Genomic DNA, 288358 nt, shown 5'->3' with positions numbered 1-288358 from the left:
ATACCTTTGTGCTGTACGATACGTGTGCATGTACGTAAATTAAAATGCCGAAACGGTCTATTTGATATATATATACATATATATATGTATATATATATATATATATATATATATATATATATATATATATATATATATATAAATATATATTATTTATTTGTCCCAAAGGCAGAAGTAAGGCGCATTGTATCTCGGGATATTGGCGAGTGTATCTCGAGGCGAAAAAGAAACACGTGCGAGTTCACCTCAAGTCAAGGGGATGAAATATTGGACGAACAGAAACGGAGCCGGTTGTAATAATAATTTTCCAAGCATGCTGTGTTTGCGCTCACAACTATACTCGGATGTTCACTCGCGCTTTTTCGAGTTGATCGGCGATAACCCGAAGCAGTTCGTCTTCCTTCGAACGGCGAAAGCTTTCTCGGTCTCCCTTAACTGCTCTCCTATTTTCTAAGTTGCGTATTTATTTTTGCCCAATAATACCTATTCGCTTCGTGCATTCGTTCCGTACAAGTATTGTCGCAAATATTTGAGAGTACCGAAAGAGTCTGCAGAAAGAGAAATTACAAATCAGGGTTGTTGGGCAGGTTCACCGAAGTACCTTCTTGCTTCTCTTGGCAAACCAAGTCTCGGTCAAAATGTGAAAATATATAACATAGTCCATTAGGCGACTTGTTAATCAGTGTATTTCCTTTCGTGATATCACCCTCGGAAACTATGACCGTTAATCACATTCGCAGAGAAGCTACGTGTCTCCGAAACGTGCGAGGGAATAACTACGTGCGAGAATGATTGATATGCTGCTCTGATTGGTGTCGAGAAACCACGGAGACCTCGTCATACACGATAAGAGTGCGTGGATTTCCGAAAGGTGAAAGGTAATGTCAGCTCACATCAGGCTCAATTGATCGATCGCATCTTGTAAAGACTCGTCTATGACGTTGCTTATCGCCACCTGTCCTAAGCGATCCCTCGTAAAGAGATCGATCGAAATCGGTGCCGTCGAGGAATTAGTCATGTCCTTCGTTATCGACCGACGGTAATTGATTATCGACGTACGGTAATCAACGAATTATCGCGTCGCTGTGAAACAATTCGGTTGTAGTTAGCTTTGCAATTAGATCACTTGAATTATGGTGTTGGTTTCAATTCTCATAGACAGAAGGAGGAGGACGATTCATCCCTATCAAAATGAAATAAATTTCCTTTTTTATCTAAAGAGATTTACTGATAACGATACTTTTACCGCAAGGTTATCGCATCATAATTTTATCCGTTAATACGATAAGAGTTCCTTTTTTGAAGAGGTACAGATTCGAACGAATCAAGTTAGTCAAGTTTGTGGAGGAAAGCGAGACAATGTGGGCTTCGGCCCTAAAAGAAAACATCATGGCTACTACATTTTTTCCAGTCGCAGAGTAAAGACCGTTTCATCGATAAGTCGAGGAAATCTTTTTTTTCGAGTGTAGAAAGAAGACAATTCAGATAATTCTGAAGCAATGTTGAATGGTCAATTACGCTGAGCCTCGTCAATCGAAATGGTAAAAACTCCAAATGGAGCAAACTTGAAACGATGCGAAATTGATATAAAAAACTTACGAACAATTTTAACAATTCGAAGTTCCGACGCTTCGAAGTTGTTGAATTTCTAAACAACTATTAGCTCAAATCTCGAACCCCACCCCGGGTAAATTTTACTTGATTTTACCACGTGTCTCGTTACTTCTATCAAGAGAGAGAGAGAGAAATAAAATATCCAGTCGAATTAACAATTCTCGTCTCGTTTGATTTATTTCGAGGAACCATTTCCTCACGGGTTTTCCCCTGACGCGAACGCGATTCGTCGAATTGGAATGATTCTTTTTTTCTTTTATTCACAACATTTCTTAATTCTGTAAGACGTTTGTATCCCTGGAAGTTCGAATCGATACGGAGAGAGAGAATCAGGCGAGCCGAGAAGACCGAGGCTTACTTTCGTCGTCCCGCGGGTTGGGGAACGCCCGCGTTTCTCTAGCGATCTATAGCGGTCGGTTTGTTCGCGAGTTTCGTCGTTCCGTTCCTTGTTCCTCCGTTCCCCGTTTCCGTCCCCGCCCCTCACCGGTCTCACCCGGAATGAATTTGAATACGTGATGGGCACCCGGTTGGCGCGTCAGGCATCACCGTAGGATGAAGTATGCGTTTAAAGGAGGGAGGGAGGAGCGCCAGACGCGTCGGCTGCTTCCGGCACTCGAACCGGAAATGATCCGATCGCCAAATTGGCCGGGCTGCCTCGCCCCGTCTGACCTTGCTCAAAGTCATCCGATGTCTTCATCAAGGCGAACCGCAGCCGAGTTGTCGATCTCTCCTTGATCTTTCCTCTCAGGGATACTTTCAAACCTACACCTGCTGATTAACTCCCCTACACTTCGAAGATCTTATAAACTCCGGGATGTCCGTAAAAAGGAAATCCACTTTGCCTATAAGCTGAAAAAGAAGAAGAAGGAAGGAAGAGGTTGTTCGTTGTTTTTTTTTTTTTTGTTTTTTTTTTTCATCACAATCTTTTTTTTGTTTTTTTTTTTTTTTCACCTGCGTTTTATAGTCGCTGGGATACGCAGTAACGTTATCATCATTATCAAGGGGTTCTCCCGACCCCTGGAACGGGAAAAATGGCCTTTTCTCCCCTCGACGAGAAAGAGAAAAAAGAATGTATCTAGGTCATGAACGAGAATGTAATGCAGATGATCGATGCACTTATTCTGATCTACTACACAATTTTTTTTTTCTCCCTCTTATGACTCGACTTTTTCCCTTCACCCCTTCGCCGCGGGTGGTAATCTTAAAAAAACGGGAACACGATTTCCCTGTTATACCGATTGCTGTTGTGAGCGATGGGCGAATTGCTTTTTTCCTTCGACAAATTTATACACCCCGAGATTCGGGGTAAATTAAATTGGGAATGCGTCGTCTGGTTCAAGTTTTTCATTCACAATTCCGAGATTGTTTTTTTTTTTCTGTTTTTTTCTGTTTTTTTTTTTTTTTTTTTCTTCCTCTTTCCTTTCTTTATTTTCTTTTGCCGCGTAGTGGGAAGCAGGGGTAAAAAAAGAAGAAGATTAATCTTTTACCTCGTTTAGGGTTAGACTTATTCACCCCTTTGACGCGAGTCGGTGGGTAAATTACACCGGAGCAGTCCAAGAATGTTATTTCGAAATACATCATCGAGGAATGTCGAGAAAATTCTTGCGGGTTTAATACAGCTCATGTTAACCGTGGCAAAACCGTATATGTTAACCGTAATACACGTGGTTTATACAACTATTTGCGGTTACCTGGGTTTACAAATGTAATTTTTACCAATGGAAACAAACTCGCAAATTCCGCGGCGGTGAAACGAATCCACGATTCGTTTTGCATTCGGATCGTCACGAAATCCTTGAGGATCTTTGAACACTGTAGCGGTTTGTTACAGAGCACCTAAGCGTTTTGATTTCGTGTAATGAGGCGGTGATAAGGGATGAAAAAAATAAAACGAAGGTGAGACGCCGAGTTGGAGGAGGAAAATTTCCTTAAATTAAACGCAATAAGCTTGATGAAAGTGCAGAGAATCCGGGGACGAAGAGACGGAGAGAAGAACGAGAGGGAAAAAGAGAGAGGGATGGTGGGGGGTGAAATAAAACAAATAAATGACGGTAAAGTCAAACAAGTTTTTTACGTGAAACCAGCTGACAGACGTGGGTGGTACCGACTTTCATCGGGATACACGCGGGCTTCGACCTCCGCCCCGGTTTTTCTCGGCACGATTTTTCCCCTCCGGCTTTTCCGCCCCGAACGCTGGAGTCAACCTCGAGCGGACAACGGGTCGCGGATTTCGCCTTGCCAATTCAAACACAGCGATTCGTTTTATTGGCGAATTCCTTATATATTGAAAAAGCTCCGGAGGGATGGGGGCGGCTGACTTTTGAATTTTCCAACCCCCGCGCGTCGCGCGTTGCTCGAACCCGAAACGATAAAGAATTCGGTCGTATCGTATCGGCCGCGCATCGACCGCAGAATTGGTCCTAATTACGGATCGAGCAGAAGGGTGAAGTCCAGATTTTTACAAACTCAACTCACCCCTTGCCTTTCGGGAACTCGCAATCGTTCGAAATCGAGGATACCTAACTGCTCGGTTGACATCCTTGCTGAGAAAACTGGGGGTGGGTCGAGTCGTCCTTGACATCCGGTAAGTACACTGAGAGAAATTTTTAGTTCCGGTTACCGCGCAGTTCTTAACTATTTTCATTTTTTACCACAATCGAAAAATACAATTCCAAGTACAAAATAAAAATTAGACTTGTATCTTTTCTGCATTTTTATAATTCTACGAATAAAATTTTTAAATCTATGAACATTCGATATTCTGGTCCTTCCGTCAATCGGCCATTCCAGTTTTTAACCACTACCCCACTTGTTCTAAAATCCTATCAAATCATGTGAATTTCCTGCAAAATTTGAGGAAATTTTTGAAATCCTGCGGAGTCTTACGAATTATAATTTTGATTCTGTGAAATATTTAAAATGTTTGACATCCAATGAAATCTTTTGAAATCCTTTGAAATTCCATAAAACTTTGTGATATCTTGTAAAATACTGTAAAATCATTAAAATCACATAAAGTTTGACGAAATCTTTAGAAATGGTTGAAATTTTTGCAACGATACGAGATCCTTGAACTCTTGTGAAATCTTTCGGAAGCTTCTAAGATCCCGTGACATCTCGTAACATCCTTTGAAATTTTCGAAATCCCTGAAATGACATGAATTTTCTATTATCTCTGAAGTCTATGGAATCATCCGAGTTCTCTCAAATCCTTGAAATCATGTAAAATATTTTGACTCCAAGGTATCTTGAAATCTGGTAGACGTAAACTGACGAGTGGTCAAGGACTTGTTTGCAACTCATCGGTCCGACATTCCTCATTCCTCATTCTGGGTACCCGCACGTATTCCGCGGCAAAGATTCGAAAATTCCTGTTCAACTCAGACGCGAGCACTTAGTTCGCCGCTATTATACTCAGTGTCGAATTAGACGAGATTTTACTTACTCTCGATGAAATGAAAGGCTCAAGCAAGTATCAAACCGCCCCGCTACCACCCCGACCGAAGCATGACTCTCTAATTCATCGTACTGTTTAATCAACCGAGCGGGGATCCAGATGTAACTTCAAAGAAATAAATTCTTTAGAATTGTCCTCTTAAGCTCATCGCCTCCTGCCTTCTCGTTAGCTCCTCCTTTTCTCTGGTCTTTGCTGCGAATTATCGACCTCAGGAAGCAAAAGTGCTCTGAAGAATTCACAGACGGAATATCCGTAGTAGGATTCACGGTGTTACAAATTTTAAAGCCGGTATTGCAGCTGCGAATTCCAGCTCCTATTCCTCTGACACAATTCGCGGTTCTTCAGAAGGTCGATCCTTCACCGGAAACCGCACTCCGTCTAATTGGAACTATGAAAGCATCTCGAGTGTTCCTTCAGACAGATCAGATGCACTATTTTTGCTCAGATATTAATGTGACTCCCGTCATAGTGAATTGTTCAATTCATCACCGATACACGGCTAAGACCAAATTTTAACTAGAAACACTCCATGCTGCGAGCACTTTATTACATACTGTTAAAAAGTTCGTGTCTACAGGAATCAAAAGATTTGTCCACCATTTCACATGGTCAGTATTGATACCAAGGTGACCAAAGCGGTAACATAATTTACTCTTCGATACTGGTCTTCGTCATTGTATTTCTTTATTCACGATGATTGGCGACAGAGCCAATCGATAAGCCATTGACAATGAGTAATGGTAAAAATGGAAAGACGCGTTTCTTCTTCCGCGTCTTCCGGAACAATTTTAACGGATTGTATGCCATGATATTCCGTGATAAAGTGAAGATCGTCTACCAGTTATTCGGCGGTAAGATCATCGAGTCTCCCGGGTCTTTTTCGCGGCATGGAAATCGGGTTGCGATCAATCACCGATCGAACGCGGGACAAAGGAATAAAGGCGAATGGCTGCCGCCAATTTTCCAAATATAAAGGAAGCAGATGCAGAGCGTCTAAATTACCCCGGTGTGTTAAGTGGAGGCGGTTGGGAGACGAGTGTCGTAAAATTGGCCTCGGAGACGTTGGGAGGAGCAAGAAGAGTGAATTAGGTACAATTAGAGGACTCGTTGAACCTTGGCGAAACGGCGAACACGGAGGGAGGCTCTCCTTTAGGGGGCAGGTGGTCGGGGGTACATTAGGGTGTTTCAGGAAAAAATAATTTGCGTATTCCCGCCCTGCCAACTCTCTGAAAAGTTTGTTTGGCATTAAAGAAAGATTCTCTCAAAAGATGAGCGTTGTAAGTTGCGCTAAGACGGGGTTCGTTCGACTTTTCACCTTTTTTTTTTTATTTACATTTTTTTTTTTCAATATATTCCGGATTCCCATCTCAAGATGTATTGAAACGCGAACGGGTTTATGTTCCGTGCAGTGACCAACGGTAAGAGAGATATAGTTGTCTCTTAAGCCAGTTGACCAGGGCAAAACATAACTTATAGTTTTTTTTTTTTTTTTTCAGCAAAATTACTGAAAAGGAAATTAGAACGCAGTGAAAAATTGTAAAAGTCGACACAAATGTTCTTCGCAGTGTCTATTGTCACTTAAAAATCTTGTACGATTCCAGTTATTTTTAATTTTCTTATACCAGTGAAAACTGTCTTTCGACGTTTCACTGGAAATTCGATTTCAATAATGGTTGAATCCTCGTGCCTGAAAAAATTATCACTCGAAACACTTATTATCGTAAAAATCTTTCAACGTGTAGCAGATTTTCACGCTATTATAAAGTTTCGCGGTAGATTCGTTCCTCAGTCGCAGCGCGTTTCAAAAGAAACAAAAATATTACAAAATTATGCGGGTAATCATTGTCCTCAATGAATCTTGGTTACCAACTTTCAGTTGGTATCCTTCCTTCTTTTCTCTCGTCGCGAGTGATATACACGAATAGAAATAATTTGCATAAATTGTTCTGATGAAAACGAGCTTTTTGGTGGATAACGGATGAAAAAAATTACCCTGCCACGCGTGCTTGGATTTTAATGTTGATTGATACACGGAACCGGAAGAGGTAAGCCACAGAGGATGATTCGAATTGAAAAATATACACGTAACTGACGGGCGGTAAAACGTCGCGTCATTTTTGCGTGGGTATAAGGTTCGCAAAAAAAAAAAAAAAAAAATTGAAAAAAAAATTTAAAAAAAATTAAAAAAAAAAAATCGTCATTAAAAAAATTTTTTTTCCCCTCCATTACGGCGAACTCAGTCTGCGGAGGCTAATGGCGCGGAGTGTATTAACCGGAATATTAGTTACCTACCTACCGAGCGTGCGGTCGTAACATTTGAATTTTAATATCCCGCCTCGCGGCAACGGGGCACAATAATTGTCAAAATTAACACGTAAATCCCCCTACGAGTTTAAAAGAGCGAGAGAGAGAGGGGGGGGGGAGGGACTCGTCGTTGTTTTCCCAACTGACAGACGAGTCTGGGTGAAATTTTCATTCTTTTTTTTTTTTTTTTTCTTCTTTTTTCATTCTACTTACTCATGTCCACGAAACGCCTTTTGAAATTGCACGGATTACAAACCGTTCCGGGGTTGGAATTGAGCTGGGAAAATCGGGAGGATGAGAGGAGGCGGAGGTCTCTAATCATACGTACCTTAGCGTGTATGCAAGTGTAGGTATGTGTAATCCCTGGGTATATAAGGGGTGGCCGAATGACGAACGGCCCAATTACGACCGGATACCTACCGCCGGCGGCATTTCCGTCTCCTCGTTTCGGTTCGCCGGGTCTGAAATGGTCGAAGCACTGAATGAATCAGGGAAAGAAATTACATCCATACACTCGATTGGCGGCGGCTGGCTCTTCTACATTTATTAGGAGACGAGAGTGGGGGAGGATATCGGTGGATTATTCGAACGCGCGGGGATTCTTCGCAGAGATCCTTATCTTTGATGTGGTTTTTCAAAGGACTCGACCAGCTTCAACGGTGAGATGATGGCCGTTGGAAGACCGAGAGACGGGACATAAAGCGACTGATTTTTCAACCTACGGTGCGGAATTGAAACACGCCGCTTTGACGGATCTTGGAGAGAAGCGAGGATCGCGATTCATTGTTTCAACGGCATTGTTGCGAGGGGTCGTCGAATTATTCAAATGATGGATTTTGAAACGTCGTGGCAGGGCGCACGACGCTCCTCTGATGACGGAAAGATTGAATTATATAAGGGTTTTTCGCCTCAGCCGAAGATACGTGGAAAACTGATCGTTAGATCGTAAGGCTTGGGGGTATTAAAAGTTTCTACGGAAATACCTCGTAAATTCCTCTCCAAAAACCTCGCAGATTCAAACGGACGATTCTATGCGGGACCATCTATCTCCGATTTTCGACTTTCATGTTTGTTGGTGAACTGGAAGTAGTTAAATTTTACCGAAACACTGACAAGATGAAATCTCGACTCTTGTAAGTATAAGTAAAATGTGTATCGTTGCGATAACTCTTCGAAGATTATTGAAATTACAAGCAAATGTGGTATGTACGTAACAAGTAACTGTTTAGTGTGATCACAGTTGTTAATTCTTGAACGGTTTCTCGTCATAGGCAAGGCTAAATCTGTTTGTGTGGTTAACTGTATTTTCTCAGTTCACTCAGACCATAGCATCAATTTATTCCTGAACCAACATCAAATTGTTACAACAGTTACGAGAAAATATGATTCACGCGCAGAACGTAATCAATCGAAACGTTGAAACGTAATAGATTTTGTGCTTACAGAAAAAAAATTCTCTTCCATTTTGTACGACGAGCCGTATTTTTCGGTCACGGTAAAAAAAAACCATCGGTAAAATCTTACCTAATCCAACTTGACCTAATCTAAGTGTGCAATTTGTCGTAACGATGGATTTGATAGTAAAATTTTGAAATGTTGAAACATACTAGATTTCGTGCTTACAGGTAAACTTCTTTTTCATTTCGTACAACAAGAACGATATTTTTCGATTGCGGTAAAAAACAAACCGTGACCAAAATCTAACCTGACCTAACTTAATGTAACAGTGCAATTCGTTGTACGATGGATTCGAGAGTAATTAAATTTTACTATTGAAATCAATTTCTCGATAATTTGTTAGGATATTTTAATAAGCTGCAGCATCTTGCAGCGCGTAACAATTATTCAGCTATCAGCAATTGCAGGGGCGCTGGATCAAAGCTGCTTTCAAGTCCCGTGGAAACGAAGTTTTGCAGTCGTCGTACCTACGGTTATGTAAAATTCATAAAAGTTTGGAGTGAAAAATTGTCATGCACCCCGCGGAGTTGACATACTCCTTGGATCCGGGACGTCAAATTTTTCACCGAGGGCCGAGACTCGGTGTGTAGGTTTAAATTCGAGGTGAAATACGCGCGGAGCCCTGCAGCAGCCTGTCGGTACTTATAAGGGAGTGACGTGTAACACGGATTCGTCGGTCGAAAGCTGAGATCCTGAAGCTGGAGCGAAAACCGACGGATTACCGGGTCGCTGTTTCGTCCGGAAGCGAGCGGTATATGAAATCGTGAGCTTGAAAGCTCGCGGTTTTAATAAATAACTGGAAACCTTCGGAAATTTTTAAACCGAGAAACTCTCCGGCGCTGTTTACGCTTCGAAAATTTCTCCTACAGACAACTAATTAACTAATTGCCAACGTGTTGTATAAACATTAAACATAGTACCTCGGATATTTTGGAATGTGTAGAAATTGCTTCCCGACCTTTTTTACGCATATGAGTGGTTTTTTTGATGCTGATGATCAAGAACAAGTCTCATTGTTTTACCTTTCGGCCCTGTGAGGGTGGTCCTTCTTGTAACTGCAAAGTTTTACTTTACCAAAAAAACCACTTATATTTTGGTATATGTTTATTATTATATCCAATGATATCGTTAACGAAACGTTCTCAAAACTCGCTGTCGATTACCATAAACAGAATCCGAGATCCGGTCCTTCTATTATAATTACAGCGTGGTTCGAATATCAAGTCGTGCTGCGAGCATCAAGTCGAAAACCTTTTTTGAAATATTTTTGTTTCTGTCGGATACTTTCACCTTTTCAATTATACACTTTAGTTGCCTCGAAAAACGAGGATCGCTAAGGAGAACAGGGAGCTACATTTAAATTAATTAATTTCTCGCATTCTCTTTGAAGGAAAAAAAAAAACAAAATATTTAACTATAATACGAAGAGCGGCTTGAAAACCGTAATGAAATACAGATAAAACTTACCGTATGTATATGTACGTCAGTTCGGAGAGAAAAACAAGGGATTCAAGGCATCGTCAAAGCGATTTTTACATGTATAATGGAAAGTGAAATTCGTGCTTCGTAATGAGACCCGAATTCTAAAGAGTATGAGAATGAGAAAAGGATCAGAGAAAAAGCGAGTTAAATATTATTCGAAGCGTGCGGGGGGTGTTTTTTCTTTTTTTCTTTGAAAGGAAAAGAAAAAAAATAAAGAAAATACGAAAAGAAACGAAAACATTCAACTTTCCTTCCCGTATTTTTTCACCCCTCGTAATTCTTTTTTTTTTCTCACGGCGCAGCAAACTGTCAAAGATATTCCTTGTGAATTTATACAGAGTCACTCATCAAGTTACCGCCGCACGATGAGGAGGGAAGTCGGGGATCTCGCTAATTAGAAACACTCTTTCCCCGCAACGCGTCACACAGGGTTGATGGGGGGGGGGGGAAGAGCTGAGAATGGAGAGAGAGAGAGAGCGAGAGGGCTCATTTGCATTTGAAAAGTTGATAATTACCCATTGCCTCGCCCACCCTCGATCCTGGCAGAAAAGCCCGCCGCTAGCATTCGTCTTTGAAATATTATACCGGGCTTCGGAAGCTCCGCTGCGCCCACGCCACGTTCATCATCCCGCAGGGAAGAAGGGCCCGAGAGCCGGGGCTTGAAACCGAAATCCGGATGATGGCGGGTAGTCCCGAAGCGGGCGGGGAATTCAAAAATTTAACTAAGAAGCGCGGCTAGCCTGACACTTCGTCCTTGGAAGGTACTTCAAAAAAAGGTCTCCCCCTTATTCAGGATCCAGAAGTGACGGGCTGATCGTCGTCGTTCGTTTTCCGGAAGCCCCGGGATCCCGGGGACCCGCTGCTCTACGCCAATCGTTAAATCAGCGCCGACATCATCATCCGTCTTCAAGTAAGATCTGGATTAAATTATCTGTACGAGCTCCGAATTCCAGTTTGACCCTGGCTACAGCTCGACTCACATGTATTTCCAATATATATATAGTGTGGCTCACTGCTATGCTCTCAGCACGCGGCAGCTTGTGCCGATTAGAAGCCCGAAGTTGAGCTAACGGATCACGTGAGTGATAGTCTATCAGAAACATATTCAGTCACATGTTTCTATCACTTCAACCAAATAGAAACACAGTGAACCACGTCTGTCGCCGACTGAGCCGAGCCTCGACCGGTTCACGTCTTTTTACCCGTTTAAGTGTTCAATTTTATTTTCTATTTGCTTTATCTATGGTGAAAATGAATATTAAAGTTATTCTGTCGCCTATATCTGCTATTGCATCTAACATGAACAACCTTCCCGTCCCATTGGAACGTGGTGAGCGCGGGAAGTTTGTGTACCATACGCAGTGCGATCAGCGCGCATGCGCAGAGGGAGAAGCGCGAGGCGAGCGAGTAGCGCACGCGAGGAGTGCAGGGGAGGGGGGCGTCCGACTTGAGTGCTCACGGCGAAAGATCCAGTCAGTCGCAGACCGATAATCTAGCGAGTAATACGTAGAACAACGAGATTCGTTAGTTCCATTGAGGCTGTTGAAGAGCTGGTGTCGATTTCGTCTGCTTTTAATCGACTCAGATCGCGGAAGCTCGTACAGTTTGTATAGTGATTACAGAGATCAGTGGGTTCGTTGCTTGATATAGTTTAATGCGCATGCGCTGCAATCCGAGAGCAGTTTGTGTTTCAGGGTGACCAATCGTCATAAATTTAGACGACAGTTAGCTGCGATGTATGTAATCTCAAAAATTTGGACAACTATAGGTGTTGAACACAACTCCCAGTAAACCAACACAAATTGAGCATGTCAAAAACGGAATTAAAACAAATGAAATGGTATTGAAAAGAATTGGGACACGGGTTTGTTGATTCTATTCGATTTGTTTTAATTCGTGGCAGTTTCGTTCTTGACTGACACAATTCATTTCAATTCGTTTTGGTTTACTGGGATGCCAGTGACAATCGTCAACATTTTTAAGGTTACGTTAAGGTACCATTGGTCACCCTGGTAACAAAACTGCCCTTGGATCGCAGCGCATGCGAATTAAGCTACAGCAGACGACGGACCGTTCTGTCGCTAGAAATTCACACTGTATAGCAAATTACGACCATTTTTCATACGCAAATTTACGTAATATAAACGAGACACGCGATGTTTCAATTCTATAATTTCGTACGGTGCTGATTTTTCGTCCTTTTCAATAATTTGACAGACGATTAATCAAACTACCGCGATTTAATGTTTTCTTGATGATATCTGTAATACAACTCTTCATCCCTATACATTACAAATTAAATTGTATCCAAAAAGTTATAAATTTCGGGTGGTAATGTCGTCAACGTCAGAAGCTAGATGGACGGCGATCGCGTTTTCCTCGGCAAACAACTCTCTAACAGTTTCATCTTGATCGGAGGAAACGGTTTCCTGGGGTTATCGCGTGGCCGATACTAATAACGCGGATTCCCAAGGTGCCGCCCCGTACCTACTCGTATCTTGATCAAGCTTAAAAAAAACAAAAAACCAAAAAAAAAAAAAAACAAAGCCTCGACGCCACCTTGGGATAATTGAACGAACTGCTAAAAATAAATGAAGAAATGAAAAAAAAAAGATCATCACGATTTAATACGCTCCGCAACGTCTCCCAATAACACGCAATCCTCGTGATACAGATTAATTAATTAGTTAATTATTTAATTGAAGGAAATGAAAACCGTTCAATTTGCGGATTTGCTTGGCGCTGCAGCGCGGTTTTGATCAAGCAGTACAAGCAGCTTTTCCACTCCCAACCCGTCAAACTTTTTCCGCCGACCCTTTTCTGAAAAATGATAATGCAAAATGTATACGCCCTCCGGGGATTCGAAAGAAGATTAAAAAAAATGAAATAAAAAATTAAACAAGAAAGAAACGGAATAATTTTCAGACGAACCACGTGATTTAACTGCACGGTACGTCCTGCTGTTAAGATTATAAGTATAACTTTTATATCTCTGCCGCAGGGAAAAAATGAGTAGAGAAGTAAAGAAAAATAGAAACTGCCATACGAGGTGAATAAAAATTTGGAAAACAGCCGGTGTAATAGCCCCACTTTAACCCCTCGATGATGGTATCAGAATGGATACTTAGTATACTTAGTTTCATTAGACCAAATGGCTTTTTCACCCTCGACCCATTACGGATCCGTACTACAGGGTTCGTGGGAATCAGTCGAGGGCTGCATGGAATCACGGCCGCAAACCGAAGAGGTGAAAAAAAAGTATTGAAAAAAAAAAAACGAAGTTCGAGCTGGGGGCGCAGAGTCGAAGAGAGAATAATAATGCAAAACTTTGTAATAAACTAAAGTATGTAGGAGGATAAAAAGAGAAAGTGGAAAAAAGTCGAGCAAGAGAGAGAGAGAGAGAGAGAGAGAGAGAGAGAGAGAGAGAGAGAGAGAGAGAAAACAATAAAACGAAAATAAAATACGTACTAACAAACAGGGTTGAACAGCAACGGAATACGAAAGAGGGGGGAAAAACGGTACAAGTAAAAAAAAAATAAATAAAAAATTCAAAAAGAAGAAAGAAAAAAGGCACGTAACCAGTAGGTACGACCTGGTCACAATGGGTTTCCCATTATTTCTGGTTGCCCTGGCAAATTGCGCCGGCGAGGTGAACCCCTCCTTCACTTCACCCCCAACCCCCTTCGGAATTACGACTTTTTCCATCGGCGACAGGTGTGGGTGTAAGGGGTTTCTAGGTGTACATGCATTGTATACACTATACATACATATGTATATATGTATATGTGCACGTATATACTCACATGTACATGTAGATCACCAGGGTCCACGGCCAACGCCATGGCAGCGACGGTACGACCCGAGATGGCCGGGGTGAAAGACACGCGTTCGAGAGACTTTTCAATTACGAAAGACGAACGCGGGGATAAATCCTCTGCCAATCTCTACGGTCGGCCCTTCATTCCATTTATTTCGTTCCCGATGTTCCCAATTTGGTTACCCTTTTTTCTAACCCTTGTATAATTCGGTAGTAGCCACTCTCACCTCTCGGATCACTTGCAGCAGCTGCTTGTGCAGCGGTTTGTTTTTTATGTTATTCAACGTTGAAGAGAGAGGATTCTCCTTTCCGCGATAAGAATCCACTCGCAGGATTCGAATACTCGTCAGTTTGTGCAACAGGTTTCAAGACCGAATGACTTGAAAACGATTTCGTGGTTTTGGAGGCTTTACAGTGAATCGAAATGATTTCATACGATTTCACGAGACCTTGAACACGCGATTTTAACGGATCTCAATGGCTTTCAATGGATTTTCAGAAGTCTCAGATTTTCTCATATCGTCACGAGTGGTCAACCCCTTGGAATGTAAATTGACGTCTCTACACGTTTTCATAGAACTGGAGAAGCGAATATCGTTGTATCGTCGAGAAATTTGCATGAGAAATCAACGCGTTTAATTCGAAATCTATTTCCACGAATGACGCGTGTTGAATTAGCCAGATTCGAACGGCCGAGTGGTGGTGAAAAAAATCCCTCGTTGGTAAAGCGGGGTATTTTTTAATTGCGAGGGGTCTTGGCCGGGCAGGGATATACGCGGGCCATACCGCCGGATGAATTCCAATCAGAGCGAACCGCATTAGACGGGAACCGGTCGTCGTTTCCGGGATACGATATCCCAAAAACCGCCGAGCACGTCGCGGCGGTGAAAATGCCGTCATTCCCGGTCAACGTGGGGCGTCTGCTCGCTTCTCCCCCTGAAATACCAGGGGGATAAATCAGAGGCGAAACAAAGTGGAGCAGCATTAGTCGGCGAGTCCGGACCGCGTATCATTTTAGCCAGCCGGGACAGGACAGGCTAAAGCTCAACCGCAACCGTGGATCCTGCCGAACCGAACACGCAAGCTCCTCGCATGATTGGAAATCACTTTGAAATTGACTACCGGAGTATCAGCGAGTCTTTGGCTCGAACCAGAAAGTCGAGGGGCTCGGTTCCTCCCTCTTTCGGTCTACCGTGGCCGAATATCGGTACATTTTTCTCGAGGACTTTTTTCACCCCGTACGACAAAGGTGCCGAACGATAAAACGTGAAATTACTTCCAATAAACGAGTGACGGTGGTCTGATTTAGTTTTTACCATCGTGAACGAGACCGCGGGGGACGGGAAGAACAAACACGTTCGTGTAACACAGTTGGGGTCAGCGAATTTGGGCCAAACAAAAAACAGGCAGGGTCGATCGTTCCAAGTTGAGTAACTCCATATCACTTCCTCCTGCTCAACTGCTATTTAATAAATTAGCCCGGAACCAGACTTTTGGACTACTTCAGGCTGTACGCTTCTTTTCCCCGTTACACTTCTCCCGCAAAATAGACTTCACCGTAAGTTTCGGGGTAAAGCGTATGGAGGTAGAAACAACGCGACGAAACAAAAGTAGAGGGTGGTGAAAAGACAAGGGGTTCTTTTTCGTGGAAGTAACGATACTGGGTATCGCATGAACTTTTTGTGAAACTATTTGTGAAGCAGGTACCTTCGGATTGAAAAATTTCAACAGTCAAGTCTAGACAGCTGAGTTTAGTTGGTTGTCGATAATATAGGTGAAACGAAAGGTCGAAGGTAGATATACCTACACCATCTGTCAGAAACGGTGGCCTCGTTTTGGTTTGTACACACTTGGAATGTAGACGTTCGGCTCAGACTCCAATCTTACCATTACCCGGGGATCGAAGTAATCACAAAACGAGAAATCCTAATTGGAAGGTAAGCTATAGATCTTACTAATTAGAGAATTTTGTACAGTGATATTCATTGTTGACTTGATCTTGCGGTTAATTTGTTTTCGGTCCGAAAGAAGTTTTGAGTTCGATTCTGGGTATACGAATTATGTGACAATGAATCCCAATCTCTCACGTTGGCTACATCGCCGGTAATTGTCACATAATTCGTACAGAATTGAACTCGCATTTTGTTTCGGACCGAAAACAAATCAGCCGTAAGGTTTAAGGCATTAACGAATATTAGTTTACCTTTCTCCGACGCTCACAGCTTAACGATCGTACCTTGAAATAAAGATGGCGACATGCAGCGAATGAAGTGCCTCTGTATAAAGTCGGTGGAAATTACTCGAATTACAGAAAAAACTTAACCCTCATGTTCTCACAACGGGTACTGTGTACGCGTTATGGTAATTGGTGTAAGACTCGTCTCGTTTATGGAAAGGAGAGAGATACAGAGAGAGAGAGAGAGAGAGAGAGAGACCGTGGGAGAAGAAAAACACAAACTCACCACGGGGCTGTTTTGACTCCCCGTCCTTAATTAAGGTTCCCCGCTTAAATTTTTAAAGAATTGAATAGCCGAAAAACAAACCTGTTTTTTCTTCACCCGGGATTAATTTGTCGCCAAGACACTCCGCCGGTGGACACCCGCAGATCCATCGAACCGCCTTGAGCCCACACCCACACTCGATGCCTCCGAAATGAAGTGTTCTTGACACGTAGTTGGGAAGCTAGGGCAAAGTGGATAAAGCCACTGCAGGCAATTCGGTCGTGAGGTAGGTAACGACATGGACGGTACATACAAGCTGGGTAGCAACGGGGTATTGGTGGTCGAATCGCAACGTGGCGCGGGTTGTTTTACCTGTCGGAAGAACTTCCGGGGTGCCGTAGTCCGGTCGTTGGTTCGAGTGATAGGGGGGGACTAGGGTGCGGCTAGGCAGTTTATCGTGATAACGGTATTATTCAAGCGGAGGACACTAGCGATAACAGGGGACTCCAAGGCTCGCGCCATGCAGCCCCTTTGCCGAGCTGTTTATTCCACGGATTCGAGGCCCGTCCGTTACCTGAATAAAGCCGGGCGGCTCTTCCCCAGCCTCGAAGTGCCCTGTGCCTCGTCTCCTCTCCTGACTGGTGGCCCTAGACTCGCTCAGTATCCAAGGACTCCGTCCGAGGAGGAGAAGGACGGCTAATGTGTTTTCGTCCGGTGTAATTAACGAGGACCGCTCCAGTCTCAAAGGAAAGTGTGGACGGCTATGGCATGGCTAGAGGAACCAACCCTCCTCCTCCCTTCATCCCTTCCTCTTCCTACGTCTCGGAGGTTGTTCCGCAGAGAGGATGTCTAATGATGACGCTGCGCTATAGGGCCCGAACCTCGTCGTGCACAGGGTAGGTACATGGCCCAAGACTCTCAGCGCCTAATTGTCTGCCTGGAGAAGGGAACCCGGTGGGTAGACACGCACACACACACACACACACACACACACACACATGTGGGACGGTCAACAGAGCGACTAGTCGAGGGTTCTGCAGGGAATGGCTGCGCTTATGGACCGCACTGAGGATCCTCTCGGTACTGCAGCTGGAAAAGTAAGATCCTGACCACAGCCGCGGGACTTTCTCATCGAGGGATGGAAGAGCGAATTTGGTAGAAAAGAGAGACTCGTGCTGAAAAACGTATTTAACTTGTGTGTTGGATCGACGAGAGATGAGATTCTGATGAAATTTGGACATTTTTTGTTTCCAGGGTCCGTGTAGCTAATCTCGAATAACATGCTCGGGGCAAACGAGCGGTCGGTTTAACGTTGGGACGAGGTACACGAGAAGAGCGGAAAAGAAACTACATATTGCTGAAGTTTCTTGCGCCGGGCGATGGAGATATTGAGCTGGTTGGTCGGTAGGTAAATGAAAACAGATACTCGGCGATTGGTCGAGTATATACCGAAACGGTGATGGGGAGAGGTGGAGAGGAGCTGGTGGAGGGAGGACGAGGGTGAAAGTGGTAAACATATTTCATCAAGTTTTCGGAAGCGCAATATTGTATACCGGGGAATGAAATTTTACGGAACGTTTAACGGGCTCGGCTGCGATTAAAATTGATCAAGCAGAGCGAGAGAGTTCCATCGAATCAGGGGAGACGCACAAGCGTATGTACTCGTATACCTATACACAATCTCATCGCCGTTTCTTATCTCCCACTTTCATTTATCCTCGACATTTTTACGTCTGCGGCAATGACGTTTGGTTACGGTCAAGTTATTACGGATTTTATGAACTTTCCCCGCGAATCTTCTCACCCTGTTTATTCTTTCGCTCCTTCGGAGATGAGACGCGAGATATTAAGAGATATGGAAAGTAGAGATAACAAGGGCTGTCTTCGCGTATGGAAAGTGCCAATAAAATAAAGTGTAATTAAGATGGCGCAGCAGCAGCAGCAAAAGTTTGCACATTTAAATGAAATTCAGATTGAACTCTGATTGATCATTAGCGCCATTCTGGTGACTCGTTGAACAACTATCCGTCGCTTTTTGGTGGATACTGTTTCGGTTATAAACCTATACAAGATACTTCTCCCGACCTCTACCGTCCGTAGTTACGTCGAGGATCCGGAACGGCTGCCAGGCAACAAAGGCAGAAGTTGACGAAATCACTTTACATACGCCGCTCAGGTGGTTTAGATGTCTTAATTCCACCGTTTACGCTCTGCGGGTATTCCGCACAATACAGGGAACCTGGGTAGCCGCTCGTGACGCCCTAATCTGCCTACCCTGAAGGGCGCAATAATAAGACAATAGAGGCAAAACTACGCCATTAGGACTACCCCACGGCCATTTTGAGGGAAAAGAAGGGGGGGAGGAAGGAGGGCCGCCAAAACCACCCCGAAGTCTCTCACCCTTGGGAGAATCTGCATGAATACCCGCAATCAGACTTGCATATCTGCCACTCGGTGACTCGGTTGTCGGCGCCGAGTGTTTCGTTTCGATTTCTCACTCCGATATTTCGTCCGGCCCGGGGTGTCTCCGCTGTACTCCGAGGAAAGTAAAACAAAGAGAAGATACTCGGGGCTGGAGGGTAAAAGGGTGGGAGATGGAGACGATCGACACCAAGTCTCGGCGTCCACTTTACGCCTTGTCTCTTTTCTTTTACTCTTCCCTTTCCTATTATTTCACTCCTCCTCTTCCCTTCTTTCTCATTTCTCTTACTCCTCTTGCTCCTTCTACTATTTTCTTTTCCACCGGTGGTGCAGGAAGGTGGCTTTTTATTCCGTTCAGAGGGTAAAAACGTCGGAGTTTCATTATCGCGCCTCGGTGCGAGACTCGCGGACTCTCCGAGGTGTAAAACTAAGCACCATCCGTTCCCGACTGCTTTTCTCGTACACCGTTTCTTTTCAAAATCTCGCCTTACCCCCACCCCCTGCGGGTAACGCCCTCCGTAATTCTCCCAGCATCATCATCATCATCATCATCATCCCTCTCTCAGGCTCGGCACGGTCTTCTGTTTCATAGAAATCCACACCGAAACAAATACGCCGCAGGCTCTTTCCAGGCCTTTCTATCTCACTATGCCTCACTCTTCTAGACATGATGCGAAGTTCGCGAGATCGCTTCTGAAAGTTTCATTATTTTTATTTTTATCTCTTACGCTTCCTTTTCTTTTTCCTCTCTTCACCACGCTCCGAGTTCGCTCGCGCCTCTTCTTTTCATACCTTACAGATCAAAACTTACCGCTTTCTCAAACATTTCTGACGTCTCTTATCCGTCGTGACGCGTTCAATTCAAGTCCATTGCAACGCGTTCCGTTCGCTTCGACCGTAGCAGGTAGGTACGTACGTATCGTTTGAGTAGGTACGAATCCAAACCAACGTCCGATACTTTAAAAATGAATACATCCGAACGAATCGGCCATCGCGTGGCGTATCGCCCATCGAAAATCGATGGAAACGAGGATCTGTGGCGGGACGTAGATGAGGCTTAATCGCCGGAATTTTCAGGACGGGAATCCAGCGTTCGATGATCGAACACATGTAGCTGGTGGCACCGTTCTCTCGACGGCAGCGCGAATCGGTCGTAAAAGCTGGAAAGCTACCGGAAACTCCTTCCGCTTTGCTGGTCCGCAGCTAGCGGTACAGGATAACACGGCAATCCCAAAGAGAGCACCTTCATCCATGATACGAGCAATAGTGGAAGCCGAATAGGATCGAGTCGCCCGTTTTGCAACAACTGGCGTTTCGACGCGTCCCGCCGTAACGGTTACACTTGAGAATTCTTCTCAGCGGTGTTCGGATTCTAATATCTACAGCGAGAAGAAAAGCAAAGAGTAGAAAACGACTCGAAGGTGAAATCGCAGGTGATATTACATCTGGTTTGTAGACCATATATTTCACAGGCGTCGCACATTTTTTCATCCTCGTTTTTCGTTTTTTTCTTGCCTCCCACACGATTCTTTACACAAACCGCTGAAAACGTATTACCCACTTGGATCCAGAGAGAGAGAGAGAGAGCAAAAAAAAGAATGAAATTCAATTCTCCACACCAACGTAAACCCTGAAAACGAATGGCAATTCATACATTCATACATACGTACATACATGTATAAATAGAAACCGCGACGAAGCCTCATTCTTAATCTTTTCCCTTGACGCAGGCTATTCTTCTCTTTTATTCTTCTACAGCTGACTAGAATTCCGGGATGCATTGAATTGCGCAACAGAACATTGCTGCATGTATACGTTCTACTTATATACACCGTTCGCTGTTTATTTCCCTTTGCTCTGCTCCTCCAGGAAATTCCCTACTTCTTTTCTACCTCTCGTATTGTCGAGATGAACGAAATAGAGGGCACGCAACGGAACAGTGCTTGTTCAACTCCAACTGCTCGCTACTTCCCTGAAATGCTACATTTTTACGTTGCACAATGCATGTCCTATTGCAATTATTATTACTATTAGTATTATTATTATTCAACCGGGCGAAATTGAATTTCTGGATTTTTCCAGAAGTAATGAAAATACTGATAATTGATATTAATGAAGAGCTATTCGAAATATGCGTCGATATTTCTGATAATTTATTCGACAACGGAATAGAATTTTTGCGCAAATTTCAGTGTTCTTTTATAACACTCGATGGAGAAGAGGCGTGTTTTTCCTACGACTAATCGAACTTTTCCACGACTATTCCTGGTCTTGTCAAATTATTCCCAGGTTCTCTCGGAAGTGGGTTCGGGTTGCAATCCAGCGGTATCGGAAGAGCCTCAAAGATTATTTTCATTAGGGAAGAAGCGGCCTGCTTCGCAGCCAGTCGCTCGGCCCCGTTGAGATTAAGCGAAGTTGGCAGAGAGCGTCGATACAGCCGAGGCCTGAATGGAGGAAAAGAGTTTTTGATGACCCGCCAAGAAACTGGAAGGGTTCACGTTCGCTGGGTTCGGTATTGCGGCGCTGTGTTATCGGGTAGGTCGATGGTGTAATCCTCGGGTGAAAGGAGGCCTCGTCGAATCCCCGACAAAGGACGAGTCAAGGACGATTCAAACGCTCGAATTAAATTAATCGAGTCGTTGCAGATACTGTCTCACTCGGATCGCCCCGAGGCTTTGATCCTTCGTACTCACGAGAGATTTCCTCCGCGAGAGCTTAACGCTGATGACCTGGCCTCGATCCTCCAACTGTGTACCGTGAAACCACCGACGCTCAGTGAAAAACTACGCAAACCACGCACGGAGTTGCCAATTTTGACGTAAAAAATTTTAATCAAACGCAATACGCGAATCAACCATCCAACTCCAATTTGATCGTCTCGGTTATTGACCTTCTTTGGCTGTATCTGTTTGATCCTTAGATCTAAAATTACCAAAATATAAATTTGCGGTGACTAACCCTCTAGCAATTGGTTTTTGTCATCGAGAAATTCACAATTCGTGTCGTCAATTTATAATTTTTGATAATAAAAGGTTTGATAGTTGGGTCTAAACGTGTCAATGACTGGGACACTTACCTTATCAGTCTGTGGATCGCGTCCCAATCGTACGATGAAAAAACTCGAGTGTAATGGAACCTGACTTTAATTTCACTCTTGCCATGTGTTCGAAATTCGTATTGAATTCCATTCGCTTCTTGTCTTGCTCAAACTCTGCAGTTCCTTTGATCGTTACGAGTGTAATTCAATAACCTTGACCATGCTCGGAATAACTTAAATCCTCCTCGACATCAGCTAATTCTAAAAAATTCGTTTACCGTTCCATCCGTTGTAACTAACGTTACGAATTCATGATTCTTTAGGTCTATAGAAAGCCTTTTTGCTGAAATAATGTCGTTCTGATACTTGACGTCGAAACCTTTGGAAGTATCGCGGACTTCATAGTGGAAACATGATATGAATCTGCACTCAGAAAGAGAAGAACCGCGAAGATGCAAACGGTCACCTTTGGAATGATTAGAATCTAACAAACTGCGATAAAAGTTTGATTTCAGGTTGCAAATTAAGTTTCGATAAAATCGATTGTTTTTGTTCATATGCAGGGTAAAAAGCTTAGACACGGAGTATCTTGAAGATGAAGTACACTCAAAATGATTTCGACGCGTACGAAGAAGACTTGAAATGAAATCAACGATAATCGTTCGAACGGAATGAATTCGGTATAAAAGATGGAATTTTCTCGGATTCGATTCAAACTTAGTAAACGGTTCCACCTGTTTTTTGCACAGTCGTGCATATTAAACGTGAAACACACGATTAAAAGTGAAATATGACCAAGCGAGGCGTAAAACGCTTGCACAGGGTCGACATTCGGTAGTTCCGGTCGATTCGACGCGTCCTTTTTTACTCAGTTATTCATATTATTCATTTTGTTTATTTAACACGGTTCTGTATTAGCATACGAATAATCTCGGATGTGCTACCCGAGTACGCCGTTGACACGACGAATTTCATCCTACACCGTGAGTTCCCGTATTGGCCATTCAATTTTTTGCTCGACATATTCGTTTTTCACCAGCAGCGCGACGAACAGACCGTCGCAACGTTGGAAAATAAAAGCACCGGCTGAACAAGTATTACCCAAAATTTCCACGTAGACTGTGAAAATCGGACGTGTTGCGAGATGCTTTTCCGCTTTTCCGCTGGGGTTAATTCGGGCTGATAGAGGTTAATGCAGAGGCCATCGGGAGACTCGTGCAATTCCGATTTTATGTTTCGACCAGCACGAAGTGTCCCGGGCGTTTAAACGAGCATCCAGATATGAACACGCCGGATACGGTAAGAGCGGATCCGTGCAGAGAGTATTTATCTCCGACTACTACATAGACTCGAGGACTGGGACGTGTAGATTTAATTCCCCGCAGAGCGGATGTAGATGCAGTGTATGACCCACGCTTTCATCCTGCTTCGGATTTTAGTCAATTATTCTACATCACGGCCTTGTTATGCATCGAACGCACACATTAGCGGGGTCGACATTCGTACCGATGCCTAGCTGCCGCTAATTGCGCGGATGCAATGGCAAACGGGGAATTTCACGTCGACGATAAATTGATACGACAAAGTGATTTTGAAGCCGGTGATGAGCCCGCTTCTGGGATTACCCTGCTTCCCAAAGCAATCCTCTATCCACGCAAAACACTCCGGTGGTCTATAATGGATCCGGAGAATCGATGTGGGTACCTACCGTTGAAAACCCGAGTACAAATTTACCGCCTACGTTCGTGTAAACCTACTTTGAACGAGACTGGAACTAGGAATCCTACGTTGATCCTCTGACCCCTGAAAATTCAAAAACAAACCCTACGTTGAACCTTCAACTCGCAAAAATAAAAGTACCAAAACCTACTTTTACGCTCTTAGTATTTTTACGATCCTTCACCTGACCCGTGACTCCTCTTCTACAAATATATTATTACAGTGACATTCGAGTGTTCACAATGAATAATCGAAGCGTTATTTTGACATAATTTTGACAAGTTTCTATAACATTTGAAAATCAAGTATTGTATATGAATTGTATTTACTCAACGTTCTTACGAATACAAATACACTTTTAACGAGAGGAGGTTCGAGTTCATGTCAATACAAAATTCAAAAATTTATTGATACATCGAACTGTACTACCTCTGGAAGGTTAAAGAAGGTTCTAAACAGACCCTACTGTGAGCCTAAACTTGGCAAATCAGAAAATTTCGGACATTTTTAGCCTCAAAGTAGTTTCTGGTACTGCGTTGAAACGGAAGCTACTTTACTACCTTCAAACCAGATTCTACGCAGGGTTTAAAGTAGGCGTTAAATTTCAACTCGGGAGGTGTAGTTTCTCCTGAGAATAGTTCAGGATTCCAGGTACGTATTTTTATTTCAAAGTGTTCGTAGAAACCGGGGGTCCAGTCTAGCTGTGATTATTTTACATTTAATGGAAGTCTGCGGTTCTACTGGGAATGGGATAGTAACAGCGTCCACTTTTACCAGTCAAGCCCTGGAATAGCAGGATCGCTCTCACCTTTCATGTCTCCAATTTTTTCCACTCCTTTAGCCGTGTCCATCTTTTTCACCATCGCACAATCGTCGACCTTTTTATATTACGTTTCCACGAAAAGTTCGATGAAAGCTTGCAGGCCAAAGTCGTGACGAGTAAAATCGAAGACCTTTGCGGGTTTTGTCGGGCGTATCAGGGCGATTTTTTAATCCAAAGATCTATTGGAAAATAAGAATTAGATCACCCGCGAGGAGGTTTCTTGTCGCCACAATCTGCGATCTTGTTTCGGGACGGTAAATGAAAGCTGAACTTTATCTACCGTCGGGGGTTGAACTTCCTCCGCGTTAGATTTTGAGCGATTGATCGATCGATCGTTTGTCGTCGTGGAAATTCATTTCGCAACTCATTTTCTTACTTTAAAAGCGTTAGAAACAGAGGAACGATGTTTTGCGAAATGCGCGAGAAAAATGAATTTCACCTCGACATTTGACTAATACATACGATACGATCGAAAGGACTTGAATTGAAAAAGTTGTTGACCAAGTGAGCTTTTCATTGTAAATTCTTTTCAGACTTGGTTTTCGCTATTTGTGAAATATTTGCATCTAATCTGTTTTAGATTTGTTGCGGTTCTATTTTCAAAAACCTAAAACAGGAAGGAAACACGTGGTAATAAGTTGCGAACAAAACTGTCTACATATTTTTAAGTTTTGTATCAATTAGCATAAGAATGACAATCATTCCCTATTGCATCATCATTTTCTCATTAAAAATTAAATTGAGGTCATCTCACCGACGGAATGACAATATCAAACAAACTTATAAAACAGTAGCGTGATTAATCTCACTTTTTACAGTTTTTGGCGATGAAACATTGATGTCCGAAAAACATGTAAAATAAAATAATATTTTCTTTACGCATGTATAATTACATTCTGTCATAGTCAGGTGAAGGAATGATTTTCAAAAATGTAATAACTGAAAAATTGGTAGAAAATTATTTGCGTTTACATCTTTCTTTAAAGCATCGGTAACAGTAGTACCAACTAACAAAAACTAGTGTGAGTCTAAACAAATAATGAGACTCGAGAATATGGTATAACTGTTTGTAAAATGTGAGGAAATGATTGGTTTTTTTAAGACACAATTCGATTAGAAGTAGAATTTTATCACGATTCCTTTATTTTAACTTCAAGTTAGGAACGTCTACAACGAATGACGGTATTTTCAAAGTAATAAACATTTGCATGAAACGATTTGAATAAATAATTGAAGTCTGTTAGAAAAATAAGTACGGGACACAATGAAAAAATGATTTTTGGGCTATTCGGTTAGCAGTTTCTTTTTATCTTGAAGCAAAAAACGTTGAAGCAATGTTTGAAATAACTAGCGAAAGTTGTAAACCATTTACAAAAAAGTATCAAGTTCACAAGATGTGGTTAATTGGATACGGAAATGAGGATGTAAACGATTATCGCAAGATAGTAAGAACAAGTCACCAATCCACCGTGGTTTCTTTCTTTTTTTTTTTTTTTTCATCTACAAACGACTCGCAGCCGGTAAATCAACGAGGGTAAAAATTACACCCGCTGGATCTGATTTTCTCATTACAATAGAGATGAAGCTGCGCGCAGCTGCGCGATGGGAGAAAAGCCCGGCTAGTTAGCCAGCTAACACGCTCTGATTTATCCCCTTTTGAAATAGGATTGCGGGGGGCTGTTTCCCCCGGTAGTTCCTCGTGGAAATAGTGGTGGCGATGGGCGTTTCAAGGTATAGTGGTAAAAAGGGCGGAGCCGGCGCTAACGCGAGAACAATTGAGCATCGGAGCGACCCTTAGCCAAAGTTCAGTTTGTTCTTACGCCCCCGCCGACGATTTAGGTCTCGACTCGAGTCGACTCGGCACCCACAACTCCGTGCCGTTTCTAGTTGACCCGGTCAGCCTCCTTTCTCTGTGGTAAAAAGCTCGCCCATGCACGAATGAATAGCGATTCTCTGCCCCGGCTTGCAAGGCCATTTTCTGCCATGGCATCCTCTGGGTTTTCAGGTTCGTCCATTTTCGGAGTAAATATTTTTCCACGAATCTGTCCACCGTAGTCGAATCACGACGTGGTTTCAACATTTCGGAGACGTCTCTAAAACGTGACTCTAGGGTTGATCAACCCTCGGCTACGGGGGTTAAACGATCCCGAATTTTGGTGCACAACCGACTTCGAGACTCCGAATGATCATTTCGTTACTTCAACCGATTTCACGTTTGCTCTGGTGAGCTTTTGGGTGACTCTTTGCTATGTAACGCGATTTTACGTGACTTTGTGACTTCGTTATTTCATTATTTCACGCGATTCCAAGCGACTTTAATTGACCGTAGCGAATCGAAGTGATTTCAAGTGACTTCACGTGATATCGGGTAACTCTACAGGACTGTTTTGTACGTAGTTAACAATGACTTTAAAAATTGCGACCTCTTGCCTCGATTCGATGACCGTATTACGGTGCCATTTTTGGAGGATGCTTTTTTCCACAGTATTACTTCTGTGGTGAGAAATCACGATTCTTCCTCGACGGAACTTTCGATCGTTTTCACACGAGCGGTTTTCCGAACCGGAACTATCGATAGGGCTGATCGCGTTGAAGTGTCGGACGGAAGAACGAAACCGGGTAACAAGCAGGGTTAAAATAGTCCGTCGTTGTTTAGGGGATGAAGCGGCGTTCGATCGGGGTCTCGTCATTTCTCAATTCGGCGTCGACAGGTGATTCAAATTGGTAGGATGAGTGGGCAAGAGTCAGACCGGGCTGCGAGTATGCTTTCGGTAAACGTTCTACGTACGGATCGTGTGAAAGTACGTAAGACGGTGGTGTGGCCCGAGAGGCGAAAAATTGGTAAGTTGGGCGTGCGTTCCGGCGAAGAAAAGGGAGAATTTTCCTCTTCGAGGCCGCGTATACATATACGTATACGCAGAAGAAAACTTAAATTGACTCGTCCGCGTGGATCGTGCGTCAATTTATCATATTCGAGTGGTCGGGTGAACGCGGCACATCCCTCACTCTCCGACCACCGCAACACCCCCTTTCACTATAGATGCACTGAATTTTATAGAACCGACGGAGAGACGCCGGGTGAGAAGTGAAAGAGAGAAAGAGAGAGAGAGAGAGAGCGAGTGAGTGAAGGGTCCTCCCCGATCGGGGAATGGGGAAATTTACGAACTTCCAAGATGGCCGCGGGGGCGGAGGGAGGAAGGTTAAGCCTGTCGCGGTTCCAGATTATATCGTCCAAGCCGGCTGAAATCCTGGCTCCGAACCGAAGGACGTTCGATATTATATCAGAAGAATGTCTCAGCTCTTGGGTGCTGGTTCGTTCATTCGGTGAGAGAATAAGACGAGGAATTCGACTTGCGTTGAGAAACTAAAGAGGGGGAAAAAAATCTGGCTGTCGATGCAGGTCGAACCATCTCACCCTCTCTACGAGATGCCTTGGTAAATGTTCCCGAAGATTGAACAACGCGCGTGAATATGCATATATTAGAGCGGCCCTTAATATTGGTAAAAAAAATTATTTTTTCTCTCACCCCTTAAATTGACTCGAAATACTAAAAAATGATTCTTAAACGCGAAATCCGCTCTGAAGTTTAATATTAACCCGTGCCCCAAAGGCCCTGAAGGGAGTTAAAATAGAATAGGAGGAATGATCGAGGTAAAAAATTTGATATAAATTAGTTTTACGTAGTTTTTCCTACGAACATCCATGCCGTTATCCGTATTTCGACAGCATCACTTTTTTCACATGGAATAGATGCGAGAAAATCGAAAAATAATTGGATCAAAAAACCACAACGCTGGATTGGCAATAATTATGTCCGAAGATGTTTCCAGCTCATTTTTGTACAAGTTTCACCTTTTTACACATTAAAAATTTTCCTTGAAACATTCCTCATTTCTGCTTCTTAAATTCAAATCAAATAATCTGTCATTTTATCTAATTAAAAACAATTATTTTATACGTATTTATCAGCGATTAATAACATATCGAAAATTCAGCTTTTTATCTTCACGTTGCTCTAATGTCCGTATCATGTTAAGAAATTGAGATAAATGTGCGGAATGCGGTAAAATTACTTTTAGATTAGTTTAACTTGCCGCACAACGTTATTTCATTGTTTATATGCAAATTGATCAAAAAATTGATAAAGAAAAAATCGATTTCAACTCCTTTAAAGGGCCTATGGGGCACGGGTTAATATCAAAATCAAGAGCGGAATACACTTTTATACATCATTTTTTAGTATTCCGAGTCAACTTAAGGGGTGAGAGGAAAAAAATGTTTGTACCAATATTAAGGGCCATCTTAGAGATATTTATATATATATATATATGTATATGCGCACGTCTCACGGATGGATGTGGGTGGTTGTAAATGTCGAGAACAATGGGGGGCAGCGATGAGTTGAAAAATCGAAGCTCCTTGGGGGAAATAACATTGAAGTACAGTGCGATTAGCGAAGTATACCTTGCCTGCTCGGTGAGCGATTCAACTTTCTTTGTACGAGTTTAAACTTCTTTTTTCAACTCCCAACCCCCGTTTAACGACCCTTTCATCGTGCGGATTTTTAACACCGCGTAAGTCACCCGCGGAAGTGGAACGGCGCTATTCGATGCCGCAGGTGCCCGGAATTAATTGTTAATCGTCGAACTTTACCGAGGTTGCAGTACGACGATTATAGGTAGGTGTATGAGTCACGTGTAATCGCTGAGAATGGCGTGAGCCGGGGGCTAATGAAATCAGGAAATCAGAACGCGTGCGGCAGGCGATAGAACGTCGGTCTGTCCTAACCGAAATCCTATTTGTCAAAGCTAACGACCGTATTAAACCTGCCTCTTTCTCTCTCTATACACGCGTATATACACCCTCTTTATCTCTCTCTCTCTCTCTCTCTGTCTCTCTCTCTCTCTCTGTCTCTCTCTCTCTCTCTACTCGGTGTATAAAAACGAAAATTTTGCCATAAAGAAAGCCAGAAAACGAACACCTATATCTCAGTCTTTATGTGAGCTTTTTCTACCGTCTTTCGTTCGTTCGGGCGCGCCACGATTAGAAAAGCGAAAAGACCTTCGCCGCGATAGAGAGGGAGAGAGAGAAGGAGAAAGACGTTTTTTATTTCCCTTCGCATTTTTCTTCTATTTCGATTCCTTTCAGCAAATGGCACGTCCATGACCGCCTTTATCTCCGAACAGTGGAAGACACAGTTTTCTCACTCTAACAGCGTGGCGTGAGAAGTTAGACGGACGGGTTTCAACGACTAGCTTCCCTCGACGGTATAGGTTATGTAAACGGGGTGTAACAAACGCTTTGTCTATAATCCGTCATTCGGTCAGTCCCACCCTCGCTCTTTTGTCGCTACAACTATGCACACGTACCGTAATTTTGTCGTTCCTTCGTCGCACTCGAAACGCGTTCGTTCGCTCACGGCTTTCAACCACCTCGGCCCTTTGGAGAATTGAGGCAAATTTAGGGAGCTTTGCGCGGGAGGTTGATTATCATTCACGCCCTCGGACTATACGATGGGAAAAGAACCGTCGGAGTTCGTAACACGGACGGTTAAAACAACGGGGAAAAAAGTAATTAAAATTGATTTTTACTCGGATGTTAACGCCATGTTTAATTCCTCCTATGCGACCGTTTTACTTCATTTAACCCTTCCGCCCTCCGCCCGACGATTACAACCGACCAATTTCGCGGTAGCGACAAATGATATTCGCCCTTGGACTCGTTACAACCGAATTTCGGTCCGCTTCATAGGGTTTTTCGAAACTTGGAAATGGAATCAGGTTCGTCCTGGATGTGGCCGGAAAGTCGTTCCTTCGAGGCTGTGGTTCTGATAATGTTTCCGATAAATTTGACGGTCGTCATCCGGGCGGGTAGCCCCCATAAAACGGGGATCGCTAAATGACCCCGTGGAAAATGGGGGGATAAAAAGCGTCGGGACGTCTCAACGCAGGGAGGATATATCGTTAATCGTTAATCGTTGAGGAATGGGAAAAATCAACGCTTCGGTTGAATACGTGGAGGAGGAAAAGCTCGCGGAAGCTCAACGGCGTCTCTCTTACACCTATGCTCTATATCTACGAGAAACTACCTTATCTACAGGCTGCCTGCAACCCTTTGGCCGAGGGTCAAGCAGTGATAGACCATGATTTATAAAACGGGTTGCTCGCGAATTGCTTCCAGGGTCGAGGCGGGCGTTAGTGTCAACTTGTTAATTTCCGACGGAATAATAAATGTAGCGACGGAAATGAATTAGAGTCGGGATTATATTGTTTATGTTTTGCGGAGCAAATGATGGTCTTACTATTTTCATACCTACGCATGGGAATACAGTTCCACTTTTCGTACGGAATAACGAGACGATCCTCTAGAGAATGTTTTTTTTATAAAAAACCGACTAAACCGTAAAGTTAACTTTTTTCACCTCGAAAGCGTGACGAAAGTTGAATATTTTTTCCGAAAACGCAATTTGCGGGAAATTTCAGCCGAATTTAAAAGTACCAATTTTCAAATAAATATCGCGGCCAGAGTTGGGTCGGAAATAAAGTCCTACGTGTAAATGTCGACTTTATTCCCTTGGTACATAATGTAATGATCTTTCTTTTTTTTCGCAAATGAGAGGAATTAGAAGGTTGAGGAAGATTGCTCCGCCAATCCCTGAAATTTTTACCCCTCTCTGGATATTTACACGTAATAATTGCCGGTCTCGTAATAATGCGGTGTTTGGTGTAACGGAAAATGTATGATGTAGGTTGCGAAAGGTTTAGCGGGGGTTGGATCGGTTTTTGATCGGATTGAAATAAGTTAATGTGTGACGGAACGAGAACTACGAAAGAGGTGCCCGGTATAGATTGGGATTCATCGAGCGTATGGTGCCGACAAAATTCGTCGAGAATTTAGAACCAGCCCTTGGAATTTCATCTGGAAAAGCTTATCCCAATTATTACATTATTAAATTTCAGAGAAATTATATAATTCCGTCGAGTTATTTCAGTGTTGAAAACATAACGAACGGTTTACCGTTCGTCGAGTATTTCATTAATTACAGCTGATGATATTTGCTAATTAATTAATCTTGCAAAAAAAAAAAAAGAACAAACAAAATTCTTCTCCCAGGTAATCGACATAACATTGTGTACGAAATAGTTCCACGAAATAACTAAGAAACCGATGCTTCGTTGTTAAAGAACACAATAACGTTATTAAATCTTCAATTTGAACGATTCGGAGGAAATCTATTCGGAAACTAAATGAGCCCCCATTCGTTGCTAATATTAATAGTATTTATTAGGTATACAACCGTTCGATTTTTGTGACGACGAAAAAAAAAAAAAAAAAGTAATTGAATTCTTTTCGTCCGTATTCACGGTTCGCAATTGAAGAATTTTCACACTTTGAACAATAATTCTCCTCCATCTTTTTTTAATTTGTAATTTGTTTTATCTTTTTTCCCTGTACGTGTGGGTATTTATAAAAAGATCAGACAAAACCTGACGGCAATTAGGAACCCCGAGGGTGAGTTAGGGTGTGAAAGAAAGCGAACGGAATCAGAGAGATGGAGGAGATGAAACAGTGGGAAGGGTGTGAAAATAAAAAAACATGAAAAACACGGAAAGCGTAGAGCTACGTTTTCCTTTTCCTTAAGCCAATTCACCTAGTTTCACAATAATTCTGTGAAATAAATTAAATCGCATAATATTCGATGAGATTCGGGTTCTTTCGAAAGGGCGAAAAATAATCCTTAATTAACTTTTCTCGCGTTTCTCTCGGGTCGAACGCTCGCGTGACTTGGGATCGTAAGCGGTAGGATTTGCGGTCACACCATGGCGTGGATATAACGTTTTGTTGTCGATGGCTAGGCGTCGAGATTTCGGAAAACGTGCGGAATGGCGCGAAAGTCACGAACACGCAATGATATCGATAAATGGTAGAAGGAAAGTAAACAATTCTCTCGCGTCGTTCTATCTCTGTTCTGACTTTTTTCGCCGAGTTTTTCTACCCCGACTGTAATTACTCGGATGTAAATGAAATTGCATAACTTGACGTTGAAAACTGACGGATGTTTGTAAGCGAACTTTTAGCCTCCAATATTTATAATGTATAAAACCACTCAAGTTCCGGAAACAAAACCTGCCGCATTGATTGATTAACTCAGCCGCAACGGAGTTCCAATTTCATAATGCTTCTCGTATATTTATTTTCTTCATTCCTGACTTATTTGCTATCCGTTTTTTTATCGCGAACATTGCATACCTTCAAGTCACTGAGAATAATTTGGAAAATTGTCCGTTTGAACTTTTGATCTTGTATTTGCTTTGCGGATCGAAGGAGGACTTTCTTTTTTCTTTTTTTTATTTCAATCAAGGCATCAGCGCGACGCTTTACTAAGGGGGAAAAATTTTCTGCTTCCTTTATCGACGATTTTTCTTACAGAAATGTATACATATATTACGTTACACGTAACCTCACGCAGAACCTTTCTCGTTTATTCCGGCTTTGTCTAACTTTGCATTACTGCTGACAAAACGGCAAACGTTGGTCAAAATTCAGCCCGGTTTATTCCTCCGAACGTAGAACGATTATTGTTTGCGAAAAGTTTGCTCGCCGCTTTCTAGTAATTTTACCAATTTTCCCTTTCCCTTTTCCCCTCAGGAAAGGGTGTCGAGGAATTTTCGATTGTAATGAGATAATGTGAGGTCGAAAAGTTTGAGGCGTTAAATAAATGAAGGCAATTTAATGGAGACCACTTTCTATGCCAATGAAATCGTTTAGGGTCAATGCCGTGATTCACGGGTGTGACAGTTTTAATTGAAACGAATCAAACTCCGGTTATAACTTCTCATCTACACAACACGACCGGCTTTACGATACTCGACGCGTGATTCAAGCTAGTTAAAAAAAATTCCATATCAGTCATGGGATCTCTCGCACACCTAAAAACGTACACTAACCACCCTTAACTTGTGTAAAAAGGCAACTCGTTATCCTTAAAACAAGGGTGGAAATCCTCCTGAAATGAACGTTGAATATTTCGTTATTATACAAAGGTTATTTGTGTCTTTATTGAAATCAGCGACGCGAGAGATGGAAGTCATTTAGACAATTATAAACGATAAATCGATTGCCCCGAAAGTATTTCGTTTCGTTCATTACGCGCATTCGACGTGTGATGAAACGTTGAAGGGAGAGTAAGTGGAAAGAATAAATCAGTGTACGATCATAAGAGCTGAAGTTTACAATCCAACGGCACAGTAACGACCGCAAAATACAAGAGAAAAGGTCGAACTTCGTGAGCGGAATTTCTGCAGAAGCCAGGATACGAAAGCGAGCGAAAACTGAGAATAGTGTTTATTTAATGTCAAAAAATTATATTTATGTATATTTGGATATGGCGAAGTAATGATCGATGGAAACTTGTCAATGGATAACAAATAACAAATCACATTTTAGTCAACTGAAATTTGATAATGATAACGTAACATTTGTTTCGCCACTTTCCAATATGTACGTTTCTTAACAGTAAATAAATCCCTTTCTCTCTGTAAGTCGTATCAGCAAGCCGGATACGTGTGTAAAAAGTGTTCGAAGGTTTTCCCGTGAGCGAAAAACGGGGAACGGTTCCAATTTAAATCCCCGGGGTCTTTTGTTGTTTTTCCATCCATCCTAAAGGCGGTTTCCTTCACCCTCGCCCAAACCAACATGTCACGGGATCGATTATAAAGTATTATCTAGGGATACTGTTATTTCCACGAATTTTTTTTTTCACCCTCGGTATACTCATTATTTTTATATTTTCCCCTTATTTTTCAATTTTTTTTTTTATTTTTTCTTCTCTCACCTTTCTTCGTGCCGGCAACCTGCAGAAACCGCACTTTAACAGGGCTCACAATCAGTCAGAGAGAGGAATCTTCATCGATGTGGCTTTTCGCGAAATTTCATTTGCGTAACGAAGATTAGTCGCGAGATTCATGAGTTCTCAGACGTGGTAATAGAGTGATTAATGTTTTTTCTTTTTTTTCTTTATCCAATGTCGCGTTAATTTTACCAACAATTTGGTTGTTCACCTCAAAGCGAATCGTTTCGGCATTCCGGGATAACATGTGACTCGCTATTTCGAAGTGAAAAGCTTCAGTCCCTCCTTTACGCGAACAACTATAATTGAGGTGCGTACTATGCCACAGTTATGCATCAAACTCGCAACGTTAAAACCACCATTTCATTATAACAGAGACACGACAAAATAGGGATTCAACGAGTGCATATGATTAAAAGAGTCTAGCTGGGATCCAGAAAATATATCTAACGACTTGCATTTTAATTTTAACGCGTAAGAATTATTTGATTATAAAAAATGTCAGAAATATCACGTATTTGTTCCACTATTTTATCACGGAAAATTTCGGGATGGTTCGTTTGATTACAATAAAAAATAGCTTATTTTATTCCTAAGTGAATTTACTGTATAAATTGTTTTGAAGGAATTTTTTTTCAGACTAAAATAGCCTGTGAAGATTTAATTTGCGAACAAAATGTTACACTGAGAGAAATTTTTATTTCCGTTTACCGTTCAGTCATTGACTATTTTCATTGTTTACCACAATCGAAAAATATAGTTCTAGGTAGAAAATGAAAATTAGTTTTCTAGCTGTTACCGGAAACTCTAGTATCCGTTACTATTCTTTCCCATTATGATCACCGTTACTAGATCTTCTCGCAACTGTTGAGAAAATTTAATGCTCGTGCAACGATAAATTGACGTTAAAGCCTTGTTTAACTAAAAAAGTAGAGTAAACCGAAAAAACCGATTTTGCGTTGCAATTAGCAAAAAAGGATCGACGATAGCGCAAAATGGTTAGGCGTGCCTCGTTTTTCGTAATCCCAACAACATTCAAACGGTTTTTTTAACGATACCTGTTCTACCCAATTTTTCTAGTTACTGTAACAAATGAAATTTTTCTCAATGTACGATTATCAACTTTTATTTCGGTTCAATTTTGAACCTCTAAATCAGTTGATGCTTCAGAAAGATAAGCAAGTTGAATTGTGTCCGAGGGTCGGATAAGATTGTAGAAAAAAACTAGAGTAAGACCAGATTTCGGGTTTAAGTCTCCGAGAATCGAGGAGAAGGGATCAGCGTTAGAATAGCGTGATTGCAATTGTCTGCGTGGGTAAAAAAGGCCCGGCGAATTTCGGTAGCAATATAGCTTCCAGAATGGCTTCACGATTCGCAGAGTCCTCGAAGGATGTGAGGGTTAAAACGAGCTGAAGATTCCCTTTGAAGAAACCTCGGAAAAAGGGGATCCGCTCGATTCGTGGTTAGCACGTCAATGAGGGCCCCGAGGCGTCAACCAGAAAGAATAAGTTTGAGGAATACTCGGACCTCAAAGGTCGGATAATCGATTTCACGAGTCGATCCGAGAATATTGCGTATTCTGGGGTGGGAACGAAAAATTACGTCTCAAGGATTTGAGGAGATTGCAGATTGGAGAAAAGTCGGTGATTTTTGACGACTTTAACCCAGGTCACTTACATGCGGTCCGGTTGACCCCAGAGCCGAATTTAACATGCACTGAGAAAAGTTTCATTTGTTACGGTAACAAGAAAAATTGAGTTAAACAGGTATCGTTAAAAAAACTGTTTGAATATTGTTATGTATTGCATATCGTTTTACTTTTTTTGTTTCAAGAATTTTTCCCACATCCTTCATCGTTTTTTTTTTTCGACTAAAACTAAGATTGGAGTCTGTTTCTGAATCGTTAAATTTTATCTAGGAATTTTTAGTTCAAGTCGTAACTGTGCGTAACGTAATGTTGTGGACAGTAATAACGTTCCAAAGTTGGCTGAGGTCCGGATAACCCTGTGTAAGTTATGTGGAAATTTCCATAGGTGTAACTGACTAGTGATTTAAGAAATTATTATTGTTCAAGCTCTCAATACTCAAGCTACGACGATCTTTTTAATTGAAAGAGGTTACATACATTTCTGATCGGAGAGATTCAAGAATTTATTTTCACAAAAAAATGCGTTTCTTAATCGCAGTTATCGAACTTGATATGTAATTCTTTTTGTCATGATATATTTAAAAATTGGGAAAGTACAGGGATTCGAAGATAGCAAAGTTTCTTTTTTGCTGTGACCACGATAACTCGAGAACGCTTTGTCTGAAACATACGAACAGAATGATTCTGTTTGAAGACATCGACATCCGGCGATTGAAGGAAGGATTTTTCGAAATTCTGATTTTCTACCAAAACGGCAGTGGTTTTTACTGGAAAATAAATTTTTCGTCTTACAACTTCCTCGTTTTTTCCTTTTAGTAAAACAGTAAGTTTTCATAGAAAAAAAAAAATCCTTCGTTCAATCAACTGTACTATTTTCCATCAGAGAAAGTTAGAACCAAGCCAATAAAATCATGGCAACTGAGCATCTTCGGTTTATCGAATAATTGTTAATTGCTAATTTTTATACAATCATCGGAACGAACAATCCGGAACAAATTTCCCCAATCAATCTTGAGCCTTCACTCCAAAATGACTGGTTCTTCGTTACTGTTCAAAATGGAAAAGAAAGAGAAAAGAAAAAGTATAATTGATCAATTTTTGATTTCAAGAAATAACTGTGCCGCGTTTGAATTCGTATTTTTCCCATTTGTCAAATTCATCGAGACGGTATTACGTCTGAAGGTTATTGGCCAGTTTGCTCATCTCGTTGAAATAAGATCGCACCGAAAGGCGAGCAGAGATTCGAGTTATCACCAATACCAGGTACACTTATATATACATACACACACATATATATATATATATATATATATATATATATATATTATACATATACTTTCGGGACTTCGCAGTTGAAGCTCGGCGGGTCTCGAGAACGATTCTCAGCCCCGGCAAACAGCCGTCGCCAACTTTAATCAGTTTTAAATCGAGTTTTAAAGTTACAGGGCATCGAAGAGACAATTAGAGAACTACGTATACGGGGATTTTCACTGCATTTCGAGAGAGAGAGAGAGAGAGAGAGAGAGAGAGAGAGAGAGAGTTGCCGAGGCCTCGTGCAGCAATTATTGCCAAACCGCGTAGCCAGCGTGCAGTTGGAAACGGTTTTATAATCAAGAGTGTGCGGATGATACTCCAAGGATAAATCCGCTCGATTTGTTCTCGGTCCTGGTTGGAATCCAATCGCAGCTTTACGGAGATGTGAAATTTTTTAATGACCTTGGGCCGTCATTTTTCACTCTCGTTTTTCACCTTGGGCTGAAATTAACGAGAAGAAATTTATCCCACTCGTTGTTTTTAATTTGAAAAAATTGACAGTCTTACCGCGGTTCCCGGATACGCGTAGATAATAATTTGAGCCCCTTTTTTATTCGCTGAAAATATTCGCCGGTTGAATGCGAAAGGAGTTACCTTCTTCTCGCCCCCAGGTTTTATTCCCTCCCCCAAAACGAAAACGAAAATTGTGAACGCGATGCCTCGGGGGAGGAAATTGTGCGGCTCTGATAAAAGGTCGCCGGGAAGATCTTGTCTAATTTAACACTGCCCTAATTTTGATCCATGCGCAAAGACTTTTTCCTCAGGTTGTCTCCTCCGTTCTTTTTTTCAATCCTCTCGTTCTCCTTTCTCGGCCTCCCGATTCCCTGATTCAAGTATCTTCCTGGTCTAACAGCGAAGACGGTGATCTTGTACTTTTCTAAAATTTTTCACCCTTATGGTACATAATATGTTGCCCCTTAATATTGGTAAAAAAAAAATTTTCTCTCTCACTAAAAAACGACTTTTAAACGCGAAATCTGCTCTTAATTTTAATATTAACCCGTGCCCCAAAGGCCCTTCCGAGGAGTTAAAATCGAATAGGAGTGATGATCGAGGTAAAAAATTTGATAAAAATTAGTTTTACGTAGTTTTTCCTACGAACATCCATGCCGTTATCCGTATTGCGACAGCATTACTTTTTTCACATGGAATAGATGCGAGAAAATCGAAAAATAATCGGATCAAAAAACCACAACGCTGGACTGGCAATAATTATGTCCGAAGATGTTTCCAGCTCATTTTTGTACAAGTTTCACCTTTTTACACATTAAAAATTTTCCTTAAAACATTCCTTATTTCTGCCGCTTAAATTCAAATCAAATAATTAGTCATTTTATCTAATTAAAAACGATTATTTCATACGTATTTATCAGCGATTAATAACATATCGAAAATTCAGCTTTTTATCTTTACGCTGCTCTAATGTCCGTATCATGTTAAGAAATTGAGATAAAGTGCGGAATGCGGTAAAATTACTTTTAGATTAGTTTAACTTGCCGCACAACGTTATTTCATTGTTTATATGCAAATTGATCAAAAAATTGATAAAAAAAAAAATCGATTTCAACTCCTTTAAAGGGCCTATGGGGCACGGGTTAATATTAAAATTAAGAGCGGATTTCACTTTTAAAAATCATTTTTTAGTATTCCGAGTCAATTTAAGGGGTGAGAGAGAAAAAAATTTCTTCTTACCCATATTAAGGGCTACCCTAGTACATAAGGAACAGAAAAGAGTCCACTGTACGTTTCGACAGAGGCGGATCGCTGCTGCAGGGCTTCGACAAAGAGTAAATTCAGTTGACCGTTCACCGTGATGAGAATTTATCCCCCATTCGGTGTACGTATTGGTATAAAGACGCAATATCGCGGGGGATGATCGATTTCGATCGGGAGATTCGCTCCTCGTCAAATAACAAAATTTAGCAATTTCTGTCGAGCCGGGAATATAAGGGCTTCTCTTTTTCCCCACAACGCAGAGTTCCGACCTTGTTCGTCAGGACGCGACTGTAATATGTCCTCCTTGTTAACGGGTCTCTATTTCTTCTTCTTTCTTTTCTTCTTCATCGCCTTCTTATTCCTCCTCGTTATTTTATCTCTCGTCTCTCAGCCATCACTTTCGCACCTTCTAATCCGCCGCTATCGACCCGCAGGCCTATTTCGAGACTCGGACCCGCCGGAATGACTTCTTCGTTGTTTCAAACCAATTCGATAAACACCCCTTGGGGAACAATTGAAGAATCGTCTTTACAGCTCGTTTAGGATTTTCTGCGGGTCGGCGGGCAGCCCGAAATCTATCTTGGAATTGAGCCTCGGTTAATCCAGCTCTGAAAATTGCCACTTTGTATACACACGTGGTCCGCTTATACCTTGCAACTTTACAGGCGGACGAAAAACGAGCTTAAACGTAATTGGAACAACTTTTGCCGGACTTTGGAGTCTTCAAGTTTTCATCAAAATTGGTCGCAATATCGTGGTTCTCGTTTGTTTTTTCGTTTTTTTTTCCCCCTCTTCTTTCTCAACTCTCTGTCTCGTTTAAAAATGGCTGTCGACTGCAATTTTACACCGTCTGAACGTATCGCGGAATAATGTGTTTGCGCACTTGTAGGTGATTTCACGTAGTGAATAGGAATACGTACAAGTTGAATCAAGTCTGTCCTCGACTTTCGCACCCAGGCAGCCACGGCATTTGGTTAGAAACGGCGAAACCCCGTCGCGAAATCCCATATACGTAAGACGTGCATAGGAATGCATAAAAAATGTTCGCAACGGTTGGTCCCGAGGGAATGTAATTTCGGGGGAAACGAGCTCGGCACAGCGCTCCTGGGGATTGGGAAAATAATATTGACAGAAGGGACAGAGAGCCGAGATCAAGCGGCGTATGAGAAATCGGAGAAACTCGGAAGCCGTAAGAAATCTAATTTCAAGCTGCCCACGTGTGCGACACTCGCATCAATAATATATACGTCGGTGTGCCGCCGCAGGTATCCTTATACGCGTATAATAGTCGGCGAAAAAAATGAAGAGGCGGAGGAGAGAAGGGAAGGAGAATTGGATGGGAGGAAACCTGGGAGAAATCGGTGGAACTTCGGGAAGAAAATCGCTCGAGGTATAGATTGACGCCCGAATCGGTCGATAAAATGTCTCAGAGCTAAAACGAGCCCAGCTTTTCTACATTATGCACTGCGAGAAATTTTTAGTTCCGGTTACCGCTCAGTCCTTGACCGTTTTCATTTTTTACCACGATCGAAAAATATGCTTTTAGGTAGAAAATGAAAACTAGTTTTATAGCTGTTACCGGAAACTCTAGTATCCGTTACTATTCTTTCCCGTTACGATCACTGTTACTAGATTTTCTCGCAACTGTTGAGAAAATTTAACGCTCGTGCAACGATAAATTGACGTTAAAGCCTTGTTTAACTAAAAAAAGTCGAGAAAACCTCACAAACTGATTTTGCGTTGCGATTACCAAAAAACGATCGACGATAGCGCAAAATGGTTACGCGTACCTCGTTTTTCCTAATTCCAACAATATTCGAACAGTTTTTTTAACGATTCCTGTTTTACCCAATTTTTTTAGCTACTGTAACAAATGAAATTCTTCTCCCTGTAACTACTGAGATGAGTATTTTTCGTTCGTATCGGATTGATTTCGGATAACGTGTGTATTAGAGCGATCTTTATTTAGGGTGTTGATAAATTCTTTTCGCCCTATCCCCAAATCAACTTCAAATAGTTGAATAACAATTGCCTCAATTTTCAGAGTCTTATCTCGATTCTAAGATTCTCTGTTTTGTGATCGAAGCTTCTTACGGAAATAACATGGGTAAAACTTTTTTGTTCAGTATGTATTTTATTTTGAAAGTCATGATGTTCCAAAAAATTTGTAACTGTGAGGTTTCAGTGGGCAATAGTGCTGCTATCTGAAAAAAATTCGACCTCTTTTCTCAATTTAGAGGAAGTGCAATTCGTCTAGATTTGCTGGAATGATAATGTGAATTTTTTTACAGATAGTACCACTAATGCCGACCAAAACCTCGCAGTTACACATTTTTTCGAACATTATTACTGGTACAATAAAATATGTATTGGAAAAAAAAAAGTTTTCCCCATTTCATTTCCATAAGAAATTTCGATCACAAAACCGGATATGTACGTTACGTCATCCCCCCCCCCCCGTCTTGGCAAAATTGATTTTTTCAAGAACCGTTGGTTAGTAAATCGTTAGTAAAACTTCCTAGCCAAAAATGTGACGTTGGTAAATATTTCGTAAACGACGTCAAAAACATCGGCAATCAAAACGAAACGTTAGAAAAAACGAAACTGTCAACAATAAACAATTGTCGAAGAGTAATTTCAAAGTTACCACAAAAATTCTTCATCGCATTGGGTTGTTTTAAAAAACACTGAAAATTTGTACTATCAAAGCCTAAGTATCACGAACAAGAAAAAAAAGAAAAAAATTGTTGCATTTACCAAACGCGGTGAAAGCAATGACTGGTAAATTCAAATAAATTGTGCTTTCACTTAATATACATAATAGTTGTTCTGACCAATCTTCTCTTCAATTAAATGATACTTTTTCAGTAAAAAAAAAAAAAAAACGCGACGATTAAAAGTTTCATTCGGAAAATTATTATTTCTTTCGTCATGTTTCACTTGTCTGTTTCTAAAAACTTTTAATAAATTTTACGAGTTTCGAAACTTTGTCTGACGATCATTTGTGGCAACGATTTCTCGACCAAACCATATAATATAGCACGGCAATATATCCTTAACAAAATCCGCGAAGTTTATCTCCGTTTTCAGATTTTTCGCATTTTTTTTCATTGTATCCTCTTTTTCCTTCTCGTTCTTCCCCTATTCAATTTTTCTTTCAACCCTTACAAATCCGAGGCCTGACCCGTCGCAGGGTGTTACTTAACCGACAGACCGTGGCGGAGATAAAATATAAATAATCCTTCGAGTTTTAAGGAAAAGTCGCCCGACACGGATTATTCGGCTTTCTCGAATCCGAGACAACGGCCGACTGACGGAGGCTCAGCGAGTCGGTGATTTTTCACCCGAAAGAAAGCAGACCGCTTTGCTCGCCGTGCGCGGAAAGTCCGAATGAAAAAACGGACGGATCATTCAGAAAACGGAAGCAAGGATGCGGGAATAAAATAAAATCCGCTGTAAATAAGTTTGAAAAAAGATTTTCTGGGGCTTTAATTCCCGATTTTTCGGGGCAAAAAACAGGGAAGAAAAGGGATGATAAAATTGTAAGACGGAAGAAGAATCGGAGGAAAGACCCGCATGACCTCGTCCCGCAGGTGGATAGAAACTTTATCCACGATTCTACGAGTAAGACCGAACGGCTTTTCTTGCTGGAAATTGAGTGTGATTCTTGATCTACCTCCACCATCATTGACGACACATTCGTTATCGAGTGTCGTTGCAAGAAAAAGAAAAAAAAAAATAACGCAAGAAATCCGCACATGTGGTTAAAAAGAGGAAGGAGATACCTGCAGAATTGCAAGTAAGTGCGTTGACTCCGGGAAATAGCGAGCAGAATTTACGACCGGTGGCGGTTTCTTATATATACATATGGGGCATTCTACGTCGAACCAACGGATCATCGATCTGGTACCCTAGGATTACTGATGTTCCATGGATTTTTTGGTTTTTTTCGGTCAAAAATAATTCCTCCAATTTTTCCAAATTTTTTCACTATTTTGTATCAGTATGGCGACCCGAAATATCCTTGACACGAAGACGGACATTTTTAAACTCGATGATTTTTTTTTTTTTTTGTAACATTAGGGACTTGAAAATAGGATGAAAATTCAAAAAATAAATAAGAATAAAGAATAAATAAAAAAACAAACAAACAATTTTCTTGGAATTTATTTTTATTGATGTTTTCTTGTTGTGAAAAGTACAACGAAGAAAACGATTTTTTTTTACGATTTAAGCATTTTCTTGTTCGGTTTACACTTGAATCAAAGAGAAAATCAAATTTCACCAAGCCGAAGTTTCTTTTTATTTTATTTTGTGCAGCAAGAAACCATTATCATAAATACATTCCAAAAAGTATTCGAAATTTTCATCCGATTTTCGAATCATGGCGAAAAGATATATTTTCGCGTTCCTGATTTTACAAAAAAAGTTTCATCGATTTTAAAAATGTCCATCCTCGTGTCAAGGATATTTCGGTTCGCCTTACTTTTACAAAATGGCGAAATAATTTCCAGAAATTACAGGTATTATTTTTTACCGAAACGAATCAAAAAATCCATTGGACATCGGAATCCCAGGAAGTCAGATCGATGACCGTTGATTTGACGTGGAATGCCTTACATATATATATTTTTACATATATACGCGTACAGTGAAGGCGGACGGATAGAGAAATAGAAGAAAAGAGAATGAGGTAGTAAATAAAAACTTGCCGGCAGATAACGTCTGGGGAAAAACTGATTCTGCGTCTTTTCTCACACATATTATTGCATGCGGCGGTACGTGTGCATCTGTAGCACGCGCACGACGTGCACGAGGTCACATTTGCAAATTGCATTCGTCGGCCAATGGTAATAATATGTAAATTCGGTGCATTTCTTGTTCAAAAACTTGACGCAACAAAAAGAAAACAAACAAAATTAGAAAATTCTCCCTTTGTTCCCGGGAATTTTCAGTGAAACTTGTCGCTCGACAGCGCAAAACAGGAAACCGAAGCTACATTTTCCAGTGTGACGCATTGAGAATAATTACGTCGTACAGACAACCGAAGCTACATTTTATAGTACGTCGTATTCATAATACGGTGGAAAGGTAACTGAAGCTACATTTTGAACATTCCTCATTACATAAAAGTAGTTTATTTTCGTCTGTCTGATACATTGCATATGCGTATCAATACACAGTGTAGCTTCAGTTTCTTCCGCGTTACATTTTGAATGTGTACGAATGTAAAATGTAGCTCGGGTAGTTTGTCCGCTACATTTCAATGTGTTGCACTGTAATTCGTAACCACAATTGATTTTCTGCTACATTACGAATATGTCACATTACAAAACGTAGCTTCGGTTACCAGCTATCCACTACATTTTGAATATATAACTGTGCAAAATATTCAGCTTTAGTTACCTGTCTGGTAAATTTTTAATATGTATCAATAAAAAATGTAGTTTAGGTTGCCTCTTTGCTACATTTTCAACATGTGTGTTACATTTTCAATATTTGGCCGTACAAAATGTAGCTTTGGTCACCTGTGTGCTACATTTTCAACATATATGTATCAATACAAAGTGTAGCTTTAGTTGCCTGTCTGTGAAATTTTTAATATGTATCAATACAAAATGTAGTTTCGATTGCCTGTTTGCTACATTTTCAACATGTCTGTTACATTTTCAATATTTGGCCGTACAAAATGTAGCTTCGGATACCTGTCTGCTACATTTTCAACATACACGTACCTATCGATAAAAAATGTAGCTCCGGTTAACTGCCTGCTACATTTTGAATACATATCAATACATAATGTAGCTTTGATAACCTGTCTACCTGTGTTGACCGTCGAGTTTCACCGAAAACTCCGAGTATAAAAAAAATAAAATTTTCCTACGTGAGTAGCTCGCAAAGCTGTAAGAATTTCCGGGAAGAATCCTTAATTTGTTGGTTCGCAGGTCTACTGGCAGCCCTTGGAGTTAAAGTGGCTTAAGTATAATGCTCTCAAGTTCTTTTTGAAGTGACTATGGCCAAGTAATATTTGTCCTCTCTCTTTCCACTCCTCGAGAGGGAGCTTCTCACGGCGTTCGGGCCACTCACCCGTTTCAGTCGCGCCAGCGGGGAATCGGGTCGGAGTTGCTGCAAGCTATCCCGAAAAAGCGAGTCCGTCATATTGAGGCTGCGGTTTCGTTCTACACACAGGGAAGGCATGATCGATGCGCTTTTGCGCCCCCTAAAAATCTTCGCTTAGTGTTCCGTCCACGCCTCGCGATTCAAAAGAACCCTCGACCATGTCTTGTGAATTCATAGATAACCGCAATTCACTCGACGCTTTTATACACCCGCTCCATTCCAGCGAAGAGACCGGAGAAATAAACCCTTCCAACAGCCCATAGTCAAGGGCGTGACAATTTTACATTAGCTGGCCTCTCACGGCCTCGATTCATCCCTGCAGCACGGACTCTAGAGCTTTATGCCAGTGAAACCCGCGACCGGCTTCGGAGTCGCAGAAGGATGATGTGTATTTTTTCTCTCACTCTCAGGACGTTTCACTCGCCGGTTCATTCCCCGCAACCTCCCTCCCCCAATTTTATTATTACCGTTCTTTCCTCTTTCTTTTTAATATTTTTCTTTTCCTCGTGTCTACCGTGTTTGGTTTAATTTCCTTTTGTCCAATTTCCTTCTCTCTCTCTCTCTCTCTCTCTCTCTCTCTCTCTCTCTTTCTTTTCGTCGAACTCCTTTTTCTCTCTGACTGTCCACCGCTCCGAAAAAGAATGATTAAAATGAATTCTCGCGTAGCGTTCAAACGGTACGTTATTCGATTTCGTTCTGGCTGAGCCACGAACATTTTGAGTTGGCGAAAGACGAGGAGGGAGAGAAAAAGAATTTTTAGAAACTTGCGACAAATGAAACGTCGGCGTTCGTCTCGTTTTGAATTCTGTTGTTATTATATTGTGTTACGTGACGCAACACGTTGCGGATAATCTCTGGCGATGCCAGATTTACGCAACCGTCAAAAATAATCTGGTTACGCCTTATGCAAATATAATAATGACGATAATAATAATATTAAAAATAACAGTAAACGCGTTTCGGAAACTACGTCGATTGTGCAACGCGGGATGATATTTATTTTATCTATGTTCGCGATTCCCTCCACCGTTGTATCTATAGACGATATATAACATATTTGATACACGTTCATATTTTGTCGAACGAGTTTTGGAAGTACGCTCACGTATTATCGTACCCGTGCATGTGTGTGATTATTTTTTATCACCATGTGTGTGCATAAAATGCAATATTGGATTCTATGTTTGATTGAAAAATTGATGTCGACAAATTTTTTCAACCGAGGCTGCAGACCACGTCATGACGAATTATCTGTTGGTCAAATCCTTTTTCAAAACTTGCATATTATACGCGTATGTAAGGCACAAAGTCCCGAAGGTTGCGAATTCCGACTTGGAATTTGGATGAGAATATTTTTAAAGTTATCTTCTTGAAAGTTGGCTCGTATCATTGATTGATGGGTCTTTTATAAATATTTCAAAGGAACGTGCTTGGAATATGAAATTGTGTCAATTAACAGGACGTTAAAAAAAAGTAATAACCAGTTTTTTAATACGCAATATGGTTTTTTTTAAGTTATAATAAACGTGTATCAGAGGTATGTCTTAAATGTTTGAAAATATAAAACGTGTCAATTATTGAGTACATTTAAACTCTAAAACAAAGAATAGTAATGTGTAGTATAAGGTTACAGATTTCCATAACAACAATTGATTTTAAAATAAAATTATATACCTTTAACAGTTATTTACTTTTAAGTACAATGAAATAACCATACAATTGTAATTTTTAAACATGTTTGGTAAGAAAATCTATTATTTACAATCATTAACTCGTTTTGGTAGTATTCCCGTATAGGATCAGACATTCACGAAATGATATTAATGTTCCCAAAATGACCAATCATCTGCAGTCATCGATTTTTTGAAATAACAATTGCGTGAATATGAAACAAAAAATTTATTAAACTTCAACTTAACTCAATTCTTAAAGTTCTACGAAACTCAGCATTAACATTTTCACTTATAAAATAGATAGTTAGACTGAGTTCTTACATTTTACATTGTTATTATAGTACTAGTACACATCCAAGTCTAAATAACTTTTTGATAGACCATGATAAGTTATAAAAGAGTTTGAAGCGTTTAATGTTACTTTGCCTTATGTTACAGCTGTTGTTAGTGGATTATTATCTGACGACTCGTTTTTGAAATGACGTTTCTCAGATTCTTTATAAAAAAAACAGCTTAAATTACACAATTTAATTTCAACGTATAATGTTGATGTAATGTTAAAACCAAGTGATGCAAATAATTTGCGGTCGATTATTTCAATCGGAGATGATAAATTCAAGGATATGCGATTTAAAGTAGCAAATTTACCACCTTCGTGATTTTGTGCCATAAACATTGTACAAACTGCCACCTCGCGCAGTTTTTCATAATTTAATACTCGTGCATAGCTGTATAATACCTACCGACAGCAAACGGCATTACTCGCGCATTCAAATCAACGAATAATGAATAAATAACCGAGGTGTATTATGAATATTTTGTATAATGTAGAATGGGGGTTCAAATCGAACGAAAGTCAATCGTCAATAGCACACAACGAAAGAAAAATACACCTCTTCCTGTTCCAGAATTTAATCTACCCTTCAACCTCGTGACGCTGGACGTAATGGATGGAGAATGTTAATTCCTTATTGGACGATGTAAACTTTCAATAATCGAATTAGCCCTGACTCTGACTGTTCCGCTCGATAAGCTAAGCTCGGTTGGATCAAATTTCGCCGATGGCAAAAACAGTACACTGACTAATTGCTGTTGTGATTATTATTACTATTATTTTGGTGCGGGGAGATTACATTACGCAACTCATCGACCGAGTTTGGTAATCCCTCAGATCGTTTGATCCGCAGCGGTGACGATGGCAAAGGGGTGCTTTTTTCCTCTTTAATACATGCCACGGAAATTTCAATAGAACAAAAGCAAATATCATGCGAAAAACACGCCGTGGTAGGTATAAATAACCGGTTCTAAATACAGATCCCTTTACCGACATCTTACCGACAGTTCTATGACGTTCTACGGTGGGAGGTATCCCCGATATGGTTAACTTCATCGATCAGTTGTCCGACGTTATCGATGACGAGAAAACCTATGGTAAGGTAGAGCGCGATGTTGCGGGATCTTTACCATTGATCGGTAACGTCGGACAACCGAACGATCCAACGATCAATAAAGTCAGCCAGAATGAGGACATCCCCACCCTCGAACGTTCTAAAAGTGTCGGTAAGATGTCGGTAAAGGAATCTGTATCCAGAACCATACATGCATACTTGATCGGCGTTGCCTCTAGTCCCCTGATATTCGAGACGATCACTCGGTGCCGACTGGGCAAAAATCATCGGAAACCGACTCCTTTCAGAGGCAATCGGAAATTCGGGACCTCCGACTACCCGTAAAAGGATGCAGCTGAAAATGGAGACTGACCTTTTTCCTCTTCCGTACCCCGGAGACGACGGAAACACTTGAAAGTCGAAGCTGTTCGTCGGACTCGGACGAAATCTTCGGGGAATAAAATCCCTCCAGGTAGCACGTCGAACGTTTTTTCGCCAATAGTGCGAAGCTTCCGCTTTAGAAGGGGCGAAGCCACTTCCGGTCCTTGGGCGAGCGGCGATGTCCGTGCGGAAAATCGATCCTGCGGCCCCTTCGCGGTGGAACGGCTCGGTCATTGATTCCGGGTCATCTCTGATCTCGATAAGGCAAATGTGGCTCGAGCTCGGCTCTCTCCTAATCTCCGTAAAATCTCCGAGTGCCGTACATTACCCGAAATTAACTCGTCCTTCGAAATCATCCCCTGCACCTTCCGCTGCAGGCTGAGGGACTTTCCCCCACGGACCGAAATTAAACTTCGTTTCGATCCGATCTCTCGCCCGTTGCCTTTACGGAAACTGATTTAAACCGGAATTATGTGCTGCTTGGGTTTCGTCCCTGTTTGCATCACTTAGTGTTGAAAGCTAACGCCTGAAGAAATTTCACATTGAGTTTTATTGTTCTTTTTTTCTTGTCTCTTATTCCTTATGATGTACCGTCGAATTATTTTCTCGCTGAATAAGCCACGTGAAATGATTTTCATAAGAAAATGTATGAAACACTGTTCGGACTGCGAGAATATTACGAGGGAAAATATTTTTGCGACAAATTTACGAACAAAGAGATAAAAAAAAATGAGATAAAAAAAAAGAAATACGGCCTTCGTCTTAGTCTGATTTTCTGTATGGAACTAGCGTGAGATGATCTTCCTTATTGGAACCTTGCATAGTAATTTTTTTAACCATCACTGCTCAAGATTGAGTTTGCTGAACCTGACTAGAATGATCTCTGAATATCTCTGTGGTGAACAAAGTAAGAGCACGAAACATACGAATTGGTTCAAAATACCAGGATTTACTTATTTGAACATTCTTGTTGCAATAACCTTTTTTCCAAATGTGAAATTCTCAAGAAAATGATATTCTTGTTCATGAAATTACTAAAAAAAGGCATCATTCAAAACTCTTCCCTATGAGACTTAGATTATGCTAGTATGTTGAAAGAGCTTGCTTGACTTTGTTCCAAATGTATGCATGAATTGTTTTCGGTGTTAAAGACCACGAATTTCACCACCATTGGTGCAAATAATATTGCGGGACAATTAAGGAGCAGAATTGAAAACGGCTGCAAGTACCTGAAACCAAAAAAATTAAAAAAAAACGACATGAAACTGTATTTCATTGCATTTCTCTGTGGAATTTTTTATCACCCTCCTCAATATTGACGATTTTTTTTCTCTCATCTAACTTTTTATTCAGACAGTCCGGCCGATTCATCCTTAATCCATGCTTACGTTTCTGTACGCCGAATCGTTGCTGATCCGCAATTAGCCCAGATCATGTATACCCAAAGTCTATTGAAAAAGGATAAATTTTGCGTACAATATAAAATAGGACGAAAAGTAGACGGGGTAAATCATGAGCAAGCCCCTTGACGCAAACTTAAGCTGCCCCAGCACCACCCTAGGTATTATATATATATATTATATGCGATAAGTCTGGATACGGGGTACAAAGTCTACCTCTAAATGGAAGCAGAGACGTGCCAAGAAAGACGTGAAGAATTTTTTGCCCACGAGCAACCTTACACATATATTCTGGGACAATCTCTTGAAACTTGAAAATCAACCGCGCATGCGCGAGTTTTATCGGCTGTTCGCGCAGGCTGGCCATCCCGAGTTTCAGCTGTCAAACTGTATCTATCGGTGATGTAGTTGATCCGAGGATTTTCGAGGCTAGAATCTCAAATAATTGAGGCGGTGACTCGGAAAGGTTTGGGAAGCATTTGTTATTGGGTTGGAAATTTGATTCTTCAAAAAACGGTCGGAATTCAATGTTCATGCTCTTTGAAAATTCAAACGTACACATTTTTTGTAAGTTGGCTCGCCTGCATCGCAGACGAGAATATCGCTGCGGGAAGATTTCGCCGACCAATGAGATTTAATTATTTGGCGCATGCGCGGTTGATTTTCAAGTTTCAACAGATTCTCCCGGTATATATGTTTATTCGTAGAATTTTCTTACCACCGAGGCGAGATTATGTAAAATCTTACATGCATCTCAATATTATACATCTATATGCGGGAAAGAAATATTTACTCAGGAGCGAAGCGACGAGAAGAGAGCCGCGCGGTTTTCCTCAAGAGAATTAACAATGCTGAGCTTAGGTTAGATTACATTGGGAAGATTCAAGACTGAATTACCTTATAAGGTTGGAGTGGCTTTGTGACTGTAGCTGAAAACCCCAAAATTAACGCTCCCTAACGTTAGGTGGCGATTTTAAGCCACGGGGATATAATAAGTGCTTCACTTGGGGGAAGCAAATACAATGGGAAGAAGGAAAAAATTTTACACCAGCTTGAGCTGCGGCAAAGTTTGCTTAAATTAGTCGAAGAAATTTTTCCGGCTCCGTTGACAAGCTTCGTTTCTAGCGTCTCTGGGAGAATATACGTGATCGTTCACTCAAAAGTTCATTACAATCATTTATTACGCGATTTATCTTGTGAATTTGATAAAATACATAAAAAATCATATAATTAATGACAAAAGTGTGAATCATGGGATATACATCGATATACGATTATTGATCTAGTGTATCTAACGATTTGTGCCTTTGTAATTTATTGTGTGATTTTTTTATATACTTTGCAGAATCTAAAAAATAAATCATTTTATAAATTACACATGAATTTCAGTCATAACATTATCTAATTTAACATGTCATCATTTTCAGCAGGTATCTTTGGAATTTCTCCGCGTTTTTGTGCATCGAATCCCGTCTTGCAGTCGCATTGTCGAAAGTCACTGCCACGGAAAGAAAAATACTGTAGATCTTACATCTTCTGTGGTGAATATATGGACAGAATTTTTTCGAAGTTAAATCTACAGCAATCGTGCCAAGATTTACAATATGCTTAGATAAATTTACCATAATTGATGTAGATTTGACTCTAAAAAATTACCGTCCATATTGTCACCACACAGATGTGAAATCTACATTAAATTTTTTTCCATGCGAACAGAGGTAGTATTGTTTTTTATTTTTTATTTTTTTTTTTTTTTCGAAAATACGCAATACGGTATCGCAAATTTTTCGCCCCTCGCACAGAAACACGTTTTAGCCTCTGTGTAGAAGGATATAGAAAAATTTTCCCTTGATGTGTGGCTTCAAAGAGCCCCTTGGATCCTCGGAAAATGTCGGGCTTTATTAAATTATGGAAAATTACAACCAGCTAGTAGAGCTAGTTACGTGACGGCCGAAACGTGTTCACGACTCGTCGAAGGCTCTTTCCCAAGTCACCACTTTTGCAATTAAAAATTAAATCCAACCTACACGTCAAATTTCAATCCTATTACCTAGGCCAACCGTGGAAGAAGCAGAGAAAGACAATCCTGACGTTTTATACCGGGAAATAATTGACAAGAGTGAAAAATCGTCGATATAAAAACATTCCGATAACGCGTTCGAGCGTCAGAAATACCCGCGTTTAAAATTAACCGGTATATTTTTTTTTTTTTCATACACGGGTTCAAGGGGAGGTGAACTCCAACGGAATCACCATATCGTGCCCGGATTAACGAATCAAATTGGATAAAAGTTGAGGCGGAATCGAAGGAGAGGAGGGGAAGCGAGGAGAGAAAATAAAAGAAGTGAAAAAATTTTTTTTTTTTTTTTTTAATTGCGGAAAAACACGATACCGCCACTTGTCAAAATTATTATTCAAAGCTTGCGCGCGCGTGTGTATGTGTGTGTGTACGACAAAAATCACACGCACGAATTTCCGGCGTGCATATGTCAGCCAAATAACGAGATGTATTCTGTCGACTCGTTCTACGTACCTACGAGTGTCGCTTAACTGCGCGAGCTTCGTTCGGATTCTCTTTTTTGTTTTTCGGCCTCATTTAACATCAAAGCTGTCAGTTTGACATTGTATGTGTGACACAGGCCTTGTACTCCGTGCACGCACCGTTAGATCAAAGTTTATCAATTTCTCCTCGTCTTCTCCCCCTGATACAGTGAGTTTCGACCCAGTTTGTTGTTGTTTTTTTTTTTGTTTTTTTCTTTTTTTTCTTCCCGCCCTCCCCCCTCCCCTTGCCGCAACTTCAACGGTTTTTTTTTTTTATTCGACTCGTTTCCCGAAATCGCATTTTCATTTTACGAATCATTTGGCGAGCGAGTGAGAGCGGGGTAAATTTGTTTCAAATTTTCTCCCGTAGTTATTAAAAAAAAACACCGTCATTGCGGCTGTGAAATTTTCGTTACTCACTGCGGCTCAAATTTAACGGTTCGAAAATTTGTCGGAATTAAGGAGTAACGGACGTTCTTGTCGACGAAAGTGACAAAGACAGATTTTTCACAATGATAAATTACTTGGCAGTAAAACATCTAATTGCATACTTTAAACATAGACAAATTGTGTTGTTTTTTTTTTTTTTTTTATCAACTCACGAGGTATGAAAAATTTAATTTTGTACAGAATCATCCTACCGCAGGTATAAAATGATTGACATCATGTGATACCGAGGATTTGTTTTTGACATTCCGAAAATCGAATTATAACGTGATTTCTCATAATTTTTTAATGATTGGAGATTTTTGCACCGAAATACATTCGCTACTAATCTAATAAATAATCGATGCCTCGATTAATCGAGTCCGGAACAATAATCTGATCGGTAAAACTTAATCGATTGATCGATTATTTCGTATTTTTTTTTAAAACTGTGCATATGAAACCAGAATATCGTAAATTTCAACAAAAGGTTTCTTCATGACTTATAAGTTTCATTCGAAATACTTTTTACTTTGAGGTGAAAATATTCATTTATCTTTCACTTGTTACATGAAACAGTTACTCGGTAAGCAAGACAACGATAATAATTGACACTCTGATGACATAAATTGATATTACATCGCGTCGTTCGCGGGAGTGAAAGAAACGAAAAAGTAGATTGCCAGGAAAAATAATCCGAGTCGGTCGATTAATCGAGTTTGGAAAATAATCGATTATTTTTCGTCATTCTTAAAGTACAGGAAAGTTTTATTTAAATTGGTAAATTGCGCGAATAGAAAAAGGAGATACCACAAGACCTTACCTCCTCGATGCGTAGCTGAAAACGCTGGAACAGCTAAATATAAATTACTGTATCCAGAAGGCGACGATGATAATTGTCCGAAGGTCGCGAATGCCGCGTTTCGTTAAGAAAATCAAATTTATAGGGATGTGGGGGGAAAGCCTTTGACGGGTAGTTGATAACTCGAGCGTGAAATATCGGGGTTTTTCGATAACAATAAGGTCGTGCAGGGCTTATTAGAAACCGGCAAAGAGTAAGTCGGCCGGAGTTTAATGACCCGGTAAAAGAGATGTTTAATGAATTTTCCGGAGATTGGCTGCGGTAATGGGTATCTTGTAGACTGGCTAGGTTAAGTAACTCCGATCCCCCATCGATATTATACCCCACGAGGACGAAAGTCTTCGGTCTCGCCATAAGAGGCAAGTTGTGTGTGTGCGTGCGTGTGTAAGTCCCTTCATCCCACCCTCGAACTCCCCGAAACCGCGACAGAATTTCAATAAAACACTCCTCGCCTTGCCTAACCGACGTAATTTTTCCTCGACACGGACTGCACTGGAAAATTTCATATCCGAACGAATCGCGTCATTTCACGGCTAGCGTAGACGGGATTAATAAATGTGATACGTTTTTGTCGCTGATTTTTTTTTTATTATTACATTGTCACAATGAAACGACCAAGTGATGTATTTTTTTTTTTTTCTGAAACGTTCAGAGTTTGGAAATGTACTCCTAAAGGTATTTTTCAACTGCCGTTTTCGTTTGGACGGAACCACTCTCGGTCAATTTGAAAAATTTCACATTCAAAGCTGAGTTTCTAATGGAAAAATTGGATATTACAAAAAAAAAAAAACGTCAGGAACAAAAAGGTATTGTTTTTCAACGTAGTTTCGAGAAAATGAATATGCGGTATCATAAAAACCAGCAGAAACGAAAATAATCAATATTTTTTCGCCTCCTGAAAATACGCCACTTTTTATTTGGAAAAATCAAATCTTAAATTAATCTTTGTCAAATTACGAACATTTCAAGCCATCGTACACCATGGAATAACGGTTTTACAATTTTTTACCCAATGTTTCAGAAAAAAAAAATCTGAAAAAACATTACTACGAAAATATAAAAAATTTTTTTCACATTTTTTTTATTAAGATTGAATATTTATTTATTATTATATATTCATGATTATACATTCTTGAGCAAAAAAATATATGACTCAAATTCCCGATCCCATCGGTTCGGCTTGGTCGTTTTTTTGTGAAATGTCCCACATAAAAAATGTTGAATTTTTATTTCCGAAAATATCAAAAATCGATTGATCGTAGTCGAAACCTTAGCCAACTGGAAGGGTGGGAGACTGAAATAGCGCATAGACAAGGGCTTTGATCTATCAGAAAGGTTTGACCTCGTCGATCTGACGACCAGAATAACTGGATTTGTCAAAATCCTCGAAACGCAGCGTAAATTCTCACGTGTCAAAAGAACTCGACAAACTATTCTGTGAAAGAGAATCGAAATTTGATCGAACAGTTGGAAAAAGAAATAGTGAACAAAAGTAATGGAGTGAAAAAAAAGAAAAAAAATAAGCAGTACCAAACCAAATCTGTATTCACGGTTTGGTAACGGCAGACACAACAATCAGTCTTTCAGATCAACGGAGAATTTTTCGTTACTTGTCAAGTTTCAAGTTTGGTATTTTCTTTTTTTTTTTTCTTTTTTTCGTTTTTTTTTTTTTTTTTTCTACCTCTTGTTATTTGTACTCGATACTTGTACCGTTTGGAAAATCGAGGAGGAGTGAAAAAAATATCCGTGTAAAAGTTGAGGAACGGCATATTATTTAGCGAAAACCTTTATAAATATTATATTATGCGTTTGTGTATAGGTATAACACAACTTGTATAATATCGAATCGCATTTTGTATTTGAAGGTATTTTCAGACACGCGTTGAGGCTGCCTAACCAGGAAAATGGTATTTCAGCCCCATTGAGATGGATAGAGAGAGAGATGGATAGAGAGGAGGAGGAGGAGGAAACACGGAGAGTGTCGGGGTGTGAAAATTTGAAGACATCCATGATTGCGAACACAATGGGCATTCGGATATCTTCGTACAATGTCAAAGTTACCGGATCGATGGAGCCCCGTGGTTACGGGGCTGAAGGGGGGTGACGTCACAGGTTCGTTTTGTTCCCTTATTTTAGAGCTACTTCGAAACTTGCATTTAAGTCTCTATTGAACGAGAAGGAAGAAGAAGGGTAATTCAGCATTGCTAACACGATTTTGCGCTGCGAGCGAACTCGCCGTTTTAACGGTCATCCCCGTAAAATCGGACGGAGTAAGTCCGTCGAAGTAACCCCGGCATTCATTCACCCCCGTCATCACCGTCCGCTCGGGCTTCGATAATTCACGAATTAACATGGCGTGAATTCGAAACAATTGAAAATCACAGGGGTGGTAAAGTGGACAGTGTAATGAGAGAAATTTTACTGGAAAATCTGGGATGTAGGTATTTAAGTAAAATGGGGAAGGGTTGAAGTTGACGATTTGAAAAACGTTACGAAAGCGGCGAGTTCCGAATTATGTGGTCGCGAAACTTGAAGCGAAGGGATCAAACTTTGGAGATACAGCAAAGTTTCGAACGGTCGGAAAGCCGATGGCTCAAAGTTCCGAAACGCAAGATTCCGAGAATTCAAGTTACGACGGAGCAAAGTTCTGAATAATTAAAGTCTCGATTGAGTAAAATTCCGTAAATTAAAATATACTCAGACAGCGTAGTTTGCGAAACGTGTGGGTGTAAAAAAATCGGAAATAGCGAAAATCAGAGTTACCAGGATTCTTAACAAAGAAAAATCAAAGTGATGAAATTTCACGAAGCCACAAATTCATCGGTCATACGGATTACAATTTTTCAGATTTACAAACTTTCTCTATTCTCGCACTTTCGGAACTTTGACCTGTCGGTTTTCGTACCGTTCGGACTTTTATTTCTTTACTATAAATTTCGCCACAAAAAAAGAAAAAAAAAAACTAGAAATTTAGCGTTTCCGGATCTTTTCAAATTCAGAATTCAGAAATACTCGCAACCATTTCATTATAATTTCATACCAGCTTATTACATAGTATAAATGAATTCCAAAAAAAAATGGTTTCAATGGCGGGACATCTCTCCGAAGTATATTTTATTTAAAACGCAAGCGATTGAAAATTGCAAGGGTTTATCTGAGGATCGCTCGCTGGACTTCGTATCTCACTTTCAGTCAAAAGTATACCTCCCGACTCGCACGCGAATACCGAATCACTCAGGGGTAAAACACCCCCGACTCTCAAGGAGCCTTTTGCTGCAGTGTGTGCGAAGGCTTGAGAGTGATTTTATCGATCGGCGTAAACGTTCCGCAATCGTTTCTCCGAAGTAACAATTTGTTTCAATAGTTTCTATGCAAAGTACATTCCGCGCTGAGCACCACCACCCCTTCTTGTTTGTTTGACGGCGTAACGGCACCGTCATTCGAGAAAAGCTACTGTAACTTTACCCCTGTACGTATGTACTTTAGTACATATGTACCACGTACGCGAACATACCGGGTGTCTCCGTTACGTAGTATAGAATATATTATATATGTATATGTATATATATATATATATATAACTATGTGACGAACGAATTTTGACCAATTTTTTGGTCAATCAGACGGCTATTATTTCGTCATATTTAATCGCGATGATTGGTAAATTTGATAAATCCTTTATCGGTGTGTATCCGATCATTTTTTTTTTTTTTTTTTTTTTTTACTTTCCATTCTTTTGTTTTGATACGTTTTGATACGAGAGGCTACATTATACACCGAGGACAAGAAAGCGAGGGGTGAATTTATACTCGTTTCAAGAGAGGCCAACGTCGGAACTGTTCGCACTTTTATCTACAAATTATGTAAATTGCATTGAAAAATAATTAAAATTGACGACGTGGCAGCCTTTCCCACTTTTTAGCAGATTTTTGAATACACTTTTCGCGGAGCCTAATTATACGTCATAAACATTAATAGACCGATCAACCTATAAGTTTGTACATATATACTCAATGCGATGATCTAGACCTTGTCATGGATTTTTTTAATTTACGTAATATTTCATTTTTCAAAAATTTAAAACGAAGAATTTTATTCTCGACGAATTGCATGATGCATGTTCAAACATGCGCGTGACGCTATTTCAACAAGACATCGTTACTAAACGCAAATACATAGTTTTTAGTGTATGTAATGCGTGTTTGCGGAAAAAAATATCGCATCCAAAAAACGTGTCAAATTTATTCCGCTTACCTCAAGTTTGTTAAAAATCTGGCAAATTGGTATAATTTACGATTAGCCTTTTCGTATACCTAGAATATTCAATATACTAACAAATCGGATGTTATAAAAGGGCAGGAAATTTTGCGAGTTGATGTTTCTCAGCGGCTTTTTCTCCATCAATCGTTTCTCCGGTTTCAAAATGCTCTTTTCGTACGTTGAAATAAATATCCTATTATCAGTCGACTACAGTTTGGGTTGCGAAATCGTTTTCACCGCATTCTTCGAACATTTACGAAGCAGCATAAACGCCCGAAACGATTAAATTATACAAATCACTCCGTACGACGTAACAACAGAATGCCATATATTTTGTGTCGGCATCGTCTCGCTGAAAATATCATCAAATAGATAGAAAGCCGACAATCACATTTAACACAAACAGCCGATATCGTGTACCCTGACTTTCTCACTCATCAGTGTCTCAGGAATTGATTTCTCATTGTTCAACAATTTCTGCTAATTAACCAGTCGAAAATTTCTTAATACAAACTATTGGAACGTCAAGTAGGTAGGTACCTGAAACTGATTACCTAAACGTATTGGAAATTTCGAAAAAGCTCCAAGTGGGGGAAAAAGGTCCAAGACGAAATCGTCCACGCTGGTCGGCAACGTCAGTAAAAAAACCACGTCATGGCCGACGGAGTAAAGGAAAGTATTTTCTAATGCTCTCCCACGTCATGCTTTTCTCGATGCGCCGACAGGTCTGTCAAATCGTTGAAGAAAAAAAATATATGTAAAAAAAAAAAAAAAAAGAAAAAAAAATACGTCGTCGACGATTATTCGGCTACCCGTTATATTCCGCAGGCACGGCAGCCGCAGCCCCGTTACGTTTTAACAATCCTCCAGCGTACACGCGACGTGTATATTTATGTATGGGTACGTGCACAGCCCTCTATACGTATTTAAAGGGTGTCCTGACTCGAAGCCGTGTTATATTAGATTATTCAAATGAAAGGTTGGTTTGTACCTACGAGGACATCATTCGCGCTCCGCGGGCTTCCGAGGTATAATTTATTCTTTCATTCGAATTCGGCCAGGATGGGTTAGCGTCTCGGCAAAGCTGGTACGTTTTTGCATTCGATGGGTGATGGTCGGAGAAAAGTTGAGGGTACTAGGACCAAAATGCCTCGAAAATAATAAATACAAAATTGACACGTGACAAAAATTAATTTAATTTCATTTCATTTTTTGTCAATTTCTTTTCGTGAGTTACTTTTATATTTATTATTTTTATTTGGATTATTTTAGACTTGGGTTAGTTTTTTTTGGCCTATTTTTGCTTAGTTTATTATTCATCTTGGGATATTTTTGACTCGAATTATTTTTTGCTCGGCTTATTTTCGTTTTGGGTTATTCTTAACTCGAGTTATTTTTGTTTCACGTTATTTCTGCTTGACTTATTTTCGTTTTGGGTTAGTTTTGACTCGAGTTAGTTTTGTTTAGGATTATTTTTGTTTGGTTTATACTCGTTTTGGGTTATTTTTAACTCGAGTTATTTCTGTTTTACGTGATTTCTACTTGGCTTATTCTCGTTTTGGGTTATTTTTCATTCGATTATTTTTGTACCGGGTTATTTTCATTCCGCTCACATTCCTCTCGGGTTAATTTCGTTTGCGTTATTCTTCTTTGGCTTCTTTTCGTCTTGGTTTACCTTCGTACAGGTTATTTTACATGGGTTATTAAGGTCAGTTACCGAATTAAATATCCATTGCCACAATAAATATGTCAAAGTATATACATCTCAAAAGACCTTTTCGTTGGAATATTTCACTTTTGACTCGTTGCAGATCGTAATTGAACGCTCTTTCACATTCACCGTGGTTATTCGAACGAATTTGGAATTTTTAATTCACTGAGCCGCGCGGCGAGCCGATCATGTTTCAGCCGTTGACCCGCGACAGAAACCCGCTGCCGTAGAATTGTATCTGTGCAAAAATTTAGTCGAAATTATCACGAGGGGGAAATTTACCGTGCGTAAATTTCTTCGTCAACGCAATCACAACGTGGGGCATAAATTCCCCCGGTGTAGCGTTTGGTTTTTTTCAACCCCTTACTCTCCCTCTTTCCATTTGCTTTCCAACCTAACGCTAGGAAAATTGAATTCCGATGCATCCCCAAAACGCGGGGTTATTTTATTGTATCGCGTATTGGTCGAAGTGGAAAGAAAACAAAAAAAAAATTTAAAAAAAAAAAAAAAAAACACTCAGAGTCCTGATCATACGCGAAGAATTATCCGTTCAAAGTAGCCGTTTCAGGGTTCAAAATTACAATGAGAACTTTACGGACGGAAGAATTAGCTGCGAAGAACTCTACTAAAATGTATAAATGATATTTATCTTATCAAGTTCGACAAATCAGTCGTTGAATTTCGTAACAAGTTACACAAAATTTCAACGCCCTTAATTCAAACACCCGAAGGCAATATTTCTGGGTTAATTTCTTAGTTATAACACAAGCTGCTAAAGCCGGTGAGAGAAAATGCTCAATGTTCAAGGCAGCTAATTTTTTACACGTATTTTCGCTCGGGTCTCATCTGCGGTATGTAATACAAAAAAATCACCCCATGTTTCAGGCAGCATCCGCACAGCACGGCAACTTTTCTCACGTCATACCGCGAAGTTGGGCAGCGGCAAGTTATTCGATGATTTCGAGTTTAGAGTGCTCGTCCTGCTTGCAAGCTCCGACGAAAAATCTCGCGCTATACTCGATCCGTGTCGCGGTGCGAAAAACGAATGGAAAAGAGAGAAAAAACGGAAAACAAAATCGAACGAAAGAAAAGAAAAGAAAAAAAAAAAAGAAATAAATAATATTCAATCAAAATCGACTCGTACGCATTTACATATTCCATCAACGCGATTGCTCTGTAATCTTGCAGCTTTATTCGATCGGTGCACTTGCACTTGCAGCTTTCTACTGCAAGTTCGCGATTATAATAAACCTTGGAGAAATTTTATAGCCCGGTATAAGACAGAAAAGAATCTCCCAAGGGGTATTTTCAACGCGAGTGGATATGGATGGTATTATATTAAATGCGTGTATTACATTGTCGTGCAGCGTATAATATACGCGTATAAACTTTGCGCTACCATAAAGCGTCGTTCGTAAGAATTCTTAGGCGGTAGATCACCTGAACTTATAGACCAGAGTTCACGCTTTTAACCCCGTTCGACAAGCCTTTGACGTTTCGTGCCTAAGCGGGGTGGACTTTGTTACAACAAGCCATTTTTTCTCACCCTCCTCTGACTTTTCACCTCAGTTTTTTCCATTTCCGGTTCGATTGCGTTTGTAATACGTGTAAAAGGTTATAGGCCATGCATACGTTCGGTTATTTCGCAGGTGTTATATTATTTATTGGGGTTTTTATTTCCCCTTTTAAATAACTTAACCAAGGTCTGCCATTTCGGACGGACGGGATTTCATTGGGCGCCATTGCTGGGCTGGAGGATCTTCTGAGTCGTATTTCTGGCGAGCATAAATATTCCATATATTGCTGGTCCTGCTGCCAAACGAGAATTCTTGGAATTTTCCCGATGTATAACTACGCGGGGGAAAATCTATACACGTCAAATTTCTCCCTTTCAATTTGCCAACGCTCTCGCCTCGTACCTTCAACTCGAGGTTTTGCAATTGTTCCCTCACATTCTTTACTCCCTTCGCCGTCCTTTGATCTTTCGGGTCACTTCGAGGATCTGTACAGTCTGGAAAAATAGTCTCCGATTTCTTGTGATTCCAGGTACGTAAGAAAAAAAGGTACGAAAATTGTCGTTGTCGAAGTCGAACAGATTGTATTTCGTTGAAAAAATATATCCTCCCCGATCGAGTGGCGTGTAATTTGAGACAGACGAATGACGGTAACCAAAGGGACTCTATAATTATCGTTTTTCGAGCAATTACTGCATTGTTAGCTATACCATTTTCATCAAAGAGCAATTAATACATTGTTAGGTATACCGTTTTTCATCAAAGCGCAAAGCGTCTGCAGCAATCTCGGTTAATCAAACCTCAAGCTTGTTTCGGATCACTTCAAGTGAATCGTTCCTATCTCTGGAGTCTGAAATCACCGTAACATTGTGACAAATAATCGCATTCGCAAAGAAAGTGAGCCATGTGATAGAAAAAAATTGGCTAGTAATAAGCACGATTTTGACACAAAAGAAACGAAACGTTGTTGCGACGCTTTGAAATTTTTATTTTTACTAGATTTCCACTCGTTCTCTTTAGTTGTTTCAAATAACTCGTCAGACCGACGGATGCCTGCAGAGACTCGAACTGAAACGAAAAGCTCGAACAACCAGGCTGCTCTTAAAATTAGCGGATACCTACTTCGTTTCGCTTATCAAGGAACTGGAAGGCGAAAAAAAATCCGGGGTAAAACCAGGATCGAGGAAGCGATTAAGCGTTTGACATACAGGCAGAAATGACACGCACGCATGAATACCGAAGGACGAGAAATTCACCCCGGCGGGGCGGGCGAAACTCGCTCGCACGACTTTTGACGCTATCTGCAAAAAGAGGGAGGAAAGTTTGCGTTTTACTTTGACCACGGCGCCACGGGGCTGCTGCAGATTGTGGGAAAACACGCATTTATCCTAAACAGCATAAAAGCGGGTCCTGCACTCCACGTGGGCCTGGCTCGCGTGCCAACGTGCACTGTACGTGCGTTTTAACACCCACGAAGCCCCCCGCGGGCAGCTTCCGGGATCCCTGTACGGCTGATAAACCACGTATAAAGGCTTCGGAGCTCATAAACTATGCCCTCCCTGAACCCGCCCCGGATTTGTTAAGCTTTGCAAGTTTTCACCCTACGAAATTCTCACAATTCAAATGCAGGTGGCGTATTTCTAACGACGATTTTTTAAATCCCACCAGCTCGCGTTCTTCCAGAGTCTTGTTAAGAATTTTTCAGAAAAATGTTGCTTCGCAGGCGTGTTCCGTGCAATACGGCGTGATCACTTCGGGGATGAAAGTATTTCGGAATCATGCATCTTCTTTTTTTACGTTCCTCTTATTTACCGCGGTTTAAATACGCGCCGAAGATTGTGCCGAAGTTGAAAATAGACATTCTCGAATATCTCGTTATTATTTAATCGGGAAACAGGGTTTTCGCCATTTTAATTATTCACGTATCAGCCCTTCTACTCTTTTCGCACGCATAATACTCCCGAGTCGAAAAGTCTCCCAACGTGGTACGCGCGGTGGTTCGCGGACAGGTGTTGAAAAATTCATGAAAATTTGTCCGAGGAGAAATGAGGACATCTCGGAGATTTTCTGTGCGACAATACTCCCTCACTTCTCGCTTTACTCTGCATCGGGTCGAGTTCGTGGTGTTTCCCAATTTTTTTTTTTTTTTTCTTTTTTACCACTTATAATTCACGTGAGCTGGGACAGCATCAGGAACGAACAAACATTTCGAGGTGTATTTACCTCCTCGGCTGGACCCTTTGTTGAAATTATTTGCAGTTTTATTATACAAAGTGTTTCGGAGTAATCACCGCAGTATGTTGGGTTGCCTACCACTGAGGGGAACAAATATCGGTAAAACAGACCTACGGAGTCCTAATCCCTTAAGTCAAGTCGAGTTACACAATCACTTTAACGCAACTCTGGAACGCGATCACTGAACGCTTCAGCATAAGTCATAAAGAAAGAAACAAACGTTCGGCAAAATCCATACAACTTAACAACACGGGCAGTTCGAGCTCGTCCGCGAGGACTTTAAACTTGCTACCTGCCGATAACTCGGTAAATCTGTATTACCGATAATTGTTTTCTTTAACGGTAGGCAACCCAACACACCGCGGCACTTGCTCGAAAACAGCCTGTACATGCATGCGTTGCAGGCACGGTTTAAGACATCAGCGAAAGTTAACAAAGAGCGACTGGGATTTCTTGCCGATTCCTCTACTCTCCCCTCCCATCATTGGAACGTTTATTTTCAGGACGATTAACGGTTTTAATCCCGAGGGAAATTGTTGCGAATTGTTGCCCGTCCCCGCGACGCGGACCAGGTTTCTCATTGTCAGCCGCAGCGATCCTCCACCTTCCCGTTTCCCGTTTCCCAATTTCGAATGTCTTCTCTATTCACCGGCGCTGGCTATTCCCGGAGACGGGAAACGGCGAACGTTTTCCTCGTTGCGACGCCGACTAATTCTGCAGCAGAGAATCTGAGAGACTTTCGCCCCGTCCGGAACAGACGCCATTTGCTACCCGGCGACTTCTTCCGCTCGAGATTTCTTCCCCAATACTTTCCGTCCCCTCGTCTCGGGACTCCCGTGCGAACTCTCACCTGCAATTAGCAAGTTTTTCTCTCTTTTCTTCTTGCAAAAAAAAGATATTCTCGGGACCGGTGAGAAAGAATCAACCGCTTCCCAGAGGGAATTACTGTATACAGACGGTGGTTCGGGTTTGATGCGAGAAATTCGAAAATCACCTAAAGGGGACCGAGGGAAAAACTTTCTGGAAGAACGATTCATCCTGGGAGCTTTGCGCTATATAATCGACTCACGTATATAGCCCGCGGGATGTTGCGGGATAGTTTTTGAAAGGCGAATGAGGATAGGCGCGATTGTTTCGCAGCCAATCAGCAATTTTCCTGTTTTCGCGTTTCCGGGCAGCTCGGCTTTACGACGCCGGAAAGGGGACGAGATTATCTCTGGAATTGTTGAAACAACCAGACGAGCCCGACGTCGAAACGCTAAGATTCCTATCTTCCGGCTGCCATGCTTGAAAAGACTCGAATTTGTCCTACTTTCGCGAATAGACTCGCCAATTTTATCCGCCAGCGACTGCGGCGCTGCACGTTTCTTGTATACGTATATACCTATAACAACGTAGGTCTTCCACCGTTTCCGGCGAACCTTGTACAACTGACTATCTCTCTCCCTCTCCTCTCCATCCTATATCCACCTACAATCAGCCCGGGCTGAGAGTATCTCTATTATACACATAATTCCATAGGGCGGTGAATCTCCGTCATACTCCTCCACCTCTATCTCTCCGATTCTTTATGTCGGCCATTATGCCCCATGTAATATACTAAATTAATTAACGTGAGTATTCATTTCGGCCTCTTTCAAATGAAGAAAGGCCATGAAAAAAAATTATCATCGTCAAGTATCTTCCTGCCGGATAGCAGTTATACATATACGCAAAACGTTAGTCAATAACCAGCTCTTGGAGCCGAGACGCAATCTTTTGTCCAAATACTGTGAATAAATATTCACAGACCCTATACCGTCATTCAATTTCAGAAATATCGGGACAAGTCCGCCGTGTGAAATCCGGTTTTTGAGGGGCCTCGGAAAACGTGTTTTCGAACAAGTATTATTATCTCGTCAACCTGGCGCTGATGCGATCTGCATGAAATATTTATTCCCGCCGCTCCCGTGGTTCACGAATTTCCTCTTAGCCTGTTTCAACACGATTCGTGTGTTGTTCAATTTGAAAAATAGCTACCTCAACGTATAAGGTGTCGAGGCTGTTTAAAATTTCGGCATCACATTGCTTCGCAAATATTTAACCAATTTCAACGATATTTTCCGCATTTCTCAGAAGCTCCTCTTTCCCAGCATCGACAATATCGCGACATTTTTTCTACGACGCGACATGTTTGCCGCCAAGTGTTTTGACAAAAACGTCGGTATACGAAGACACGGCTGCGACAAGCTTCTGATATCTAATTCCGCTTCACAAGAAAAAAAACAAAAAAAAAAAAGTATATATAAAAAAATCAGCAGTAACTTAGATTGGAAATAGTCTCAGAAATCTAGAGGATGGAAACCACATCGTTAGCGAGTGCATCGGAAGGTGCTGAAAACAATTAAGAAACATTGGATATCGGCCGGAAATCAGTCGAGGTGACTTTTGGGTATAATTTGTAAACTCATCGAAGGTGAAAATTTGGTTGATACATAAAAATATCTCGATTGATTCATCGTTAGCCATTCTCTTCCATTGATCCATTTACAACATTATCTAGTTATATTATCCTAGTGAAATTTCTCCGCCTTCCTTTGTTGCCTCGAAGATGTGGACTTGGAATATTAGCTTTACGACTTAGCAAACTGAAGTTTTAAACTTTTTGCCTAGAGAAGTGTCGCTGTTTCGGAATTAGCCTGCAACGAACAGGAACTGCAGTCTATAGATATATATATATATATATGAGATTTTTGAGGTGTTATAAAAAGCGTCTATCAACTTGAAGACCCGTTCGTGAACTGCAAATTTTCGATCATCGAATTTGTCTAGAGCCATTTCCATCCAATCGTAGGTATGTACCAAGGAGCGTCCCGGAGCTACGGGCGTAACAAATTCGGCGTGTATTCATAGCGGTTAAAATGGTATTTTGGCAGTGGGTCAGGCCTCGGGTAGAAATGGAAGCCTTTCGCCTCGAGCCCTTCCGTCTATTGGCCAAAGCCTCTGTCGGTAACGAGGGTTAGGCGAAAAAAAAAAAATTGAAGAGCAAGAAAAGTGCGGTAGGCCGAGGAATTCGGCCGGGTTTTTTTTTCCCGAGTAAATCTGAAGCCAGAGGTTGTGAGAGGTAGAACGGACAGAGAGTGTCGAACCGAAACTGGCAGCCCAAATCATTCGGTCGGTCAGTAAGTCAGTCAGTTTCGGAACAAAGCTAACAAGCAGCCCCCTTCTTAAGAGTGAACCAATCAATATGAGAGATGAGAGTGCCCGACTGGATGCCTACAAGTCGGCGGCGCCGCGACGCGACGCCGGGCGTCACGATGTCCGCATCGACGATCCCGCCCCGTTTCGCAGCGATCCACACGGGGATAACGGCGGCGGTTGAGCAAGGGCATGGACCCTGAGAGTGGAGAGGGAAGTAGTCGTGGGGGAGTTCGAAATTGGTCCGCGAGAGGCGCGGCGGTCGTCGCTAGTGCCGCCATCTCGCGATTACGGCGATAGGCGGCGTTCGGTCGACCGTTGACTGCTGGCTCTCCCAGTCAATACTCGAGTCAGCTGCAATGCCAGGAGCGATTAACCTGAAAGTGGAGATTTCTCGCGGAGCTCGAATGACGTTTGAATTTTTGGGAAGGGGGCATCGAATATGCGCATGCGCTCCGCGGTCAGTCAGTCTGGTTACGTAACCACGTGACATCGGTGCTCGCGTTCAGGGGCGTAGGAATTAAAATTAAACCGGATCTAACCGGAGCGCAATGAACAATTCCTCGGATATATCAGTCGCGCTGATCTGATTGTGGACTCGTAAAAGACTTGACAGCGTGAGACGAGAGCGAGGCGGATTGTGTCGAAGCGTTTTAAAAATCTAGGGAAAATCTAGGGACAAAGCGAAGATCGGAAGATTGGCTACGCCCCTGCGGCGATCAGCGGCCGAGAGAGCGCAGCGCTGCTATCGCTAGTAGCAGAAGACGGTCGCCATTTTGTAAGGGGTTTGATCGTTGCTGTCCGCCAGGGAGCAGTGAATATAAATCGAAGAGATCCGTGTGTATGTTTTACGTTGGCTTGAAATCTAGTCAAACGTACGTAGTGTTACGTTTTCGTTTACCGATGGTGATCTAGCGGTGATAAGAAAAAAAAAAAAAACTCCGGGCGATAGATAACGTACGAGCGTATCTCTACCGTGGGAAGAGACGAACGAGAAGCAAGCGTAGTGAGAGTTTAAACGTCGAAGGTGAGAGATAGAGAGGCGCAAACCCGAGGCGCTCCCCGGATTTCCAACTATACGTATCGTACCTAACAGGCGTGTGCAGAAAAACTCATTGCTAACGACTACGAGAAGAAGGAAACCCACGGACATGGAGATGGAAAGACAGGCTGGTTTTCTGCTCGCTTTGCTATTTTTAGCCAATTTTCTGACGATCGGAGCAGGTGAGTTTTACCAACCAATAACGCTTTAAAACCCTCTTTTGCACACATTCTAGGAAAGCCGTGGCGCTGGGCGGGGGAGGGGGGGGGGGGGGTGTTATTTATAATCTCCGCCGATGTGTTATCTACGGAGTTTTTGTTCGCGGCGTCGAGGTGTGTGTGTGTGTGTGACGGCGGGTGGCGGCGTTGGGGGGGGGGGGGGGGGATGTGGCGAGTCGATTCGTTTTTTTCACCCCATCCACCCCCACCGGCCCTCTGTTCGCCGATCGGTTCGCTTATTACTTTTCTTATTATGAAATAAATATGTAACATATTATCTCTCGAGTATGGTATACCATGTATTACATTTTACACCGCTAATTCAACCAGGTTCGAATCATTTTCCGATGGCTCTGATTTCGGGTCGACTGGTGTAAGAAAGGAAAAAAAAAAAGAAAAAAAAAAAACAGCAAATATTTTTCACATCAACTGTACAATAGATGTATGAATTATACGTATACACATATCTCTCCCCGCATACGCATCCAAGCAAGCAAAATCATCCGTTCTGCGTATTTATTATCCATCGCTATATTTGACATTGCTTAGGTGTTGACGTATCCACATATACATCACTTTGTATCATCTGACATTTCGTACGTTTATCCCCCCCGGTGCATACATTCACATACGCACACTATACATGTAACATATCTATAGGTGTAAATCCATATTTTGTCTAACCGCATCGATTGTTATCGATTATCGACGAGGCTGAACTTCTAGGAACGTTAACGTAACGAAACATACGCCAAAAAAAAAAAAATGCATTATTGGGCTATCTTAGGAAGACTCTCAATGATTTGCCTTTAGAAATCGCGAGCATGTTTTGTTAGTTCATTATTATTTTTTTTTTTTTGTTTTTTCTTTACGATTAATTAAATCCCATTGTCAGACAATCACGAAGCTGCGAACTAACGATTTTTTCTGAACGTGCATCGTTGCAGTGACGTTGCTTCGAACTTGAAACTCGTAATTTACGATTATCTGTCTGCGATTGTACAGACTAACGTGTCCATAGTTTTGCCGATAAGAAAGATATGAGAAAACATCACCGATGATGTCCGACACGCATTAGTCGTTACATTCTCGTTCTCTGTTTCTCTTCGATCTATCTGTTTATTCACTTATTCATTTCTCTTTTCCATCGTCGTTTTTTTTTTTTTATCTTTATTTTTTGTCGCTGCCGCTATTAGACGGGTCATTTACACACGTGTAACGGTTATCGGTACATAAATATATATATCATTCATTCTTCCGTTACGTTTCCCACGCCACATATCGCGCATCGTCTTCACAGCGCAACATTATTATTCTCCTTTACGTCAATCGCATATTTTTTCACTCGCATTTATTTCGCTAATCGCTGAATCGCTTGCGCTGCTCTCGAGTTGTCTTTAATTAAATTTCATCCTCTCTTCCACCTCTCCCTCTCCATGTTCCAAACAATTTTTACCTTGTTATACAAACACGCTCAGACTTACGCAAACATATATCTATATGTGTGTGTGTGTGTGTGTGTTTGTTTGCGTGTGTATAAATGTATGATTTATTTGTGTTCGGCGATACCTCGCTGTCGTGTGTGCGTATCGATTACTCGTCCCGTCACGCACACCCCGCATTCCTTGTTATTTTCATGCATGTGTACAGTGTGTATAATATGTAAGAGAAAATGTGTGACTAAACCTGATTCCACGCATAAATATACGTACGGTACATATGTACATGTAAATACGTGCGGAGTGACGATCATCGTATCATCACGCTGCACACGCGTAAGTGTCGTTAATTGAAACTTTGAACCTCGCTTCTTCTTTGTCGCGGTAAAATTTACCGGATTAACTTATGCGTGCATGTATTTCGTACGTCTATTACATACACACACACACACACATATATGCATAAGTGTTAACAGAAGTAAACGTGGGTTTTTCGTACGAATTTACACCCGCGTTGCGACTAAATGAACTTTTTACTTTATCCGAAAAGGCTTGTTTCCGATATGCAGAGAGAAATAACGAGGAAACGGTCGAGAATCAATGTTGTACGTCTAAATTTCACAGGGAATGATGAAATTTGTGTGAACATTTGATCGTCGCTGTTATTCATCTTATTGCTTCGATTCTTTTGCTTCAGTCTTTTTAATACTTATCATCGTTAATCGACCGTTTCGACGATATGTTACTGACACGTGTTATAAGTTATGCCACCATTTGTAAATATTAAAAATATAAGGGAATTATCATTTTCCACGCTGTTTAACGATTATTATTCATCGGCTTTTCTCACTTTGAATAACGACGCATAGGCTTCTTTGGCAGTGGTTATAATCATATATAATTCCATGTAGGCTTACTGTACTGTAATTAAATGTAACGCATAATATTATATAGCTACGCAAGTAGGCATACGTATGTATAGATTAACCGCATAATACAATTATAGGTTATATCAAGATAAATGTGGTTGAAAAATTATCGTGCGATTTCTTTGCTTTGTTGTACTCGGCGTTTCTATAAAATTATATTTCAAATTTAAAGTCAATTAATTATTAGGTACATAATGCGAGATTGGCAACAGAAAGAAAAAAATTTCACGCTCGCAAACATTTAATAACAATGTTTATTAATTATATATATAAATAATTCACTCGCGTTGATATTATTTATTACGTGCTTGTAACAGAGCTTCGTGGCGTAAATCGACGTTTTTTTTTTAAGTCAAGTTTATACTTGATGTTTTATATCTTACAAGATTCTTCTGTCTCTCTCTCTACGTGCATACGGTAGAGAAAATAAATATAAAAAAAGTATATATATAAAAAAAAAAAAAAAAAACTCACGGTCTATCCAACGCGCAGTATTATCTTTTCAACTTCGGCGTGGGAAATTTATCGAATTTGAATGTGGAAAAGAAGATTTACCTTATAAACCCCCTCGGTTCGCGACAAAGAAAAAAAAAAAAAAAAAAATATTGAATTCTTCGGTATATAAATAACGCGCGACGAAAGATTTTGAAGAGAAAAATTTCATCTCTCAAACTTGTGTTATATATATATATATACACAATCGTACACACGTTATACGCACATACGTGCAGAGATCCTTGCAAGGATTTTTAAAGGAATGAAAAATAGAAATATGAATAAATCGAAATATAGGTAGACACGTACATCGTCTCGTTGACGACGTTTGCGACCTTCTTCTTTTCTCGTATAAACGGAGTGATCGTAAAGAAGATCGCCTTGTGTAAACACGTGTGAAAATAAAATAAAACGCCGTGTCACGCGTTTCGTTGGCTGTACGATATTCTCGACTTCGTCGTCGTCGTCGAGACGTCGAAACACGCGGCAAACGAACAATTGCAATGGTGAAAAACGATCGTTGTCGTCAGTGGAAAAAAAAAAAAAAAAAAAATTCGATGCAAAACGCGAAAATCTTCTACTCGAATAACACAAATTTAATTGTTTTCACTTCGTTATTTCGCTTCTTTTTTTTTTTTTTTTTTTTATCATCATCGTGTTATATGTTTTTCTCTTTTTTTCCTCTCGAATCTTCTCACGGTAGTATATATTATTTATTATTCAAGGGATGAAAAGATTATGATATGGATGTATAATATCAATCAACAACAGAGTACGTTGATAATTATTTCACGAGTGACGAGGCTCGTTATCTTCGTCGTCGTTGTTTCTGCAATCTTTATTGTTAACTCACGGTATCACTTTTTTTCTTTTGTACGTTTTTTTTTTTTTTTTTTTTTATTATCTTCCATGTATCTATGTATACGATATCTCCACTTTTGTTCTATTATAAACACCCACTCGATTTTCTTTTTTTTTTTTTTTCTTCTGTTTCTCATTTTAATTCGTTATCGCCTGTCCGTGGCTCGCTTTTGTTGGCCAATGGTGACGTAGGAGAGCGATAATTACGACGAAGCAACAAAAGAAGGAAAATAAAACAATAATTATACTGATAATAACAGTTGTTATAAATTAGGAAATATTTTAATTCACGGTTTAAATATTCCATCTCGTATAATACCGTACGTTTAACACTTTGAGACAACAAGATGGTGTTCTATAGTTTTTGGAATCGCTGATAGCGAATATGAAATCGAATTTAAAATATTCAGGAACGCGGATCGAACATGACGAACGAAAATTTGAAATTTCATCGAATCCGGTAAAAAAAAATTTTATGCAGGTGTTTTCGGGATCGATGATTGGATTCGCCATGCTGAATTTTCAAACTCTGATTTCAGATTCGCAATCAGTGACCCGAAAAATCCATGGACAGATTTTTTTTCTCCGGATTCGATCGAAATGAAATTTTTAGGTTCGTAATCGGTGACGCAAAATACTTGTAATTTATGTAAAATCTTAAACTTTAAAAAAATTTTCTAAAGATACAAAAAAATAGGTATAAAATAGTTGGCGGGAATACTTTTACAGCACTATGAATCAAAGGGTCAAGTCGAACTACTTACGCAGATTCCGGACGTTACTCCGACTGGTGAGAACCATTCACGGTTTTATTTTCGACGTGCCGTCTCACGCGTTTGGCTTGGCATATGTAATGACGTTATAGTCGTCGATGACGTTCTCCGAGCTCACCTGGTTAGCAAGCAATAAGATTTTTTTTTTCAAAGCACGATACGACGCGACGCTTGACGAATAAGAATCATCAAACGAGCCGAGGAATGCGTTGAAAGAAGTTCGCCTCGGAATTTCACGAATTTTCTTTAATTTTTTAGCAGATCAAAAACCGTACTGAAAGTTGTCGATTTTTTTCTTTCTTTTTTTTTTTTTTTGTTTTTTCTTTTTACATACAATAACTATAATATAATCGTCGAGAGAAATATATTACCGATGCAGTTTCACCGCGTATATCACGTTACGGTTCTAGTATTTGCATAAGCCATGGGACTTCTCCTTTATCCTTGCATAACCTTTCCCGCAAAGTAAGTTTAAACTTTGCCGAATATATGTTGCGAAATTCTACTCTGCTGCACGTATCGTAGACTTTTCCGCATAGCTATACGTGCATAAGTGTGATAAGTATATAAGTATACATGGAATATTCACCATAAGTCGGAAAAACGCGTATATATGTATTTTATCTACGAAGGAATTCCAAAGTTTTGAAAATTTATCGTCGCAGTTCGCCAACACGACGAGCTGAACGTGTTTTTATACACGTATAATTCCCGCGTACTTTTCGATTTGTTTTTTTTTTTTTTTTTTTCTTTTCAGTTTTGACTAGTATTTCTGCAATAGTTATAAATAACGTCGAGCCAATTTTGCTATACGCGCTGAGAGAAATTATTAGTTCCGGTTACCGCTCAGTCCTTGACTATTTTCATTTTTTACCAGAATCGAAAAATATATTTCTAGGTAGAAAATGAAAATTAGTTTTCTAGCTATTACCAGAAAGTCTAGTATCCGTTACTGTTCTTTCTCGTCACGATCGCTGTTGCTATATTTTCTTGCAATTGTTGCGAAAATTTAACGCTCGCGCGACGATAAATTTACGTAAAAGCCTTGTTAAAATAAAAAAGTAGAGTAAACCGCACGAACTGATTTTGCGTTGCGATTAGCAAAAAAGGATCGACGATAGCGCAAAATGGTTAGGCGTACCTCGTTTTTCGTAATCGCAACAATACTCAAACAGTTTTTTTAACGATACCTGTTTTACTCGATTTTTCTAGTTACTGTAAGAAATGAAAATTTTTCTCAGTGCTTGAAAATTCATTAAGAGCTCTGGTTTATGCTTTGCAATATCACTGATATCAGAACAGGGATAAATGTCTACCATAAAAAAATGAAATCAGGAAAGATCGCATAGTTTTATTTAAATTAAAATTTTTGACAATCTTCAATGTATATTTTATCGATCTTACTTTATCTCTAAAATGCTCCGTCTATCTCTGCTTTTACCTACATTTATTATTCTCGGTTTCGCAATATTTGAATTTTCGGTAGTTCGTTTTCGTTATTTCTTTGACATTCCTCTCTTTGAGTTCTCTCAAACAAATCCGGTCGTTTCTTTCTCAATTCGCCCGTTCTTTTGTCAAAATAATTTATCCGTTTATTTCACCACAAAATTCGCAAGTTTACGTACCTACAATTAAAAATCATTTCGTCGTAATATTTATACAACGATAAATATTAATTATGAATAATTTCTTTGTTCGAGCGCGACAGGCTCTTTCACAGACTATCCTTGATTCTCATCCTCTAAAGTGTATAATAATCACCGTGACACGTATGTACGTATAACCCCGAGGTTTACTTGATTCGCACGAAGGATGAAACGCGGGATGCTGTCGAGCTGCTTGTTTTATCGTTCCTCTCGACGATTATCCTCGCAATTCAATTCAATTCAATTCAATTCAATTTAATTCAATTCAATTCAATTTTGTTTCATTCTGTTCCTACCGTGAAACATATGTGTTGTCTATATATACACGTACAGGTATAAAAGCGTGACGTCACATCGACACGCAGGAACACAGATATCAATGTGGATTGGCATATTCGTTGATCATTAGTCATTTTGCAAAGCCTATTTACGAGTATATTACGCATATATATGACGTGCACAAATTACTCAAATTACTCAAATTAGATCACAAATTCGTCCTCTTTGTTCGGTACAAAGCAGCCTGAATTGTTTCGAAATTGTATGATATTATGCCTAGGCGTTAATGGAATGAAATGGAATGGAATGGAATGGAATGGAATTTCGGAGTCTGACGTCGAGTCGAGTCGCGTCACTTCCGCGTCCCTTTGCTCGTTAATCAGCTGCGGTTTGACGCATCGTTCGCTTGTGCCAAAAATTCACCCTGCGTTTTCCGCACGTCTTTGCGTTTCAACCTTCACGCCACCTCGCTTTATTACGGCAATTACCTTTTTCGTTTATTAGACATTTTTACGATTGAAGTCGGAGCGGATCGAATAACGTTCAAATTTTCGCGCGCTTTTTCTACCTCCTCCTTACGCGTTTATGTATCGCAGCGATTCTGTTACGTAACCCGCGTCACGATGTATTTAATATGATATTTTCGTAGGTCTAGTTTACACGATTCTCACGTTTCAAAGCGAAATTCATTTCCGTCACTCATGTATCTGTTATAATTAGAGTACGTACTTTTTTTTTCCACAGAGACGTTTTATTTTTTTATTATTTATTTTATTCTGCATACTTTATATTTTTTGAATCTTAATCATTGATTTTTTGGTCTTATCTTCTTCTTCTTCGTTTCTTTTTGTAACGTTTGTGCAACGAGTGATCGGTGTCAGTTGACGCATGACGATTAACGCGTTCGTTGTAAATAAATGCGACTTACAGTGTAAACTTCATTTATTGTTATATTTATCATATTACGTACTTTACTAGTACAGTCAACTGACTGATCATACAATGAAACGGACGAGGATACGTAAGAGATAAGAGTTTTCCCCTCGCTGTATACGCGTGCAAATTGCTTACTGTTAAAAACTTGAAATTCCGTTAAGTTTGCCAAAAGCAAAAGTCGGTGATGATCTTGCTGTTTCGTCGTATAATAGAATTATTATATTGCGAATTAATTCCCGTTGGATATTTTGTTTTATTTACTTGTATATCCGTATTGCATTAACGTTATAATATATAAATATACTCGAAGGAAAATATATTATTCGGTTTGTAGATTATAGATCGTTTATCACCAATGAATCGGTTTGTAATAATCATTTTTCCCGTCGACTTTAAATTGAATGGTATAAACGTATCCATGCTTGAAAGAAAAAAAAAAAAAAAATCAACCGGTTTTTACCCTGTAAAACTTGGGTGAAATCGAGTTTGAATCGTTACATGCAGCCGTGATGGGTTAATCATTGCATTTGTTTTTTTTATCGTCATTGAACATGGAATTAATGAGATAATCGTTTTGGTCATTTTACTAACAATTAATCAATATTTTAGTGTACAAATCAAATCACACTGTAAACAATATTGGTTTTGGGTTCTGCAAGTGCGCTACTGTACAGTTTTCGTCTAGCAGGTGTTTATGATACGATACGAACGGGTTGTTTTTCAATTTAATATACAGTTGCTGCAAGGTCAATCGTTTATTCAGACTTTTCACAATACTTAATGAACACATGTTATCTGAAAATATACGATTCTTACCTTTTTTACAAAAAGAAACGTTATTTAAATGAGAAAGAAACATTTTCTTTTCGACACAATTTTTCGGGTAAAATCCAGTGGGTTTAAAACCCTTTCAGTTACAGTCGGATACCCAGCGTCCCACCGAAATGTTTATTTACAATTTCAAATGATCCATTTTACTTCGTGTAACCCCAAAAACCTCCTAGTAACAAGTTTCATCCAGAATCATCGAATTTTGATAGTTTTTTTTTTTTTTTTGCGATTCTTCATCCGCCACTTCGTTACCGCCATCTTTTATTTCGAAATAATCAAATTCCGACTTCAGATTCGTGATCAGCGACCCCAATAACCCCCCGAGTAACAATACTAAGGCGAAAATATCGAGTTGAACAACACGTGACCGAAAGGGTTGATTGGGCCCATTCCGCGACGGATTACCGGGGCCTAAAATCGGTGAACGCGAATCACTCGTATGTTACACTCTAGGTACACTGGTCCCCACTGTCCGTAGTTTTAAGTATGCAACGCCTCACGCAGGCAGGATGGGATTGCTAATCATGGTGGCGATGGTGCTCGGCTCTTGGGTCTGGCTTTCAAGGGTCAGAATAGTTTGACAATGGTGAAGGGTAAAGAGGCTGGGTGGTGGGCGGGAAGGCGGGGGGGAGGGGTTGACCAAGGGTCAACTCCGGGTGTGCTTTTAGCGGGATGGTGAATGTGGTCATCGGGTAACCGAAGGATGATCACGGTTGTTTGCTCGATGTTCATCATGAAGGTGGTGTATAAGCTGGTTGAATATAGCCGTGCAGTAATAATGCGTTCAAAGTTACACGACTGCTGTAACGTCAGCGAGTGGTAGTCGTGGTTTTATACACACCGCCGTGCAACAACGATTTACACTGTTGTTTATATTGTTTGTAAACATGGTATGATGAATAAATTATACGAAACTTTGTGTATTTATTGCTGTTGATTCTTAACGTCGGTTATACGGCGGTTCATAAGTGACAGAACGTAGAACGAGAGAAATGTGTCGCAATTAGAAAATGATTGCTGATTAATTAACATCGTGTTGTTTATTGATTGTTCCTACAGATGAGATTTAATAAAGAACGTTCAGGCTATGTTTGCGTGTGTATGTATAGTATGTAATTGATCTTATGTTAAATGAGATGATGATGAAAACGTAGTTGTTATGATGTAATCCAAGTCCAGTGTTTCTCAACGTTCTTGAATTCGCGACCCCTTAGCAAGTAGAAAAAATCTGGCCACCCTCCAGGTACGTAACGAAACTATGTCAGTGATTTCAAAGGATGTTTAAAATCAGAGGATTCCTCGGACAACTTTGTTTGTGCATTTTACTTTTACCTGGCTTACAACCACGACCTCCACGAGTAAGACTTGGCAACCAAAAGGTTGAAAAACACTGGTCTAGTCAATGAAGACCATGAGCTGATGATTTGATTTTATTGTTGTTGTTTAAAATATCAGCAAAGAAATTTGTTCCTCCTCCCCCTCGTTCTCCCTCCTTCTATTTCTTCATCTCCACTTGACTTCTGCGGGTTTGATGAGCTTAACGCTTTTCATTCGACAGTATCCAGTCAATTTTCGCGGTGTTCTTGTCTAGAGTATAGAGAGCGCTGAGTTTAGTTATTCAGTTAAATAGGCGCACATTTCGTTTCGTTGAAATCATTCATTTCATTAATCAATTAGTACTCGAATGCATTATTTCTAACCACGGCTCCGCGTCTTTTACATCCGGACTTAATTCGTATTTCACATTTTTTGATCTGCAAGAAGCTCCAAGCTTCCTGCCTATCGTGGACAAATATCTTCAACCTCTCTTTACAGTCATCATCGTTTTCGCAAAATTTGAGAAAGGCTCGTTTCCATCTACTCTCAACAATTAAAACACCTCTTTCAACGTCTAATACGGAGCAAAAGTTCTCGACCGGCTAGTGCAAAAGCAAACCGTGAACTGGATTGATAATAACGATACTTTCGACTCGAGACAATCGGGGTATCGAAGAGGTCACTGTATTCAATTACCGCTTTTATGCATACGCGATGACGTCAGGCGTAAAATTGATGACAGGCATATTAAAGTATTAATTTTGTTTGGCTTTAGCAAAGCATTCGATACCGTTCCTCGCTTACAGCTGCTCGTAAAACTAGAAAATAAAAATTGGATGTTCGAACTAAGGGTTTGATTCGATGTTCACATACCGGGAAAATCTCTTGAAACTTGAAAATTAACCGCGCATGCGCCAAATAATTAAATCTCATTGGTCGGCAAAATCTTCCCGCAGCGATATTCTTGTCTGCGATGCAGGCGGGCCAACTTGAACAAAATCTGTACGTTTGAATTTTCAAAGAGCATAAGCATTAAGTTCCGACCGTTCTTTGAAGAATCAAATTTCCGACCCAATAACAAATGCTTTCCAAACCTTTCCGAGTCACCGCCTCAATTATTTGATATTCTAACCTCGAAAATTCGTATCAACTGCATCGCCGGCAGATAAAGTTTGACAGCTGAAACTCGGGTTGGCCAGCCTGCACGAACAGCCGATAAAACTCGCGCATGCGCATTTTTGCCAAAGGCTTGCCACGGCGTAACGAAATGAATCTCCCTCTCCCTCTCCCTCTCCCTGTCTCTGTCTCCCTCTTTCTCTCTCACCCTCTCTGTCATCTCGTTTAATTACGTCGTCTGGAAACAAAGACAGCTCAGGCCGTATCCAGTACATCGGTTACTCAAACGCCCTTCTTAATACCACGCCGTGGAAGATCACGTGCTTGGGACTGACGTCGTCGGACGCTGTGGCATGGACGCGAAACGGAGAGTCGATACAACAAGAAATCGATGAAAAAGAGATAACGCAAGAGGATTCACCCACCAACTCAACCATCAGCGCCAGTTTGGCCAAACTTAAACACGGTGGACAGTACAAGTGTACCAAGAACTCAACATTCTCGCACACACTCACGGTGCATAGTGGTTCGTAAATAATACAATAATTCAACTATTCTCCATTATCACTTTTGTTCTAATACCTCTTACATGTACTTTTAGTTCGCATCTCTATGATAATGTAACTCTGTCTTCTTCGGGTGTCGGAACTATGTATTTCGTTCGGAACAATATCGCCTTTCTTTGATCCGGACCCACCGGAGCGTACGGAAATGGTTTCAGCTCATTAGAATGTTTTCATCGACGTGCATCGTCGCAGTTGGCACATTTAATTACATTTACTTTCTTCATTCGCACAATCCGATTTCTCACTCTTCTTACTTTACTTCCATTTCCGCAGTATCACTCACCTTCATGTATTCACGGATGAATAGCACTCACGGTTTGAATCAAGACTCGGAAATTGGAAAAACAAAAAAAAAAAAAAAAAGAAAATCGACGCAAACAATCTTCAGCAACGCTATTATCGCCAGTGACGGTGCATTGAGAGAAAACTTGTTGCTTTTTTGTAAGAAATCAATTTGTTGATGCATTTTGTACCAAATATTCTCGTAGCGAAACACAATATTTTATTACAAATAAAGAAATTGCAAAAAAACATACAAATGTTACGGGGTGGATGATTGTTATCACGACATCATCCACACCCAGCCGCGATGTTATTACGGTACATTTTCGGTTCGCAATTTGATATGAGAGGAACTTGTAACGAGGAGTCGAATGTTTGAGTATATAATTGATGTATTGTAAAAGATATATGAAGAGTATAATGAGAAGATTTGGTGGAGGAGAAAGGGAAGGGAGGTGAATTTAGGTGTTGGCCGAATGGAAGGTGACTGACAATGAGAGTGTGATTGTATGGAGGGAAGGATGCAAGAGACTGGCGAGTTGCTGTTTAGGGGTAGAAGAAGCATTCTGCTGATGCGTTATGGGAACCAGGGTGATGTGATGACGAGGTATAAAGTGCCTGTAAAAGTGTGAGAAAAGAATCAAAGGTCTGGAGGACCTAACGATATGGTGAAACTCTTGGTCTTTTTTTTTTTTTTCTTTTTTGAGCTCATTTAATTGCTAGGTCAACAGACCTCCACAAACCGTCTGACAAAAACATCAAGTAATCTAACGTTACAGTAAATTTGGAGATAACTATTTGTAGAGGTCCTCGGAGATCTCGATTGTCAACGAACTTGACCCAAAGACATTAAAATTGGATCAGAAACATGAGAGTTTTATCACTTTTAAGGTCCTCCAAGTTATTGGCGTAAATGACATCGTTGAAGCGTTTCGGACGTATTTTTCCCGTGGTCCTAAATTTTCGTTTGGCACGATTCGTCCTTGATACTTGAGGTGAACTTCGCCGTAGTCAACGTGATATAAAAATTATCATTTCGCCATCTTTATGTTCTAAATAAAAATTTCTCCGTTTTTACTCTCGGTGCTCGACAACCATTAAGATCGATCGCTCGACGACCGCTCATCCCTTACCATTATACATACATATACACCAAACTCTGCATAATGCGAGAGGGTGGTTCTGGGCATTGTTTATTTTTGCAGCAAACACAGTAGTCTCTTTCTCTATCCATTGCCTGTACATTCATTACTCACACCTAGCTGTCGTTCGCGAAAAATAAGAATGGCAAGATATCCAGAATTAGGCGTTAATGAACACATGGCATGTATGATAGGGTGGTCCTTAAAAACGTAATTTTTGAATTTCCCTCCTCCAAGTAATTCAAAAATAATTTCCTAAACTTCTCAAAGAGGGTTGATTTCTCCATTTAACACTTTTCAAGGAAACATTGAATCCACCAAATTGATTTCGATGAAATTTGGTACAAAGAGATTCCTTGGGTCGCTGATTACGAATCTGGACTCGAAATTTTTAGAGTCAATGGCGGGCCCAATATGGCAATACCAAGTGATTTTTGGGATGTTGGTTCGCCATATTGAATTTCGAAATTTCGAGTTTAGATTCGTAATCAGTGATCCAAAGAACCCGAAAATGTCGCCTTGGAAAGGGTGAAATGGGGGTAATCAACTCTGGAGAGTTGAGTTGAAATAATATTTGGAGCCAATTTGGGGGGGGGGGGGGGGGATGTAGTCGAAATTCAAAAATTACCTTTTTAAGGAACTCTAAAATGTACATGGATTATTTATGCATAACTATTTTCACTTCGAAACCGTTACGGAGGATAAATAATTTCTAGTTGTTTCAAACTTGTCATCCCTCGAAACCATTTTCACGCATCCGACACACTCGTATGATTTAGTTTTTAATTTTTTTTTTTTGCTTTTTCTTCCTCTGTATCGTTTAAACTTTTCCACATTTTTCATCCGTACTCTCCTGTGGGTTGTTTATTACATATATTCGTAGGTATTGCAATATCATTCAGGCACCAAGCAGTAGCCTGATTTGAGAGCATATTTATTATTAACGTGATTTCGTCGCCTCGACACGAAAATTTAATTCTTTCTAATTCGATGTTGGTCGCCTTTTCTTTCTTTTTCTTTTTTTTTTTTGTTCTGATTTACCGCACAGTTTCGCACGTTTCTAGAACAAGTTAATTAATTGGTGCGAAACTTTACAGTTTCTGTTATATACATTTACGTATGTAGACGACAAACGAAGATGACTAACTTCTTTCTCGCCTCACATGGCATGCTGGCATTAGATTTTTTAATACAACGTTTTTATGTAACTTAATATTGTGATTAATATAACGTGTGGAGCATTACGTGCCAACTCGATTGACGTCCAACACTGACCACACATCTCAGATTTGATCAAGTCACACGATCTTTGCATCGTTGTTTCAGCCTGAAATTGACTCGAATTTAAGTTAGCTTTTTTTTTTGTTTTTTTTTTAGGTGCGATCTGCAATCTTTCGTCTCTTCGTGATTTGTATAGTCTCGAAATTATTAAAAGAGTCGAACAAGCGAAAAGGAAAATTAATCTTACCCATGAAAATATGATTAATCAGATTTATGTTTACGCCTAATTTAGAATCAGATTGAAATTCCAAATCGAGTTGTTTTTTTTTTTTTCATTCTCAAACTTGAAAAAAGTCAGCAACAAATGATTGTACAATGGTAAAATTTGACTAAAGAAAAGGTTTCAAGCCAGTTTTAGATTGTCGTGGATAAACGATCCTATAGATCGTGACCAGTGTTGATAGTGATCGTCGGCCAAGTTTCCATGGAATGCGATGTACAAGTAGTTTTTTAATTATTATGTTACTTAAGGTGACGGCATATTGTAATTCATTAGCCTCTTGTAAAATGTGTGTGTTAGTTTACTTTATAACAATGTAACCAGGTATGTTACATACTCTTAAGTATAAATATTATTCTAGTAATATTTTTCATTTTTTTTTTTTTTTTTTTTTTCCACACAACAATCGAGAATGTTTCTACATACAAACCTGAAATTCAATTGTTCTCTAATTGTTTGGAGTTGTTTGTCAGAAGTTTGAAAAATAATTTAAAAACATTAATCAAACAAATTACAGCCCAGGTGTTTAGTTTCTATGCATCGCAAGCTGAAATAGGTAGCAGAATTTTTCAAAAGAAGTGATAAAGAATCTAACTTCTTGTTTTATTTTTGTTTGTAATTAATTGCTGTTGTTTTTCGTCGAACCTTTTCGTTCCAATTTCTCCATTTCTACGTACGTACTGTATTGTCATGCAATTGATCGACGAATTTTTACGAGTATCTTGTAATACTGCACAGCCATGTATGAATTTCTATATCAGGTACGTTATACGCATAAATAAGATCGCTCGAAAAGTTCTTCAACGTTATTATTGAATTGCAGGAAGTATTTGTGATTGTATAAAATATTACGTGTATATATGTATATATATATACCAGATATCGCATCTCTATGTTAATACAAATTAGGCCGATATTGGGATGCACCGAAGCTCGTTTTTAGAGATATTGCGCTGTGTTATAATTCTCTTCCAGCGTAGCGGCAGCATGACAGCATGATGTTGCATCTCAGACCGATGCGCGTTATCTCGTAACTGGGTCGACGGAATAATAGAAATTGTCTTATTGTTAGATATCGCTACAAGTGTATAGACTTGACACAATACGCGTACATGACCAATACATGCATGTATATTGTCTACGTTAGACTGTGTGAGAAAAAGATCCATTATTTTATTTTGTTTTTTTTTTTTCTTTTTTTTTTAACTTTGAAATTTTACTGTAGGTATAACTGTCATTTCGTGATAAATCACAGAAAAGGTTCTTTTCGCGACCTCCGGCTTTAAATAACTTTTGAAACTTACAAAATTTGGAAACTGAAAAAAAAAAAAAAAATATAGGAAAACGTATTTAACGAAACGTAAAAGAACGTCTTTCCACTCTGAACCTTGTTTGAAAATATTTCACTTTGAAAACGGATTGTTTTTTTTGGTTTCTTTTCTTGTTTGAAAAAATTGGGTTTAAAAATTCACCGGGTAATGGACAAGTGATTGAAAAAATTGATAAGATTTTTAACGAATGTTTTCAGGAGTTATATTAACACGGGAAAAATACTTTAAAGGGATCGAAAAATGTTACGGTTAACCGTGTACCGAATTCACGTGGAAAATCCCACACATGATGTTTTTGTTTGAAATTTCCTTACGGCTAGCGCAACTGAAAGCAGGAAAATGAAACACCGCGTCTATACGTGTATAATTTCGACACGTTTAAACGTAGATACGATAAATCTGTTATTCATTTAGATTTCATAACCGCGTGTCTCTTTCTCGCTTATTACCATCCAAAAAGGAAAAATACTGCACCTTATCTCGTACAACGTGGATAAGGATAACACGCAGCGTGACGTAGACGGATTGATGAAACTCCGACGATGAGTTAGAACAAATAGCGCTGCTGCTACCATTTCACGAGGTTAAAGTTGGTAACGTTGACTTGAAACGAAACGTTGAAAGCGTCGCTAATTTTTTTTAACTTTTAATCACCGAAGGTGTCAAGTATTTATGTGTATATATGTACACATATGTAATGGAGAATAAAAAATTATACGTTTGGCTCGCTTACGGATCGCTAATTTCCAGACGATCCTAAAATTAGAAACTACAATGATATTTTTTTTACAAAAATTCGGTTTTGGTGATCGGTAATTGCAGAATAAGCAAAAGAAACAAAGAAAAAAAAAAAAAAAAAAAACAACGTTTGAAGAGAAGTAAAAATATTATCTAATTATTTTTCATTTATTTGTATGTATATGTCGAACGCGTGGGTGCCGAATGCCAAGCAATGACGAAGTCCCGTGACTCAATCGGAAAGAAGTCAATGTCCGTAGACCACATTTGACGTCACTACCCGACGATTGTTGAAATAAAATTATCAGTCTGTGATTATTGTTGACCTTTGACGTCACTCCAAAAGTATCGGCAATTTTCGATTCGGAAAACATAGAAGAGCGGGGGGTTTAAGTTCCGAATTTGATAAGTTTCGAATTTTTTGCTGACCAGAATGAAAGTAAAGAAATGAAACTTTGACGAAACATCAAACTTCCGAAAGTGCGAGAATGAGAAGATTTTAAAATCCAAAAAGATCGATATTCCGAATGATCGAAGATCTTCAGTTCGGTGAATTCCTGATTTGGTTAAATTTCATCACTTTGATCTTTCTTTGTTTTGGATTTTCCATATTTTTACGTTCGGTTTTTCTGATTTTTTACACCCACCCGTTTCGTAAACTAATCTGTGTGAGTATATTTTAATTTTCGGAACATTGCTCTGTCGTAAGTTGAATTTTTGGAATCTTGTATTCCGAAACTTTTTTGTTTCTTCACTTCGACTTTCGCCACGAAATATTTCGGAATAAGGCCCTTTCGGAACGTTTTAAATTTGGAACTGAAACCGCACTCCGACATACGTAAATATTATCTTTCGTGAAAAAATCCTCGTTTTTTTCCGTCTATTTTTGCCCGTAAAAATTTTTCACCGTATAAAAAAACGAATCAAAACCGAACAACGTAACTGTTGCAACAATAACTTGGTCAAATGAAACCGAATTTATCCGAGATCGGCTTGGCGAGAAAAATTGAAATTACAAGAATTCAAATAACCGGAACTAATTTAGACAGATAACAGAATTCCTTCGTCCTTTAGATCCTGATTCACTTCCGCAGCGGCGAGTCCTCAGCTTATTCCGGAATAATTGGCAAGCGGGTTCGCCACGGGGGTCGTTCATTGGCTATATTCACGCCGTAACGGCGCCTTCGGACTTTTTGCGCACGTGGCGCAAGTCGACGAATGGCAAAATCCTTCGGAGCTCGATAGTCGTATCCTGCATACGTATCCATATCCTGCCGGAGGGAAGAGAGAAAGAGAAAGGGTCGAGGGGGAAGAGCCGGGAACGATATTTTATTCGAAAATGTGCGGATTAGCGAGATTTATGAGGGATCCCCTTTTCGCTCTTTCTCTTTCTCCTCACCCTCACCTTCCACCTTTTATTTCTCCCTTTTATTCCTCGCGTAACCCACATACTCCGGATTTCACCACCGAGTATGTTTCGCCGTCGTATTTACCGTTTCCCCTACTTCCGGATGACTTTTGTCAAACTTTTCTCTAACTAAATAAATTAATAGATAAAATTACCGGTACGATGTTAATAATTAGGTACGATTGAATTGTAAATATCGAATCAATCATTCAAACATATTTCACCTGCGAACGTAGTTGCAGTAATTTTCTTTTCTCCCAAGTTTCCCGGGAAAAAAAAAAAAATTATATATTACATCGTAGATTTTAACCGAGTTTAATGTCTGAAAGTAAAAACTGACAGATAATGTGAAAAGGAAATTTATTTATTTACGAAAGTGTCGACGGTTATCGATACAGATTAATTCGAAATATTCAGGGCTGACAGATATTTAATCTAATCTTTTTCTCACAATATGTATAATACATGTACTGGAAAACGTATCTATTAACTATAACTATACCTTTATTATCTAAGGCCTATGGCAGGTATCACGGTTATGTTTGCTACGCACGCGAGGGAAAATCTCGGATGAAATAAGGCGTGACGGGAATATTAAACAAAATCTAAAGTGAGGGATTTAAAGATCTCTCTATACCGCAGAGTGTATATACATACATACATACATACATACATACATACATACATACATACATATATATATATATATATATATTATAGAAGTCTGAGCCACGGGGATAAAATCGCGTTCTTTTGTGAAATTGTCCCATCTTTGTAATGTGAAGCGAGCTTTGGCCAGTTTTACATACATTATACTTATATATATATATATATATATATATATATGTATAACACGTTTGAAGAATATTTTTTTACGACATGTGATTTTTAATTAATTCGTCGTGGAAAAAACTAAAACTATCAGTTTTCTCTCACGGAAAATTAGAAATGATGTTTCGAGGTAACAAAGTTAACTTTTTCTCGTTTGGAAAACAAATTGGTTGAACCTGATTTTTTTTTGTACATAATATTTTCTTACCAGAACTGAGAAAATGTCGGGGAATTGTTTTTTCACCAAAAATTTGTCAACACCCTGTTAATTATATGTGAAATGGTTTTTGTACGCTCAAATTTAGGTACAACTCGGATTGTATCCGTTGCCGCTGCTGCAGGATTTGGTTTTGTGTAATTTACGTAAATAATTGGTGTGTGATTTGAGGTAAAAATTAAACTTTCGGTCAATGCTCGAAATGAATTATATACGTAAAATATAAACACCGCGAGTATACGAGGAAGAAGTTTAAATTGCAAAAGTTTTACAGTTTCGTGATTATCCTTTTTCGAAATCACGAGTTGTAAATTACAAAATAAAATATGTATTTGATTAGAGAAAAATAACATGTCTTGATTGATTTCATGAAATGACTCGATTTTAATTTGTGCACCTTTGAACAAATCGATACTTTATCAGGATTGGAAAAATTTCGGTTACACATGCGAATGAAATTCTCTATCGAATGCTTATATATACTTTCTTGGCGTTGCTCGTTATAAAATTTATTTTTCAACGAAGTAATTACCAATTACGTTGTTTATACGGGAAGAATTTTCATTTGATATACGAGAATTAAAAAATACTTTAGATCAAGCTCCAGTGAACTTTTTTCCGTTTTATATGAACTTGATTAATGAACGTGAATAATTCTTATTTAATAGAAATTGATGGAAAAAAAATATAAATAATAATAATAATAATAATAATAAATCGCAACGTAATTAGAGAAAATGATTTCTGTTGGTCAAGTAAGGTATATAATTGAAAATTGGGTAATTTTGCGAAATTGAATAATTTCATGTACTTGAAATAATGGTTTGTTTTTCTTCGACCATTAAACAGAGTGTAAAAATTGGGGTTTGATTTTACATAAATTGTACCTCCAGGCGTACCTGGTAGCGGAGCTTTTTTGGCTCACGCGGAAGCTCAAAAACGCCGCATGGCGAAATAGCAAATATTTACAAGTTTCGCGGGTTAATCGACGACGACGGGTAAAATTAGCCGCGCGGCCATCGCCTTGGGTATTCTTGATTTAGCGTAAGAATAGGTTTTATACACGGGCAATTAGCAGGGTGGCGACAGACCGGGAAAACAGGGAATAGTTGGGGAAAAGTCGGGGAATTATGAGGGACGATAGGGAAGAACGTAGTTTCTTTTATGAATCGTTTTTAAACTTCAGTTAAGCTAACTTTCGGAAATGGTATTGTTCAGTTTATAATTATTCTGATGTAAAGATGCAAAAGATGACCAACGTTACCCAAGTTTCGTGGGAAAACGTCACACTGAGAGAAATTTTTAGTGCCGGTTACCGCTCGGTCTTTAACTATTTTCATTTTTTACGAAAATCGAAAAATATAGTTCTAGGTAGAAAATGAAAATTAGTTTTCTAGCTGTTACCGGAAACTCTAGTATCCGTTACTATTCTTTCCCATTACGATCACTGTTACTAGATTTTCTCGCAACTGTTGAGAAAATTTAACGCTCGTGCAACGATAAATTGACGTTAAAGCCTTGTTTAACTAAAAAAGTAGAGTAAACCTCGCAAACTGATTTTACGTTGCGATTACCAAAAAATGATCGACGATAGCGGAAAATGGTTAGGCGTACCTCGTTTTTCGTAATTCCAACAATATTTAAACAGTTTTTTTTTTAACGATACCTGTTTTACTCAGTTTTTCTAGTTACTGTAACAAATGAAATTTTTCTCACGGCAAAAGTCAGGAAATTTAATTTGAACATTTTTACAAAAATGAAACAAAGAAAAAACGAGAGATCAAAAATCGACGCTGATAAGTGAAACTGGTTTTAACAAAAAAAAAAAAAAAAAAAAAAAAAGAAACAAAAATGAGAAACAGTATATTTGCCGAAAAAACAGGTAAGATTGAAAAAGGGGAAACCAACCTCTGTAGTATTTGAAATTTTGAAGTGGCTGCAATTTTGATATTTGTCTTCGTTTTATACCCAACAATACTGCACGAAAATTTTCATAATTAAAAATGGCCGGAAAATCGCGAAAATGAATGAAAAAAAAAAATACGGAAGTTTTTATTTTTCGCTATTATTTCGACAACGGTAAGGAATTTCGAAAAAAAAAATACCGTCGGAAGTTAATGCTTATTCAGTACCTATGTACGAAACTTTTTTCTAAATTACCGTTGTCGAGATGATTGCGAAAAACGAATTTTTTTTTTCTTTCTTTCTCGTTCTATTGATTTTCACGATCTCGCGAGCACTTTTGACCTAGCAAATTTTCTTACAGTATTCTTGGATGTCAAAAAAAAAAAATAATAATAAAAAAAAATAAAATAAAAACAGAGTTTGCAGTCAGATCTAAATTTTCGAGTTTCAGGCTTTGGTTTACCGGACTACCGGCATCCGGTTCAGATTTTCTCTCGTGATCTCGTCGGAATTTCATTGTCGACAACGCCTCACGAGACTGTCGTTCTCTCTCTCTCTCTCTTTCTTATTCACCGGTTCTCTCGAGTATAAGCCACGGGATGCTATTCTAGTCCTCTGTCACAGCCGCGGTATCGTCGGCCATATTGTTTAACGTGCAGAAATACCCGAAGGCTGTTTTCTTGCGCCCTCCTCCCCCTCCTCCTCCCCCCTTTGCCAAATTGGCCTCGCGAGCAGCTCGATTCTTCCTTCTGCGTATGCAGACCGAGGCCCTTTTTTCCCAACACAATACCAGACGACAGATTAGACGTTTTTCGATTTTTTTTTTTAAACCGCGTGAATTCTATCGAAACAGACAATTTTTCGGGGCGGGATTGAAGTTTCGCAATTGAAAAGTTCCCAAAGTGCCCGATTCTGAATTGTTTGTGCGCGAAACTTGGAGTAAAGCGATTTTTACGATGAGGAAAATATTTTTTTTTTTTTTTTTTTAAACTGCTAGTAATCGGTTGGTTTCAGGAAAGTCTGACGAAATTCTCGAAAGACTGAAATATCATGTGTCGAAAGCTCGAAAGTGCAACTGAAGTTTATTGAGTTGAATTTGATTTAAACGATATTCCCTCGAAACAAAGATTGCAGATAAAAAAAAAAAAATAAAAATAAAAAAAAAAAAACAACGAACCATTGATATCAAGTAAAATAGCATGATTATTGATGACTTTGAATAGATTGCGGTATCAAATCATTGTTTGTAAAATGAAAAAATAGCACAGTTTGAACGACTCCGATGTACCAGGGCTAATTTTCGGTTTTTACTCTCGAGTCTCTACAAATAAAAAATATCGTATTTTCTGTTTAATTTAGTTTGCCGGTCGATAAGAAGAAAAAAAAAAAAAAAAATCACGATCAACGAAATCGTTACAAGCGGTGAATATCAAACCAATTGCCTTGTTGAAAAATATTCCACACAGTAATTGAAAATCTGATTTTGTAAATTGATAAAAATGTATCTACGAATAAAATCAGCCCTACTTATATCGTTGAAATCGCTTTAAAAAATGATTAGTCGACGGGATCTATTTTAGTCGAAATTTATGGTTTCTAAAATTTTAACTCATTTCGCCAAATATTAAAACCCAGTCTAGTCATCCACCATAAAACGTCGAAAGCTCGTCGCGTCCTACTCGCCTCACCTATAAATTAAGTCCATGGCCGCTGACGTGAGATGCGAACTCGATTGACGTCAGACGGCCTGGATATTGACGCATACATTGTGGATAGAGCCGAGCAGCAGCGGTTTTGTCTGGCCGTCGTGTGTATAACGCGAGGACCTTCAAAGCCGATGGTTAATGCCCGGGCATTTAATGCCTCGCGAGGCGGGCAGACGCTTGCGATTTCTAATCAGAGCCGAAATTATCCAATCAAAATCCGACGGGCCTAACTCGAGTGCCTAATTCTCAACCCCGTTGATTATTCTCTACGCGGGGTTCAAGTTCGTACCTAATTGTAAGAGGTTTGTGTATCGAAAATTCAGGCTTCGGCTGTAAATTCCCGAGGTTAAAGTTGGCGCAACTTTATCGTAACGAAACACATCGGGGAAAATATTGCTGTTTTCTTAGCTTCTCGATTTCTCTGAAGGAAATACAAGTTCGGAATTGTCTCACTGAGAAAAATTTCGTTTTTAAGGTGATTGGAAAAATTCAGTAAAACAGGTACCGTTAAAAAAACTGTTTGAATATTGTTGGAAATACCAAAAACGAGCCACGCGTAACCAGTTTTTGCTGTCGTCGATCGTTTTTTGGTAATTGCAACGCAAAATCAGTTTGTTTTTTTTGTTAAACAAGGCTTCAACGTCAATCGTTGAATTTTCGTGTGATCGTAATGAGAAAGAATAGTAACGGATAATAGACTTTGTGGTAACAGCTAGAAAACTAATTTTCATTTTCTACTTAGAACTATATTTTTCAATTGTGATAAAATATGAAAATAGTTATGCAGTGAGCTGTAAACGGAACTAAAAATTTCTCTCAGTGCTTGTATTTTTAACCATTTTTATAACGCAAAATAACAATTTCTTCTCAGCGTAAATCGTTAGGATAACTTTACTGAATTCAGTATGATGAAAATTCGAAGATTTGGCAATATTCAAGGACTTTTGTTTGCCTTGATTAATTGAAATTTTCAACTTCAAATATTGTACAGTTTTTGGAACATAGTTTTACAGAATTTCGGTGAAACGCACTGAAAAATCTGGATAGAAATAAAATATGAACAAGGACTTTGAAATTGTATACCAAAATATGTATAGTAATTTGTAGAAGATGGATTCATTTTTGTTTTTCACCTTCTGTTTGCTGTCCTAATTTCTTAGACCCAAAAGATATCTCGAAAATTTCAGTTTCGGATCTGTGAAATCTAGAAACGCCAGGTAATTCAAAATTTTTTAATCACTTGCAAAGCCGAGTCGATGAATTTTTACGGAAAAATTGCTATTTCGCAAAGTTAGTTAATTTTCGGAATTCAATAAATCATGTAAGATGTTAGCCTTTAATTTTTTGAAAACTTGCTGAAACATGCTTATATTTTGGAAATTAACTTTTTAAAAACTATTCAAAATCGGCGGGGATAAAGATTGTGGGGGTTTTTTTTTTTTTTCTTCTTTTTTTATTTTTCGACATCTTGTGATCTCTAATAATGTTGTAGTATTTTACCATCTTTCAATTCATTTCTATCTGTTAATCGGATATCGATCCGTTGATCGTTATCATCGCGATCGAATTAGCACTGAATCAGATTTCACTCTCAGCAATGCTCGTCGTTTAAAATTCAAGCCGAAAAGATGTTACCGCATTTTTTATGAAATTGGAATGTGGAATAGATTTTGAATCGTGATTCTAATCGTTTCGTCAAATTTTCTTTTTTCAAAATTTCGATCCATTCAATCACAACGTGTACATAAAACGTAACTTGAAAAATTATGGCACTGTTTGATCGAAAATTTCATTCTTACTTCAAATCCATCGCTGTTAAATATTTTTCAAATTTTTTTAAAATCGCAAAAATTACACTTCTACTTCTTAGTCAATCGAATCTTTTTGTTTATTTATTTCTTTGTTTTTTCTTTCATAATCCTTTTTTTTTTCTCACAACTGACTGAAATAGCATGTATCACGTATACATTGCGCGTATACAATACCCCTAATTTAGTTTTCGCCTGGTTGAAATTAGCTAGGAATCACGAAACTTGGTTAAGAATTAATTAATCCGTAGCCTCTGTAGCTCGAAGATCTCTCGCCTGCCTTTGTCTTATTCTCCGAATTTATCTCGTTAGTGTTGCTTTGAAATCCCATGATACGATTAATTTTCAACCAACCCATTTTAAATCTATACAACGATTATAATGGTTCGTTATTCCAATAACTCGAATCAACGACCTCTAGACGTTTCAAAGTGAAAATAAAATAATCTTCTTCACTCCTCGTTCGACAAGAATTTAATTTCAAACTTTCGCAATTATAAATTTTATAAAATTTGTCCAGTCGAATGAAAAAAATTATTATATATCGGACTAGATTTGACAAATAATTATTTTTTTTTTCTTATTTCACATTTTGTGGGCGTGTGAAAAAAATTCAATCAAGGAATCGATAATATTTTTATATCAACATATGGCAAATTATTTCTCGTGTGCCTAAAGCTGAATATTTTTCTCTCATGACGTTTGCGGGTTTATATACATTATACAGTTGTAATAAAAAAAAAAAAAGAGAAAAAAAGAAATCAGGCCAAGTTTCTCCGTGTCAGAAGCTCGTCTATTACACGCTTCTACAATGTGTAGGTTAGACGGTATTGTAGAAAATCTCTAACTTGAAATCTCGCGATGCCAACGAATTTGAAAGGTGAAAATTCTTAGACATCGCACTTGTTTAATTATACATATCATAGTTGTACGTACATTGAGAGAAATCTTTAGTTCCGGTTACCGTTCAGTCTTTAACTATTTTCATTTTTTACCACGATCGAAAAATATAGTTCTACGTAGAAAATGAAAATTACTTTTCTATCCGTTACTATTCTTTCTCACTACGATCACTGTTGCTATATTTTCTCGCAACTTTTGCGAAAATTTAACGCTCGTGCAAGAATAAATTGACGTTAAAGCCTTGTTTAACTAAAAAAGTAGAGTAAACCTCAGAAACTGATTTTGCGTTGCAATAACCAAAAAAGGATCGACGATAGCGCAAAATGGTTAAGCGTACCTCGTTTATTCCTAATTCCAACAATATTCAGACATTTTTTTTTTTAACGATACCTGTTTTACCGAATTTTTCTAGTTACTATGAGAAATGAAATTTTTCACAGTGTATAGAGATATAAATAATAATAACCCGCAAAGATCCGTCGAGAGAAATTAACGCTTAAAAAATGAACGTCATTTTTCACTCTATCTAAAATATATCTCTTCAAGACACGTTCGAAGTCAAGTGATATGGTTCTCTTATCGCGATCAGATCTGATTGTCGCTGTTGTTATTCTCTGTATTTCTTTCTTCTTATTTTTTTTATTTTTTGTTTCTCACCTCATACAGACAGACGTCACGAAACGTCTTATCTCAACTTGCGTAGGTTGATTTTAATCTCGAATACTGTAAATTATCCTCCTCGGTTATTATCATAGAAATCGTCAAGATCTCTGTTACATTAAACGTTACGCGACACTGACTAGATTTTGCTTTTTCATCGTCTGTTCGTCGCATCACGGGTGTCTAATGTTCCCATAATCGCGTTACACCCGCAACTCGAGCCTTAGATAATTACCGTCTTGTACGTAGAAATGTTTCAACTTTCAAAGGTCGTCGAGGGCATGCGAAACGTACAACTTATTCTTACATACTTTCGCGAATTCGTGTGTCTCAAAGTATTTCTCACCGAGATACCTTGATGCTGAAGCTCTTATCTTAACCTTCGTTCCAGCCTCTTTCCCTAAGAAACTGCAAATATACGATAGAAAAGTTTCTGAATTGGAGGGAAAACTTTTTTTCCAACTAGTTTCAGTTTCGAAATTTTTTTCTGCTTATTTATCTGCATCTTTTATCTATATATATATATATATATTTTTTTTTTTTTCAACATCCTAATTACTCTTTTACAAGCAATTAGATAAGAAACTTGTTCGCTTTAAAATTTGAACAGATTTTTATTATTTGCTAATGTGTTAATTATCTTTGCATATAGAGAAGAATATTATTTATCACACTGTCGCACACTTACAATTTGTTCCTACGCGTATGTAATATAACCTTGAAGTTAAGTAATTTATGTAGAAACTTGATGTATTATTAAACTGAACAGTCGATTAGTTAATAATTACAATCAGTTTAGCCGCGGTTACAATATCGATTAAAAGTTTGTTAATTTTCACCTAGATCGAGCCTGAAAGCAGGTTAAATTACAACGAGAAGGTGCAAGGTCAGGCAAAGTGAACGCGATTGAAAATTTATTGATTCCCTCTCAAAATATAAACGCTGAATGATTGGGCAAAGATTTTTACGATAGAAAATAGCGTTTACCGTAAAGTATAACAATTTGCTTTTCACTGTGCTTTTCTTCTCAATTGAGTTGATTCGAGTTTTTATTTTTTCTTTCGCTTCGAAAATTTGATTTTTAACACCGTTATTACGGATAAAAAATTCTTCACCTCTCGATATACGAAATATCAAATTTCCATTTCAAATATTCAATTCATTCGGGTGTGTCAATTCTTCGCAACGCGAATTGGTTCGATTTATCTGTCAAGTTGATTGAATACTCGGTGAAATTGATCACCGCGCGATCCGTACTTCAATTTATTGATTTATGATATTTTTAACGACCGAAGGATTTCCAACGATTATATATATATATATATATATACCTGTAATGCAGAATTAGGTAAATAATATTCAACACGGTCCTTCCCGTCGTTTTCATTGTTCATTTGAAAAAGGAGCAAAAAAATAAATAAAAACCAAATGAAATGACGAAACGTCCGCGGAGTTATATTTTTGTAAGAAATTTTTAACCCTTTCAATTAAAAATTCCATGCCCCAGCCTTGTTACAATTTATTCTCAACCTCCAATCTTACTTTTTACAACGCCAAAAACTCCCCAGTAACAAGTTTCCGCTAGAATTATCGAATTTTCTTAATTTTTTTTTTTATTTATTTATTTTTTTTTCGATCTCACATCCGCTACATTGGATCCGCCATATTGTATGTTAGAAACATGAGATACAGATCGAAAAACCGATCCCGTGTAACAGAGTTCAGGCGAAAATATCGAGTTGAAAAAAGTGCGACACCGAAAGGGTTAACATCCCCTCATCGCGCGGCTTTCGCCCCTCGTGAATATTCAGAAAGCCTCGGTATATCAGTTATTCTCTTTGCCGGAAATCTCTCCTTTTCCACGTCTCACACGCAAACCGTACATCATACTTGCATACGTAAACGCATTTGGCGAAGTGATCCGATCGTAAAATATAGGGGTTTTCGGGGGGGGTGTTCAGGGTCGCATTACCGTGTCGTCGTTTCTTCTTTTCGTCCTATTCACTCTCTCCATTAGGCTCGGCCCGGTTTATTGCCCATTATTCGTTTTGTTGCTTTCACCCTTCGCCCCCCTTCACCCTTCGCTTTGCACCCCCCGACGAACCGCGATAGATAGTCCGCGGAATTTGATATTTCGCCAGATTGCGCCGCGGAATAACCTCTTCCATACACATATGTACATATATATATATATATATACGCATACATTACACAATATACATATATATATATGTATATATATGTACGTATGTATGTACGCGTAATAAAAATGTCAGCCTGCCCGAACCAGCCGCGATATGATTCGGTGTAATACCGTATGTGGACGAATTTTCCCTTATCGACGGCTGGTGATGGAAAATTGTAAATTCAACCAATCGCCTGTTTTTTTTTTTTTTTGGTTTTTCTCTTTCTTCTTTGTTTATTCTTTTTTCGTTCTACCAAATATATTTCCGTTTTTTTTTTTTTTGTCTTTTCTCTTGTCACGTTCACTTCCTCGTACGATACGAATTATTTTTTATCCCGTCCTTGCTCTGCACCATCGAAATGAAAAAAAAGAGACGGATATAGTGGGTGTGCAATTTGCCTGGTACGATGATTTGAATTTCTTATCAAATTTGTACGAATATTGTTACTCTTGTTGTAAAAGGGTGTATTTTTAAACGGGGAAATACACCGTTTTACAGGGGGGAAGATCAGAGTTGAGATAAAAACGTGTAAAAATTGAAGTATTGTTTTTGAATTATTTGGAACCGATTTGCCGGTTGCCCGATGAAAAAATTCGACCGAACTCTAAATATGGATCACACTGAGAAAAATTTCATTTTTTACATTGAGTATGGTGAGATTGAGTAAAACAGGTGTCGTTAAAAAAAAAAACTGTTTGAATATTGTTGGAGTTAGGAAAAACGAGGCACGGGTAACTATTTTGCGCTATAGTCGATCCTTTTTTGCTAATTACAACGCGAAATCAGTTTGTGAGGTTTACTCTACTCTTTTAGTCGACAAAGTTAAAAAATGAAAATAGTCGAGGACTGAGCGGTAACCGGAAATAAAAATTTCTCTCGGTGCACCCAAGTTAGGCCTACGTATGTATAATACTCGCATCGATCCCGTAATCATAATCATGTAAATATAATTCACACCCTCGTAGCAGATGGTTATACATATAGGGTGGTTATCAATGACCAGGGTATATAATCATTACGAATGGATGTCGTCTGGACGTGACGTTTGCTTGCCTCTGGCAGACCGTAAATTAATAACGCGCACAGGATAGGCAGTTAAACACGCGTAATATATGGGGCATTCCATGTCAACACTACCAATGATTTTCCCTGAAAAATTTTTGTTTCACTTCAGGATTTCTTTCTTCGATTCTACGATCACAAAAAGGCACACTCTGCAATTTTTTACACAACGGTCAATTTTTCATCACTATTCAAACGTATCTAAAAATTGACATCGACGATGAATTCGAATTCGCGGATCTGATTTGATTCCCTTTTAAGTTGGCATTTTCTCGCCGTTGTTACACAAGACGCTATTGTACACGTACGTACGTATGTGTACGTATAACCTATGGTATAACGTATAAAACAGCCGGGGTAGATTTATTTACGGGAAATGAACTTGTATACAGGCTGTGACGTCATTTCCATATATATTACCTGGTGCAGGAATGCGATACGTCGCATAGCGAGGTATAACAGCGCTATGCCGATTCTTTAACGGTAAAATGAAAATGTAAATGTAATTTTTATTATTTTTTCGGCAACTTCTCCCTCACCTGGTGTCTTGTATATATATATCTTGTGTATATATATATATACGTACAGGCTGTTTGCAAATAGCGTTGTAAATCGAGTTGTTTGTTAATACGAGAACGAAAAGAGAAAAACGAGGACTCTGCATGCGAGAACGTTTAATTCGGTTGAAAAAGTTTTTTTTTTTTTTGGTTTTTATTCTAGTAATGAATAAATGAATATATGAATAAAGTAAAACATGATCGAAGAGAAAGGTAAAAAAAAAAAAAGAAATAAATAAAATGAAAGGAAAAGGTTTTCCAACGAACAAAAACTTATCTTCCTCGGTGAATTAAACTAGCGAGCCGTGCAGAGTAATGCTGTAAACTGACTGAAATGAAAATGCAGTAGAAAGATTCTAGGAGGTTGCTGAATAGTCGATCCATTAAAAGCGAGTATCTTTGCAGGGTGAAATGAAAAAGATCAATTCCTTTAGGCGAGAGATCGGCGTTGAAAAGGATGATAGAGGAGAAGAAAAATTCGTCGTGGAAATATTGTAGCGAAGAGAATTATTTTAAATCGAATCTTGTTAGTCGATGAAAAGTCATTAGTTGTATAATTGGAATTCTCTAGATAATACAGAATGAAAATGGTTGCGTTCATTTTTAGAGGAAGGATTAAATTCGATAATGCAAACGATGCACAAAACTATTTCATTAATTATAATAAATCGTTGCCGTTGTGAATTTATTTCAAGTGTATATAATGTGAAAAAAATTTCATACCGTCGATCACAAAAAATCAGAGAACATCGCATTGTTTTTTTAAACAATTTCCGGGCGTCTGGTAAACGAGCAAAATGACCGATAAAATTTTATAATTTGATCAAAAATACCGGAGTTCGTTCGATCATTCTGAATGTTCTAATTGCAGTACATTTTCACAAATTTTTCACATCTCAGATTCTGTGGTTACGAATATATACGATTTAAGGTATATTGACAAATTTTTTTTAGACAATTTATTATTAAAAAAAAAAGAAAAAAAAAAAAAAAATTCTGGAAAGTTTCGTCTAACAATGCGAATGGTCGATATATCGAAATTGCGAACATGCGATACTAAAATAACGAAAGATGAATTGTTCGAAATATTGACACTTTCAAGTTTTGACCGCCGCCAATTTCTTTTAGCAAGCGAGATTGAAATTTTGCTAAAATAACGAATCAAAGATACTCACCCTTTTTTTTTTTATTACTTATCTCGGATAAAATCATATTGTTTTGGTCGTTTTTCACGTTTAATTCACACGCCGCGGGGCTCATTTTCACCCCGTTGTACAGTGTAAGGGTTAATCACGATGCGTCATAATTTCGGGGTTAGGTACATGCATACGTATTGACATTCATGAGGGTTACAAATCCCCCGTTACAACCGAAGTGGTTGTCGGACGACGGAATCGGGCGTGTAATTGTGTCCCTGGATTCGAACGTACTTGAATATACAATAATGTACATATACACATAATGCAAATTCACTCAGGGATTTCGATGAGCTTGCGGTTATAATATCTCGGACATCGATCCGCGTTTTCGTCCTTCGATCCTCGCTCTTAACATCGGCTTAAACCGTGAAGGGACTGCAACCCTTTAACAACTATTAAACTCCATCCATTTGGTACATCTATATATATATATGTATAATATATATTACAGGTATCATATAAATGATGGAAAAATTGTTCCATTTTAAGCTTCACGAGGCTTTTTATTTTTGTTATTAATAACTGCGGTATTCGGTTAAGAAAATTGAAAACTTTTGAAACGAATTTGAAAATAATCGAAATACTTGATTTTTATATGTAGTAATGACGTCTGCACGACGCTTGTTAATCAACGGCTGAGGCTTCCAACCATCGCTTGACAGTCTAAATTTCAAGTGTCGGATTACCTGCACACGTAACAGATTAATTTCTTAACTAATCGGGACAACGATTAAACCGCGATGATAACAGAAATAACGCTAGAAAAATAAAATCCTTATTTATCTATACCGCAGTCGTGCTTAAGTTTGAAAATATAAGAATATTTATAGGTTGATAAATTTGAAGCAATTTTCGATTTTCAAATTTGAAATATATTAATTGCGTAAAAATGTTGTCTTAATAACGAAGATTTCGTTAAAGCAAACTGACACCTAACTTGTTTGAATGAATTGTTATTTTACAGTGCAATATGTTTTGGAACTTGGAAAATTAACAGAGGGATTTTTACGGGATATTTCATTTTTATATCATTTTGTTGTATTTCTTTTTCCAAGTTCTAACGTATTATAAACTCTACAGGCGATCCGGCGTAAAATATTTCATCACTTGATTCTCTTGCGTTACGTATAATCGTAGAAGTAGAATTCATACGATTCGTTATTGTACTCGTAATTTGCATTTAGTTGAATTTTGTCTTTATTTAACAACGACGATATCAACCGCATGTCTTATATATTCGCGCACGAATATTATTTGCACGTAGTTACTAGTTATTGACCTTGGAGTTCGTTTTTATACATAATTAATTCTCGACGAAGTCGGAAAATCGAATAGTAATTTGTTATTTACGATTTCACTTCACTTCGGCTTTTCCGACTTTGTCGTATATACTCCATTCGTTGCTCACGACTAATCGCAGTGTATCTTCTACTTTTAACGAATTGACTCTTACGCAAATTATTATCGCAGTTCTTGCACAATATTTCAGCTTTATAAATATATGTAAAATATGTTATTCGGCTTATAATATAATATTAACCGTAGTTGGACACGGTTTGAAATTACTAAACAGTTATATATATTTTACAACATTGTTCAAGAAATGACTTCTTGAAGATAATTTCTAATTCCGCCCTAACCAATACCGACAAAACTAACACCATCGCAACAATACATAAACAATTCTATCACATTGTGTAAAATATGTATAGCTATTATATTTGCAGTATCCCGAACAACGTCTGTGATATTTCTTTTGTACATATGACGCGTAACCAGTTTCGCTCTATTTTTTTATTCAATCTTTCTCTATACGATAAAAAATTCTAATCATCCTGCGTACATACGTATAATAATCATACAAATTTCAGTCAGGAGTTCGGATCGTAAATTTTCTTATCAGAGAATGTGGATGTATAATTATAACAAACTAATATTATTAATAAAATGTTATGAGAAAATACGAGATCTGATTGCGTTGAAGATCTTTCCGACGGAATGTATAATATCGTCATATTTACAAGGCTTGCGATTAGCTGGCAATTAAACTCGATATTCGAGCTTAAGCATGTATAACAAAATGGATCCGTTTTAATTTCCGTAATTATTTTTATCTGCTTAGAGGCAAACGGGGGTGCATCAACGCAAACTCCGCAGTCGGATTCGAGTCTAACGTCGAAAGTTGCATCGGCGTCGAATCAAAATGAGCTGATTTACGCGTATACTGAAAAAAATCTGATTTTACCGTGTAACTTAACTACGGTTACTACCGGTAGCATTACGTGGACGCACAACAACGCAACGTTGAAAGAAACGGACACGCTGAAACTTTCCAAGGATAGAACGCAGCTCAACATCACCAAAGGACTCGAGGATTACATGGGAAATTATACCTGCAGTGCTGGGAGCGGGATGCCAACGCGATTTATGAAAGTTGTCCGTAAGTCAACAATTTCACTATCAACTATTGATCACAAAAATTCTACTCCGCGTCAAATGGAAATTTATCCTAATATTTGCTGACTTCACATCTCTTGCTGTATAATCAAAATTGATATATATATATATATATATATATATATATATATATAGTCCTAACGGGCACGAAAATAAACTTATTTTTACTATTCTTTTACGATTTTAAGACCACATTTGACCGAAAAAATGTAGGAAAATAATAAGGAAAAAAAAAACAGACTTCAGATGTCACGTGACTGATATAAGAGTATTTACTAAAATCGGGATAACTTTGACTCGAAACTTCGAATCGATTTGAAATTTATCGCAAAATGATCGTGCTATTGTCAGAAAGTGTGCTTTGATCAGTTAGGGCTGATTAAATGTCGCACAGATTTTTCATCGATTTATTTCTCTGCGAGACGAGCTTTGAGGTTATACTTTGAAAATCGTTCTATCGTTAATTTATACTATCAATTCATCCGTCTCAGCCGATAGCTGAAGCTTACTTACCAAGATCAGAACGACCGCGCAGATAGAAAAACAAAAAAAAAATCAATAAAAGTGACGAAATAATCGGTCACGTGACCCTGTTCTAAAAACACCCGATCGTTGAAATATCCGGAAGTTTTATAAGTATCGACGATTACAATTACACCGAATAGTTTGAGCATAAGGTGAAACCGAAAAATTTACCGTAATTCGAAGAATATTTAAATCCGTCATTTTTAGTAACCGAAGAAATTTTAGTCCCAAGTTTGGTTCTTTTTTTTTTCTTATTGAGTAGGTATAAAAATGAATAAACTTATTACGTCCTCGTATCGATCGATCGTTTTCTGATTAATTTCACATGAATTCGCAGCTTATCCGATAGTGAAATTACCGTCTCTGGATACGAACGTCGTCGAGGGTGAAAAGCTGCGTTTGACTTGCGAAGTGACGCCGGGTCTCGGTGCCGAAATCGAGTGGATCTTCGACAATGTCACATACACCAAGGGCACGGAACGCATCAACATTACAACCGAAGAAAAGTCGTCGACCCTAACCGTATACGACATTCGGCAGGAGGATCGCGGCAACGTGACTTGCAAGGTTGTCTTTACCAGGACCGTAGACCAGTTCGCATCCAGCTACACGACCCTGCTCAGAGTCACGAACAAGTTTGCAGCCCTTTGGCCCTTCCTCGGTATATGCGCCGAGGTCATCGTACTCTGTGCCATCATCCTCGTCTACGAGAAGAAGCGCAACAAGGCCGAACTCGAAGAGTCCGACACTGACCAGAGTCCAGACACGTGAGGATTTTTCTTCCTTTTCTTCTTCTTCTTCTTTTTCTTCCACTCTTCCGATCATCGTTCTTTTTCTAATTCGATTAGCTACGCTGAGAAAAATTGAGTAAAACAAGTATGGTTAAAAAAACTGTTTGAATATTGTTGGAGTTACGAAAACACGAGGCACGCTAGAAAACTAATTTTCATTTTCTACCTGGAAGTATAATATATTTTTCGATTATGGTAAAAAATGAAAATAGTTAAGGACCGAGCGGTAATCGGAACTAAAAATTTCTCTCGGTGTACTTCTGATTATAATATACACCATTTGGAGAGGCTGGTTTCGCCGAAAATCTACAATTTTCATCAACCTTGTTTTGAGTATTTATGAAATTCTTACATGCGTTTAGAATCGTTTATACGTACATTGATTTTTAATCACAATAAGAGAAAATACCGGAACGTGTTGCTAACGAAAGATTGACATCGATGCTTCGTTTCGATACGTTTTTTCAAATAGTTGAAAATCTGCTATAAAATTCGTTCGATTTCACTCTACGATTACTCATTTTATTCAAAAGGCTATTTTCTAAAAAATTATTGAAACCGAGCTTCTTTTTTTTTTTGTCTCGTTTTCATTAGTCATAAAATTTTATGTTACCATTTGTTAATCGTAATCGATGTCGAGAAAAATCTAACGAATCTGCCAGATTCGCAACAATTTTGAAGCGATCCGAAACGAAGAATCGATAAATTACCTTTTGTTTATAATTCCGGTGTTTGTTGTCGTGTTCTTAAAGAGTTGCTTTTCCACCCCGCGAATACGACAACAATTTACAAATACCAGACGCCCGATTGTTGCGCGATAAAATTGATAAAAAAAAAAAAAAAAAACGTATCGATTTTCGGTCAACCAAAAAACCTCCTTGGGCATCCACAAACCGCAACAGGCGTTTCACTCTCTCTCTCTCTCCTCTCCCCGCCTTTTCTTTATTCAACCTTTCCGAAGCGCCGAGCCGAGCCGCAAGCTGTTACCATCGTACCGAAACAACGCTATAAAAGAAGAATCCGAGACGTTAGTCTAGACCGTGGAAAAGTTGGCGGGCGGTAAAAAAAAAAAAAAAAAAAAAAAACAAATAAATAAATAAATAAATAACACGAGACGAGAGTCGGTGGATCTCGGAGAATAAAATAGTAGCCAGACGGCGTTTGCCAAGGCGTTGAAAATTTCATCGAAGATCGTATAACGTAATAACAACGATAATTGCAATCAAACAAGTATTTTATCACCATTCTCGGTGTAATGAAACTTGTTTTTTTTTTTTTCTTTGCGACTCAGCTTCCACTTCGTCTGTACACGCACCTCTGCGCAACATCTCAATTCTCACGTACGTGCGATGTCAATTTTTTTTTTTTTTTTTTGTTTTTTCTTAAATCCATTTTTCATTCCACGCGACAATTTGCCTCTCCTCGCATTATTCTTGCTGTTTTTTTTTTTATTGCCCGGCCCACCGTTACCGTCGCAGGAAATTGACGTCGACGCAAGAGGAGTACTACATACCTCTTCAAGGGCCACTTCCTCCCTCCGAACTTCCGGTCCAACCCCCGATCACCCCGCCTACGAACCCCACAGTTTACGACCACAAAGCTGTTCATTTCCAGAATACCTCGTCGTCCCGAGATCAACGACGAAATTTATCACTGAGGTCCGCTCCTCCTGCGCTTCCTCCCAACTTTGGCTTAACCCTGGTCTAAACATCCGTTCGTACCTTAACCTTTGCCTTTGCCTTTGTCTTTGGCCTTTACCTGAACCACACCAATCGCGTTGTTACTTTGACTTGAGTTCAAAGATACACTTGAATCGCTTCGGTATTACTCGGAAGAAAATCGACATTTAGCGATGATATTTTAACAGTGTTTTAATTCTGATTCTTTGTAGCGTGCTGCGACTTGCTTATCACGAATTTGATATTTTAAATTTGAAAAAGAAAAGTAAAACAAATAATCTACAATACACGAAGCAAAAGTTCGGAACTAGAAAAACTTTCACGATCTGCGCAAGTAATTTTTATTGACTACATTATGATTATAATTTACAATCAGCAATACGATTCCGGAATCGATTGTCATCGGGTTTCAAGTTTGATCTAATTTTCAATTTTAAATATACTCGTCGGAAAGAAAGCTGAACTTTTTTTCTCAGGTAACACGTTTTCGTGTTAATTGTGAATTTAACAATATTTCCGTACAGAAGTAATCGCGTGCGTGATTTTTATTTCTCTGGAGGAAAAATTTTATCAAAATCAGAGAAAGAGAAACAGTGCACGATTTTTGCATTGACAGTTTTCTTTTTACTCTCTTTCTCGTGATTCTTTAACTCAGCTTCAGAATAAAATCGACATTTTTGACGTGTTTATCAATGTTGTATGACATCGTTCACACGTGTTCGCGAATATAATTAATTGACAATCGAGATGCAAGTTATATTTGTTGAAAACTGAAATATTTTTGTGTGTGTGTGTGTGTGTGTGTTTTTTTTCGCCGCGTGATCAGCCCCGATTTTTCGTATCTAATGAATTTTTTACGCCGCGTTTATGATTTGATTGTTAATATCGTTACCGGTAAACGCTGAATCCCACATCTTCGAATCTGGAAGATCCCCTTGTCCGCTTTTGTAAGTATAACCCAATAACCTAATTAATTCCTCTTCTCCGTGCTTTGATATGTTTTCCTATTCAAATTATCCCTCATTTAGTTCCTCAAAATGCGAATCTTTCATTTATCCAGATTAAGAATGAATGAAGAAAAAAAAAAAAAAAAAAATGCTGTACTTATCTAGTCGCAAATAATTGTTTGACTTCTGAATACATTTATATCGTCATGATATTTTTTCCCCGCAGCAAACCGACGCCGAACAAAGATTCCGAAGTCAGGCAGCGAAAGTGAATGAAATTTTGAATGGAAAATATTTCACAAAGAACAAATGGAAGGGGAAGGATAATTAAGGGATAACAAATAATAAGAACAAAAGAAAAGATGCGCGAGGATGAATGTAATCGAAAATTGATAAATGATGGAAACGAAGAATTTAGTCGGTTGGAAAAGAGAGAGAGAAAAAAATCAATAAATAAAAATTACGAAATACTACCGAAAGGAAAAAAGGCACATGCAAGAAGATGGGATGATTCGAGAAATAAAGAAAAATTTTACGAGATGCCGGAAGAAAAATCAGCAAATCCTTACCATTTGTTGTATTTATTTCAAGGTTTTTTTTTTTTTCTTTGCATCCTTTTTTTCTTTTCAATTACTCATAAATTTCGTTATCTCATTTTACCTTTATCGTCATTCGTTACCGGTATTGGTATATGCATTATTTCATATACGCTTTGACAGCTCTTCACTTGTTATTATTATACTGTAAAATATGTATAATTTGAAAAAACTAAGAAATTTTGTTTATCTTGTTTGAATCGCTTTGAAATTCTGCATAGCGAAAAGAAATTTCAACCAAACGTTGGAATTGAAAAGTGATTCACAGCGAGTTTACAAAAATGTTTAACGAGACGGTCGTTTTTTGATCATTTCGAAGTTGAAAAAAAAAAAAAAAAATGAAACAAGTAAAAAAAAAAAAATATATAAACGCGTGTAAATTCTTCCTAAAATTCCTCAATTTTCGTATCATCTGCGTATTATAATTTCGTACATTGCTGTTTAAAAATTAATTACGTATAATCACTCTTTAATGACCAATCAAGTTTTTTATAAAACGAAAAAAAAAAAAAAATTAGACACGGCAATCGGTAATATTTCAAAGATATTTTTATCATCGGGATAAATTTAATTCTGTTGCGTAATTGAAACGAAATTATAAACCGTCGAGTAACGGAGGCCTGCAAACATCATCAGGGTCATCATCTCAGCGTTTCCCTAATTCGGACAAATCTTATTTGAAAGAAGAAAACGATAAGAACAACTTTTGATCGTATTTGCGGAATTGGAAAAAAAACAAAAAAACAAAAAAAAAAAAAGGATTCAACGAAGAAGCAAAAATGATCCAAATTACTAGCTACGTGTATAAATTGGAGAAAGAGGAAGAAAAGGAGGACAACTAAGCAGCAACGGGAGAAAGAAATGTTTTTCACCGGAAATGCCACGCTGTTGTTTCATCGATCCGCGCACCATCGGAAGCGTCTCTTCGTAAAAAATCCAACTCGCCATATTTCAGTTAAAAACCAAGTAGCCAGTAGTAAGATCTGAGGACTCCTTTTAAAACCTTTTTTTTTTTTAAAGATATCCGCACCCGAAGCGACGGAACTGAGAATATGAACACAATTTAAATAGACGATAACGAATAAGTGATGAAATTAAGTAAAATAATAATACGTATATTACTCATACGCATGCGCATGTATAAATATGTTCACGTAAATACATTCAAATAATGTGCAAAACCACGTGTAACGTGTGTAATAACGGAAAGAAAGAAAGAGAAAAGAAAAAAAATGAAACAAGCGTTTTACCCGGTCCTTGTTTTTACATAAAAATACTTTAGTAACGATATTACATTATCCTTAATTACTCTGCGGAATGTTTACAAATTGGCAAACAATCGGACTCAAAGTCCGCGTTGAAAATTCGATTGTAGTTCATTTTAGGCTAAACGGCTATTCTCTTTTGTCCACGGATGAAATTTTCTAATTTCTCTGTAAATAGTTTGTCACAGATGAAAAATATTTCGCACGTGCAACGAAGGATAATTGTAACTAAAATCGTTTCGAAACATTCGTTGTGTCATACGAATGAATAATTAATGAAATAAATGCTGCACGAAAAGCTTATTCAAACGTACGTAAGAAGAAAAAATAGGTGAAATATTTCAGTCTTTTGCAATGACACTTTCGCAATAAATCCGTAGTATTTCTTTAAGAATAAAAAAAGACGATAATTTTGAAAAAAAATTTTTTTTTTTTTTTTTTTTCGAGAAAGGAGACTACGGCGCCAAATTATAAAAAAACCAGCGACGGTACTTACAACAGGCGATATGTAATTATATCTCGATTGTTGATTATTCATTGATTCGCAAAACGAGACCAGTGATGATTTTTTTTTCTCGTACGAGAAAACACACACGTTACATTATAAATACAATAAATTACTATTAAAATTAAAATTACAATTATTATTATTAGTTATGAAATATCATTATAACATTATCATTGTTATATTGTCATTATTATTTTAATTAATAATATTATTATTGATATCGTTATTGTTAATATTATTAAATTAACAGTTATCATTATTATTATTACTAAAATTACTACATTATTAAGAATGAATTATTATCGATAAAAATATATGAATTATATTATACATATAATATATGCATCTGTAGTACCGTAAATTGCATCGGGAGAATCAGCCGTGATTGAATTGAAAAATTTTAGAACCGAGAGTTTCGGCGAGGAAGAAAAATCGAAAGAACAACGATGGTGGAAATTCGTTTCTAACGATTTGACGACGTGCTTTTGGCAACGGTGTTTCTCTCCCTTGCTCGTATCTCGGTCTTGTCGCGATGTAAATAGAGTTCTCAATTATTAATGAATCGAACAAAACAAAAAAAAAATATATATATATATATATAAATATATAAATATATACGAATATCTACCGTCAGTTTTACGAAGTACGATTTTTGTTGATCGGGATTCGACAGGTTTTAATTTCAACGGCAAAAATCGTTGAGCTCTCCCCTCATCGGTTATAGAATTCTAAATACCTGTAATATGCTGGCAATTAATATTCGTCAACGTCGCGTTAATTCACATACCGTTATAATTTATTAAACATATTAGAAAGACGCGTTGCAGGTATATTTCCAGGCTAATGATTTGTAGATATTCCGCGCGAATGAATGATAGAAAATTTAATCTTTCTCGTTGATATTGTATAATATATTGTATACTACTAACAAGTTCAACAACACCGCGATTTCTTCTACAATACACCGAATAGATGCGTTTATTCGTTCCTTTACGGAATTCACGCTGTAATAAGTAAGTAACATTATTATAATATACGCGCATATAATATGCGTATAAAAATTATTACTCAGATATTAATTAAACGATTATTTTGAACGAAAAAGAAAAAAAAAAACAACAAAAATACCTATGCCTTTGAGATCGGTTGAATAAACAATTATTGACACGTTGACAAAAATCTTGAACCTTGCTTTTATTCAGCTCTCTTGTTGGATGAATTTTATACCGTCTCATAATATTTCTTTGGTGCGGTTCTTTTTCTCTCTCTCTCTCTCTCTTTCTTTCTCTTTTTCTTTCTTATTTTCTGTAATATGGTTTTGAATATTATTACATCAGTCGAAGGACGAAGAGGAATAAAAAAAAAAAAGTACAAAAACAAAAAGAAGCAGAAGAAGATGAAAATTAAGGAAACTTCCAATCAGGTACAATATGCGCAATTTATCGTACCAATCACGTGCATGAATTTTCTGAATTTCTTTTTTTTCTCTTCTATGAAATCGTCGTAATTACTGAATCTTGAACAATTCAACTTCTATCCGTGCCAAATGTTGGTTCACGGTTTTATACCATGTAGTAAATTATCGTTGCAAATCTGAACGATGGTGGGCAAGTTGAGCGGTGTATAAAAAAAAAAAAAAATCAAAGTTAATGATGGAAAGAGAAAGAAAGAAAAATATATATTCATATATTTTCGTAAGGAATGTATGATATTTGTTCAAATTAAATGTAAACTCAAATGGGATCTCTTTCGTTTGCCTAATAATTTTACTTGTACGAGATTTCATGAAACTTGTTCCTTTGATCTTCAAAGAGCCACGGATTAACGGAGCGAATAATATAACGCGAGAAAAAGAAAACACTGATGGGGAGAAAAAACAGAAGCAAAAGCTTATAAGCAAATATACAAGTAGAAAAAAAATAAAGAAAAAAGAAAGGCAAATAACATTCAAGACAGATCGGAAGTGCAGAAGAAAAAGGAAAGCTAGCCTAAAGCTAAAGCTTTTACTAAACTTTCCAGCAGCGATGGGCGTTATTCTTTAAAAAAAAATTCGTTAATAATATTTGAAACCTCCGCTAAAGTCGATCTTGCGGAGTGATTAGCCTACTCCTTAAAATTCTACACCTGTGAGTCTTAATTGTGAATTCCGAAGGTTTCAATTTGCCTTTCTCTTTCTCTCTCTCTCTCTCTCTCTCTATCAACTTTTCTCGAGCAATCTCTTGCTCCCGATTTTTTTATGCGCTATTCGATAACAGATTTGTTCACCCCCCCCCCTTTTTTTTTTTATTTCCTTTCCATTACGAAATTGTTGTTTTCTTATTTCCTCGACAATTGGGTAAGTGCGGATGATTAAGGAGACAGATTAGATTTGGGTTATAAAAATTATACAAATATACTTTATTACAGGATAATGATTTCGCTTCATTCATCATTTGTTACATACATATATATAGGTATATATATAACGGGGTGCTTACCATCAATTATTTTCATACTAAAGCCTGTATATACAGGGTTAATTGTAACGTATATTATATGTGAAAAAAGGATGAAAATAACACCCCGTCTATCCAATTTTAAAAATTAATCATCACTCAACTCGCGTTTCTGAGCATTCGATAAATTGCCTTAGTTTTTTTTTTTTTTTAAATTATTTGCGAAAACCGTCCGAATGATTTACAAATAAAATTTTCTATTGAACACTGTAACACCAGTTTATAATCCGAAGTTTCCCGCTTATCAATTTGACCCAAAAATTCATTTGACTAGAGCGGTAAATTGGAAATTACGCTTTTCGGAGCTGAGAAAAGCTCTGCGTGCAAAAATTATTGTTCAAATCGAATACAGGGATACTGACAATTGTTGGAAAGGCCCTTACATTGTTATAATTTATGTATGACATCTATACGCCAACAGTTATATATATATATATTCCAAATATATATAATATATAGCTAAGAATTAAGGTAACTTATGTATAAATAGCACGTATTCTTATGAAAATATACATGTGTGTGTGCGTGTGTGCGCAATATATAAAAAATATTAACGTATACATATACATGTATATACTTAACAATCGTTATTACGGTTATTTTTATTGTTATTATTTAATTAAGCTAATGTACATGCTGCGCGCCGTTTGTTCTGTCGAAGTAAATCTTTGTAGGCATCGATGAATTAAAAGTGGAAATGAATGTTCGTTTGAGAGTGACAGAAGAAAGGGGACGAAAAAGAAACGCGGTTCAGGAAAAAATAAAAAAAAAACAAAGAAACAAAAAAAAAAAAAAAACAAAAGCGACTGATGGATAGTTGAGGACGCGGACAGAGACCGGATATAATTGCAGAAATGAATAATTTGGCCGGACATTTGTCGGCGACAGGAACAAACAGCCGCGGAATAGCTTTGTAATTAATTACAAGGCACTCGTCGGGCGCTATGCATATACGTATAAATACGTAATTTCCTCGCCTCGAATTCAACCCTGACAACAGTAACGACGAGTTAGTTTAGTGCGCTTGGTCTATTTACATTATTTTAACGGAAAACGGTGTAACGGAGTTAACTCTTGACAATTGATGGGAATCCGAATGAGGATTCAGTCGGGTTGTAATTATTCGTTGGAAAATTCAATATCTGAGACTGTCGGTGATAATCAAGTCGTATGGATGAAGTTGTGTTCAGTCTTTCCACGAAGTAAGTTTATTTTTATCGACAAATATGACAAATTGACAGGATTTTAAAGAGATTGCAATTAGTTGGAGAAAAACAAAAACAAAAAAAAAAAAAACAATTGGCTGAATTAATTTTAATTTTCAACTAATTTAACTTGGTATCAAAGATCGGGAAATAATCCTTCGTTACAAATAAACAGCAGAGAATTTCGTGTTGTAAATTTTTTCGACAAAGACGGTTGATCTTTAGAGTTGCAAAAAAAGAAAGAAAGAAAGAAAAAAAAAAAATAAATAAACTAAAAAACTTTCAACGATGCTCTTTCATTCAGAGAGTTTGAGATGCCAGCCAATTGTTCAACTCCCATGAAATCGTCGTTGATTTTTAACGATCAATAAGTTGTACACTTACCCAACAAGTTTGAAGATGTCTTGAATGTTGCGCGATAAATGTTTTTTTTTTTTTTTTTTTTTCTTACGCCCAAAGTAATTACAATCAGACAGAATCTTTACATATTATTTCCCACTTGTCGAACTACGAACTCATCCCGATTTCCCCAGATCGTTGGTTATATATACGGTAAAATGCAGTTTACTAAATTACAAACAATGATGCATGACCGTGAATACACGTATCATATATATATATATATATATAATAATACGACTCTTTCTCCATTAGAATCTTGCAATATTCAACACTGCACTGTAAGCACGCGGAGAAAACGGTTGAAAAAAGAAAAAGAAAAAAACAGAAATGAAAACAAATCATTTCGTGCAAGTCCAAGCGGTTCGAAATAATCGTTATCGAGCTCGTCTGCGGTATAACGGATATAAAATTACACATTAAACAACATTAAATTGATAAATTACATTAGTACTGGGCCTTAGAAAGGGTTGGATACCACCTTACTTCGGCTGATTACCATAGTCAACGTAAACGCGTACCACTTCACCGCTGTACTTTCGTTGGCTCGGCATAAAGTAAAAGTCCGGTTGTTGGGGGCCCGACCCGTTGGGCCCCTTGAACCGTTGGTTCCTACGGTCCTGGGTGTAGTAGCCCGGCTGCGGGGGCGGGGGTTGTCGGGGCCCTGGGGCCCTCGGAAGGCTGTACGTTGCGCGGGGCCCGGCTATCTGCTGGGTGGGCCTGACGCCGTCGGGTTCCATGGCGGTTTCCCGGGGCCTCGGGAGGCTGGATACGGGCGGAGGAGCTTTCTCCTCCGTCTCGAACGCCTCGAAAGCGAAATTCGTATTTGCCCCAGAGTTGTAATCCTTCCACGCGTTGTTCGTGGTTATCAGCTGATCCTGGAACAAAAATATTTACACCCTTTAACCGGAGATCCTCTCCTTCGGCCTTGCGACACCCTGTTTCTGGATAATTGTGTACTTATGTCATTTGAAAAAGAGGTAAAAAAAAAAAAAACAATAAAAAAAAAAGGAACAAGAAAAAAACTTGACACGATTAAACTTCAGCTCTGCAGTCGCGTGCTCTCTCTTCATTTCATTTTACACACCACATGCTATACAGAGTGAATTCCTAACAACTGCATGGTTCGTTGTCTGCTGGAGTTTAATGCGCACGCGTCACAATCCGAGAGGCAATTATTTGCCAGGTTGACCAACTGTCTAAAACCTCTAAAATTTCGACAGCTTACGGTCGCGATTGTGCTCAATTCATAACTGTTAGAATTTTTTAGGTTAGAGACAGTTGGTCAACCTGACAAATAATTGCTCTCGGATTGTGGCTCGTGCGCATTGAACTCCAGCAGACAACTAACCATGCAGTCGTTAGGAATTCACTCTGTGTAATATAATTGTATTTTTAATTACACAACACATGCTGTTGTCGGTAAAATTGTGCTGTGATTTTTTTTATATCATATCTAGCTGTGCAAAAGCGTGAATTATTATATATATATATATATGTAGAATTCGTGCAAGGTGCAGGATAAACAGATAGATAGATATGTAAACATACTCTGCAAGGACCGCGCCGAGTGTATTCATCAATTTCGTTTACGGTATTTGGGTCGGAAGATGTTCGGTTAGATCTGCAATTTGCGAGAGTGATATTTATCTAACGAGCGATTAACCAACCACCGTCGATGATGAAATTTCAAACAGATTAGTAGGTAAAACAATCGCGCCATTTTTGCGGGACCAAACAAAAAACAAAAAAAAAAAAAAATAATAATCAAATATTTTTTTTCCTTATTATCTTCTATTAAACAAAATGAGAGAAAAAAAATAGAAAATTGCACAAAGACAAGCGCATGAAAGTAACACAAAAGATATAGAAAGAAAGGATATTAATGTACCTTGGTAGGGAAAATTGACATTCATAGATATGCTACCAGTTCGAGGCGGGCCGGTGCATATTTGGCGGAAAATGTTGGTGGTGGTTGTTGTATTGATAGTTGTTTTGACTTTGATGACGTAACTGCGTCGTATTCGAGTTTGGGTGATGAATTGGATTCATTGAAGCAGGAGAAGAAGCCTGAAGTGGGAGCGCGTACACCCTCTGCGGGAGGAGCGAAGTCGCGTCAACCGAGTCAACGAGTCATGCAACATAAGCAAGCATAAAGAAAAAAAATAAAAAAATAAAAATATATATATATGAATAAAATAACAAAGAAAACGTCGGTTTTTTTTTTTTTTTTTTTCTTCTCATCGTTAATTCACTCTCAACAGCCTCGTGAAGGTTATTAATTCTAAACTACGTTCTGTTGATACAATAAATTCATCAGGTATACAATTCAGTTCTACGTGCGGTCTTCTCGCGCGTTTCATCGATACGGTTATGCACAGTGAGTGAAAAAAAAATCACACGGTTAAAACGCAAAAAAAAAAAAAAAAAAAAAAACAAATAGCGACAGAGACAGAGACAACAGTGATCGGAGGAAAAAAAAAATAACAACATATTTCGACGAACAAGCACAGTTTCAACAAATTGAGTCGTTTTCAAAGTTCTTACGGCGCTTCTTCGTCGTTCAAGGTTACAAGGAAGGGCTTCTTTCATCCCACCGGTTAACAAGTTCGTACGGTTAATGTTAGGTACTGTAGTGTAAAATTTTTACTCATGGTTTTACCTTTGACGTTCGTTTCCTCGAACGATAAAGGGTGCAAGTTGCCTGGAGAAGCGCCAGTGCTACAAGGGCAGCTACGCAACCAACGATAACGTACAGTTTTGTCGAACCCAGTAGAAGTCCCGTTGTACTAGGCGAAGAGGCCTCGTCCTCGTCGGAAATGTCCGTGACTGAAAATGAAAAACCAAAACTCTTAACGAAGCTGTATTAATTTAGCTTCTTCCGGAGTGCCGTGATTATATCTATGCTGTGGGATCGATTAATTCATTTCTTACGGATACTGCGACGTTCGGTTTGGCAGCCATTCTGAACTTCGAGCTACTGTATATTCGCAAATTATTATCGTAAGATGGAAGGTAATTGGAAGGATTGCTACATCAGGCGAACTGAGGAAACGAAATGCAAATTAAGATTAAAACTTTTAATTGATTCTCTCGGTTCGTACAACCGACAATCGTTACGTTCGCTTTTATATCCTCTTATTTTTCAAGCCTCCGATTTAATTACCACGGGTGTAAATATACGAAGAGAATAAAACGGCTATCGTTCGCGGAGTTTCCGAACTTTGGCAATGTAATATCTCCAGGCAAGGTCGATATATCGTCAGGCTCTCAATGGCTTACTTTGTGGCGCTTTGAAGACCAGATATTGTGGGTCTACCCGAAGGGTTCCGACGCGCCCAGTGACCAGTGTCTCGTTCAGGGCCCCTCTGGCCATCGCTTCCGTGTCTTCGGGCCTCAAGGCCCGACCCTTTTCCTCATTTTTGTCGAGGATTAGGTTCATCTTGGCAAGGATCGATTCTCCGTCGGATCTGCGATGGGTGAAAACGACGCCATAAATTATTAGCCAACTCTTTGTTCTCGTAGACGGTCTTCTGACCCGTGTTTACGCGCATCCGCGAATTATTGACGCGTGGAATGAGAACGCGTTATATTCGTGCACACTCACCTCTCGAGTTGGTTCAATTTGACCTCATAGAAGCCGGGAACCTTGCTCAGAGCCGGTTTAAAGCTGTCTGCAATCGTGTTTGATATCGTTTCGAACTCTGGAGTGTTGGGATCCGGCGCCTGGAACCCGTCCCCTAGGTCCAAAAGTTTTACCTCAAAGTCGTAGACGAGCCTGGGAGGACCGGGAGTGGCTGGCGCGTCCTCATCGAACTCTGAACGGGAATTGAACGAGTTTATTCAGGTACCTTACCGGGGGCTTGAGCTGGAATTCAAGAGCGGTAAACTCACCGTCGCCGCAGGACCTGACGCATATCCTATCGCTCGATATCATCGGTACCGTCTCGTGTTTCTTGAGCTTTTTGTTAACGGCGTTGAAGAGGCCTCCCTTGATCGGAAACATCATGTAGACGCAGTGCTCGTCCGTGATTGAAATATCCTTGGAGTCTCTCGTCGCCCGTTTTCTAGTAAAATTGAGGGTCGTGAATCCGTCCTCGATTTTTCCGGACCGTTCAAGAATGTCCTGCGACTCGTCCAAAAGCGGGGAATTGTACCCGCTGATCCAAGTGTCCATGACGAACGGCTGACCAGTCAGCTTGTTGACCCATCCTATTATCGCGTCGGTTTGCGACTGGGAACCAATCGGAAGGATGATTATCATACATCGATAGTTATTGAGATCATTTTTAACGGATGAATAATTCCGGTCGTATCGACTCACCATTTTTTCGTCGTTGGACAATCCTATGCCCGTCCATTTATCGGTGTGAGAAGTTACGATGGTGAAAGCCAGCAAGTCCTTGAAAATAAACAGCACGTTATTCAAACTGCCCAATCTTGGACGCCGCGTCGGTGAGACATGCTCGCGCGGCGTTTGCGCGATGGATTGCAAAAAGGAACGGGAAAGAGGCTTTATTAGCCACATTGTACCTTTTTGGCCTTGTAGACCCATCGTGCGGCGTACTCGCACGTACCGTTCTTCAAGGAACAATGTCTCGGATACCGCCATTCTCCGCCGCAGCCTCCACCTTCGAGTGGTGCGTGACCACCGGACTCGGTCTTGTGCTCGTCTGCGATAACGTTGAATTTATAGATTACGATAAGTACAAGGAGTTGACCCATTTCCAAAGCTGGCTGCAATTAATCAGCAACATGGTACTCACCGAGGAAGTTTATGCTTGTGAAGCCTCGCTGCGAGCTGTGACCGTGGTACTTGAGCTCGTCCGGCTTGTAGAAGTCCTTCACGGACACTTTGCTCTTTTCCACACCGCTCGGCGGGTCGTGGACGTAGCTTCCTGGCTCCTGACCCTTGGCCCAGATCACGTGCATCGCAGAGTCGACTATCTCGTGGTCCGCGAGTCCGGTGTCGTTGAGTTTCTTCCTGAAGACTATTGTCGTCACGCCATCCTTCTCGAAGCCCATTGCAGCCGTGAGGCCGTCCTGACCACCCCAGAACGCGTCCGGACGCGGCGTAGATCGATCTCTCGTGTAATAATCTCCGATTCGGTGCGTCATGCCGACCGCGCTGCCGATCACGATGTCCGTACAGTCCATTGGATTGAAATCGTGCTTAGGAGTGTATTTATGAACCGCCGATGGTGTTGGAGCTTGATAATTAAAAAATGTATCATTAGTAGACCGAGCCGCGACGGTTATAACTGTAAACGAATATTGCTGTTACCGTCGGTCATTATTATCATCGATAATATTATTGCGGTCTTACGACTAACCCGGTGGATCGGACTAAGGTATTTTACGTCTGCCCACATTCGAGGAGATAAGTAACAGTTGTATAACACTCACTCAGGTACGGTCAATTCTATTGAATTCGAAGCAGCATTCGTTGTTCTTTCAGATCGGTATGATACAAGTCCCGTATTCAAAACTGCATTATGTACGATGTATAATTCCGGCTCAAATTACTAACTAGGTACTCATCGCAAGTTCATCGCATTGCATATTTACATGATGCATGATCCCACTTAAAATCACTATACATCATCTACACTACCAGCATCAACTACGTGTCGCAATATTACTCTACAAGTCATATATACAAAGCAAAAAACCAAGATCACTTTTGTTACCTTTTGTCGCTCCCGACTTCTCCGTTGGTCCCAGAGCTTCTACGTTGAAATTAGGCTCCAATTTCGGCTCAGGATGCGGTTCGGTTACGGGTTCGGGATTGGGTTCGGATTTTGGTTCAGCGCTCGGCTCAGAAACCGGTTCTGATTTAGGTTCGGTCGTGGGTTCCGAGATCGGCTCTGATTTCGGTTCCGCATTAGGTTCGGATTTGGGTTCAGCACTAGGTTCGGAAACTGGTTCAGAGACAGGTTCGGATTTGGGTTCCGCAAAAGGTTCCGAAATCGGTTCCGATGTGGGTTCAGAAACGGGTTCGGATTTTGGTTCCGAAACCGGTTCCGATGTGGGTTCAGATACGGGTTCGGATTTCGGTTCCGAAACCGGTTCCGATGTGGGTTCAGAGGCGGGTTCGGATTTTGGTTCAGCAGTAGGTTCAGACTTTGGTTCAGATGTGGGTTCAGAAGTAGGCTCGGATTTCGGTTCGGACGTGGGTTCGGAAACTGGTTCAGAGACGGGTTCGGATTTTGGTTCACGATTGGTTCCAGAGCGAGGTTCGTTTACGGTTGTGAATACAGTGGATGATTCGTGGGTTGATGAAATGGGTTCGGGACGGTATGATTCCGTGATGGAGGTTGGTTCAGGTGTGGATGTTTTTGGTTGAGGTTCAGCAGTGGTGTAAGTAGGCGCGCCGCTGGGCTCCCCTGTGCAACAAAGCAACAACTCCATGCAACTATTCACCTTCGAACCTTCACCGTTGTGCATTATACATTTACGAAAATAATTCATGATACGTGGCTAATCGTTTTAGGGTCGTCATTTTTACGGGAAACAAGCTTTTGAGGGGAAATTTTGGGATGTTCAGTTGGCCGTGAATAAAACGCGCAGAAGATCCAGTCCGTAAATCATCAACCGTTTAACGGGTATGCATATTTCTTTCAGGTGTAAAAAAGTCACTACCTTTGCCGAGGCACGACTTGATATCGGTAATTTTCACTTTCGCTTGCTTTCACCGAGCGTTAAGTTCTCGAAAGGTACGTTTGACTTGTTTTTGTACACTCTTTCTCGCCGGTATTTACAGGCATGGATCGTTTGTGCGTACACACCGGCTTCCAATATCAGATTAGAAGGTGGCTACAGAATTTTTGTCAATTATTCTACTTGGAGTGGGTAATCTGTTAATAAGTATTCAAACATCGAAATTGCTGCAAGCTAACGTCTCGGTATCATTCGTTCGCCTTACGCAGTGATTAATATCGTGGGAATATGATATGGACTCCAATCAGTTATAGACCTAAAATAAGGTACGGGGATAAAAAGCTCGACTTTTAATAATCCTAAACTACAGAAAGCATCTCTTTCACTTAATCGCAACGTGCTGCGGCACAGTACCGGCAGAAGATTTTCCTCCGTAAATGCCAAGAGAAACAACTACGTCCGAGGTTCGCCATCCACGTACATATATCAACATCCAAGGTGTGTATTTACCTACGTCAGTATAACTCATACGGTTATACATTGCAAAATCGTGGGAAACTCAAGAGAGTGCAATTTACTCAACGACGCATATTTTACGTGCTATACAAGGGTTTCGAGCTACGTTCATAATCCAACATACTAACTACATACAGTCCACTCACCAGTCGTTGGTTCCGTCTCCGCGGCTCCGATAGCTCGCCTCTTCCGTCCTGGAAGAAAAAAACGAACCCAACACGTTAAACTTCGAAAATCCTCACCAATTCCACCGATCGTAAAAAATCACCACTCGCGTACCTTGCTTGCTGCTCACTTGGTAAGTGACGCTAGTGCGAACTGTGACATCGGAATCAGGCGGTGCGGCCCCGTAAGCCTTTGGTGATCTCCGTTTCGCCCCGGACTTTGAGGGCTCGGCTTCCGGTTCTGGAGTTGGTTCAGCACCGGGTTCGGGGGATGGTTCAGGACTCGAGACGGGAACCGATTTCGGTTCGGAAACCGGCTCGGCCTTCGACTCTGCGTGCGGCTCAGGCTCGGCTTTGGCGGAGCCACTTGTCGGCTCTGGAACGCCTTCGGGTGCCGGTTCTGGTTCTGATTTTGGTTCCGGTTTCGGTAGCGGTTCACCGGGCGGGTCTGAAAGTTCGGGAAAAGCCTTGCAAGCCGGAGTCAGGTCCTTCGGTCGCCATCCGAGTCCAACCCAAGAGGTGCCGTTGACCACCATCACAGCCTCGAGCTCGTTAATGTCCTTGAGAATCCGCCAGTAGAGCTTGAAGCTGTCGGAGAAGTTCTTCATGGTGTACGCGTCGAAGTTTATCTCCGTGCTCTTGATCGGCGATTCTGAAATTCGTGAGAAACGCGGATGTGTTCATATCGCGTCGCTTAACGCAACTCCTCGAAACCCAAGAACAGGGTGCCTGACAGTCCTCCTCGATAGGAAGACTTCTTTCAGGCAACTTGTGTCAAGGTGTGTTTCGGACTTCCGCGCTACATTTCATCGCTTACTCTTGTTGCATCCGGGACCGAACCATCCGATGTTGCAATAGCAGTGTTTGGTCGGGGATGTCGTTCCCTTGTTGTCGACGCAGACCCCTTGCGATCCGCAGTCCACGTCGTCGAGGCACTCTTCCTTGATCTCGCACCTAGATCCGCGGTAGAATCTGTCGCATCTGCATCTTCCCACGAGGTATTTACCGTGCTTACTGCAGTCTTCTCTGTACTCTTTCTTCTCCAGAATCTGTTGGAGTACAAAACCGCTTCGGTTATAGTGTCATAACGACAGCTCGCGAAAGCCCGTCATTTACCACTCGCAAATTCTCACCGTACGTAACGCGTGCTCGTATAACTGAAGCTATAGTACCACTTCAGGTAGATGTAGGTAGATGCATTTAATGATATACCCGTAATCCTCCGAGAAACGGTTGTGAGTGTACTTTAAAGCAGACGCCGAGGAGACGCTTACGATATTTTTATTACCGTTTCTTTTTCGGACCGGACAATTTAAGGATCTTACATCGAACGTATAATATGCACCGTGCACGTTGTCCAAATAAACAAAATCACGTCTCGATGTATACTTTCGGACGAATCAGAAGGAAAGATCGATCGAAACTGCGGGTACGAACTGCAGGAAAAGTTCGGTCATTTCGACTGCTAATTTCAGGGAATTATTCGACACTGTACGATTAAACTCTTACTCTTCATTCATTTGAATTATAAATGGGATAGATTTTTGTTGGACCGTTTGAACTCGTGTTCAATCATTCTTTGCGCAGTACCATCTCGTTATAAGAGAGTGTTAAGGCGGTCAGGAAAATAGGATTCCAAGTAATTCGTCTCTTCAACGTTCCCCTACTACTACACGGAGTGCTCGGGCATGCTCCTCGTTATAAGAGAATCACAGTTATGTATCCGAATTCTGTGTCTAAACACGTATGATTCCACGCAGTCGATCGTTGGCTTATAACGAGAAGTCCGTGCCAAAGTTGGGAGACCTCAGATGGTATGTGGTAGAGTGGGAGAAGCTGTAAAACTCAGTCAAGTGGAACGAAGGAAAAATTCTCTTATAACAAGGAAGTGCTCTACCAGATTATCCACATACTATCGTTAAATCGTAAATTGACTCACGTCGATGTCGGCGCAGGACCAAAACCTGTACGTTGATCCCCATTCTTCGGCCTCCCGTAGAAGCCTGATGGTGCAGTCCTTGCACGTGAAGTTCTGAGGCAAGCTTACCGGGAATGATTGCGCCCTGAAAAACATATTTTTGAATTACCAATCGGCGATCGGGTTCCTCCCGAACCCCCCAACGCCACTCAAACGGGAGTCAAACGTACGTGGCATCGTCCTCGACGAATTCGCTGACCTGGGTGACCGGGGTGAGATCGACGAGGGGTCTGTCGAGGGCGTCTAAAATCTGCAGCCTGAAGCCACCCTGAGAAGAGAAAAATGAAAAGGGTCATCCAATGATAACGCGAGATGATCCGAGAGAATCGTGCAGGGTGAAAATGCACGTCGAGAAGCTGAATTCTTTGGCGTACAAAGAAAACGGGCATCTGGGCACGGGCCCAATCGACTTCTAGTCGTAGTGCAGATATACTATTTTTGACACGTATCGGTGTCAATTTACAGTACGCATGGAATAACAATGACCTTTGTAGCCACTCGCTGGAGAGCAGCTTTATAGTCACCGTACAGTGTACATCGTGTTTCAAAAGTCCTGCAGTGGGCCATGGCCGGCATTCAAGGTGCCATTCTGTTTTGTGCAAGAGGAAAACTTTTTGCTTTTTTTTAAAAAAAAAAAATCGATTCGTAGACCCATTTTGTAGAAAAAATTTGTCGCGGGAACACGGTATTTTGTTGCAAGTACCGAAGCGACGGAATATTTGTTTCGAAATTGCAAAAAATTTGATTCAATAAAATATACTTATAAATACGAAATCTTAATTTTGATTTAATCCATTTAATGAAATAACACTTTTTTCATGGTATCGTAAAAATATTGAACACGCTCTGGTAGATTCAACTAATATCACTTCCTACAGTTCATTAAATCTGTACAGTGGAGAGAAATTAGTCGAATTTACGAAATCGTCAGAGTTACTAATTGATTACCGCTATCAAGTAATACGTTACATCGTGAAATTACAAAAAACTTTTCTTCAAGTGGCAAATTACTCTCCGTAACGCGTTAAAAATCCTTTCTAGCAAGAGAAGTAAGATGAGCAGTTATTAGAAGAGGCTTCAGGCCTCTGTCCAGTGTAATATGTAGAATTAAATCATTCGTGGTTCAATGCCATTGAATCAGTCTGTCGATTCGCAACGCCGTATTTCTCCGTTATTTTTCGATGTGAGACTAGATTCATGCAGCATAAATTGCAATCATGCGATAATATTTGCAAACGTAGCAATCAAACAATCATTCTTCAATCTTTACAAAATCGTTTCACTGCGTAGATCTGATTTTCCTCAGACACGATTGAAAAACATTTTGTTTTCCGCGCGTTATAAAATCAGCACAAAACTTTTCGATTGCGTGAAAATGATGTTCGTTCGGACGCATGTCAACCTTGAAATTTCGTCGCGAGCGCCAAACTTTTCTCATTAAGATGAAATTTTCTTCCGAGCATGAACGAGGCGCAGTATCGTCGAAAGAATGCCTCGTTCAGTCCGGTTCTCGCTTCGGGCCAAACACGTAAGTAACTCTTTCATGGATTCCAAGTGAAAGCTAGGGCGGTTGAAAAATCTCTCGTTGTAGGTACAGGTCGAGGATAGGTATCAGGTGCGCGCGCTAAAATTGTTCGTAAATATTTGTGCCGCACCTCAGGCGCTTCGTTGGGCGCGTTGTTTCGCAGGTGCGCAGAGGCGTTGTCTCGTCTAATTTTATTTCAATCATTTTCGTTTTCTTATTCGTTCTCTCTTCATCTCACCGCTTGTTTCGTTTTCTGTTCTTATTTCAGGATCCCGGCGTGCGCTCCGCGCGCCTCTTTCCCATTCATCCAACAGCCTCGCGTTCATCGGCGTAACTCATTCCGCGATATCTCTCTTCGCTGTAACGAATTGCAAAATGTAATAAACAAATTTCAAATCCTCCTGGGCGTAGCCTAACTAAATATATTACACGGCGAGGACGCGTTGCGTACGATAACCGGAATGACTACCGATCTGCAACAGGATCCCGATTATACCGTAAGAAACGCGCGTCCGGATTATTCGACGCCCCGATTCCATCGGGATAATTTACTAAGTGCTGCTGGTTACGCGTCCCGGTTTATCCGGGAAACGTCCCTCTTGCCTCTGGGATTTGTGAGAATTGATAGACGACCCGAAAGGACGTTGAGATACCTACGAAACTGGTTGGGTGCGAAGGCATGCGAGGCTCGTGTAAAGCCCGACGTCCCACAGCTGTTGACCTCAAACTTCTCTTGCTCAAGTCGCAGGATGAATGACTAATTGTGCACTGAACCTACGCGACTGTAATTATTATACAGCGGCCTCAGTCTTTGGTTATTGAAATTCTCTCTCTTGTTACGACCGACGATCGGTGCTCTGTAAGCCACGGATAAATATTTCGTTGTTGAATTTTTACAATATTCTCGATGCGATTGCCGAGGAAACATTTGCGCAATAGAATAAACCGCCGTTGAGTCGTAAATCGTGGATCGCAGGCTAATATATAAATTTACGTTTCTGAATTACATTCCCGTGACGCTGGGTCAAAATTAAAGAACAAAATTGAAACGTGATCATACTGTAAATAAAAAGATAAAACAAAAAAAAAAAAATGCGGTGTGGACTTCTATAAAATATTTTTTAGTGTCAATTCGACGCTATTTTATGTCGATCTAACACTATTTGACGCTCAAGTTCTAAATTGACGGTGAAAATTGTTTTGTAGTAGTCCACACCGGTCACTTTTGATCGATTTTAACACCGTCATTTTTCTAAATTGCACTATCGATGCTGATATAAAAATCCAACCGTACATACATATAAATATAATGTTTAGAAAGAATCTGACGAGAGAGAAAGTCTGCAAGTACGCAATGTTTGCAAACATTGAAGCGTTACTTGGTCGCTGAATGTTGTGGGACTATCAAGGAACATTTTCGACGTTCGACAGAATTATCACAATGAACGTTGGCGCTATTCAGAGTGCGGGTGTCACGGTTAATAGATCGTTAGTGGATCCATCATCAGCGGAACAATTGAATCAGTGTAAACTTTTGGTAGGATAAATTCGTGCGTGGATCCGGTCATTGATGAATCGGAGGGACGAAAGTGCGACTCTGGATGTTTTGATGTGAATTCGAGGTACGTATGATCGATGATCGTCATTGTTACAGTGGAAGAGTAAAGTGTAACGATAAGTTTCCGTTATTGGCGTAAAGAAAAAAGAAGAACAAGCTCCGGAATCCCAGTGATTTATGTATATACGTATGTATGTACATAAATGTTGAGATATTCCACTCGGTTTGCCTAGGTTTCAGGCCTTGAATGACGATTCGGAGTTTTTAGAGTTTAGAGGATGCCAGACAACGACGCCGCGTACATATTTTCAAAGTGATTTAATTATCGTTCTCGGTAGAGCTCCTCGCGCGTTAATACGTGTTTCGGTAGTTATATTAATAAATAGAGGAATCACGAATGACGAGCGTCTGTTTGCTTCGGACTCTGACTACGTCGGTTATAATTATCGTGAGTATTTTATTTATTTTTCTCTCTCTCTCTCTCTCTCTCTCTTCTGTATTGAATAAACTTGTTATCCCGTCGCGGCGTCGGGGCAAGATGACTCGTTCGAAATGCAGTTGTAGCGTCGAAATTGCCGTACGTAGAGAGCAACAATTTAAATCGGAGAAAAAGAAGTGTGAAAATAAAAATAAACGAAAACGATGCATAACGATTGGAAATTATTTCCCATGATTAACGGCGTCGAATATGGCTCATTAAATCCGGCCCGTCGACTCGACGCTATGTATAATTCAACAATAACGATGACGAGGGTGATTCGAATTGTGCAGCGTAATTTAATCACCGCTCGAAGAGCGGTTTCGGTCATCGACGGTTCAGCAAAAATCGTTTCGCACTGCATAAGGCACTGCGGGATCTATACGCCGAAGAATGTTCGACCACCGATTGAAATCATACCGCATTACACGTTGTACGACGATTCGTGCAACTGCAATTCCCCCGACACAGTCGAAGCGTTTCGCATGACCGAGCAGAGAGAAGCGGTTTTGAAATTGAAGAATTTTCAACGCCAGGATATATCCGTTTCCATCGCTCGGCGAAAATAGTTCCACCGATATCGAGAAATCCAATATTTCCACATCGGCATATTTTACAGCGACTCTAACGCGCATTTGTAGAATAAAAATAAGCCGCAGCCGCGGCGCTTGACAAATTTCACTCTCCGATCCTTGACGTAGATTAACAATTTTCATTTTTTATCAGAATCGAAAAATACACTTCTAGGTAGAAAATGAAAATTAGTTTTCTTATCGAAACTTTACTTTTCGTAACTTTGCTTTGTCGGGTATCTTTTATTTCTTCGCTTCGAGTTTCGTCGCTTATTTAAAATATCCTCAATCGGAAATTCCCCTCTGTTTTTTTTTTCTTTTTCTTTTTTTTTTTTTTTTTATTTTACCGGCGATTCGTGATTAATCCGAAATGACGCCACGGGTCGGTCTCCAGGATCGTCGCATCGTCATCATCGTCGTGTTGGCCGGTTTGCCGTGGCTTTTTAACGCGCATACTAACGCGTAGAATAACGCCTCGCGTCAAAGTGTAGAACGTGAATCGAACGGTGGTATCGATTAGACGTACACAACTAGGCGTTTGTACAGACACACGGATATATCGATACACTGTACAGTTTACGGGCGCGTTTATACAGACATCCATACATGCATAGGTACGTATATGTATTGCATTATACATGTCTCTGTCAGCCGCGCACGAGCGCAACTGAAATAGGCATCGTTTTAACCGCTATGTATATGCGGAAGAAGAAATAAGAAAGTAACGAACGGGCTTTAGTGAACATTCCAATCGACTTAACCGCCGTGCCGTGGCGTTTCTTCCTATCTTCTATATTCTATGGATAAAAAAAACCTATGTATTATTATATTTTTTCAGATAATATTTCCTTTATTTGTTTCCCCCCTTCATTCCCTCACTTCACTTGTATTATATTATTACAACGGAATGATAACAATTCTTCCGGTCGGTCCTTGTAATATCCTATTTTACAATATATAATACATCGCTACGACAAATTTATTTCAGATGCAGAGTAGTTACGTAAACGGAATTCGGTGTTTTCAATTCTTTCTTTTCTTTTTTTTTGTTGTTGCAGATTTCATTATTTCTTGTTATAATCAACCGGAAGCTCGCAGTTCGCGACGAAACACATCCGTCGATATTATCGATGTATACAAATTTTCGTTTCAAAAAAAAAAAAAAATTATATACCTGCTCTTGTCACTCCGAGAGGTTTTTTTTTTTTTTCTTTCTTTTTTTCATTCTCCCCATCATCTTTATTCCACGGTACAGTTCAAATTGACACAATTTACTTTGCAATATCACGGTATAACCGACAAAGTTTGCTGTTTAAATTAGACACATTATAATAATCGAATCGGATTGTAAATTCGGCGGTGAAAATCAACGTTGAAATCTCATCAAACGACGAATAACAAACAGTCGTCTTGTTTCTAAAACCTGTATTACGCGTCCGCGGTAAACTTGAGACTTTGCCGTGGAATTTTGCGGACGCGCGACATTTTCTAAAAGAATATCTCTCGTCGGCTAATAACAGTCGGCGTAAAACGTAATCGATTTGAACACGATACCGATAAATGCTGTTCAATATTCCACAAACATCGCCTTATTCTTTGGTTAAAATTTCATCCTTTGTCAGTAGTCCAACGACAGCGTCAACGGTTGAAAGGTTTTCGTACGAGTACACACATGATTCGCAGTCAGGGGAAAAAAGAGAGAGAAAAAATAAAACAATTAAAAAAAAAAAAAAAAAATATGACGGCACCAATTTTTTACCGTTTTTTCACCTGCGAGCAGGATATACGGATAGTTTTCGGTGAAGTATAATCTTCGTGACAGAGGTGAGGAGGTGAGGATATTACATCGCTAAGAATCGGCCTGTAGTTTATAACACACACACACACACACAGCGAATGTGTGTATCGGTTATTTTGCAAGGCGTTGGAATTTTTGTACGAAAGGCGACGACGACGTTGCGTGGTTTGCTAAATAGCGGGTGTTTTCTTGACTGAATAATTCAACGCAGTCCCCTGCCTTGAAGAGAGGAGCGTAGGCCGTAATGCCGATCCGTCGCCCTCCCTTTTCCCCGCGAATATGTCGTAACTCGGTAACAACTTATGCGTAAAGCCATAATCCATAAAGAAGAAGAAACAAAAAAAAAAAAAAAAAAAACGAAACCAGCGGAAGACGAATCACGAATCGTTAAAATTTCATTGATCCTAGTGTGAAATTGTATCGTTTTGAAACAATTGAGCGGCGCGCGGGCTTTTTCGTCGACGAATTTTATTCGTCGCGCGAATTTCATACCTTAGTTTTAGAAAATTGACGATAGAAATACGATAGAAAATATCGAGAGACCGTTGTTACGTGTTCTTTTTTACACCGCATTCGCGGGTGATTCTGTAATCAGTCGATATTGTTGCTGTACGTGCCTTTAGGATCGAATTCCGATCGTCTTAACCGAGTGACGTCACCGTCGCAACCTCCCACATACCTGAACGTGTGGCGAGATACGACGTACGCCGGAGATTTTGAAAGAAAATAATTTTACCCCGTGTTTCTAAGCTTCCTTTCAACGATTCATCGATCTTTTGCCTTCGGGATATACTAAGACCTTGGTATCACCGATACGACCGTCTCATGTGGAGCACCTTGTGCACCTGCATTCTTTTATACCTTATAAATCGAACGCGGCACGATGATTAATGCCATTAAATACTCGTGCAAGAATTTAAATCCGTGTTACGGTTCACGAAACAGCCGTTGATTGGCTATCGCCTGTAAGTGTGTGCCTTTTTTCCTTTTTCTTCTTTTTCTTCTCTTTTTTTCTTTGTAGCTTTTAAACGCTATCATCAACGCCGCGACGCTCTTCTCGTCAGCACTGAGAAGGTTACGACTGGCGTTAAAATCGGCGAGAATAATGGTTTAATGAATTTATTTGTACCGTTTATGAAAAATTTCAATGCTTCGAGGAGGGTGAATCACGGGACAATAATTCTCCTAAGATTTGATTGACGGGTTAATGTTGCGCATATTATTACATGACGCGTAGAGTGCGATGATGAAATAAAATTATCGCGATAATGATAACTCGATTTCGGTTATCCGATCGGTTCGGATCGCAACGGTTTGTGAAACAAGTCGTCCCGCAGAACTCGGAGCGAGTATGAAAAGGTTCGTTTAAACCGAGGATGTGTTATGCCAGAGTTCCGGCGTTGCCTTATGGATAACGGAAGTTGCATGGCACCGGAATTATTCATTACCAGCACCAGTTACCATTGTCTTGATCTGGGGCTTACGCGCATAGCTGATAGTCGGTATTACGGCTGGAGGTTTCGTTCACCTCTTGCCGATGATTTTTCTCATCCCAAAGCGGTTAGAAGGTGAGGATGCAGAATTATGTACAATACCTGTGTAACAATAAAGCAGAGAAACTCACCCTGTGCGGATAGGCGAGATGCCAGGTGACGTTGAAGCTGCTGCCGCTGAGAAACGAGGTTCTGATGTCACCTGGAAAAAAAAAATATCGAAGGTTAAAATCTGCCATATTTTCATTTTTTACCACGATCCAAAAATATAGTTCCAGGTGAAAAATGAAAATTAGTTTTCTAGCCGTTACCGGAAAGTCTGGTATCCGTTGCTATTCTTTGTCATTACGATCGCTGTTGCTAGATTTTCTCGCAACTGTTGCGAAAATTTAACGCTCGTGCAACGATAAATTGACGTTGAAGCCTTGTTTAACTAAAAAAAGTAGAGTAAACCTCAGAAACTGATTTCGTGTTCCAATTAGCAAAAAAGGATCGATGATAGCGCAAACAGTTTGTTTTTAACGACACCTGTTTTACTCAATTTTTCTAGTTACTGTAACGAATGAAATTTTTGCTCAGTGTAAGTTATATCGAAGTTCTGGCGTTAGTTTCAAATGCAGAGCCGCAGGAATGCTAGCCCAGTTATATTTTCTTGCCGTTTGTAGAGAAAAAAAGAAAAAAAAATGTGTAACCAGTCCTCGACCGAAATTTGATATTCAATCTTCTGCGCGGACGTTCTCCCTGCAGTTTCCTAGAAATTCAATAAAACTTGATACCCGCAATTTTCTCGCCGTGCAAACGGCATCGTGCAAAAAAAAGAAAACGCATTTAACGCGTACAAAAACTTGGACTTTAAGCAGGCTGCAGGATGCGCCGTTTTCCGCAATTTACTTGCGTTAAAAATACTCGAGGGTAATTCGAAGAGAAGTGCCAGGAGGCTGGGCCCAGTTACTTAAGCAATAAACTCCGCTGATGCTCGAGCGTAAATATCGCGAGTATAACGCGACGTTTACGTATGTATTTATGTATGTATATATACGGATGTATCCGTGTATGCTTATGCATAATTTAAACGGTACAACGTGTTGCGATGCTGATGCAATTTGTACCAGCGATGCGGAAGCCTGCGGGAAAGAATTTCTACTCCTTCTAATTGGTTTTCATACACAATATTGTAAATATAATACGTCCGTTTCGCATGTACAAAGTGTGTTAATCGTTCCGCGAATATGCGATATTATCGAGAGTCGAAATTTCAGCGATTCTGTAATATCGAATCGGCGTTAATTCCAGTAGAAATTTTGGCCCTACTGTAGACCTGCGGGTACTAAGTAAGGATTTATTAAATCCTGTTTGGTCCTTAGTCCTGTTCAGAATCGTGAGAAATCTAAATATTTACACCTATCGTGATCTTCGAATCCCTGCTATAACCTGTTTGAAATACATGAAAGCCTATCTACGGCCTGGTTAGAATTTTTCAAATATCGATCAACTTTTTTAATTTTCATTTTCGTAATGCACGTACATTCGAACGTATGCATAGAAAATTTCATATCGATCCGAAAAATATTCTCCAAGTTACGCGCCCATTTTCGGAGACTCTGGAGCGTTTGAAAGTTCTTGTGAATCTTTGAAAGCTTTTTTCTCAAAACTATGTTTTCAAAGTCGGTGAGCAAGATTTATCGGAAACGGCTGAACCGATCAGTCTCAAATTTTTATACAAGCTTTATTGTTACATATTTCTCAGTTCTTAATCGAAGGTTTTTTTTTATTACCGTTGATTAGTTTCCTTTTTATAGACAAATTATGGCGAAAATTTTTATGGGAAATCGTTCTTTTTTTTTTTTGAGAAGCCGCCGTTTTGTTAAAAATTAACATTTTGCTCATTTTTCCGATCTCAGATCAGATAATACTGTATATTAAGTAAATCTTTTTCGTTTTTCCATTTCGGATGATCAAGTCCAGAGATATCTTGCTCATCGCAAGACGCCTTTTTTTAAAGGTGCAGCTCCAAAAATCATTTTTTCTTATAAATGAAAAATATCAGAATAAAGTTCGATGTTACCCTGATATGTATGTACATTTTTATATTAACAAATTGAAATGCCTATTCGTGAAAATACCTTGCAAAAATCGATTTTTTTTCGCGCCTCCCGACTAATTGCATAGTTTTCAATCGACAAGCTTGATTTCAGTTTTGAGTAACTTGTGCGTCTGCCGCTAGGAGCGCCGAAGCGCATTTTGCTCTCGTGTTTGAAAACGTGCCGCGAATTGGTAATTAATGAACGCGTAAACTAACTCCGAGTAGTCGTAGTCGGACCGTCACTTAAAATCAATTCGCTCCTGATACGGGAAGATACCGATCATTTAGAGATTTCATTTAACTAAAGCTGGATCAATGGATCACAAGAAAATTTGCAAACCAGGAGTATGAATTTGGTTGGAGTTAAATCAACAATCACAAGGTAAAGGAAAAAAGATATGCATTTTCAATAATTATTACTTGATACCTTGTTGCATGGTTTGCAAAAAAAGAAAAAAAGAAAAAAAAAAAAAACTATGAAACCTGCATCAGGGATTAGTTACGGAATATTTGAACCCGGCTAGGTCTGATTCCGCAGCTTGTGTTTTTGCTTCGAAAAATCGCGCGGCTCTCTAATTACTATTGCAACTCTTTCTTCACTCTACGACTCTCCTTTATATCCCCAAAATCAACGACGATGGGCCGCGTGCGGTGACTTATTTATATTAACAATCGACATCTCGCAACGATCATCGGACGAAAGCGAGTGCTTGGCATTTTTCTTGGCTTTCGCGGTTACATCGAAAGCATAAAATCCGGATTAACCACCCCGGGCGATGACATCTATCGCAAGATCCAGGCTTCGATTGTGAATACAAATAATATTTTCGGATTTGTATCGCGTCGCTGCATTTTTGCAGACTCGGCGTCGATAATTGATCAAACATAAATTTCATTTCGTAACCCTGCAACAAATAAACCGTTTAATTAGCATTTTCCATATCTCCCTTACGTCCCATCTCCGTCAGTTTCTCTTTTTTACGGACCGATCGATTCTTGTCGCAACGTTAACTGAAACTAAAACGTACCGAATTAAACGCTCGTCAAAGATCTCTTCGTGTACACCTAATTAATTCGCCTAAATCTTTTTTCCTTTTCCGTTTATTTAAACTCGTTGATCGATCGATTGAAGTATATTTCTCACATCGATCTAACGTTGTAAAATTATCCAGGCACGAACCGTGAACTTGAATCGGTCTGACAAGTTTGTTCAAACGTGATTCGACGTGAATCCCATTCGCGCGAAGCGTAAAAATTTCCATCGATCGTTTTACGGCTTATACTTGTTATCCAGCCGCGACTACTCGTAAATTTATTTTGTGTCCAACTAAACGGTTCGGAAATAAAACTCTCAAAACAACGTTCGGTGATGAAATCGCCTCCGGTTATTGATTGAAAAATTCGATCATTCACGCGTGAGAAGGTGTCTCTGTGTTTTCTCTTGCGAATTGCTCACTCCTCCGATTTCTTTGCAAATATCTTCGCATGGGAATATCGTAAGGGAACGAGAAAATCTTATTGTTAATTAGACGCGCCGAGGGACTTGCGACCTGGTAAATATCGCGCTACAGCTGATTGTACCGGAAGTGAACGCGCTGGCACAAGACTAAAGTGAATTGCAAATCGTTAGTTCCATACCAGAGGTTTTTACACTTTCTTCGCTCATTGTCAGAGCTGTTGTTTTCATCTCTCTCTATCTTTCGTCACAATGGAATGGCCATATATAACATGAAGCCAATGTCTGAATCGAAACTTGAGAAACTCATCCGCATTGAATTCGTATCGTAAACATCTCCGTTTTATTGACTGGTGAATAAATGGTGGTCAGTGATGATGCGTTCCGATTGTCAGGAATTTTTTACGTACGCGTAAAATTAACGAACTTTGATCGTCAGTCTTCTTTGAATACGTAATATCGGATTTACTATACTTTTAAGTATTCCACGGTTGATAAACGGGTTATGGTAATTTTGTAAATAATTGACGAAAATTTAAGACGCTTATCTTACAAGCCGATTTATATTTATAGCGATAAACTTGTTCGTTGACTCGACTTCCAAATCTTTGGTCTAAAATTAGTATTTTTTAAATTATTACCTATATATATGTATATATATATATACGTATATATATGTTTTTTTTTCTTTCTTTCTCTCTTTAATTTTCTAAATTGACATTTTTCATGAGAGTTTCATCCGTTTTTATCAAAGAATACAGGGAAAAGCGTAAAGCTACCCGGTAATTAACTTCCGACTATAACTTTACGAATAAAATTTGATTGAAAAATGATAATGTGGTAATTTCTACGCAACTGTATCGATAACCACTGTAAAAAATCAATAATAAGTTATTGAATTCATCACCGGAAACTTCGCAGCAAATTGCTTCGCCTTCGATAAATAAATGAAAACAAACCGTCCATTCGGAAAGAACATTTGCATCGATCCGAGGAAATCCGTATTCTGTCTTTCGCTAATTATAACCTACCCGTGCAATTTTCAACCATAACGATTATCGTAAATAACGTCTTTTCTTAAAAAGGCGTTAATATTTGTCGAACGGTTGTGGAATTTTCGAGATATGCGGGAAGTGTGTGCGAAGTCATTAATTCTCACGAAAAAAAGGACCGACTTGTTTTTTCTGTTCTCGTATCACCCCCCCCCCCCCCATGCAACTCCGACACAAATTTATACCCGTGTACAAAAACCCTCCGTTATTTACCGCATAACTCGAATCGCTCGAATATGCAAATCCGGGCACTCTGGGCTCGGGTTGCTCTAACGGTGGTCGTCGGAGTGCTGCTGCAGCTAGTGATACAGGTTTCAAGATCCACCTTAAACGCCCACGCGATTCGCGAGTGACTCGTAGCCGATTTTTGACGCCGCTTCTTTCGCCTCGACACCCGGTCACGTCCTTGTCTTTGACCTTTTCCTACGTCATGTTGTAAACAATTTATTCCCGTAGCGCATAACTGCGGACAGACCGATTCCCGCGGTGACTCGATAGCAGCGATCGCGTTGTAATGCGATATTGGAAACGAGCTGCTTGCGAATCGTCGGACGTAGCTCCGAGCCTCCGCAACCTTCTCGAATTTCATGTTTTTGGAATTTCGCTTACTACGACGGTCGTATCGATTGCCGCGAATTTGCTCGTTTTTTTTTTTTTTTATTGTTTTTTTTATCGCAGTGAGAAAAATTTCATTTGTTACAGTAACTAGAAAAATTCGATAAAACAGGTATCGTTAAAAAAAAAACTCTTTGAATATCGTTGGAATTACGAAAAACGAGGCACGCGTAACCATTTTACGCTATCGTCGATCCTTTTTTTGGTAATTGAAACGCAAAATCAGTTTGTGAGCTTTACTCTACTTTTTTTTAGTCAAACAAGGCTTTGACGTCAATTTATCGTTGCGCGAGCGTTAAAGTTTAGCAACAGTTGCGAGAAAATACAGTAACAGCGATCGTAATGAGAAAGAATAGTAACGGATAATAGACTTTTCGGTAACGGCTAGAAAACTAATTTTCATTTTCTACCTAGAAGTATATTTTCCGATCGTGGTAAAAAATGAAAATAGTTGAGGACGTGAGCGGTAAACGGAAATAAAAATTTCTCTCAGTGCACACTGTTGTTTCTACAACGAACAATGTTTTTTATCATTGGGGTGGGACTGAGGTTCCGAAAGCGCCCAATTTCAAATTATTAAGAAACGTCCGAAAGTTCCGAAAATTAAAATATACTCAGACAGCGTGGTTTACTCGACGAGTGAGTGTAAAAAATCAGAAATACCGAAAATCATAATTACCGGGATTCCGAACGCAAAAATATCGAAAATCCAGAACAAAGTAAGATCAAAGTGGTGAAATTTCACCAAACCAGAAATTCACAGAACTGAAAATCTTGATGTTTCAGATTTCTAAACTTTCTCAATTTCGCTCTCTTGGAATTTCAACCCCATCGGTAATTATTCACCGCAAATTGTGCGTTTTCTTCTTTTTCTTTCAATTTTGTTTTAAATAATTTTTGACGCGCAGTTTTTCGAGCCATCAAATTTATCAGTCGACTTACAAATGTTAGGTACGACTCGTAAAAGAGGCGCAAAACGTTTTGCTATGTCGATTATTTCCGGTCTACAAAGCCACGGTTTTCTCATCACCAACATTGTTAAAATTATAGTCGAGTTTAATAAACCTGACGGTGATTTGAGCCACTCGAGGAAAACGACCAAAAAAAAAAAAACAGAGCTTTCTTGTCGATTCCTACAGTTTATCGAATGATTTCGCACGGTTTAAATTTAATTCTCGTAATACACGCGGCAACTATGCTCGTAAAAGTAAAACTCTCGTTGTGCTTTGTTAATTCGCGGTATCGGCGCAAACCTGTATCAAGTGTTTTTCATCACCTTTCTTCGGCTCTCGTCGATATTTCTTTTCATGCAATTTGTACGGTACATAGCGTGCGCTGCTCGTTCCATTCGACATTGCAGCGAGCAAAACGGCGTTCGAAAAATAGCCGTGAAATTGAGGCGTCGAATAGCAGGAGGCAAAAAGTGATTTGGGCCGCGCGTGCCGGTGCAGCGTGTCTCTTCTGCATTTCTACGTCTGACACTTATTTTTACAATGCCCAACTTCCTCCGGGACGAAACGCTTGCTCGATATTCCGCTGAAGAAAGATTTTCTTCGACAGTTGTTAAAGGCACTGTGCCTGAAAACTTTCGTTCGTTCTTTTCGCGCAGCGGGAGAAAATTTTATTTTCGTACGGAAAAAGAGAAGGAAAGAAAGGATATAAAATTGAAGAAATTAAAGTAATTGGAAAAAGAAACGAGAATAGAAAACATCTGGCTGAAGCGATTTAGGTTAAAGTATGCCTGTTGTGAATAATCGAGGACGATTATTTACTCTCAGTTTCGAGAGTGAAATTACAGAACCATAAACCATCTCGTATTACGAGATTTAATCTATATAATCTCGAATATTTTCAGTTCCGTATATGAATCCCCGTTCTCATTTGCAAGGAAAAACGATAAATAAATATAATTACAGACGAACCGGGGACTTCTTAATTCGCAGTTAAGCGTGTAATCGCAACTGGACCGCGATCTTTCCGCGACGAAAAATCAAATTCCCGACGACACCGCATCGCGTAACGTTCATAAACGAGCGTATGATTTATCACATACGTGAATCAGTGTTAGCGGTAGAAGGTGGCAGCAGTCGGTTACCTAATATCATCTTTCAAGGACCTCAATTTGATCGTCATTAAAGGCCGTGCAGTCTGCGTAACGGAACGGTGTATGCAAAACTGCAAATCCGGCGAAAATAGTCATAGTTTTTAAGTTATAATGGAACTGCGAGAGATCGGGAAGCTGATAAATTCGAGAGGAGGCGATTAAAACAGCGGTTTAATCGCGGGAAGAAGAAAAGAGGTAGATGAAAAAAAAAAAAACAAAAAAAAAAAAAAAAAAGAAAACAAGAAACCAAAAAGTCAACGGTTAGGGAAAATATACCGCAGACCGGAATCGCTTTCCATACGGAACGACTGACTGCGTGACCCGCGAACTAGCTATTTTACACTCCAGGCCGTAACGTTTCTTCTTCTTTCCACTCGCCGCGCTCGGCACGATTTTCGCGATAAGAAAGATTTTTCGGTCGCGAGTCAAGTGCTCCGTTCGCAATTATTAATCCTTGTTGCGTCAGAGTTAGATGAGCATAACTGAGAAACGCCTCAGAGATCCGATTGATCGTTTGAGTTTGATAAAAAAAAAAAAAAAAAAAAGACAAAAAAACAGCAAGTGAGGAAAATTTGCCGCGTCGAAGTTACTGTAATGAAAAAATTCCCGATAACCGTTGTAACATCGTGCGTTGATCCTGTAATACATAATTTTATCTTTCATTTTCTCGTCGGTCCCCCCCCACCCCTCTTTTTTTTTCTCCCACTTCGTCCTTAGCCGCAAAAGCACTGTCGCGATATTTTTTCTCAGATCGTGCGGAGCAGTTTATACCGCAGAGAATAGCTAATTCAAACGTTGTTCGCAGTAATTTTGTTCGGAGCGCTAACCGCGGATGCCTTGCCACCTGAAGTAATTACCGGAGAATGCCGCTTGGCGAGCGGCTAAGACTAAGACGTTAGTAGACAAATACTAGGCGTAGTGAAAGTCGGTTCTAATCGTATACAAGCTTCGTTGTTCCCCACGCCTCGTCTCCTCTGCTATTTTAATGCCGTTTTCCCACCGACCATCGGCTGCCGGAATATCTCCGTCGTCATAATTCTACGGCAGGCAATAATCCATGAATGAGTGGGTTCGTTCCTGTACCCCGAAAGTCGGGATAAGACGGGCGCGAAATTGGCCGAAGCGCAAACGTCAGCTTTCGCATTTCTTCTACCAGCTCGCGCCAATCGACACGCCAAATTCTCTCTCACCTCTCGGCATTCCGCAGGGTCCCGGCGTCCTCGCGTTGTCCAGGAAGTCGAGGTCGTACTTCCTCGCGTGGGGAAAAGTCAGGGCGACGTGTCCCTTCGCCGATTTAAACAACGCCACACCCAGGACGAGGACGAAGAGGAGAGTCCTCGTCGTCTGGGCTCGGTTTGGACCCAGCATCCTTTTCCAACTATTCGATTCTCTCTTTCTTCCAATCAACGACTGCAACGCACTGCTTCTTCTTCTTCCTCGGTATCGAAAATCCGTTCCCTCACCGCCTGCATAGAGCCTGGTTTTTCCGGGGCTCCTCGGTGTAACCTGTGAACGTAGTAGGATTTACCAGGAGGACCTGGAATTTGTACCCATCGACACGCGGTTTGGTATCCTTGGTCAGAGAACAGCCTAACAGGATGTCCTTAGCACGAATAGACTGGGACCATTTGTCGTACTATACGGATACGTCTAATTAAAATGGTATTACGTCTTACTGCTTCCTCTCGATATAGACGCGTGGTTGTCTGTTTCTTTTTTTTTTTTTTTTTTTCCTCTCAGTCTGTGACGTAAGAACACTTGTGTGATTCGTCCGATTACTCGTTAAACAGACGTAACGTGGATGGGAGAATAGACGGATTGAACGTAGAATGAAATCCGTACGTACGTGTTTATTACCTGAACGATAAATCGTTCCCTGTATCAGCGTTTCCTCTTCGTTGACAACGACAAGTGAATAAATAAACAGCCGAAACGAAGAAGAATAAGAAACTTGGAACGGTGCACTGATTCACAGACACCAACGACACTCGTTTACTCGTCAATATCCGTTTTCCGTTATCAGAGGCACTAAAATCTCGTGAAAAATTTCACCGCCGATTTGAGAGAAGCCATTTTGGTATCAAGAAACGCGGTATCGTTGCTCCGTAGAGTTTCACTCTGGCCGTTTCGTCTTCGAGACGGTGACGAGGACTGGCTACTCGAGACGCGCGGCACCATTGCGAACTGGCCCCGAGCGAAAAATTCATAAGGCCCCCCCCCCCCCCTTCGCTCGCTCAGCACGACTCTCGGATTACCCCCGCCATGATGGTCTCGGGGCCTCAGGCACACCTAGCCTCAGACCGCGTCGGTCCGTTAAGCAGACTGCGCGAAGCCTAGGCGCTCCGGCTAGTAGAAACTCCTTCTGCGCATGCGCGCGGGAGAGTTTCACGCGGTCTTGCCGGGCCCTTGGCTAAGGGCCTCACGGTTCGTGCGGCCCTGAGGATAGCCGCTTAGTGTGCTGCTGCTGCTGCTGCCAAACTTCTTCGCCTAGCCTGCGTACCAAGACGAGGTGTACCCACATTTCTGTGTATCAAGGGACGAGGAACGTCGAGCGTATGTTTCACCTTCTCCTCGCGTGTATAGTAGCAAGACTCGATCTTGTGAACGAGACCGGAGAAGAAGAAGGAGGTGGCTGAGGTGGTGGAGGGGGGGCTGCGCATTCCGAAGCTAGAGAAAGCCTCTTACGAGGTTCTACGGCCTACCGCTCGTATAATATGCGACGAGGAACCTGTAGAAAATCGTATGGTATCACCGTGCTCACGTTGGTATTCGGTCCGTGTGTATACATATATATATATATATATATGTATATATACAGGGTGGTCTGGAATTTTTTCAGAATGAGATTCGCTAAATGGGTTTCGATTCTTTGAGACGATAGCGAGGGATTTGGTGCGTGGAAATTTGTTGATTTGTAAATTGAATTTTTTCGTGAGAATGAAAGTCAAAAGTCAATTTATCGATAGAGGATGAAAAATAATTCGATGATCGGCTACGTCGAACAGAAAATATCGAGACATTGGAATTATTTGTTATTTTAAAGTTACATATTTTCAGTAATCTTTAACAGTTGGTTTGATAATTTAAGGAATGAAAAATTTAATGGAATAACTATTCAAAATCGTATAAAAATTAAAAAGAGAAAGCATTTACAGTTTTGAATCTTCGTAGTATTAACATTTTTTTTTAATCGGATATCGCACCACGCAACATTGAAGAATTCTTCCGGCGCTGAGCGGATGCATTTCGTGCATTCCGTTCTCGAGTTGGCTAAAAAGATGCTCGAAACGCGTTTGCAATTCAAGTGCGAAAAAGACGCGCGACGCGAATAAATCGATCACACGCCGCGTCCTGAAAATTATTAAGAAAAGCGTCGTTACGCGTAAGAAAATTAGATTCCGTTCAACAATTGAGCCAAATTTATGGCGGCTTGTTATTGAAAATACGATGGTTATCGTTACCTGCATTTCTTCACTTTTTACTTCCGCGGTCAATCATCCGAGGCACATGCTTCACGCATCGCCGTATCGTATCTACAATGTAGAATTTATGCCCGAGCTGTGTGTAGGTATAATTTCTCGGCTTTTAAAACAGTCTCAATTTCACCTCAATCATTATCCACCTTGTAATTTGAACACTTATTATACAACCCGATCGATGTAATTACTATTCCGCGTTAAAGGCGTCGCTGCCTCGAGGCCTCGTCGTTAATTTCTACACCACGTTGAGGATGGATCGGGGTGTATACAATTTCGCGTGTCAATTTAACGTCAAGAAACCGGCTCCTTGTAACCAACGGTTAAACTTCTACGGCTTTGCGCTGACCAAACGGGCAGAATAATCAATCGAAACAATCCAAGAAAAAAAACAAACAAACAAAAAAAAAAAAATCGATTTCGTCTCTGAAAAATTCGTGCCTTCAGAATCTTGCTCGGATTCTTATGGTTAAAAATTGCGAAAGATACAGGAAACTGGGGGATTCGGTTTTGCGCAATTGGCCTGGTTCACACCGTCCTCAACGCATGTGATTTCAAGTCGGAGCCATGTAACATGATAGCCGTAGAACGCGAGCATCAGCTGCGAATAACCGCGGTGAGACTTAACAATGAAATTGTTATGAAAATGGGTATAACGACGCGCAACAAGATAGAAATCTATATTATATATTACGACGTACGAAACGAGAGTGGGACATTTAGTCGACGAGTTTTGCGCCGCGGGTTATTTTACGAATGCAAGTGTTTTATTTTATTTTATTTTTTTTAATTTTCACGACACTTCGGTGTTATTCTTGCACGATTGCGCAAATCCTTGAGCAGACGAGTATTTCGGCGGGTAGTGCGGAACGTTTAATGTTCCCGCTGCTTGTTAGAAATTATACGCATTTCACAAAAATGATTAAAAACTCACGAGACTTTCATCTCGCTTTCAGACATTCATTCGAGGCATGTAGTAGCGTATTATACACACATAATCGGAATCACCGTCTTGACGTTTTCCCGCGTTTCGTTCGGTTATGATCTCTTCCCTTATTGTTACGTAACATTTCGACATTTTTATTTTATTTTATTTTTATCACACACGGGACGCGCAGAACGTTTAAATGTCACAAGAGTTGAGCTGTGCTGTTTGCGTAATCGATTAGACAGAATCGCAATTAATAAATCTCAAAAACGATTCGGTGATTACATCAACGATTATCAGCCTTCGATTCGTTTCAATCTTATCGATACCAGTAAACGAAAACAGATTGAAAAACGGATGAAAATGGATTCATTTTCCTGTTTGTCAATTCGAAATTATCGAGTAAACCTGCCGCGTAATGCGAAAATATTCGGAATCTTTCGTCGCGGCTTAAAATGGATTAGAAAAGAAAGAGTCCAATGGAAAACGATAAAAGCGCTGATGTTCGAGACGTATTAAACTTTGTTCGAGGTGAATTGAAATTTCAATTTGTACAAAAGAATGGAATAGAAATAGATGCAATGGATACGGATTTGTATGTTAGAGAATGCAAATGGAAAATCTTAAAATCCGTTGACGCATATTAAAAGCAATGTAACGATTAAATCGGATTGATTTTTCGGCCATAGAATCCATTTTCTTGTGTGATACGCAGTGACAGCCATCAAAACGATTCTAATTTAACATGATTCAATATTTTTTCGTTTACTGGGAATCATTACAAGCTGAGACGATCCTCGTGGTTTAGATGAGAGAAATTATGTTCACAGCTGTGAATATATTAAGAAACTCATTAATTATACCACTTTCAATTCGCAATATTTTACCGTTATTTTATTCGAAAGTAGTGAAAAATAATTCTTTGATCTACCGCGATTGGTAACTTTCCTGATAAAGACGGTGAAAAATAAATTTAAAATCAATCTCGTGATCCGTTCAAATCGATCAATATTAGAGAAATTTCATCGTCTTGGTTTGAAGAAGAATCAAGAACTGAATGCAAATCTTTCTCTCAAATCAATTCCTCGTAAAAACAATCATATTTTCTAGACGTCGAAAGTTGCAGAGACATTTTTCGACCACACTTGTTAATTTTGCGAATCTCATTAAATTGAAAGCAGTCTGATATTTTGATGTAACAACGTTGAATATCTTCCAAAGTCAAATGAATCGGTAGTAAAAACAAAAACACATCCCAGTGACGACGAAATTTCAATGTACAGGCGAAGAAATATCAGCATTATTCAAGTTTGATTGTGGCGTGTAATTTTCTGCTCAAAGTTTCGCACCGAGGAACGTAGAAAAAACTGGGGATCAATCCTACGGGCCTCGAAAAGGTTGCCTAGTAAAATCCGAGACATCCTCTCAGGAGGAAAAGCTGACAGGAAAATCCTGATAAGCTGCGGTGTTCGCTATTTTACGACGTTCAATATTGGCAGATTGATCCCCGGAATAATTCGGCTTTACTGGGCGGTACGAGGCTCGAATTTCTCGATTACAACTTATTTCGATTCCTCCCCGAGGCTTTCCTCGCTTCTTATAAGGCACGGCGTGCGGCCGAAGCTGAACCCACGCTGCATTGGCTCATCGGGATGCAAAGTCCCGTGTGGCTAATCATCGGGCGTGTTCTGCCCGCCGCCTCCGTTGTCCAAACAAAGAATCAGAAGCCCTTGTACCTGCACCGGTAGCTGTACCTTTTTGTCTCTCCGTCGACTCCAATTGGCCAAAGACGACTTTGTCTTAGGCGTCGTTAGTCACACACGGAAACGCAATTGACATTCGGCTCGCATCCGGATGTGCCGTAGAAACTTTGATGCGTTTTAACCACTCGTTCTTTGTCTATTGTATTCTACGCGGAACGTGCAGAGACCTTCCTTCCCCGTTTATTGGAGAACCGAGGAAAATCGTGAGCGGGATAAAGAAGGAATGAATATAATTATTATTGGTGGGGACGTCTTGAGCTTAACCCTTTGAGTTAAACGTTATTGCGCTGCGGTCGACTTTTGTAGCAAGATAGTATTCTGTGGTTTTTGGGGTCGTTGATTACTAATCTGAAATCAAATTTCAAAAATTCAAGATGGAGGATCCAGCATGGCGGACGAAAATTTTAAAGTTGATCGAATACGGTCAAAAAACTCTAGGCAAGGGTTTTTGAGGTCGGTGATTGGATTCGTCGTAATGAATTTTGAAAATCTGATTTCCAATTCGTAATCAGCCACCACAAAAACTCCCGGATAGAGTTTTTTTCTCCGGATTCGAGCGAATTTTCGATTTTCATCCGCCATGTCAGATCCGCCATCTTGAATTTTCAAAACCCGACTTCAGATTCATAATCGGCGTGCCTAAGAACTTATAATTTGTATAAAACATGCATACGTGTAGAGGGGTAATTTTCTCGGAAATGATTTATTCACGATTTTTTTCAATCAATTTGTTTCTAACAATAATAACTTGCATTTTATCGAAACAATTACTCTCGAGTATTGAAAACCTATTAGTATACTATCAGAAATAGCAAAGAACTGTAAAGAAATATGTTTTGAAAGTTTTCTAAGCATACAAAAAATGGATATAAAATAGGTGGTAAGAATAATTACCACTATGACTCAAAGAGTTAAGGATTAATCCACCGGAATGGAAGTTAAGAATTGGGCAAAACTGTTTGGGAAATCTTCAGGAATGTAAATTTTCAAATGACATTTCTACTGTGCAATGAAAACGAATCTGAGAAATCTCGAACAAGACAAGCTGCATTAGAGATATCAGTTACAGTTTCTGAAAATACTTTGATAATTAGAACGTTCAAAATAATCAAACTTTGGTATTTTTAACCCGATAATATTTTTTTGGGATTATGTTATTCGTTACAGGAATCTCTAGATGCCGCCTGATGAAAATTTTACAATATCCAAAGTCGATCAAAACGAATTTGTCTAAGAATGATAAAGCCGATGTTCGTCAATAATTAAATTCACCCGTTACAACTACACCGCAATGTGAGATTTCTTCAATATTACCTTATTCAGCAGATGATTTCAAAAACAATAAAATCGGGTTAAAAGGAGCAGAGTTTAATCATTTTGTAGTTTGAAATTATTTAACCTTTTCCGAAATAGTTGATATTTTATCACAAATTCATATCCATCGCATAACAAGGATTTACATAACTTTTTTTCAATCCCGTCAACCCTCATTTGCGCAATTAACATTGCCGGAGACCTTTCGAATAGTTTGTTGTTTTTTGTTTTTTTTTTTTTTTTTCTCCTCAGCCCAACTTTTGATCGAGACTTAATTCATCCTCGAAATTATAATATCAAGGATTCAAACACTAGCCGAAAGTGAAAATAAATAGGAATGATTTCCATCCGCAGTTTCTTTACAATAGATAATTGCGAAACTGAACGGATATAGTTGAGCGCACTAGACAATGGGTTATTATATTGTTCTGTCAAAGGCAGAAAATAATGAGATCTATCAAACTTCAATTCCCACGGATGAAAAACCACAACGTAGCCCGGAGATGGACGTCATCGATTGTTACACCTCCAGTCGTTGTTTCTTTACTACATTCCTGCAGTTATAGCAATCGGCGTGAAAAGTAGCAACAACAATTCGTTATTCGCCGAAGTGAAAGCTCACCTGCATCCACGGCGGTCTTTAATCTGCCTTCTAATACCGTAAACTACTGCCTGTCACCACTTCCTCATTTCCGCTGTCCTTGTAGCGAAGAGGCTGCCGCTATGTTTCACTTTTTATTGCGACCCAGGGCCGTTCCGTAATTATACGCAGGAAAGATAATTCTCCCGTTTCGTACCTCGGCAATACATGCATAGGCATGTAGGCACTCGATCTTGGAAGCTAATTGTTTTTTATTCCAAAAGTCCGTTCTTTGCCATAAACAGGCGAAACTTGAAACGGTCGTTCCTTCTAAACCCTTTCTTAACCCTTTAATACGCCCAGTCTCCCACCTTTTTTCTACATCTTGTTTATTAAACAACTTTTTCGGTAACAAGCGCCGAGCTTTTTGCTTCCATATTGTACCTGAAATATTTATTGAAACTTTTCGACGAAAAATAGAAACACCAAAACATATTACAGAATTACTTCAAAATTTTCCTTGCTGTTCTCGCTTGTCCGCCATTTTGAATTTTCAAATTTCGAGTTCAGATTCGTAATCAATAAATAACCCCAAAAACCATCTAACGTAAAGTTTTAACAAAAGCAAATAACTTTTTGAATTTGTGTTCGCCGTATTGGATTTGCCATTTCGAATTTTCGAATTTCGAGTTGAGATTCGTAATCAGCGACCCGAGGAGCACACGTGTGTAATAATTCCAAGAGAATCGCATGTAAGAAAAAAAAATTCATACATAAAAGGGTTAAACATAGAAAAAGGACGATATTATTCACAAGCTGCGTAATACGATAAATCCGTCGAATGGAATTTGCTTTCGTTGTGTCGAAACGCAAGCGTTTAATCACCGATAATACGTCTCACTCGGCATTAATTTATAATTTCGCAAGAACTTACGTGCAAGTTTGACCCAAAAATAATCGCGGGTATTAATTCTAAGGCAAAGGCGGTGCGACACACGCGAGCCCTTGGAATATCGTCTAACGCCAGAAGTGCGTGTTCATGGTAACTTTATAACGATACAAATGGCCTCAATATGTGACATAATAAATTCAGCAGTCGTTCGGTTGCGTGCCGAAGCGTCTAATGATCAGAACGCGCGAGTTCTGTGATATCGACGATTGATCAATCCCCTTTTATTTTCTTTCTCTCTTTGGTTTATTTCATTTCCTTTCCTTTCCTTTTTTTCTTCTTCTTTTTTTTTTTGTTTTTTTTCTTTCCGCGTCTTGCCGCACAGTTGGAATCTGTTGCACGGCCTTGCTATGAAAATGTATCTGGGTAAAGGTGCGGACACGTATATAATATGATTTGAGCTTGGAATAAATAATAATAAATTGTACTTTATTATACAAATCGTGAAAAGGCAATATATACACAGGGTCTAACTATTCGCTGTAACATCTTAAAGCTATAAAATATAATGTACACGGAGCTCGAGAGGGGGAAAAAAAAAAAAAAAACAGAAATTAAAGTTAAAAAAGAAGTATCCGATACGATATTACAGAGTCTTGTATTACGTGGCGTTGCATCGTTATCGAATGATGTACAAATTTCATAGAATTTATAGCTCGTCCGACAAAATAAAATTATCATGCGAAACCTTCCGTCGGCTGCTAATTAATTAACGAGTATTACAGTGTTCATATACGAAGTTTCGCTTTTACATTGACATTGTCAGTTCCTTTTGTGCTTTTACGATTTCGTTTTTTCCTTTTAGTTATTTAATATTCTTACATTGCGATTATTAGCTACGTAAAGCGATCCTGCCGCATCTGGTAGCCGGTGGGTATAAGGTCGTCAGACTTACAATTAGTACGTATGGAAAATATCGAATTCAGGATGGCGCAAAAGAGTGCCAAGGCTTCTCGGACGTTTTCTTTCCGAACCTCGGAGTGCCTTATACCCCACTCATTGCTACCTTGCATAAGGTGATTCATACACACAGGTTAATATACGAGCACATTTAATTCAGCGCAGCTCGTTTCGATGTATGCATATTGTACTTACAGATTTATGCCGTGCACACGTGTTGCATTGTACGTGTGTATGCCTACTTGTTTTACCCATAAGTTTCTTCTCTCGCGTTAATTTTACATTTACGTAATGTCACAATTTTGAACACAAACTCTCCCGCGGCAAACGTACGAAAGGCATGATTGAAATAGTATATTAAATGACGTTTAATAGGTGAAAGACAAAGCGAAGAGAAAAGAAAAATTGGATAAATACTCTTTCAGCAAGTATGCGAGATTGTTTAATGGGACGATTTACTCTTTGGAATATACCGACCGTTTTCTTCGTTGAAAAATAAACCTCATGGCCAATAGGAACTCTTCCTTCAACTACCTTTCTAGGCGATAAATTCTATATCCTAGATACCTACAGATATATACGTATGTATTGTAAAAAGATCGACGATAAAATCAAATCGTTTTTTTTTTTTTTATTGTCAGTAATAAATTAAACAAAATATTGTACTCGAAACTGCATTATGTAGGTATTATACATTTCAGACTTTATTTTAATCATTTCTTCGGCTTTGATTAAATCTAAAAACGAAACCCGTTTTACTATTTTTCTTAAATACAGTTTTTTTTTTTTTTTTTTTATATATATAGCCGCTGCTCGACACAGTTGCGTATAAAAATTTTCGCCCAATCTTCCCCCAAAACGAGGGTACAGGTATGTAATATATCTGAATCACTTTCAATATTGCTTGCCTCGAAAATTATGGGTACAAAGTGTATAATATTTAGCGCAAGCAGAGGTCGAATAATACTTGTGATTAAGGTTATTACATATTATGTACGATTGTCCCGACTGTCAAGTCCATTGATTTCAGACTCCGACTGATTCAGGCAATATTCCTTAATCACGTTAATTGGCACGGTCACTTTCAAGGATCGATACTCCTTCTCTCCTTATATCACTTTCGGCTGTATGATCGATCGAAATTATATTCACGGAGTGAGAAATCAATGAGAAATGATCAGGACACGACGCACTTTTCGGCATCCTTATGCGTCTGCGACGTCGGGGGTTGCCGACGTCGGGCGCAGGCGACGGCGTCGTTTGGCACGTACGAAATTCTCACTCCACCGTAGGCTCGACGGGGTGGCAAAGCATACGCCGATGCCTCGTCCGAGCTACTCGATGAGCTGCAAGTCGAACAGCAGCTCTCCTCCTCTTCCGTTCTCACCCTCGATCCGATACCGCCTGAAAATATTACAAGAGATATTGGAAATTAAACGAGATTCCAAAATTACGTTAAAAAAAAAACTGATTTTCATTTTCTACCTAGAAGTATATTTTTGGATTGTGGTAAAAAATGAAAATAGTTAAGGACTGAGCGGTAACCGGAACTAAAAATTTCTCAGTGTAGGTTTTAAGAGCACTGAACACGGATCGATGTCTTCTGTAAATGTTGGGAAGATGGATTTTGCTGCGGTGCCAATTTGGCTTCGCTTTGCAAACTCAGAAATGTTTATATCGGTGGCAATGTTAAGTCGGATTTGCAAAAGACGAGACTATAGGTGTAGATTAAATGGTGAACACGGGGCTTCTCAACGTCTAAACATATAAATTGTCCTCAGCTCTGAGATTTTTAAATACTACAAAAAATACATATGATCGAATCAATTCAATTCTTGGGTTAGCGATGAATAATTAACCAACAAAAAACATATTACGACATAAATTGTCTCAAAATAATACGATGTTATAAATTCAATGTTATTCTTTTCGAACTTTACACACGGTGAATTTCGAATTTGTATTATCTTCGAACGGATATCGTAAAGCTCTCAAAATCTTTCATAAAAAATAACCAACAGAATTTTTCTTCCAGTTTCGGAGCATGATTTCTATCAACGAGACCGATTGGCAAGCCCCGTGGAAGTCGAAGTATCGTCAATGAAAGGTATGAAATAGAATTTAGAATTTCGTTAGATTTCAGCAAGCAGCTATTGCAAAAACTGAAAAGCCGAGATTTTCGCAATGCCTGCTTTAACGGATAACAAAATCATATCGATTCGAACCGCAGCTCAGACCCTTTTCCGTAAAACGAAGTCTAACCATCTGACTTTCGAATTTATGGACGTCAATTAAATCTGCGAAATATCGGCCCCTTGAAATTCCCAGCTCAAATTCTCACCCCATGAAGAAGTACTGGCCGCTTCTTCGGGCTGCAGACTCCTCGACCGAGGGACATTTGGGGGCGGAGGTGTCGGTGGCAGAGGGGCATTTGGCGTCGCGGAGGATTCATCCCCCTGGAATCGGACCCTTCTCGATGTTGGAGTCGGTGGATCGGTGGGACTGAGGTTCGCGTTGACGTGCGGAGGCGGCGGCGGAAGTTCCGGCATGCTGGAGGCGTGAGCCGGAACGGTTCCCTGGGCGTAGCGCAGAGGCTCTCTGTCCCTGGCTTGCATCAGTCTGAAAATCGTTATCGATAGGTCAATTTACACCCATCGACGATTGACCAAAGAGCCGTTCACTCGAGAAAGTCACAAGACTGGCAATTTGGGGTCAAAGGAACTTTAATGACCATGAAATATTTTTGAAAATAAAGAGGTCAAGCTATCGTAGAACGTCACTGAATTCATTGGAAATCGTTGCGAATCACTTGAAATTACGCGATAGCGATTTCCCAGCATTGGAAGTCACCGCAAGTCTTGCGGTAAGGGCTGATTCTTTTCAATTCATTAAAGTTCTATTCGTTTATCTATCATCTTATACACGTACTTTCGTTGTATTTCAGGCTGTGAACTATTTTTTTGTTATTTTCAGTGACTGGGTGTGATTCACTGTGATTTAAATCCTACTGAAAATCATCTGTACCGGACTGAAGCGGTTCGAGATCACGGGTGGAAATTTGAGTCCATAAATATCACTTGATAGATTGGTAGGTATATCAACGAAAATTGCATGAAACGATTTGTTTAAGTCCGATGTAAATGACTTTTCGTAATCGGCTGTCGGGTATGGTGAAATGAGAACGCGAGCAATCGAGCACAACTGACTCTCCGTAATTTCCTGCGCGTTAACTTCACGCTTGGTCCGTGCATTGTTCGACTTCACAGGCCTGGAGAGCGGAAATTACGTGTACAAGTTATTGCAAATATCGGTTTGTCGGACCTTCCCAGTTCCGTCGGCGTCTCTTCCGGTAGCGAGCCTCTCTCCTGTAAAAGCCTCTCGAGATTCCTCTCCAGAAGCACCCTGTCCAAACCGCCAGGCCTCGATCCACCCGAGCCGAGACTGTCGGCGGAAAAATCAACCGGCGACGGAATTGCCTGCGTTGGCATCGTCGCGACGGATGCGGTGGAGGCCTGCTGGTGCTTCCTTGGCATGCGGGGTGAATTCCTGGGTGAACCGAGGGTGTGTCTCGAGGCAGGAGGCGGTGGAGGACTGGAGGACCCTTCGCTTGCAGGTGGAGGCTGCCGCCTCACCAACCTGCGGAGATAAAAATGGATGTCACATTTTAATTTCGTACAATTTCGTACAAGGTGAGTTCCGCAGGACGGTGGAAATCGCTGCGGCGGAATAAATCCCTCCGTTATTTTCCCATCCTTGGTCAATACCGACGGCGTACAGATGCCTGCCTTGCCGACTTACCGGCAGTCGGTAAGTTACCCACGGTTGCTATTGAAGATTCTCGCGCGAGTTCAGTGAAGAGACGAGTGCATTTTTGGCGAGGGTTTTACTGTGCCATGGTTCAAGTAACGCCAGGGGATGATTCATGGTACTTACTGACGGCAAGATGAGAGCAAAAAAAATCAGAAAACATACGGAAATAATTTTACGGGGTATGTAACCTCGGTTCACGTCCTGCCAAATCAATTACCGATTATGTAGGCAAGTGCAGTTCGAGTCACGATTTCACGGTCAAAATTCTACCGGTTATTATCGTATCTCATGACGTTTTACGTACCGTGTCGGAAAGACCGTTGTAAAATAGTATACCTGTACGAAAGCTTTGCTATCTGCGTAGCTAAAAACATATTAAACAGTGGAATTTATCCACGAGGACCGTCATGCCCATTTACTCGGAAACAGTTCACGCCAATTACTGAGCTACCGAGGAATCGTTGATCGGTTAATGGTAATGTTCAACTCTACCGTCGTAAAAGTTTCATAATATATACAGGTTAGATAATACGTACTAATGATTACTATAATCTCACCATCGCCACAGTATCGCAATGTCTGTTATCGGAATCAGAGGAACATTTTAGTTTCAAAGAAACTGATGGAACCATCACTGTCTTTCTAAGTCATGTCCATTAATCCTACTAAGAATTTTTTACAGATTACAAATCAAGAAAAATCACAATGTTAACAATTAGTAACTGATGGTATTTTAGACGACGTGATTTCAACACAAAGTTTTCCACATGGAGGAACAGCTTCAGGAATCGCCTACGTTAATCCGGCGATTTTCCCTGACAATCGATCCCACTTGGAAACCTTACCTTGGAAAGGTTGGTGGAAGCGGAGGTCCTGCAGAAGAGTCGCTCGGGGTTGTCGGTGGTTCACCTTTGCTGCAAGCAATGCTGCAGTAGATGGCACCCCGCCTGGGCAGGAAGGGTCTGCCCAAAAGGGATGTGCGACATGTGGCGCAACAGAAGCAGGACTCCGTCGCGTGCCAGTGCTGACCTTCGTGGGACATTTGACCTTGGTCGACGCCGATCGGTTCTCCGCAACTGTCACAGTACTCGGCGAAAGAGGCGTCGAAACAGTGGAGACAGTAGGGCCTGCCCTCCCTCATGACGTACCTTTGACCTCCCAGCTGGAAAGATAAGATCATGCAGGTCAGTTGCCAGATATTAATATGTCTCATTTGAAATTTTCAAAATATTCTACTACGTATTCTTATATTGACGGATTAGAAACTTCTTTGACAAGGGAAAAATAGATTTTTATTAATTGGGTTTACTGAGAAACAAACTTGGTAAAGTTCATGAAACTTTGACGTCAACTTATTTTTCTGGACATACTTTTTTTGGAGTTTTTTATCATCGTCCTCACTGAAGGAGTGTAACCGTTTTAACGGGGAATAGTATACGAGTAGACGACTAAAAATGGGTGAACCTTTGGGATTTATTTCTGAAAACCGACACGGGAATCGATCTGCATTTGTACGGTTTTCCTTAGAAAAAATTAAGAGTAAAGGAAAAAGGATATGAGCTATCCAAGAATACTGTCTCTAAATTCGGAAAAAATCGGTTAAAACAATTCTGATGCAATCACGGGTATCGCGAAACGTGTGACTACCAATAAAAAGATACGCAAATGAATCTTGATCTGCAAAGTTTTGAATAAAACAAACCCCAATCGAATTCTAAAAATTCCCTCACTAAGTCAGCCGTCTTCTCGTACTCACCCCCTGACCCTCTTAGCCACGAACCTGTCTGTCGCACTCTAGACAAGCGAAATGCCGCATGTGCCAAGCCCTGCCCTCGGCCTCGGTGCACTCGTCGGCGAGAATGATTTCGTCGCAGGCACAGCACCTGGGCTTGAGGGTCTCGGCGTGGTGGCGTCCGCAGTAGAGTCGTCCGTCCCTCCAGAAGTATATAAGGTCAACGAGGAGCTGTCTGCATATGCAGCAGACGAAACAGGCGGGATGCCAGAGGGCAGTGGGCCCTGCGCGCGAGGCCCCAACGGCCATTTCTGCCGCGGCGATGGGCCTGCTGCACTCGCGACATCCGGTCCCATGCGGCCTCTCGAGCTGGCTGACGTGACCGCGGCCGAGGGCTTCGCGTTTTCGCTGGGCCGCGAACACCCTCAGTTCCCTTTTCTCCTCCTCGGAGAGGCCGCTGCAGTAACGAGCCTCGTTGTCGTGGGGTGGCAGCTGTTGAAGAAGCTGCCTAACGCGTTCCCGTTCACCGATGCTTCCCACGTACGGTATTTTGTCCTCTGGTAATGCGCTAAAGTAGAGATGGACCTGGAACATAGACAGGGAGACGTGAACATGCGGTCGGCATTGATTCGTGCTATTAATCACTCGCACATATGTGAGCTAATCGATCGAAAATCGTGCTCGTGATTAACCGGGTGCGAGCCAAGTCCCCCGGGTCGAAATAACCGGCCAATTAAATATCACGGTCAGCTTTTCGTCCGCTGATGGTGGGCCCAAGTAGCGACGGACCATTTTCAATTTTTCATTATTTATTGCGCGACGAAAAACTTCTCTGTCTATAACACGTGTACGCGACGAACCCGCGGGTTCCTGTAAAATAGATGAAGCTATTACTCGGAGATTGATGTTTCGATTAAAGTCAAACAGGGCCGTGTACCTGTATTCTCGTCTCTCTCTCTCACTCTCCTTCTGTTTCTTCATTTTTCTTTCCACCGCGTTTTTGCTATTGGATTATAAATATCGTCGCCTGCGTGAATCCATTGCTAATTAAACAAGAGTCAACCTGACTCCATGCCCGATAAAAGTGCGCCAGGTTGTCGTACTAAATCGCGTCGATAACTCTCAGTTATACCCTGTCGCTGTGCCTGCCGTGTTGTTATGCGTCCGTCGCGCAGTCAGGTATATATGTTACCTGTTTCTACCTGTTCAACAGCAGCTACACGATTTGCCGTAAGAATTTCAAATTAATCTCCACCGTAAGCTCGGACATCTCATCTTCTTTCTACTCCTCGTTTTCGCTCTCGTAGTAGCATTCTTTTCACTTTTCGAAAACGAAAATTTAGAAAATCTACCGCACTTCTCCTCGCCCAGGAAACATCGTCAGTCGCGAAGCGTATAAAAACTTCACTCTCGATTGGCGCTACTAAGTTCGTAACACCTGTCTCTTATCCTAGCCGCGCATCGTCAAGACGGATGTATTAAGGGACAGGTGGTTTATAAAATTCAAGGTCCGGAATGCACCTGCGATTCTCACCCAGGACAGCCGTAGTCATAGTCAACGCTGCGTGACCAGGACTGCCAATTTAAGAATACATCCGTCTGTCGTCCGGTCGTTCGGTCATCCAGAAGCTAGACTAGCCAAGTCAAACGATACTCGCACCTGCTCTACATCACGATTAGGAAACAAGTGGACTTGTCACAATAACAGATTATAGTCGTGCTTTTTCCAGTCTGGATAAAAGTGTACAGGCGAATCTCTTACGGAAATAGCCGAATAACGACATGCCCTTGGCTGTCTTCTCGGTACCTGAAGCCACGTCGTTCCATCCATGACTAAGATATTTTTATTACTCATGGTTCACGGATGAGATGCAAAATTCTTGTCTCATTGAATATCTCGAGCAGATGTATCCGCGTACCGGCAACGCAAGATGCACACCCGGCCAGGATAATGGTTGTGTAATATACTCCGTGAGCGTGAATATGCTGAGTGCATTGAGTATGCGAGTAACCGTATAAGTATGAGAAGCGTCAAGGAGGTATCCGGTTCTCTTATATTACATACGTTCCAAGTAATGAATACTCAACTGGGACGAACTCTCATGAAAATACGTTTCTCACTATCGGAAGTATCGGATGAGAGACCTTCGAGTCTCGCTCCGTCCATCGTTCGATGGGACGCGATGCGCTAGGTAATTGCATAGATCATCGTATTTTCGGATCGCGTTTGTCTAGCCCTTGACATTACCTGGTCGGGACGCAGACCCGGTGGGACCCACGTGTACTCCTCCAGGGCACATCCGCTGTCGTCGTCGCTCTGCGAGTGCCTCTGATGATGCATAAGGGCGTCCTGGAGTGGCGGTGGCGCCTGAACCGGGCTCTTGAACGGCTCGGGAGGCACGCCGGGGGTACCTGCGGCTGATCCGGGGCCCTGAAAGGCCATCGCCATCGCCATCGGGGAGCCGGGGCCCAGTCCCAGTCCCAATCCCGACGAACCCCCCGTCTCACTCGAGGAACCCCGCTGGTGCTCTTCTCGAGGACACCTGCAGCTGCGGCACACTTTTCTGCAACAGCCCCAAGGAAAAAGGTCTTGGATTAATCACAGTGTGGGGTGAGAAACATGGGGATGTATCCAAACTGCGGGAAACATTTTGGTACGGACTAGTACAAACTACAATTTTGTGTCGGTCTAACGTTATCTGATAAATACTAATTTTCAAAAATCACAAAACAAACTGGCCTGTGGTTGTCTATTGGGAAAAATTTGAACACCACCTGTTTCTCAGTGTACAAGGTTCTTCTGGTTGAGTGGTCGGGTGTTTAGGAATTTAAGAATCGAATCCTCAGAACATTGTTCGACGTTGTGCTACATTCGAGAATCAATTAATCAATCAATTTCGAAGCATTCTAGTCAATCATTGCAGAGATGTTTGATCGAACCTGGTACAACTTACTGATACGGCAACTAGTTAAATGAGGCATTTACAGATTACAGAAGATGTGTTATACTCTCTGATCGAAATCAGTATCGTTCTACATTTTAGTATAGTGATTCGGTATAGTGTGACGAAAAGATTCTTGGTATCCAAGAGAAATTGTTCGTAATTGATAATTAGAGTAATCGGAATTTCAATCGCGCACGATTTTCGAGCAGTTGGTAGGTACTTGGTGCGTGTATAATATTCTTATTGAATCGGAAGGGGTTCGGTCGTTGGATTCGATGCGACAATAAAACAATCGGGTCGAGTTCAGAAGGAAGCATAAGTGCGGTAAGCCGGGCGGCGTCTCACGCCGCGGGGGTTTCTTCTTTCGGATTGGGGATGAGAGAGAAATTCCGAGTGTCCGATGATCACGGCTATTAATTTTCTACTTTATATATAAAAGCAATTTCTTAGACGATCGTAATGAGCTCGGATGCACGTAGGTCTTTAATTAAATTGAGTTTCGTTCGTGCTTCAGCGGCCAGAGCCATTCGAATCGGTGATTATGATCCAACGCAAGGTCTATATTTCTGCTAATTGCCTGACCGACTGTCATTAAAGCATTACGGGAATCAGCGCCGATGAAAAAAAAAATTGTAAACTCTGTCATGCCTGTATTCTCTTTCGTACTAAAACCGAAAACCACCAATTACACCTCACTAAGCAATCCTCACCTTCCACCATCTCAGCGTTCATTGTTCTCTCTGTCCAATGATACGTATTGCGCGATTTTCGCATTAGTCGTATCATCTCTTTTATAGCATCCGCTTGATACCCCTTCTCAAATACCCTCGTAAATCGCGCCTACTGTGCTTCCAAAGCAGGTTGATAAAAATAATAAAACCCCGTCTCAAATGTCAACCGAGTCGTTAACCCCACGACAAATATATTATGTACATAATGTTTAACGTATACGCTATACATATTATGCCAACGTGTGTAAAGTCGGTATTGAGCTGTAAGGAGAGAGAGAGAGAGAGAGAGAAATGAAATAAAACAAAACCAGATAAAACGGGATAGGGAAATAGACGTTGTGCCCAAGTGCCAAGCACCTGGCGTTCACCACGCCGTTCAGAGTCGTCTCAAGTGTCTCAAGAATAGCAGGGAGACATTAGTCACAATCAGGATTGCATTGTCCGTTAAAAGGCGGCCCTGGCTTTGATCGACCAGCGGGCTTTGAATGGGCTGACCCATGACCCCTTGGCAGTCCCGGGATCGAGTTATAAAATCGGTGCTGGAAATTTTCCTACCCTTGCAGAGAAGGAATTCTCTCCATCTCCGCGGATTCAATGCCCGGTCAATTTATTATACAGGTACGTATGAGACTCGTGGGTGTCTACGCATGCATTTACCTTCATCGCATTTACAGCGGATAAGTTTTCTGTACTTGTACTGCTACTTGTACAGCCTACAACACCCCGCGATAAGGACTGCGGCAACGCAATGGCCAAGGTAGTATGTCAGTGCGTGCGTGGGATCTAGAAAGGCAACGATGACTACACGGTGTGATTTTTTTTTTTTCTAACATGTTCTTTCCATCGTTTTTCAACCGGGACGACAGGTTCTTGTAAAAAACTATTTGCATATGGGTGGGAATCAATAGGATACTCCTTCTCGAGTTAGTCGGTACTTTTTCGATACAGTGTTTCCATCGAAAATTGATCACTCGTACCGACTTTCACGGTACGTTTTTCGAGGCCGAACACATACGAATTGCTTATTATTATTTTTTGTAGAAACTGAACCCAAATATAAAATACAGTTGTTATATATGAAATTGGGTCAAGTCTACAGACATCGTAGAGTTGTGTACGAAATTTCGAATTTCCTGAAAGCTAGACCTGGGTTTTCATCAGGATTCGGTTGAATTTTGATTTAGCATGAAAAACCCTTTTCCTGGGGGATCTGAAACGAACAGTCTTACGAATGATTATCACGATCGTTGGGGATTAGACTCACGATCAGTGGTTTCGATACTTAGTGCGGCGGTTAATTCGTCCGGATGGTTTTAGACGAGGGTAACACAAGTTGTAAATCGATCGCGGCTATCCGAGACAATATCGGGTCGATCTGCAATCAAGAGCCGAAGGTGCAGGCAGCCATAGGCATGCGGAAGGCTCTGTGCCGTATATCGTGTAAAATTGCTATTGACTATGTGCCAGAAGAGAGTCTTGTAAGTCAAGGGCCATGGTGTATTACGTTACAATCGGAGTGACACAGCGAGAACAATGGTGACTGTTGAGTTTTTGATTAAACCATGAGATACATATCCAGCGATTCAGCACCGATCGATCTCGTTCGGTCGCCTTGCAATAGTACAGAGTATAGATCGTTCTTTCAACCGAGTTCAGATACGATCCCTCGAGCTGACTTTCGGGCCCGATGACGCAATCCGGCACTTGAAATTCAGGGCACAAACAGGCGTAAGCGAGTTAGGCAGGTATCCCAGATTTCTAAATGTCCGGGTAAAAATCCGTCCGTGAGCCGTACGTGTAGCAATCATCCTTGTCAGAACGCGAGATCGCGTGCGGCGTTTACCAAATAGCAGCAAAAACAAAGTGCGGCCGGATCGTCGACTTACTCGGCGTTGTTGTAACCCTCGGGGTGAATCCTCGCGTGAAGAAGGCTGTCCAAGTTATGTTCGGTGACCTCGAGGGTGTCGATGGTCTTCGAAAGGTCGCCGAATACGCGGCTCGCCGCGGCGTTACCGCGGCCGCAATCCCGGGCCCCGTCAAGGAATTCCAGACACTTTTCGGTCGGGCTGGCTCGGGGCGTCGAAAGCGCGGGACAATCGACGTTTCCCTCATTCCTGTTCCTCAGAAAGGCATCGAGGTAGTGCTCGTCGGTCGTCGGCAGATCGTAGACGGCCGGTGACCACGGCATTCCGGCATTTTCCTGACAATTCTTGACACCGACGTTCTTCCTGGAGTACAATTTCCGCAGGTAGGCTTCCTGGTGGCTCCGGGTCGCCCAGCAGCCGCCCCGCCACCACCGTTTCGACCCGGTGACCATGGTGTCTCGGCGATGAGCCAGACTCGACATATCGCCCCGTGGGAATTAGCGAGGATGAAAAGATCGAGGGATGGTCTCTCGGATCGAGAGGCGGAAGGCAGCCCAATATCCTTGAAGGAGGGGCGAGTCTCGAGGGAACAAAGGCGGGGTGAAGATCGCCGCTTTTTACAGGTAACAGGATCGCCTCGAGCCTGTAAATTTCGGAGTCGAGGGCAGGTATTTCGAAAAAATCCGCCGCCGTCAGCCTCGACCGGCACGCGTTGGTTGAAGTTGAAAAAGGCCCAATAACCGGTAGTGGAGGACATTAACATATTAATACGCACTCCGTCTCAGCTCTTAAGACAGGCACTCAGCCAGATAGGATCTCCATGCCCGGCCCGGAGCTGTTATTACAGATAATCTTTTATTATTCGTCACTCCGACACCGCGACGACGACGAAGAGCACGGGCCCTGTATTATGGAAGGGTCTGCAAATCGACGTTCCTTCGCGTCCCACGCGCGGTGTAACGTAACACTGTTTTGCTCCCCTGAGGCGTCGGATCGTAAACGTCAGGAAGGTTATTCGCGCCGATGTTGACAATCACTGTCGACCAGGCCCACCGTCACTTCACTCTCGACGAAAAACAGGCCCGAATCGCCAATCGCGCGTCACACTGATCCGCACAATCTCTGGGAATACTCGCAACAGAACGGAGGCTCAGCATCTTCGACACATGCGTCACTGGCCAGAAATGCCCGATTTTTCACATTCGCACCGCAGCCGCCGATCGGGCCCACTCGGTGAAATTACCCACACCGTGAATTCTTTGCTGCACACGCGGTCCGCCGAGGTTGCGCGGGTACTGGCTGCCCGTGTTCTTCGACGGGCCCCGAGAAGTGGGGACCTACTCTCTTACTCCATGATGTTTTCCACCGGCGGCGAGACTACGTGTATGCGTACGCGCGGGGCCCAATACTCGAGTACTACTAGCCGGTGTACAGCGGGCGCACACAGACGGACGTCTTCGATTCCACGGGCACATGGACGAGGAGGAAGCCCCCCGAAGGCACAGACGAATGGTTTCCGTCCTTCTTCCTTTAACCCGGGCCGAGTGAGCGAGAGCGGTGCCCGTCCCACGGCTAAACACGAGAGAGAACTGGGACGGAATTGTGGGCCTTAGGGCCAACCGCAAACATGAGTTTTTCTCGCGCCAATTACCCACTGCGTCACAAGTATTTCAGCTCCGTAATAAGTGAGGATGAAACCCGGCTTCCAGGATCTGAGAGCGAGGCAGCCGTGTCATTATAACGCAGGTAGAGCAGAGCTGTGGGCCTTGTTGGGCGTCTGGGCTGCAGCGTGGTCGAGAGATACAGAAAATCTCGAAACTTGGTTTCTAACATGTACGCGGGTTCGCGTATCGCACAGAAGAGAATCCGCAGAACGCCCAGGAAGTTGTAATGACCTGCCGTGGGAATGAACCCTCGACATTCACGCTTAAGCGCGGTAGTGAAAAGAAAACGATTTAAACGCGTTTGTGCCCGTGTGTGAAACCGAAGTCGCGACGCGTCCTCCTCCTCCTCTGCCGCTCATATTTGCGGCCTGACATTGAGAATTATACGGCCCCTAATAGCGTGGGCCCCAATGGCCGCTGCCTGCCACCTGTCCTCAACCGTGGCTGCGAGGATTTGACTCGACTACTCCTTGTCGCCTCGCTGGACTTGCCCTTTGTTCAAACGCGTTAAAAAACCGGTGCATTCCTGTTGTGAAACGAAGAGTAGCTCCGGAGTCTTTCCGATGGTTCGAAGTGGGCATGAGCTTACGGCGTTAACGTCCGAGAAGCCGTTCTTGAAAAAATTTCAAATCAATATTTGTACTCGCCACGGGCTTCCGAGGACTGGCAGCCCTCCGAGTGGCGAGCGTCCGCCGTTAAGTTATCCCTGGGAGTCGATGGTCCTTGGGGACTCCTAAAGGCTCGACAAACATCGCGCTGCAGCCTGTTGACTTTCAGATTTCATTCTGACGCGAGTCCAAAGACCTCGCGATGTTTTCTTAGGGAAGGCTTCGTTCGGAACTTTTCCTACAGTCCCGGAGATTATGGAAAACGCGATTCCGACTCGGTGTGTCTCTGAAACACCGCGTTCTCTGCTTCTACGGATCTCCGACGAGACCCCGGGGCCCTAGGGCAGGGCCGGTCGAGTTCTGTAGAACGCAAAAGGATCGGAAGATCCAGGAAATTATGCAGATTGCAGGCTTCGGCTTGATGCGATGAGGCCAGCCGCGTACGTGATCCAACCTCGACGTGCCGGGCATATTGGTATCGCTCTCAAGGGTCTGACGAGGCTCTACCGACCGCAGAAACGGGCCAGGACCGCGATCGCCGGCGCAGTGACTAATCCTGCCATGCTCTACCTGCGAGCGAGGGGGTTACTACTCCTGAAGTCAGGTGCACACAGTAAAAAAGAGAAGTTCTGCGAAGTTGCGATGTCGCATTGAAGCACAAAGTCACTTAAAGTCGCCTTAAGTCACGCAAGGTTACCCAAAGACATTCGAGGTCATTTGAAGTCATCTGAAGGCACCTAAAGTCACCTCAATTCACGTGAAGGCATCAAGTCACTTGGTCTTACAAAGCCCAAGAAGTCGTTTAAAGTCACCTTAAGGCACGTGAAATTGCTTCAAGTCGCGAAGTTTCACTCAATCATTGAAAATCACTCAAAGTTACCTGAAGTCACCCAAAGACACGTCGAGTCAGCTAAACTCAGTTGAAGTCACGTGTGGTCACGTGACGTCATGAAGTCTTTCGAAGTCTCGAGGTCTCTCGAAGCCTCGATGTGTTACCACCTTGTCTACCGGCAGGGATCGTGTAAAAAATTCGGTTACAACTACACGACGTCGATCATCCAAGGCTCGCTGTTCTCAGCTCACCTGTTGGTGTTTATACACATCTTAAATCCGGCAAAAACATTGGCGGGCCTGATCGATTTATGTATCAATCGACGAACGGCACGGTGACGGTTCGGGTCGTCGACGGACAGCCTACATACTTGGTCTGAGTGCTCATCCTTGGTTCATAAATGCGTGTCATGCTGCTCGAGGATCGAGGGACGGGCCCCGAAGACTCGGACGGGACCCTTCCTCGCAGGCCCCGGGGCGTCATCGCTGGCATTTCTGATCTATATTTAATGACAGACATCCCTCGCGAGTGCCTCGGCCCGATATGAATCTGTTTGTCGAGGAACGCGCCGTGTCGGCGAGAATTGAAAAAGCCTCACCAAAACAATGTAGTCACTGCGATGATGTCCGACCACCTTACAAACACTTCAAGTTGTCGTCGAATTTCCATAGTTCTGAATAATGATTTTCGGCGATCGGTAGTTGATCAGTTTCGAAATGCTCAGAACGTTGGCATGTGTTGTCACCTACCTACCTACCTTGAAGATTTATCATTCGCATTTGACCGGGTCAAACGACGTTACGTGTCTGGCTAACGAACGAGGCGGTGATAAGCCGGGAAATGCCGTGAGATTTATTGAATGAATGCTGATAGAGAACAAGAAATTGAATAAATTTTATCCCAGCCGTGGAATGGACCGACCGATAGCGAGAAATTGAGTAATTTCTTAACGCTGCGGCATTGGACAAATTTTTCGACCACAGAACCGCGTTCGTCGTTGCTCATGGTTGTAAAATTATTCAAAAGCTATTTATTATCGTCCGTCGAAGAGACGAGGCCCCCGAAATTATCCAATTTTCCGCGTCGAATTGAAAGGTGTCCAAATGGCGGGTGTTTTTAATCAATTCGGTGTCTCGCGTCGAATCGATACGAACACGATAGATCTCGGAGTGAAGTTCGACAGAGCTTTCTATTCTATCGGCAGGTGGAGTTCGTACGAATTGCCGTAAAGGCAGTAACAGGCAATTATGTACAACGTTCTGTTTTCGCAAGACGATGATTGGAGCGACAAGTTGTTAAAATAGTTTGAGCCGGATCGAGTCAATTACTCGAGTGTCAGGTGCAATCGGCGTTTCTTCAGCAGTTCCTTTTTCACCCGAGTATTCCCCTTTTTCCTACAATTTTTCCACCTCGCACTCCCCTCTATCAGTCCTTCTTCTTGCCTCCATTCCGCGAAGATTGGCTCGGCGTTTCGCACGCGATCCGGTTTATCTATCTCGTCCAATAAACATCATTCCATCAGGGGAATTCTTAACGAACTCCTATATACCGGAGCTGACGAGACCGACGGTGATACTTCCTAAGTGGTTTTGAGCCGTTCCTCGGCTACTGATTGCGAGAACTCCGTCCCCGTGGGGTATCGGAAAATACAGATCAAGAAGCCTCTCCGTCGATGATCTAAAAAAGTTGCGGAACAAAAATATTCAGATCGTATCGCCGGCGCAGCCGAGTTTCTCCTGGGTGCCTATCTCACTTGGAAAAACACACAACGTTCTCCGGGCGTGCAAGCTGACTAAGTGGCTTCGAAAGAACCTCATCGAGAGAACTCCGCAAACCCGTATGGTGGCCACCCTAGGCAACCACGGTTTACCGCGTCCTGCTTAACATTTTACAACTTAACAGGAGCCTGGCTGCACTAAACCGCATACTTGTTCGCGATACACAGCTATCGTGATCGTTTCATTTTCCTCCTCCTTTCTTTCCACTAACTTGGTACTCTGCACGAGGCGGCAAAATGGCCGCTGTTTCTTACGGGGTTATACTTGTTCCGGGTAAAATCCGTAGTCGCGATTTTGTGCTTATCACGAAAGCAAGGATGAGTTTGGTACAAATTTGGCACAATAAAGCGATTACGAAGCGTGTTTCCATAAACTGGAGAACTGGTCGAGATCCTTTGAGACCGGTTCACCAACACCACAAACCTACCTCGTCACAGTGTACTCGCGACTAAATGATTCATTTCGCGATTCATCAGTCACCGTATCATCGTCGACGATGGCGGATATTTTCCGGTTCCTCGAACCCATCCATAAACATATCAGAGGCGAAAATTTATCGCCGGAGGATAAACAACGGGGCCCATCATTCCCAAGATGGCTGACTTCGAAGAAATCGTGTCCCGTTGCGATCGAAGAAAACAAGACAGTCGAGCAGAGAGGTAGGTGTCTGTCTCTCTGTCTATCCATCCATCCATCCATCCATCCGTCTGTCGTTTCCTAGGCATATGCTCACGTAGAAATACCGACGTACACGTACATGCACCGTACACAAATATACGCGTGTATGCATACGTATGCAAGCGTGAGTTCGTGCGTGCATTATACATGCCAACGAGCATTATGAACACTCAGGCACGAACAACTGCCTCCAGCACGCACTCCTGCGCCTACATTCACCTACGTTCGCCTCGTGCCCACCGGACTCCAGGGCTTCTAACCCGGTGCAGACCACAGAAATGGAAAAGGACCAAACGGACCGCATAATCAGCAAATGTATGGCGTTCCTGTGGCCAGTCGATTTAGCGATCTGTTCCTTCGTCGTGCGCGTCTCTCTCTACGAAGTGATCCCGAAGTCCGATACCTTGTCGGTGAAACTGAGGACTAGTAAATGATCGACATTTGATCACGTCGTACTTTGACAGAGAATTATTCAAACATGGACACCGAGTCAGTTGAAACAATAAAGGACACCAAACCCGAGGTTATGATCCATCGATTAACGCCGATCGACGGTCAGAATCTGGCAACAACGAACCGACCGAGTCACTTGGGAATTCGAGTTCCGGTGGACGTTGCATTCAAAGTCGAACGAAGCAGCTGGAAGACAGGACCGAAGGATTCTGCTCGTACAATGGATGCGCACCATTAGCCCACTCGAGATTTCTTTGAAGCTAGGCATTGACGCATCTTGGAAACAAGCGGGCTTGAAACTTGGTTCCTGAGTGCTTTCCGTGTCTTTGTACAACAGCAGCAACAGTGTGAGCGAGCTGCAGGTAGCTGCCAATCGACTTTGTAGCCTTTGTGTAAGTGGGGTTCTCCCCCCCTTTTATAATAACTGACAACCATTATAATCACCTTGAACGTTTTACTATCGAGCTGCGCGAGCTACTCACCCAAGGTGTAGCAATCCCGCTACAGTTGCTACGAGTATCCACATGCAATTATGCCTAGTAGGTACAAGGGGAATAACATTTAACGGTTAAGATCTGTTTTCTAACTGTAAAATCTATGCGAGTCGAGGAGTGTCTGTCGGGCAATTCGAGCATCGAAGGTTTCGGATCAAATCCGACCTTGTCAGTGCTTTTTTCCCGCCCTTTTTCCAGGGCCTCTTCTATTCCGAGTTCGTATCGTCTCTTCTTCGCTCTTCCCAGTCTCCGCTCTGTTTGCGTCATCCGTCATTCATCTCGCCAACTTTTGACGACCACTGTACGTTTACAGGGGTTTTCGATAACTCTTGGGACACCCTGTACCCTCGGGGAACCGACGGGTAAGGCGTAGGTAAGATGGCGGTCGGATCACCGTCGTAAAAAGATAATTACACGTAGTTGATGCTTTGCACTTTGGTACTGGCCACCGCTTTCCGTTCTCCCGTAGCGAATATTATGCGTACACAAAATCGACTTTTCGTTTTTTTTTTTTCCTATTTTTCCTCGCGCGTACACACGCATGTCGATTAGTATGCTTGGATATTAACGTATGCGCCGTATCACTAACCGTATCATAAACTCGATTTCTATAGGATTAATTTTCGTCACCAAAAAATTCCGCCATTCACCGTGCAAGAGATGATTTTTTTTTTTCTTACGACTCTCTTCTTCATCCTCCAAAAGAGGACAATAGTCGTCGTCAGGACCGCCTGTCGATTCCAATTAGATTTTCAATTATCAAACGTCGTGTACGAGTCATAAATTTTGGTTCTCTCGTTCTCCCCCTCTTTTTTATTGTCAAGTTTTTCAGGTTCGCCTTTAGTCACGGCTTAATTCGTAATAATATGTCTCTCGTGTGTGTAATTGAGACTTTGAATGAAGCGACTGTGACAAAGAGAGGCGTAAAAAGGGTTTTAACTATCCATACAAATTACACTATTATCGGAAGTGGAAAAAAATTTTACTGCATGTACAGTTTTTCCGCCTGTTACACAGCTGATAGCGTAGTCGTGTAATTATAGATACCCACCAGCGTTAATCCCGACATAATATTTACAATGAATAATGGCGGCGATTAACCCCGGTCTCATTTACTGCTATTATTATCATTATCGTTTTTGTTGCTGTTATTATTCTCTTCTCCTAAAATACTTCGGGTACAGCCCTTCAGGGCCCTCGAGTTGGGCACGAAAAGGGACCGTCTATAATTTACGGAAAAAAATGCGAGGACCCCTCGGGGGCTGCGGTTCGAGTATTTTCGACCTTGTTTGGAGTAAAGACTGCGCCGCAGATCGTCAGAATTTAAGGGGCGCTGCAGATTTCGGTAGCGAAAGAAAACGACTATCTCGCGGTGGGCGCCATAAGTCAAGTTTTAATTGGCTTTTATGCACGCGAAGAACGTTTCGAGACTTCGGTAGTTGAATTAATAAACGCCGTCTGATTATTATTAAACCGGAATACATACCTATTCAACCGCTCGTTGATTAATCGTCGAGATTGGTGATCGTAGATCCGAACGAATGTTTCAACACGGGTATAAAAAGGAATATGAAAATTGAAATTTGTAAGGAATTCCTGCACGAACTCTAAGGCCGACTCGCCAAGAATATTCCTGATGAAGTATAATGACCTCGCCATTAATTCCCACGAGTTTAAGGTTAATTTCAAAACCTTTATTACACACGCAATTAGGTACCTGAGCTATTAAAATTTCCCCTCTTTCCCCAACCTCCGCCTACGTGTGTAACAAAATTGTTTTTCACCCTTTCGAACCCCGGGCTCCGCACGTATCTCTATTAAGCACGATTCGAAGCCTCTCTATTCAATCTGCAGAAGCAGCTACCTGCGTTGAATGTAACGGCGAAGATTTTAGAAAACTTGGACGATGATCCAGCACTGAGAAAAATTTCATTTGTTACAGTAACTAGAAAAAATTGAATAAAACAGGTATCGTTGAAAAAACTGTTTGAATATTGTTGGAATTACGAAAAACGAGGCACGCTAGAAAACTAATTTTCATTTTATACCTAGAAGTATATTTTTCGATTGTGGTAAAAAATTAAAAAGGTTAAGAAGGATTGAGCGGTAACCGAAACTAAAAATTAGATTTCAGTGAACGGTTTTCTCGCACCCGGATACTTTTTCCCTCAGCTGTGGCTTCTCACAGAATGAGAAAACGAGATAAAAGAGATAACAAAAATGAGCATGCAGCATCTGTAAGATCCACGGCTTTGCAATCAATTCCCGATAGTTATGGCTGCCCATATTTAGAACCGATGTCTCGACGGTTCTGCACTTCGGCGTGGACAGACCAATACTTTTGTAATACCTGTACAGCTGTAATATTATACATATGTTCAGCTTATCGCCTCCCGCTGAGACACGCCTCGATTTTGATCTTCGTCTATACATCCACTGCAGGCATTGCAGTCAACCTTTTTATAACTATTGACAGCGAGCTTTCGGCCGATTTCTTATTACGTGTGATCGGGGCGCTGTCCGTTTCATGATCGAGCTGAGAATATCATTGCCCTCACTCCGAATGACGAAATGTCGTTAAGAACACGTGTCCGACGTTGTTGCGCCGTGTGAAAAAGAGATAAAACTTCTCTTAGGTGTTGAAATGACGCGATTAAAAGGCGAGAAAAAGTCATCATCCTCGATAAGATGATATTATTCGCATGCGCGTGGGCGCGAGACGATCGTCGCGTATAAATAGTAAACGAAATTCTAAGGTGAATCAAATTTTATTTTCGACGTTAACGCCTGACAGCTTGAATCTTAATTCGCGTCGTATAGTGAAACACATATCAGAAACATTTTCATCCAAAAGTTTGTTGCCCAAAGAGAAGAGAGAAAAAAAAAATACGGACTTTGGATTACATCCAACGTGCAAAGGAACTGTAAAGACTTTTTTCAGAGGCGGTCAAAAACGATTCGAAAACTTGGATAATCCACGGAATGTGGGACGAGATCAGGGCTCGTAATAACGTGCCTCGAAAGAATTATGGGTCTGTTTTCAAATCGTTAACGCGCCTAATCTTCGGCCGGAAAATAAACTCGAAATAATTCCATCATTATGTATATATTACACGCACAAGCGCGTATATAATATATTGTTTATACCTATATCCCGCATTGCTAATGGTTGTGCGCCACGATCTTTGGTTGTAAATAAGCAGACATATAAAAAAAAAAAAAAAATAATACGACGAGCAAGGCTCGTCGACTTTTTTTCGTCTTATTGTTAGTTATTCTCCGTCCATTAAATCTCCTATATTTCGTTTCTAATTTCCCCTGACTTTGTCATTTCCTGCAGTCCCATTTTGGTATTATAGGTATAACAATGTGCGCGCAGCAGCAAATGGGCCTTTAAAAACGGACTTAAATTCTCCTCGCCGTTCTGCCGAGCTCTTAGAAATCTCAGGTGGTCCGTAGTAATTAAAAAAAAAAACAAAACAAGGAAAAAACGGAGAAACCAATTCCTAGAACCTCTTACTCCACCATATAATTTTCAAAGTAACGTCATCGTGCCGTAAACCTCCCTACGTATACAGTGCGTTCAACAGTACGTTCGGTCGGTCATTGCTGGACAGACTTTCGGTTATGTTAAAAAAATAACAACGTTCCATCAGCCCTTGAAACGCGTGAAAACGTGTTTCTTCTGAAAGGAAAAACGAACTCGCGAAGGTGAACCAAAGCAAAGGTGATTATTGCCGTCCTAAATTCCCGGATTAATTGGCGACACGATTCCTGCATCTCTTGAAAACACCTTCCTCTTCAGATTTGCGAGGACATTTTTAACGCCGCTATTCCCTCTCCTTTGATCCTTGCAGCAACGACATGCCGCCGTATCTGGCAATTGCTCACACGTGTTAGCTAACGTATCGCCAAGTTTAACATGCGAGTATGTGTCGAGCTTGCAAACGCACGTGCAGCAGTGGGTGGGTAGATTGCTTTGCTCCTGCAGGAGAGCAGCGGCCGTATTAGCACGACAATTCTAATAGACGAATTATCCCTCTGAATCTGGGAACTCCGACCCTTACCTGCAGCGAGATAACTGGAAGCTTCTTTCACGGTGCAAGTACCGAAATTATAAAAAAAAAAGCTCTTAGACCTCGATCTTGTTTCGTTTCTAATCACTTTTGAACGTTTCTAATCACTTTTCTAGTAGATTTGTTCCGTTCAGCTCTGAGATGCAGATCATTTTCCAGGAAGTTATATACGATATCTCCTCAAGGAAAAGAGCCCCAAGAGTCAGAGCGTAAGAATGAGCTGATAGCGATGATTGATTTGTCATCGATTGTCGGGTGTTCGATTGCTGAACGAGGAATCCGGCGTTCCGATACACTGGCTAATGGAAAAATACTGCTCTTTAACATCTCGGTTAAAGGTACGCTGACAATGAGAGAAAACTTTTAGTCCCGGTTACCGCTCAGTCCTTAACTATTTTCATTTTTTACCACGATCGAAAAATTTTTTTACTCAATTTTTCTAGTAACTGTAACAAATGAAATTTTTCTCAGTGTATAATTATACTTCGCCACGTTAACACGTCCAAGGAGTTTGTTAATTGGACCATCGAGAGGAGCGACCGCCGCAGTTGCCTAACGATGCTGCAGACGCATTACTATCAATTAAAAGGGCAATAATGTTCCTGCAGGTTCGGCGACGCCGTCCGTTCGGCCATCGCAGCACCCTGTTTAAGGTACTCGAACTGCACAGAGAGAACGGAGCGGAGTTAATCCTTTGTGCAGGACCTTAGCCGGCGCTCCGCGTTGAATTTGGGTAGGTATGCTAATTTCCTTAGTGCTTCAAGCCGTTCATAACGTAGTTAGGAGCCGGGGTGGGAGAACCGGAGGCAAGGAGCGCCCCAAAGAGATATCCTAGGTGAGAGCAGCCCCGAAGGCGCAAAACTCATTCCAAAGAGTCCGAAGGTGCTCGAAGAAAAGAGCCTAACAAACTCCGCAAGCCTCGAAGGTATATATATATGTTTCGTATTGCAGCCTTCGAGAACGACTGTCTTAAATTTGGTCAGTTCCTTCCTTCTCTCTCCCCCCATCCCCCGTTTTTTTTTTTTTTTTTTCATACCGGCTGTATTTCGATATGCTAATTCCAGCAGACTCGAGGAGAAAGAAGAGCATTTGTCCAAAAGTTGATACTAATTGGTCCTTGGGGCTCCCTTCGTTCGAAAGTTAGCCGCTACGCCGGGACGATTCTGCATCTTCATCTTCGTGAAACTTTCTCCTTTTTGTTTTGGCCATTTTTTAGCCACCCTTCTCTCTGTTACTCTACAAAATTCTCGTCCTCCTGAATGTCGTATCTGTTGCCCTTTTCAAATAATGCACTGTAACTATTCGTGATCTTTCTTATTACGACGAATTTGTTTTTCGAACAGATAAAATTGTTTATTCTTATTATCAAGTAATGATGCTCGGAGATGAAACTTTGGTCCGGAATGAAAACGGATTCTTTGATTTCTCGGTAAATCTGTCACGTACTCTGTATCAGGTATACGTGACATTGAGACATTGAGGCATCGTCGGATGGATTATAAAGGATCTGATCCGTGTCATTCGATCTCAGTTTTTATTATACGAACCGTAACGACACTCGCTGTAATCTACGATACCAATTGCATTCCCTCACCGAATCTCAGCTCGAGTGAGTCGTTATTCGATGGAGCGGTTTAAGCGTGTGCGTGAATGATCCTACACGATACGAGAATTATTCCTGTGACACAAAAGCGTCCACGATGGGCTCAGAGACACGGGATAATCCTGGAGTCTGGGAGTCTTGAGATTTCTAAACTGTAGGCGAGTTTGGTTCGGGCCCAAGACAATTTATTACTCGTGTCCGATAATGACACGATGCACGGTCAGGCCCGAAGCCCATTAGAAGGGATCCACTTGTTTCCCACCCTCTCTTTCCCTCTTTCTCTTCTCGCCCTGTTATAAATAATATTCAGATACAGGCACCCAAGCTTGTATGCATATTGATGGGTTTGAGGAAATATCAAAGGGTCAGCGTCCCGAATTTCCGTCAAGTCGCGGCGAACGCCGGGAATCGTCGTGGCACAGGCATACCAACGTAGGTGTAATAAAAAGCCAGGAAGAATCGCTTGTAAATTTCTAGAGGGTTGTAAGGCCGGTTGCAGGGCCTATCTGGAAGGCTGAATCGCAAATCGTGAATCATACGCGAGTCAGCCTGGCAAACTTTCGCTCCTTCCATCCTCCTCCTCTCCTTTCTCTCTTTCTCTCTCTCTCTCTCTCTTTGCAGCGTCGGTTAACTCGCGTAAATCAAGAAGGAAGTGAAGGAAGGGTTCAAAAGTAAAGACGCTAAATCAGGGGTGCGGACAGACGCTAGGTCGCCCCGCATAACGCTGCTGGATATGATTTACTATTTCTGACAGGATTAATAATTTCCAGGACTCGCCCGGGGTCTCCAGGACGCGCGGCGCCAGATGCTGCGACATTTTACCGCCTCCCCCAGACACTGTGTCGTCTCCTACGAGAATATTCATTTGGCAATCCGCGCCGTTCTTGTTTGCCGCGAAAAATTTCCACTCGTGGGAAAAACAAGTCTTGCATTATACATACGTTGCATAAACAGAGTGAATTGCTAACGACTGCGCGATTTAATGAGCGTACGCTAAAATTCTAAAGCAAGTGCAGTTGTTTTGTCAGGGTTACCAACAGTTTTGAGGTTGCATACATCGCAGCGACTTGTCATCTGAATTTACGAATGTTGGTCATTCTGAAAAAACAACTGCTTATTGCTCTCGAATTTTAGCGCACGCGCATTTCTGCGTGGCAGTTAATCCGTTCGCGTTTTTTTTTTTTTTTTTTTCTTACACTATAGTCAACAATCTTGATTTTCGTTTTTTACGATTTTTTCGAGATAGCCTGCACGTCAAATAATTATCAAATATACGAAGGAGGGTTGAAATTTTCTGACAAATCGATTGCCGCTATTTATTTTCTAGTATTATTCTCACATTGCGAGAAAAAACGTAAATTTTTCAAAGATGTCCGAAAGATCGCAAAATCGTTAAAAAAGTATTTCATCACTCGAACAAATTTTTTAGGCAATAATTTCATTTTAAAGTTAACGGATCAATTCGAGCATTGTCTGCAACTAAGATATTCACGTCACTGTAACTTTCTGCCGGAACCGTAATGCTACGAGACATATACATGCAGGATTTAGGGTTAAGGAATATCCCGGGGTACTAATCAAGTAATTAGTATCAGATCCCCTTAGGAGTTGGAAAACCGTGGATTATCAGATAATACCATCTCAGCATCGAGTAAACTGACTCGGAGGACTCGAAAACTTGAAGAGAGAGAGAGAGAGAGAGATTGAGAGGGGAGTGAGAGGGATCGGAAAGGTAGTTTATCCTTGTAATCCGGCGTGTAAGACGGTCTCAAGTTCCTCCTAAGACACCCAAGTTTCTCGGTGCGTGCCGCCTGTGAACCTGCGGCTATTCGAAGAAGTAAATGCCATAGCGAAGAAGAGGAGGAATGCCATGACATGCGGCTAAACATTGTAATACGTGCATAGACGCATAGGTGAAGGAAAGAAAAAAACGACGGCTACTCAAAGAACTCCTCATCCTGTCTTCGCCAAGCCATTTTCCCTCGTTCCGCGGTCTACAAAAAACCGCTACCATTTGTATTTATACATGGGTGAGAAAATGGGCGTGACGGGAAACCCGCGGAGACACTTATATCGCGTATTAGATATGTTTATACACGGAACGGTGTGTATCAACAGCGATACGAACGTGTGACAAGGACGGTCACCTTACACACCTGTAAATGTAAACAAGACCCCTCTGAACACTCAAATCTGGTGTTGTAAATTTTGACAGTATCAATCTGGACGCCGAACGGTTAACACGGCTTCCAATTCTCCTTCGCGTTTGCAAACAAAACGATCTTAATGACGGATCGGCGCGTTTTCGAGCGAAGGTGATCCAAAATGGCGGCGGCAGGTGATCCGGGCGGTATAATGATTTCGGTGAAATTAGCAAATTATGATGTAAAAATTTGGTTCCTCTTGTTCATTTTTCTCCTCGTTTGATTCCGAGGTAAGGATTTGTAATGTGAGATTCGCGTGTCGTTTCGTGTTTGCAGCAGACGGGAGGAAATTAATTCTCTGTTTTCAAGAGGCTCGCGTAATCACCGCGACAAATTGAAGGATTGCCGCTGCTGCTGCCGCTGTGGTTAAACACCCGAGCCGGCAAAAAGTGTAGGATGTGAATAAAAAACGATGTGCTATCCGCTCCGTACCTTCGGGGGACAGGAAACAGGACTCCATGGATCCGCAAGAATATCGAGGACCTCGATGGGTGAGTGCATCTCTTGTTAATCGGCTAATTCAGGATGGTGGATGATATTTTTGGAGCGTTAGGTGGTGGTCACAGCTATAAATGAACAGGCCTCGTCAGTCGGGTTAATGGAATTTATAAACAACCCTGGACACCCTCCGCGCCATGCGTTAAACAGCTGGGAACTCGAATTATTATCCTCGCTCCGCATTCCGGGCGTCGAAAAATTCCTGGGATTATTTTCCTGAAATTATAGTCTGCGCTCTGACCCAACCGTTGTGTGTTTATTGTCTTTTTGTTACAAATAACGTGGTCGAGAAATTTATCATTCGACGTTCGGTTGCTCGAAGCTGTATTTTTATAGCTGCAGTCTGCACACTGGGAAAAATTTCATTTGTCACGGTAACTAGAAAAATTGGGTAGAACAGTCATCGTTAGAAAAAAAGTGTTTGAATATTGTTGGAATTAGGAAAAACGAGGTACGCGTAAACATTTTCCGCTGATCGTCGATCCTTTTTTGGTAATTGCAACGCGAAATCAGTTTGTTAGGTTTACTTTACTTTTTTAGTTAAGCAAGGCTTTAACGTCAATTTATCGTTGCACGAGCGTTAAATTTTCGCAACAGTTGCAAGAAAATATAGCAAGAGTGATCGTAATGAGAAAGAATAGTAACGGATACTAGACTTTCTAGTAACGGCTATAAAACTAATTTTCATTTTCTACCTGGAAGCATATTTTTCGATCGTGGTAAAAAATGAAAATAGTCAAGGACCGAGGGGTAATCGGAACTAAAAATTTCTCTCAGTGCAGAACGAGGCTGAAGCTAGCAGCCGGAATGAAAATTTTGTGAAATAGCTCAAACCCCGAATACTTTTATAGAATTATGAGGTAAAAACCGGACCGTATTTTTCTATTTCCAAAAGGTTTAAACACGTTTGGCTGCTGGCTTTGGCTGCTTGTAGCTTCAGTTTCACGTGTGCAGGGGTTTACGATTATGATTGGTACGACTCCCGGAGGCCTCGTTTGCTCACGTGTAACCCGCTCTCGTTCCCATCACGGTATATAAGGAGGAATAACTTTCGGTGTACATCGAGATATTAATTACTACAACGGGTCTCGACTTTCAACCCAATTTAGAAACAAGCCTCTCATTTACATACAAGTATCGTTACACATGCCGCCCTCCCCCTCCTCTTCAGCCTACCGGGCAACCAACTCCTCGTCATGGTATTTCGTTTTCACATTATTTCGGCCCATTACTTTGCCCTGCGACGTACGCGGCTTTATTGCATCCGCGTCTATTGCTATTTCACGGTTCAAAGTTCGCCGTTGCATTCCGAGGATCTCGGTGCATCGCATCTTCCGCGAGCCAAGCGCCGTGCGATTTTATGTATTTTCTTTCGCTCGTTCTACAACACCTGAATTCTAATCCTGTTATTCATTTTGTTGGGAAATTCATGATCCGGGATAGGTCGGTTAGTCTTTATTCGATGGTACCGAAACGTCAGAAAATACGCTACCTGCAATAATTATGAGAAATTCAGTTCATTTTTATTCATCACTGTTACACGTATAAGTGAAAAATATGCAAATGTATTTGAAAAAAAAAATGCACATTTACATGGATATATCTGAACCCTGTGAATTTTGATGCGAATTAACTGAAATGATTTTATTTGTATGGAAAGCCGGTTTTTTTCTTTTCAATCACAGCTGGAAATTTTTTTCATAGTTTCAGTAAAATGTTGAAAAAAATTTACTAGTTGTGGATAAATTATCTTGCCATGTTCGAAATCGAAAATAATATACAAGAAATTAGGTACTGAGAGAATTCTACGTGAGAAGATATTTAGATGACAGTCTAATAAATAACGTTTCGATTCCTAAACCACGAAAATCACTGAACGGTTCACTGTTTTTTTGTACCTATCGGATAAAATAAACAACAACACTGGATCCACTTTATTTACTGGCTATATTTTGCTTGCTCAAATAAATATCAGTTATCTCGATCAAGCTCTTATCTCTGTCTACACCCAAAATATAGCAGCTTAACTTTATGCTACTTTATCATGGTTTTTTTTTTTTTTTTTTTTAATTTACGATTTTGTTGAAACAAAGTTTATTTCAAATGTAAACAAAGTTATTTACTGTAACTGAATCTCGAGCGGGTTGATATACGACTGAAAGAAGAGAAAACCAGATAAGAGGTGTACGAAAAACGAGGAACGAATAAATTGAAGTATAATATAATCATATCGATGCGGCAAGATCTCAGCAAGGAATTTTTACTCCCACTGTACCAAGAAAGTTTCTTATAATTCTGCAGTGGACGTTTTCAAATGTCGTTTAAATTCAGGGGAAAAAGGACGAGACATCGCGAGCGAGTGTGAAATTAGTTTCGTAAACTTTTCTAATGTCAGGACGCAGTCGGTTCTGAATTATAGCGTAGCTTTAGGAGGAACAGCAAGCTCTTCGAAACGGCATAAAGCCACGTTGGATGGCAGGTAGAGCCCCTAGATGCCAGGAGAAACACTCGGTACGTTGTTGGTCGTGAAAGACTCGTCGTCAATCGTTTAAGTAATCGCTTAAGCCCCTTCCTCCCTTCACCCCCCCCCCCCCCCCCCCACTCGAAATTTAACGAGGCGTCGTCATCTCTGCGGTAATTTAATCAAGTCGTAATTAATGAACCCCTGCTGCGCCTTGGAGGTCCTTCGCGCTCTTACTTCTGTAAGCCTTGAGATCAGGATTTCCAATACTCCTGAAAACTCGCAACCTTTCTCACTTCCCTGCAATGATAGCTGCCGCCTGTTACGGCGGTTTAACAGCGCTTTGCGTATTTCGACCTTATTTTATGCTCCCTGAACTCGGATTTAGTGCTGAACAGAATTGAATAACAGTTTCGGATATTTCTTTGAAGATGGTTTTTCAAACATCGTTTCAAAACCGCTCGAAATTGTTTAATCGCGGTTAGCACTGACTTCATAATTCTTTGTGTTGAAGAAACCGGTTTTTAACGTACAAAAACAGTTCAAAAAATTTTACGGTAATACGGTTGTTGAGTATAATTTCATTGCGATGCATGTAATGTGATAATTTGACCACTTTTGTAGCTAAAGTAATTCGGCTGTTTAAAAAAAATTATCGCGCACTTGTTAATTGGAGATGGAAATTTATGAAACATTTTATACTGTTCACAAAGCGTGTGAATTATTGATTATTTTTTTATTTGTTTTTTTTTTTTTTTTTGTCTTACGATAGTATCAAACATAATTATACTTGGCGTAAATTGTTAATTGATTATTTGAGGAAAAATGAATCATCGACTGGATCAAATTGGTTCTACACGGGGTTAAAAAAAAAAAGTTCAATTCAGAGTCGAACCGACGCTGGTGGAAGGGTCGTATGATCAGGGGAGGTTTAGGAGGCGTAAAGCATGTTTTTCACGAGCAGACACACGAATCGGCCGGGGGATGAAAGTCGTGAGAAACGTTTCTTGCAATCTTGACTCTGTTCTCATACACCGCCCCTGGTAACCCCCCGTTAAACGGGATGCTCATGCACCCCTTGAACCTCTCTCTCGAGAAGTCTTTAACTTTATTACGCTTTTTACGCATTCATAACGTTTATGTTGCTGCCGGTATGGGAGCGGAGCAAAGGCTGCTCGCAGGTACGAGGATTCGGGAAAACGTTGCTGAAAAAGATGCGAGGAGTAAGCTTTCGTGTCTAAAAAGAGAATCCACCTACCCTCCGGTGCGTTTTACTTAAGCGTTTACGAGAATTTTATCTCGCGCTTGAGAGCCTGACGAACAACAGACGCGTCAAAATCTGCGCATATTTTTTCTACCTTTGAAGCTTTCGGACGTACAAAAGCTTGCAAAAAAAAAAAAGAAAAAGGAAACGTTGAAACACAGTATTTGCTGAGAGAAATGCGACACGTTCACGATTGACGTGAGCAAGGATTCTCCTTCTCTCTTCTTTCTTTCCGCGGGGGTTTTAGATAAAACGATACGGTCACCACCGGCCGTGCCTTGAAGGAAATAAATGAGGCTCTCATCGGGAAAGATACGTAGGTACAAGAGATCATGGAGAGATCGGGTGAGCTGCTGCACAATGGGCCAAAATGCAACAATGGAAATGTCATTACTGCCGGCTGCCCCTTGTGCCAGGGGAGCTTGGCAGGGCGGTTGAGCTTTCATGAAAATATTATACCTAAGGAGGTATTCCTTTGTCCCCTGATTTTGTGAGAACCAGTCGTCTCTTTGCGTGTTTGCACATCTCGAAACCTGCGGAGAGAAATTTGACAACTCGACCCGTGACGTGGGTACTGAAAATGAATTCGTTATGCGAGTCTCATCTCCGTCTCTTTCTTTCTCCTCCTCCTCCTCTGCTTCTTTAGTCGTTAAATTTTTATATGCGTGCCCACGTTATAATACGTTACAGACTCGATAGATCCTACGTTGAAACGATGCCTAACGAATTAACGGCGGTACCTGCACGCGATGTACGAAACACGAAAAATTGCCATGTGTTTGTAAGAAAAAGCCATTTCAAGTTCTCCGTACCTTCACCTAATTGCCTCAGGGTCGAGGAATTGTTAAATTCGAATCTTTCACCGCGAGGATTTTAACTTACTGCTGAAATTGCCGCAAAAATGTATTTCCAGAATAATCAATCGAGTGGCAGGAAAATCTGCACGATTTCTAGACTACTTGTAATTCTGCTTTCAAATTGTACGGAAGAAACATCTTAGATGAATAGATCGATGACAGGTTGTTTGATAAGAATTACACTTCGTAAACGTATACATCGGTATGTTATAATCCGTAACAAAACCGTGACCAAAACCATCGCTCCGCGTTTTTGCCTCGCAAATCTGTCTCTCCCCTCCGTTTCGCTTATTCATGGCAAGGGATTACGGAGCAAAACAGGGGGTGGAGATGATTATCGGAAGCGATATATCCGCCGGCTGTGGTCAAACGAGCCTTATCAGAAGGACGACGGGCGTCGCGACGTCGGGTTGCTGGACCAGTGCCTGCTGTCCGAATTTCGCAGCGTGTTTCACCCCCTTTTCACCCGGGATTTTGCCGGCGCTATCCCGTATTCGCGATATTTTAGTTCAAATTTAACCGGCCGGAGGCTACTGCCTGATTTAGTGCCAGAAGTTTACCGCCGCCGCCGCCGCCGCCGCCTGGGGGCGTACGGGAGATACCAACTGCGATAAGCTAAATGCCCCAGGTTCTACGTATATTGGCTACCAAGTCCGCCCCCCTAATACGCAAGCCCACATCTACTCTCGGGACAAGTTCCATGGGACTCCATATCTAATATCCAATGTCGTCGTTCGGCTCAAACTTTGCTTTACGAGCCTCTCGCGGGTCGGTTTAATACAAGTTCATAGTTCGTGAATGCTTGGCTATAAGGCTGCCATTGTCCGACTGTTTCCACCCTAAGAATTCACGCTTCTTGCTTTTTCACGAGGTATATTAATAAAAAGAAAATATCGGTGAAAATATCATTGCGCGATTGTACGAGAAAATTTTTTTCAATATATCTCAGAGTGCCGAAATTAAATATTTAGATTTTGATAAACAGTTTTGCTACATTATTCGAAGAGAGTCTACTGTATCTTTATTGAAATTAACAATGAAATCAATTTCGTTGTGACACAGTGATCAATTCAAAGTTTCCTAGTATTTGTATGGTTTATTATGGTACTCTACGATGAAGGGTGGTCCTTATTTGGAGGTCGGAAAAATTTTCATTGGGACGCCTCCCAGATCTGTTCGAAGTCGTTCGAAAAAAAAATCTGTGTAAAGTTTTAAGCCTCTACGTCAACTGGAACGCGTGTCGCTAAGCTCCGAAAGTTTAAAATGCAAAATACGTGTATACGTAGTTTTTATAACTAGTTATTCCGCTTTGTGTGACTTTGGTATGAATTAAGGAACCGGTTTGAAACTTGGGAAATTTGAAAATTTTATAATTATTGCTCCCTTGTATGTAAGCCTAATAAAAGTGATGCTATTAAGCTGATATGTAAAAAGAAACATATTATAAAATTGTGATGAAATTTTGAAATTTTTGGGGTTTGTTCCTTATCACTGTAAACAACAACTCTGCCAAAGTTATATAAAACGAAATAACATTATGAAACCTACATGTATGTTACCATCCAAACTTTCCGTGCTTAACGGCACTTGTTCTAATTAACTTAGAGGCTTGAAACTTTACACAGCTTTTTTTTTGAATCACTTGGAACACAGACCTGGGCTACATCCTAATGAAAATTTTTCCGACCCCCAAATAAGAACCACCCTATTTACGCAATACGCATCGTCATGGCAGAGGATTCTTTTTTTCCCCGTGTAGGGAGGATATTTTTGATTCGTCAGTGTTTGGAATGAAAGTTGTTTTTTTTTTTTTTTTTTACACACGTTTTACACAGTTTGAACGAAGCCCAAGGAATTGGAGTAATTTTTGATGTTAAGGAAATTATACGTGCTGAAAGCAGTCCGATATTTTCTAAATTGATCCGTGATTTTACGCGTACGCGAATACGAGTGAATAGTAAAAAAAGAAAAAAAATTAAAAAAAATAAATGAATAAAATAAATACAAACATAGATATATTCACATGGATAGGTATATTTTCTTCTTCTCTGGGCCTGGAATTTATGCCGGAAAATCCAGCCTATCGTTCGCCCCGCGCAATTTCCGTTTTTGAAGACGTCCTAAATTTCTACCGCAACCGCGTACGCGATAAGGATCGCCGTGCAACTTGTCTCTCCCTCGTTTCCGTGTAGAACACGCCTAGAAAATCGTATATCGTAGCTGAGTGACGAGTCCTCTCCGCCTCTTCCAGGTTTCTGGAGCTTTCAACCGTCAGCTTTCCGTCTTTCCCGTCTTCCCTCGGTAGATCCTTAACTCCGGGCGTGTTCTTGGCGGGGGGGGGGGGCGGAGGAGGACGTCAATATCTCCTCGCCCTGCCAAACGCCGAGACTAGGTGCAGGAAAATAGATAAAGCAAACCCCACTCGGCGTAAACTAGATTTTGCATTAGCATACGGTTTAAGAGAGGCAAACGGTTAACTATGAAGGAAAGGGGAGGAGGGGGGAGGGGGGGGGGGGGGGTACGCCCCAAGTCGGAACACCCTGCAAGCTCTACAATCACCCCTGCAACGCTCAGCGGTGATGAGTCCCTGCGAATTTTACGATAGTCTACGCGAAGCCGGATTCGAGATGCTCTCTCCAAGCTTGCGCCGCGTGCTTTACGACCCCGAGTCAGATTTCATTTTAGTTAAGCGAAAACCGTCGGCCGCTGCTCACGGAGAGTCGGTGAAAATTAGCCAGCGCGTCAAAATTCCGGCCGTGTTGCATAAAATTCAGCCAGAATTTTCGAATTCTTTATACACCCCGTTATCGGGGTTCATTTTCTTTTATTTACGGACCGATCGCTCTTATCGAAATAGGATGTATACCCAAAGATGTAACCTTGCAGCTGCGTACAGGGGAGATAAATAAAGTTAACTCGGAGAATACCGGAGAGATTTTACGATCGGCCACTAAACATCCCCTAAATTAATTGGCCCCTTTGAATCGCCCACCCGCCGTATACGGACAGTAAACGAAATTCACCCCCGTAGAGTATATCTTTGTCCTTATGTGCGTAGGTTTGTGTGTGATATAAGACGCGGCCTGCAACTCCGCAGACAATGTCCTGGGTTCGACTTGAATGCCGATAAAATACGACTCTCCGAATACTGAGATCGTGAGGGGGAGGGATATCGATAAAAAAAAAAAAATAAAATAAAATAAAGGAGACTCCGCGAAGAAAGTTTACGACTGGTTAACGGGAAGTTATCGGTACCGGAGTCAATATCACCGATAGTATACACCCGAAATGTGTTACCTATAAATATCGGGCACGAGTTACGCTCTTCGAAAGAAAAACTCTCCAGGCGCATAACCACCTGTGCTTAATGCGAGCTTCCGCGAGTTTTTTTGCCGCCGTGCAAGGCTGTAGCTTTCCTCTGCTACCCTCCGATTTTTCAAAACCCTCGCTTTTCTTCTCTACTTTAATCGAATAAAAGAGTGAAGAATGGGCTCGCAGGTTATTTCGATATAGAATCGGTAAAAACTGTCATAATTTATCTCCGCGCACAATTTTACCGTCACGCAGGCGTTGAGTCAGGATCGAAGGAATCAACTACTTGGCAGTGCATTACATACATCCCAATATGACGCAGTTACAGAAAATCCGTTTATACACACCCTGACAGTATTTTCGATTGCCCACTTCGTTCAAGAGATATGTGGAGGGTAAAAATGTGGGGGAACTATATTTTTGATATATTACAGGTCTACAGTAAACACTCGTGTATAGTATTATCTATATGTGCTATTATTGTTACTATTCTTATCATTTTTCATTCGCACTACAACTCGTGAGTCGAGTTCTCGCGACCGTAAGGAAAAGGACGCCTTTTCATTACAACGCCTTAATTAAAGAAGACGAAGGAGAGACGGCGGCGACATTCAATTTCTCCTAATTTCGTATTCCTTCACTGCAGCGGCCAGGCGTCCCTATGAATTAATTTGAAAGCTCGTAAGCCGGGCTTTCCGAGTATAACTGAACATCGGTAACCCTGGACCAGTTTCTCCTGTGCATATAAATTTCATCGCTACCTCGCGCGGTGAGGTGAATTAAAATGTGCATAACGTGTACAATAATATACGGTGAAAATTGGCGAGGTAGCCTGCGTCTCGTTTACACGTAAATAAAAAAAAAAAAAATGGGGAGGGCAAGTGGCGAACGGATCAGGGGTGGCTAGACGAACTCGATCAAAAAGAAATCCAGATTTAATAGAGATTCTGGAGTCCCTCCTCCTCCGACTTTGGTACCCCCGGGACCCTACGTCAGCATATTGCATTATTATCGCGCATGACTTATGGCATCCCATATTCAATATGAGAACCGTGCGAGGATTCGATAAAGTTACGGGCGTCCCAGCCAATCCCTGTCAAAGTAGAGAACTGCGTATTTACCCGCATTCCTTCGTCCAATTTCAGAGCTTCGCAAAAGCCTAAATTGAATCGACGACGCGGTGTTCCAAGTACCGTTTTCACACAATTTTATTTCCTTCCATGCACGAAAATTCAAAGAAACTTTGACGGGTTCGAATAAGGAAGTTAACGAAGGAAACGTGATCTCGAAAACTTTTTAAACTCGTCTAGACCGAGATGAATGTTTTTTTACATTGAAAACCGTACCCGTGTAACAAAAATTGATCCCTTTCACGGATCTTTATGCAGATAGGTAGATGACAAATTTGGGGATCCAAGTAACCGTTTGTTCAATGGATCTAATTTTGATTTTTGTTAGAAGTTGAAATTTTTCAACGATTTTGAATTTGAAAAGTTTTGTGTTTCGCGTAAATACCCGACTGCGAGAACAGCTGGTATAAAAAAAATTTTCTCCTCCCAGGGAAAGAAGGGGTAATTGGATGTTACAATTCGTGTTGAAAATGCGAGTCTCTGCGGTCAGACGTATGCCTTTTTCTCTCTAGGGAAAAAAAAGAAAAAAAAAAAAAAAAAACTGGAAAAGTCTGGATATCGTAATCAGGGTAGGGAAGGAACGGGAAGGGGGAACGAAGGCTCGGGGAGGTTGGTTAACGCTCCTGCTTTGTATTCGTCGCGCGGTGTTAAAGTAGGGGAGGGCAGAACCCCGGGGTCGTGATTGAATCTATAGGGTTCTGGCCACGGTCCGGCGAAACACCCTTGGCATTTATATATACGACGTTGAACGCCGTGGTTCTGGACAGAAATAGTTTTATTATGGGGCGGGGTGGACCGTATAACGTCGTGAACGCACTGCCGCCCCATGAACCCCCCATCGCGTCCTCGGATATACGTATATCGTTACTTTCTTGGACCTCGGAGCATGTGCTGTTGACGGTTACGTTCAACGCCTTATTTTTATCACCGACGCAACCGATGACTCAGTTTTTCAATACCGATAAATTCTGCGCACTCCCATTTTTTTTTTCGCGACATTCATTTATTTCATTGGGTGCAGATTCTTTCGTTATAGTCCGATCGTTGAAACCACCGTCGAAGTGCAGGCTTGGAGCACTTTTTTTCAGATATATCTGTGCGGCTGCGTTGGAAATTTAACCTTCCTGTAGGAGCGATTTATAGAAGTAGAACTTTTGTTTTTAGTTTGAATTTGAAAATAATTTGGTCTTTGTAGCCAAAAAAAATAATGTACAATTTGTATGTGTGTACGAAGCAGAAGTGTCTACGATAATTAGGCCGTATTTCTTTCTCGTCATCAATTATAAGTCTCAAATTTTGCAAATTGTCAATCTGGCGTGCAAATGTGAGGTTTTCGTTGATTCAGAGACTCTGCTTTATAAATTATTACATCCACCTGCAGAATCGTAATTAATCCAAAGGCTCGATTCCATTAGGGAATAAGCTTGATAAAAAAAAAAATCAACGAAGTATTGAAAAGAAGGAATGACTAAATTCTTGGCTTTTGGAGGGCTTGAGTTCAACCCCTTAATCAACGTTTCAACGCTGATGGGTTTAATTTGACTGACGGGGACGGGCCGCGATGCGTTTTCCGGTTGTATCCGCGTTGGGTTTACAATGGAAGATTGGACACCAGCCGAGTATCACGTCATCCATCACCAAACCGTTCAATCGTGGCTCAGACCTGCAGCGAATGAACAGCCCAGCTTTGATTTACGACGCTGCGTAGCGCCGGGTGCTTTTTACGTTTTTCATTTTTGTTTTTCTTTTTTATCAAACGCTAGTCATTACAGCGAACAAATACGCCAGTAACACTCTGACCACTTTCTTTTACGAAGAAGAATCTCTCTCCTCTGCTTCGCTGTGCAACGCGCGCTTATCTCTCACACTCTGCTGCATTCCCTGCCGCACCTCGCGCTTCGCCATTCTATCCCGCGTTTTTTTTCTCTCTCTAGGTATTCGGTATGCATGCGGCAGCAAGTTTTTCCTACCGTCGGCAATCTTTGAATACTTTGAATACCCATTGTTTGATAATTTTCTGTGAAAACAACTGCTGGTTGCGTTTTTTTCGGTAGCACAGAAATGCAAGGCTTTAATCACATTTCACATTCAATTTACGGTCAGCGAGATAAGGGAGAAACGGAGAAGGAAGCCAATGGAAGCGTTCCGCCTGTGAGCAGGCAACTTGAGTTACTGGAATGCATTTAGCCTGCGATCAGGCAATTCGAGTTACCAGAATCCATTCCGCCTACAAAAAGGCAACTCGGGATACTGATGTGCTACGACACGCTGACAACAGGCGCACCGCTATCTAGCCTGACTCGTGCGATTGTAATTGAGTCGATTTTTGTATCGTGTCACGCTTAATCGACGGAAGTTAACGTGTTTATGGCTGGAAGGGAGAAAAAGAGCGAGACCCTGGGAGGGCGAGTGAATTAAAAATTCGCTAGTCCCACTAATTAATAGTTTTCACCCATAAATTTATATGCTTTTAACGCCCGCGTTCCGCGCGATCGCAATTAACGTTATCGGTACTCGTATACCGAGATCGCGGCTGCTTCTCGTTTTACGACCACGTGTCAACATCATTTGCGAACTCTCCTCCATTCGCTCTGACCGCTTGCAAGGATTTAATTACCAACCCTTTATAAATTCCACTTCATTTTTCATATTCATCAGTCACTACAGCGTCATTCCGATCCACGACCATCTTCCTGGAGCATAATAAAGCCGATTTCACTCCAAGCGTATATTTTCTTTATACTAACTTCCGACGAAAGGTAAATTTTAACGTCGATGAAAATTATTTCGAATACCGCGATAGCATTCTGATTTAAAATGCAATTACACCGAGACTTGCATGCGAAAATTGCTGCTCAACGCCAGCAGATATACAACCGACAATTCATTTTTTATCCCTTCGTTTTTAACACGTAGCTAAGATTGCCTATTTTCGAGGTTTGAGCGATGAGTTTCACGGAAAATTCCCGGTATATCCGGTAAAAATGAGTCCAGCATGCGGTGTTCCTGGGATAATGAATTAGGTTTGATTCTTTATACAATCTGGATCGAAAAAAAGGGAAGAGAATTTCTTCTTCAGCCCCCGAGGGAGGCGGGCGCAACCGAACTCGTTGATTTTTTCTTTATGTATCGATCGAGTCGCGAAGCGTGATTTGAGGGCTGTTTGAGAGACACGTAGTGCCATATCTTTGCGAGTCAAGGCACGCCGCGGAAGACATCTGTATTGTTAGGGGCTCCCGTAGGATTGGGATATTGTCTATCTCGTTCATTCGAGGCGTTTGGTATTCAGCTCGCAAGCCTCCATCAAAACTTATTCGCCGCAAGCGGTGAAACTTTGATACGGGACGCCCGACCGCCTTATTGGATTTCCAGCTTCCGAAGCCCTCCGGAGGGATGGGATTTTGAATCTTATCAAAATATCGATGAGACACAAAGAAAGAGAGAGAAAGAGCGAGACTTGCGTACGTTGATCCAAACTTGGTAGGAATTTTGAAGGGTATGCGTTTACGGCTTTGCCTCTTTTTTTTTTTTTTTTTTTTAGCCAGGGGTCGTTCCTTACCCCGTGTCTAATTACAAGGACCGAAATTCACGACCGAAAAATGACATCGCCTCAAATCCCTCCCCGCATTGTCTGCTGCAAAGATTATAAGGGCATTCCGGGAGACAAAAAGTCAAATGTGACTCGGGACATGTCCGCGCACCCTGTAGTGAAAAGAGCCAGCGTGCTCTCTTGGACTTTTCCCATATTAAAACTTCTCTTCTCCACGATATTAAAACATTCTTCGTCAAATATTTTCCGGTTTATGACGCGACCTTTCGCTTTTCCTTCCTCTAGCTTTCTCTACTACGCGCATTTGAAAATTTCCCTCGGCAATGTCATTTCATTGTCTGTACGTTTAACGCTTATTTTCTGTCGTTGGATTCAACTTCATGCTTAATTTCCTGTTCCCGTTGCGAGAAAATACTTTATACCACCTACATCGAAATGCGGGTGGGATTATGGTTGTTTTAATCAACGCAGGAGACGAAAAAGTGCATGCGTAAAGAATGATTTTAAATATGTAAAATTAATTTAATAACTGCAGTAGCAAATTCGTATTAATAGCCGGGTTCCTGTACAAACAAGATAATATTCTGCCACGGTGCGCAGCTTTTATCCCTAATATACACACGTGGATGTAGTAACATTAGCGGAGCTAAAGGATTATCCCTGCACAGGCATGCGACCTTTATACGTACGTTATACATATATTAATCCTGATTTACGGAACTACGGATTTTAATATACATAAGCCCCGACTGCAGGCAATTAATCCTGGCCTTCCGACCCACCCCCGTATTAATGCAATTTAAAATTAATTAATCACCCGCTACCCGTTGCACTTTTACCATTCAACCGATCCGCAAATTTTACTCAAAAGCGTCGGGCTTAAGCGCGAGCACCTATTTCTATAGGGTAATGAAATATTTCCGCCCTCCAGCCGTTCCTGCGTTAAATCGTTAAGGGATGAGCGTGTCGAGGACCATTGTACGGGGTGATAACCACTGGCCAAAGAGAGAAAGCGAGGGGATCCGTACATCGCCCATAAACATTTTACGATATACCGGACTTTGTTAATGAGTTTAACGATCATAATAAATTATTAATTACACGGTATATAAGCGTATTATATGTATTTACCTGATGGCCGCATATTTTATTTGGGGCCTGTAGATGTTTGGCATTTGCCAACGTAAACTGCCAGAAAAATACTGCGAAGGTGACAGACGCATTTTTCTTTTTACACCACAGTTTTTCTTTTTCAACTATAATATATATATATATATTTTTTTTTTGAACTCTTTGAATTGACTCGCCAGATTTCCGTCCCGCTTTTCTTTCGCTCGCTCGCTCTCGGCTCTGTGTATAGTTACTTTTTCTTTTTCAAACAACTCTCACTCACTCAGTTTGTATAATTAAATCTCGAAAGTTTAAATCAAGGCAATTTAAAATCCCGTTTGTCAAAAAGTTTTCCTACATTATTACAGCTACTGTAGCAGCCAGTTCTGTTTCTTTATATTTCTATTTTTTTCTCTTTCTTTTATTACTAACGATACTCTGTTTTCATTTATCTTATACACACAAACTTCAGATGATTCTTTTACAATATAGATATATATATGAATATTTCTTTATCACTGAACGGATATGCATTTTTCTCATTAATCAACGGAATAACCTTGAATCACATTATTTTTTCTTGTTTTTCATCGACCAGCGACGTGTTTTCAATACCCTTTGAAATTATCACACTGTACGGTAAAACGTCGACGTCACACCCCATGATAACGGGAGACGGTGGAGTGAAACAAAAACAACGCCAAGCCTTGGAATGTTATTAAAGAGAAAAAAAAAAATAAATAAAAATTAACATTCACCCCAAAACCAGCAAACAAAGTCCGAAACTGTTTACCGCCATCTCGTTACAGTTTTCACTCGCTTCTCCTCCTCTATTTTTTCACTCGTTTTCGTTCCTCTCCTTAAGGTTTTATAAATACCTTTCACCCCGTAAAAAATACAGACGTTAACCGCGTGTTTGGCTGGCAAAAATATCCGCGCGACGTTCTACCGTGAAAATAATAAAGAAAAAAAAAAGAAAAAAATTACCACCCGTTTTCATATTTTTCGTCACAGGTTTAATTTTAGTCTCTTTGTTCGCCGACGCGGTTTTTCTTTCTTTCGTTATTATCTGACGTTTCACACGAGGCAAACGGCGATGCTGCAGACGCGACACTATAAGCTTGGCCAACCAAACCTACCGACGAACCCCTTAAAACCTCGAAGCAGGGGGGGCCCTTCGAATATCCGATACTCCGCTTGCCACGGGGGCTGGACGGGGGTCGTTTCGCGGGGTCTGAAACACCGGTGATAGGGGGTTGCGCCCGTACACCATGACTAAGATATCGTCCGTGCTACACGACACGTGGACGCTCAAAGAACGCAACAAACGATGCTGACGGCCAGAAGAACCCGGGGGGAGCTTGTTAGTCATTCGATATCGCACGGCCTACCCCCTCCCCTGTTTCCCCTCATCTCCCAACACCTTTGCATCCCTTGCGCACATGTACGAGGGTCACAAAACGGACAGGGAACTAACGAAGAAAGGGGTTACAATGAGGGCAGCCTTATGCTTCTGCTTGTCTCTTTTTCTTTCCCTCATCGAGCGTCTCGCGTGTTTCGCGTTCGCGAGAGTAAGCTACTTTTTTTTTTTTTTTACCTCGATGTGTGAAATTTCATTTATTTTATTCTTCCGTTGACAGAAATATTTTAACGCACATTGAGAGAAAATTTTAGTTTCGGTTACCGCTCGGTCCTCAACTATTTTCATTTTTTACCAGAATTGAAAAAAATATAGTTGAAGGTAGAAAGGGAAAATTAGTTTTATAGCTGTTGCCGGAAAGTCCAGTATCCGTTGCTATTCTTTCTCGTTACGATCACTGTTTGCTAGATTTTCTCGCAACTGTTGCGAAAATTTAACGCTCGTGCAACGATAAATTGACGTTAAAGCCTCGTTTAACTAAAAAAGTAGAGTAAACCGAACAAACTGATTTTGCGTTGCATGATCAAAAAAAGAACGATAATAGCGCAAAATGGTTACGTGTGCCTCGTTTTTCCTAATTACAATAATGTAATTCAAACAGTTTTTTTTTTTCTCAGTGCAGCTTTGCTGGGTGGGAAGAGTTTGCGACTGTTGGAAATTCATTTTGATACCAATTTCTTATCTATGCAAGGTATCACGTACGAAGTTCGTAAATTCTTTGAACTTTTTTGTTACCAAGTGATTTTCAAATTTTGGTCGGTTTTGACAAGATCACAAAATAATTTGTTCAATTATCATCGCCCAGCCAAATATGTGATGAATTTTTTTCATTTGAAACAATATTTACCGTAATTTTCAGTCGATTAGTTTTGAAAATTTAATATCGTAACCAAGTTTTGAGCGACGACGGTTGCTAGTGTATTTTTTTCTACAGATTCTTTGTTTCGTCAAAGAAAGTGAACTCTATTATTGCAATAAGTAACGATAAGAGATTATCAATTCGCGGAATCGCAAGTACAATGAATTCTTATCGAGATAAATTACCGCGACGCAGATAAATATATTCTATTCGAAAGCTTCGAAAATATTCAATATCAATATTTATAACACGACGATTAAAACATTTGAAAAATACGAATCGTGCGGTACGACTGCTATTATATAAACAGCTGGGCTGCGATCGATAGATCCGAAAAGGGTTGCCGGTATTACGACTCGATCTCCCTGTCAGTAGGCACTGTGTACGTGTAAGTCACCATCCAGAGGCACCTGTCTCTGCTTCGTTTGCTGCTGAATAACGGGCTCTCAAACTAATAGTTTGAATTTAGAAGAGGAGGAAGTCGAGGGGCCCATATGTTTTAGGAAATTAAGGAATAGGATACCTACTCGCAGCACGAGTCAATACTGAAACATTACACACCGACATGTATCGAAGACCGAAGCCGTACGTGCGGCTCTGCCAAAGCGAAATAGGGGTAAAAGTTATGGGCTTCGCGGTACCGCCTCTGTATATACAATACGCATACATACGTATATATATACATGTTATATATACGGGGGACACCATATGCCGATTGCTTGCGGGGCTTTAAAAAACCCTAAATTCGCGCCCCGTGTGTTTGGGGCGAACCCATGCATTTCTCTCTCTCTCTCTCTCTCTCTCTCTCTCTCTCTTTCGCTGCAGTTGAAATGAGAGATTTTGGAACGTTTAAAAAAATCTTTCCTGCAAATGCAACGATCGAGTAGGTGTGTATATGGGAAATAATGTCTTGCGGTGCAGGAGCTTTTTACGATCTCAGTTTTTCTCATTTTTATATCTCACGTTTTATGAGGGCGGTTTTCACCCTCTAACCAACGCTTCTCGCAATTCTTTTAAACGGTTCTATTTTAAGTAGCTACTATGTTGAATTCGATCGTTCGCTCGTTTCGATTCAGCATACTAAATAGTACAAATAGTGGGTTCGGATGGCCGAATAATTCTGCCGAAGATAGAAAGCATCATCGCAATAATCGCCAGAGTGACGATTAATCATTTCGGTACACCGATTATATTATTGAATATAATATATTGACGATCATTGAATTTCATACTGCGATTATTGTAAACGAGGGAGATATTTTCGCAAAATAAAATTGTATCTATGGAAACGAATGCAACAAAAAGAAAAAAAAAAGTTGAGGGAATAATAATATAATTTTCTTTGTGGTAGATATTTTATTCACCCATCACGGTCAGCTATTATTAAATAGATTAATACAATTTTAACGAATCAGTGTATCAGCGTTATAGCTTGCTGATTTGATTTGATTTCATTTTATTTTATTTGATTTGTTCAAAGTGCAGGAAAAAAATAAATAACGTTGCCTCGCCGTAGAATTATCGGTGTTACATGGGGGAGTGGAAATTTCATTCACCACTAATCTCGTTCGCCCTGAGCACCGCTGAATGCCACGTGCGCTGTGCTAGGCGTGACTCAATCTCTAATCAGGGGAAGCCGAGGCTAATTCCAGTGGTTCTCATCGCGAGACACGCTTAGTTGGGTCCCAAGGGAACTACGAAAATGCGAGAGCGGGGAGGAAGGCGACGCGTTTTCTCCATTTAATCCGTTTTATAGTCGGTGTTAGTCAGAAAAGACACACTTGTCGTAAACCGATATGTAACTGCGAATGGCGATTGCGGTGTATTTCCGAAACAGGGGGTGGAAGGGAAATCGAATTATCAGACGGGGTGGAAAAATGTACTCAGAAATGTACTCAGAAAATTACAGGGTGACGATTACAGAAGTCTTTCGTAGAATTTCAAAGTGTAAGTATTTGGTTTGCGTACGAAAGATCGAAACAGAATCGATATAACTCTATAAAAATTTATGCTCTCACTTTTTGCAGTTAAAAAATTAAATATCGCGGAGATTTTGCTTTCTAATCGTTCTACATTTTTTTTATCTCGTGTAATAAAATTTTCCTTACTCTTTCATCGTTTATACAACGTCGCGGTGTGTTTCAGCGATTGTAAACCCGCCCTCGCACACTTGCGCAAACACAAACGCACAATGTTTTCGAGAACTGAGATGGTGGCGCGAAATTAATTAACCCTGCGGTAACGACTAATTAACTCGAATACGCTGAAGCCGCGGCATGTGGCTTCAGTGTTGATATTAATTTTATACGAACGTGTGGGTGGTGCAATGACGGCTGCATGGGGGGTAAATTAAGGATTCGAAGTACCGCCTAATTTCAAGTCTACAAATACGTACGTATTTCGAAGGAATTAACGTCGTATGGATCGTAAATCAGCGGACTCTCACCTGTAACAGAGGAAAAATCAACGGAATTAATTATTACTCATCTTATCGTCGATTAAAATATGTTATCCGATTGTGAAATCTTTTATACACTCGAATTGAATCAACCCCTGATAGCTCGAATTCACCCCCGTCTACCTTCTTAATTGGCCGAACAAAACTCACGAGGAGGAAGAAACTTTTCAATGAGATTTGCAACTCTCGTCGTGACTCCTTATTTCTGCGGAGCACCCTTAAACTAACAATCAAACTAACACCTACATAAGGCTTTCCCCTTGGTATGCTGCCTTGGAATTCAATTGAATCAACGTCGCCACTGCGTGACGCTTCAGAAGCACGAATACTCGGCTCGTTATAATGCGGGTCGACAAAGACAACCTTTTCTTTTCGTTTTTTCTTTCTATTGCGTGAAACCAGACTAAGAAAATTGATTTATTCGAACGTGGACTAATTAGATAATTCTTTTGTGAAATGTGAATTTTATTCAATGTAAATGAGAGAGTGTCTACCACGTCTCATATTTTTTGTAAGATTTTTATTATTTCATCGCGTTTATAAAGGAATTTAAAAAACATTCAACGCGTGCGAAAGTTAACGATGAACAACCTGCAGACACACTATTGCAATATTTTCGCCCAATTTGGTGTAAAATAAAAATACGAGAGAAAGGAAATTTTGGATTGAAAGAAACTGTGAACGATTCGTTTAATTCATTGATCAATTTTAATAGTTTTTCAAAAATATTGACGTAGAGAGAGAAAGAAAAAGAAAACCCTGGTACGATTTTGTTATCTTGTCGTTAAATCGGCTTCCCCTAATTTTTATTTCACGGCTTTTAAAGTCCCTGCGATAATTCAATTCTATGTGTTACCAACATGACTTGAAAGAAATTTGTCAGCATGCATGTCTGCAGTGGTAAATTACGATTATACATGATACAGGTGTACGCGCGTATGTGTAAAACAGGGAGAGACGAAACTGCAGGCAGCTGACGAGAAATTTCATTTTTAACGCAAACATCGAGCGACCCCCGCGGAATTTAACCCGCGGCATTTGACGCGGCGTTTAGAAAGAGGTGACATATATACATATATATATATATATATTTTCTTTTTCCATCCTTCAACTGCAATCCGTCCCTTAATCTCGATCCCTCTCTTTTTTTCGGGCGTAAAACACTTCTGGGTAAATATTTGATGCAATTTTTTAAGGGTGCGAGATGCGCGAAGAAAAGGGGGGGGGGGGGGGGGGGTTGAAACCCCGACGCAAAAGAGAAACAAGAATAAAACCGAAACAGCTTTTCTCATAACGCGAAACTGCGTCTAGCTACTCTCCTTTCTCTCCTTCTCTCTTTCGCTGACAGTCTAAGTGATTGAAGATAAGCCGAGACACCTGCTAGCTGCAGCACGTGTTACCTCCCTTGATATATGGCGTCTTATATGGTGTTGATATCACCGCCGAACCATACACAGCGTCTAACTCCTATAACTATTCGCCGAGGGTGGACGGCGTTAAACATTCTTCAAATATAACGCCTACACTTTGCTAATTCAATTTCAAAACCTTTGTCTATCCATCAACGCTTGTCCGTTACACCTAACAACCCCTGACTTGACGGAGATGTATTTCCCTGCACCCTTCAGCGCCGAAATGAAGAAACGAAGGAAGGAAGGAACGAAGGGTTGTTCAAATAATTCATTTCAAAGTACCGGTATTGATTTTACTTCCGGTTTAACCGTGCGAGCGACGCCAAATTGCACCGCAAAACAAAAAAAAAAAGAAAAGAAAGAAAACAATAACAATTTCTCGTGATCGCATCTCACGTACGATACGTAATTTGAGCATAATTTTTCCTGAGAGATTACACGGCAAATTGAAAATTTTAAGCTTCTCGTTCGACGAGTGAATCGAGACCGCGACGTGTTGCCATTGAATAATTTTCAACCGACTAGGCTTCTCGAGTAGGGGGATGATAATATTTATTCTCTTGGTATTGAGTGGTTTAAAAATACGTCCTGCGCGGCAGGAAAACGGCGAGGCAAAGTCGACTGCAACGGAGGTGGAGGCAGGCCATGTGCCCTGCAGAAGAACGGAAATAGACATGTGTGTGAAGTCAGCAGACTTCCAAGAGACGCCGCCACCGCGGAGCGCAGCGGAATGACGGGGGGCTCCAATTATTCTTAAACACCGCGTTCAAACTTGATCTCAGAATTTTATTTATAGCATTTTGCAGGTCTCAATTTTCTACACGCGACGTTTCAACGGCTTCGCGACATGAGAACGCGCCCGCTAAATTATACGATGAAAATTTAAATAACAACAAAGAAACATAGCCTTGTTCAAATATATTGTTCCATAATTTTAACCCCAGAACGTAACGGCGGGGGATTTGAATCTCCTTTTTTGTCTTTATTTTTGACCACTTTTTTGGTACTTACGTAAAAAGTTTTTTGACGCACGTGATGCTTTGTTAAGGAACGAAGAAAATGAAACCCTGTAGGAACTTTAACGATACGATGTACTCGAGAAGTGGAATTTACAAGATTAAGGCGTTTTTTTTTACCCTCCGTTACCGGAATAGATAACAAAAAAAAAAAATAACGTTGCCGTTCTAGGGTTAACAACAAATTTCGAAAGTGTTTATGCAAAGAATTTTCCTAAACGAAACGAACTCGCCAGTGCGACTGCGTGATGTGAAAACTCATCGCGACGAGGTGCTGAAATTAAATGAATAGGGGTCGATGAAGACGCTTTTGGGGGGCGATGAACCGGTTCCTGCGGGATCCGAGGTCCGCGGGTCGTTCGCAGGGGAGGCTTAGGTGAGCGATGTCGCGACCCGGAGATTCGTCAACGTCAAACCCCATTAACGGACGGGTGTATCCCGTGCCGCTGCCCGTCAACCCGGCGTAATTCCAACAAATATCGCCTTCTTTTTCCCTCCTTGTTATCCCGCATCGGTCAGCCGTTTCACGGACCGCGCGATTCCACGGTTATCGTACGTTCAAACTTGAAATTTTTACCGTTCCGTAGTAAAATTAGCCGCTGAACGCCGGCAGGTAGGCAACCGAAGTTACGTTCTGAACGTATTGCTGCCTATCCAACGGCGCGGCGCTCAGTGGCGAGTCTTATGGAAAAGTTTCGAACGATGAGATGACGAAAAGTACAGAAGACGGGAGTGAATTGGGGTGAAAAATTTTTCAACGAGATTTTCCCCCGAGCATTCGAATTAGCGGGAATTTTTTGCGTAATGAATAGCGAGAAGGGCGTCGAATTTTCGCTTTTCCAATTTACAACTCGGGAATATGACGCGCGGTGTTACGGAGCTACTGCACGTGCGTATAACTTATGAATATTAAATATGACCGAGGTTACGAGCCGGTGCTTTATTCTCATGATCTCTCTACATCGGGGTTGACAAAACCCTTCGTTCCAACTCCCACCAGTGTTAATATCCATGCATTTATAATTTCGTATATACGCAGACGGTTGTTGCTCCGCTGGGCTTGCAGACTCTGCGGTCATTAATACTCGAAACCCGCCCTGCTGATGCACTCACCTCACAATTTCTCTCAGGCATTATATCCTGATGACGGAAAGATTGATGCGATAAAAGTTGAAACGAAACATTTTTACAAAAAATATAAACAAAGTTTGAATTATTCGGTGACAATTCGATCAGTTTGAATGGAAGCAATGAACCATTTTTATCAATAAGGACATTGTCAGAGTCGATTTTGTCATTGATAATTCGTATACGTTGCCTTTTCCTGTGAAAATAAAACAACGACAAAAATATCGAAACGAATGGTCTGAAAATTTTCGCACCTGAGATTTTTTGGAAACGTTTCATTATTTACTCGCGCCGCATTACGAGGATGTTGGTCGAGTAGCTTATGGCGTATCCCCGACTTATGATCCCCGTGTAAACATAAAGGAGCGAGCGGGCTTCTCTTCCTTGGACAAGGCTAAGCGCGGGGTAAATTGACGAAGGACGTCGCGTCAGCGACAATTAATTCTCCCAGCAGGAATATTAGCTTAGGCCAAATTGGGCGGCTTGAGCGTCGAACTGAAACTCAAACAGAGATTCGTGACCGAACAAAATGTCGCCTCTGGAACTCCGGCTCGGATTTCTGGAGGCCTCCCTGCAGCCTCTGATCCTCCGAAGATGAGGATGGGGAGGAGAAGGAGAAGAAGGAGGAGGAGGAGGAAGACCCTAACGCTTATCTTTAAGGCGATCCTGTCTAACGCGCTATCCGAGGAATTCCCGTCGTCTTACATTCTGAGGATGCCGAACTGCGGAGCGACGCGATGTCTTTCTTGGCCCTTCGTCCTCCGGGTTCGGCCTGCAGGACAACTTCCTGAGGGATTATTTTCCCATTAGGATCTTGTCTCTTCTCTCCAGGACAAATTGACCGCCGCCGATTCCGCTGCCCGCACGCTTCGCTGACGCTACTAGATTTTCCCAGACTAAAAGTACTTTTGACGCATCGCGTTTCACGGGGTTGAAAGAGGAAATAAGGAAACGGAAAACTAGGTATTAAATATCGACTCGTATTTTCAGGAATTTGTTTTTCTTATCTTTAGGTGAGAAATTTTTTTTTAACTACACTGAGAAAAATTTCATTTGTTACGGTAAATGGAATAATTGTGTGTAACAGGTATCGTTAAAAAAACTGTTTGAATATTGTTGGAATCAGGAAAAACGAGATACGCGTAACCATTTTGCGACTAATTTTCATTTTCTACCTAGAAGTATATTTTTCGATCGTGGTAAGAAATGAAAATAGTTAAGGACCGAGCGATAACCGGAACTAAAAATTTCTCTCAGTGCACCTCCAATTTTACTCAATCCTGAAAATTACCGTCTGTGAATTTATGGAAGGTTAATTGCGCTCTTTTCAAGCTTATCGAGAATTTTTATTGCTCACCTTATTTTTCTACGCCAGGGAAAAACGCCGTTAATAAATGAAAAAATCCGGCCAACCATCCTTGGACGGGATCTGTTATATCTGGAATTACGTTTATAAACGCGCTTCGGGGTGCAATAAAAATTCCTACCGGCTATTCTGATCTCGAGTGCCTAGATTTAATAGATACGCTAACAGCTCTATGAAACACGCATTCTAATTAACCCAGCCTTGTGATTCGTCTATGTAATTGCCCACCCATACATGCGACCGTGTATCGAAACTGGACCCCAAATGTCAAAAGTTTTAGTCGTTAGGGTTTATACTTATTGTAGATTCTATTAAATAAGCATCGTTTCAACAGCCGTGAAAGTATTATTGAAATGAGAACACAAAATAAAATAATGTGCTACAAATAACTATTTAGAGTGTTTATAGTTTTCGATACAACATTCTCTGATTATTACAACATTGAACCTGTTTTTCTGGTTTAAAACGTTTATATAATACAGTTTAACAAGGTCTTGACATCAATTTATTGTCGCAGGTACTATAATTAAAAATAATAGTAACCTTAACAGTATAAATCATTTCTAAGTTTGTACCGGTAATTATATTTTTCGATTTTTCGCTCACGGTAAGATGTAAAAATGATCAAAAACTGTGAAATAACGATGACTGGAAATTTTTTCCTCGTTTCACCATTATTTCAATTTCCACAAAACTTTTCATCCGAAAAACTTTGCAAGTTCTTTCGTTGTTCATCCTCTGTCAGACTGACTTTTTACACGCTTGACGAACAAAAATGCGCAGAAATGAGGGACGAGAGTCCTTGGGAATTTGTTTTTCGCCAAAAGAACGAACCCGAGTCATATTGTGTACACGCACTCGGTATGAGCGCGATAAATTCGGTTAATTAAAACTGTAACCGCTTTGATCGTACAGCGCGACTAATAACGCTGCACAGACAGCGAATGCAAGCGCTCTTGAACCTTTTCAAATATTCTTGTTAATTAGCATCCTCCAACCGTACAATCGAGAGCTTACGAAAGGATGTTTTTGAGTTTATCTCGCTCCTATCTCTCTCTCTCTCTTTTTTCTCACTCTGAAAGTGAAACGTCCTCAACCACAATTAGAAGTCAAAAAATACTCCCCCCGCTTTTGCTGATTGCAAAATGACCGTTATAGTTAACGTTTTCACCTTCCGAGTACAGAATTTCTCGTTATCATCCCTAAGGTACAGTTTTTACTAGTGCGGTAAGATTTAGCCGGCTTAGCCAGCCAAGACAGTTAACTTGGCTGATTAGCTGAAGTAATTAACCTGCCAAAATGGTTACGTTGGGTTAACTGACTAGGCTGGCCAAAAGTAGCTAATTAGCTAATTTTAACTGGCCAAATCTAAAAATGAAGAAAATCAATAAGCGAATGAATTTTTCTCCTTTTCGATTCGAACTTCAAAGTAAAATATCACATGAATAAACATTTTTAACTTAAAATTAGAGGGGTTTTTGAGCTCAGCCGATTTTTGTATCAGTTAATAATATGCTAATTTCAGTTGGGAAATATACGGATTAAGTTTTTATTCGAAAATATGCGGAGCTTTTTAAGTGACTTTGAAAATTTTACCCAAACAAGTATCACGATTTTACGGACGTTAATATTTATTCTTAGCTGAGCCGATTATTGTTGACTGATCAACTTTTAAGACACCTTTGATAATTGATTGACAATAATTCTGTGAAGTGAATAATAAAATAAAACTTATTCCAGTTGCAAGTTCGGATCCGAAAGTTAAAAAATTCATTTGCGTGTTGATTTTGTAGACTTTCAGATTTAGCCGGTTAAAATTAGCCGATTAGCTGATTTTGACCGACTAAGCCGGTTAACCGGCCAACTATTTTGTTCGGCTAATTGTTTTAGCCGGCTAACTTTCAGCTAATCAGCCCAGTTAACTGTCTTGACCGGCTAAATCGTACAGCATTAATTTCCACTCTTTTTCTCTTGGCGGAGAAATTCACCCCCGTTATGGTTCGACGATTTACGAGGATCGCGAAGGTGAAAAGCAGGAAAGCAGGGCTCTGCTCTTTGTATATGTCAATTCGAAGGCGGAAGGGAATCCCGGTTAAGCTTGCAATATCTTCACAGCGGTGAAAAATTTGGAAAATCTGTTTAACGTCTTCACACGTACGTCCGACTTCGATTTCTCCTTTCTCGCTCATTTTTGAGAGAAGACCGATGGAAGGAAAAACCTTTCGCAAGCTCCGAACACAATAGCGCGCACTTTATTCCCAGTACCGACTTCGACTTTTCACCGCCCCAAAGTGACTCGCTCTCGCTTACTTTCACCCTCCACCCTCGACTTGTACAGCTTCGAGTGACACTTTGCACGATCTGGGGCGCGACTGATATATTTTTATCGATTACGACATGTTAAAGAGAGAGAGAGAGGTGTAGAGAAGAAAAGAGAGGATAAAATATCGCCACGATTTATCGCTAGTCAGGAAATTTTCTAAAAGGAAAATTGAACGGTTACTACGTCGTGAAAATTGGGTTAATCGTACAAGATAGAATTAATTACGAAATCTAGACGGTGAATTTGGTTTTGTTTCAATCCAGGGTTTCAGTGTAGACATTATTTGATGTTTCAAAAGAAAAATAATCACCGATTTTTCACCGCTGCACTCCTTAAAAAAATTTTTTTTAGGTTAAAAGAAAGATTCTGTCAAAAGACGAGCGTTCTGCGTTATGTGGAAGATCACGTTCAGTTGATTTTTTGCTTTTGAACATTTCTTTTAAACTTGTGAAGTATCGTTAGTGAAAATTATTTTTCTATTGCTTATATCGATCGTAACGTCAATTTACGTCACTGTATAAGAAGACCCACAGTTGTAATATTAAATCTCCAATTGATGTTTGAGAAAGCGTATCTGACGACTTTTACATTATTAATTCGATCTCATAAAATAGTGACAATTCAATACGAACTCTTAATTTAGGAGAATAAGATTTCCGGTTGATATATCGTTGTGTTACGGATCGTGAACTTTGGGTCGAATACAAGTGTCGGGAAAGAAACAATAATTGAAGTGCTACAACGTGTTTCTTCGCTGATTCCAAACAATGTTAAAAAAAAAAGGTGCAAAATTAAATGACCGTGATTTTCCACATGACGCAGAACGCTCGTCTTTTGACAAAATCTTTCTTTTAACCCAAACAAACTTTTTAATGGGTTACCTTACTGGAAAATGGAAGATCATTCTTTCCTGAAACACCCTAATTGGTGCAGATACAAATTCCGAACAATGGGGTTTGTTCCCATAGATTGAGGAGAAAACGCATGTGGAAATCGTGCAGGGGTGCAGAACTGTGCAGCACCGCGATTCTCATCAGGGGCATTGAACATTCAGCCGCGAAGGCTTGAACACTCTCTCTCTCTCTCTCTCTCTCTCTCTCTCTCTCCACGTACCATGGCTGGCTATGGTTTGGGACGGCAAACACTGTCTAGTGGAGGAGAAATAACCCGGCAAAGGCAGATTCGTGCTTTATGGGGCTCGAACACGAAAGCCCCGCGACCATCCTATCTTTATATCAACCTGGCACGTAACCTAACCCATTGTTTTAGAGAAAATGAAAGCTCGGAAACAAATTCCCGTACAAGAAACCGGCACGAGAGTTATTACCGAGTGCTGAGAAGGATTTAACCCTGATCCAATTCGGACAACGAAGTCCTGCTTTTCATTCGTGATAAACACTGAATTAAAACTTTGATTATTCAACCCTGCTTCAATTACGGTTTTCATATCCTGCGAAAGTTAAGCCGCTGCTCGGACTGTTTCGAGGAATAATGAGAAAATCATCGGAGATACTAATTCCGATCATTTGAATATATATTATACGTGTATGTAAAGAAACGACAACTTTTCTCTTCACAAGTCGCTTCGCGTTATCACGATTAAAAATCATATCGAACTTGAAATTGGAGTGAAATAAGTTTACACAAAAATACATATCAGATGAATAAAATTACTCGCTACCAGTGAAATTTTACACGGTTTATTAAACCAAATATCCGATTAAAATAACCGACTTTAACATTTATTTTTAAATTTTTTATCGAACGATTGTAAATTTTCTCAACGTTTCCCCTGCACAATAAATCACCGATCAAACTTACGTTTAATATTAAATCATAATCGAGCGAATTCGACACACGTATAGGATCATGCTGAAATTCGTACGGATTCGTTGGATAATTTGGGGCAATTTTAAGCAGGACGCGAGGTTTCTTTGTAAATCGACTGAGGTGTATTATTCACGGGTTTGGTAACGACGGTATAATATCTTCACACTTTAATACGAAAAAATCTTATTCTCTAGCTGCCGATCCTCGCGCCGTTGTTCCAGACTCGATCCTCTGAACGCTCGAGCCAAGATCGTTCTTTCCACGGTTTATAATAGCGGTGTCTGTTTTTTACTTTATTTTTTCTCTCTCTCTCTCTCTCTCTCTCTCTTTCTCTCTCTCGTTCTTTCATTTTTTCACATCCCAAACCACGAAGGCAGAAGTTACACCGCTTCTTCACTCAATCGTGACTGTTCACTTTGCACCTGACACAATAAACCGAATCCCTTTTTAATACCCATCTCAGTCATCGGATCGTTTCAATTATTCCCCGTACACGAGTTTTAACAAAGTACTTTCGGATACCTGCATTCTCCGAACTTAATTGAGTGATTACCAATCGGTTATACATATATATATATAAATTTTTTTAAGAAGCTCGAACGAAGGATGAAAAAAATTTCCACGATACTGTCTAGAAATGATTCGAACAATTGACTCTTTGCAATGTAGGCTTATTACGCAGTCGGCGCTGTAAATATTTATTGCAAAAAGGATTAAACGGTAGAAGAAGAAGAAAAGAAAAAAAAGAAAAAGAAATGAAAGAAAAAACCGCGTATCAAGCCGCACGACGATGAGAAGCATTTCGATTTGTTAACTAAGTTTAGTCACGCTATCGGGGCCCGGCTCTCATACGCTTGTTGTTTTTATTATTCCTACTCCTGCACCGCGATGCACGTATGCAGAGGATATAGATTTCACCCGTATCGCCGGGCGTCTCTGCCCTGCGCCCATAAACTTTTATTAAGATTGCTTTATTTCGTCTTACCATTAGCTGCTCGTCTCTTCCACACAACCGTCTCGTTTATACGACTGTGTTACGAATTACGCCGAAGAAGATCAATGGGATAAACGTTAAGGCTTGGCGCCGTTTCATCGGTGATCCATCCTGGTATCGTTTTTAATCGCAACCCAAAACCGTGGTCGGTGCTTCAAGCCTTTAAAGTGTATTAACTTTAAACATTCACCCACGTGGTTATTGGTAGACGAAATTATTAATCACGCTCGCGTTTACCGTAAATTACAGATTTTCTTTTTTCCTTATTTTTTCTTCTAATCTAGTTGACGTACAGTCGCAAGTTTCAAAAGTACGTATTGAGTGACGTTGTCAAGGGATGAAACGACCGCCGTATAAACTGTACCGACTAAATATCTACACTGAGAAAAAAATTTGATTTGTTACAGTAACTGGAAAAATTTAGTAAAATGAATATCGTTAAAAAAAAAATAAATGTTGGAATATTGTTGGGATTAGGAAAAACGAGGTACGCCTAATCATTTTGCGCTATCGTCGATCCCTTTTTGGTAATTGCAACTCAGAATTAGTTTGTTCGGCTTACTCTACTTTTTTTGCTAAACGAGGCTTTAACGTCAATTTATCGTTGCGCGAGCGTTAAATTTTCGCAACGGTTGCAAGAAAATATAGCAACAGTGATCGTAGTGAGAAAGAATAGTAACGGATATAAAAGTAATTTTCATTTTCTACCTAGAACTATATTTTTCGATTCTGGTAGAAAAATGAAAATAGTCAAGGACCGAGCGGTAAACGAAACTAAAAATTTTTCTCAGCGTAAGTGGCAAGATAATTCTTTGTTTTTTTTTTTTTTTTTGTTTTTCGCATCTTTACCTTTACTCGCTGTTATTCCCAAGTTACAATTATCACCGTTTCGTTCGCATCGTTATAACCCACGAGGCAGATCACATTGGCGATAGAAATGAACAACCATTGATTAGAACCGTCGTTGAAATCGTTGAGGAAAAAAAAAAAAAAAAAAAAAAAAACCAAATTAGACGCGCATTATTTCGAGCACTCGGTAAATCGGCTCCTCGGAGCCTGCATACGCACGGTTTTTATCGTCCTGATAAGACGAGCCGTTACAGGGTAGCGCGCGCTGAGTACTGAATGCATTCCGTCACACGGGACTTGAAATCTTGGCTTCGGTGAGCCTCGGATTTTCTCGGTCGATTCCGCCCCCGAGCACGTGGCTCCGAAACCACCCCCGAGTGTCAAATTGTCCGCCCCTAAGCAAACACGCGCCTCACGATGCCTAATGCACTCGGTAAACATGTCGAATTGTAAAAACAAGGCTGGCCATATGACGGGGGGTGGTTTTTTTTTACGGGGGATGAAATTATCTCCTCGATTATAATTTTTTTTCCCTCCCTCTATCTTTCTTTCTCTTTTACGCGGCTACGGTGAAAAATCTTTCGAATTTCGTCGGCTCGCTCGTGGCTTAACCGTTTAGCCGTCAATCCCACGATCAAATATTGAATCGATGCGTCAATCGGCGAGGGGGACGGGCGTTAAATTAGTCGAGAATCGACGGGGCTCTTCATCGATGAAAGCCGAAATGAATAGTAAATACAATTGACGGATGTACGCGCGCGTTGCGGGAAAATAAGAGGGAGGGGGGATGAAAATTTTGTTCATTAGTGACGGAAACTCGCGAACGCTTTTGTGAGGGCAACGTGTTTGCGCTCCGACGATGAGTTCAATGCTCGGTACTCTCGTCACTCGATCAACCAGATGTCACGAGGATGCCGGGTTTCTCGAACCGGTTTATCCGCGGACCAAAGGAGAGGAATGGCAGGCTAGATTTACGCAAGATTTGAATGAGCGTCACTGTCGAATCCTACGAGAGACCCGGAGTACGTTTGTACCCCACGGCGATTTTAAATCTTCCGTCAAAGTAATGATTTTCAATTTTTGTTTTTTTTTTTTTAATCGCTTCTCGAATTTTTCAAAATTTTGAAGTGGTAACATCGTTTTGCTTATTAAAAAAGAAAAATGAAGAAAATCAACCGCGCGGTATACTTTTGTGACCAATGTATAGTTTTGGTGCACTGAGAAAAATTGCATTTGTTACGGTAAAAAGAAAAATTGAGTAAAACAGGTATCGTTAAAAAAAACTGTTTGAATAATGTTGGAATTGCGAAATACGAGGTACGGGTAATCAATTTGCGCTATCGTCGATCCTTTTTTGGTTATTGCAACGCGAAATGAGTTTGTGAGGTTTACTCTACTTTTTTAGTTAACAAAGATTTAACGTCAATCTATTGCATTGAGCATTAAATTTTCGCAACAGCTACGAGAAGATGTAGCAACGGTGATCGTAATGAGAAAAAACAGTAACGGATACTAGAGTTTGTGGTAACGGATAGAAAACTAATCTTCATTTTCTACCTGGAACTATATTTTTCTATTGCGGTAAGAAATGAAAATAATTAAGGATTGATCGGTAACTGGAACTACAAATTTCTCTCAGTGTGGTAAAAAAAAAGAAATGCACGTACCATTTTAGGGTTAATTGATCATTGTTAATTGGGAATGTGTAAAGGCATATGTAAGGAGATTTTCTCCATCGTCATTCAATCAAATTTTTACAAATATTCATAAGCTACGAAATACAAACAACAGACAGTCTCGGAATTATAGACTAAAAGTTAGATATCGATGCTTCATTTCAAAATGTTTTAAAATTGTTTGAAATCCGTAGTAGATGTTTTCAACTTCATAATTCGATTCGAACGACTATCTTCTAAAAAGTGATTGAAACACTTTTTTTTTTCTGAACGTTCAATTCGTTAATATCAGTATTTTTGTTCGTCAGTAATGTTCTCGCATTAGATGTTCACCGATACCAACGCGATAAAAAAAAAAGTGTCCTTGTAAACTTCTGGAAAGTAGTCATGCGAATAAAATGAATCATCGTAGAATGAAATCGAACAAATTTGACAAATTATCAGTTCTCAGAAGTAGTTCCTCCATTTTATTTCACACCAAAATTGTATGACCCGCCTGATTTTTATCTGTCAAGGCCCATTTTTTCTGTGTCAAAGAATTCTCTGAAAATCGCTTGAAATGAATTTTCAAAAACACTAGAACATATTCATCAATAGAACATAACGTCATCGATTATATTACCTATGGATTCATTTTAGACACAGCATTTTTCTGGTTATAACTATAAGAAGCTGAGGAAAAACAATGATCGTCGTATTATATTTGCAAGGAATTTATTTACGAACCAGATGACTAATACGAATAATAAGGACTTGGACGAATTGCACGTTCAAGGCGTTTAAAAAGTAATATAAAAATGATATTACTCTGAAATTGATAGTAAACTTGTTTATCTTTTCATGTGAAATTTGGCAGTTTTTTCTCACACGTAGGTACATTAACGAAATATGTTTTCAAATAAATTTAACGGGTACTCTATTGATTCGGGCCGCGCCTTTCGAAAGCTGCGTATGTTTTTATACCATTCCTCGCATTTTTCAAGAACGTAATTTCACCTTCCTCTCATTCCGCATTTCGAACGCATTCCGAGGACTGTCATGGCGCTCGAACTCGACGCGCAACTTCGCATTGATATTCACCAAGCTTAACTCTGCCCACTGATGAGCTGGGACGAGGAATTACCTCACCTAGCAACGCCTACGTGCGGAGGTTGATATTCGCCTGGTAAATGTTGAAAATGAAAACGGATAAACAAATGACGGAAAGAGGAAGAAGAAACTGCGAAGCAGAAGATTCTAGAATTTTCAAAATCCATCATCCGACATCTCGATGCTCAAGTTTGAAGATTCTTATTCGAGGATCAACAAACCCGTTGCTGATCATATCCGGCTGATTAGATCACCTTGGATTGAATCTGACTAAATCGAATTTGTGTATCATTACTCAAGTCGTTAAATGAACTCGTTGGTCAAGTTAATTATTGCCAGATATTTTGACCATGCGAAGTTAGGATCGGAGAAACAGAAGCGTGGAAAATAATCGAGGAGGAAATAATACCGAGGCGAATAATTATCATTCGGAATCGCGAAAGTGGGTTCAATTTGGGGCATGTGCTTAGGACGACATCTGGGATCCAGCGGCCCTTGATTTGTGCTCCTTGTTTCTGGTCCGGTCCAAGATCTATGGTCTTTCCACCCCAGAGCCGCTGTCCCTTCACTCAGTCATTGATGTATCGTTTCAATTGTCTCAGGAGCACGCCTGCGTTGCAGCCAATGTGACAAAGGGAGAGTAAAAACCATCGAGCATCGTCCGATTGTCGTTTGAAGAAAAAATTTCGGTCCGAGATCGTTGAGAGAAGTGAAAAATTACGTTTATTTATTTTATTTGTTTATTTTTTTGTTTTAACCACTTCGCCTTCGCCTTCACCGATTAGCTGCTGGCTTTTCTCCAAACGCGATAAACTGTCCGAGAGTAAAAGAGGGGAAAGATTGTTGTCTTTGCGATATGAGAGTTGCCAAGTTTGATAGTGGATAACTTTGGTTATTTCCGTTGATTAACGCATCTGTAGTTCGTTGATGTCTCGCATCAATCTTCTCGGAAACTGATCGGGAGAAGATAGTATCGCACCGTCCGCTTCGCAAGCTCATACACGAAGTGGTAATCTTTCAAATCGATGAAAAAACCGTAATCTTCATTTATCCTCTGCCGGAACTGATTACTCAACTCGCGAAGTAAAGGGTTATTCAAAAATGTCCTCCTGACGTCGGTACCTTGTTGTAACCGCCATTTCAGCACCACATAACCTAAGTTCTCAATTTTAACGGAGTAAAATCGTAACGTTTAGGGTTTAAAATTACTCAAGTCGTATAAATTAATGAAAAGTAATCGATAATATACCTGCTCCAACATCCATACGCGAAAAAACAGGTCAACGATCAGTTTTAACCCTGATTTTGACTAGTTCGATTTCTTTCCACCAGATGGCGCGCATGGATTTTCAAGCTGCTCACGCTGATTGGTACACGATTTCAGTCGTTTATCATCATCCGCGGGGAAAATTGCGCTAGCCGGACGAAAGGTATAATAACATAAAGGGAAGATAAATACTGTACAGCGATACGGAATTCGGCTGACATCAGAAAATTCGATCAAAATCGTTTGAATTCTTGTCCGAAGAGACGGATAGCCGACACGATTGTGGAATACTAATGTTCAGCGACGGGTGGAGGAGGACTGCTGGAACCGTGCCGGGGGGGCGGAGGGGGGGGGGGGGGGAACCTTTCTTCTATTCCATCTTCTTACCTCCCGTTTTTTTTTTTTTTCGTTCCCTTTGCCGAGGGGTCCTTCACTCTCCCTCTCTCTCTCTTTCTCTCTCTCTCTCGCGACGTACGCGGTGCGATGTCATGGTGTGCCTCCGGTTTCGAAGCTTCTCCTCCACCTCCTCCAACCACCTTCATCCTATGGATTCTTTTTCTGGTGGAAGCGTCGGTCCTGCCGTAGGCATTTTAAAGTGTCCCGCAATATTTATGAGCCAACAAACTCTCCCGCCCCCCGGAAAATGCTCGCGGGAATTGAGAGATTCTTGTTTTACGCTCGGCGAACGTCGATGCGTTTTGCGAATCATCCGATTCACCCTCTCCGATGTGTAATATACCTACGTATTCGGAATTTTATAGAAATTATGATCGTTTTCAATTTTCGATACTCTATCATCGGCCAGCTTGATCAATTTCGGAATTTGACGCAACCCGCGAGCTTTTTTTTTTTCCCCTTTTTTTCCTTCTTTCCTCTTCTCTTGTTTTACCACTCGACGGCATCGATCTTAAACCATTAGCGACTTCGGTAGCTGATCCGAGGGTTCTTGCCGAGCTTTCGAAACCCCGTAGGAGAAGGCCAATTGACGAAAGCAGGGCGCGATATATTCAAACGGGTGAAACCGCGCGACAACCACAATTCTATTTGGTTCCCTGCAGGATGGAAAACGCACAACGTATGCCGGTCGGAGGGGTTCCAACCCTCCAATGCATACTGTCGGGGCACGTTTCCACCCCCAACCCCTTTCTCTCTCTCTCTCTCTCTCTCTTCGTCTCCGGCTGGTCTAATGGAACCGGGCGATTTCCCCGTTCTGAATTTCGAGCGAACAATGTACAATAGAGAATGAGATAGATAGAGAGTGAGACAAGCTTCGAGTGCAGGAAAATGCCGGAAAATTTCGCGTCTTCGTACGTTCTTCGAACGTGATATCAAACTTACGATCTTAAATTTAAAGTTATTGAAAAAATCTTACAAATGGATACAATCGTTGCAAAAAACTGTTTAAATATGAAACGAATGAAAAGAAAGTAAAGTACGAGTGATCGTAATAAAACGAAACAGCAATATGCGTAACAACATTTTACAACGATATATGTTATTCTCATTTTGTATATCCAGAACTATATTTTTGGGTTACAAGTTTTACGACAATTGTAAATAGTTCGGGACTGTATCGTAATCGCGACCGGGAATTATCTTTGTATACAAAAATGTCTCGAATATTTTTGAAGATAACTTCACTCAACCCTCGCTGTCGGGAAAAATTCAGGAAAGCTGGTTTTACGACTGAAATGTAGTTTTATCTCCGAGAGAAATGTTTCTAAGAACTCCAAAGTAGGTATGTGAGATAATAATCGCAAAGGACGAACGCGCGACACAATCGTAGTATTTTTTATTTTATTATACTTTTTAAAACATTTTTTCGAGAGTCGTCAGACTTCAAGGAAAGCTGAGACAGTTTCTATTTTTCACTACGGAACATCTTGAAATGCTGCCGCAGCAGCGTGGTTCGAAACTGCCAGCACCTTCTCAGTTGACTTTTGAAATCTGATCCACACTTGTGATTAAACGAGGTGCACGGTATTGAATTTCGCTTGTGTCTACGTATCTTTCGGCTAGCTCACACCGGCTGAAAATCTTTCTCGGAATTCATAATCAGCCGCAACGTAAAGTTGTCGCGTATACAGGTTTTGATAAAAGGGTGACGATAAAACCTTGACGTTTTTTTTTTATACACCGCTCATCGTTGTACATTGTTGGAAAGAAGAAAAATGACACGTGAGAATAAACGTCCACCTGTGAGAAAGAAATTAACAAATTCGATATCCGTTTATGCTATTTACGTCAAGCGTAAAACGCGCTTGACGGGGTTTAAACGGTTCGAGGATAATGGCGGGGGTCGCAGCTCGGTGAGTGAAGTCGGTAGATGAAAATCTGGATGTTAAATGGGGTGGAATTTTTGAATTTCAGAGGCTGCGTGTAAGGTACGAAAGCAAGCATTTTCTCCGTCGTAGTGCAGCGGCAAGTCTATTCAAAGAGAAACGTTTCATTTCCCCCCGTTTATCGGGCATCACGGGGCAGCGGAATCGCGTCGTTACTTTTTATCCTCAGGTTTATTTTTTTATTTCCTTATTTCTCATTCGCTTTCTTATTCGTACCCGATTGCTTAGCCAGCGAAGAAACAACCAGAAATCTCTGATCTCAAAGTCGTCCTTTTTTCACAAAACAACAAGCTGAACGAATAAGAAAACCGCATTTCTAGCGGCAATTCCGATGATATTTACCGCATGCGAATGCCGAGGGGATGAATTTGGTATTCCGATGAAATCCCATGAAAATCGAACGTCAACGGAATTTGAAGTAACGTCCTTCGGTCGCCTTATTCTCCTTTACCAAATATCCCTGTATATTTTCATTTCTTCTGTCGTTTTTCACGCGGAGATTTTAACCCTTAAGCTGCACATCGGGTCAAAACGACCCAACGGCATGTTCGCCATAAAATCCATACACTGAGAGAAATTTTTAGTTCGGGTTACCGCTCAGTCCTTAACTATTTTCATTTTTTACCACAATCGAAAAATACACTTCCAGGTAGAAAGTGAAAATTAGTTTTCTAGCGTGCCTCGTTTTTCGTAATTCCAACAGTATTCAAACAGTTTTTTCAGCGATACCTGTTTTACTCAATTTTTCTAGTTACTGTAACGAATGAAATTTTTCTCAGTGTATAAAAAACGCTTGGAACAATCTGATTCGATCCAAAATAAATATTGAAATATCGTTAATTCGTTCTTTTTCCAAAAATTCAATCTCGTTGCTCAGTATCTCCATATTTTTATTCTTAAATTATATCTGTATCTCGAGAGTTACTCAGTCAATTTTCATGTGAAAATATTGAAAATTCACCGAGTTACAATTTTTATTTATTTTATTTTTTTTCGAGTCGAATGATCCATCTCCCGGTATTTGGTTACTTGATTAATTTTTTCTCGTATTGAAAATTTGATTTTGTTAAAAATAACATCACTATGCAATGATTTTTGACACGGAATTTCCAGCTACCCCGACTTTACACCAATATTACATAAAGAAGGTACGCAGCGTAAGGGTTAATGGAACGAGGTGAGGAACCGGACGTTCCCATCTTCGGATCCGGAATGAAGACTTCTTTGCCTTCTTCCCACACGAGTATACGTACTTAGATTATACAACTTGCAGACACACTCTTCTTCGTAACTGGCGTTGAAACGCTGGATGAAAACCTTCAAGTTTTAAGCAGAGAAACCTTCGCGTGGCTCAAAGCTCGTAACGAGTTGCTTGAAGTGCGAGTATAATGTGGAACTTATTCATAGAGAGGATTTTGTGTCCGTGTAACAGCGCTGTAACCCAACGTCACGGTCCGTCAAGGCCTCGATGACTTGTTCGTTTCTCGAACCTAATGTAGAAATCATCTTGTTTTTATTTAGTTTTTTTTCTTCTTCTTCTTCTTCTTCTTCTTCTTCTTCTCGACACTCTTGTTACGTTACTACTTCCAGCTCATCTGCCGCGCTTGGTCATTCCCATGGTGTAAAAATATCAGGCTCGTTAGAAGCTCGAAATGTTGGTAAAAAGGAAGAAAGAAAAATGCATCACAAGCCAAAGATAGAAAATCATTCTTCTAAATAATGCCGGTGTGATTGTTTGATTTGTTTTTTTTCTTCTCTTTTCAATTGATATTTCACGAGCTACTTACAAATTCTTAAATATATTTACGATTACGAATAGTCTTACATTATTTTTACAGTGTTGAAAAATTGCAAGGTTTCTCATTTTCAAATGCCAGAAAGAAGGACGTTTTTATCGGTCATTGTCTAAAACGGACAGAAAATTTTTTATCGAATGTATTAAAAACCTATCGTCACAGATAATTTATTTATCGTAGAGGCTAGAAGTTTTATTTAGATAGATTCAAATTTATTCGGTATGTCAGACAAATCATTAAATCCGACAAATCGAGTGTTTCTTTTTTTTTTTTTTTTTTTAAGTTGGAACAAATAAGTCTTGTACAGATTTCTGTTCAAGCTAGATACTTTCGTTTCGATCCTGAGAACCTGCGGAACACGATCAAAAAAATGTAAAAATTCAAATTCGTAAGTTTTGAGAACACGTCAAAAGTGTTGCACGCGCTATTATAATGACTCTCGTTATATCCTCAGACTCAAAATATACGATATAAATTTGTCTAATTCGGTATAAATGGAAATTAAAGGAAAAAAAAAACCTGCAAGATCCGATTATCGCCTAAACACGTGGAATGAAAGGTCTTAAAAACGGGTGAACTTCTTTTTTTTACGTTGACGTGCCTATAAAAATCTCTCTCTCTCTCTCTCTCTCTCTCTCTCTCCCAGTGAAGGTTCGCAGAGACGTTCAACTCCGCTGGATCCCGGGGGAATGGAGCACTTGTCTTTATTTACCCCAAACGCCGTCGCGTTTTCCCCGCGTCCCTATCGCGTAGTAAAAATCGCGTCGATTGGCTTTATTTGCCGATCCCGTGGCGCAGCTGTGTTCCGGAGCGGAATGGAAGAGCGGAAGAATGGAAAAACGGGAGAAATAAACAAGACGAGTGAAAGAAGCAAAAAAAAAAAAGAAAAAAGAAAAGAAAAACGTCGGAAAGCAAAATACAAATAAGAACAGAATTGTCAACGATCGGAAAACACAATCTCAACGAGACTATCCGCGCGTGCTTCCCTTGAACGAATCCAAACGCACTGACGACTACGGGGAGGGTGAAGAATCGGCGAAGGGTGCAGGAAAGAAGCAACCGAGATGAGTGGACGAGGGGTGAAAGACACCGGTTTGCCAGCTACAGCTACGCAAAGCATATTTACCAAACTCGCGCCTCGAGATTACAACTAATTCTATTCTCCGATCATCCGGAACCGCAGCGAACTTGATCAAATACTTGTCTTATTTATGGGGGTGGGTGGGGGGGCAATTTTTGTGCCAGGATCATTTTTGACTCGTTAGAACATGCGTACGATTGCAAAGATTTCGAGAAAGGTTGTCATCGTTTCACCGAACAAGGAATGTTGAAAATGATGTTGAAAAAATAGTTTCAAATTCACAATTAGCTGTATTATACGACTCGCGAATATCGATAGAGAAACATAACGTAGCTCTATTTTTTTTTTTTTACATTTATAATGGACATCGAATTTTATAGCCAGAACTCATACGTATATGTTATGTACTGTGTGAGAACAATATGTATACACTTTTTGCGTTTCAATTATGCCGAGTAACTGTTAAAGCTTCGTCAACCGGGGCACGGTTGAAATTTGGAATTTGAAATGTTGCGAAAGTGCCTAATTCCGAATTTTTTAACGGCGAAACTCAAAGTAAAGAAATCCAAATTTGACGGAACGAAAACCGACTACTCAAAGTTACAAAAATGCAAAGTTTCGAAAGTGCGAAAGTGAGAAAATTTTTAAATATACTCTACTGAAAGTTTATTCTTTGGAACTTCGCTCTACTGTCGTAACTTGAATTTTCGGTATCTTGCATTTTGAAACTTTGAGAAACTCTTTTGTTTCATCAAACTTTGAGTTCTTTACTTCAAGTTTCGCCACAAAATAATTCGGAATTAAGGCGCTGTCGGTAATTCAATCCCGCGGTCATTGACCTCGGATTGTGAAACTTCGCAAATTAGCGTCGAGCATTGCCATTAAAATCGTGTATCAATACTGTTCAACGCGATTCTCCTTACGGAAAGTGAAAGATCTAACGCCAATAAACTTTTGGCCAAAATAATCCGCGTTCGAAACCACCTTGCAGCCGGTCTCGCCCCACAATGTTTTCACGAAACTGACTAAGCCTAGTGACTTTGCCGTACATCCCTGTATACAAATGCAGGTGGCTGGACCCCGAGGGTTTATGGCCCCCAGTTGTCTCGATCATCCCGGTCACCGAAGGGCCAACAAAGGGGCAAGTAACAGAACTCGTTTACATACAAACGACTTGCAAGCTCCTCGGAACTTGTTTCAATGAACCCTGGATTTGAGTCACTGTCCGAATTTACGTCGATCCGCATTGATGCGAGGGATAAGACGAGCGATCATCGTTATTTCGGTACAATTAAATATAAACCGACGAATCATTTTCCGTTTGCGTTGCAGAAAAAAAAAATAATTATGAAAGGTAGAATTAAATCATTATCATACCGGACCATTTTCTCTGGGCGAAACCCTTTCGAATTATTTTTAATTGAATTCTCCTGACGCAATTTCCACCCCCCGCCAAGCTCCGATAAAACCCGAGGCGAGGATTTCGTCTCCTTCGCCATTCTATATATTAACTTCAATATTCTTCTCGCTCATATTTCTACGCATCCTGCAGTAGTATACCTCGGGCATATTCCACGTATACACATATATGCGGTGCAGCCGCACGGAATTGTCGCGGAATATTTTATGCCCGTCGAGACCGTAACCTACAGATGGTGTCCCTAGTACCGCATATTTTTATCGGGAACACCGGTGCTCCTCCTGTGACGTCCCGGCATATCCAATGAACCCCACGGGACACACCATTCTTATATCGAAACCACCCCCCCCCCCCACCCCCTTCATTCCCCCACCGTTCCCCAAATTTTATCCGCTCCTTGTTCTCCGCTTCCCTTTATACACATATGTCTTTCCACGATGATTTCGAAGAAGAAGACACAAAAATTTAAGAAAATAATCGACGATAATAATAACAATAATAAGAATAATAATAATGATAACGGTGATTTGCGAAAGCTGGAACGTGATTTTCGAAATCAAATTTCAGGCGTTATATTGGCTTGCCAGATTTGCCTCCCGTAATTAACTACGACGCGAAAGAGTTTTGCGGGTTTAACCGAACCTCGGTTATATTATTCGGGGGCGATGCGGGTTGCCCGAAATTAATTTAATTAGCGGTAGGATGTCTGGCCCCAAACTCCTGTTAAATTCTCATTAATAACATCTGTCGCTGGCTCGCACGGTTCGCCACTCTCTGGGTATACTGTGGATGCTATGATTTCCAAAATTTCAATCTATACGTATTACATTGTGCACACAATGGATTCACTATTTATACTACACGAGGTGAGCAGCTATCGGTAAAAGATTAATGCAAAAAAAAAAAAAAAAAACGCCAGTGTCATGTAAGGTTGAAAAAAGTTTAACCGCAACTGATCGATTCGAAGCTCATCGATACAATCTCGAACTTGTCGTTAAAAAGTAAAAATTTGATTACGGAAAGTTGAGTTGTTGGTTGTGTACTTTAGAAAATAATACAAGCTTTTGTAAACCGCAGCTTTTGATCTTTTGTATTCGTTTTGTAACGCAGATTCAGATTACGACTGATCAGAACTCTCAACCACGAAGCTGCGGAAGGTCTTATTATCTGTAAAACGTTGAAGCGCGCAAAAGGAATCCAGTTTTGCGCAGAATCGGGAGCGAATCGCTGGTTAGCCGGGTAATTATAAAGGCCATATAAGCCTGGAAGCACGCAACCGGACAAGCGTGGCAACACACGGGGTAGGCGGAGGATCGGGCGCGAATGAAATCCGAGTGGCGGGAAATTTGAATAGTTGAATTTATTGAATTCTACATAACTTTGGGTTAATTAAACGGAACGGTGGCCGCGTTTGAGTGAGACGCCGATCAGCTCGCAGCGGCGCGATTTCCTCGCACAAGAAATAGCAGCCGCGCGCAACCAGCCTTCTCAACGATTTAGCATAAGAATGGGACCCCATTATCCATAGATTCAAACGGGAAGATACGCGCAGCCGAAAATGGCCGAAGCGGTAGCTAAGGGGCTGGTGACAGATGCTATGTATGCAAATTGTCCGCCTCCTACGGAGGATAGAGAAGGAAACCCTGGCTCTGAAGTGCAGTCTTGAATCTCTGGCGGCGCCTCTTCTTCCCGGGTGAGAAAACCTCCGTGAAACGATAAAACCGGCTCGCGCGCTTATTCGGTTAACAAAGGAAATAACCGTAGTTGGGGAAATGTGTTAATTGAAAAAGAGAGGAATGAAGGAACGTTTCAAGACGGCGAAGGGAACGTAAAATCGACGAAGACGAACGAAGGAGGAAAACAATTTTCGATGATTTTCTTACACCTAAGTTATGTCACCCTAACGTTTATTCTCTTCTCGCTCTTCTTTAACTTCAGAAATTGCCAATAAAGAAAACGAGATTCTCCCGAAACCCGAAAATTGTACCGAAGGAACGTTTTTTTTTGTTTTTTTTTCTTCTTCTTTCTAATTTCAATTATCATCCAAACTTTGACACGCTTTCTTGTCAGTTTTCGGAATTATTGTTGAAAAGATGAAATCAATTATAGGTTTTATGCTGCCCCCCCCCCCCCCCCTTTTAAAACGTTCATTTTGCAAACTTCAACGAAATATCGGTTATATGTCTAATCTCTTCGTGAAATTTAAACCATCAACTTCATATTTCTAATTCTGTTATATTCTTTGCAAACCAACTAATTCTCAGGATAATTTCTTGTCTGACTATTGTGACGGTGATTCTGACCCTTTTCGTTGATATGAAAAGCCTTCAGCCAGTAGCACTCTGCGGTTTATAATTTTACGACAACTTTCAAAAGTTGTCTCTGATAATTGCCGTTTCATTTGAAACCCATAAAAACAAGCATAACTGTTCGACTACTTGATTCCCGTAAAAAAAAAAAGACCTGTTGAATTGTTTCCGTTATACTAGAAAGTCGCTACTTTGAAACGCGGAGAAGAAAAACCAAAGGAATACACCGGTAACGATTCGCGGTGTGTATTGGTGCGGTATGAATGTTGCGCAAACTGGAATACGTGAGTGTAAATAATAGCATAGCCGTAGTAATTCCGTACGAAGGATAATAAATTATGGTAGACCGTCAGAAGCATGTTGCAGCCTTCTTCTTATTCTCAGCCTCTATCTTGCTTACGTACACCGCAACACAACGTGCCAATATCCGAACGGCGCAGTGCCTGAAGTAACACATCGAAGAATTCTTTCCCGATCCCGAAGTACATTATTTACAAAAGGTATTGCAAAAGCCGGTGTATCAGCTGTCGATAATCACAGAGTAAATTTCGTTCCTCGCTTCGATATCTCGAACCCTCAGCGCTTGCCTGAACAATAACCGCAAAGAGAAGAGCTCCGACTTTGGTTCGATATTGCGATGCGTTAGTGAGACTTCGCGAAGGTTGAACAAGTTTCATCGCTCCAGCTACGCGGGGCAGATATGAAATTAAAGAAGGTCGAATCACGCAGCAACGGACAAAGGCGGATGTGCTCCGCAGGGAGGAGAACCTGCACCAGGATTCAGGATTAAAACCGTGCGCACCTTCAAAGGGTGAGTTAGACGGCGAATGCTCGTAGAATGAGGGAATGCGATAGGACAGGATAGAAATGGAAAGCGAAATACGACCTGAATTTCAATGTCCCGGCGAACTTCGTGCTTGGAAAACTATATCGGAAAATAACAGCTCCCTCTGAGGAGGGGCAGAGGACTCCGTTTTCACAAGGACTCGGGCAGCCGTTTCATCCCCATTCTCATCCTTGGGATATAACCGAACGCTACTTTCCAAGCTCAACAAACTGCCAGGCTCCACTCATTGTTCCCCGGGTTTTTTATCACCGGAATTAAGACATTCGATAAACGTTTTTTTCTCCCTTCAAAAATTAAGACGTCCTCCGTCCTCCCCTCAGCTCTCAAAGAAGGCTCAATTAAGCATCGCCGTTTTCACTTGAGAAGAAAACGGATGTATACATATATTCAGGTTTTCAGACTTGTTAGCGAACGGATGAACCTGATTGTCTAAACTAAAAATGAAGAAGGAAAAACAGTTCAAAAAACCTTCGGCGTAATGGCGAACGCGAATAAAACAATATTACCACATTGTAGTAGAAATGAATCCGAACAAATTCGAATACGACAAGCTAAGTGACGTATAAACGATTCGAAAAACTACACTATAATGGAAGATTTCTCTGATTTTTTTTTTTTATTTTAGTTTTGCAGTAAATTTTTGTATTCTGAACAGTGGCCGAAATGAGGACAAAACCTTTAGAACTGGATCCGAAGCATCGCAGTTTAATCATTTTCAACTTGTTGATATCTTATCTCGTTTCATTCCAATTTGCTCAGCTCCATTTCAATCAAACAGATATCGGGGATGTTGTTTCTTTCCAAATCACCATCGTTGTCGCAAATAATGTCGATGAAGATTTTTTAAACAGTTTCATCCTTCGTCCCAACTTTTTATTCAAACGGTCGGAGCCGATTCATCCTTGATGATAATTCGGAATCGATCCGAAGCTTGTACTATCGTGAGATGATCGGTACTGCATTAGATCCGTAAAGATCCGGATCCCTCAAGCTTTCAAAAGTCTGGGCATGTTACCTGGGTAATGGATACTTTCGACGTGCGAAAAGACAAGGAAAGGAAAGAAGGCGAGGAAAGAAAAGTTTTCCGAGATCGCGGAGTGAGCTATCAGCCAGCAGTGTTCCACGGAACATTATGCAGGCTGATCCCCCATGGATGGGCCATCATACGAAGCTTATACCAAGTTACGTCGACGCTATACGAGGCTTACATCCCATAAATGGTGGGCTGTTCAGCGACTGTGCCCGAGCTATTTACAGTTTGATCTCGTACATTAGAATCGCCTTATCACAGACGGGGGTTTTAGAGTTCGGTAAAATTGGCGTTGTTATATTTCGTCGGCGAATTGAAAATTCGAAAAAAAATTCCACCACCGGACGAATCAATCTGGAAAACAATCTAGAGGTAAACAGGGTAAGGAAAAAACGAGGGTGGGAATTTCCCGCTGAGCAGACGAAATTCTGGTGAATCTTTTGGGTCCTCCTCTTTCCGGTACATCCTTAGAGTGGAAACCCATCCCCCTGGTTTGAATCTCGCCCAGGATTTCCACCGCCTCTACAGAATCGTCGAAATCCCCAACGATAAAGTATCACTGGCGTAGCTTCTGACGGATTTCAAGTTTGTCCCTCGATTCTCACCGGTTCGGAATTCGACGAACGTTTCTCGGGCTTGCACCACTGGATCTGGTAAGATATCCCTTTGTCTTGAAAGCTCCCTAAAGTACCGCGTTGAAGCCAATGCTTATCTTAAGCTCACCTCTCCCTCCGCCCCCCTATAAATCGAACTTTCCAAAGCTCACCGCTATTTACTTTATGCATACGAAAATAACGCGACTGTCGTTCGTTACCATTATCCGCGGTCGTTGAGGATTGAGCTGAATTTTTCAAGAGGTTAAATTTATCCGCTAATGAAAATTGATCTCCGTACGGGATGAAAATATTTCACTATACTTCAGCAAACCGATATTCGTTCATCCTGGAAATGACATTTCAAATTCTGTCCAGAAACAATCGGGATTAAAAATATAATATTCCGTGCTTGAAAATTTTCCATTCAATACTGCGAAGTTTACACTAATTTTATCGAATTTACGTATCACTGGAAGATAAATTTCAACAGTTCAAAAGTAGGGGTACAACAGCTCGGCGAGTTTGAGTAATGCCTAAATAACGAGGGCTGTTTTTCACATTGACGAATTGTTCTTGAAAAATTCCTTCCGAGACGCGCGGTGCGAAAATGGACCCAGTGATAAATGCCCGGTAATACGACAATATAATATATAATAATAATAATAATAACATATAGTAATACGAAAGAAATTCCGCCGAGTTTTTAACCCCCTGCCCTGCAGTGAAGAAATTTCTGGTAATATATCAAACGCCGTTCTCAACTTTTTCGTTTAATAAGTTGGGGTGTAATTTTTCACCGTATATACAGGCGAAGGGGGAGGAACACGTTGCACTGCTCAATTCGAAACTCTTCGAGGTCCTGCGTCACGGGGTGTCGGGGATGAAAGGCGGCTCTCCTCGTCTATAGTTCGAATCGTTTTCGAGGGTGTCTCAAACATCTCGCGTTCCCTACCGCAAAAACGTCACGCTGTACTTCCGCGTTTCGAGGGTTATAAAAAAAAAAAAAAAAAAGAAAATGAGGAGGGTGAAATTTCCGGTATAATTTCCGAAAAGAGAAATTGTAAAACCGGAATGAAACTACGACCGGCGTCAAATCGGTTTTGATTCGGATCAAATTGGCAGGATGAAACGATTAACGATGTGGAAAGATCGGCGTATATTCCGCATGTTTGCGCGATTATAATCGTCGTTCCAGTGAAAAGGGAAATACGCGTGTCCGTATAATGCACTGTGCTTTAGTTTAATGACTAGCTGGTAGAGGAAAAATATACGATTGCCTAGAGGAAAATTGAAGCAATTTAAAGTACGGTTAAAGCTTTTAACAAAATTCCCGTATTTTCTTGGTTGAGTTGTGGTAGAGTTTTGAATTTGTGCATGGTTGATACACCGTACATGTATACGCTTATTACGTATGTATCTCTTCGTAGAGTGGATCGTATTATTATAACGCTCACTTCTGCGATTCTTGCTCAAGAGCAGTTTATCGTGACGTAAAATTAGCATTTTTTTTTTGTTTTCCTGCGTAATAGAAATACGACTGTTTCGTTAACGCGTTAACCAGATTGTGTTTTCCTTACTTTAGCTCACAGTTTTGACGAGAATTTAACGAAGGTTGATAACGATCGTTCGTATTGTGAGCAGAGCATTGATGAATTAAACGAACATCCTTAGTCAGTGGATTTTTAATAATTTGGAGGGGAAAGAAACCGTGATTTTATTGATCGTGAATCACTAAACCCATCATCATATTTTGGAATATCAGAAATTTATGTCAGTTTATTTATTACCGATAACTAGTCGATGCCAGTTCCACAAAAGCGAATCGGTTGACATTACAAAGCGTTAATTTCAAGGTTTGTATTTTTTCAACTTCAAGGGTCTTCATCTTAGTATAACAGATTAAAGGATAATTGTGTGTTCAATGAATACCGAGATGGAATTTCGGTAAGCAAAATTTTTTTTTTTAACAAACCTGTTCAAACATTGTTCGAAAAATTATGTGAGAGTAGAAGAAAAAACACTTTTACTGTGAACCCCCCTCCTGTTTCTGTACACGTTAAAAGCTTTTTTTCCGAAGAGTCAGAAAGCATCCAGACTCAAATTTAACATGAAAACTTAACGATAACTGCGTCATTTTATAAAAAAAAAATTGTAATTTTTTCAGATCCGCATAACTATCGACGATTGTCGATGACGGACGAGCTGAAACAAGGGGACCATCAAAAAGGTATAATATGATTTATATAGAAAATAAAAATCATGTGTATTTTTCCTCTTATCCTTTTTGAAATTCGAAGTTACTATTTTCGCGACAATACTCCGACGTAGTAATACAACGACGGAGTTTCGGATTGAGACAGTAATATCAGGTCGTGATATATACCGAGATGTTTGCATCGAAGCGAGGAGAGTAGTATTTGCTTTGACACCTTTCTCCGGGGGAAGTTGGAAGCCTCTGGGGGATTTCTGGCGTATCCGAAGGACCCTCCATCCATCCCTCCTCGAAGAGTCGTCGTCGTCGTCTGGTGGAAGAGCTAACAAACTTATCCCGAAGGCAGCGGGGCGCACCGTGGCAAACTCACTTTCTTCTTCCTCTCTTCTCTTCTGTCTGCTCTAAGGTAACCCGCAGAAATACCCGTAAGAAAAAGGAGGAGAAGAGAGAAAAAGAGGAAAAAATATATATATATCTCACACTGCGTGAGGCGAAGTTGTGTTATATACGAAAACCCGCGGATCAATATAACACTGTGCGAAATCACTCACCCCCATAAATTCTCCCCGCGTTATGCGAATGCGGTTCACGTTTTTACACATACAAACCGACCGACATTCGTCACTCCGTGGAACGTTAGCTAGCTAACCAACTAATCCAATCATTATCCATACCGTTATCACGTATAAACCCTGCAAAAAATAAATAAATAAGTAAATAAATAAAAAAAAAAGAAAGCACAGAACCGAATAGAAAGTCAGTCTCCGAAGTGTACGATAACGTTTCAGTTCTTTCCTCAATAAGGAAGTCCGTAGTTAGAGGCGTCCACGTTCTCGTACCGAAGGTGCATGCCGACATTTTACTTCGAGGAAATGATTCATACCGATGTTAAAACAAGCGATTGTTTATAACGTATAGGAGCGAGCTGACGTAAACCGCATTCGCAAATGCACCCGCTTCAGGCTCTTTGTTGTTCATCTTCAAGCTCCGTTACAAGTGCAAGGCGCAGCTTTTGCTCCCGTGCCATTTGCGCCATATCGGAGATTCGAAACGAGCCTCCGGTCGTAGACTATCGTTACCGCCGTGTAGGTAAAAACGGCCCTCACCTTTCTAATCGAGTGGTGCGTGAGAGGTTCGAAATATCGCGTAGTCATCCCGGCCTCACTGCGGTGTCACGAATAAACCAACTGCACGTGATATCGTTTGGACTAATTGAATCGACTGCCCGCTGATAATCGTACGAGGTACGGAAGGATCTACGGACTTACTCGATGGTGTTCCTGGGTCTCGAATTGGGCGCTAATCGCGTCGGCCTGCATCCAACGTCGGCTATTACCGCTAATCCGATAACTCAAGATTGGACCGAGTGCCCGCATTACAGGCATACGTGTATGGGTCTGGTTTATTAACGGCGTATATATCAATCAACGGTAATTCGATGGGACCTGAACACTGCGAGCATCCTACTCACCTACAGCAACTACCAACGCGCATCCTGAAGAGGTTATCGCAAGCTGCGCGCCGACTGTTGCCTATCAATGTATCTCACATGATGCGGGACTTGACTTGTACGAGCTGCCTACTGCCGTTTTTATCACGTCGTTTAAATACCAACCGTACAGTTAATGCCCGAGGCCCATTGCCCGGCGTACGCGATAATTGTACAGGGTCCGTGGCTGCAGTTAAACGTATGCGCAATGTCACATCACTCGGACGATGTGGCCAAGATTGTCGGAAAACATAGCGCGAATGACCGGATGATTTAAAGGTAGTTCATGGCACTGTAATAACACTCTGCAGGTTTAGAATTGCATTTAAATTCATTGAAGAAACGTGTATGGAAGTACACGAATCGTTGGTGAGGTCGTGCTTGTGGCAAATGACAATGAGCCGATACTTTGTTAAAGCGAAGTCTCGTACTACAACGGCTTTACATGCACTTCCAGTCGGCAGGTGTGTACATCGTACAACGGTATGATAATAATCGATGTCCAGATGGCAAGGTACTCGAAAATAAGTCTACAAGTTCTCCGGACGACGTGTCCCTTTTGAAATATTTCGGATTCCTGCGGTGAGGCAGGTTTTCGGGTATTCACGTGGAGCATTAATGATCAGGATCAAAGAGGAGCGGAATGTGCCGGTCCCTCGAATCTGGCGAAAGCTGGAAACAGGGTCATCGGATGGTGCTCGCGGTGCGTTAATTTGGTGAGAAGGTACCAAATCCTGGTAGCCACCGAGAGAGAACCACTGACCACATAACCAGCATAGCTTGAGGCCGCATGCCTGTCCCTGTCCCTCCGCCTTCGTCCTCGGCCCTCTTCCTTCTTCTCCTCCTTATGCTCTTATGCCATTCACATACTCTCCACCGAAATGCCTGCCTACTGCGTGTACGTACGTACGACGATTCGTTCAGTGACGTCGTACGGCCGGTGTATATGGTACCTTGGTACACCATGCGCCATAACCGCTTTGAGATAACTACGCGGGCACGCCAAAGCTTTACGGGGAAAAATGAATTTTACAAGAACGCGAAGAAGTCGGTCCGCGATTATACAATTTTTACCAACGAGGGACCCATTCTACTTAGACCTCCTCGTAAACGTCCATTTATGATCGACCAGGGTCCGTAACTTCCATGCAATCACGAACATCGTTCAATTCATGGATCGTACTCCCAGGCTTTCACGGACTTCCAAAGTGGCGGTGAAGCTTCTTCTTCTTCTTCTTTTTCTTCTTCTTCTTCTTCTACTTCTACTACTACACTACTGAACCTCTGACGGAGATCCGCGATGCCAGAGGTCGCTGATCCTGTTCTCATTTATCGAAGGAAGCTGGTACTCTTGTTTTGACGCACACCTTCACGAGATTAGCTGCGTGCAGTCAGTGCACCTTGTAGTAACCGCCAGTCGAGCTGCTCCGGCGTCAAGGACTCAGAGAGGGTCGATGAGCGGACGAGGATGTTTTAAAATTTCAGAATTAATCCTGGGCGATCAGGGGTCGAAGGTCTTCGAGGGCGACGCGGTTCGGCGCTGCGCGCCACCAAATGATCATTATAACCGCACCCCCGGGGTGAAAAATGAGGGTGTGGATCGGAGCAGCGGAGGCTAAGTAAAGTGCTCGGGAAAAGTTTAAGTCGAGTGGATTTCCCTGTCATTTTCTTCTCCGTTACTTGACTCGGTTATACAACGTGCGGAAAAATCTCGCTTTTATTAAACCCATTTATATCGTAAAGTGCCCCTCGACGCGACTACTTGACGCCTGCTACCGGTGCAGGGTATTCACCTGATCTTTTCAATGCGAACACCTTTCTCACTAACTCCAACACCGCGCTTTTCTCCCCATAAACTTTACCACGTTCGGCTATAAAACCATAAACTACAGGGTGTCGGCTGTTGCCAACAACCCTTAAACGCCATTTGAAGAACGTTTTTCAAGATTGTCATTTCTCGAAAAAGAAAAAAAAAAAGAAAAAAAAAACACCACCACCATTCTCGCTCTTCGTTTCTTTTCTCAGGGCTCAATTCTTTGTTTATTTTCAATAAATGAAATTTTGCGATTTGCAACAATTTCGCAACGCGTAGCCGCGGGAGTGTGTTTATACACAGTCTTTACCGTCTCTTCTCGAACTAACTTGAAGCTGTGAACTTCTCGTCGTCTTTACCTCACAAACAAGTGGCTTGTTTGTATTGACATTCGGTCTACAACCTCCAATAAGTAGAAAAAAATGTCGTGTGGCTGTTTATTATTTCCGACGCGTATACGTCACCTATACAGCATCTTGATCGCCGAGAAAACAGTATTTTGTGAATTTTTAGCCTTGCAAATCAAATGGTCGATATAAATAAGTCGGTATAAGACTCGCTTTATAAGCCTGAAGCATGACCGAGGTGTAGGATTTCTAATCCCAAGAGCTCCGCATGGTGCACCGTGTAGTGTATCTATACATATATACATGATACTCGGAGTAAAATAGTCCGTGGCATTCCGTACCGTAAGAGAAATTCGACACCCTATACTTTTGTTATTTGACTGGAGGCTGAAGAGGGTCGGAGGCTGGGAACACTTTGCGTTATGGGTGTCATGTACACACAAGTAAACGGAAACACGTGTGGCACCAATGGCCTCGATTACAACCGTGACAGAAAACAATTGAGCGTAATGCGATACCGTGTTCCACATATTACAAACGAAACGATTCTCTTTCCTCTTCGATCAATTCGTACCTACGTGTACGTCAACTGAGAAGCCAACTCTGAATTTAAATTCTCGTATGTGCTTGTGTTTACCTTTGTGTGTTTAAGTAACGAGTTGAATGCGCGAGGTAATTAATTTTGGAAGTTGAAACGCCGGCTGCACCCACGTGTTATACACTCTACTGGGAATTGTTCAGTTGTTTGGTCTATCATAGCACCATTACTTCACTCACCAGTTTTGGAATAGGTGCTGAATCATCAAATGTCGAGATTGATTGCATTTGGATTTACCGAATTGAAATACTACTTTTTGAAAGTTTCGTCGTGTTTCTCCTGATCCTGGAAACTCGTGGTATCTTAGATTCGATAAGAGTCTGAAACATTCAATCGAAATTGGAGTAATGCAAAAGTGGTAAATCAGTTTCAAAGTTTCAAACGTCTATCGATTATTAGGTTATCAACCGACGTATGACTCTCTTTTTATTTCGATCTTTACACAACCAACGAACGAAATGGAATGTCGAGGAATCAGATGATCGATACCTAACGTCCTCTGTTCCATAAGGTTTCGTAAAGTTGACGTCGTGTTGGATTTGTGTAAAACCGTTAAAACACGTCTAATTTCGATAAAGACAACGCGTTTTCAGTGCGGTAGCTGTTGATCACTGTCATCGGTGAAGCGTACAAGGTGCGGACGTTACATGGCAGGGTAGCTAATAACTGCAACGGGAACAAGCCGTAAGCTCGAAGTTATTACAAAGAGAGTTTGAAGGGTAAACGCTGGGTCCAAGACACGGCAATATAAGACACAGGCATATTTCTTGCGGCAGGCTATAACGCGCCAGTATTAACTGACTTAAGGATCCGGCCTCTCTCTCTCTCTCTCTTTCTCTCTCTTTCTTTCTTTCTTTCTTTCTTTCCTTCTCCTCTCCTCGAGGAATCGCGAGTTCGCGACGCAACAGCAGCTGTACCATGCGTACTCCGTGCGTGTGTATACATTTGTACATACGTATTACGGATACGTAGAATCCCGCAGTACAGATACACGCCCTTAAGAAACGTTTGTACGTCGACGGTCTGCCGCGTTACCACCGCGGGTTCACTGACTGCATCGGCAACCGGGTATAAGCTCACGGCGAATAGCAGCGGCCTTATCGTTTGACTAGAATTCAAATCTCCCGTGTTGGATGTAGAGACAAAAGGAAGCGCGTTACGTTCAGCAAGAAAGGAACAACACCAAGAAAACATGCTGCGAAAATTCCCTGAGGAGAATTACCAAGCTCGATGAAACTGGGACCTCTCTCTCTCTCTCTCTCTCTCTCTCTTTCTCTCTTTTCTCCGGTACATGTAACCCCTCGCAACACATGCAGCGAAGAAGAGGAGAGAATGAGAAGAAAAGATATGGAACAACAGCTGATAACAGGAGCGGAACTTACCACACTTTCCCATTAATCCACTTGGATATAAACCTGTCGTATGAAAGACCGCGAAAAAGCACTAGCTTATATATACCTTGAGATATTTTCAATCTGCTCGGATTGTCTTTTTTTTTTTTTTTTTTTTTGAATGGAATGTTGCCTAGCGTACGAGGCTTCGATGCCTGTTTTGATCTCCTTGTTCTATGAAACTCGCCTTAGGACGGCTAGGACGTTCTGTTAAATTAAGGAGCTTGAAAGACATCTTGGAACACGGTACAAGAAATACCGTGGCGAAAGAAACTATTTCAGTGGTGTCGGAGACGCTGTCCTCTTCTATCCTCTTTCGTTGCAGTCGGACTCTCGAGAGGAAACGAATTGATGATGCTTTGAAGAAAGGAAGCATAAAAAAAAAAAAAAAGGAAAGGAAGAAAAAACAACAAAAACGGTGAAAGAAGCAGAGGGCACACGGTTTAATGACGAAGAACAAATCTCTGGAACGCGGACCGAATTTAGAATTGTTTCTTCAAATATCGCGGGATTATATTATGAGATAATATGTGTTGAGGATTTATTTGATTTTCTCATTTTCGTAGATTTTTGTTTTTTTGTTTTTGTTCTCGCGCACCGTGGTTTCATATTCACACTTCATCGCTGCGTTAAATCATTCGGATATTTCCACTCTGGGTAATCAATTTCGTTCCCATGCCGTTCGTCGAAATAACGAATCATCGTGCTTCGTTTGTAGATGATCGGTACGAAAATGGCGTCGAATTTTACCGGTCAACACATTACGAGTTGTTAATTACACGAAGCACGAAATAGGAATGTTATTGAAATTCTTATACGCTAATGAGCAGAAGAGCTACTTAAATCCAGCTACGATTAGACTCGTTAGACGAAGTTGCGGCGTAATTTTATCCTGAGAAATCACCCTCGAAACACCGAGCGCGGATCGTTGTGTCAGAGCAGACGCGGAGCGGTCAAGAATGATGGATACAAACGGTATAATAACCGGCCGGAATACATGAAATATACATGTGTTGCCCGATAGAATCAAAGCGCGGAGCACTTAACACATGACAGCGTTAGAAAGGCCCGCAGCTCCGGTCAGGCCGCGTTAATCAGTTTATTAATCCCGTAATGCTCCGTAATAACTGGAATTTCAAACCACCCGTCAGCAGACCGCTCCAAAATGGTATTTCAATTACTCTGGATAACTGGGTCCGAGATGTCTCGGCTGCTTTTTCGTCCAGTTTACACTAAACCCGAATTCCCATGAATTACAACGTGCGTAACATTTTTCGCTTCATGAGTCGCTTCTTGGTGAAAATTAAACTCTACCTGTGAACGTGGTCAAGACTGCTCCAGGCTCTGCTCAACCTGCAAAATGTGAGATTCGGAGACCTTGATCTGAGATTGCCGATCCAGCCTGAAGACCTGCTCCGCTTTATACCGGTATCCTGCATCGTTGCTTGAGTTATTGTGTGAAGGAGTGTCGAAATGTGCGTGTATATCTTACACGTCGAGCAGTGTAGAAGGTTCGCGTGTTATTATATCAATATCTGCGTTACGTCATCCTGCGGCAGCAGCACTTTGCGCCCGAGGATTGCGCAACCGCGTAATCACTTTGGCTGATCACCGTGATTCCGAATCTTGAATTTAAAAATGAGTAATTCGGCGCTCGATCCAATTGAGGCGACTGCGATGATCGGATTTATCATTTTCACTGTATTATTTTTCGACACTTTGTTTATCCTTCTACCTCACCGAGCATCAAATTATCCACAGCGATTTGCCGTCCGAGGAAAAGAGACAAACTGCGCAGCGTTATTTATATACAGGAACAGCGACGCGAAGGCGAATCACCGATCACGGACTCGGATCTCTCTTCCAGCCGTTGCAGACAGCTCGAATCGCGCCGACCTTCGTTTTCAATACCCAATCGAAAAAGGCTCGGATGAATTACAACTTCGCTTAGAAAAAAACTCGGTCCTTCCTTTAAAGAATGACGCAATTAATCCTGCCGCAGTTTCGTTTTAATTACAAGCAAAGTTTTTCGAAGACTAACGATTTCCGCCCTTGTACCGATCGACTGTCGAGGCTCATGAAAGTATGTCTAAAGATACGGAAAGAGAGGTGGATAAAATCTGAGATATCTCGGTATTTTCATAGAATTTTTTAAACATCTTCTTATCTGCTCGTAAAGCAGCTCCCCGAGTTAATTAAGAGGTTTTTCATGTTCTTCTTGTTATTTTATTTATATCTATTTATTCACTCGCCACTTCACTTCGCGTAGTATGCTTTTAAGCGGTATAACACGCCCACGCGTTAAACTCACCGTGTACAAGGTATACGCACGCGATCGATCAGCCACGAAAAGGTTGAAATTTAATCGACTGGTCCCTTCTACACGTGTGTGTGTGTTTTTGTGCGTGTGTCTATGTAATTAACAATATGCCGGAGAGATTAGAAATCTTGTACAGAAACAATCCTCTATATCCGATCGATAACGATTCTTTTCACTCCGCCGTTACAATATGCAACAAATTAACGGCATCGTCGTGTATCATTGCAAATTAAATCGCCACGTGTGTTGCACATAATTGCTTTAAAAAACTGTGCACCGATTTAATTATCACACACGCACTCGCGTTTTTTGTTTTACGGTGAAATTTTGCTTTTCTCTATCACAATTATTTATCACCGAATAACTTTCAACACCGATGTGAAACCAATGGTTAACTCGCAACGCACGTTTCGAGGAATCTTTCAACCGGCTCTACGGTAACTTGCAGACGTACACGAGATGACGATGATCGGATGACCGGTGCTATAACTTTCGGTCGAACGTGTCGACGACACTGACTGAGCAAAAGAACCGATCTCTCAGCTATGTCGATTCCTCCACTCGACTGCGGCACGACTCTTACAACCTGCTACCACTGTTTACTATAGCAGCAACGAGGAGGGACGTACGTACACCTATACCATCGAACAACTCCGCGAGTGTGCGTCTGTGTTGTTTGAGTGCCGAGAGTCCGGTTAAAATAGATCGAGATTAAAAATATTCGGGATGCGGAAGCATTTTTGCTCTCGAGGAAAAAATCGACACTCGCGAACTCGAATCTGAAGTCGTTTTTGAAAAAAAATTTGCAACAGTGATCGTAATGAGAAAGAATAGTAACTGATACTAGACTTTCCGGTAACAGCTATAAAACTAACTTTCATTTTCTACCTAGAACTATATTCTTCGATTTTGTTAAAGAATGAAAATAGTCGAGGACTGAGCGGTAACCGGAACTAAAAATATCTCTGAGTGTAGGTACAACATTGTAGGTACGTAAGGTAAAAATGTCAAGTGTTTTGCACGCGACTTAATCAAGCAGCTGATTGTGAGTCTATCAATTCGTATCGGCGATGAAATATCAGCCTACCTTTTTTCAATTCTGTTGGTAAATACTAAAACCGGTATTCATTGCTCTGCACGGATTGTTTAATGTGGTTGCTGTGTACGAATGTGTGTGTGTGTATAATTTTATTGAGAACCATGTCGGATTAATTTTCTGTTGTATGTACGAATCGCCCGATGTACTATACGATATATAATAATTGCGGTACGATGCACGGTGGTAAGCCCAATTATCGTATAATACTCCGGATGCTTGGAAATCTTCTACGCAATATGATTGCCCAGCTTATTGCTTCGAACTTTGAACATGTTCGATTTAACGTGTTCAACTATAAATTGATCACTCGTGTAATATCTGTAACCCCAAGCACGAGGATAATTACTTCTTCTTTTTTCCGCTACCTTCCGTTTTCCATATAACGTATAAATTGCGAAACTAATGTCTAAACTAGCCGTACATTGTTTTTTCTTCTCTCGTTTTTTTTTTCTATTGGAGAAAAGAAAACCTTACCAAACTTACAATGTTCTACAAACGCACGATGTAATCATCCTACGCTCGTTATATTTTGTTGCAATACCGTTTAAGTATTTTGCAACGTTGTCAAAACTGTTGACCAAATTATTATTAAAACACAGGTAGTTGCGGCTGTAATATCGTTAAACGAGTAGGTATGTAAATTGGCTGCGATATTGTTAGCGAATTTTTATAGCCTTGTTCAAAAGAATTTTTTATTTCTTATTTTTTTTTTTTTTTTTTCATTCAACAGATTTACAATTATTTTATATTGTACAAAGGCGAAATTCATTCTGCATGCTTTCCGTTTTCCAAACATGAATCGTGCGGCAATATTTTCGCGGTGACTAATTTACGAGGAAATCAATTCTCCGTCTCTCGATCATTGGAAGTGGAAAAAAGAAATGACAATTCGTATAATCGACACCTGGAAGCGGGACGAAGCACGAACAGTCACCTCTGTCTCAAAGCCCTTGGTCAGGTCTTGGGAGCTGACAATAATAATATTACATTATGGATTCAGGTGGTCAACGGTGATCGCGTCAGAACCGAAAAGAAGTGAAAGCCATGGTTGGCCAAGCGCCACGAGAAAATAGCGGTGGCCATTCGTTCGGACGAGAGCTGAGCTGAGCTGAGTTTAGTCGAGTTGAGCTGAGGAGAAAAAAAATCCCTCCAAGACAATGTTGCCGAGCCCTTGGCTCTAGAATCGGTTTACCTGGGTCCAGTCCAGTCGGTGAAAAAGCTGGAATCTCGAGTCTCGGGTCGTAGATTCATCCGAGGAAGGAAATGCCGATGAAAGCAAACGGCGTCTGTAATTCCATGCTTCCGATGATCGTGAGTCCAGATTACAGGAGTCCGAGCATCGCGGGAGGCGCGCAACTCGTCCGGGATGAACCAATTTAAATGTGCAACCCCGCATCATCGGCGATGATCGTTGGAAGATTGAAGAAATAAGAAGCGAACGAAAGTTGAAAGGAGCGAAATTAGCAGAGTTGGGCGGACCGAGCAAAACCAAATTTCACAAAATCACCGCTTTAGAATGCTGATTAATATAAGACGCGGACTTACCTTTATCGCGGAAATTCATCCAACATTATTCAATAATCAGCTCTTTGCTTATTGCTTTTCACATAGTTCGGAGCTCTGCACTGAGAGAAACCACAATCGAAAAATATAGTTCTAGGTAGAAAATGAAAGTTAGTTTTATACGTGACTAGAAAAAAAAAAAAAAAGAAAGAAAGAAAGAGAGAAAGAGAAACGCGCGAAGAAGGGAAGAAACGTTGCGTTACGGTGAAAAATGAATTCCCTCCCCCCTCCTCGTCTAAGTCCGGTATCGGTATTGACCAGCGAGGTCCAAGGGCGGTGGATATCGGTCTGCGGAAGGTAGGTAAGGGGCTGGGCAGTAAATTAATTACAGCTTAAAACATCGTTAGGACCTGCCAGCCCGGCGCGGGGTTCAGATATTAGCGCGGTAGATCATACTTGCAATTCCCTCCTGCACCCTCGCACACACGGCATGCCGGGAAGGGAACCCGTCCCCCTCATACCGTACTTCGCGAAGCTTGCATTGGGGGGGTCGCGGAGCTTTTTTGCCTCACACGCGAAGCCCGCTGTTAAACAGAGATTATCTTTCTCTCCCGTTCCCCGATCGTGCAGCCGTGGGGCTGGAAATACGCGGTGAAATATCGCCACTCCGTAAATGTGTGTAACTGCAATTACAGATATTGGAACGCGTTGTTGCACAGCCATTATACGCGTTGGATTTAAAAAGCGAATCGCGCCTTATAGCCCTGTTTAACTAAAAAAGTTGAGTAAACCTCAGAAACTGATTTTGCGTTGCGATTACCGAAAAAGGATCGACGATAACGGAAAATGGTTAGGCGTACTGTAACAAATGAAATTTTTCTCACTGTATAAATACAAATCGAGGTCTTCTTTTTTTCACAAATCAGGCTTGATGATTTTTTATTAAAATCTTTGCAGTTCGGACAGATAAGTAAAAGTTTTGGCTTTGAAATACAGAAAGACATTGAAACCCCGAGCATTTATCGAAATGGTTGAGCAATCGATATTCAATCTTATCTATTGGTGGATAACACAGCGCATTTTTTCTTAATCATATCTGTTAACATTTGTTTTTTATCAGGTAAAATTTAGCATCGATTTATCATGTATAGAAATATACGCAACGTGTGTTAATTTTACAAAATTTATATCTTCTTCTTTTCAATCAATTTTTAAGAATTAAATAAAGATTGTACTCCAGGCGATTCGTGAATAATATAATTACAAAATCAATGTCAGCTTGTATGATTCTCTGAACACAATTTGATGTACGTTACAGTTTTTCCATTTTAAAAAGTCGAAATACTTACATAAAGTAGCTATATATTTATATATATATTTTTTTTATATACAAAAAACCGTAAAAAATCGTGCTCTACCAACGAATCCTTTAGACTTTTTTTTCACGTTTCTCCGTGACCAAAGGGTTACAATATTGACCTGATTCAACTTAATCATTCCCAAAATCATGAATTTTGTTTTAACCAAAAGTCGTCAAGGTTCATTTCGAAAAAAAAAAATATTTGCATGTCGCGAATTTGAAACCGTCCTCAAGGAAGTTTCCTCTCAGGCATCAGCTGGCTAGCCATATATATTTATATATCATACGCGTTCATACATAAAGTATATTACACGTGCAACCGCCGGTTGTGGCAATTAAAGGCATCTTCTCACGTAGTAGACGTATAAAGTCGCGGGTTAAGGATTACGGGGAGCAAGATTCATCCACGAGCTCCAAGATTCCCCGCAGATGCTTCGGAAATCTAAATTGGAATCTGTGTTCTCCGTTTAACGTTATACGCACCGCTTGTACGAAGGCGCGTCTTCTCTGAGGAAGATTTCACGTTACAATCCTCGTAGAAAATTATTCCAACTTCACTGCGACTAATAAGGAAACACAGTTTTGCCCGGCGATGTTACACGTATATATGTATACGACACGGACAAGTTAGCAAAAATTATTTCCAAGCAAAACTCGAAACAGCGATCATTGCCATTGCTTAGAGAGAAAATCGGTGCGATTCGTATGCACATTGCACGCGGTATTTTTATTTCTCTGCAGTGCTTTCAGGCGTTTGGTTTATTTTTTATTTTTTTTTTTATCTATTCTTCTTACTTTATTTGTTCATCGTTTCCGAGGTTTCTTACCTTCGCTTCCCTATCCTCGAGGCAAGAAAATGCTCGGAAAGCATCTTCGCTATTATATTACTCTACCGGTGTGCAACGCAGTTAACTGATCTCTGGTATACCTGCAGCTCGTTCTCGTTCAATGTTGGACCCTTGGCTCAGAGGAGCTTGTACAGCATTGAGATTCCGACTCGCTGAATAACTGAAGAAACTAATTGACCTTTTCAAAAAAGTAGCGGGGCAATTTTCAACCCGGTTTATGTCTTGCCAGTTCCGCGATGCTGGATTCCTATGCCTGTTACGCTTTGCTTCTCTGTTTCTACGACTCGGTTATAACGAGAAAGATATAGTCTACTTTGTCGGTATGAGTGGAGAAGAAAAATTCCGTATTCAAGATCTTTGATAATTTTTCTTGTCGGGATAGCAATATTTTAGCTTTAGTGAAATAGTTTTTAAAATTGAAAAATAATTCCCGCATTTGATCAATCGTTACAGTTATGGTCAGTTTTCGCAAAACTGTATTGAAACTATGAATAACAAAATCCTCAAACTCAAATTGTTCTAAATGTTTGCATTTTCTTTCAAAAACAGAAACTTCTAAGAATAGGTACACTGAGAAAAATTTCATTTGTTACAGTAACTAGACAAATTTAGTAAAACAGGTATCGTTAAGAAAACTGTTTGAATATTGTTGGAATTAGGAAAAACGAGGTACGCCTAACCATTTTGCGCTATTTTCGATCATTTTTTGGTAATTGCAAATCAGTTTGCGAGGTTTACTCTACTTTTTTAGTTAAACAAGGCTTTAACGTCAATTTATCGTTGCACGAGCGTTAAATTTTCGAAACGGTTGCAAGAAAATCTAGCAACAGCGATCGTAATGAGAAAGAATAGCAACAAATACTAGACTTTCCGGTGACAGCTATAAAACTAATTTTTCTATCGTGGTAAAAAATGAAAATAGTAACTATAAATTTCTCTCAGTGTATGATTTTAGACCGTCCAACTTGTACTCCCCCCTTAATTCAAGTAACGATAAAGTTTCGTGCTTCTACTCCCTTCATTTTCACCCGAGTGAAGAAACTCAGGCCTGTTATTCGGGACAGCCACCAAGCAGCCTGATCTAGGATCTCGCGATTTATCCTTCGGGAAGGAAGAGGATGAGCAGTGCCGAGTCGGCGTCGAGACGCCAGGCGCCGGAATGCCAGACGCCGAGTCTCGGCGGCGGGCGCCGCGGTTCCTAGACGCGAGGACAATGCCCGGGTTTTCCCATCAGCTGCGGTCCTGCAGCATCACCGTGTTACGATGGGCGACGGGAAAACAGGCCAGGAAATAAACCCTCTTCGTATAAAAATTTCGGGAGAAACGGGAGAAGTTTGCTAGATTCCGGAAGCAATACGAATGGGAAAGTCCCACCAATTTCAAACCAAGATATGTATTGTGCGGTAAAACATTATATTTGTGCATAAATGTATGGGGCACTCCATGACATCTCGATCAAGATTCAAAGTCCATGTGTCAGATCAGATTTACAATTTTTTGTATGAAAATACGTGACAAAAAACGCGATCCCAATTTTTTTTTTTTTTTTTCTTCCACAATTTTTCGACCCAGCGTATCTCAAGTATAATTTAAAAACTTTGAGAAAAATCTGATAGAATATAAGAAAATTTTTAACACCCGTTGAAATGCGGAGATTTTGTAACTAAAAAAGATAAATAATAAAAACAGAAAGAAAGATTATTAATATCGGATTGCACTTTTATGTCAAAAATGCAATGGAATAACGACAGATATTTTTTCTTCTCAATTATCTTTTGAAGTCATGAAATCTCCATTATTGAATAGATGTCAAAAATTTTCTTATAAATTATAAGATTTTTCTGAATTTTTACCAATTTTAGAAAGTAGAGGTTTCTGTTTCGAGTTTTTAAATTACACTTGAAATATGCTAGGTCGAAAAATTCTGAAAAAAATCGGGACTGCGTTTTCCGTCGTGTACTTTCGTACAAAAAAATTACAAAGTTAATCTGAGACATCGACTTAAAATCTTGATCGAGTTGTCACGGAATGCCCCATATATATGTTTTTCACCAACTTTTATTACGGGCGGTCGACTCTGGCTCGTTGCAGATAAATAATATTATGTTATACGATTAAGGGAAAATTTCACCGATTAAATAATAATTTTACTCAGAAATATATCGTCGTTATTTTTTTTTTTTTTTTTCCAACTTTCGTTACTGACAAACTTTGCACGGATGCAGAACATCGGTTTAAAATATCATATCCTAAAATATCGCGTTTTTTAAATCCCACGATCGTAAAATTTGAGTGTCTATTGTATATTTATTATTACGAAAAACGTCGCTTTCGAAAAAACTAAAAAAAAAAAAAAACGCGTCCCAGAAACCTTAGAAACTTTTACTTACGTCCTCAATTCCGTACGAACGGTCAAACCGTTTGAATTCTGAAAGAAATTCAACTATTCGATAGAAATGTAGACACATTTTTTTTTTTTAGAATATTCCTGAACTTTCGGTCACAATTAAATAAATAATTATACAAAAATGGCGACAGAACAAAATTTGAAGAAAAATTAACAAATCTCAGAATTTTCCTAGAACATCACACCCGATCATTAGTTATTAACTTGTTAAAAATGACTGCTGCTTGTTTAGATATAATTCATTGCAAAATATTTCGCTCGATCGCTACTAATTGTTGTCGTTATTGTTGTTGTTGGTTATCCTTCCCATCTTACGTATTTTCATAACTACCTCGGTATCGTTAACCAACCTGAAAATTTTTCTCCTACGATAAATTTTTCTCTGCCGAGTCTGTTGCAAAAAAAAAAAAAGCTAAGCTTTTTGTGTTCGTCGGTTGGTTATTCTTTCTTCGGGTATATCACGCGTGCAAGATACGTTGAATATCGTATTGCAGAAAACCGATCTCGATCTGTTATCGCAACGATTACGTGTCCCGGAAAATATCGGACAGCTATCAGTCATTTTTCAAATGATAAAAAGAAAATGGAGAAGGATGAAAATTACACACGCAAAAATTACAAAGCTCCCGATTCACGGTTCGGCGGGCTGGGATTTTGGCAAGACGTCAAATCCCGCACGGAATGGTGAATCAGACGGTGATATCAGGCCCGGGATATTTCCCCGGGTCGTTGGGTGGTCGGAACCGGACTTTTTTTCCATTCCTCCTCGTCTATAACTATTATAAATAAGAATGAAAGTCGGGCGCGACGCGGTGACAGGCTAATATCACGCTTTGTGCTTTCGCTTGTTAAACCAAGCTATATACATATATATATATATATATTATATATATACCTGACTACCTACCCTAGGAATAACCGAGCTGCTTCATTTTCACGGGAATCTCTCTCTCTCTCTCTCTCTCTTTATCTGACGCCTCTCCTTGTCTCCTCCTCCTCCCCCCCCCCCCCCCACTTCCTCCATTCTTGAATTCATGAATTATGCATCGCGTGTATATTTATACATGTATACGTATACGTATACAGCGTATACCTAAGTATGCCGGATGAAAAACAGGTGCACGTGACGTTATCCCGGAGGTCTGGTTATTTTATTTCGTATTTTTTTTTTATTCCGGTTTTTACCTTCTTTCATACTTTTAGCGACCCACGCGTCAGGCGTTACCGAAACTTCTTTTACAGATGAAACAGAGATGAAAGATTCATCTGTGACACTTACGCGCATCGGTGTAAAAATCTTTTTATCATTTTTGACGACATTTCATACGACCCGAAACTATGTTCGTCATTTTTTTCAAAATTATACGTTGAATTGCGAGCGCGTATATGATTTTTGTATATCTTTAACGAATCGAGTACAATTTGTATATTTCATATACTGTTCGAATATATTCGTAACTGTGATTGAAAACTAGTGGAAGATAGATAAGTAGTTCGAATACCGTCAAGTCGGATAAACTTGTTCGGATACTCGTTCAGTGATTTAAAAGCTTCGTTCGAGTCGAGAATGAAATGAAATGAAAGAATTAATTCATCAAACGTAGAAGTGATTGAATTCTATTTTCACTGGTTTTTCCCTCCTCTGTAAAATGATCCGTCTCTTCCATTTCTCTCTATTCAGTCACAGAATTGTTATAAATAACGGCGGAAAGCTCGCTGGCGAAAAACGAGGGGCGAGAATAACCGGCAATAAAAGTAAATCGGTCCGAACGTTGTATAATAATTTGAGAAACAGTAAACAGCACTCACGATAAAGCGACGGGATATCGATAATTCCGAAAAGTATATATATACTGTACCCATAATATACCTTATACACTGAGAAAAGTTTCATTTGTTACGGTAATTAGAAAAATTGAGTAAAACAGGTATCGATAGAAAAACTGTTTGAATATTGTTGGAATTAGGAAAAACGAGGCACGCCTAACCATTTTGCGCTATCGTCGATCATTTTTTGCTAATTGCAACGCAAAATCAGTTTGTGAGGTTTGCTCTACTTTTTTAGTTAAATAGAGCTCAAAAGTATTTTGACAAATATAATAATTAGGTCAGTTACAAACAAACATAAACAATGAAAATGAATAAGATTTTTTATTGAAAGAAATTCGATGTTCTACATAATTGTAGAAAGTTATATCTCGTTCTCTCGAAAATCGAGTTAACGTAATGAAAAATTACAGATCAAAATAATAACCAATTTCACATTATCAAAATACTTTTGAGCCTTACCGTAGCCTCATAACACGTATAATCCATCAGATTCAAACACGATTCTCGCATTGTTTTACTTCGTACGAACGATTGCAAGACACTCGACAAGATTTCACACGATTTTCAACAATCGTACAAAATTTCAGACGACTTCAAACGATTTTAATCGATTTCCGATCGAATTCCAAACCGATTCGTGCTTAAATTTTGAACGCTTTTCAGCAATTTTCAGCAGTTTTTAATGATTTTTACCATAATTCGCAGGAATCGCTTCGCGCGATGCGCGGATTTGCGATATCGAGAAGTGAGCAGCCCCTCGATTCGGTAAAGCACTCGTAATTGCGAGGCTTGATCACCGCGGCTCAGGAAGCTCCGTTGCACCGTGCATAAAATCCCCTCGATGCAGGCGCAGGGGGTGAAAACAGGGGGCGAGCAGGTCGAAGGCATTTAAAGGCTACGAGACTTCCGTCACCCCGAAGCGCACAAAGCCGCCTAACTTCGGGACCCGTAGTTGGTATTATTTCCGCAAGAGATGCGCTTTTTGGTCGATTAGCCTTGCGGTGAATTCAAGTTTTATTTGAATTGCACGTCTCTCTCTCTCTCTCTCTCTCTCTCTCTCTCTCTCTCTCTCTCTCTCTCTCTCTAGCTCTTTCTGCGCCTGAGAATTTCCGCCTTTAATTGTCTCCTGCGGCGAGAATCTGGAAAATACGGGTGAATCCCCCTCCCACCCCCCCAACCCTCCCCTCGCCAAGTTGAATCGGCCCGCGGTTAAGAAACCGGGATTTAAATGAGCCCGGAAAGTAATCTGGCTAATTGCCCAAGGAAATTCCTTCGTTCCGGGGAAAGTCCTCTTCGAGCTATTCGCGACCGATAAATGTTAGGCGAATGCGAACTCGGCTATGCAGAGGATTGTTTTATCGCCGACGTTTACTCCGCATCCCCTCATTTTAATGCTGACTCGTTCTCTGGTATTGGTGCTTGATTATGTACCCGCAACGCAGCTAGGAACTACAAAGTCTTCTTCTTCTGACTCGAGAGGAAATCGGTCCTGAGGGGACGGCGACACGCTTACCGAAACTTCGTATCCTTGCTTTTAAGGACTGCAGGGGAGATGGAAGAAGGAATGAGCTGGTGTAGCGAGTTGAAAATAAAATCAAGAAGAAGAAGAATTAGAAGAAGAAAAGGTGGCAGGGGGAGGGGGATACGGAGTTAGAAAAAAACTCTACAATTAAACTCGGGACCTAATAAAGTAAAGTTATTATACTCGTTAATTAGTGCCAAGATAATACAAACGCTAATGTCTTTCGTTACGGGTAAACCGATTGGGCCGAGCTTTCGTTTGATTAAAATACCGGAGGTCGTGATCTTCGTCTATCTGTTGTTACGATTGAGACGTCGCTGGTTTTTAGCTTTTTCTTGTATATTTATTTTTTTATATTTACTGAACAACAGATTTTATACAGTGGAAAAGCTTTGTAAACAAGTTAGTTCCCTACAAGATCAGGCATCTTGAGGATCAAGTCCGCATTATTGAATACGGTTGAGTAGTGTAATAACACTTGAAAAAAATAAATAAATAAAAAAAAAAAATAACAATTGCATCTTCCTCTCGAGTTCTTTAAATTTATTTATTTACTTATTAATTATTGAGTTTAAACGGAATGAACCCATTATACGAATAATAATTGATGCAAATATCATAAAATAGTGGAAAGAGATATGATCCATATTTTAAACTGTGCAGGCTAGAATTGTAAACAAATCAATCCAATCCACTTTATCATTGTAAAGTAATGAAATCCGAAAGACTGGAAAACGAATTTCTGATTTTTAATCAACGTAGAAGTAATAACTCATTTCCTAAGAATACGATTTGACACAATAAATATAAGCTTGATTTAACTGTACAAGGAAATTTGGAATTTGAAGACCGACCTTTCGAAATTAGATTCAACCGATGTCCTTTTAAGAGTATTTCTTTTTTTGCGGTGTACACATTTTTCAATTGATAGGAAAGAAAAAAAAAATAAAACAAAAGGAGAAAATTTTCGGTCAAACGTAAGATCCTACCGAGTCGGTGTAACGTATTTGAAAAAACCGCGTCGGCCGCGAGCGGCAAGAAGCGATGTATAAAATCAACAAATCGTAAAACGTGAGAACTGTGTAAATTGAACATGCGTAAAGTTGTGTTTGTATAAAATATGGCAACCGGCAGCGGGACGCATAACTGTTAAATTTGTTATACCAAAAACCGTTCTTCGGCAATTTCCCGCCCGGTATCAAAAAAAAGAGCCGAGTTTCGACGAGACGCGGCGTTTCGTCCGCTGCGAAGTCTGAGAGGGACTATTTATAGCTGACAAGACGCTGCTCCCGGTTAATTAAATAATATTTCACGAGGCTACACGGGCGGACCGTCCGCCCAGGGCTGAGCAGCGGAAAGGAAACTGCGTCAAGGATCCTTCGGGAGGACGTCGCCTTATTGCTACCGGTGCTGTATGTGTGTAGCGGGAGAATTTCCGGGGATCCTTTGGCCGAAAGAGACGACGACGGCGAAAATAGGAGAGGTGGAAGAAATACGGGAAAAAAGAGCGAAGGAAAAGGGACACCGAAGGTATTGAGGCCTTAACTCACTTTTCCTTACCGTCATAAACGTCGAGGACCACTTCTGCGCTGGGTATTTCGCTCGCTTCTAATTCCCTCAAAGTACGTATGATACAATAGTGGAATTATACCTATATAATATATTACTTATATATATATATATATATATATATATACTCTTCGACTTTGATGTTGTTTTTAGCAAAGATTAATAAAATAATAACATACTGGATCAATCTGTTAAAAGAATTATGAGTTTCTAATATTTTGAGTTGAAAATTTACTGATTCACTCTCAAGACACAGATATTTGAGAAAAAAAAGTACGAAGATACTGCGGGTCGAAAAAAACAAAAGTATTTATCTGAGTGAGTGAGATTGAATTTTTGGAGAATGAACAAATTAACGATATTTCATTATTTATAGATGTAATCAGATTAATTTGAAAAAAGAGAAAAAATTTGAAACATATAACCAAATGATTGGCATCAAAAATTGACATGTACCGTCTAATTTGAATTTTCGGTTCCAACGGAAATGGATTGATTTTCAATGTCCTACCGACAAACCTGTACTTTTTCCTCTCTATTACTTTTTCTAAACTACAACGATTATGTTTTTCCGAGTTTATTCGTTTATTAAAAACAAAATTTGCGAATCTTTTATTTCATTTCTTCTTGTCACACTTTTTTTTCTTCCCTTCCACCGATAAACCTATGCTTTTTCTTTTTTTATGAAAAGTGTCACGAAAAAAGCCGGTATTACCGGTGTGTTTGTTTGTTTTTTTTTTTTTTTTTTTTTCATCCGGAGGCCGAAGTTGCACAGAATATTGAAGTTCCGGTGCTGGTGTAAGTAAAACGAATGCCAAAGTCTAAGAAGTGATCGAATTTGAACACCCGTGACGAGAGAGCGTACGGAAGGTGATTGATGAGGCCGAAGACTCGATCGGAAACGGTCTAAATTACTCTGTCCGTGTTCCATTCACGAGCGATAAAATCTTGTCACTACTCACTGCAGGCTCTGGAATGAAAAATTTATTCGAAGTTTCTACACGCGAGGATCGTTGATGTGAGTGGATGTATATTCGAAGGTTGCAGGCGATGATTTTGAGTAATGCGTCTGGTCTGCAAGCATGGCCTAGGAAAGTCCCGACAGGTTCATCTACGTGAGAGCCTATAAACTGTACGCAAAACCCTCGATAATCGAGAACTGTTAAACCAGACATCACCGAGGGTGGAGAAATGAAAAGTTTGTTAATCATATTTTCATTTTTTTGAAGGTAACAAACATCCGATATTAGATTTGAAAAATTTTGAGAGAGCTGGTCGAACAGAAAACAAATTTCGTTACAATGTAATTTACTCTGAAAAAAAAATAAATATTGTTATAATAATAAATACTTTCATATTGATTATATATTCGAGAGTCACTTCAAAGTCGTTAAAAAGTCTAGTAAATTCGCTCGATTTTAATTCCTACAATGGCTAATTTTATTCTGAAAACTCTTTTCTATTCGCCTGCTGGATTAATTCAACGGAATTAAGATCATTACGAAAGTCGTGTGGGGCTCAAGTTTCATTTGCGGTAGTCGGGGTGTCGTATCGGTGACGTTGGGGATAATGCAGCAGGTGTTTTTACCGACCGTTCATACTCAACGTAGCGCATAACGACAACGTTCTACTACGGCATCGCTCTCCCAGCCGCATCACCGCAAATCCACCCCTTCATCCCGACATATTTTGAAATTACACTCCCCGGAACGTTTTTGATTACTGTTTAAAACCACGTTACGAAGGGACTGAAAAGTTCGTACGGCAGTCGGTGATTAAGAGATGAAGTTTAAAAGTGCTTGTCTATCTAATTAACGGAAATGGTTAATAAAACTGTACTATTATCCTAACTATTCCTAAAACTGTAAAAACATAAGTTTACTTGAAAGACAACAAAATGATTCTATCTTCTAAATAATGATTCTGAAACATCCTGCCCATATTTTTGAACGTATGTAAAACTTTTAAACGTCGGATGTAACGAAAAATTTACATCTAAACACACTTTGAATCATCGATTTTTTTTTTTTTTCTATATAACGATTTATTTGAAGTATTCATGCTTGAACTGAGAAACGATGAAAGCAGATGCCGCAGAATTCGGAATGATTAAATTTGCGGAGAACGCGTAAACGTGATTGGGGAAAATTTCCCCAACCAATCGAGGTTCCGGGGTATAAGTACGAGGCCAGAGTCCAGAACCGGTGTTTGCAGGACTAATCATTAATTTCGGCACGCGCGAAGCTTCTATAACTCTGGGAATAAACAGAGCCGAGATCTTTGGCTCGGACACAGACCCCTCATAATCACCGAGGGACCTGTAGGTAACAGCATAGTCCTGGGCTTGGGGGTGAATTAAATAGGAGGAGCGTTGATTGGTCGAATGTTGCAGAACCAGCCGAGGCTAATCTAGCGTTATGAATATTCCCCGCAATACCGTCTCCGGGGAACCGGAACAGATGAAATAAAAAACGAAAGGAATATAGAGGGTGAAAAAAAAAAGAAAGGAAAATCTATTCTTTTGAGGAGTTGCGGATTGAGACGGAGCGAAAAAAGTGCCACGTGATTTTCGAAATTAATCTTCCATACACGCTGAGAGATTGTATTCGGATATCTTAAGAATCCAACAGAATGAATTTTATTAAACGAGCATTATATTCGAACGCTTTTCAACGATTCTCAATCACTACTGGATACAAGTCTTGAGGGTTTTTCTCATATTTATTATACGTTACACATACAGAGTATTTACAAGTAAACGCCGCAATATGTTGGGTTGCCTACCACCGAGGGGGACAAATATCGGTAAAACAGACCTACCGATTCATTATCACTTCAATCAAGTCAAGTCATGTAATCACTTTAACGTGACTCCGGAACGTGATCTTTGAACGATTTTGCACAAGTTATAAACAACAAGACAACTGCTGGGTCAGATCCACACAAATTGATGTTAAGCGCGTTACAAACCGATAAATCGGTAGGTCTGTATTATCGATATTTGTTCTCCTCGGTGGTAGGCAACCCAACATACTGCGGTGTTGTGTTGGAAACCACCTATATGTATGTACTTAATTACATATTATATCGTAGCCAATGTCCTATAGACCACCACAGCTCTTAAAAATCGTTGAATATTCAGTCAGGTGGTAGAAAAAGACTATTATGAGTGTGGTTTCACTGTTTCAGAAGACTGTTTTCGAAAAAGATATTTTTTCCTCGCCCTTGGCTGACGCATCGTTGTTCACGTCTGCGGAATTCGAATCAACGGGTGAAAAGTCTGCTGACCATCTGGCGCGAGTAATTATAAAATTTATCGTTTTTCCCCATTTTCATCGGGCGTGTTTTGTCATAGGTTTGGACGGCGAGCGGTGTTTACACGCCGCACAGTCCTCGGTTTCATGGTGTACGGTCGTTTGTCACGTGCTAAACACTGTCCCCCGCAGGCGATAGTGCAAGGCCTCTTGATTAACGATACCCCCCACATTCGTCCCTACCACCCTCTTCGAAACTCTGAACGTACCCCGTCCATACGTAACGGGGTGTAATGCCGGCGGTGCACCCTTATGGCTGTTGCATTGTTGCCTGCGTTGTTTACTGCATATTGCCAGTGCTGATCGTCGCTAAGCCTCCGGGAGATCGCTACTTCCAAATTGGGGATCTCCGATTTTCGGTTTTCCGATGAAAAACGCGGGCTTTTGATTCGCGGTTATCGATACAACTCGAAGAGATACCGGGAATAGGAAGTGATACTTGAATTAACTGTTTGAAGAACCAATATCGTTATCAAAATTGTATTATCAGTAAATAAAAAAACAAATATTTTTTTTTCAGACTCAATTGCTAAAATTTCATGCTAGGTATGTAAATTAATAAAAAATTCATTCTCTTCTCTCAACGTTGACATCGAATCGTAGAAACTAGAACCAGGGTTGTTTGAAATGATGGGAATTATTAAAGAATCGGAAAATCTCACTGGTTTAACGAAAAGAGAAAAGCTAAAACAATTCGAACCGAAATTTTTGAAAATTATTGCAGAGTGTAATTCCAATTGCATTAAAATCACCTTTTCCAATGAATTAACTAACAAGAAATTGTAATCAATTGCGTCAGTATCATTTTGTTTTTGACGTTATAACGATGTGATAATTTATTCAGGTCTCACAGGAGGAACAGATACTAAGATATTTAAATACATATTGAAATTCGATGTAATGTTAATTATTTCACCCAGATAATAGCTTCACAATAGCGCTCTGCCATTTAAAACAGAAGTAATTTTTATACCATTCTTTGAAAACTCTCTCTGGGAAAACAAGAACTTGCTTTTTGTTTGAGTTCAAAATAACTGAATAATAAAGGAGACAAAAAAAAATAAACCAGAAATTGTTCATAGCCTAAATAAAAGTAATTGCAATTGATTTCTTAACTTTATTTCACATCGCCGATCACAAAAACAGAATTTTTATTCGAAATCCAATCAGACGAAAAGCAACTACGACTTTTACGTGCAGCATTTTCAGACGAGACTTCCAGAGACCATGACTGGTTAAAAAACTAATTCTGCTAGTCACGAGAGTGAGGATGTAAAGTTTCGGTTGCCGAGTACAATTACGAACAAGGTGGCAGCAAGGTGTCTGCATACATCTGCATAGAATCACCAAGTGGCTAAACGCCGGAGTGGAGATCTAAATTCTCATACGCAGAAGCATCAAGGTTCCATTAGAAATCGTCCTCAGGATTTTACGTCCTTAGCGCCATCCCGCCAGTGAAAGAAGGAGATAATTTTTTTTTTTCCATTTGATAAAAATATCTGCATTTACTTCACGGAAAATAATTAATACGTCACTAGTACAGGGAATCTATTATGCATGCATTTATTCAACGGCTAACTCATACCCTCTTCCTCACTGCATCCATGTACCTGTTCTCCTGCGCTGCTATGCTAATTTACACTCCTTTTACTCTCTCTCTCTCTTTCTTTCTCTCTTTCTTTCTCTCTTTTTCTCTGACTGGTCTTGAATTACGTTCTTTTTTTCTCTCGTTTTCAGCCCGTTCCTCTTCTTCGCTATTACAAACTTATGCCGGGTATCGGGATCCGCTGACAAATTAATTTCTACAGCTTCGTTTTAGACTTTATGTACAATCCTCGTCTCGTCTCTTTACAATCCTAATAGTTGGCCAAAGCGGACTGGTTACGCTATGTTTTAAACCGGTTTAATACAGTGTTTTCAAGTTTTCAATCGCGATGTCTTACGTCCAGTGTAAAACTTGGAGTCTGCGGGTTACTCGATGCATTATAAATATGATTTTCAATCTCATTTTAAAGCTTCAAAATGTTCCTCAGCGATCACTTTTTTTGTATAATGTCAAACGATTCGACAAACCTTCGAACTCGAAACCTGATTTTCTAATTATACCGTGAAGATGATTCACCAAAAATTTACACAAAACTGTATCTCAACAGTTTCAGTGGAATCGTTAACCCTTATGCTGCACACCGGGGTCAGAATGACCCCGCTGTATATTCCCCGTAAATTCCATATGAAAAATATCCAATATAATCTGATTCGATCCAAGATAAATATTAAATAAAAAATTGTTCATTCATTCTTTTTCCAAAATATCAACTTCACTCGCTCAAATGAATTCCCTTTTTTTTTCATCGCGCGGTATTTCCGTATTTTTTGTCTTAAACATCCGTGCCTTGAGAGTTACTCAGTCAATTTTCAGATTCTTTGAGTACAATGATCCATTTTCCATTATATCCTTGTTTGATTAACTTCTATTTTCAAATTCAAAAATTCATTTTGCTAAAAATAACAAATTCGCCTTGAAATATCATAGTTGAAGAGCATGCCAAAATTTTTTCAAGTTATTCGAACGAAAATCTCCGTTTCTACGCAATGATTTTTGATATGGGGTCCCCAGCGACCCCAAATTGACAACAATCTTGTACACAGGAGGTGTGCAGCCCAAGGGTCAATAATCGATTACAACCAGGTACTCTGCTAGGCGATGAGTTGGGAGTCTGATCGCCCACATTCTTCCCAATCGACTTCAAGATCAGAGAATGGAGATAACCTCAGTCGGGGAAAAAACGGTGAAGGGAGCCGGTGTGATACTCGGCCCAGAAGAAAACCAGTTGCTGCTGGAATTCGGTAATAATTTAGAATAACTTGAGACCGTAAGAGGTCGGTCGCATACCCGTGCATTCGGACGTACAAAGTGCACGTTGAAATTTCGTCTGTGAATTAATGCAGAGTCTATAAAACCGACGGTTTCTAAACGAGCGCCATCGTTTTATAGGAGGTCTTCTTTCTACGTTCACTAATTGGGCTTACCGATCCCTCGAATCGGTCAAGTTATGTCCAAACTATTCTTCAGACAACGCTCGGACTCAAAACTAACGGACAATTGTTATTCCTCCGTAAACGTCTCTCGGGCCGCAGCGTCAATTCAGCTCGAGCCAATTAAGGAGAAGGTTAAACCTCCGGTTCGAAAAAAAAATGTCCAATCGATTTCATCGATCTTTCGACTAGTTCACTTTATACAGTCTGGAAAAATCAAGGCTGGACGAAGGAAATTCTTTCCTTTGTAGGTACAGCAGGTTTCGACTGGCTCTGTGAATTCCTCGAAGACAAGAACGCTTTTAAATTATCCTCACGTTGTACAGGCATAAATATCAGTAAGTAGATTGCGCAACTAGTGCCCAAAAGAGAAGGGTACAGGAAAAACCTATGCGCAAACTATTTTTCCTAATTCAGGCCGCAAAATTCGATTTTGCATACTGAAACGAGTGTGTAAACCGGTACATTTCCGTACTAGTGCGAAAATGGAATCGAAATATCTTTTATTGCAGTGTAAATATATATTTCGATTTAATTCCTGCACTAATGCCGGAGTGTACTATTTTGCTCACTCATTCGAGTACGCAAAATCGAATTTTGCGCACTCAGTTAGGAAATAAGTATTTCCATCCACAATTTCAATAACTTTTAATTGTACTCTAGATATCGGTTATGCTTGCGACTAGGAGAGTCATTCAATTGCTACCATAATCGTGGTCATCTAATATCTGAGATGATTGTCCAAATTTTCTGAAACAATTGAAATCCTCAGACGAGAACCGGAGAATAACGAACCCAAAAAAAGGGTTATTCAAGCGTTAAAACAGGATGAAACAAGGCGCAGATTCCGGTAGTCTTTGCATAGCCGGGTTCCCGCATGAATTTACGGCCAATAAATATCTGGCATGAGTCGCCGGAAGTCTGGAAGGTATTCAAGCGCCGAACGTTTTCTCAGGCTTCGATATATTCGGAGTGAAAGAATAACGGATGCGGAATCCTTGTGAATTTTAACAGTTATCCCACACATTGTAACGTATAGTCTATGACCGGTAAATTCTTCCTTCCCTTGTCCTACTCCTCGGGGAAGAAGAACGCGGAGGCTGGCTACGGAGCTCGCCTTTCCAGGGCATAACGGGACTCGCGGAATCGATACTTCGGCATTTCGCTCCCCTCCGTGCAGATACGACCTCACGCACCTGGTAAATGCACGCCCCCGTAAATACCTCTAATCAACGCGGACAAGCGAACGATACTGGCGGTGAACAAGACGCGGACGTGACCCTGCCTAAACTCTAATTCACCCGAGAGAGCAGTATGCGAGGGGTGAGGGTGTAAATTGAGCACCCTCATCCCTCTCCCCATTTCAATGTCCCGATTAATCAATCGTCGCTGTATCACTCGATGAAAGCGAAACGAAATGAGAGAAAAAAAACAAAAAGAAAGTAAAAAACAACCTTAACCCCCATCAATTTTTCCTACCCTTGTTGTTGAGGATGGATGAGAGTTCGATTACTTCGTTTCGTTTTTTAAGCTCAAATATCAAATTAACTTTTAGTACGCTGATGTATTTTTCACGATATTATTATAACTTTTAAATATGTATGTAATGAACGAGGGACTTTTTTCACGGTAAAAGATGTTGTGCAGCTATACGATACGACACACTTTTGTAATCACGGTAAAAAGCCGTGATACGAATCGATGAGAAAATGTTTTCGCTTGTGAACTCGACCTGGAAAGTTGTACAAGTAATTAAGTACCATTCGAGTAATCCCGTACGTGACATGCGTGCGCGAATGTGCACAACCTTCAGTAATTTTATATCCGTAATTCAAAACCCTGTTCGATGAAATAAGATATTTTCAACGAGATCAAGGGAAGTGTAACACCTTTGCGTAACAGAAAGGTGAAAATGAATCACGCGAGAAGAAACCCGAGTGAGTGGGAAAAATAAAAAGGAAAAAAAAGACGACGCGATCCGATAAGTAAGCGACTAAAATTTCAGATAAATCGTGCGTATGTTCAAAAAATAAATAATAGTAATAAAAAAAAAAAAAAAGAATTATTCAAAGGCTCATCGTCTTGACGATGAAAATCAACAAACTGTACTCAATGTTCGAATAAATTTCCTCCGACCCCCGCCAGATTCATGATTTAAGAATTTAGCCGCGGATTCTCCAAAGCCTCCTCGAAATCCTCTATATTTTCCACTCGATTGGCGGGAATGAAGTTCATGCGGCATCTGCGAGGATGTCGAGACCGGGCACTCGATGTCGTATTCAAAGTGCCAGCGGCTCCCCGCCATGAAAAATCCGGGAAAAATATGCCGAAAGCGCACTTTGGCACCGACCACTTGACTCTGCCGAAGGGGGGCGGGGATGAAAGGGGATGGAGGACAGGACGACGCGTCGAGGGGAGGACGCGCATCGAAGATTAAAAAATTTCAAAGCTAGGCTCCGCTGATCGCGGATACACCGAGAGAAGAAGAAAAGAGACCCACCGAAGTGGGACATGTCTCGGACAGAACAATGGACTCTGATTTAAAACCGGGCCGAGAGCTTGCCTTAAATGATTCGCACAGGTATACGTTCGAGTCGGGAGAATAGCTTCTGTAATCGCAGAGGAAGATCCTTGGCTTTTACGAATTCTCCAGACTCTTTTGCCAACAATTTTCTGACGTTGAATCGTATGACGAATTTCGGACGACGTGAGAAAATTGATACTAGTTACTCCGTTTGTTGGAATAATTTAACTTCAAAGTTATAACGATGTTCAATAACCTCACAGTTATATGTTTCTTTATTGTAATTAAACTAATAAATTCTGTATGTATAAATTTACGCTATCGAATTCACTCCCGCCTACAATGAACGAATTATCACCTAATAGGGTAATTCGGCAAGGGAGAAGAGAATCTGTCGGTCGCTATTCCTAAAATTGTGACGTCAACGAGCGACTGCCGAACGCTCGATGATACGACCAACCACTTCTTATAAAATCGCCACCGCGGAGCGACGCTCACTTCTAGTCCGACCAGCGCCGAGTTGACATTAGCTTTGATCGTCGAAAGACCCACCATATCTTGGTTACGTAAAAGGTTGACAACGAGTACCCTCTTTTGTTTCACTGCACTGCATTTAAGAGCATTTAATTCATGCACTGGACTTGATTACACCTAGTTCGTGTAATCTTGTCCGCGGCGCCTGGTTCGGGCGATGTTCTCCAATCGACTTGTTCGGTTACAATAATGAAACGCATTCTGTGTACTTCTTCCTTCGATTCCGTATACGTTGTCTACTCACCTTTGAAAATACCCAACTTGTGCCTACATTTCTGGACAAACCTCTTCGATCAATCGCGCATTAACACTGTTTCTTTAATTTTCAGATTCTCCCGATACAGCGCTACTCGCGTTATAACACTAGGATTGTTCGTCTAGTTTCAACTAATTTTCTTATCATACCTTATTCATTATAATTATCTTTCAAATACATCTTTTCTTCCCAAAGGCACAGTCTAATCCTTTGGATGATTCATCCGAGCCAACCCTCGTATTAAACAAACGTCGTATTTCCGTTTGAGTAAGGAAATGGGGGCGGGGTTCAAGTTTCGAATTTGAAAATTTCCCAAAGCGCTTAGTTTCGAATTATTTGGTGACGAAACCTGAAGTAAAGAAATCAGACTTTGCAGAAATAACAAAGTTCCCAACGGCTCAAAGTTTCGAAATGCTAGATTACGAAAATTCAAGTTACGATAGAGCAGAATTCCGAAAATTAAAATATACTTAGACAGCGTCGTTTACTCAACGAGTGAGGGTAAAAAATTCGGAAATACCGAAAATCAGAATTACCAGGATTCCATACGTAAAAATATCGAAAATCCAAAACAAAGTAAAGTCAAAGTACTGAAATCTTATCAAGTCAGAAATTCACGGAACTGAAAACGTTCGAACATTCGGGATGTCGATATTTCAGATTTTTAAACTTTCTCACTTTCGCACTTTCGGACCTTTAACTTGTCAGAGTTACGCCCTTTTTTCATTTTGCACTTTCGTAACTTCGAGCGTCGGTTTTCGGAACATTTGAAACTTTGATGTTTCGTCAAAGTTTGATTTCTTTGCTGTAACTTTCACCACCGAAAAATTCCAAATTCGACGCTTTCGGAACTTGCCAAATTTGTAATTCCAACCCTGCCCCAAAAAATGAACACTGCAATTTTAACGTGTTAAAAATTCAACGTTATTGGTCGAAGAAATATCTAACAACAATTAAAATTCTCTGCTTCTTTCAGGTTTCTCCGAATCGCAGGACAGCTTCGTGAAGAAGATTAAAGCTTGCGACGACCTCGAAAGACGATGGCATAGTTACTATATCGTTGTAAGTGCACCGATTATTCTTCATTTTCGTTTTTCTTTCTTGTTTCTATTCTTCGTCTACTCGCGCGCTCTCCGAAGCGAATCCATGTTCGAAATGCTTCTTCAGCCTGCGTGGGAAAGAAACAATACGATCATTACGAAAATGGTAACAGCCGTAAGATAATAGCCGATGTACCCGGTCTTCTGAATTACTTCGTATACGTGATGAAATGACGCTTTCAGCCTATCCGCCTCCATTCGTGCATATCTTTTGCAGTTATCGTCGATTTTGCCACCTCTCAACGCGCTCCAATTTTACAAGATAAAATGCGGCCGAGATGCGAACGCACTGGCGCAGCCGGGGTTGAAAAAACCGAACCTCGATTCAACCTGCCTAAAACGTCTCCGTCATTTCTCAGCAATGCAAAAACCCGGAAAACCCGTTTCTAATCGATAAAATGATTCTCTGTGTCGATCAGAGCGCAAATATCCTGATGGTGAAAAAAAACCTTGCGCCAAGTAGAGTGAACTTGTAGTCAACGTGCAAAAATGAATTTTTGTCTAAAAAAATCACGAAGTTAAAAATTTTCTGCTGTATGAAAAATCACCGGAACAAATGCCGGTAAAAAATAATTTCTTTGTGTAACTACAAAGATTCGTTGAGTCTCGCAGTAAATTCGTACGTAACATTTGTTGCGAAAAAATCTGTTGCGCAGTTTCGGTAAATTTTTATCGTCTTAAGCATGTTACTGAGAAAATATACCGTAGCTCAATTATCAAAATGACGGTGAGTGAGTGAAAGCGGTTGTTCGGTGTTATTACGCGGGTATACAAACGGACAAAGAGAGTCTGAATCGGTTTGTAATTGCGTCAGGGATTTGTCCGTGTCGAAGGTCCAGCAGTCTTGGCTCTCCCTGTGCAACTGCAGCAGCGGGAGTTTATTTTATGTACAATATATCCTTGAGGATAATGTAACTGATCGGTGTTTGTATCGGAACAAAGTACAGAGAACTTCTTTTTTACAGTACAGACGCGAGAGACAAACTCGTTTTCAATCAAACTGATCCCTGACGTCTGTAATTATATATATGTATGTATATTCTATTTGTATACACCTTATATGCATACCGGGACAATCTCTTGAAGCTTGAAACTCAACCGCGCATGCGCGAGATTTATCGGGTGTTCGCGCAGGCTGGCCATCCCGAGTTTTCAGTTGTCAAACTGTTTCTGGTGCCGATGTAGTTGATACGAATTTTCGAGGTTAGAATCTGAAATAATTGAGGTAGTGACTCGGAAAGGTTTGGGAAGCATTTTTTATTGGGTCGGAAAGTTGATTCTTCAAAGAATGGTCGGAATTTAATGCTTATCCTCTTTGAAAATTCAAACGTACACATTTTGTGTAGGTTGACCCGCCTGCATCGGAGACAAGAATATCGCTGCGGTAAGATTTCGCCGACCAATGAGATTTAATTATTTGGCGCATGCGCGGTTGATGTTCAAGTGTCGAGAGATTGTCCCGGTATCCACCTATCCCAGGGTCGGTTAATTACGGCAGACGAACAACAATCATCGCGTCTTTGCTCGGCCAAGTAGACCGAGAAATCGGAAGCTCAACCTGCAGCTTCTGATGTCTACTTGCTCGACTGGTAGAAGCTTTTGGAACACTGTGTACTCTTCGCCATAGAAGGCAGCGAGGTTCCAAGTTTTTGCTCGCCCGAACAGAAACGACATTCTTTCTTTACCGTGCGTCTACTGTCCGTCGAATTCTGCACAATGCCGCGGGAAGAACGAATCGCACTTCGAATCGGCCGCAGCTGGACCCAGAAAATCGCCGAATGTATAAGAACTGTGAAATCTATTTTTTGGATTTTTTCGAATGCGTGGTTTGAGGCTTTGAAAAATTATTTTAACGCGATACTTTTCACCAATTTTAATTTTGTTCGGAAGATTTGTATCATCCACAAGTTCGCAAAAATTCTTTTTTCCCTCGTGCGGGCATCTCTGCATATTATAATTTTAAAACATTGCACCGATATTGACGATGATCAAGAAATGACAATATCTAATTGAGGCCCGAACAAAAAGAAAATCGGTTTCAGTCACTGTGGGTAATAAGTTTTCTAAATGAAAATACTATTGTAGAAAGAAAACGAACGAATCTACGAGAGTTTTAAGAATTTAGAAACTATTTTAATCAAAGTACCGATATATTACATAAGCTTTTTATTGTAAGTCCGGTACTTTCTAGTATCGCATGTTTAGAGAGTGCAATAATTTGTCGAGCCACCATCTCGTGACAAAATTAATGAAAAGTATCAATTTTCGGCTAACCAATCTTCATAATCCGATTACCTGCACCCTGCACGTGCCGAGGGACAAAAATGCGGGTATTTGCTTAGGTTATATCAAATATCGCGAAGCTGAGGATCCTTCGGCGATGAGCTAAGCCTCCTGGCTCCATTTTAAAAGCTACGGTGAGCTGCGGCAAAGCCGCTCTTTCTTTCTATCTTCGATATCTCGTCCTTTTGTTCGACAGCTTCCCAGGATGGGAGGACACTGGCTAATATCGATTTCCACTGTCGGAGAAACTCGGCTCTGCGGAATGTTCAACTTCCCTCCATTATATTAAAATCCAGCCGAGTCATCCGGTGGTAATTTTCCTGTCTAAGCTCCGCGCCAGGGAATCTATTCACTCGATAGAATCCGGCCTACCGTGTAGCCGCAGGAGATTTGAGATTAGAAATTCAGTTGAACCGATTAAATTTTTACCCCGCAGTAATGGTATAAAACTTTTTTGGAAATTGATGGATGATGGAGAATTTTTTCACGAAAGATTGGGTGGAAGTAAAATTGTCTCGAAACTCTGCTCGCCCCGAGCAATCTCATGAGCGAAAATTTTTTAAATAACTTTTTACGCATTCCGTTACTGCGGTTATATGGAAAGACGCGGGGACCGTCGTGCGTGTAATCCGCGCGGTTCGAGAATTCCGCAAGTCACGTAAAAACGATATAAAACCAACGGCGAAGCGCCGGGCAAGAACCACCGCCGCGAAATATTCAAAGAGAAAAGCATAAAATCGGTGGGTTGACGAGGGGTCGTAAGAAACTGGTAAGGTAACCGTGAAAGATTTGGCGAGTAATTACGAGCGACGAAGGAGAGCCGCAAGAAATAATTTCAGCTCTAAGGTCCTCTTCGCTAAAATACCGCGCGCGGGTCGAGAGGGCGGGGGAAAATTATTTTTCTTTCCGTGGATAATTTGGATTTATTTTTATTTATTTTCAACTTGTTTGTTTAACTTTCTCTCTCTCACACGCATGAAAAAGAGGTGGAAATAAAATGGGACCGATAAAACGATCGTCGGTATAAAAACAAATATCCCCCTTCATTACCGGGAATAAAATTTAGAATAAAAAACCAATCAAATTCTCTTATCAAATCACCGAAGCTGCGTTATAAAAACGTGCGTTATGCGTTCAACCGCTGCGAAGAATGCAGAAAGAGAAATGAGAGCGATTCTGAGTTTATCTAGAAAACAATCTCGCGTTAAAAATTCCCGAAACGACATTCGACGCCCAAGCTTCGTGAGTGCGTTTCAAAGTTTTCTCGCCCATTGATATCCCTCGTTAAAAAATTACAACTCCGCGAATCGTTATAATGAGCAAGAGACTCGGTAGAGTATCGCGCATTCGCACCCATAAGCAATATCTCCGCGACGTTCTGCGCATGCGCCAATTTAGTTTACGACGCTGCCGCGCGCGCCGCTTGAGGAATGTGACGCCGCATCGAACGGACGGATCGGGCGGGTAAAAAAGACGTCAAACTTTTACGCCATCGGCTGGCGGATACCTCTGGTTTGTCAGTTTCTCAGTTTCTCGGGTTGTCAATTCGGGTTTTACTTTTACTGCCGTCCCAGGTTTCGTTTGATGGTTATTTTATTCGGTAACGGGAGCTAAGCGACCTACGCGCGCCGGCTGCCGCGCATCTCGGGTTTCTTTTTCAAGCCCCTTGAAAATCTCGACACCTGCGCTCACATACGCCTCTTTATCCCGCCACGCTATTACGAGTTAAGCGTAAAATTTTAGCCTCTTCGACCCGGTAACGCGTCTTCTTTTTTTTTTCTAAATATTCCGACGTTCATAACGCCTGTGACGAGACAAGACGAGACGAGACGAGACACCCCGCAATCAATCACTCGGCCCATCAATTAAGACTAATTACCGGGCGAAAATAAAACCTCCTCTCGTTACCGTGATGGATTAGTGAAAGGGTTTTGAAAGCGGCGGGGGGAGCCGAGGAAGCGAGGGGTTTGAAAATTCGCAATCAACTCTCAAATGGGGCGTATGCGTTCGAGGAAGTTTGCGCTTGAATGTAGAAATCACGAAAATCACATAAAGTTACAGAATATAGCATCCAGAGAACCTAATTCATCTCCCAAGGTCAAGTTTAATGAAACTCAAATTTTACGTTTGAAATATATGAAACGCGTAGGTATAAATGAATAATTCTTCAAACCAAATACAATCTCGATTTAATTATGTGGAAAATTAACTTCACATCATTATTTTCAATTCCATGGTTGTACGTTTCTGAAAAATAGTAAATAAAAATAAAGATGCATATATTCATACATATATATTACATATATATATATATATATATACCCGTACAATCCGTTGACGAGAAAATTATTAGACGACCAGTCGTATATTAATTTTTGGGGGGCAGTTTGCCGGGACCAAACATACGATTACGAAAAAGGTAAAAGAAGTATTATTTTTCATCGGGTCGGAGGTCGTTGGTTGGACGCACGCAATCCCGACGTGCGAGAAGGACGCGTTGCGGCTGTTTGAGGTAACCCGACGCCACGTGGGAGGGAGAGGGCGATATAACAGAAGGAGTGAGACGAGTTACATTGGTGTGTAATTAACATACCGAACCCTCCCCGTAGTGTCTGTCCGTCTACCGTCGAGACTCTCTTCGGATTTCTTCTTCTTCGGCATAGCGCATGATCATCATGGACCGCAGCGGCGTATCTTTTCTCGAACGAAAATAATAGCAGGTACTCGAAAACCGTTCCTCTCGACGGAACGGAACGGAATAGAAAACCCTCCGGCATTGCTGATTTTTATCTCCCGCTAAATTATTCCGCTTGAACTCTCGTTTTCTCATCGCATGCAGAGCTTCTCGCAGCTTTGTATAATATCGGGTACCTTGTAACCAAACTTAGACGTCACTGATAACAGATCGGAAACGATTCAAGGGTATCGGTAGTATTTCTCACAAAGCAAAGGGCTCGGTTACACACTGGATCGATGGTCTCTTTGCAGCCACTTGCGAAGCGCAATTAGTCAAAGGTCAGAATCTTTACGTATCTACGCGAGGCTCGAGGATCTTTAGATGTTCATTCGTTAAGTCGAGGCACATATCTTTGTTAATTTAAAATGTTTTTTAATAAAAATTTACATATAAGAAGTTTAATATACACTCAATAAAATGCCAATAATTCGATCCCTTTATGAATTAGTTATCCTTGTGAAAAAATTTTTACAAACGGGTAACTTTTTTCGCCCTCACAGTGACCTTCCGCCTCAAATTTTCGATCTGTCTTATCACCTTATATAACTTGATTTCTCCTCTGCTTAATCAAATTTTGCAATACATGATGCACCTGCATGCGTCGGTGCAGCGAGGTAGAAAAATTCAGAGACGATCGAGTCCCTCACCGCTGTCGGAGCACGATGACCACAGGGTGTCCAGTTCCGGTCCGGCAGCTTCGTAACCTTCGGTTATTAATTCACCATTTGTCTCGATAGCTATCGTACTCGATTATTTCATCTTTAATAACGCGTTCCTTGGCTGCAAGATCTCGAATCTCGCCCGACGATGTATTAAACCGAGTCCCAAGAGTACTCATGGCGGTAACACTTTCTCTTCCTGTTTTCGTCCCCAATGATACTAGTATCCGCTAGTTTTCACAGCAGTGCGCAGCATTCCAAGGAATGAGTGTTCAAACTACGGATTGGAACGGTGTTTAGATGAAAAAAGTGTGAAACTGACAAGTATGCGAGGACGTGAAAGCCGTCTCCAACATCGCCATCGTCAAAAGATTCTGATAACAGAAAGAGGAAAACAAGTCCGGAGAAAAATCTTGGAAATGGAACGGCTTGGAAGATCGAAAAGAGAAGCTCGGGATCTTGAAGGGGAAAATCTTGGAGACCCTGGAAGAGGGTCATTTTCCTAATTCTGAAGCCGGACTCGAGTGGAGATCCATCGTCTTTGTGCGTCGCCGTTCGAGAGTTGGCCGACGTTGTGGTTGACAGTCGTGAAAAGAAGGGAAGGACAGATAGGAGAGATACGCGATGGAGATAAGGTCGCAGGACGAAAGGAGGCTACCGCGATGCCGAGGACTGCTGTTCGGCAGGTGCCGAATATCCTGGTGACGCTCTGTTTCAGAACCGGATGGCGTCAAGTATACGGTAAGAGCGCTATCGAAATCATCGCTAATTAGCGTAGAGTGATCAGCTGTTAACAAACCATTAACTGTAATTAAAAAATCAGCTGTCTCATCCTTCAGAGAGCTGATCCTCCTCGCTCCCTGTCTTCCCATGCTGAACGTGTATCATATATTATACCATACAAACGACTCGAGGACCAGCCGACAAACCGCTTCCGTCTTCTGCCCGAGTCAATTTATATCGACCGTCGCATGTATCATCCTCCCTCTGTGATGTGCCATGGCAGTGATCGGAAAATAAGAGAAACCAGGACACGAGAGGTCCGCACGTCTGGTCCTCTTTCTCTCGATCAAAGATTAAGCCTGCCCTGCTCTGCCAGCTTCTACGAAACCTTTTCCACCGCTCTGCTGAACTCATTCGGAACCAGTTCACATCATCCGGAGAAACGGTGAGTGATGCCTTCCAACTCAAGGACTACACGGCTCCGATGGAATTGCACTTAAAGTAAGCTTTGATCCCGGGGTTAGGCCACTCGGTAACTTTTGTAACACACCGGATCGTAAAGGTCTCGTCGGAATTCGAAAGATCGTATGTCGTTTCGAAGAAACTTAAAAGAGAGGGAATACCATGAACCGGGCTTCAAGATTACTTGACCTCTGAAAGTATTTCACTAAAAATTTACGCACGTATTACAGCTTCTCGAAGTGTATTATACATATTTGATGAATCCACGAGGTAGGATTTGGAGAAAAATGTTTATCCTCACGTTCACTGAGTACAACAACAACTAAAACAACAAGAACCGCAACAAGAACGTTTATAATGCGGTTTAGCCAGGATCCTATTTCTCTACGGTTGTACTCGAGGCCACCGCAAAATGTATCGGTCGTTTTATGGACAGCGGCTGCACGTTCGCGATCGGTAAGTTGGATATGGATGGGGTGCATGCCATGGGCACGGTGGTACGTGTTGTTGGTAACGCGTGTCCCGTGGCGCGTGTTAAACGCGTTTTGTCAGATGGGTGCGTCGCCGTGAGGATAAATAATCTTTCCGATTCGATATTTTTATCTCTCCCTTTCACCTTCGATTTCCCGACACGTACGTGCCACTTCCATAGCTAATTAACGATCATAATTACAGACAAAGTTTAATTACCGAGCCACGCATCATCCTGCCGATTTTTTTTTTCCCCCTCCAAGTCAATGTTACCATTTCCTTTTATCCGACGTCCTCCCCATCTTCCTCGTCACCTAAATCTTGTTGTCGTTTTCTCGGGTCTTAACAATCTTTTTTCAAATTCTCTTCGTACTACACTCACCTCCAAAAATGCGGTACATAGCCTGCTGGGCACAGCTCCCTGCAGTGTATGCAGGGTGCGCCTTGAAAGTTGACATTAGATGACGCACCTTGCACAGCGGCGGGCGAAAGCATGATCCTGAAAAATTGAAAAAAGAGAAAATTTTCCGATTAGGGTGACGCTCATGGATACAAGTACATAAATACACATGCATGCGAGACGATGTTTTATACCCGAAGGCCTTAATTACTTCGCGACTTTTAATATCGCCGGGTGTCGATAAATTATAAAACCCACCCGACAATCAAGCGGCGATTCTCTATATAAGTAGAGACAACTTCATACGCACACTTTTTACGCTTCGCTTTACTATCATAACCCCGGCACGTATTATAGGCGTACACTATGCCACGGTGTTTCCAATGGTTCTTGTATGTTGCACGGCATGTATCAAGCTGCGCCGTACAGCATGTACCTTTAATACTCGACCGTAAACGCCAGGCCATGCTTTACTCACTCAATTTGTTGCATAACTATTATGATCATTCAATCACCATTAAGCCATTACCTCCTACGCCACGAATTACCGCCCAGATGTTCTATGATTGCTGCACAGCACCGGCGATATTTCTCCGACATCTTGCCTTCGCTTCGGAAAAAAATAAATAAATAAAAATATCCCGACGTACCTTGCGCGATTTATCATACAACGTGTTCATCGGTCACGATTAACGTGGACGTGAATCGCACTCGTTTGATGAAATTTAAATTTTGAAATTTTTTTTTTTTTTTTTCCCTCACGCGAAAATTACCTTGAAAAGAAGATGCTGCGGCCTATTCGCTGCACGCACATGACCATTAAATAATCCAGGCGGTAATAAGATCTCCGCGAATCAGCGACTATAACCGCGGAATCCGCGTCACGCGATGCTTAAGGTGGTATACGTGTACAAAGAACACGGTAATAAATTAATTAAGGCAGATGATTTACGCATCGTCTCCGAAACTGCAGGCTCTGCAGCAGCGAATATGTCCAACATTGTGTTATAAAACTGAATGAGGGACCAGAAAACAACGAAATTATATTCAAACATCAGGGTAAACGGTGAAATGAACTCAAAGCTTGTTGGTATGATTTTAAACAATAAGATTGGATCCCTCGTTATCATGTGAAAATGTCATCTTTTTGAAAAGAATTGTTTTCATCGTCCGTAGATATTAAAATTACTTTTTGGCATCGATCTGTGTACAAGAAATGAATTATCATCACGGTCCGACCATGTTCTATACGCTTTCGAAAACGCAGACCGAGGACTTTGGGACTGTTATTAAAATAATGAAGAAATTTTTAATCCAGTCTTATTGCCCCCTTCGAACTTCCCTCATTATCATTTCCAGTCAAGAAATTCCGTGGTTGCAGTTTCGGGCACTCGAGGTCGCCGGTGGACGGTCTACCCTGTGATTTGCGCTTACCCCAAATCCGAGATGTGAAATTACAACGGGTGGTTCCCCCGTCCGGGCGATGAGAGCGGGTTATACAGGCAGGTAGACGAGTGGATAATGCAGTTATACACGTAGGTACGTCTAACATACTTACTCGGTCCGAGGCTGCAGTCTCACGGACTCCTCCCCGTGCGAGGGAGTCTCGAGACCAGTTCGAATGTGGTTCTCAACCTCCTCGGAACAGAGGCGAGAGCCAACTGCCTTGGCGCCTTTCGGTAACAGGAATTGAAAAATGAGCCGGTCAGACACCCAAGGGTGCTTATTAAGGTTTGCGCGGGAAGATTAACGAGCAGTAATGACTATAGTCCGGGCCTTATTCCCTATTCCTTGCGCCTCGAGACCGAGCAAAGTTTCCTCCGAGCTTGCAGCAAGGATGCGTGCATGTTCCGCGTGAGCTCGGAATCGGTTTTCTCAGAGATCGCGATGCCGCTTCTTAGCTTTCAGGGCACTCGATGTCACCTTGGAAAACTTGGCGTCTCTCCGAGGTGCCGAGTCGAAACATCGCGAGGTCATTTTCCATGCTGAGCACGCCTGGAGGCCGCGTCATCGTCCACGAACCGACATTCTCGAGGAAGACGTTCGGGTGACCGGATAGTCGGGCTACCGCTCCTTCCAAGGAGCAAGTCACATAGCTTCTTGTGCTTCCTAGCCGAGGGTCTGCGCGCTAGCTGCTTCTTCGTGTATATGTAAGGTGCCTGCCATGCCCATACCCGTATCATATACGCGTCTCTACTCCACACCATGGCCACGTTTCACCAGCTCCATGAGTGGAGCTCTCGCACACTCTCCGCGTGGGCACATCATTTTTCTCCGGTTACCTGCTACCAATAAAGGTAACACGGTGTGACAAACCTTTTAATAACACCTCACCTACGAGCCTTATGTACACCATTGTTCCGATATTTCATGGAAATTCCTTGTGGAAGTGTTACAAGTATTTGTCTGATATGGGCAGACGTACGAAACCGATACCCTCGTCAAGTTGACAAACTTCTTATATAGATACTGTACGGACAATTTTTCTTACTAGCGTAACGATCACAAGTTTCAAATCGTGAAATAATTTAAACCTATATCTATGTACGATGAAATACGTAAAAGCCTTAAGCTTCCGGCTAACTTGTTTTCAGTCTGAAATAAAAACCACTTCGAACTATGTGAAAATGACTGGCGATGATGGTGAAGTAGAAAAATTCCATGCATTGTCACGTAATTCGGATAGAATCGAAGTCGCATTTTGTTTCGGAGTGAAAACAAGTTAGACAAAAGTTCAAGGAATTTATACATTTTACTGTACATTTGTATACGCAAAGGCATTTTAGATTGAGAATTAGAGTCGATCGACGTGTTTTCGGACGGGCATAACTCGATGTCATTATTCCGACTTGCGCAGGAGAATCGTTCGACGCAAGATAGAGTTACCAATCACTTTTTGAGGTACCTGCAGGGAATCCCCGCGTCGCGTTGCCCGCCAATTCAAAGCCTCGTGGACCGGGAACCCCCGCTGCTACAGGCAGCCGGTGCTCGTCGTTCCCCACCTGACAATAATTACAATTTAACGACAAAGTGTAACACCTAGATCCGAAAAATGCCCCACAAGCGACAACGAAGAACTGATTCATTCTTGACTTCCAATTTAGTTCAATTCGTTTCACGTCACTCGTGTATCGCGCCTAATTATATATCCGATCGTAAGTCTGCGGTTTTGTTCTCGAAGGTATGAAAATATATTATAATATATACATACTTAATACGACACTTTATAAAGTCAAAGTTCACCGAGTTGTAAAATTTTCTTAAAAGTGGGTGGGGAATGTTATAATTGGTAATTTGAGCCCGGTTGGCAGCGTAAAGTCAACCCTCATATCTCGGTCATTAAGATACCGCTAGAGGACGAAGCACGCTATTGCAGCAGCCTGTGCATGCGCTAATGACACAAAAAAGGCTTTATAATTACTTCGAGGAACACTTTAAACTGCCACAATTTCTTAACCTTTCCTGAAAGGCTCGTGTTTTTGCAACAATTAAACCGCGAAATGATCCCGCGCTTTTGTCTTTGTCCGAAACTTTTTCTCACCCACTATATACCCGGCTCCGAATCCCTTGACTAAACTCACCTAGCGCCAAAATCCCCGGCATAAAGAGGTTAAACTGGGTCTGAAATTGGAAACAAGATGGCGCTGCGTGCGAAATATGACGTCACAAGTGTCGCGGCCAATCACAGCTGGTCTCGAAGACGCAGGAATGTTCCGCGAGTTACGTGTTCAGCCGGATAAAATAAAGAACAATGTTCACGTTAGCGTAGCTATCAAATAATAAAATCACCGGGAGGAGGAGCCGTCGGATTATCGGCAAGATTGAATTTGTGGTATTTGAAACGTCGCGGTTCGGCCGAGAGACCGCGGGGTTATATACGTTTTATATACCGCCGTATTATTATACCTGATGCGTTTTTATTGAGACCTGCCCCCGTAGAATAGAGTCGCCCAGGCCGTTGAGTTTAAATCATCAAAGGCGGCGAGAAATAATGTGATACTGTAATAATTGAAAATATTTTAGTTGGCCGCGCGTAAATTTAATTCTATATAACAATAACCCAGAGATGCATTATGCAGGTGGGAAATAACGACCACATCCGGTGCTTGAGGTACGCAGATGAGTAAATTTTATTGTTTATTACCGAGGAACAATCATCGGCAGATGGTCGGAGCCGTTAGAGTTAAACGTAATGCAGGTACTTTTGAAACGAATATCAGATTCCGATCTAGGGTTACGATTATACTTGGGTATATAGACGTCGTAAAACGAAACTAATTCATATGAACGAAATTATAACACGTGTAATCGTGACTGGGAAGCGTTGGGAATATTATTCATACGCAATTGCGCCTTGCTTCTGATCGATTCTAACCAACTTGACTATATAGATATCGATTTTCGAAATCTCCCGCCACGCAATCAGTGTTGTAATATTCGTTGGTCGTGTAATCCGTGAAATACAACGTACACGTGTGCATTATATTATATTATATATATACTTTATACCTGTCCCTGCCTTATTGCTCCCTCGAGATGCACTCCGATGACTTTCACCGTGTATATATACTTTGATTCTCAGGAGCAGAGCCGCAGCGATCCAGCCATTAAAACGTTCGTCTGAAGAAAACCACACACTTTGCAACACCGCCACTTAAAAATCTCAAAGTCACTCGCGAGCACTTTGCAAGGTCCCGGATCCCCGGGAACCTCTTCCGCTGAATATCTGCGGACGATATTTTTTTCAGGGCATAATTTTACCGATATTCTACAGGCTCCGTTTTTCTTACAACCGCCGTTAAACATTTGGAGGAAATTGATTACGCGACAAGACCGTTGAGCATTAGAAAATATGTATATAAGAGACAAGGAAAATTTCAATTTTTCCCTGGGGTGAAAAATTCAAACAAAGTTTGATTCCCAATAAAACTGTGGTATATATACGTTTTATGAACTAAAGAAATATTTGCACACACAGCTTCTAATTATGGTGCGCATATGTTTTAGAACCGATGAAACAGATATCTGAAATTCGTTATAGAGCGAAATTATTCGCGTGGATAAAAAGTTAACAGTTAATATCGTTGCTTACGGCGCCGAAAAAGGGTTAATTTAGCCATTGGTCGAAGTTGAATGCGTGGTGCGCAGTTTAGGGTTTGTAAAGAAATTTTCAACCAGGTAAACCGCAGGACGATGAGTCGGTTAGAACCATATAAACTGCCAGTTTCGATCTGCGGACGGATGTTAATAGTCTACGGGGGATAAAAATAATTGGCGGTTTAGTCTCGGAGCAGTCTCGAATTAACCGAGGACGTTGTACGCTGTTTAAGGACCTCGTTAAATGCCTCGTGTGCACGGGTTGTACAGCTACCGATTTTCAATTCCGAACCCTAATTTTATCGTCACAAAATTATTTCCGTCGCCATTCTCCTCCCTCTTACACGTGTGCGATGGATAATCCGGGACGTTTTATTATCACTGGCCCCTTAAGACGAGTAAACATTTTTGTTGCTTGCACTTTATTCTTGCGCTCTTCTTATTCCACTTACATTTTGATCAGTCCCTTGGAATTAAGACACATCCTCCAACGAAGTAATCCATAATTTTCATCATTTTCCTCAAAAGCGCAAGCACCGCTTTGCGTCGATTTTCATTATCACTTTTCACAACTCGCGTACATCACATCCGGTCGCACTTGACGTGAATAGAAACAAAATTGCCGCATTGCGTGTCTACGAACTGTGATATTCTCACGATCCATGGTTATACGAAGAGCGAATCCTCCATCCACGACTTAATCTACATTCCACCGTGTGTAAAGCGAACGCGGTGTGTAAACTTGAACACTTATTTGTAAGAACCGGGCTGCGCGGCTTTTCACTTTTCAAACACGTTTTCTCCCGCCGTTTCAAACCGAACCGTAAACGCACCTTCTCACCAAATTATCGTCGCGATCTCGATTCGTTTTTACGGGCTGGTTTTCGCCCTGTTTACAGGTGGCTTAAACCATTCAAGGCCCAAATACGTTCGAGCGGGGGATAGGGGCCCGAAGCCGGACTCGAAGTCACTGCCTCTCGAGATCAGGCCCAGCTCCGGCACGATCTCCCTCCACCTGCCACTCGGGCCCCAGTAGGGCCCCATCTTTTATCTCGATTTTCCTCCGGGCCCCGTTTCTCGTTTTACGAACGGACCGACTTGCAGGGTACCTTATACCTGTGTATACCGGATACGTATGTGTAAGTGAGAAGACGAGAACCGGGCGCGCGAACGAATGAGAACACCATACTTCATGTTCGTACGGATATGCGTTATATTATACTTTACATACATGTATATACACGTCCTTGTGCCCTAGGGAGCATCCTACACGTGCATTGTATAAAGAGGCGGGGGATGTATCCTCAAGTCCGTGTACACAATATCTCTTTGCGAGGATCAACGAAGGGTCAATAACGCTGCATCCTATTAGCCGGTCTGCGATTCGCTAATTAGACTTTCAGATATCGCGAAGCGTGTATCACCTCTACTCTCCTAGCGATCATCGTTCAATCAGAGATTAATTGGTACCAATAACCAGGACTTTTTCTTATTCTACATTCTATATGTACATATAACACGCGTTATCATATGCGTGAATACTCGGTTCTTGAGAGCAAATGTTGACTACACTGAGAGAAATTTTCAGTTCCGGTTACCGCTCAGTCCTTGACTATTTTCATTTTCTACCACAATCGAAAAATACAGTCCTAGGTAGAAAATGAAAATTACTTTTATATCCGTTACTATTCTTTCTCATCACGATCGCTGTTGCTATATTTTCTTGCAACTGTTGCGAAAATTTAATGCTCGTGCAACGATAAATTGACGTTAAAGCCTTGTTTGACTAAAAAAGTCGAGTAAACCTCAGAAATTGATTTTGCGTTGCAATAACCAAAAAATGATCGACGATAGCGGAAAATGGTTACGCGTTCCTCGTTTTTCGTAATTCCAACAATATTCAAACAGTTTTTTTTAACGATACCTGTTTAACTCAATTCTTCTAGTTACTGTAACAAATGAAATTTTTCTCAGTGTATGATGAATGGGAAAAGGTGTACAGTATGGTGGTCGGTCAAAAGGAAACCGTTTAAAACACTTCACGGTTTTTCCTGCAAAGAAAGATTCTTCAAGGCTCAAATTTGTTCGACTGGTGCATTTTTCAGATTATTATAATCATTAGGGATTCATCATACTTGATATTGGGTTTTCGAGAATGCTGGAACTAATTGTAACCGTATTTTACAAGTCCATTGGAGTATCTATTTATACTGTTATTATGTTTGTGACGATTTTCATATACTTAGTTATTGATTCGTATAGCTTCAAATTTGACTAATTGTAAATATTGTTTATCATAACCGCTGTAATATCAATAAGACGGTCGGTTTCATTGCGATTGTTGCTTACCATTTGCAAAATAGTATAACTATTATTCCAATTGTTTTTATTCCATTCTACATTCTGCTGTATTTAGTTATGTGTATTCATGACGATATAACGTTCGGTATTTCAAAGCTTGGAATATGAATTAGTTTTAGGTATAGAACTGGTAACAATTAGCGTATATGTATAAGGTTTAAAAATGCTGAAACCCGTTGAATTAGCAATGAATATTCAGTGATAAAGATTGAGACGAGATACTTCATTATGTATTCATTAGGCAAAGTGTAATCACTAAATACCGGAAGGCTGCTAAAGCGATATAAGACCTGTTTACCAACCCAGCGACAAACTGCTCGTATATTATAAATGATAGTTCCTCATATCCCATGGAGAAGTTTCGATGCGTATGAAAGCAGAAAAAGTGGAAGCACTCGGACAGTGCCAATTCGTTTCATGCTGCTTTTCTCATCTTTTCTCCAAATAAAGTAATAAGAGTTGTACTTTTGACTTTTGGAATCTGCAGGATACTTATTAAACATAAGTAAATCGTTTTTTTTTTTTCACAAATTTAGTGTGAAAAATTCAGATGACACCAAATTTCATCAAAATCTGTTTGGTAGATTTAATGTGCCTCTGAAAAAGTTAATAGCAACCTGATGATCTTAACGTTATCGTTATCGTTATTGTTTCCAGAACCTTGGTACTTAAAATGCCATTTTTTCTACACAATTTTTCAAGCGCTCGACGCGTCAAAATGTAATAGAATCGAAAAGAAATATCACAAAGTAAAATCGATGTATTGTATCGAATCATTTCATGCCCTTTAGAAAATTATTCAAGAACGCACGAATAAAAAAAGCAAGATTCTTGAATATTATGTAATATGTGAAGCATACAGTAAATATATATATATATTATATATTTATATATTGTATCCGGTGGCGGCTTGCGTGTGATAAAACTACCGGAAAACGTAGAAGTTCCGGCTTGAACGTTTGCGTGCTTCTGTCTATAATGTAATAAAATATTTAAATACTCTGTAAATACAGGCAACCAGCTCGAGACTGAAACGAGCACTCGACTTTAAATTACGTAATGAGGTATTAATCATTTCCGTGCAGCGTGAGGTATTTTGTTTAACTTTTTCGATCGCTTCTGAAGCAAAATATAGTAAATATACTACCAAGGTGAAACGTTTGTCTTTTTACTCATGAATATTATCGCAGGAATTTTAAACAACACAACAGAGTCTGTTATTCAATTTAAAATATCGCGAATTAGCGGGAGCGAACTAAAAGCATTTCGTAAGAAACGCGCGTCACGTCACGTGACGCCCCTTTTAATCAAAGATGGCGTCCGCGCAGTGGTAAAAGAGCAGACGATATTTCGCGGGCAGGTATTTAACTGTGGAATATAATCGTATTTAATGGATATTTAACACTCGTAATATTAAAATCTGTGTTTCTTTGCGAGTGCGGGCGAAATGGTTTACGACATCAAATGGATAATACCAAAGCTTCGAAATCCGACAAAATTTTGGAAGTTCGCAAGTTCGATTACGTTCGCAGCAGTGGGGATATTCTCTAAGTTCATTCTAGGTTAACACACTATTTTTACAATTATTTTTCACTAGTTTGTCAAACCATGGTTATACGGCTCATATTAAAGACGACATGAATCTAACTGTCGAGACCTTGAAATTCCGCCACTAACATGTCAATCCACTTATCTGCTTCCGTTCAAGGAAATCAACACGATACATTGTCAATGTAAACATGTCACCTCATTATCATTTGAATTTTGTCTTTAACCTGTGACCCTCAATTTCAGATTGTATTTAAACCAGTCTGATTTCCACCCATTGTTGTTTCTCGTCTTCGATTCTAAAAGCTTCATCATTTTTTTTCATTCCATTAATATTAATTCCAGAATGGTTGAACAAAACTAAAATATACAACAAGCATATCATAACGAGGGCCTTGGATTGTCGACCTCGGAACGTCCCTCTCATCACCATATCAAACCATCACAGCTGCTTCGACGATCCTGGAATTTGGGGTAAGGCCACCCGAATTACGCGCGTGAAACTGGTAGGGAGCAACTTTTGTGAAAAAGAAGTGTGAAAATCAAGTGACTTGCTACTTTTCGTAACTCGGCATGTATTTTAACGTAACGACAATTATTTGGAATAACAAACATAGTCTCGGTAATACCTTGGGAAAATTTAAATATTAGTTGTGAAGATCCTAACTTGAATGAAGCCACAGCGTGCAAGACGGTATAGTGATAAATAATCAATTTGAATATTTTCCAAAAAGGTGCCAAAAAGTTAGAAAATGATATTTCGCCAACCCTGGGTGTGTGTATGTGTGTGCGCTCATATCTGCATAATTGCCACGTTAACTGCGCAAGCCAAAGTTGTATTAGTCATTCTCTGTATCATGAATAATCTATGACTCAGCAATATCAAATGTTAACTTTATCATTATTGAAGTCATTTCAATTATCACGATCTCGCAACCAATAACATCAACCTTTTGTATCACTTTACAAAGATGCCAGTTATTTCCATCGAAATTCACGAGATAAAAATGGGTGAAGTATGTATCGTGAATGGTGACTTCTTTTTCAGCTACCCTGGATCTTCGCCACTTGATAAACAGGCGTGTGATAAGATGGTCCCTAGCTGCGCACGATATATGCTTTACCAATGTTTGGCACTCCTACTTCTTTATGTTAGGAAAATGCGTGCCTGTTCTTAGAGGGGAAGGAGTTTATCAAGAGAGCATGAACTTTTGCATTGAAAAATTATCCAGCGGTGAATGGGTTCACGTATTTCCGGAGGGCAAAGTAAACATGCTCAAAGAAAATACGAGGTTTTAAATATTCAATATATTTATCTCCTAAGTTAGTTCTAATTCTGCTACTCCGTTATTGAGCCTGTGAAAAAAGCTATGAAAAAAAAAAATCTGGTTTCAGTTGCCTGCTTGTATTATTTAATGCTTTATTTTAGCTAAATTTTAATTACGCAACAGTATTGATAATCTTGTTTGATGCATGCAGGTTGAAATGGGGTGTAGGAAGACTTATACTAGAATCTCCGGTGACCCCGTTAGTAATTCCTATCTACCATTTGGGGATGGATGACGTTTTACCTAATGAACCTCCGTACATGATAAAAACTCATAAAAAAGTAACAATGAATTACGGGGACCCCATAGATTTCAGCGAAATGTTGAAAGAACTGAGGTCAGCCAAAGCAAATGAAATTGATGCTAGGAAAGCGATTACTGATCGTATTCAAGAGGAACTTTTAAGGTGAGGATTCTCTTCTTTTTATTTATCAACCACGTATCATCCGAATTATTTTAATCCTTTAGATTGCGATCGGTTACGGAGAAACTTCACCTGCAGTCTTGACCGATGTCAGGCGGTTCTCGCCGTCATTCTATCTAGCCACAATTCGCCAAAAACGGTGTCAATAGTATGAATGAAAGGAGATATAACAGTGATTCAACCATGAAGAATAAAAATAAATTTTTATACGAATACAACAACTCCAGCCAATAATATAATAATAATGCAAAACTAGGTTTTGGAAATATCGTTTACGAAAGCCTCTGTAAAGTCAGCCTTAAAATAACAGTATATAATGTTAGAGAAACTTTAGCGATTGGATGGTAGGTGTCTACTTTCAAAATGCGACAAGAATTTTGCATATTCATCATTAGAACATAAGGAATGAAATTTTCATACTTTTTGGTTGTTGATGTACAGAATACTGCAAATCCAGGATCAAATCCCTCGGGTCTTGTTTCTGACTGAATTTAGGTATCGGTTCTTTATACCTAGAGAATGAATGACCGTTTGTCGTAAAAACAAAGTAATGAATACCTAGTAGAATACTAATGAAACTACAATAATTGCTTGGAAATCGTGCAAGTGAACAACGAGTGTGTTCCCAAGTTTATATGATCCGTTAATATATAATAATAAGATCAGGTATTTATCTATAAATATCAAATCTACTCGTTCCCTATTCTCCATAAATACTGTACAGTATATATATATATACATATATTAACACTTGTGATTTTAATAGTATGAAAGATTATACGATTAGTTCGAAAAATGTGTAAGCTAATACCTTCTAATATTTATTGTAAAAAGGTCAGCCACCGTACATTAATTTTTAGTATATTAAACGTCCTCTCTAATCTATTGTTTAAAAAACATAATAATAATGCTAATAATCACAATAATAATAAATAATGGTAGTATCCTTGCTAAACATACAAATATGCAGATATTTAGTACTTTTCAGGTTGTAGGTGATTCAATTATTGAATTGAGGTGACCGGAAAATAAGCTACATCAATTTTAATCTATACCGGTTACAATGACCAGTATTGTTATTAGTTCTTAGCAACATTGTTATATAGTTAATAAACACAGAAAAATGAATTTGAAAAGCGGGGTTCGATCTTTCATTTCAATCTATCGGTCTATTTGAACGTTGACTACTCAAGAAAGATTCGTTTAAAACTGAATTTAAACGCTCTGTAGTCATTAATAAACTAAAATTGGAAGGTGATGATATTTGTGACTGTAAGAATAATTTACGATTAAATAGAGCTTTGTAGGAATTGATTGTTATTATATTATACATTTGTTAAATATTCACAGACAAATTATACAGCACATAGATTGTTACCACAATTTAGAAATAGACACTGTTACACGAGTTTACAAATAGAGATGTTGGGTGTTTTTGGCTAAACATACAGGTCGCATACATGTGTCGCTGGACACAAGTCCACTGAGAAATTCGAATGTACACCATGCAACATCTGAAATAATTCGGAAGTATTCGCGTTTGGCATTAGTTTGCATATGCACTATCACGTGATTTATTTTTATATTATATTCAGCGTGTACTATAATTTTTTAAATGATTCAAAATTGGAATACCTATGCATCGCAACAGTGAATAATAAAAAATAAAAAACTGTAATAGTCAATTCATTTTTTGACAACGCTGCCTTACAGCTATGCTAACAAAGTTCAAACTACAATTCTATCGATAGCTGGTGCAAAAAGCTGACTGAGTGAGTGTTTATATGTATATTTTTTTTTTTTTTAAACTCTAAAGTTGATATTCATTTCTATAGCATACATTTTTAGTACATATAGGTACCTACTATTTATACATACGAAGGTGAAAAAAATATGCACACTCCTCATAAGTGGTTGAATTTTGTTCTTTAAAATGCATATTATGCCATACAGGGTAAAAAATAGACTTTGAATAGATGAAACGAAGATAACTATCAACATACAATAATAATAATAATAACAATATCGAATAAATAAATTCCGGATAATCAGAGTGCCCAATTTTATAACAAACTAAATAACAAATATCCGTAAATAAAGTAAAGGATCACCAATTATTATACAAATATCAATATCACGTCAACAACATTTTTAAATAAACCAGTTTTCAGATTCAAACGAACCTTAATTGAATATAGATATACTAGAATTTTTTCTGGAACATCACTATTACTGACAGTTCTGGTTTGAAATATGTATATCAGAAACTGTCACATTATGTACCTGGGTGAAGCCGCATCTGAGAATGCATTATATTTAACATGGTGCCATGTAAAAAAAAAATTAACTGTATTGTATAAAAAGTAAAAAAAAAAAAAAAAAAGTTTGTCAAGAGAATCGGTGGCCTGTCAAAGACAAGTTTCCGGGCTCAAATAACAATCAAACAGTGAGTGATACGAAATAAAGAGAGAAACAACGGATACCACGATTGATAATTATTTGATATTTTCCAACATTTCTATAATAGTAATAGTAATAATCAATACATGGATAACATTTGTCTCTTGTGCATTGATTCCACATAATTATTATTTCGCATGTATTTGTATGAATTTATTTGCCTATTTGTTTCCGGATACATGCTGTAACAAATAGAGGTATAATGAATAAAAGTATTCTCAAAAAGAGTGAATTTGTGCTGCTTGTAATCTTTCCGAAGTAGAAATATTTGTTTTATCAGACATACATGTATTACACAGAAGGAGAATAATTTCATGTAACTAACTAGTAACTATATTTCACACCATACATAATAATGGTACTCAGTAACGTATATTTACAAAAATCCTGATGGTCACAAAAAGCAAATCAATACTGTACTCTATGTATTTCGATCTTATTTAGTTTTTTTTTCATTTCTTCTATTAGCATTGAAATATTGGTCAAGAGTCTCTAATTGTAAATTTTTTCTAGGTTCTAAATTGTGAAAGGAGCTGATGACTTTCTAACATCATTCAGATCTAGTTACAGCTCGATCCCAGGTAACTGGACAGTACATAAGTAGGTAAATATATTATAGTAAAAGACAAGATATGATATTTTGCTTTCCTAAAACTGTTAAAGATAGTCTCAAATATATACATTTACAAATAATTTTCTTGAATTCAACAACGCTGATTAGCAATAAATTTGCATGTTTTTTTTTTTGTGACTTTAATACCACTGACATTCTTATAATCGAAAGAGATAATTTAGGAGAAACTACAGTACGTCATAACTGATTGAAGCTTTCATATTACTTTGTCTCAAAGTGCTATTGTTGAATACCTGTCAACTGATTAGTACTCGCTGCCCTCACTTCGATTATAATAAAAAAATTAAAATAAACAGACGAATTTGATGTAAATATAACATTAGTCACTGATAAATATAGCCATGCTCTTGTTTTTTTTTTTATATAACACGATTCGTTCTCCGAAGCATCTTGAACCGAAAAGAGCAGCTCAGATACTTGCTTTGGAATGATGCAACTTGGTTTAAAATAATAATAATCGTAATCATAGTAAAATATACATTCTCACTTGTTAAAACCTTATGAAGCGAGCATCAACTTGGTAAAAGAAAAGGTACGATTTTTAAGCGCGATTGGTATACAACTTCTTCGTAGAACAATCACGTCTATATAATTTGTTACGTATATCGATACAAACATCTGAAGCTGTTTCACTGCTGAATAATTAAGTCCAATACATCATCCAATTATAAACATTGTATTCTGGAATACTAACTTGAGTAACTTTACAAATTACCATTAGATACCTTGCGCAGATTTGCTTTATTGAAAGTGCAGATGCTGCCTAGTAAGGCTGAGCGCTCCCCTGAGTCATCTGTAACAGGCGATACAGTTGGCATCGGCGGTGGTAGTGGAGCGATAGCAATTTTTCCTTTTGTGTTCCCATTGTGGACATCCACCGAACCTTTGAGTACATGATTATTACATTTTTCATTTGAAAATCCATTTAAAATGTTTTACCAAAAGGCATTAATATCCATACACTTGTGCTACCGATCGCAATTTATTATAAGGCAAATCAATTTTCATCGCTGGTTTTCAACCCTCGAAGCATGCCGCGATATCACCAGTAATTCATTTTCTACTTTGTACAAAATTCATTCATTTGAAATCGAATTACAGCCAAAACTGTATAATTCGGTTTTCAGACTAGCTAAGGGGATGTCACTAATGTTTCACTTCCTACTTATTACAAAATTCATTCATTTAAAATCTAATTACAGCTAAAAGTGTATTACACTGCTTTTTCAACTAGCTGCTAAGGCTAAGAGAATACAAACGTTTTTGCAGTTTTCATTGCACTATTGGAATTTTATGAAAACCAAATTTGCCACAAGGATTGCAATCAATAACAATACCAGGAATTGGGAAGACTCACGCCACCGGTATAGATCTTAAATGAATAAAGTGTATATACGGAGCTTAAAGGCAATCAAAGTTCTAAAGACACAAAACATATCCCATTGTGTCTAAAATTATAATTATATTATTGATTCTATTCATAAATGTAGAAAAATTCGCGCTGCGTAAGAAATTAAAAACTTTAACTTTGTGTGACGGTAGTTTTTTAAGCTGTATCGGTGACCTCAAAAAATATCCCTGTGATGATATGAAAAACAAATTGTAATATACTTGATGATAAAGGATACGTATAACAATGCAGAATAAGCATGCAAGATATGAAGTCTGAATAAATAATCAATTAAGATTATGACCTACGTGATAATAATGTACGCAGAGCGTGCCATCAACTTTTGTGTCCAGCTGTTCGAAAGATGAGAAATGAAGAAATTCGGCATTATGTACTAGAGTAGTGACCGTTAATACTTATCTATCTTTAAACTATCGCAAGAATATATTAATGTTTTCATCAATGATCAAAATGATTAATTTACCCTAACCAATGGTATGGCTGCATGCGGCGTGTAGCCGCAATATTCTATATTCAATTGTATATAACTTCGTTGGGCTTTTACTCCATTACATCCGAGAGTAATGACAAATAGCGTTAAAATTAATAACAGATTTGAAATTACCATTTTGCTAATCGACTATATATTCTAGGTAAGAATAAGGAATAAAGAGATAACTCACTGTGTGATGGAGGTGTCAACGTTCCAGCACTAGTTGCAGTTGATGTACTAGTTGGGCTATCGGATCGCTCAGGACTCTTTCCATTCATTTGTTTTGTACCGTTTGTACCCAATTGACTCGTTGACCGTTGTTCTTGTGCTAATTTTTGCTCCTTTTTCTGGAGAAAAATAGAATTTGCATTATCGAACAATTAGCTTATCCAATTAATCAGCTCCAATCAATACAGTTTCTATTTAATTTTAAGTGTACAATAAGTTAAACTCCTTGATTTACCAATTTCTGTTTACGTTTCTTCATCTCTTCCTCAGAACTCATCATTTCCTGAACTTTTACTAATCTCTTCTGATGTCGGGCAACCTTTTGCTCGTCTCTTAAACGTAACTCGGCTTTACTGATCGCACCCATTAACGCATCCTTCAAATGGCTGCTGAGCTTAAAATGTGGCTTTTCCAAAGTATTGAGACCCCTGCAGACAGAACATATTTGTCGACTATTATAACAGGTTTAAAAACGTTATGTCTCTGACCGAACCCAGCTTTAAATAATTATATTTTCAGCGATTCATGTTAGTCACTTCACTTCATGCTTGACACTTTCTTTCATGTAAAATCAAACAGACCTGCATTTCGATTGTTGGAAAAATGGATGATCCAGTAGCTGTGCCACAGTCGGCAAGTCTTGCTTCAATGCTTCAGGAGACAGGATCAATTCTAAGAGATTTTTCAAGTTTGGATCGCTGTGAGAAAACTCCGAGCACGTGGCCTCAAGCAAAGGTCGTCCAAATGCCATTTCATAAACAACGTGGCCAAATGAATAAACGTCTACTTGAACCTGAAATATATCAGTGAAAAAGTTGGTGACGACACAAAATTTGTACACTCACAATCGCTGGGTAAAGATATACTCTATACCGTAGCATATAATTTTCGTCTCTGAACCACATATGGTCTGTAAAATGCAGGTAAACCTAGCAGCCCATTTTCTATATCCAGTAGTTTTGCCCCTGACGGTGTCAAGATGACATTTCCAGTGTGAAGATGTCCGTATGGCAGCCCCTTGTCGTGTAAGAAGGCTAATGCATCCAGTATCTAATTTGGATATAAAAAATAAGACTTTCATTAAAGTTACTGAAAATTTCTTATTACAGTGCCCACTTGTATTTATTATTTTTTACACTGTTGTTAGTAAGATTACAAAATCCAATATGCAAAAAACTGTTTAGATAATCCATGATGTGTAACGTCTATTCAAAAGCACTATCACTTGAGTTTATACTTGACAACTGATTCATGAAATACTTTGAGTTAAGATTCTCAGTTACCTGGAAAGCGTAGGCAGAAATTTCTTGCACGTTTAATGATTTTGTTTGCTTAGGATTCCCATATTTTTTAATGAATGGTTGCTTTGGCTTGGCGTGGCATAAAATATCTCTTAACGTCCCATCTGGGTAAAAATTTCTAACAGTCAAAGCGCCATTCTCAGTTACGTGCTGATGAACTATTGGTTCTATGTAGCTATGTCGAAGTGATCCTAAACTCTTGAAAACCCCATGAACATCCTTGTCCTGCAAATGTTTGTCAGGGCCGAATTCTACCCAAGCTAGTAATAACTCCTGCTTTGGACTCTGACGATTTTTAACCGTGTAATAATGTTTTCTCAATCTCCATCCCATGTCTGGTATTGGTTTACCGACTTCGTAATTCGCATCGCTACGCAATGCTAATGACACCTGCTGCAACGCGACCTCTGCAAATAGATAACATGGTAATCTTACTATATTATCGTAAAAATAAAGTAAACGGGGAATGAGTTAATTTCCAGTCTTTGTGAATATAAACATGGAACTAAAACTAAAAAGGAGTGCTGGTAGCAGCCATTTTGAGAATAATCATTCAAATTTTACTTGTTAGATTTGCCGCACGTTCGTTCTAATGCAAAAGAGTTACAAGAGTCTGTTATTTTCTTTTCAGAGGATACCGTGTCCTACTCTTGATATTACATCTGTATACGTTATTCTTCACCTTCTCAGTATAGTAAGAGAAATTGGATACAGTACAGCAAATTGTTAAAATAGTAGTTTCTCAGATGTTATTCCTTTTTCAAGTTGTTGATATCAATTGAATTTCTGGATAGTAAAGTGCGGGAATAAAGTATAGATATTTCTTTATTGCAGTAATTTAATACTGTATTTGAATATCAGGAATAATCTCATTAACCGAATCCTTTGTTCATGTCGCGCAATTAAAATAAAATAAAGACTGTGAATGCATACACTGACATGCTACCAGCCCTGAAAATAAAGTATCTAGTGAAAATTTTCTTGCGATCCTACCATGTAAAGGTGCAGTGTAATTATCAGGGTCCAAAAATTTTTTCATAGGCAGCGACGATGCCAGTATGGGATTCATTAGAACCGTGTTAAGATAATTCTGAAAAAAGAGAACACAAAAATCAATAATAACAATGATTGAATTATCGTTTTATACATTCATTTCTAATGATCATAAATTTTCATCTATTCCCTTGATAAAGTTGTAAATTTCATTGACATATTTAAGACGCCCCAGAATAACACTACCTTGATCAATCAGAAGACACACCTGCAGAGCTAGTTGCCGTTGAGCTATGAAGTCTGGTTCCATATTACCAATAATACGTTTTGGTGGCAGTGGCAGCGAAATACCCGACGGGCACAGCGCCCCGTTGAGTTGAACAAAGTCATTGTATCGTCTACTAACCCGCCACGATTTCTCTGGCAGTGGGCCGCGCTGCGTTCTGATCACGTATTCCTGTCAAAAAATAGACAGATAAAAGCTGTAATTCTGAAGCAGGATAGTTGCATGAATATTTCCTTGGTCCGTTTTTGGTTATCATTCATTATGTAGGAATCTAATTAGGTATGGGACTTCGTCGGTGACTGGTTTTAACTGGATGAGGGGGCGAGGTGGAGGGGAAATTACAGTTTCGAAGTAGTATGATAGAGAAAAAATGACGTCAGTTTGCATGCTCAAAATAGAGAATTGCGATGTAGGTATACTCGCGAATATACGTTTTATCAGTATTCCACAGTGTTTAGAGTAGATTGAAATTGGTTATTCCCTTGATCGTACCGTGTGACCGTCGATGGTTCTGGCATTTTCAATAACGCTGCTGAGCTTCTCGGTGTCATCCAGGAGCACTTTATTTGTATATTTTCTCTCAAATATAGCCATTGGTTATTAATCAAAGAAAATACGATGCCCGCGGGGGGCGTGATGCGATTTACGGTCCCAAAGATACCGCGCGGCTCCATACATTCCGAGCTCTTGCCTCATTTCGACATTGGCTCACACTGTTTAGCACCTTTCAATCACTTTGCTCCGATCTATGGATATATCTTCGAATTGATAACACTCCTTTATTTGTTAATTATCTCCAGTGAATGACAAACTGCGACGCACACGTATTAAACCCACGGTATGACAGCTACTGCCAGTACTGCCAGCTATTGCTTGCTACAGTCCCGCCTCCAGGTTCGACATGAGCGTTGACTGCAGAGTACAAAGAGAGTTGCTTTAGTGGGCTTTCGTGTGACAACCGAAAATCGTCGTGCGCTTGCGCTCCCTGAGATGTTCCAACGGTAGAGTTGAGAACTTATTGCAGAACATCAGAGAGTTACCGATTTCGACATGATGCTGGCTGCATTCACCTTCCGAGTAACACAGTCTTCGCAATCGTGAGCCCCGGCCGACGATGCGAAAAATTAATAAAAATAAATTACTTCCTAAATTCGTAGCAAAACAGTGATTTCATTGAAGTATAGGTACCCGAGAGGAAAATGTATACATAGATTATGAATAATGATAGATCAGATGTAATAATGATGCGGAGACCAAAAAGTATATACGTATATGCGGTCCATGTACGATATTAATATATATGACCCATTTACGATTAATACGTGATGCATACTATAGATTTTATCATTTTCCAGGAGACAAACTGGATAATCTACAATAATACGGCTATAATATAGAAATAGAAGAATGATTCATTTCGAAATGGGATTCTATTCGACACGCGCTCAATGTATTCCATAACATTAATATTCATAATTATTCCAACAACTTTTCATTTACTCTCTCGATCTTGAACTTTCGTAGGCATAGAATCGTAACGCTGTTTTAGCTAGTCGCAAGTAGAGTATCTACGTTGGGTAGCGAAGCAAAATTGTTTTCGAAAAGTGTTCGGATGGAAAATAATTTAGAGTAACTGCAATACATCACGAAAGCGCGAATTTTGGTCGGGATGAAATGGATGCTCCGTATATGAGACAGTATTTAACGTAGTGTTCTGATTGAAAGACCTGAAGAGGTGATTGTCGGCGATTTTTTTTTTTGATATGGAGAGAAAGAACGGAGCTTCTGCTGACCCGTTAACAGAAGAATATATCTTTGGTCAAAGGCTGACGATCAAAGAGCCTAGCCGCTTCAGTTTGCAATCGGCAGGCAAGATAAAGTGGGTATTTATTGTCTGAAATGTAAAAACTGAAATCATTATACATCATATCATACATCATACATCATCATAGTATTGAAGTTCGAAACTAAGGTTTGAGTATTCGAATGTTCGGATGTTCAGAAAGTGACGTCACCCAAAATTTTTTTTCTTCTGACGTCATCGATCTATACTGATCAGCTAGCCGAATTCCTCAGTCTAGAAACAACCGCGCAATAGAGCGGACGGATGAGAATCGCGCTCCACAGATTTCGAGTACCGGGTTCTCTACCTCCTGGATCCTGCGCTCCAGGTTCTCTTCCCGGTGCAACTCGATTTCCAGGACAAGCGTTCCGCAGTTTCTGGGCTCAAGTTCAACTACCTGAAGAAACTCGACTTCAGGGATGGGCGCTCCGTAGTTTCTACGCTCAAGGTCCGCTACCTGGTGGAACTCGACTTCAGGAATAAGCGCTCCATAGTTTCTGCGCTCAAAGTCTACTACCTGGTGGAACTTGACTTCAGGAATAAGCGCTCCATAGTTTCTGCGCTCAAAGTCTACTACCTGGTGGAACTTGACTTCCAGGACAAGTGCTGCGTAGTTCCTGCGCTCCAGGTCCGCTACCTGGTGAATCTCGACTCTCGGAGCACCAGGGAGACGAGGAGAACAAGGTGGATGAGGAGAACGAGGATGTGTGCTCGGTGAGTTTAACAATTTTATAATATTTAATAGCACTTGTAATTATATTTCATCTGAAATTGTTCAAACTTGTCATATTTACAACAAATTGTTTCAATTCATTTTTCGCGCTAGCACAAATTCAGTAGCTGTAAATGGGCTAATTAAATTTGTTATACGGCTAATTGAGTAATTAATTAATTTTATTAATCCTTGCACAATATTTTGGATGTGTTCTTATACTGAAAATATTTATCACTACTCCAGGTATAACCCGAGGTGGTTATCGGTGGTTGCTGGAAGTGGTTGGCGGTGGTCGGAGGTGGACGAAGAGAAGGACGAGAAAGACAATGTAATGATTCAAATATAACCGCTCACTGTACACGGCACGATCGGATTAGGTTAGACCCAAGGAGTGGGGCACCTGGTCGCAAATTTGAGGAGAAAATTAAGAGGCTTGGTCTACGTCTCTCCAGGAGGAAGGAGGTGCGGAGGTTTTCCTCTCTGAAAAGAACTCGTAATCGATCCAAAATCGACCAATTAAAAATAATAAAGTGAATCTAAACTACGAAGACATACCTATTAAATTAAAAATTAAACACTCCAAAACCCAAGCCCAAATTTAAAACGAGACGATATAGAACGAGAAATAATAACAGTGCAATGAACAAATATAGTGCCGTGACGAAAGACGGTTATTGACAATTATTTATAATTTCAAGCATATCCACCAGTTTTAACCATACACACTGTTTTAAAGCATATACACCTGGAATGAATGAATTGTGGAATGGATGAATGAATGAATTTTAAACCTAATGACGGCTCGTGTGTGGATATATTTATAAATAAATTGAAATTTTCACTCTACTACTCATAGTTTGTAAAAGATTTTTAATATTGATTTGGCATAATTTCTAATTTTCGAATAATCTTATAACAAGAAGGAGAAGGTCTAAGAGGAGGACGAGAGTTTGTACTCGGAGAGTTCAAGAATTTTATAATATTTGATAACAGTTGGTCATTATGTTTATTCTGAAAATTTTTAAACTTGTCATGTTAACAATAAATTATTTGAATTCATTTTTCGCGCAAGCACAAATTCAGTATCTATAGATGCGGTAATCAGATTTATTATCTTATAATTTAATTAATTGATTATATTGACCCTCACGCAATATTTTCGATGTGTTCTCATACTGAAAATATTTATTACTACTCAAAGTATGACCTGAGGTGACCAGAAACTCAGAATACGCAGCGGGAAGAGCGTAGGACCAACTGGCAAGAAACGGCGAGTAAAAAAGCACCAGCTGAAAAATGTCGAAAACACAGGTTCCCGTTTTTTGGCTGTACCTTTTGATCCGTTGATCGCAGCCTAATGGGACTGCTTTCAATCGATTTCTCTCGCAAATTTACGTCGGACTAGTGCCAAAAAGAATTTATTCCAGCACTTTTCAAAATCCCGAAAATTTTCGGCAAAAATACAAAGGGGTTAACCTTCCTTTTTTTTTGACCGAAAAATCTTCCGTCTCAGAATTGATTTTTATGACTCTTTCCCGACCAATTGCACACCCAAGAACTCAGAAAACGCAGCGAAACGAGCGTGTGACCAACAGGAGAGAAATGGCCAGCGAAAAAGCACCAGCTGAAAAATGTCGAAAAAACAGGTTCTCGTTTTTTGGCTGTAACTTTTGATCCGTTGATCGCAGCCCATTGGAACTGCGCTCAATCGATTTCTCTCGCAGAATTACGTCAGACTAGTGCCAGACAGAATTTATTCCAGCACTTTTCAAAATCGCGAAAATTTTCGCCAGAATACAAAGGGGTTAACCTTCCTTTTTTTTTGACCGGAAAATCTCCCGTTGCAGAATTGATTTGTATGACGCTTTCCCGACCAATTGGACCCTCAGGAACTCAGAAAACGCAGCGAAACGAGCGTGAGACCAACAGGAGAGAAATGGCCAGCGAAGAAGCACCAGCTGAAAAATGTCGAAAACACAGGTTCTCGTTTTTTGGCTGTAACTTTTGATCCGTTGATCGCATCCCATTGAGACTGCGCCCAATCGATTTCTCTCGCAGAATTGCGTCGGACTAGTGCCAGAAAGAATTCGTTCCAGCACTTTTCAAAATCGCGAAAATTTTCGCTCAAAATACAAAGGGGTTAACCTTCCTTTTTTTTTGACCGAAAAATCTTCCGTCTCAGAATTGATTTGTATGACCCTTTCCCGACCAATTGCACCCCCAAGAACTCAGAAAACGCAGCGAAACGAGCGTGGGACCAACAGGAGAGAAATGGCCAGCGAAAAAGCACCAGCTGAAAAATGTCGAAAACACAGGTTCTCGTTTTTTGGCTGTAACTTTTGATCCGTTGATCGCAGCCCATTGGAACTGCGCCCAATCGATTTCTCTCGCAGAATTACGTCGGACTAGTGCCAGAAAGAATTCGTTCCAGCACTTTTCAAAATCGCGAAATTTTTTGCCAAAATACAAAGGGGTTAACCTTCCTTTTTTTTGACCGAAAAATCTTCCGTCTCAGAATTGATTTTTATGACTCTTTCCCGACCAATTGCACACCCAGGAACTCAGAAAACGCAGCGAAAAGAGCGTGGGACCAACAGGAGAGAAATGGCGAGCGAAAAAGCACCAGCTGAAAAATGTCGAAAACACAGGTTCTGGTTTTTTGGCTGTAACTTTTGATCCGTTGATCGCAGCCCATTGGAACTGCGCCCAATCGATTTCTCTCGCAGAATTACGTCGGACTAGTGCCAGACAGAATTTATTCCAGCACTTTTCAAAATCGCGAAAATTTTCGCCAAAATACAAAGGGGTTAACCTTCCTTTTTTTTTGACCGGAAAATCTCCCGTTGCAGAATTGATTTGTATGACCCTTTCCCGACCGATTGGACCCCCAGGAACTCAGAAAACGCAGCGAAAAGAGCGTGGGATCAACAGGAGAGGAATGGCGAGCGAAAACCACCAGCTGAAAAATGTCGAAAACACAGGTTCTCGTTTTTTGGCTGTAACTTTTGATCCGTTGATCGCAGCCTAACGGGACTGCGCCCGATCGATTCCTCTCGCAAATTTACGTCGGACTAGTGCCAGAAAGAATTTATTCCAGCACTTTTCAAAATCGCGAAAATTTTCGCCAAAAATACAAAGGGGTTAACCTTCCTTTTTTTTTGACCGAAAAATCTTGCGTCTCTGAATTAATTTGTATGACGCTTTCCCGACCAATTGGACCCCCAGGAACTCAGAAAACGCAGCGAAACGAGCGTGAGACCAACAGGAGAGAAATGGCCAGCGAAGAAGCACCAGCTGAAAAATGTCGAAAACACAGGTTCTTGTTTTTTGGCTGTAACTTTTGATCCGTTGATCGCATCCCATTGGGACTGCGCCCAATCGATTTCTCTCGCAGAATTACGTCGGACTAGTGCCAGAAAGAATTCGTTCCAGCACTTTTCAAAATCGCGAAATTTTTCGCCAAAATACAAAGGGGTTAACCTTCCTTTTTTTTTGACCGGAAAATCTCCCGTTGCAGAATTGATTTGTATGACCCTTTCCCGACCAATTGGACCCCCAGAAACACAGAAAACGCAGCGAAACGAGCGTGAGACCAACAGGAGAGAAATGGCCAGCAAAAAAGCACCAGCTGAAAAATGTCGAAAACACAGGTTCTCGTTTTTTGGCTGTAACTTTTCATCCGTTGATCGCAGCCTAACGGGACTGCGCCCGATCAATTTCTCTCGCAAATGTACGTCGGACTAGTGCCAGAAAGAATTTATTCCAGCACTTTTCAAAATCGCGAAAATTTTCGCCAAAAATACAAAGGGGTTAACCTTCCTTTTTTTTTGACCGAAAAATCTTGCGTCTCTGAATTAATTTGTATGACTCTTTCCCGACCAATTGGACCCCCAGGAACTCAGAAAACGCAGCGAAACGAGCGTGAGACCAACAGGAGAGAAATGGCCAGCGAAAAAGCACCAGCTGAAAAATGTCGAAAACACAGGTTCTCGTTTTTTGGCTGTAACTTTTGATCCGTTGATCGCAGCCTAATGGGACTGCTTTCAATCGATTTCTCTCGCAAATTTACGTCGGACTAGTGCCAGAAAGAATTTATTCCAGCACTTTTCAAAATCCCGAAAATTTTCGGCAAAAATACAAAGGGGTTAACCTTCCTTTTTTTTGACCGAAAAATCTTCCGTCTCAGAATTGATTTTTATGACTCTTTCCCGACCAATTGCACACCCAGGAACTCAGAAAACGCAGCGAAAAGAGCGTGGGACCAACAGGAGAGAAATGGCGAGCGAAAAAGCACCAGCTGAAAAATGTCGAAAACACAGGTTCTGGTTTTTTGGCTGTAACTTTTGATCCGTTGATCGCAGCCCATTGGAACTGCGCCCATTCGATTTCTCTCGCAGAATTACGTCGGACTAGTGCCAGACAGAATTTATTCCAGCACTTTTCAAAATCGCGAAAATTTTCGCCAAAATACAAAGGGGTTAACCTTCCTTTTTTTTTGACCGGAAAATCTCCCGTTGCAGAATTGATTTGTATGACCCTTTCCCGACCGATTGGACCCCCAGGAACTCAGAAAACGCAGCGAAAAGAGCGTGGGATCAACAGGAGAGGAATGGCGAGCGAAAACCACCAGCTGAAAAATGTCGAAAACACAGGTTCTCGTTTTTTGGCTGTAACTTTTGATCCGTTGATCGCAGCCTAACGGGACTGCGCCCGATCGATTCCTCTCGCAAATTTACGTCGGACTAGTGCCAGAAAGAATTTATTCCAGCACTTTTCAAAATCGCGAAAATTTTCGCCAAAAATACAAAGGGGTTAACCTTCCTTTTTTTTTGACCGAAAAATCTTGCGTCTCTGAATTAATTTGTATGACGCTTTCCCGACCAATTGGACCCCCAGGAACTCAGAAAACGCAGCGAAACGAGCGTGAGACCAACAGGAGAGAAATGGCCAGCGAAGAAGCACCAGCTGAAAAATGTCGAAAACACAGGTTCTCGTTTTTTGGCTGTAACTTTTGATCCGTTGATCGCATCCCATTGGGACTGCGCCCAATCGATTTCTCTCGCAGAATTACGTCGGACTAGTGCCAGAAAGAATTCGTTCCAGCACTTTTCAAAATCGCGAAAATTTTCGCTCAAAATACAAAGGGGTTAACCTTCCTTTTTTTTTGACCGAAAAATCTTCCGTCTCAGAATTGATTTGTATGACCCTTTCCCGACCAATTGCACCCCCAAGAACTCAGAAAACGCAGCGAAACGAGCGTGGGACCAACAGGAGAGAAATGGCCAGCGAAAAAGCACTAGCTGAAAAATGTCGAAAACACAGGTTCTCGTTTTTTGGCTGTACCTTTTGATCCGTTGATCGCAGCCTAATGGGACTGCTTTCAATCGATTTCTCTCGCAAATTTACGTCGGACTAGTGCCAAAAAGAATTTATTCCAGCACTTTTCAAAATCCCGAAAATTTTCGGCAAAAATACAAAGGGGTTAACCTTCCTTTTTTTTTGACCGAAAAATCTTCCGTCTCAGAATTGATTTTTATGACTCTTTCCCGACCAATTGCACACCCAAGAACTCAGAAAACGCAGCGAAACGAGCGTGTGACCAACAGGAGAGAAATGGCCAGCGAAAAAGCACCAGCTGAAAAATGTCGAAAAAACAGGTTCTCGTTTTTTGGCTGTAACTTTTGATCCGTTGATCGCAGCCCATTGGAACTGCGCTCAATCGATTTCTCTCGCAGAATTACGTCAGACTAGTGCCAGACAGAATTTATTCCAGCACTTTTCAAAATCGCGAAAATTTTCGCCAGAATACAAAGGGGTTAACCTTCCTTTTTTTTTGACCGGAAAATCTCCCGTTGCAGAATTGATTTGTATGACGCTTTCCCGACCAATTGGACCCTCAGGAACTCAGAAAACGCAGCGAAACGAGCGTGAGACCAACAGGAGAGAAATGGCCAGCGAAGAAGCACCAGCTGAAAAATGTCGAAAACACAGGTTCTCGTTTTTTGGCTGTAACTTTTGATCCGTTGATCGCATCCCATTGAGACTGCGCCCAATCGATTTCTCTCGCAGAATTGCGTCGGACTAGTGCCAGAAAGAATTCGTTCCAGCACTTTTCAAAATCGCGAAAATTTTCGCTCAAAATACAAAGGGGTTAACCTTCCTTTTTTTTTGACCGAAAAATCTTCCGTCTCAGAATTGATTTGTATGACCCTTTCCCGACCAATTGCACCCCCAAGAACTCAGAAAACGCAGCGAAACGAGCGTGGGACCAACAGGAGAGAAATGGCCAGCGAAAAAGCACCAGCTGAAAAATGTCGAAAACACAGGTTCTCGTTTTTTGGCTGTAACTTTTGATCCGTTGATCGCAGCCCATTGGAACTGCGCCCAATCGATTTCTCTCGCAGAATTACGTCGGACTAGTGCCAGAAAGAATTCGTTCCAGCACTTTTCAAAATCGCGAAATTTTTCGCCAAAATACAAAGGGGTTAACCTTCCTTTTTTTTGACCGAAAAATCTTCCGTCTCAGAATTGATTTTTATGACTCTTTCCCGACCAATTGCACACCCAGGAACTCAGAAAACGCAGCGAAAAGAGCGTGGGACCAACAGGAGAGAAATGGCGAGCGAAAAAGCACCAGCTGAAAAATGTCGAAAACACAGGTTCTGGTTTTTTGGCTGTAACTTTTGATCCGTTGATCGCAGCCCATTGGAACTGCGCCCAATCGATTTCTCTCGCAGAATTACGTCGGACTAGTGCCAGACAGAATTTATTCCAGCACTTTTCAAAATCGCGAAAATTTTCGCCAAAATACAAAGGGGTTAACCTTCCTTTTTTTTTGACCGGAAAATCTCCCGTTGCAGAATTGATTTGTATGACCCTTTCCCGACCGATTGGACCCCCAGGAACTCAGAAAACGCAGCGAAAAGAGCGTGGGATCAACAGGAGAGGAATGGCGAGCGAAAACCACCAGCTGAAAAATGTCGAAAACACAGGTTCTCGTTTTTTGGCTGTAACTTTTGATCCGTTGATCGCAGCCTAACGGGACTGCGCCCGATCGATTCCTCTCGCAAATTTACGTCGGACTAGTGCCAGAAAGAATTTATTCCAGCACTTTTCAAAATCGCGAAAATTTTCGCCAAAAATACAAAGGGGTTAACCTTCCTTTTTTTTTGACCGAAAAATCTTGCGTCTCTGAATTAATTTGTATGACGCTTTCCCGACCAATTGGACCCCCAGGAACTCAGAAAACGCAGCGAAACGAGCGTGAGACCAACAGGAGAGAAATGGCCAGCGAAGAAGCACCAGCTGAAAAATGTCGAAAACACAGGTTCTTGTTTTTTGGCTGTAACTTTTGATCCGTTGATCGCATCCCATTGGGACTGCGCCCAATCGATTTCTCTCGCAGAATTACGTCGGACTAGTGCCAGAAAGAATTCGTTCCAGCACTTTTCAAAATCGCGAAATTTTTCGCCAAAATACAAAGGGGTTAACCTTCCTTTTTTTTTGACCGGAAAATCTCCCGTTGCAGAATTGATTTGTATGACCCTTTCCCGACCAATTGGACCCCCAGAAACACAGAAAACGCAGCGAAACGAGCGTGAGACCAACAGGAGAGAAATGGCCAGCAAAAAAGCACCAGCTGAAAAATGTCGAAAACACAGGTTCTCGTTTTTTGGCTGTAACTTTTCATCCGTTGATCGCAGCCTAACGGGACTGCGCCCGATCAATTTCTCTCGCAAATGTACGTCGGACTAGTGCCAGAAAGAATTTATTCCAGCACTTTTCAAAATCGCGAAAATTTTCGCCAAAAATACAAAGGGGTTAACCTTCCTTTTTTTTTGACCGAAAAATCTTGCGTCTCTGAATTAATTTGTATGACTCTTTCCCGACCAATTGGACCCCCAGGAACTCAGAAAACGCAGCGAAACGAGCGTGAGACCAACAGGAGAGAAATGGCCAGCGAAAAAGCACCAGCTGAAAAATGTCGAAAACACAGGTTCTCGTTTTTTGGCTGTAACTTTTGATCCGTTGATCGCAGCCTAATGGGACTGCTTTCAATCGATTTCTCTCGCAAATTTACGTCGGACTAGTGCCAGAAAGAATTTATTCCAGCACTTTTCAAAATCCCGAAAATTTTCGGCAAAAATACAAAGGGGTTAACCTTCCTTTTTTTTGACCGAAAAATCTTCCGTCTCAGAATTGATTTTTATGACTCTTTCCCGACCAATTGCACACCCAGGAACTCAGAAAACGCAGCGAAAAGAGCGTGGGACCAACAGGAGAGAAATGGCGAGCGAAAAAGCACCAGCTGAAAAATGTCGAAAACACAGGTTCTGGTTTTTTGGCTGTAACTTTTGATCCGTTGATCGCAGCCCATTGGAACTGCGCCCATTCGATTTCTCTCGCAGAATTACGTCGGACTAGTGCCAGACAGAATTTATTCCAGCACTTTTCAAAATCGCGAAAATTTTCGCCAAAATACAAAGGGGTTAACCTTCCTTTTTTTTTGACCGGAAAATCTCCCGTTGCAGAATTGATTTGTATGACCCTTTCCCGACCGATTGGACCCCCAGGAACTCAGAAAACGCAGCGAAAAGAGCGTGGGATCAACAGGAGAGGAATGGCGAGCGAAAACCACCAGCTGAAAAATGTCGAAAACACAGGTTCTCGTTTTTTGGCTGTAACTTTTGATCCGTTGATCGCAGCCTAACGGGACTGCGCCCGATCGATTCCTCTCGCAAATTTACGTCGGACTAGTGCCAGAAAGAATTTATTCCAGCACTTTTCAAAATCGCGAAAATTTTCGCCAAAAATACAAAGGGGTTAACCTTCCTTTTTTTTTGACCGAAAAATCTTGCGTCTCTGAATTAATTTGTATGACGCTTTCCCGACCAATTGGACCCCCAGGAACTCAGAAAACGCAGCGAAACGAGCGTGAGACCAACAGGAGAGAAATGGCCAGCGAAGAAGCACCAGCTGAAAAATGTCGAAAACACAGGTTCTCGTTTTTTGGCTGTAACTTTTGATCCGTTGATCGCATCCCATTGGGACTGCGCCCAATCGATTTCTCTCGCAGAATTACGTCGGACTAGTGCCAGAAAGAATTCGTTCCAGCACTTTTCAAAATCGCGAAAATTTTCGCTCAAAATACAAAGGGGTTAACCTTCCTTTTTTTTTGACCGAAAAATCTTCCGTCTCAGAATTGATTTGTATGACCCTTTCCCGACCAATTGCACCCCCAAGAACTCAGAAAACGCAGCGAAACGAGCGTGGGACCAACAGGAGAGAAATGGCCAGCGAAAAAGCACCAGCTGAAAAATGTCGAAAAAACAGGTTCTCGTTTTTTGGCTGTAACTTTTGATCCGTTGATCGCAGCCCATTGGAACTGCGCTCAATCGATTTCTCTCGCAGAATTACGTCAGACTAGTGCCAGACAGAATTTATTCCAGCACTTTTCAAAATCGCGAAAATTTTCGCCAGAATACAAAGGGGTTAACCTTCCTTTTTTTTTGACCGGAAAATCTCCCGTTGCAGAATTGATTTGTATGACGCTTTCCCGACCAATTGGACCCTCAGGAACTCAGAAAACGCAGCGAAACGAGCGTGAGACCAACAGGAGAGAAATGGCCAGCGAAGAAGCACCAGCTGAAAAATGTCGAAAACACAGGTTCTCGTTTTTTGGCTGTAACTTTTGATCCGTTGATCGCATCCCATTGAGACTGCGCCCAATCGATTTCTCTCGCAGAATTGCGTCGGACTAGTGCCAGAAAGAATTCGTTCCAGCACTTTTCAAAATCGCGAAAATTTTCGCTCAAAATACAAAGGGGTTAACCTTCCTTTTTTTTTGACCGAAAAATCTTCCGTCTCAGAATTGATTTGTATGACCCTTTCCCGACCAATTGCACCCCCAAGAACTCAGAAAACGCAGCGAAACGAGCGTGGGACCAACAGGAGAGAAATGGCCAGCGAAAAAGCACCAGCTGAAAAATGTCGAAAACACAGGTTCTCGTTTTTTGGCTGTAACTTTTGATCCGTTGATCGCAGCCCATTGGAACTGCGCCCAATCGATTTCTCTCGCAGAATTACGTCGGACTAGTGCCAGAAAGAATTCGTTCCAGCACTTTTCAAAATCGCGAAATTTTTCGCCAAAATACAAAGGGGTTAACCTTCCTTTTTTTTGACCG

The 288358-nt window shown here is 40.6% G+C and overlaps 5 protein-coding genes and 3 long non-coding RNA genes across 30 annotated transcripts; 4 read left to right on the top strand and 4 right to left on the bottom strand.

Moving 5' to 3' along the window:
• Nucleotides 1–67548: 67548 nt before the first annotated feature.
• On the top strand, nucleotides 67549–110252 carry LOC107220114 (basigin). Of its 4 annotated transcripts, XM_015658576.2 has the most exons (6): nucleotides 67551–67817; nucleotides 67887–68014; nucleotides 78923–79198; nucleotides 100797–101114; nucleotides 101994–102423; nucleotides 105300–110252. In XM_015658576.2, exons 2-6 carry the CDS (start codon nucleotides 67942–67944, stop codon nucleotides 105343–105345), a joined length of 1143 nt encoding a protein of 380 aa, XP_015514062.1. In that variant the 5' UTR covers nucleotides 67551–67817; nucleotides 67887–67941; the 3' UTR covers nucleotides 105346–110252. The 4 variants fall into 4 exon arrangements, with proteins under 4 accessions (XP_046596742.1, XP_015514062.1, XP_015514070.1 ...); XM_046740786.1 differs by having other exon boundaries at nucleotides 67549–68014; nucleotides 106690–110252; XM_046740785.1 differs by lacking the exons at nucleotides 67551–67817; nucleotides 67887–68014 and adding an exon at nucleotides 68200–68280.
• LOC124294640 lies at nucleotides 76398–78145 on the bottom strand. Its single transcript, XR_006904564.1, has 2 exons — nucleotides 77940–78145; nucleotides 76398–77826 (listed from the first exon to the last, which is right to left on the bottom strand). It is a non-coding gene; the product is annotated as an uncharacterized LOC124294640 (long non-coding RNA).
• On the bottom strand, nucleotides 109708–137786 carry LOC107220133. Of its 6 annotated transcripts, XR_001525598.2 has the most exons (19): nucleotides 137440–137786; nucleotides 136784–137099; nucleotides 128415–128485; nucleotides 121030–121127; nucleotides 120821–120944; nucleotides 119699–119930; nucleotides 118997–119533; nucleotides 118864–118911; nucleotides 117232–117927; nucleotides 116308–116751; nucleotides 116075–116214; nucleotides 115866–115943; nucleotides 115436–115775; nucleotides 115149–115359; nucleotides 114824–115011; nucleotides 114204–114370; nucleotides 113433–113635; nucleotides 113093–113165; nucleotides 112295–112419 (listed from the first exon to the last, which is right to left on the bottom strand). XR_001525598.2 is itself a non-coding variant. In XM_046740773.1 (18 exons), exons 2-17 carry the CDS (start codon nucleotides 136959–136961, stop codon nucleotides 113465–113467), a joined length of 3723 nt encoding a protein of 1240 aa, XP_046596729.1. In that variant the 5' UTR covers nucleotides 136962–137099; nucleotides 137440–137786; the 3' UTR covers nucleotides 112287–112419; nucleotides 113433–113464. The 6 variants fall into 6 exon arrangements, 4 of the variants coding, with proteins under 4 accessions (XP_015514083.2, XP_015514092.2, XP_046596731.1 ...); XM_046740773.1 differs by lacking the exon at nucleotides 113093–113165 and having other exon boundaries at nucleotides 112287–112419; XR_006904561.1 differs by lacking the exon at nucleotides 113433–113635 and having other exon boundaries at nucleotides 137440–137785.
• An 8433-nt stretch (nucleotides 137787–146219) lies between these two features.
• LOC107220191 (protein prickle) lies at nucleotides 146220–261997 on the bottom strand. Of its 10 annotated transcripts, XM_046740780.1 has the most exons (9): nucleotides 200814–201065; nucleotides 200202–200331; nucleotides 199956–200124; nucleotides 153294–153609; nucleotides 151094–151630; nucleotides 150159–150475; nucleotides 148825–149139; nucleotides 147845–148122; nucleotides 146220–146907 (listed from the first exon to the last, which is right to left on the bottom strand). In XM_046740780.1, exons 4-9 carry the CDS (start codon nucleotides 153498–153500, stop codon nucleotides 146681–146683), a joined length of 1881 nt encoding a protein of 626 aa, XP_046596736.1. In that variant the 5' UTR covers nucleotides 153501–153609; nucleotides 199956–200124; nucleotides 200202–200331; nucleotides 200814–201065; the 3' UTR covers nucleotides 146220–146680. The 10 variants fall into 10 exon arrangements, with proteins under 10 accessions (XP_046596736.1, XP_046596733.1, XP_046596737.1 ...); XM_046740777.1 differs by lacking the exons at nucleotides 199956–200124; nucleotides 200202–200331; nucleotides 200814–201065 and adding exons at nucleotides 257056–257172; nucleotides 261583–261997; XM_046740781.1 differs by having other exon boundaries at nucleotides 199956–200344.
• On the top strand, nucleotides 148051–150164 carry LOC124294639. The gene is made up of 3 exons (XR_006904563.1): nucleotides 148051–148366; nucleotides 148477–148591; nucleotides 150051–150164. It is a non-coding gene; the product is annotated as an uncharacterized LOC124294639 (long non-coding RNA).
• Nucleotides 167170–236345, top strand: LOC124294638. The gene is made up of 6 exons (XR_006904562.1): nucleotides 167170–167507; nucleotides 167641–168094; nucleotides 171253–171467; nucleotides 218431–218493; nucleotides 218595–218884; nucleotides 236189–236345. It is a non-coding gene; the product is annotated as an uncharacterized LOC124294638 (long non-coding RNA).
• On the top strand, nucleotides 259282–270158 carry LOC107220096 (tafazzin). 4 transcript variants are annotated; one of them, XM_015658536.2, is made up of 6 exons: nucleotides 265837–265891; nucleotides 265969–266093; nucleotides 266425–266553; nucleotides 267128–267371; nucleotides 267559–267813; nucleotides 267876–270158. In XM_015658536.2, exons 2-6 carry the CDS (start codon nucleotides 265979–265981, stop codon nucleotides 267913–267915), a joined length of 783 nt encoding a protein of 260 aa, XP_015514022.1. In that variant the 5' UTR covers nucleotides 265837–265891; nucleotides 265969–265978; the 3' UTR covers nucleotides 267916–270158. The 4 variants fall into 4 exon arrangements, with proteins under 4 accessions (XP_046596743.1, XP_015514022.1, XP_015514030.1 ...); XM_046740787.1 differs by lacking the exons at nucleotides 265837–265891; nucleotides 265969–266093 and adding an exon at nucleotides 259282–259370; XM_046740788.1 differs by having other exon boundaries at nucleotides 265841–266093.
• Nucleotides 270159–270514: 356 nt separating this feature from the next.
• Nucleotides 270515–276517, bottom strand: LOC107220151 (PX domain-containing protein kinase-like protein). 3 transcript variants are annotated; one of them, XM_015658625.2, is made up of 10 exons: nucleotides 276109–276517; nucleotides 275599–275787; nucleotides 275331–275427; nucleotides 274320–274744; nucleotides 273910–274086; nucleotides 273618–273829; nucleotides 273272–273464; nucleotides 272999–273155; nucleotides 272624–272668; nucleotides 271670–271808 (listed from the first exon to the last, which is right to left on the bottom strand). In XM_015658625.2, exons 1-9 carry the CDS (start codon nucleotides 276208–276210, stop codon nucleotides 272652–272654), a joined length of 1569 nt encoding a protein of 522 aa, XP_015514111.1. In that variant the 5' UTR covers nucleotides 276211–276517; the 3' UTR covers nucleotides 271670–271808; nucleotides 272624–272651. The 3 variants fall into 3 exon arrangements, with proteins under 3 accessions (XP_015514105.1, XP_015514119.1, XP_015514111.1); XM_015658619.2 differs by lacking the exon at nucleotides 272624–272668 and having other exon boundaries at nucleotides 270515–271808; nucleotides 276109–276516; XM_015658633.2 differs by lacking the exons at nucleotides 272624–272668; nucleotides 276109–276517 and having other exon boundaries at nucleotides 270515–271808; nucleotides 275577–275739.
• Between the last annotated feature and the right edge of the window lie 11841 nt (nucleotides 276518–288358).

The sequence above is a fragment of the Neodiprion lecontei genome, chromosome 5 (assembly GCF_021901455.1).
Source record: "Neodiprion lecontei isolate iyNeoLeco1 chromosome 5, iyNeoLeco1.1, whole genome shotgun sequence".
In the NCBI taxonomy this organism is placed as follows: Eukaryota; Metazoa; Arthropoda; class Insecta; order Hymenoptera; family Diprionidae; genus Neodiprion; species Neodiprion lecontei.
Note: the sequence above shows the minus strand (reverse complement) of the source record. Positions and strands in the feature narration are given on the sequence as shown.

What these genes read in the sequence shown, in the direction of transcription:
- LOC107220114 (XM_015658576.2), top strand. Translation starts at nt 67,942, where the DNA reads ATGGAGATGGAAAGACAGGCTGGTTTTCTGCTCGCTTTGCTATTTTTA. An exon ending in TTTTCTGACGATCGGAGCAG is followed by an intron (nt 68,015 to 78,922) that starts GTGAGTTTTACC and finishes CTGGAAACAAAG; the next exon opens with ACAGCTCAGGCCGTATCCAG. An exon ending in GCGATTTATGAAAGTTGTCC is followed by an intron (nt 101,115 to 101,993) that starts GTAAGTCAACAA and finishes ATGAATTCGCAG; the next exon opens with CTTATCCGATAGTGAAATTA.
- LOC107220133 (XM_015658597.2), bottom strand. Translation starts at nt 136,961, where the DNA reads ATGCTGGGTCCAAACCGAGCCCAGACGACGAGGACTCTCCTCTTCGTC. An exon ending in CGGTCCCGGATGCAACAAGA is followed by an intron (nt 119,534 to 119,698) that starts GTAAGCGATGAA and finishes CACGAATTTCAG; the next exon opens with AATCGCCGATCAAGAGCACG. An exon ending in GGAGACGGAACCAACGACTG is followed by an intron (nt 117,928 to 118,863) that starts GTGAGTGGACTG and finishes TTTGTTGCACAG; the next exon opens with GGGAGCCCAGCGGCGCGCCT.
- LOC107220191 (XM_015658675.2), bottom strand. Translation starts at nt 157,068, where the DNA reads ATGTCGAGTCTGGCTCATCGCCGAGACACCATGGTCACCGGGTCGAAA. An exon ending in GTCTAGAGTGCGACAGACAG is followed by an intron (nt 150,476 to 151,093) that starts GTTCGTGGCTAA and finishes TTATCTTTCCAG; the next exon opens with CTGGGAGGTCAAAGGTACGT. An exon ending in GGCCAGTACTTCTTCATGGG is followed by an intron (nt 146,908 to 147,844) that starts GTGAGAATTTGA and finishes TAATATTTTCAG; the next exon opens with GCGGTATCGGATCGAGGGTG.
- LOC107220096 (XM_015658536.2), top strand. Translation starts at nt 265,979, where the DNA reads ATGGTTTACGACATCAAATGGATAATACCAAAGCTTCGAAATCCGACA. An exon ending in ATTCTCTAAGTTCATTCTAG is followed by an intron (nt 266,094 to 266,424) that starts GTTAACACACTA and finishes TATTAATTCCAG; the next exon opens with AATGGTTGAACAAAACTAAA. An exon ending in CGACGATCCTGGAATTTGGG is followed by an intron (nt 266,554 to 267,127) that starts GTAAGGCCACCC and finishes CTTCTTTTTCAG; the next exon opens with CTACCCTGGATCTTCGCCAC.
- LOC107220151 (XM_015658619.2), bottom strand. Translation starts at nt 276,210, where the DNA reads ATGGCTATATTTGAGAGAAAATATACAAATAAAGTGCTCCTGGATGAC. An exon ending in GAACCATCGACGGTCACACG is followed by an intron (nt 275,788 to 276,108) that starts GTACGATCAAGG and finishes ATTTTTTGACAG; the next exon opens with GAATACGTGATCAGAACGCA. An exon ending in AGAAACGTAAACAGAAATTG is followed by an intron (nt 273,156 to 273,271) that starts GTAAATCAAGGA and finishes ATTTTTCTCCAG; the next exon opens with AAAAAGGAGCAAAAATTAGC.